The sequence below is a fragment of the Triturus cristatus genome, chromosome 9 (genome assembly GCF_964204655.1).
Source record: "Triturus cristatus chromosome 9, aTriCri1.1, whole genome shotgun sequence".
Classification (NCBI taxonomy): domain Eukaryota; kingdom Metazoa; phylum Chordata; class Amphibia; order Caudata; family Salamandridae; genus Triturus; species Triturus cristatus.
The window spans coordinates 633,092,469-633,380,826 of NC_140592.1; the positions used below are offsets into that span (position 1 = coordinate 633,092,469).

Here is a 288,358-nt window from a genome sequence, read left to right on the forward strand (position 1 = left end):
CGCTCCGCCTAGTGCAGCAGAGTTTTGTCTTTCTCGCTCGCCAATGGTGAGTTGGCGAGCATAAGCTGCCGCTCGGGTATAATTTCTACTCGAGCGGCAGGAAGATCAGCGCAAATGGCAGTTCGCCCTGCACTCCGCCACTAGCGGAACTCCGCTGAATTTTTTGTCACTCCGGGACCTCCACCCAGGTGAAAAATAGCTTTTGGGGGCTAGTTAATGTACTGACATGTTAACAATACATTTCTACATACTACTTTTAAATGCCTTGTTTGCTAGAAGGCTTACATGGGGGTGACTTATAATTTTAAAAGGAGGTTTTTACCTGTCAAAAAGGTTTCTTTTGCCAGGATGAATTGCAGTTTTACACTACTGCAGTCTGGCTACAATGGTTGGCCTGAAGCCCTATTTTCACTGCCACTATAGTGGGTGGCACAATAGCTGCTGCAGTTCACTTGTGGCATTTAAGTTCCAGGACCTGGGTAATTTTGTAGCATACACTAGGGACCTATAGGTAAGTTATATGTACCACTTAGCAGTATGTCAATTCAACCATGTTTAAAGAGGGAGTGCATGCACTTGAGTGTCCAGTGTTCTAAAGATAGCAAAAATATAGGGTCCAGTAAAGGGTGGAAAAAACAGGGTGATCATGCAGAAAAGGCAAAATTCTTACATACATCAATTAGTCAGGAAATATAAAAAACAAAAAGCCTCTGTGGTATGGAAAAGCTTATTTTTGGGTGGATCTCACAGGGAAAGATACATTTTTAGGTCTCGCCTGAGACAGCGCTTTAGCGCTGCTCTGGCGAGACTTATAGTAAGCGAGTTTTGGAAGTGCAAACAGTGGCTTTTCAGGCCTCCAAATACAGTGCATGTGCCCCGGGCGCGCGCACCATTTGGCAGCCTGAAAAGCACTGCCTGATCACTTGCTTTGATGTCCTCAGTGAGCCGCGCGGCCACTGAGGACATCAAAGTGCACACCATTTGCCACCCCCTTGTTTTTTCCTTTGATCCCTATCTTTCCCTTCCTCAATCTCACCCTCTCCCTGCCTTTTACAACTGCGGCCCGCACCACTGCGCCCGCCCCCACTCCCCCCTCCCACTCCCTCCTCGTCAGCTTCAGTGTGCTCTTGTTTCACTGTGCATCTGACACCTGCCCGTGGGTGATGGAGCTGATAACAAACAGCAGATTTGAGGCGCTGTGAGCTGATTGGGTGCTTCAACAGCAGTCCTTAAACAGGAAACTCCCCAGTCCCAATCGGGACCTGTAGCACCGCCATCATAACTCAGAGTTTAGGTTGGAAAATGTGTGCGGATCTTTTCTCTAGAGATATAACTTTTGCTAAGTTTTAAGTTCCATGGCGTTTCAGCAGGAAGGGATGTTTCACTGTTTTCAGCAAAGTATACGTTCTAGAGAACCATATGTTTTAAAAACAAACAATGAAATATGCTTCATAAATTTCATGTCATGATTTTTTATTTCGATGTCTCGAAGTGAAAAAAACTCATACCGCAGAAATTTTTCTCTAGATCGACGTAGAAAGATTACAGAAAAGTGTCTTTTGCCCAATGGACTAAATCGTGTGTACGGCTATTTTTCAGTCAAAAGCGGAAGATCTTTGAAAAAGCGCAACAGCCTATATTAGGACCTATATAATGCGGGTGAACGTTTGCAGACCCTCTCTCCTCATAAACCTTAACCAAGCTTCGCCGGTACATGCTATATTTATTGCGTACATTGAGGCAAGGCGCGGGTCACTGCCGCATGCTGAGGAGATGAGGCGAGGGGACTGCTGGTCCGCAGGGAGTCTGAGCAGACGCCTCACTGCTTGCCCTCACCGTCATGAATGCATGTATGCGCGCGTGGAGCAGCAACGGAATCCGTTGGGACCAGACGCGCCATTGAAGTTCACAGTACACGCCTCGTAATCCCTGCGTTTCGAGTGCGCAGTGTTAATCACAAGGCCCAAGGTTTGTTTTCGCGACAGACCCGAGCGAGGCTGAGCGTGGCGACCATTCCTGACGAACATATTTCATTCATTTGCTGCACTGCCCCTGGTTTGCAGGGGGAGGAGGGACTGAGCTCTGGCACTGTGCACGGGCGGTGGTGCCCCGGCCTGAGAGTATCTGACTGGGTCCAGAGCGTGGAGCCCCCCTCAATGTACTTTGTGGGAGCCCCATCACGCTTCACTACGCCACCGCGATCCTGTACTGGCGACTGCGCAGCAATGAAACGCAGAGTGATATTTTGAAACCACAGGTCTGCCTTTCAATGTAAAGGGACCAACCTGCTTTTGAGAACGGGATGCGATCTCCCCATAGGACTGCATAGTGTATGACTCCACCCACTCGTGGGGGATACCTAGGTGATCCCAGCACCTTCATTGCCACCCTTTGGGGCCCCACAGAGGGGGTGTACTGACTGCATCTCCACATATGTGGTGCATAATGCACCTTCTGACTAGTAGCGGCTGGCACTGATTGGGCGAGTTAGTGACGAGCTAACATTTAAAAAGCTTTTGGCAGGCGTCTGTGAAGGCCATGACCCCACCCCCTCTAGGGATTGTAAACACAGGCTTGCTGTCCGCGAGGCGCTCTCTGCCACCTCCCCCTGCTGTGTGCTCTCACTACCCCCTCCCTCCTCGTCAGTCACCGGGCTACAGCTTGTTCCTGTTTGTATCCGTCATAAGATATTTTCCGTACCAATATTGTTCAGGTCCTTAAAGTGATGCATGGCAGGATGGGTGGTGCGCATGCAACTATACATATTGACTTCATTCAGAGAAATGCATTCCAATTCCCCACATGAATGCCTGACACAAACATTCAGGAGTTATATATAGGGCAAGATTGAACGAGGTCCAACAAATGTATCCAAGATAGATGTACCTAGGGAACGTCGGAACTTACACTCAAAATGTTTCATGTCCAATAAAAACCAGCATTTGCAATGCAAGAATAGGTCTCGCATTTACGAGAGTTTAAGCTATTGGCATTGTAAATGACAATGCGTTGTATTTATGTTTCAAAAAACAAAACATAAATAAAAGGCATTGTGATTTACTATGCCAATAGCTCCAACTCCAGTAAATGCGAGACCTGTTGCATTGCAAATGCTTGTTTAACAATCTAAACTTTGCTAGCCTAAGCAGTTGTATAGTCTATCTTGAGAAAAGAAGCAAGGGGTAGACAGACATACGTTTATGTTGTTCTGACTGGGAAATGACATGTCATGAACATTAAAGGAGCATGGTCTTAGATAGAGAAATAAGAATAGATCGGAAGATTATGTTGAGCAAGACTGAAAAGAGTAAGTCAAATACTGCGTGAATATATGCTTTATTTGGGACATTAAATTAATTTCTCACTAGTAACTAGAACTGATAAATTAAGGGTTTCATCTTTATTAACCAAATAAATATTTTTTTACAATTTAAAAAAAGTTTTCAGTGCTCGGCCACTGATAAACAGAAAAAAATGAGCAAGTGCCCAAGTTTGAAAGCAAAAACAGTGGGAGTAGATGAGAGAAGAATTGTGTTGACCCACAAGCAAAAACCTTCCAATTGTTCAGTATGCCCCCCATTACTTTGTAAAAACCAAGGAGTGAATACACTGTGAAGCCACAAATACCTGCTTCTTAGTCATATCTCATACATCCAGCTCAAGCACTTCCCAATTCTTTAGCTGTGCATTATCCTGTCTACCAATCCTTGTAGGACAGACTTCAATAAACAGTTTCTGATTCTCCAAGTAACAATTCACATCCCACCAACCACTATCAACTCTATGCTCAGGCACATATTTTGACCTCTTGCAGGATCCAAGGTTAAAAAGCACAAAAATAGACTAGGGAGTTGATCCTTCTATGAGCAGGGAACCCAGCGTTGGAACACTCTGAAACTGCAGATTAATTCAGCCACACGCAAACTTCCTTACCCGATTACTTGTACAGACCAACCCTTTTCCTGAGTAATGTGCACTACTACCAACTTTATCCTTCCACCTAAAACCCAAACTCATGATAGGCTAAAGTATTTATAAAGGTCACAGTCTGTAAAGTGCTTCAAGCTTGTTGGAGAGAGCATGCACGTGGTTAGCTCGGATTGATGAATGAATTTACCAAAGCTGAACTTTTTGACATTGACACAGTCATTTATCAGCTTATTTTTTTATATTTATGTTTTTTTAGAGTTTTATATAGAGCGAACTAGACCCGAGACATCGGGTATCAGAGCGCTTTACATGAGCACCGGTTTCGCTACAGAAGGACACATTCATTTTTGTTAGGCACGGGGAGATTAAGTGCTTTGCCCAGAATCACAGGATATTGAGCGTCGTTGCCAAGATTCGAACCCGGTTGTCCAGCTTCAAGGTCGACCGCTCTAGCCCTAAGGCTACATCCTCTCCCCGTTACTTTGTCTATCCATTCATGGATTCATCCATCCAATCAGTTGCTCAACAAGTCCATCTTCAATGCTTCTCCCATTTTCTTTGTCATCATTATGCATCCATTGTCTCTGTTTCATGCCTCTTTGAAGACGCTCATCCTTTATTTCCAGTCATTCATTCATTCGTCCACTGAATTTCTTTATCCATCTATTCGTTGTCACTCTTTTACTCGTTCATACACTCATTCACCATTGCCATTTTTTAAACATTCATTGACTTCCAGTCCTTTATCCATCCACCTACAGTCACTTAGTCAAGCAGCTATCCATTTTGATTCCTTCATCTTGTATTCAATAATTTAGCATTTGTTTACGCGCCCATTCATTTAACTATCTACTGCTAGTTGCTCATCCATCCATAGTCATTCATTCATCTGTTCATTCATCAGTGTGGCCAGGGCTTTAGGTGGAATGACAAAAAAAGTATAGGTCTCTAAAAGTAGGGTGGCATAAAAATTGTAATTAGGAATTATTTCCGGGATAATTAAGAGCCTGGTTTAAAGCATGTAAACTAAAATCCTGCGCTTTTCGTATCTTATACCTCAAAAAATATTCTGATGCCTCTCCTGGAGCTTTTTAGGTCTCGCCTGACCCAGCGCATGCGCTGGTCTGGCGAGACTTATTGAGAGGGCTCCAAAAAGTGCTACCAGGCCAGCCTAGAGCTACAGTGCATGTGCGCGGGCGCGCGCGACAGTTTTACCGCGATGACTTTCACTTTAGCGACCGCACGGCCGCTTTGATGGATCACTTTCACTTTTGCGTTTGATCGCGATTACTTTCACTTTTGCGGCCGCACGGCCGCTTGGCATAGCCAATAGGTCTCGCTTTTGGGACCTTATAAGTGTTTAGTTATGCAACTGTTGCATGGCTAAACACTTATAAGGTCCCAAAGGCGAGACCTATTGGCTATGCCAATGCTTGTTATTATTGCATCCATGCATATCACACAGTAGCAGCTGTACACCTAAAACAAGCCAAGCCTGTTCTCTTTGCCAGTGCATGTTAGCAATATCGGACAAATGAGTAACAACAATTATTTTGTTATTAATAATTAGAATTGAAAAAGTTCGAGACTGTGAATTTAACACGAAAAGGGCTGTTGAAGGGTTAGTGGTCCTCGGAGCGCCTCAGTCACCCACGTTCTTCTCTTCACACCAATTTCCTCTTCAGTCTCTCTGTTAGACATATATGCTCTTTTTCTCACCACATCTTTCTGAAATCTTCAATTCGCATGCCTCACACCCCCTTCCCTGTTTCAGCTTCAAGTGTGTAGTAAAACCACCCACTATACCAGCTTAAGTGGGAGTGATAGAGTAGCAGATTAAATTGTTTTATGGCCCTTCTAATATCTCGGGCTCCCAGGTCATAACAAGTTAGGAGAAACTAATAAATTCCACAAGAATAAACTACAATAGCACAGCTGCTGGGTGGGGACCAAAAGAAAACCTAAACATGGCCTAAAATGGTGACAGAGAGAAAGAAACCTTATTAAAATGATACAGAAAAATTGAGTTAGAGACAAATCGAGTGAGACAGCATAAAGGAGAGAAATTTAACTACAAATAACAAAGGAAGGAAAATGAACCATAAAGGAAAGAGGGCACAAAAAACACAGGAAATAAGGAAAAAGATGTAAAAGAAGAAAAAGGAAGGAAAAGAAAGAAAAGAAAGAAGGATGGAAAAAAGAAAAGGCAGGGACAACAAAATAAATACGAAAAAATGAAGGAGAGGAAGAAGGAATGCAGAAAAATGTATTGAAATAAAGAAGAAATGTAAGATGACAGAATGGGCGACTGAAGGAAAGAAAAGAAAAAAGAAATAACGAATGGAAGGAATAAAATATAAAAAAAGATGCGAAGGAACGACAGAAGCATGATAAGAATAAACGGATATGAAGTAGGATAGAAAGCTGGGAAAAGGTCAAATGGAATGAGAGAAGAGTAGATAGATGGAGAGACAATGAAATATTCATTAAAAAAGCGAAGGAAATGGAAAGCAAGGAAGGGAAGAAGCATGAAAGGAAAGCAAACAGATGGAAAGGATGAATGAGAGAAATAAGCCAGTATTGGTAAATGTGCAGTTTTTTCCCATATTCCTTTCAAATCTTTCTATAGTATTTATACTTTTGCACCATTTCCCCATGGTACTTCACAATAAGGGGAGCGAGGGATTATTCACTTTGCTCGTATCTTCATTATGGGGGGCATTTTATTTTTCTGGCTAGACCCCTGACCCTCTTTACACTCCTGCATGTACTCATTTGCGTCCCCTTCACTTCACAACCGCTCACCTGAAAGTACTGCACTTCCGTTCGCTTTCGCTCTATCAGTATTTCACCCGCTGTGCAGCTCCAGCGCTCTCGTTTGCCCAGGATCACAATTGGCGTATCTCGATCTGGCCATTAGTCAGGGCCCTCTGCTGAGCAGACAAGGATTGCACGAGTAACTATTCTGAACCCCTTTATATCACCCACCGACGACAGGCACTGTGAGACACTCGAACTGTCTTTGTCCAGAACTCCAGCGCTCTCATCCGTGCTAGAAATGGAAAAATAGAAGTGCGGGTACCCTCTACCAGAGCACCTGCTTGTTTCTGAGAAGTGCCGTTACTCTCCAATTAAAAGTATCATGTCACTCTTGAGAAGTGCCGCTACTCTCCAATTAAAAGTATCATGTCACTCTTGAGAAGTGCCGCTACTCTCCAATTAAAAGTATCATGTCACTCTTGAGAAGTGCCGTTACTCTCCAATTAAAAGTATCATGTCACTCTTGAGAAGTGCCGCTACTCTCCAATTAAAAGTATCATGTCACTCTTGAGAAGTGCCGTTACTCTCCAATTAAAAGTATCATGTCACTCTTGAGAAGTGCCGCTACACTCCAATTAAAAGTATCATGTCACTCTTGAGAAGTGCAGGTACTCTCCAATTAAAAGTATCATGTCACTCTTGAGAAGTGTCGTTACTATCCAATTAAAAGTATCATGCCACTCTTGAGAAGTGCCGTTACTCTCCAATTAAAAGTATCATGTCACTCTTGAGAAGTGCAGGTACTCGCCCTCTCAAAATAAAAAAAATGCAGGTATTCAGTACTGGGTAGTACCGGCCCAATTAAAGGGCTGCTCTCAGTCGTGGCTCTTACAGTCAACTCGGTGCGCACTATACAACAGCACACGCTGCTCGTAAAACAAACTACAGATAATTATCAACCTTGGGGAAAAAAACAGTTTGGGGGAAATGCACGATTAAGTAAACGTGAAATGTAAGGAAGAACTACTGCGCTAACGTGGTCCATCGCTTGTAATTCGTTTTTACATGAAGCCGGGAAATCTTTGCTGCGTTTCTTCGCGCATCCAGGCATTAACCAATTGCTGTTCATTCATTCATGTACCCATTCATGAATAGCCACTCGCTCAAGCACCCATCGCCATTGACATGTGTTCGTCCATTCGCCAGTTCAATCATTCATCCATATAGCAGTTAGTGCGTTCGTATATCCATCCATGCATCCATCGATGCAACCGGTCCGGGTTTTTAATAAAATGATAACCCTCTTCCGGATCTCCGGGCGCTGCTGTTCTCCAGCCTCAGTGTCTAATGGGATGAGGAAGTGCGCAGAGGGAGGGAATGAGATCCCCTCCGAATTATAGTGACGAGCTAGGGTCATTCCCTGTCGTTCCCTTCTGGGACGGATCTCTGCTCTCCCCAACCGCTTCTGGTGTATGCATGAATGCGCGTGCACACCATCAGACACACGCGAGATCTCCCACCCAGCACCCGGTCGTTATTGGAGGGGTGCTGGACGGGTGGTGAGAGAGCGGAGTTAGGGGCATACGCTCGGGTGAAGCTCGCAAGGGCTGTCCCTGCCTGCAGTGCCTGCCCCTCCTTCACCACTCCCTCTACGCGCCCCACCCTGCACTCAGCAAAACTTCTTCCACGCATCTGACAGCTCACTGCGAGTAGAACAGCTCTGCTGCCACAGAGCACAGTGCGAGCAGGAGAGGGCAGCGGGGAGCCGGAGACCCCCGGGACAAGCTGAGGAAGAGCGCCTGGAGAGAGTGAGGCTCCCGGGCAGCAGGGGGCGGTGTGCACATACACGCGGAGATAAGACGGACGGGATTTAACAGAAAGCCCTACGTTTGGCAAGGATGTCTGACTAGACGACAGACAACAGGGTCAGGGGAGCGGATCCAATGCTTTAGTCTAAGAGTACCTGCTGTCCGGTCTCCGAGGAATCTAACTAACCTGAGGAGCGAGCCTGTCCTGATCAGCACTGCTGTCCAATCAAGTCTGAGGATCCATGCTGCCCTCTTCGGGTTTCAGATCCCAGCGTGTCCGTTCTCCCTCTGGGGAGAGCTTCTGTCCACATGTGGGAGTCCATCCGCGAAGTCCTGTCCCGACTCCCGAGGAGCCTCGCTGTTCGGTCTCCATCTGATGACCTCTGTTGTCCTGTCACACTCTGAGGAGCCCGCTGTCCCGTCTCCGGTAGATGTCACTGCTCTTCTGTCCCAGCCAAAAGAGTTCATTCTCATGTGCAGAGCGCTGTAGTCCATTCTCCATCCAAGGAGTCCTTTACCCATCTGAGGAGCCATATTGTCCAGTCTCGCTCTAAAGAGCACAGTATTCCATTCTCCGCATGAGTAGAGCTCTTGTCCAGGCCCCATCTAAGGATCCCTGCGCACCAGTCTCCTCCTGAGGCCATTGCCGCCTGTCCCGGGTGAGGAGCCCTGCAGGCCATTCTTCACCAAGTAGAGCTATCGTCTGCTGCCCATCTAAGGAGCCCATTGATCCTCTCCCTGGATCTGATGCCGCTGTCCCACCTGAAGAGTTGTGCTTCTGAGTCTCCATTTGTGGATCCCTCCTGCTCCGTGCCCGCTGCAGAAGAATCCTCCTGTCCCATTCCTACCTGAAGAGCTCTGCAGACTAGACTTTCCCCAGCAGATGAGCCCTGCTGTCCATCCTCCATCTGAGGAACCCAAGTGTTCAACCGCCATTATTCATCGAGGCAACCATTGGCTACACTCTCCATCTGAGGACCATGGAGACCGCAAAACAGTGGTAAAGCTCCAACGCGCTGTTGCCACATGTCGAGTGAGTCGATGCTTCAGCAAGGCTCGCGTGAGGTGCCTCCTTAACCCCCTGCTTCTGGAGACTGAGATGCATTCCTCCTGCGAGAACACCACACTGATCAACGAAGACAGCACCCCAGTGGCAAGCACAATGATGTTCTCCATGGGTGTGGTGGGCAATGTGATGGCGCTGGCTATCCTCGGCTTTCACCGCAAGGAGCAACGAACCAAGGCATCTGCCTTCTGTGTGTTGGTCACAGGGCTGGCCATGACTGACCTGCTGGGCACCTGTTTTGTCAGCCCCATCGTCTTTGTCGCCTATGCACGCAAAGCCTCAGTCCTTGGCCTGGTGGGCAATGCTCACCTCTGTAACTTCTTTGCCTTCTCTATGGCCTTCTTTGGCCTGGCCTCCATGCTCATCCTCTTTGCCATGGCAGTGGAACGGTGTATGGCTATTAGTCACCCCTACTTCTACTCCCAACACAACACCCGTGGAGTTGCCAAGCGCTCCCTACCTGCTATCTACGTCTCCTGCCTCCTGTTCTGCTCCCTGCCCTTCCTGGGGTTTGGAGAGCACAAGCAGTACTGCCCCGGCACCTGGTGCTTCATCCGCATGAAGTCTCCACATCCGGGTACCACCGCATTTTCACTCATATATGCAACCCTCATGGCCTTCCTCATCCTGGCCATTTTCCTCTGCAATGGCTCAGTCATTGTCAGTCTTTGTCAGATGTACCAGAGCCAGAAGATTCGGCGTGGATCTGTCAACTCGGCAAACCGCAGGCGTAAGAGCTGGTTCGACAAGGGCGAGGACGAGGTGGAGCACCTCATTCTGCTGGCCTTGATGACCACCATCTTCGTCATCTGCTCCTTGCCTCTCACGGTAGGTACAGCCGCCACTAAAGCAATTGAGATTATAGTGGCGTGGTGTTGGGTTGTGCTTGGTGGTGCCACCATGTCTTTGACTTTTGAAGTTCCTGCAGCCACCGTCAGGACTTCAAGTCGCTGTGTTTAACAGCTGCGCTCAGGTTGCCCGTGCATCCTGCACTTCTGAACTATTCTGGGTGTTGGTGAGGGGCTGAACCCAACCTCGAGGGGGCTCTTGTGTAGCTACAACCATGATACCATTATGGCAAATCGTTAGGAGGGAGCACACAGGCACGTTTTATTGAGCCTTTTTGCTCATGGTATGTCAAACTGTACCATCTATCAGTAGAAATTAGCTCAGAGGTCAATATCACGTGGCATCCATGTGTACTGAGACCACTTTTATACTTTTTGTGTAATTAATGCATTTATACATTTTTATAAACTAGGGATTTGGCGGTATCATTGAAGAGCTGGGTGGGACAGAAGTAAATGGTGGGAGAGAACTTTCCGTTCAGCAGGGATGTGATGTGTCTTATTGCTATAAGGTAGCTATATAGTTGGTCACCTTAAGGGTGGCAGGTGAACGGACGCCATCTTGGATTCAGAGTTTGAATTCAAACAAAGCGCTAGGAACGTCTTTGTTAAGGGCTTAGAACATTACCCATTCCTTGTTTACAACGTGGTTGTATCAACATTTAGGGACTCCAGTACTAAAGCTTGGCAAGAAAAGTAGAAACGACCCCCCAGACGGACATGACTTAGGATGTCTGGCTGATTGCACATTATGACCCTCCAGCCATGGCAGTTGGCTCTTGTTAAGGAGAAACACCACGCCAGTTCTGTTATTTTTTTCTAAATCACATTTAGATTGTAAAAAATGATAGTATATGAACCTGACTGGAAAAAAAATACTGCACGAAGTACTCAGGCTTGATACGAGAAAACTTGACAATTATATTTGTCAAAAGTAAAGTCAATGAGGTAACCCTTTAAAATTAATTTAATTCATGAAATAACAACTTAGGTGAGAATGTAAAATCTCGTCTGATTCAGGTGCACATCCATAGTAAGAAGCAGTAAAAGAGGAATATGCAGAATGTGTGTGAACACTGTTCATTGATTTAGAACTTTTAACACCCATATGTTTCTATACCTACTGACAAGATAAAACAAAATAACACTTCGTTTTTCCAACTCTTTTTTATCCCTGGCCGCTTTTCCCGTAACATACCATACCTATGAGACACAAACAATATTCCGTTAGGCAGGAAGAGACCAATAAAGTTGGAGAGATGAAAGAAAATCACTAGGGAAATTAGAGTTTAACTTTCTTCTGTTTGTCGGAACTGCGACAAATCCCCCGTGGTGATCCTAATGGAAGTGGAAAAACCCAAACACGAGTTAGAACTTTAGCCAGTCTTGTTCCAAAGAAGGACACCAACAATGTCCAAGAATCAAACTCTGCCCGATCCTCGCCCTGACCCTTTCTGACATTTCCGAGCAAAGCCTAGTAAAATGCCAATATGCTGCTTTTCTAAGAACTCACCCAAAGCGTCTCTGAGAAAAGTTTATGTGACTGCCCGAGCGCCTACTAGAGTGGCCTACTCTATGACGGAATTGTTCACTCTTTAAAACAAGCATTGGCAAAGACAGTAGGTCAGGCCTTGGCAGTGGCGTAAAAAAACTTGAGGCCCCATCATCCCCCTGAAAAGTACATGCAGGGTGCCCCCCACGCTGTGGGTCCAGTCCAAAGCTCCCAGGCCAGGGGCCTGCCAGTGCTGGAGGGGGTCCCAGGAGGGCTTCTATGGGAATTCTCAAGGGAATATTATCAAGCCCATTATCGCCGCTTTAGCGGCAGTTTCCTGCAGCTAAAGCGCGGCGTTGAAATTATCGCCGCTTTAGCGGCAGAAAAGTGCCGCTAAAGCGGCGATAATGGGCTTGATAATATGCCGCCGAGAATTCCAGTAGAAGCCCATGTTGACACCAGAACATGGGCTTCTATGGGAATTCTAAAGGGTATATTATCAAGGCCATTATCGCCTCTTTAGCTGCAGTTTTCTGACGCTAAAGCGGTGATAATTCTAACGCCGTTTCTTGATAATATGCCCCCAAGTTCACCACACTGGATGCTGTAATGGGCGAAAGAAAAATTCGCATGACCATTAGACAAACGAAAGAACCCTACTGGCCAAAAGCACCTGCATTTTTATATGATGTATAATTTTATTTTGAAAAAAAATCAATAGCCTGGTTAGACCGTTAAAACTGTCTCACAAGCCAGATTTAAAAATAACCTTTTCTGATTGAGGTCCCAAACTCCCTCCAGCCTCAGTGGGTGGCCAAGATGTGACATTGTTTCCCAACCAAAGTGTCCACTCCAGATCATAGGAGACCCCACTGCCTGCTTCCCAAATGCCCGTATGTTGTTATTTTCAGCAAATGAATTTGACCTCACCGGTGACGTTTTGTCAGAACTGAAAATGTTGGTGTACATTAGGAAATGTATGAACCTTAGTACAATGAAGCCAAATGTATAAGCATTACCATTAAAAATCCTTTCCAGCTTGTAAACACGTTCTTTGGAATGTATGAAAGTGTGAGGTAATACGAACAGTTATCAATCGGCCTGCTTCACGTGCAGGTACGCCTGGTCTGCAAACATTACAGAGTGGTTCTATTGAAAGTTTGACAATGTGCTTGTCCAGCCCTACAGCGGTTGGATAATATCAGCCAATGTTCATAATTATATGTACACGAGAATGTGACTTAAGAGCAGTAGTGTTCCCCTCCCCCGCCCCGCCTCACCGCCCCACGGAACTCCCTCCACGGACCGCTACTGCTTAAGAGACACACAGGCACCTTACAGTAAAATGTAGCACCTCTGCATATCCTTCGGGCTTTGCAGCTCTATAAAGAATATTTCCGCTCAATGGTACTCGTTAGGTCTCGCCTGACCCAGCGCATAACTGGACACAAGATGAGAATTCATTGTGCCCCATGGGACAAAGACAAACATCATGCTTAAAAAAGTTCTGTGTTTTTAGTGAAAGAAAACAGAGTGGCAGTGAGTCAAACATAACAACATTATCTAACAGGCAATTACTATTGTCTTTTAAACTTATGTTCTGGCTGGAAGTTTGCGTGTAAATTGGGGGGGGGGGTGAGGACTCCAAATAACCCTCAAGTCCCTTCCCATTTCTGATACAGGGTCACACTTTTAGTGGCTCCAGTCCCCACGTTTCAAGATGCAAACATACACAACATTGGAATTCTTCGGGAAATAAACACATGTGCATGTCGGTCTTTAGTGAATAACTAGACTAGCTTCTAAGGGAAAAAAACGACGCCTGGAGGCCACTGTGTGCTCAGCCCATCCAACTTCAAAAGCAACTTTGAAGTAGCAGCAGAGTTTTCTGACAGACACATGTATATTTTACTTTTTCAAAGAAATAATGTCCCATGGTTCCACTGCTGATCCTGACGCTTTGTGATAGTTCACTTCTGCCCTAAATTGTATGGGTTTTACCCACTACATTTAGATGGTATTTCCGTAAAAGTATTTTTTGCTCCTTCTATTGCGATACCAAAGGGGATGATGGACGGAGCGTTTGAACAAATCTTTTGTCTTTTGCTTTCTCGCCCTAAGTGCGCCAGGTATGCTCATACGTGAGTCCTGGGCTCACTGTGCCACTGGAATCAAGCTATCCTGGCTGAAGAGGGTTGAAACCCCGAAACCGGTCCTAGGATGCTTGTTTCCGGTCCAGGGAGGACCTGGCTTGGCAGCTCGGGCTGGACTGTTCCCATGAGGCACAGGGTCAAGACTGATTTGCATATAGCCAGGTCTAAACTGGGGTGGCATGCTGAGCAAAAGAATGATGGATTTAACCCAGATCTCTTGACTGGGGGTGAATGTTTTGATTTGTTCTGCATTCCGTCCATCAATTGTGTGTCTTTACCTTTTATTGCAGCACAATATTTAGTAGTAGTATTGTGCTGCAGATGTCAGTGGTTCTACTTTCTCCAAACATTAGTTTTAGCACAAAGCTAAGCATTCGGTATCATCCTTTGGTAGGCATAAGATTTGTACTCGGGATACACTCTCAACAACAGCCATTCATGGGTCAGCTCAGGGCCGCCATCGGGGACCAAGAGCAGCCCTTACAAAAAATGCCCAAACCAGCCCTGCTCCCTTCGTCTCCTCATGCAATGTCTGTCTTTCTATCTATCCATTCTCTTTCTCTCCCCTTTCCTCTATCTGGACCCAGTCCTCCATTCCAGGACCTCTGGGTGTTGTAGTAGTAGTAATATAAGTTGATTGTATTAATCTAAAGATTACAATAAAAAGGTTAAAAACACCACGATCCATACAAGTATCAGGAGACCGGTCTGAGATTCTAAGATAATAACATTGTAAAATCAAGGGCATAACAAACAATTTACTTGCATATGAACTCATATGGATGTAAAGTTGAGTATAGACAACATATTATAATCACAGAGTTGATGGTTTATATGCCTGATCTATACATTTCACTGGCAGAATATTGCAGTATTGTCCTTGAGACATCACAGTTTCAAGCGTATTAAATGGTAGATGTTGTCTTGCCCTCTCGACAGTCCCTGGCAGAATACCAATTCTCAAATACAAGTTTTTTTTCTGGGGGGGGGGAATGCACAGATATTCAGTGACATATGATTTGCAATCAGTATATAGGAACAGTTTGCATAAATCTTGTTACAAGTATAACCAAGCAAAGTATGGATATTTTACATGTTACGAAGAAGATGCTTTACAAATCTCGTTCGATAACATCACTGGCCTTATTTTTGCACTATTGCCCCGGACACTTTCACAGTCTCAAACAGCTTCTTCAGTCGGTCTTATTTGAATGGCTAACAAGCATTGGCATAGCCAATAAGTCTCGCCTTTGAGACCTTATAAGTGTTTAGCCATGCAACAGTTGCATAACTAAATACTTATAAGGTCCCAAAAGCGAGACCTATTAGCTACGCCATCGCGATCAAACATCAAAGCGGCCGTGCGGCCGCGAAAGTGAAAGTAATCACGGTAAAGCGCGGTGCGCGCGCCCGCACACATGCACTGTAGCTCTATGCTGGCCTGGTAGCACTTTTTGGAGCCCTCTCAATAAGTCTCGCCAGACCAGCACATGTGCTGGGTCAGGCGAGACCTAAACATCTATGGGAGCTGTTTTTCCTTGAACATGCAGATGTGGTGCAAAGGCGAAAAGTCTGCAAAAAGCATGTAATGTAAGGTAAATTATATAAAAACTACTTGCTAAAATCCAGATACAAAAGAGACACATCACGGGTATATAAATAAGTGGTAAAATCATGCAGACAGGGCTTTGCCGGATTGAAAAATGTTGTCAGCATTATTACTGAACTGTCTTCCCTAACACTAAAACAGTACCTGACAGCCTCCACAGTTGATCTTAGTTTTGCCTTGTTGAACATAGGTTGCAAATGCTTTTTTCTGAAATGCAAATACATAAAACATGCATAAGGGATTTATTCCACGCTCACAAAGTCAACAAGTGGTTTTATCTTTAAAAACTGGGTTCCATTTCCCCCTCAAATTCATAAATCAGGATATAAAACAATCTAACCTTAAAAATCTCATTTTAACATACCCAGACAAATTTGACCATAGATGTTCTTGACTCTGCAAGGAATAGATATCAAACACTAAGTCCATACAGTTGTATTGTTTGGCCTGTTCCAGGTCAGTTTCCCTCTGTTTCAGAGTAAAAGTTCCATGGAGTAGGTTTTTCTGGGCCGGCCGATTCATCTGCCCAAGTGTCTGTAGGTCAGGTAGATTGTAAGTTTCTAAGTGTGTGGGTAAAATATGCAACTCTGAGTCTGTATATGTAGTTTTGCTTACTTCCTGATAAATTAAGTATTTTAGGGATGTTTTGCACAGTCACAGAAGTAATTCACAGAATTTCTGTAGTGAAGTGAAATTAGAGATTTTAGACTTCATTCTAGCCTTATGACACAGTAGGAGGTATCGGTACAGAGATGAAGCAGTTTGCATACACGTTGCACGCCATTTTTGTTTATCAAGGCTTGATATAGTCTTGTGGTTGGGTCTTTTAGGCTTTGATTGACTTCCATTGAACTAATTAGACTAACACAGCTGACATCAATGATTTGGAGGTGAAGAGTTCAAGACTCATGACAGATTCCATAAAGCACTGGAGTGAGGTGGTCCCCCTACAGGTGGGAGAAACTGTACATCTTTCATGGTGACATTTTGTTTGCAGATCCTGTTGATCGTGCACTGTGGGAACCGCCTGCAGGGGTACATGGGCTGACCCTTGGGAAGCGCTCCTTATTGTAATTTAATATTATAATCTTGGCAACTCTATACGTAGCACTGACATCCCTTTTTTGGAAATGCTTTTTAAGACGCGTAAGGCTGTCCAGTTGGGACTCAGTTCTGTAAGGAAGACATAAAGAAGCCTTCTCACAAAGGTCCAGCAGGAGTGAGCTTCGGAGTAGACCTTGGACGGTGTTGCGTTTTGCCACGTTACGCTGTTTCTCCATAGTCATTGAATTTCTATAGCACTTTGCAGCTTTTACTAAAGTGACACTGAAGCACTTTACGTCACCTCCTGGAAGCATGCAGGGTGTGCGATTGGTTCTGTAGATCGGGCATATCTTCAGTTGGGGAGCACGGAGTGGAACAACCCCCAACAATTATTGTCAGTGGGGGAACATGTCCCAGGTGGCTAACAGGTCGGGTGACTCATTGGGCATGAAGTACAGAGTGTGCTGGGTGACTCTTTACATGGCTGCAGAGTTCGACTTTGTAATATGGCCGAGGGCAGGACACACGTGTGCTCTGCAATTAGTGCAGCACGCTGGTGGTTTCTTTTCACAGTGACCCTACGTAATGCGTCTCACAGAGCAATGGTCGCAGTCTCACTCAAGACTACGGTTCGTGACCAGGTTCTCCTCACCCTAATAGTTTTTGTCCGTCTGCGGTTTGGGAGATGGGAGTTAGACAGCTAGACTCTGGTAGAGTCGCATCTAAGGAACCGGTGACCTCGGTGTCTTGCTCCGTACTTCCTGTCGATAATTGGAGTGGCGACCAGTGACATTTGAAAGTGGTGAGGCGTAATAGCTGGGTACAACTTCCATGTAGCGAGCAAAGCAAGCAAACTTAAAGGACAAATGTGGGGTCTGTGGGATTCTCCTCCCAAGAAAACATTGAAAGAAGATTGGCAAATGGTGCATTTGAAAGCAAATGAATTTACTGAGAAAGAAAGGTTTATAAAGCAGTGGGACCGTAAGGTCTTGAAATATTAAACACATTAAAAACTCCCCAATGTCTTACTGCATTAATATGTACAACAGTTTATTTAATGTGCAAGTTGTACAATGTGACATCTCGAGGGCCTTTAAAGTGGGTGCTTGCCCAGTGTCTTGCACTGCATGCTGCATCCACTTTGGAAAAAAATGGTCTAACTAGGCTTCAGGAAGCACCCACAGCTACTGACTGCTATCAGTCAGACAGAAATATGTGCAGGCAGGTCTTTAAGTAGGCTGAATTAACTAGGGGCTCTCTAAAAGGGAACATGTGAAATACATTTCTGTGATTCCCATAATTTTCCACATGACCGAAATTTCGGTTTCTCTCTAAGAGGTTAATGCGTCCAGATGTATAACACAATACCTGACATACACCTAAAACCTGCAATTACTATTGGTTTTGTCAATGGTTGTTCACTGTTTAAAATAAATAAGTAAAAAGGCAGATTTGCTATAAATAATCAACATTTCAATCCTAAAATTGTGAGACTGTGAATTAAATGTCATCGAGTCCTGCGGAAGGAATAGATGCAACAGTGTTTTAGACTGATGTTTTGTATTTTATTGCCAGTGTGCATTTTAAGAAGTCGATACATATTTTAATAGTGATTGATTTCTACAATGTAATTTGACAAACTCAACAGTCCCACTGCTTTAAACACCTTTCTACCACACAAATTAATTTGCAAATCTTTTTTCAGTTTTTTTCAGCAGTAGAATCCCACAGACCCCACATTTGTCCTTAAAGCATGCTTGCTTTGCTTGCTACATACAATTCGTATCCAACTTTTACGCGCCACTATTTTCAAATGTCACCAGCCGCCACTGGCGCACAAGGGTGCATAAGGGCCCAGTCCTGCTTCATGAGAATACCATGTCAGTTGCACTGTAATCTTGTTGTGTTACCTTCAAATTATTGGGATCAAACCCAGTAGATCTCCTATTTTCCAAGGGCTAACCTTTTGGTGAAAAGGAGAAGTGTCAGGTTCCCCCCACCCCCTCCTACTAAATTAAGCTCTGGTAGACAGCCATATAAGGAGTCCAACAAATGTGGTAGTGTATCTGTCATCTGCAGGTGTTATATATAGAATGTCACCACGTTCCCCACAATCAGTACTCCCACACAATAATTGCTATTTCAATCAATCAATCAATCATAGCATTTGTTAAGCACACTACATACCCGTGAGGGTCTCAAGGCGCTAGGGGGGATGCTGCTACTGTTCGAAGAGCGAGGTCTTGATGAGTCTCCTGAAGGATAGAAGGTCTTCGGTCTGCCGTAGGCGGATGGGGAGGGTGTTCCACGTCTTGGCGGCGAGATGGGAGAATGATCTGCCGCCGGCGGTCACTCTTCGGATGCAGGGGATTATTTACTGTACAACATTCGTCTAGAAGGCAGGTGTCTTACAATTACCGAAAGTACTATAGATAGCTCAGTAATAGTTATGCAAAGTAGGTCAAACGGCAAATAAGCTCTAGTCATATTACATCACACATCAATATCCCATAGGTTTAGAGTACCAAAGTGATGGCAGCTTTTGACAGCGTGACTAACTTCTAAGTGATATGCCGAGTCATGTAAAGCCTCCCTGCATACCTTACTGTGCCTTCTGACCTGAAGCCTAAAACCTGTACATCTCCTTCAGCAATCGGTGCAAGTGTCTAACCCCGCCCCTGCACAGGTACCCTATGGACCTTTCTTAAACATGGAATTCCACAGCACCCCAATCAATGCATAAGATATTCAAACAAAGCTTCTTGTTCAAAATGCAGGTGAACGTTCACTGCTACTTTCTCTCATTCCTGCAGGACCTGAACAACCCCCATATTTTTTTCTTTTTTTGTTGCATATGTATATAGTGCGAACTCGACCCGAAGGTATTGGAGCGCTTTACACGAGCACCTATTTACATTACACATTCGGGCACGGGGAGATTAAGTGATTTGCCCAAAATCACAGGCTGTGGACGCGACCCCGAGGCTCGAACCCTGGTTTCCAGCACCAAAGTCGGCAGCGCAGCACCCACACCCCCTCCCCCTTTTCCCTGATATCTATCAACTCACGCTTTTACAAAGGGTGCATGCCGCAGAGAAGGGACATTTTCCGTCTCAGTCCCATTAGCGTTATTCAAGAAAAAACATGGCAACTCTCACACACGTTCATTAGCTGCACAAACAGCAGGTTGGGTTGATTTCTAGGCACTACACCTGCTCCTCACACACACGGTGTTTTGAAGCCACTGAAGAGTGGGATTGTAACATACAATCCGGCCAGTCTTGTAGGTAACATCAAAAAGATGTACAGAAGCTGAGCTACACAAGCATATCCATTTCACGTATGCATGCATTATGTAGGATTGGTATAGCACAAAGCATGACAAAAATGACAACACTGTAAAACGGTAAAGACAAAACTAGTCCATGATTACTTGAAGGGAAAGCTGGGTTATGAGTTTGGAGGTGGACTGGTATTTCACCGTGAATTAGTGTTTTTAAAAGATGTGTGTCTTCAGCTGTTTCCTAAATTGGTGGAGGGTTAGGGCGGTGTTGATGGGTTTAGGAATGTCTTTCCTGATCATCAGTTCATGGACAGAGAGGGCCTGTTTTCTTATTTTTTTTCTTTTCTCATCTTCCTCACCTCTTCTGATGGTATCCTGTGGCTGCAGGTGTGCTGAGAGCCACCAGAGGGAGTGAGCTTGCATGCAACACAGGGAAGATTAGGGCATCAGAGCTAAGGTCCAATTTGTGCTTGTTGGCTTTCTTTAAGGTTGCCCAAGTGCACATCTGGATCAAATACATAGCACGTACAGCTGTTTGGCCTGTGAACGAGCAGTGGACATTTTTAAAAAACAGAACCGTGATTTAAGGAACCCAAGTTAAAAAGAAAAAAATCATAGAGCCAAGTACACAACATTGTACCAAAGTGACACAATGCCATATCTTATGTGTAAACATAACAGTGGATGCCATGTCAAAGTGGCTTTGCATTGTGCTACGTTGTATATGTTGCAATGTGTCATGCGATTAGCTTATAGCTTTTTCGAGCTCTTTTTATTTATCTGGTCTTTAGAGCATGTTTTTGGTTCAGAGTTTGAAAAATGTGTTTGCTGGGTTGTGGTTCTCTGTATGTATTAATGTCACCAAAAAGGTCCCTAACCTTTCCAAACTCAAAACGTATTCCCCAAACTCTGCCAACTCAGAAGCCAGTCAAGCCCATGTCCCCTTTTTAGGTCTCGCCTGACCCAGCGCATGCGCTGGTCTGGCGAAATTTATTGAGAGGGCTCCAAAAAGTGCTACCAGGCCAGCGTAGAGCTACAGTGTATGTGCGCGGGCGCCGCGCTTGACCGCAATTACTTTCACTTTCGCGGCCGCACGGCCGCTTTGATGTTTGATCGCGATCACGATCACTTTCGGGGCCGCAGGGCCGCTTGGCATAGCCAATAGGTCTCGCTTTTGGGACCTTATAAGTATTTAGTTATGCAACTGTTGCATGGCTAAACACTAATGTCCCAAAGGCGAGACCTATTGGCTATGCCAATGCTTATTAATCATGCACATTGTATTGCTTGGTTGAAAACCTCAAACTCACCCCCCCCCTAATATTATTGACTAAGCTATGTCAATGTTTGTAGGGACGTTGGTTGCAGGTGTCATCAACAAGCAGGAGAATTAACCATTGGAGCTAGCTATGTATGCAATATTTGTTGCGTAGCCTTCTGTCTGTCCATTGTTGGGCCACTCTGGCAGTTTGGGAGATGTGGATTGTCAGTGGACAATGTTCTGAAAGGGGGTGTGTCCTGTTCCATGCCATCGACATATGTGGTTTCTTTGTTAGCGCGTGGTTTGTGTATGCCCCAGCATTTAATACTGTCCTTATAGCTGCAAGTAGGTGTGTTGAAGGTAGGTTTATGAGTAATCCGCCTAACCTTTGTCTCATAATGTTGTGCAAGTTTGGGGAAATTTTGCAACATTATATAAAATTATGCGAGGTGCCTACATTTTTGTCATGATATCCGACGTGACATTTCTGAATGTGGACTTACCTTGCATAGAAAAGTTACTCAAGGTACCGCAGGAGACTGGTTTGGGCAGAAAACCTTTATCAGCAAAAAGCAAGTCGATTTTCACATTATGTGAAATGCTGTAAATTTCAAATACTTTTCATAATGCGAAATTAAAAAAATGCATGGGATTATGCCCACATATCAGAAATAAGACAGCTGTAAGTCTTACACTTATATGTATTTGAAGGATTTACTGGCAGGGAGCGTTACCTTGATTTGATGAAGCTATGCTATAAAACTCCTAGAAACACATGCAGTAGAAAGCAGTGACTACAGTCAGAGATACAGCTCTAGAAACGCATTGTAGGTTCTTTTGATCCTTGCCCTATCACCATCATCAAGTTTATTTCAGATTTTCAAAATCCTTAAAACTGCATACAGTACAGTTTCATTATTCATTAAAGCACTTTTTTTTTTTAAACGCATCACGATAAAAAGCAGAAACTAATAGCAAATGCAAAGCCTTTGCGAATGATACAGGCAAAAAAAAATTTTGTTAGATAGACACTAGTCTTAAAAAATTGTGTGAAAAGTTCAAGACACTTAGCAGCTATATGTATGATAAAGTGCAAGTAAAAACTCTATAAGTGTATAGTCCTTGGGATACACCAACATTTTAGAGTAAGATAGATCATAACATAACATAATAACATGAGAAAAGTGCATGTTCACCTAACAGGGTATCTTGGCACTGAATAATAGATGTTTATTGTTACCCACCTCAATTTTATCGATCTCAGAAGAATGAAAGGATGAGTGGATCCACCAGGCTTTGATCCTCGACTGGTCAAGTGTCCATGGATGTGCAAAAGCAGAATTCAAGAATACATAAAACAGCGTATTAACCCCTTCGCCGCGGCAGGAATTCCGCCGCGGCGCTGGGGGGGGTTTGGGGGCAGCGCGGTGGCGCGGTGCTCGTGACGGAACCACTCCGTCACGAGCCACGGTTGAGCTGTGCTCATGACGGAGTGGTTCCGTCACGACTCCGCCCACTGCGCTAATCGCCCGCACAGGCGGGGAATTAGCGCCGCGTGGGCGGAGCGGCCGCCAACGGCCGTAGCATGACGGAACCACTCCGTCATGAGCACAGCGCAACCGTGGCTCATGACGGAGTGGTTCCGTCATGAGCGGGGAAGGGGTTAAAGTCAAGTGCAAGGGGCTAACTCGAGCATGAAATCCTCCCCCGCAGAAAAGGATATTATAATGACCCCTGCCTAAAGTCAGACGCATAAGGAGCACTACAAAAGCTGTCTCAGCGTAGCCTTTTTGCGAATCAGCCATGCGGATGGCAAATATTTGGAGACACTGATATAGGTCTTCTTATCGGTGTCTGACCTCATTATCCTGAAGGCATGTTCGATTTTCTGAACACCCAGCAAGAGGAACATTGGTCTTATCCATTTCTTGCTGGCCGAGTCCAGGGCCGGACTGGCCGTAGCAGGCATTCGGCGTTTCCCCAGTGGGTTGGAAGTGTGCGGGCCGGTTTTGGAGCGGTGAGGGCTAGAGACAGGTTTTGCAGTAGTGCTGCAATATTGCCCCCCTGTAACAAAATCAGCAGTGCTGGGTACCAGTTTAGTTAAGCAGCAGTTCTTCACACTAGCACCCTCACCCATCCCCTGAACCCCCCCTACTCTCCCCCTCCCAGCGGGGGTGGTCCGATAGAATTGCTAGGGTTGTTTTGTGTTCTCAGTCCAGACCTGGCCAAAACATAAGCTTGGCAGAAAAAAAAGAAAGGGGGTAGGGATTCTTCTTCGCATTTACATGACGAGCATAAAGTGCTCGTGCAATACTTCCTTTTGTCACCCTTTCCTATCTTTGTCTTCTCCCTACTTTCTCCCTCTATGTCCTTACTCTTCTGTCAAAGTCTGATGTTGAAAATGTATATCCTGATCACAAAAAATGATCGTCGGTACCCACCGCCGCGGCACTGGCACAATTTAAGCGTTTTACTCAGGGGACTACCTTTAAACCACAGTAATGGTGGCCGGTGCCTGGCAGTTTCACGAAACACACACGCAATCTTGAAAGTCTCCCTTTAACTTTTCATCTAGTCTCCAGACAGAGGCCCTTCTCTTAAAATCTAGATACTTGTTAAAAACGTTCACTTCACATCAATGTTTGCCTGAAATGGTTACTGCAATTTGTTTCATCCAGTGCATAGTTTGTCGAGTCTACATTGTACCTGTTTTGAAATTGATCAACCGTTGTTTGGCATGTCATAATTGTATGTGCAGTTTTTCATTTACTTTCCCCCCAGTGCTTTTCTACTAATTTCATTTTAGGTTGTCGCAGAAGCACAATTTACTACAAATTTGTAGTCGAGCATTCTCTGGCCCGCTGTGCTACGAGTGTGGTTTATCGGTGGATTATAAATATATAAATACAAACGTTTCTATATTAATTGCTCGTTCATAAAGCTGCCATGATACTAATTCTTAGTCACACTCATTGTTTCAAACTCCGGTGGATGAAAGGCTAAGACAGTCCGGCCTCAATTCTAATCTATGACCTTTACTAAGGGTTAATGGAATTATGTGCTTTTATAGCATCAGCGGCTTCCACATAATTATCAATTTCCCGCATTTGCCACATAATCCATCATCTGCTGCATAATCCGCAGATTTTGTTTGCAGCTCAAATGGATCAAATAGTGTTATAAAAGGGGTGACACCTGTTGTCGAATAGTGGAAGACCCTTCACAAAGGTTTACTGGTCACCTTTATGTTGCTTATTGTTGTAAAACCTTTGCCCAGATAATGTTAATGTGTGATAAGGTAATGCTATAATTAAATGTGCCACATTTTGTGGCATAATTTGCCCCTTCTTGCTGCATAATTTAGTCAACCCTGCCACATAATTTGATCCTCCCCTGCTACATAATTCCAGTGGCTCGTGTTACATGTAACATATAGTTAGTGCTTAATTTGTGCTATGGTTAAGGCTTGTGGGCACTGCCACTGATCATGCATTGAACTGGAGCTAGGGAGCAAAAAGGAAAGAGGAAGCAAAAAGTTGGAAAACAGTTACAAGAGGAGAAATAGTGATAAAAAAGAACCTTGAAGTGTGAATTAAAGAGACATCAAGGGTAGGGTGATGGCAGAAAGAGGCATGGGATGGGATCAAGGCTAGAAATCACCATATTTGGCAACCTGCCATTTGAAAGCTTTTTCATTTGGCACCACCAGTGCCCGGCTCCTAAAAAAACTTTTAGCCCTGTCTTGTCCAACAGCACTAGCATTGCTTGCAGGATGCTCCTGTCTGTGGACACGTGTGGCAGCTTGAAATGGAAAGATGGACGTGAAAGTACCCATTGTCTTGGAGTATATGCACCAGGTACACACACTCGTTTATTTGAATGTCCAGTACTTCAACCTTGGGCAATAGAATGACCTCGACATGATCCTTGTCATCAAGACCTGAGAAAATGGCCATAGTCAAACTAACGGTCAGTTTCAATAATGGCCTGTCGAAAGGATGACATTCCTTTGCCGTGAGCCTCTATATCACATGGCATTAATACTGTACATAGTAGTGAATGACCTGCCGCTACATTGTAGAGTAAATATACAATTAATATTCCTAATTTCCTTGCACGCACTTTCCAAGTTAAGTATGGTTGGAGCTAAGATTAGTGAATATATACTCTCTTTGTAGGTTGTAGTAGTGAACCGTATATTGTTTGTAGGGCCAAAAGTGTTAGATTGCTAAATATATACTATCTTTGTAGGTTGTAGTAGTGAATCTTATATTGTTTGTAGGGCCAAAAGTGTTAGATTGCTAAATATATACTATCTTTGTAGGTTGTAGTAGTGAATCTTATATTGTTTGTAGGGCCAAAAGTGTTAGATTGCTAAATATATACTATCTTTGTGGGTTGTAGTAGTGAATCTTATATTGTTTGTAGGGCCAAAAGTGTTAGATTGCTAAATATATACTCTCTTTGTAGGTTGTAGTAGTGAACCTTATATTGTTTGTAGGGCCAAAAGTGTTAGATTGCTAAATATATACTCTCTTTGTTGGTTGTAGTTGTGAATCTTATATTGTTTGTAGGGCCTCTTTTTTCTGCCTTCCATTATTCTCCTCTGGGCAATGTCTGATGACGAAAAAAGAAGTCCTAGTCCCCAAACTCATTTATAAATGGTAAAAGAGGTGCTGTCCCCTAAAATATATGTCACATTTAGACACATAGACCTCCATGGGTGGGAGCAGTTGTAGAACAGAGGAGTCAGCAGACACAAGGCCTCACAGGATCCCAGCACCCCTCCCTGGGTGGACACGGTGTTTTTCTACACAAATAGCCTCCCTTAACAAACAGCTTCCCATCATTGCCAAAAGCCCTCCTTGATTTCAAAAGGCCTACCTCAAAAGAAACCGCCTTATCGCAAAGTCAAGAGCCATATCTCATGGCTATAAACATTGCCTGTACAATAAGACGTCTACACACACTCTGGTCTTTTAAAGCCAGCTGTGTATTCTATACACCAACAAGGCTACACTGAGACCAACAACCCTACTTTCACATCTGTAACTATCCCTCCATGCCAACAGCCATTCCTCTTTGAGAAAATGTGTCTTTCATGCCAAAAGCCTTCCAGGGCCGGATAGGCATTCTATTCTGCCAGCCATTTCCCTGGTGGGCTGGGGCCCTCGGAGGCAGCTTTTGAAAGGTCACCGGGGCCACTCCTGTCACTTTCCCAGCTCCTAGAAGTTAACTGCAGCACGCACTGGGAGGCTTCCGGAGAGAAAGAGAGGAAGGAAGGAAAAAGGGAGAGAGAAAACGGAGAGAGAGAGAGAGAGAGAAAGAGAGAGAGAGAGAGAGAGATGTTTGGAAAGAGAGAGATTGCAGCAGCAGGCAAAGAGACCGGGGCTTGTTTGAGCATGTTTGCCAGGCCTGCTCTTGTCTTCCCTCTACATGAACAGCTCTGTCTCTTTGCCAAGAGCCCTTGCTCAAGAGCCACAGTGAATTTTCCACGCAATTTTTCAGCTTTTTCCTGTTAGTGTGTTTTAAAGGAGCTGGGTTTGGGTCTGGCCTTCTTCCCACATTGCTGCATCAGCCTTCACATTCCTTCTCTGTGTCAGTGACTGGGCGGCCACTAGAGGAGGCGAAGATAAGTTTAATCTTGAGAATAGACAGCCAGGGGAGTGTCAGGCACGAATAAATATTTATCGGCTTGTCACCCGCAAGCAGGAAAAGGCTTACATTTGATATTGTTTTTGTGTGAGAATTTAGCAAAAGCGTCTGGCCTCTTGGAAACAGGGTGACAAGCGACAGGCCCTGCCCAACACTACTGGATTTTTGGAGATGCCCATCAGAATGATCCTGATTTTCCAGAAGTGTAAGGGTTGTATCACATAACTAGATCTGTGCCCAGGGAGTTTGAATTCGCTGTTATGACATAAACGGATTTGTCTCAGTGGTAATTGAATCTGTTAGTGGTAAAAGTTGATGGCAGATATGTAACTTATTGTGCAATATATTCTCTATTGAAGTCCATGATGAGAGACATGCAGCAATACATACAATTAATAAATAAATAATTTCACTAGAAATTGCGCAATATTGTTTTAGTCTCAAGCACACACGAACACGTCTTTTTCCACCCACATACTGGAGCACAGCCAACACAAGTCTGTTTTGGTAATATGATGCTGTAGCAATAGTGGTGGCAGTAGGAGCCACAAGTGAGGTTTCTAATGTTGGGTTTGCTCATGTATGCATTGAAGACATGTATGTATATGTGCATCAATTGTCCACTGGATAGCTGAATAAGAGTAGCAGAAACTGCCATTGCCTTTGGCCCTCACTACAAACCACACTGTTTTGCCAGAATAGATGGGGATAGGATAGTTAGCTATTCCTATTACAGACCCCTAGCTCTTTAATTTAGTTAACTCTTCCTTCAAAACAGAGGTGGTTCTTAGTTAATGGAAAAGCCATTGTTAATCTATAATTAGATTTCTAAACCTATAGGGCCCGATTTAGTGTTTGGCGAATGGGCACCTTTCCGTCTTATTGCAAGTGCCATAGGCCTTAATTCACTTGTAATTAGGCGGACAGGTTATCTGTCACATCTGTGGTGTGTATCCGGTCTGCCAAACTTTATATTAGTCCATCAGTAATTATAAGCCCATCTCACTACTTCCATTCAATGCCAAGACACCCGAGAGATAGGTTAGGATACTTTCCTCTTTCTTTTCAGAAAATTACCTTTCAATTCTACTTAAGCTGGCTTTCAACCTCTCCGTGTAACAGAAGGACGGAAGGTTTATCAATCAGGGTTTGTATAGCGCAACTACTCACCCATGAGGGTCTCAAGGCAGTGGGAGGGCTTTTGAGTGCTGGGGTCATCCGAAGAACCAGGTCATTCCTGAACTGGGGCAGTGTGGGGGCTTGCCGTAGGTGGAGGGGAGGTTGTTCCAGGCCTTGTTTATGATGAACTTGGTATAATCCAGGATCAGGATGATACTACGGGCCTTTTTTTTTTAATATGCTACTGCCTTCCAGATCATGGGTCAGCTGGCTTGAAAGTGTGCATGAACAAGAATAGGAGGTAGAGCACTAGAGTTGATCTTTTTTTCTTAAAGAACCATGACCAACCAGTTTTTATGCCACCTTATTCTTCCGTTCCTAAGCGGTTAGCATGCAGAGTTCCACAAGAAACCATTTTGCCTACTCTTGCTGATTCTTGATGTATTCCCTCTGGATCGACTTCTTAGATCATTTACTTGACTTGGATGTGTTATGCGGAGCTCAGATCTGCCTCAAACAAATATTTGAAGCTGCCTCACAGCAATTCCACACTGGCGGATGTTTAAATAGTTCAAATTAAATTTGTAACAAAATTGTTGTAGTGGTGCTTTGAGGCACCCCCTCCATTTGGTCATGTTTCTAATAGCCTGATGTGTTAGGTCTCCAAAGAAAACCACAAAAAACCTGTGTCTACTTTGATGAGGAATTGTCCATAAAAATCCAGGTCTCCAAGGTCTCATCATCTTGTTTTTCATATTTAAAAATTTGGAAAAAGATTATCTCTTTTCAAAGAGAGCTACTTCTTTTAAAGTCTCACAAGCCATTGTTAGTTTCCGTCTGGAATATACAGTGCCATACCCTTTGAGCTCCCCCTTGATACAATACAGCATCCTCCACTGGTACAAAATACAACTACGTGGGCCGTAGGAAATCTCAGTAAAAGACTTGGGGCCATATTATCAAGAACAGCGATAACATTATCGCCGCTTCAGCGGCAGGAAACTGCCGCTAAAGCGGCGATAAGGGGCTTGATAATATGCCCTAGAGAATTCCAATAGCCAATAGAAGCCCAGGTTTGTGGTCCTTCACACCAGAACCTGGGCTTCTATTGGATTTCTCTAGGGCATATTATCAAGCCCCTTATCGCCGCTTTAGCGGCAGTTTCCTGCTACTAAAGTGGCGATAATGTTATCACCGTCTTGATAATATGGCCCCAAGTCTTTTACTAAGATTTCCTACGAGATCACCTATCTCCAGACAATTGAGAAAGCTGCTCTAGTTGCCTATTAGCAAACAAGCAATCTTTAAGAACTTATATCTTTGCTTTAAAGCTTTGCATAATTATGACCTTTCCTACAAATTCCAGCTTTTTACGTGGTACACCCCAATCGATTTTTTCGCTTATCCACTCACACCAACCTGTGTTTCTGAGGATTAAAGGGAAGCAGCAGGACAATGAAACCTTTTGGTATCAAGTGGCCAACATTTGGATTTCTCTCCCAGCTGACCTCAGTGCATTAAAGGTTTCCATGATTTTTTGGGAAAAAAGTAAGACTTAGTTATTTACAATTTTAATTTGAGGTGAGGCAGAGATATCTTGATTTTAAGGGGCATAGCCCTAGGCCTCTCCCATCAGCAATCACACACTTTACAAATATTATAACTAAAACAATAAGTATATCTGAAGAGCTCATAGGTTCTTTGGCCTCTTAGCCGCGACTCCCAATTAGTGATTAAGTGATATGGTGTTTTTTGTGCATAGGGTGTGCAATGTTTACAGTCAGATGCAGCTCTGCTATGTGGATCTGTCAACCTAGAGCCAAGTGAAACAAAACATAAGAAACACCCTTGGAGCACTAGGATCATGTCCATGGAATGACGAGATGCAAGATCTCAGAGCTCTGTCAAAACTCTGCATTTTCAAGAGGACGTATAAAAAAGGTCACGGTTCAAAGAAGCCTTCGCAACATCTGTGGAGCTCCATGAAACCACCTCTCACTCCTTGGGAGAGGGACTGGGTCCTGTATGCTGTATACCTAACAGATCTAATATGCGATCCTGCACTTTTGCAAGATCCCATCTCACTCAAAAACATGTTTTAAGATCCACTGAATCTCCAAATAAATAATTGTTTTAAATAGTTCACATAGAACTGGGAGGAGACCAATCAATCAGTTTTTATTAAGCGCTGCAGTGTCACCCCCAGGGTATCTGGGCCCTGAGGATGCCAGAGCTCAGTCGAAAAGCCAGTTATTGAGTCTCTTCCTCAAGACTTTCATGGTGAGTGCTTTCCGGAGGTGGAGGGACAGGCCATTTTAAGTCTTGGCGGCGATGTGGGAGAATGAGCGCCCCCTGCTACGGCTGCAGCAGATGCGAGGTGTGTGTGCGAGGGCGAGTGAAGTGGAGCAAAGGCGTCTTGTGGGCTGATGGAAGTTCAGTCGATAGTTGGTGTAGGATGGTCCCTGATTGTGTTGGGCTTTGCAGGCGTGCTCCTACCATGCTCATTTCCCCTAGACCACCAACAAACTTCACCCCTTCAGTGCCACACCCTTTCCCCCTCCTGTGCCGGGCGTTACATTAGCGGGCGGGGTCCATGACGAGATAGTCTCGTCATGGGCACAGCGCAACCGTGCTCCATGATGAGACTATCTCGTCATGGGCATAGAAGAGGTTAAAGACAGTTCATACTTCTGTGACAACCAGCCTATGCAAGGTTCCATCTCTTAATTTCAGAGGCACGCATAATACCAGGCCAAACCTGCTGGTCCACGCGGTGCCACACAAAGCACACTGAATTTGAAAGTAGGATAGCTCAATGGGATAATGAACTTGTTCCAGAGATAAAAGAGCAATTTGCAAGGTATGTGTTCAGATCTTGGCAACTAAACCTTTCATCCTCTGAAGTCAATAAAACAACAACTCTTTCAAGGAGCAGACGTTTTTCAACAAAATGTGTAAAGCACGTACACAATCAGCAAAGGCTTGTTTTATTCAATATAAGTAAAGCTTTTTTATTGTCCAGTATCTCCAGTGATATAGCTGTCATATGATTTCACAACTACTTCCGGGTTCATACTATAGGAAACCTGGGACCATACAAGCAGTTGTGGAGGAAGGTTTTGACTAGCAGTGGCCTGAGTTTAGTGGATGATTCCATCGCAAAAGTGTTTGCCTTATTACGAATGTGATATGCAGCACTGCTCAGCAGCCCGGCCAGTGCTATTAGAGGTCACCTCGCTGATTATGCTGATTATCAAGGCTGCGTAGTCTTCAATTCTCCTCAGGCCTCTTTCATCCACTGCCAGACACTGCTGCCCCTCTGTCTCACGCTTTCTGCTCCCTCCCTTCTCCCATGGTAATGGTTTTTCCATCTTATTCCTCCTCCGTCTTTCACGTTTGTGTGTTTTTTCCTCCTTGGAAATATCTGATGAGGGAAAATCATTGCAGACCCCAAAAATGATTGCCGATGGCTCCCACCGGCAACTACCGGCTCAAATTAAGCACTGGCAATAATGATATAATGTATTTGGGATGAAGCAGGTGGGATTTACGCCAGGTTTGTGATGGAGCGCCCATCCTCCAAACCCCAAATTAGGCCCTAGGTTACTAATTCAAGACTATAGAGACTGTGCATTATCACTTTATACCACGGAATCACTGAAAGACTGCCACAGCATTTTACCCGAAAACAAACAAAAAAAACTTTCAGTCTGTGTTTCATAGAACATATTTGAAGTCTTCATTAGCAACAGAAAAACGTACATGTGTAGCAAAGACCATTTCAAAAGGTCGGGTTCTTCGGAAATGAAAGAGTACATTTTTTTCACATTAAAACAAAAAGTGTCATATCTTTTAATTTAGCTTTCAGTCCTCTCCGAAAAACTGTAATTGAAATCTGCCTCTTTTGAGTATATCCCAATGTTCACTCATAGTGTGCAAAGATGTAGTGCTTGTCCTCTGAAAACTTTGTGAAGTTTTCTACAAGCCTTTCACATATTGCAAAAGATATGAGGGTTTTGTACTTGAAATTATTAGGAAACAATTGGCAAAAGTAGGATTTGTGGTAAAATATCTCAGCAAACCTGCATTTTGTTTCTGTGATGTGCAGTGTCTTCAGATGTACCTTCTGGCCTCCCTGGTGCAGATGCTCCAGTTTCTTCCCTCCAACCTCCAGCAGACCAAACCACAAGATACAGAGGAGAGAGGCATAGCCGGCATCTGAGTGTCCAGCCTTGGCCACGACTATGGTCATGACTTTGGCACTGTTCATTGTTCAGATTTTTCTTTAGTCACTGCACTGTGAGGCTGACCCTACATCCTTCCATACTAGATGCAATCAGAGGTGACACCAGCCTAGAGGTACCACAATTGTGGGTATAAAAGCATTCTCATGTGCTCCCTGGTAACAATATAGTACAAGTCTTTACCACAGAGACCGAGTCAATAGTCTCCACCCTGCTTTGCAGTTAAAAAGGTGTGTATCTCACTCCTGTAATCTGCTGCCACTAACCAATAGTAGTGTCGTTGTCTGATCCAGCGGCGGCTCTTCCGTTTTGGCGGAGGAGCGTCGGCCCACCTGCTGTGAGTGCAGCAGGCCCACACATTCATAAAATAGTAATAAATACCATTTTATTATAATGTGTCCCAGGCTCGCGCTGTTACAGCGTGAAGACAGGGGGTGAGGCTGATTAGTGCAATTGCAGTATTACTTCAGCCCCTGCAAGTGCGCATGTCAGTTTGGCCGGCTGTCTAGAGCCGGCCAAGCTGACATGCACACTTCAGAGCTAGTAATCCAAGGGCTGAGAAACAGCTGAGGGATTGCAGCCGCAGGCCCCAAGCCTCAAAATGAGTGCTGGGTTAGCCTGCTCCAATCAATCAGGATTGGTTGGTTTAGCTTTGTACAAGGGGGAAGTCCTTCCCTTTCCACCCGAGTCAGCACCGAGGAGAGCTGCAGGATGAAGGTGACGGCATCCAGAGCTTGTGTGGTAGCAAGCCAGCAAGTCCAACATATATGGTGAATGTTGTGTGCATCGCACCCCCCATATTGTAATGTTGCTGGCCACTGTTTGTCTGATCACTGGGCGATAGCAACCCATGTTAAAAACACTGCAACTGGAGGAGGAGCCTAGCGCGCACCCAAGATGGCCGCGTAGGTGCGAGGCTCCCGAGGACCTCCGCGACCTCCTGCATAAATCCTGACCGAATCCTGTCCTAAATGAGGGGACTGTGTTTGTGAACCCGAACTGAGGTGACGCCCGTTTTCCGTTTTCAATTCGGACTTTGGACACCGGCGGGAGCACCGATTAAGGTTTGCGGCCTTCTCCACACCGGCCCCCCGTACTGGAGTTGTGAGGCGATCCGGCGACAAAGTGAATAACAGCGGCGGGCAAGGCCGGGCGACTCGCACACCCCGCACTTTCACTTTCGCTTTTGCGCCCTCCCTGCTGCCAGGCGAGGTGGGGTCGCGAAGCGGTGTGCGGCGGTGTGGCCTCGTTGGGGTGCCCTGCCGGCCCGCCGGCTGCGGTCCATCCTGCGGAGCGGTGGTCGCCCCCCCCCGGAGCCCTTGAACGGGATTGTCTACCCCCTTTTTGAGGAGATTGGCTCTATTTGGGGACCGCGACCATGGCCACAAAACAAGATGGCGACCGGGCTAAAGTGAAGTCTACCCGTCGTGGCGCGGCCCATCAATCCAACAACATGGATCGCTACACCCTCCAGAAGGGGTCTCCAGAGGCGCTGCGTAGGTCCCCTACGGGCCCGACTGATGCTCCTGCTCTGCTCACGGACCTGACCCTCCGAGACGTCATGGGCGCCATCGCCGAGATGAAGGCCTCGGTGGACCAGCGCTTCGACACTCTGGCGCAGAAGATCGACTCGGTCCTCGTGGACGTGGGCCTCGTGAGAGCCGATCTGTCAAAAACAAATGACCGGGTCGATTCTTTGGCCCACTCTACCTCGGGCCTCACATCTGACGTGGCGGCCCTCCAACAGGAGGTGCGCAGGCTTGGCCAGGCGAGCGCCCTGATGCATCGTCGACTGGAGGATTCCGAGGGTCGGGCCCGGAGAAACAACGTCCGCATTATCGGGGTGCCGGAAGGACGCGAGGCAGAGGCAGCGGATCTGTTTGTGGAGGACTTGGTCCTCACCCATCTCCAGCCTCGGGGGCTGAGTAAATTCTTTGCAGTGGAACGTGCCCACAGGGTTCCCGGGGGTAGGCCTAAGGCCGGAGTCCCTCCGAGGCCTCTCATCGCCCGGATTTTCAATTTTCGGGACAGGGACGCTATCCTGCAGACTTCCAGGCTACAAGGGCCGGTCAGATTTGATAATATGGATATAAATTTCTATCCTGACTTTACTCCGGCGGTCCAAAAGCAGAGACTGAGCTTTCTCGGTGTCAAACGTCGCCTACGGGACCTGAATCTTAAATATGCGATGCTTTTTCCGGCTAAGCTGAGGGTGGAGGTGGATGGCCGCACGCACTTTTTTGATCGTCCCGAAGCGGCCGGGGACTGGCTGGACACTTTGCCCGGAGATCGGGGCCGGGGGGGGTGGGGGGGGAGCGGTTGGTGGGGAGGGCCCGCAGGATCAGGAATGAGGGACTACTGGTAGGCCTTGCTCGGGACTGTGTTATTGTCACCATTGACTGTTAGGGTAAGTTCCCCTCCTGTGGAGGTCGTGTGGGGTCTCTTGGGGGATCTCCCTCCTCCTCTGGGGGACTAGTTAGTTTTCTTTCTATGGGGCGACAGGCACACTGCACTTTGGGGGGGCTGTTTGGGCTCATGCAGGGGTGCAGGGTGGGGGGAGTTCTGTTGGGATGGGTGGGTTGGGGTGGGGTGTGGTTTGTTTCTACCGCAAGGCAAACCCTTCATTGTATTGATGTTTTTGAGATGCTCTCCGGGGGACAAATGATGGCTTCTGTATGTGATGGGGGGTAGGGACCTGACTTTGTTGTCCTGGAACGTTAACGGACTGGGTGATAGGATTAAGCGGGGTGTGGTCCTGCAATATCTGAAACGGATTTCGCCTGATGTGGTCTTTTTGCAGGAGACGCACCTCATTGGTAACACCTTTTGTGCCATGAATCGGCGTGGCTATCGTTTGGTGGCCCACTCGGGCTTCACATCTGGCTCACGAGGGGTGGGCATTATGGTCAAGACCTCGCTCCCGCTAGAAATAGACGAGGTGCGCCATGATGAGAGGGGACGATACACTGTCTTGGTGGGGAGAATGGAGGGCAAAGTAGTCGTCCTTGTCTCAGTGTACGTCCCACCGGGGTTACAGTCCACCACCTTTGCGGACCTGGGACGCCTCCTGCTTGACCTTCCGGGGGGGCTTCTGGTGGTTGGGGGGGACTTCAATGCGGTGGCCTCTGGGACTATGGATCGTTATCCCCCTAGGGACCTCCCCCGGGCACAAGCGTGGCTGTCTGGCCTTTTGGACACACTGGGATTGGTGGACTGTTGGCGTCTAAAGCATCCCACTCAGCTGCAATACACCTTCCATTCGGGGGCCCATGGTAGCCTTTCGCGGCTTGATCATGTCCTTGTCCCTGCGGCCTATGCCGGGAGAGTGGGGGAGGTGCGCCATTTGGCGCGGGGTATTTCAGATCATTCCCCACTCCTGTTGCACTTTGATGTCTTCCCGAGGGGGGAGGGCAGGGTAGCTCCAATCAATGCCTGGTACCTGCGCAACCCCACTATTCGTGCGGACTTGATTAAATCCTTGCAACGGTATTTTGAGGAGAATGTGGGGTCTGTCTCGTCGGCCATCTCCCTGTGGGAGGCTTTCAAGACAGTGCTTAGAGGGGAGGCCCTCTCCTTTATTTCTCATGCCCGGAGGCGCGCACAGGAGGAGGTGACCCGGGTGGAGGTTGAAATTACTGAACTGGAGGGTGATCTGGGGAGTGGGGTGACTGACGCTGCGCTGCACGTTCTACACCTGAAGCAGGCGGCATATAGGTCCCTCGTCACGGAGGCGGCCAGGGGCCTCAGCAGAGAGCAACAGGGGAGATTGTATGATGTGGGTGATAAGGCTGGCAAGTTGATTGCGTGGTTGGATAAGAAGGAGAGAGCTAGTCGTGTGGTCCCGCTGATTGAGAGAATAGATGGTGTACGTGTTACTGAGCCGGAAGGCATTGTCTCTTGCTTCGCAGATTATTTCCGAGAGGTATATTCCCCGGTTTCTCCCTGCCCGGAGGAGGATTCCCATGCCCTGCTGCGTGACATCGCGCTGCCCTCCCTCTCAATGGAAGACAGGGAGTTGATGGATGCCGCCCCCACCTCGGACGAAATTGCCCTCGCCATCCGCTCGGTCGCTTCTGGCAAGGCCATGGGCCCGAACGGTATTCCTATCGAGTTGTACAAACTGCGACCGGATGTACTTGCACCCCATCTCCGCGCAATGTTCCTGGCGGCCCACTCGCGGGGCTCCCTCCCGCCGGACCAGCGTCTGGCTACCATCGTGGTTATCCACAAGGAGGGGAGACCGCGAGACCGGGTCACATCCTACCGGCCTATCTCGCTCTTGAACGCGGAGCCTAAAATCCTCGCCAAGGTGCTCGCCAACCGGCTGGTCGGCGTGGTGGGCGATTTGGTCCACCAGGACCAGTCCGGCTTTATTCCCCATCGCAACACGGCCCTTAATCTGCGGCGCTTGCACGGGGTGCTCGCGCGTGTTCCGTTCGTGCGGGAGCCGGCCATCTTGGCGTCCTTAGACGCCACCATGGCGTTCGACACGCTCGAATGGCCCTACATCTGGGCGATGCTGGCAAAATTTGGATTCGGCCCGGGATTCATCAGTTGGGTCAAATTGTTGTACTCGGACCCATTGGCACAGGTGGTGGTGAATGGTCGAGTCTCGGCCCCATTCGGGCTGGGACGGGGCACGCGACAGGGTTGTCCCCTGTCGCCGCTCCTTTTTGCACTAGCCTTGGAACCCCTGGCGGAGTGGCTGCGGTGGCACCCTTCTATCCGTGGTCTCCGTTGGACCCCCGAGTATGAGGACCGCGTGTCCCTCTACGCTGACGATATCCTTCTGTACTTAGCCTCCCCGCGCAAGTCACTGATTGTCCTGGTCGATGTTTTGCGCTCCTTCGGCCGTAATTCAGGCCTTGTCATCAACTGGGCTAAATCCTGTGTCTATGTGCTCTCCGGGGAGGCTCCTGTCCTCCCTCGGGGTTGTCCGATCCAGATTGCCTCGCAGGGATTTCGATACCTGGGGGTCTATATTACGCTGGACCCAGTGGCCCGCTACAAGCGAAATTTGCTTCCCCCCCTCCAGCGCTTGAAGGAGGACGTCGCGCGCTGGCGGCGCTTGCCGCTCTCGCCGCTCGGCCGGGCGGCATTGTTCAAGATGATGTCATTGCCGCGCTTTCTGTACGCTCTCCAGAACACTATGGACTTGGTCCCGGCGCGCTACTTCCGTGAGGTGGAAAGCTTGCAGCGCCGTCTGTTTTGGGACGGGAGGCCGCGTATAGCTCTGGCAAAATTGACGCTCCCGTGGTACGACGGAGGGATTGCCCTCCCGGATATTAAGCGGTATTACTGGGCCTCCCAGTTAGCTGCAATTAATCACGGTTTCTATGGGCCCGCCCTAAACCCGGCATTTGAAATGGACAAAATGCTCCTGCCCGGTGGCGACTACAATCGAGCGCTCTATACTAGCGTGCCCGATTCCCGCTTGACGGGGCCCACGCGTGTCATGGTGCGAGTATGGCACGCGGCTAATGCAGCTATGGGATGGAAGGACCGTTTGACCCGAGCGTCACCATTGTATGTGTCGGAGAGGCTGGGCTCTTTGTGGACCTCGAAGGGCTTCGAGAGGTGGGACATGATAGGCATCAGTACAGTGGGAGATCTCTGGACGAGGGGAGGATTCAAAACATTCGAGACGCTGCAGGCGGAGTTTCAGCTGCAGGGCAGTGAATACTTTCGCTACCTGCAGGTCCGTCACGCACTGGGTTCCGTCTTCCCAGACGTGGCCTCCATCCCGGAGTCCTCCCCCCTGGAGGATAGAGTGCTAGATGGCCACGTTCCGGACAGTACGATCTCCCTCATTTACAAGAAATTGATAAATGACCGCTCGGGCTTACTGACTGGCCTCCGCGAGGCTTGGGTTGCCGATGGGCTGGAGTTGGACGACGAGGACTGGATTTCCGCGGTGGCCTCTCCGAAGGAGGTGGCCATCCCGGCTCGCCTTCACTTCGTCCAGCTTAAGATACTCCACCGGGTGTATATGACGGGGCCAAGGCTTCTGCGTATGGGCTATGCCGAAGATGGATTGTGTAAGCGTGGGTGTGGTGCTTTGGCGACTTTTTTGCACATTCTGTGGGAATGTCCGAGGGTGGAGCGATTCTGGCGTGGTGTGCATGAGGTCCTGCGAGCGGTTATGCATGTCGTGCTGTTGCCTGAAGCGAGGAGATGCTTGCTGAATGTGTGGGAACCGACCGATTACTCGGTTCCGCAGACGCGATGGGTGACTCTGGGATACATGATAGCTAAACGTGACATTGCTCAACTGTGGGGATCCCAGAGGCCCCCGGCGGTGTCAGCCTGGAAAGAACACATGGATTGGTGCATGTTCCGAGAAAAGGTGGTGTATGTGGCGCGGGGTAAGCCTGGGGCATGGGTGAAGATATGGGGCCCCTGGAACGCCTACCGCGGGGGTATTTGCGAGCCGCCGTCGTTGCCTCCCACTTCACCGGCTCCATCCCCCTAGTTGACCCCTTCCCTTAGCCCCGGGCACATTGTTCTCCCAGTCCCAGATCTGTTTCCCTTCCCCTCTCCGGATTTCTTTGGATGGTTGGGGTCCCCCACTGGAGGAGCGCGTGTCGTCATTTTCGATCGCGGGTTGCCTTGCGGGTGTGGTTTTATGTTGTTGTGTTGTATAAAACGAAACCGTATTGTGGGCTCAGAGTCATGTGGCCTACGTTGTTGATACCTCCTCTTTATCGTCTCTGCAAAGTCAGGTGCCTTATTGTATGTATGTCATTTGCTTCTGTCACTTTAGCGGCCGGCCGGAAGGTTGTAGGCCCATACTTGTATATACTTGAGATTGCAATAAACGGTTTCAACAAAAAAAATAAAATAAAAAAAATAAAAAAAAATCTGAGATTGTGTAACAAAAAAAAAAAAAAAAAAACACTGCAACTTTGGGTCTTTCTATTTCAGACAAAATAATCTAGCACTAACGAAATCATTGTACAGCACTTGTCAGGAAACCTATAACAGTTATCCCCTGTATGTGACAAAATAGCACTTCTGCCAGAATGATAAAATGAGGAGCAGGTTGTCCTATGACACGGCTATTGCTTTCGACCCTCCGCTATGTGGTAGAGAAGTAGCTTGTCAGGAGACATGAAACAATAGGCTTCAGTACAAGAAAGCATAGAGCCTTTATAAGGATTGTGATATGAGTAGCAGCTAGTCACAGGGCTATCCACCCTCCACTCTGTAACAGAAAAGAAGTGCAGATGAGGTGGAGCTGATGTTTTTTGGCACCAAGGCACATAGCCGCAAGATGCTCAGGGAAATAGCGGTCATTGGTGCAACAGGTGAAGGGGCATAGAGATGAAGAGGTCTTTGGGATAAAACTCAGTTTTATCAGGCTTTAAGTACCCAATAAGGGACGGAGGTGCCACTGGTCTTACTTGTGTACTGTTAGAGTGGCCACCTGGCATGGAGGCAAATTCCGTACACTGGGTGCAAATATTCAAGACAAAGGCTCAAAATTCAGGACAAAAATTCAGGACCAAAGGTCAAAATTCAGGACAACAATTTGGGATAAAAGGTCAATTTTACCAACAAAGCTGAGGAGGTCATGAAATAAGTAAGTAAAAAGACATTCAAAACACGTACAAATCAAAATAGAATGCTGCTCTTTAATCTGTACAATACATTACAGTATTGGTCATGCATGTATATGTAGCCGGGCTTATTTAAAGATTATTAACTAGCAAACACATACACTAAACACATTTTTAAGCCCAATATAAGGGACAGTTGTCACGGGTTTCTGCCCCCTTAACATGAAAGTTATTATCGGAAGCAAAACTCTGGATACCCAGGCAGTAGCGCTAATAGTTTTAGTGTTTGATTTTGAAAGTGTACTTTTTATCAGAACCCACACTTCTGAGGGCTGTTTTCCCATGAGAAAGCAAATAGAAATCTGCACATGAATGTTTCATATTAATCTGGAGAGGGAGGAAAGACCGTGGAAAAGTTTGAACTTTGTTATGTTTACTAATTTGTTTGCTTATTAACTACCATAATCGCAATGTTATTTATTTCATCTCTGCAACACCTTTTTTTAATATTCTAGTAAGTTATATGCTTTGCTCTTCATACAGAGTACAGTGCTGTGACAGAGGCCGGGACAGGCTGTACTGGGCACCGGGTGTTTTCCTGGGGGGCTGGCAGGGTGGGGCTGTCTTTTCTGGTAATGAGTGACAGGTTTTGATGCTGGGGGCCAGGCCGGATGTTTTCGGGCCTGCAGCACTTCAGCTCTTTACAGAGCAATCTAAAACAAATGGTTTAAAGCGTGCTGGTCAGACCCGCTAGCTTAAAAAACATTTATTTTTGCACTTGTTTGGTTCTGGTCTTCTGCAGGCTCAGCCAGAGCAGCGGTGACATTCAGGGATTCAGGGGAAAGGAAGATGGGGTTCTGCTTTTGCTTGGCTCCGATAGTCCAGTACATATAGGATTAAGATATTTAAAATTTTAAAACAGTGTATTTTTTAACAACGTGGACATGGCAACTCATTTCAGTTTAGTATGTTAAATCATACTAATGCATTGAGTGACAATTGATAGAAGTGATTCTAATCATGAGCTTAGAAACAGTATTGTCCTCCGCCACTGCCCTGACAGTGATGCTATTAGTCAACCAAGAGGGGAGTCAGTTCAGTTGTGTAACGCAAAATGATGGGCCCACCTACAGAATGTGAACTAGTGATAAACTTTGCACTAAACAAGTGAAGTTGCACATAACTAATGAAATTATCATTGATACTGACTATATTAAGTTTGCCTATATGCCTTTTAAAAATGACGGACTGAAATAATGTTTATAACTTATTTTATGTTACTGTTTAAGAAAATTGCCCGAACAAGAATATTAGGAATTTTAGACTTATTTGCTAGGTTTTAAATGGTGTGTATTAAATATTGTTCTAATTGTAAGATTTTTATTAATCATACAATAAAATTGTACTTACATACAGAATGTGAAGAGGGGTCCAGAGTCTCCTGTATCTCACAGATAGTAGTTGGCATTGTGCTGAATGGGGCCCCCTGAAGAGTTGGGGGCCACTAAAGGCTTAGAGGTGCCCTTGTGTCTTAGGGTGTTACTCCAGATGGACTAACAGTACAGCCTTTTGTTTTAGTGCAGAACACACCCTAAACTGATTTATTTAAAGGAGCTGTCATGTGATGATAAAGTAAAAAGAGACACTGTGAAAAAAACATAATTGCCTAGGGTCGGACAACGTGGTCAAGTGGAAGCCGGGACTGATGGTTTCCTGGTTTCACATGCTGCAATTCGGCCACAACATGGTTATCTTTCTCTCTCCCATTTGCGTTTAATTTGTTGATGCACTCAAATCAGCGCACCGCATAATATACATCTAGGCTACGTATGTTTCATAAGGACTGGTGGAAACAGTGTTCGGGGAAAGTGATGTTTCTATGCAGACGCTAAAATGAAAATCAGAGCACCCACCCTTGGTCAATGCATTGGGAAGATATGCTCCACGTGGCTAACAGTATGTGTACATTCTCATCCATTCTTGAATTAATGAATCCACCTTACTATTCATTCAGTCATTCATTCATTGAGCCAATCAGCCATGTCTCTTATCTCCATGCAGCCATTCAATGATTGGATAAGGTTCTACAATGAAGAATGTGTTGCAAAACGCATACTATTTACTTTCTTTCCCCAAAACTTCTCAAACCCCCTTGCAGTGGTATTGCTCACTCACTGCGCTCACTCTCTATGTATGAGGGCTGGTCTGACAACATTTGCCAATGCTGCTTTTGGTTCCTAGTCCTACCCTGCTCTGACGTCAAAGTTCCAAGGGTGTGCTAAACGAAGCTGAGAAATGATTTCTGTGAGTGTAAACCTGTGTTTAAGCACATACCCTTCCACGAGGCCCACCCAAGCCCTAACTCCTCAAATTGAACATGTATTATCCAGCACAGCATTGAATATTTATATGATTTTGTCTATATATTGATTATTGTGGCTTTTGGGTCTCTCAGACCTTTTTGTTTGTAGATGTGTGACGTATGTATTTATGGTGTGGTATGAAACCGGTTTGAGTCTGTGAGCCTGTATGTGTTTGGAAATGTCTGGGGCCTTCTATGTATATATATTGTTACTTGATGTCTGTTTTACAAATCAGAAATAAGCCTATGCATTAAATTTATTTTTCTGAAATTGTTTAAAGTAAAAAATAAAACATTAATGAATCTTTTTTTGGCTACGCATTGAATGTTTTTTGATTGATTTTTTTTGCTTGATGGGTCAGTTCAAGTGTCGATATACTAATAAGATGATACATTGTACATTTTGAAAAATATAGGTAGAGAAACTTATTTTCTTGTCAATTAAGCACATACCCTTGCCTCCCCTTAACCTCTCCCCATTTCAGAATCTCCCCATGACAGCCCTCTCTTTGTGTGCATGAAAGGGTTTGAACCCACAGTAATGATTGTGGTCAGTCCCCCTCTGTCTAAACAACATTTCATGCTAAGAGCAGGCAAGAAAGCTTAAGGAAAGCACACAGGGCACTTGGCATAGGTGCCCCCTGATATGCCTTTGGTTGGTTTTGCCCATTTGTTAATGGGTGCTAACCAAAGGACCATCACTGTCCAAGGAGGTAAATTCAACATTTTCCAGCGTTCATCAAACTTGGGAGATCTCAGAGAGAGAGGGAGAGAGAGATGCACAAGAGACACGCACAATACAGAGAAAGAGATTCACAATAAGAGGGAAAGACTCAAAAAGATAAGAGACACAAGAGAGAGAGAGAGAGACAAGTAAATTAAGAAGCGAGACACAAAGCAGAGGGAAAAACAAATATTCCTGGGACTACCAACATACCCTACCTGCAACGTTCTTTCCTTCCTCCAATACCATGTCTTTGTGAGCTCTAAGTTGGCTGTTTTTACGGTTTAGACCCCACTGAATGCCAAAGGTCCAAGTGTACGATAGACTCTAAGTATGACACAATTTATTTGCATGGAAATCTGCTTTAAGCACATACCCTTCCACCCCTCATCCATCTTTTAACTTTTTTCGCACCACAGAATCTCCCAATAACTCTCCGTTCTTTTAGTGCACTAATTTGATGCACTAATTTGATGGGTAATAGCAATAAGGAATGGTGCAGGAGCCAGAGGGCTGACTCCGGAGCATGGCGTTCACTGTTCGATCTCCGGCGCCGGAGGCAACTCAGCTCAGCACCATGTGACTCTGGGAAATAGCTCGCTTAATCTCCCTGATGGCCCCCAGCGCCTTGAAAACGTAAGGAGTGAGATGTATGCGCTTTAAAAAAAATATATATGGATGTATAATAATAATGGCCATTCGCCTACTGACTAAACATTTTTCAGCTTGGCTGCTGCTAAGAAATTCAGCAGAGGCCCATTGCTTCCTTAATATGTATTTTGTCTTATCTGCATATTTGTTAATCCGTGTGTGTCTTATTATAGACCCGTCAAATTCCGGGAATCAGTTCAACATTTTCCAACCCTAATGAAAAAACGTGAAAGATCTTACAGTGAGAGGCACAATACAGAGAGCAATGCACACAATAAGAAGAGAGACTGAGACGCACAACACACAGAGAGAAAAAACAATAAGGCGAGAGAAAGGCTCAATAAACAGAAAAAAACGAAATAAAGCAAGAGAAAGGCAAATTAAAGAGAGACACTCTAAACCGAACTTGAGGGAAAGTATATCATGGTGAAATAGAGGAACTTCAGTTCGTAATCATAGAACTAGAAATGTGGAAAAACCTTTTACGGGTGACATCAGCCAATCAAGCCTCAGGGACTTAAAACTTTCTTTTCTGGCAACAATGTTGTTTGTGGAGGACGGGGCAAAGAGAGGTCACATAACCAGACACTTGTTGAGTAATTGACTTACTGTTCCTATGCGCATGCAGAACAGGTGCCGGTCGCGTCAGGTCCATCCTGTGAGTCCAGAATTACCCTAATATGTAGGATTAGGGCAGAGAAAGCAGGGTTGTACAAAAAGAAATGCACCCAAGAAGGAAGAAAAAGATCGAAGGGGAGCTCGAGATACACTAAAGTAACCCCTAAGGCAAAAACAACAGGACCAGTCAGCACGATGCGCAGTGTGTTGAGCGCTAGGATTGGCTGGTCGACATTCAAGCCAATCCTAGGTCAGTTTATGCGCAGTGACCATGGTCCAAGGCAATCCTAGGATGATGAATGCGGTCACATGATCGGCTCCCATGTTGGTACCTTTCAAATTACGGACAAATACTGTCTGTGAGAAGATTTATTACAGACAACGGACATTGGGCGTACATTATGGACTATCCTTGTAAATGACGGATGGGTGGTTACTCTAATCAGGGCTCTTGGCCCCCTTGCTATGCCATGGATACACCTGAAGGTTAAAACATCCTTGGAGCCAAGGAGGGGACAAGCTCCCGAGGCAGAGACTGTGTCACAGGAAGTGTAGGCCTGGATCTCATAGGGATCAGGATCTTGGAGTTCAGCCATACTGAGAGGAGTGGGGGAGAAGGGATTGACAGACTCAAATGTTTTCAACTTAAGGAAGTCTTCTTAATTGACCTGCTATCTCAGTGACAAACATCCTAAAAAGCTGACATTTGGGTTCTCAAATCAGAGTGCTTTGGAAGTTCCATCATGAGGATTTCGTAATCCTACTCTGATGCGCATTGGAAGTGTTGACACGTGCCGGGAAGAAAGTGGAGAAAATAAGAAACATATAATTTTGAAAGAAAATAGTAAAAGCGTTCAGGAAAATATTAACTATAGACTGTATTCCATACAAATAACAGCACTTTTTAGTTAGCTGGTTTCCTCTACCACTGAATAGTTTGCTCTGCACAGTTAAATATCAGGTGTTATCTTCAAACAAACTCTATCATGCGCATTTTATCCTTGTTGGATAAATAAAAGGCTGAGTCACTTCCACTGGGATTTGAACCTGCAGTTACTCAGTCCACTAAACTGTCCCAAATATTAAGGAAATACATGGCATAGCTCTGAATGTTCCTTCAATGGCTATCATTGACTGGAATTACACAAAAAGCAAATTCGAATATATAACCACTCCCAAGGAAGTGTTAGAACATGGGTACTCGCAAAAATTTGACCAAGGGGCCACAAAATATGGTCTGTGGTGTGACAGAGGGCCGCACTGATGCCAGCAGGGTGGCGGTAGGGAGTCTGGGTGGATGGAGCCCTAAAAAATGTTAAACGGGCAAACATTTATTTGCAGGTAAACTAAAGTTAAGTGGTGCAGGACACCATCGTAGTTTCTTCATAACTTAATTTAACTTGCAAATAAATGCTTGCCCTTTTATTAAAACATTTTTCTGACTATTATTGCCCAGCAAGTAAATGGCAGCTGGTGCTGCTGTTCATCAGGGAGGGCCACATGTAAAGGTCAAGAGAGCCGCAAGCTGCCCCAGGGCCTACTTTGAGTATCACTGTATTGGAAGATGAGCATATGAATCGCGTCAGAGTGACTCTATTTACAAATTAAACTGAGTTTTATGTGTTGGAACAGTTTAACAGGAATACACAATAACTAAACGTTCGTTTGGAGTCAAAATATGCATCATCTTTTTGTGAGGGTAGGTAGAGAGTCTGGGCTTTGGAACATTGATGTTAAACTGGGATTGACTTTCATTGTCAGGGAAAATGGGGCACAGTGAACTGTACTGCAACACCATGGCTTGCATGGTGCATTAATAGCTTGGTCCGGATTTACTAACCTTTCACACAACTCAACGCAGCTTGCTGTGCTGCGTTCCTTGAAAGGGAGAGAGCAGGAATGCGCCATATCCACTAAGATATAGCACCCTTCTGCTCTCTCACTGCGATGGTGCAAGTCAGGCAGCCTAGTGCTAACAGAAGCACCCATGAGCCCTGATGCAAGTGTGCCTGGTTAAGGGTAGGATTGTTTTTATACAGAAAGGAGTACCTTCTTGCACGAAAACAATCCTCAGAGGCATATTCCCTTTTCTATATGTGCTGCAAAATAGAAAGAAGGAAGTAACAAGGAGAAATGAGGATATTTCACCTTGTTATGTCTCTCTCAGTTAGGCCAGGGGCGTAACATAGGCTCCCGCAGCCCCCCGAGCTGCAGGGGGCCCCCTCAGCACAGTACTGAGGCCTGAGAGCTCCGGATTAAATCTGGAGTGGGGGCCCCTTCGTATACATTGCAGGGGGGGCCCCTCAACTTTCGTTATGCCACTGAGTTAGGCACGCCATTTTGGTGCATCCCAAGTTTTCTGCCTTTAGTAATTCTGGGTTTGTGCCAACGCAGAAGCAGTGTAACGCAATGCAGGTCAAGGTGCTGCATTGTGTTACTTTTTATTTTACAAAGCCATGCAAGGCGACGCAAATCGGGCCTTGCATGGCTTTGTAAATCTCGACTAGCATTGTGTGACGTGACTGCTCCAAAAAAGTGGCACAACCACGATGTAAAATGTTAATAAGTCTGGGCCAGCTTATAGATTATCTGCAAATGTGCTTTAGCTCTGGGTGCAACCTTCTGTTAAAGCAAGCTGGTCACATACAATTAAATTTAGTCAAATAAAAAAAAAAGTGAGGGACTCAATCCTTTTCTTAGGAGTCCGTGGCTGGCACTATTGAATGTCAGGATTGCTGAATACAAGGGCAGGCTAGCTTTGAGTATACCTCTTTCTTCCACCACCCTTCACGGTCAGTCTTTTTTTTCAGTCTTGCAAGCTCTTTTCCACCCACTCTTTTTCCCTCACTTTCTCACTGTTTTCCTATCTTACTCTTCACTCTTCTCCCCTTCCTGCCCTTCTATCTCTTGTTGTGGGTTTGATGATAAAAAAAACTCCAGGTCCCCAAAAATGTGTGATTGTGCCCACCACAAATATCTTGTTCAGTCTTATCCATTACTGTATTTCCAATCACATCTGACAGCGGTGCTTATTTGTAGAATAATGAGTACCAGTGCCCAAAGCGCAGAGTAGAAACCCGCAGCCGGCACCATTAAATGCCAGTGTGCCGAATACAAAGGTCGCTGAGTGCAGAAACCACCCCATGCCTCTTAAATCTACTGACAGACTTCTCTTGCTTTTGGGAAATGTCTGAAGAGGAAAAATAAGTGCCGGTCCCCAAATATGAGTGCCGGTGGCCCCCCACCGGCAACCACCGGCTCAAATTAAGCACTGTCTGACAGCCTTCTGAAAGTGCTTTAGGTAAATTGGGAATAATTCTGTTACCTCACTGCTGCTTAACTCATGGAATCGTAGCAGTTCATTTAAAATACTCTTTACCTCAGTATTTAGCTCTCATTAAGAGCACAGTTGTTGAGCAAGGGAGGCTGGTTCACTTAAACACATCTGAAGTTTCAGGGATCCTGGTCCTCACTCAGGATTTGCCGGAAATAGGGGGTCGCTCTTAAATAATACTTTACCAAAATAAATTACCAAAGGAGCTAGCAGAGCAATGTCCCCTGTCAGACCCCCCCCACATGCATGAAACTGCAGCTCCTGGTCTCTGTCCATTCTCTACATCACTTCTGACTTCTAGCTCTTCAGCCTTCAGCCCCCAACTACCTCATTCTTTTCACTTCAGCAACAACATTATACTGAAGATGATTCCTCCCTCGCAGGTGATGGAACATTCTTCACAACAGCACTAATGTAAACTGACATAAACATCTGTCACACAGACCAAGAAATCCGAAAACAAATCATACCAAAACATAGCGGTGGAGTGGACTGAAGGTGCAGGGTGTGGTGACGTACACGTGAGTGAAGGAGGAGCAAGGCGTCTGTGGAGCGGCCAAGGAGCCGCCAGCAGCATTGGGCCTGCTGTACCATGGAACATTGCTGCAGAAGAATTGCCTCTGCCGTGTCTGTTATGGTGACTGGGGAGTGGCTGGGAGCGAGGGCAGCACGCCCCAGGTCTCAGTAGGTACTCCACACACTGCATATCGCTGAGCCGTGGAGCATTGCTTCATAGGTATTGCCACCACTGTGTCTGTCTCAGTGCATGGGGGTTTGCCACAAACGTACCCGTCAGGAAGAGAGAAATGGAAACGCCGGCCCATAGACGGAAGGCAAGATGTAAATGACACACACTACCTAATACTGGAACTTAGCATACACCCAATAGGTGGGGATTTTAACCACTGGGAAGAGAGAAGACTGCCCAAAACAGCCTTGAGGAAGTCGTAGGGTGACTTACTCACAGACGTTACACATGTTGGTTGGCGGAAGAATTGTTATCCGATTAAAGCAAAGACTTGAAGAGCATGAGGACAACTGGATGATTTTTGCTGCTATGTGATTGTGTGTGCTCAGAGATTTGTTTTCATTGATCCACATTATAATTTGGGATACAGGGTTGATATACCTCCTCTATAGAGCACCGCACTGATATTACAAAATCATATTAGTTGTACACTGTAAACTGTGCACCTAATTCCCTTATTCTCCCACCTAATTGTAATTCATTTACAAAGCACTTGGTCTCTAGTTCGAAACAAATAATACACTAGTCATTAAGTTACCACCAATGGAACCCAGGTCCATCCTGGACTATTTCAGTCGTAGGCATTTATTTAACAACCTGATGCATTCTGCACTCAGTAGTTTAAAGTCACTTCAGTTTGATTAAAATACCAACTCCCTGGTTTGTGAATGAAAGGCCAAGACCCCTCCTTGCCTATGGTCAATGTGTTGAGTGCTATGGGATCAGCTGACAACTCTAACCAAACTAAGACACCAAATCAAAAAGAACATTATAAAAGAATATCATTGTGATATTGCAGTGTAGCTCCTTACTCATATTGTAGCAGTAAACATTTCAACTTACCTGCTTTGCTCAGTTGTGCTATTAGTGGCTTCTCTTGAGGTGCCAGATACGGCCTGTTACCCAGCCCATTTGTTCTTGACACTCCTTGTGCCCACAAAAACAAAGCTGGTGTCACAGAATCAACAAGCACCTTCAATGCAATAGGTTTCGAATTTACGCGAGTTTAAGCTATTGTCATTGTAAATGACAATGCCTTTTATTTATGTTTTAAAAACAAAAACAAAAATTGCATTGCAAATGTTTGTTTAGGTAAAAGTGCCTTCCTTTCACCACAACAGAACCAAGCCTCGCGTGACGTGTCTGGCTCTAGCCCAGACTGTGCCCCTCATGTAGAAGAAAACAGCAAATTAATTAAATAACCAAGTGGGCCACTAAAGTGAGCGGCCTGCGTTGCAAATTAATTAAATAAACAAGCGCGGCCGCTAAAGTGAAAGCGGACCGAGCTGCTAATAAAACTAAATAAACAAAATAGTGCTCTTAGCCATGATAAAGCAGACCGTGTAGCATGAGCAGTAAAAGGTCCAGTCCTTATGGCGGTACCAAGGAGGAAATAAAAAGCATATTTACCAATCAGAAGCCAGCATTTAAGAAGGACAATGACACAAAGCCAATGACAAATATGGGCGGAGAGTGGATGAGGCTTCCACAGTATACCTTTCTACAGCATGCCTCGCAGAGCGAGCAGCGCATGCGCGCAGCCGTTAGGCTCGACCTAAAAGCGGAAACTGCACTTTGTAACCCACATTGTTACACCCACCTCCCTTTCACTGCAAAGAAGTGATTGTAGGAATAGGAGCCTACACATAAAAAGTCATACGGCAACATTTTATCTAAACATTACTTAAAATGTCATGATATGACTTTTTATGTGTGTGTATATATCTAAAAGAGTGAAATTATTATGCATGGTTAATAAAAACAGTTGCATTTACATGGTATACACATTTTTAAACATAAATTAGGCGAGGTGTATAAAAATAAATGAAAACAAAAATGAGTTAAGAGCTACTGAAGTTACAATTTTGAATTATAAAATGCATACGAACTATGAAAAAGGAGTTGCAAAACAGATTCACATAAAAAGTCATATTGCATTTTTTTTGTTTGTAACGGTTCAACCGAGAATTAGGCCAACAAAGTGATCAGTGCTCAAGTTCATCAATGTTTAGCAAAGTGCCAAGTAAAGTGCTTTGTGCCATGCTTCACATAAAATTTAGAATTCTTGGGCAGTATGAAGACGAAGTCGTACTTATCGCTATTCAGAACAGACCATTGTGTTAGTGTCTTTAGTCAATATATATCTATACATACATAGATATATACATAGATATATTGATCCCTATTTAAACATAGTAAGCAAACCTGTGTGTGTGTGTGTTTGTAAATTTAACTTTGGCGCTTTGGAGTCATTCCTTGTGTCATAAACATGTAAAACAATAAGATAGTAGAGGCCAGTGCATGGGTGCCCTTACCCTCAGGGACTGATGGGGGGCAAAAATAGAAAATGTTATTGGGCATCCCTCATGATTCAATGAGACTCCTGTGGGACCCAGTGCAGCTCCCCCGTGTGATCCTGTGGAACACCTATAGGAGCCCCATGTGCTGGACCAAAAAAAAAACCTCAAAATAATTAGTGGTGGGGATCAGTGGCCGGATAGCCACTTGCGGGGGTGTGAACTGGCTGTGTGGGTGGGGTTGGGCATTGGCCTGGTTTACTAGTTAAGCCCTGCGGCAGACACTTGCTGTGCACTTCTGAAGGTCGTACGTGGCAAGGTTTGATTCACACATGGACAACTGGGCACCTTCGGCCTTGGAACTGAACCCCCCCCCCCCACCCTGCTGCACACGGCTGATGGCTTAGGAGCCAGTCCTGGGCCCAGGCCAGGCGCTGCAACCAATCCCCTGCATAGAAATTGCTCCAATGTGATGCACTGCATGGAGCCTCGCATATCACATCACTGACGACATCTGAAATGTATGGCAATGCAAATTATACTCATGTATAACTGGCGGATTTCAGCTGTTTTTTTTAATGTTTAGATGGCAGTGCTTTTCCTGTGAATTTCTAAGGTTTTCTTATTGCAAGTTAAAATCTTACTACCTTCCTCACGTATAACTCCACTTTAACCTTTGTTTTTATCCAATAAATTCTATTTTTAACTTAAGTTGAAAACTTACTACCTTCCTCACCTCACCGTCCTTTGTTTTTTGTGTGAAATATATATATTTGCGCACACACACACATGCATACATTCTTCACAATTACCTTCTGCAGCTAGCCCCGCATGTTTGTCCTGTGGCCCATTGTGTGCCCCTCCCTTCAAAAACACTTCTACAGACGCCACTGGTGCCACGTACATTCTACCAGTGTTGTGTTTTCGCCAACAACTGCTTATGTTGCAGCAAGAGGAAACAGCACCCTTTCCCGGTCCAGTTCTGATGGCACACATTGTGATTACACCATATCTATGCTTTGACATAATCATTGCTGGTCGGTTTGTGTGTGCTACTGAATCTTCTGCTCATGATGAACCAATCCGATTTTGTATTTGTACTAAGGGGCAATGCGTTGTGTTGGGGAAGACAGCTTGGTTAGTCAAGAGCAGACCAGTCCACAGAGGTTATGGTTTCATCTGTGCATTGAGTGCAAGAGAGCTGAATCCATGTCAACCGGTACCCCTTCATCTCCGACTCAGCTTCCCTAGCTGCAGTCCTCTTTGTCTCAAGGTAGATCTTTCGAGCTGGGCACCCCTTCAACTACACAGAGGACTCCATAAGTGAGCTTTCCTTTTTTTTAGACTAGACATCTCTAGCTAGGTTCCACATGATCATACCTTGCTAGAGGCAGTCCTCTTTGTCTCAAGGTAGATCTTTCGAGCTGGGCACCCGAGGACTCCATAAGTGAGCTTTCCTTTTTTTTAGACTAGACATCTCTAGCTAGGTTCCACATGATCATACCTTGCTAGAGGCAGTCCTCTTTGTCTCAAGGTAGATCTTTCGAGCTGGGCACCCTTCAACTACACAGAGGACTCCATAAGTGAGCTTTCCTTTTTTTTAGACTAGACATCTCTAGCTAGGTTCCACATGATCATACCTTGCTAGAGGCAGTCCTCTTTGCCTCAAGGTAGATCTTTCGAGCTGGGCACCCTTCAACTACATAGAGGACTCCATAAGTGAGCTTGCCTTTTTTTAGACTAGACATCTCTAGCTAGGTTCCACATGATCATACCTTGCTAGAGGCAGTCCTCTTTGTCTCAAGGTAGATCTTTCGAGCTGGGCACCCTTCAACTACATAGAGGACTCCATAAGTGAGCTTGCCTTTTTTTTAGACTAGACATCTCTAGCTAGGTTCCACATGATCATACCTTGCTAGAGGCAGTCCTCTTTGCCTCAAGGTAGATCTTTCGAGCTGGGCACCCTTCAACTACATAGAGGACTCCATAAGTGAGCTTTCCTTTTTTTTAGACTAGACATCTCTAGCTAGGTTCCACATGATCATACCTTGCTAGAGGCAGTCCTCTTTGTCTCAAGGTAGATCTTTCGAGCTGGGCACCCTTCAACTACACAGAGGACTCCATAAGTGAGCTTGCCTTTTTTTTAGACTAGACATCTCTAGCTAGGTTCCACATGATCATACCTTGCTAGAGGCAGTCCTCTTTGTCTCAAGGTAGATCTTTCGAGCTGGGCACCCTTCAACTACATAGAGGACTCCATAAGTGAGCTTTCCTTTTTTTTAGACTAGACATCTCTAGCTAGGTTCCACATGATCATACCTTGCTAGAGGCAGTCCTCTTTGTCTCAAGGTAGATCTTTCGAGCTGGGCACCCTTCAACTACATAGAGGACTCCATAAGTGAGCTTTCCTTTTTTTTAGACTAGACATCTCTAGCTAGGTTCCACATGATCATACCTTGCTAGAGGCAGTCCTCTTTGTCTCAAGGTAGATCTTTCGAGCTGGGCATCCTTCAACTACATAGAGGACTCCATAAGTGAGCTTTCCTTTTTTTTAGACTAGACATCTCTAGCTAGGTTCCACATGATCATACCGTGCTAGAAATTCTAGTTGGGTCCCAATCTGCCTCTGGTTAAATCTCTGTAACTTGACCATTGTCTTTTTGTTACATTGTGCTGTGCAGTATAATTGGCGTTCTGTCACTTCTTGAACAGAAGACTCCCAGTAGCGGCTCGCACAGGTGAGAGCGGTGGGGCGGGGCAGGGTGGGTGGGTGGTGGAAGTCGACAGACGACGGCATAAGTAATATTCAATGAATAAATAAAATCACTTACTTTGTGCTTGAGGCGAGCGCAAAGTAAGTGGTTTTATTTATTTATTATTACTTATCCTGTCGTCTGTCGACTTCCACCACCCCGTCCCCCTACTCTTACCTGTGTGATCCGCTACTAAAGACTCCTACTAGGTAACTTACAAGAATTAAGTAGGCACAGACAAAATTTCCATTATGCTAGTGTAATCATGCATATTTTGGAAATTTTATTTTAAGCTTGAAATGACTGAAATTATGCTAATATACCACTCACGTAATTACGCTCTGTTTGCTTCAAATATTTTAGCACAAGTACACGGGAACAAGATGAACAATTAAAATGCTTGTGCTTCTTTGCGCTATTTTTTGGTATCAAAGGCATCCACATATCCAATATGGACATTGGGACACATTTAATGCTAAAATATAGCACCAAATGCATTTTGTGCTTTACATAATTTTGTATAATTTTCTGAAGTTTTCCAAAATGATGCTTAATCACGCAAAAGTAAATTATGCAGATTTCACACACCTCTAGTATTAAGGTTTGCCGGCTTAAAAAATACCTATTTAACATGTATTGTATTCTAATATATCACATGTTTGAGTGCTTTTATTGTGCAAAATGCAGTAGTATAAAACCCATATTTCACTGAGAACCATTAAATATTAGAAATATTTCATAATTCTTTGTGAAATACAGGTTTCATCATCATGATCACAATCCCCAAAGCATTTTCCAGAGGAGCACTAGGATTGTGTAGTAAACTTAGCTAAATTATATGGTATGGTTTGGTAAACTATACTGCAAAAAAGGAAAATTACGCCGCACATTCCTGGCAGTAATTATTTATCCATTTTAGCTAGAAACAAACTTTTTTGTTAAATGTGAAAAATAGGTGGAAAATGTTGTAAACCCATAATTAGATGAGAAAGGCTGCAGCCAAAGAATTGCATAAAACCACCGATCCTCACCCTTGTCCATTGTTTTTTATCAACAGTTACATTTGTACATTATTTGTGAGGATCAACCTCTTTGATCACAATAAAAGAAAATCTCTTCTCGAAGAAATGAAATGTTTTCCTTGTTCATAAGTAATGTGGAGCAATCAATTATTCTTAATGAATGTCACCCCTTCCATTCTAAAGTCGGAGATACTTATTCCTAACAATGTTTCCATAAGCACAACGAGTATTGCCAACGCCAATAGATCGCACCTTTAAATGGTGAGTCCTGACCTATTGTCTTTGCCAAAGCTTGTTTATTTTTACTTTATTTTTCTGAAATGGTCATCAGGCATGTTTGAACAGTAAAGTACAACAGGCAAAATGGCTGCTGCTTCATGACAGTGCATGTGTGCTCATGCAGCACAGGAGGCGGTCATCTTTGAGTGGTGCTTAACTATTCCAAGATGGCCATCGTGTGTAGGCCTGGACGGTGAACTTCGCTCCATTCGCGGAGTTTGCGGAGTTTTCTGCACTTCGCACTCCGCGGAGTTTGCGGAGGTCAGAAAACTCCGCTTCGCGATGTGCAGTGAAGTTTTTCCCCTCTCGCGATTGTGAACGGTAAGTTTGTGATTGCGAACGGTAAGTTTTCGAGCGCGAGCTGCTGCTCGGGTAGAATTTCTACCCGAGCGGCAGGAATACCAGCACAAACTACAGTTCGCACTGCACTCTGCCACTCGTGGAACTCCGCAGAGTTTTTTGTAACTTCGCAGAGTTTTGCGTAGCAAAACTCCGCAAGCTACGCCCAGAACTATTCATGTGCACTCATTCTTTGCAAGATGATGCACCCTTGACCATTTTGTATGTTTTAAGTTACTGTTCCAACATAGTTGATGCTATTTTAGAATGGTGAAGTAGAGAGTAAAAAAATAAAGAGTGAGGAAACACAAAAAGGGAAGCAAATGGCCATGTAGCACTCTGCAGCTTCTGGGCCCCCCAAAAATACAATTTAAAGAAACAATTGTGGAGCAGGAGGGGGATGGGCAGGCAAGCAATGTAAAGCAACAGATGAGGCATGTGTGGTGTTGAGCAAACACACATAGCTTTCAGTGGCCCTTAGGTTAATATAAAAACATTAAAGGGTTTGATTCTATGGTGGCCACAGTCATGATATGCTCTGTCATAGCTAATGCTAAAGCCAGCTAAACTGCAGAGCAAATGACTAAAATGGCTGCCCAGAAGCCTTTCTGTCTGGTAGGTGTTGTTTGGTGACAATAGTTCTATCTAGACAGAGAAAGCTGGCCTTAGGCAAAACCAAAAACCAACCCGAGGATGCACGTTGAAGATATGTACACCACAGTAGATTTTTTCCAAGGCTTCCAACCTCTAGTCATGCACCTCCTACATATGTAGGAGGTGCATCACTAGGTGTCCTCTCTTTGACAAGCTATGCCTGACATGCAGAAATGGGTGGGAATATATATCCCTCCCACACCCTGCAGGCGTTCCCGCAAGACCACCTGAACATTTCTCCACGTGGGCAGGCACTCCTATGAGAACAGAAGTAGTGCTTTAACCTTCCCTCTTTTCTGCAAGGTGATATTTTCACACTATCTCACAGAACACTAAACAAGTGATTTCCACCTTGTAGCTTAAATTGAGAAATTAAAATGCAGTGGAGCAAAGCAAAAGAGATATATGGGATTAGGTACCCCCTTCCGTATAGTGCAAGGATATTGCAAACCAACGGGGATTTCTGTGAGCAAATATGAACAACAAGGCTGAATGCAGAGTTCCTTTATAAGGTCATGAAACTCCAAGGCGAGTTGCAGTATCCTTAGAATGTATGGAAGAGGGTATTTTATTCTTATGATACATCCTCACAGCATCAGCCTTCCCACAAACCAGAATAACAAGCATTGGCATAGCCAATAGGTCTCGCCTTTCGGACCTTATAAGTGTTTAGCCATGCAACAGTTGCGTAACTAAAAACTTATAAGGTCCCAAAAGCGAGACCTATTGGCTATGCAAAGCTGCCGTGCGGCCGAAAGTGAAAGTGTCGAGGTAAAACGCGGCGCGCGCGCCCGCGCACATGCACTGTAGCTCTAGGCTGGCCTGGTAGCACTTTTTGGAGCCCTCTCAATAAGTCTCGCCAGACCAGCGCATGCGCTGGGTCAGGCGAGACCTAAAAAGGGCCTCTATTGTGATATTTAACGCATCTAAAAACAGTTAGAAAGAAAGTTTTTAGAATCAGTTTATCCTAAATCAGATTAAAAAGTGCTGAATCAGTTTATTGTAAATCAGATAAAAAAAATAAAACAGTTCAGGAGAGAGAAAAGTTAATGTTCGTTTCATTCTGTTGTTTCAACTGCAATAAGTTGTTACAGTTGAGCAGCTACATTAAATCATTCCAAAGTACATCCGAGCCCTCAACAAGACTAGGTAATAAAAATGGGGACTCTCATATCAAGATCTGTCAGTGTGCCTCCACCAGGGGAACCCCATATTGCAGGGATGCCAAAGATGGCAGAATCTATTGAAATTTTTAATTTTCTCCACCTTTACCTACAATTATTCTAAATGGGAATAATTTACATAGTTTGCAGTTCTCCTGAAAATGTGGCATGGTTGCTGCTCTCATTGACTATGTTGAACACCCTTGGTAAAAAAGCTACTGACTGATCATGGGAATTCTTTAGAGTAGTGCATGTCTGATGGCATTGGTGACCTATTCATTTGCACCTCCAGGTATTTGAGTGGTTGTTGTTGGCAGGGAGTGACATAATACGCGCGTGCACACACACACACACACATACACGCATTATCTGAAGCCTTTTTTAATTACTGACATGACATGAAGTTTACTAATCATGATTAAGTTAATTAAAACCATTACATGATGTAAAACACAATATTAATTGATAGAAAAAGCTTAATTTCGATCTCTAGGATCATAAAAGGAACATATAATTTACAGTATATACAATATTAGCCAGTACACAATCGGTTAAAAGAATAAACACCTGCTAAAACTAAGGTCACTACTGCGGTCACTAAATGCTACCTAAAAAGCTAATGCACAGCTGATTAAGCGGAAGAAAAGGTGCTTCTTACCAGAATAAGGTCACTTCAGTAGATGTCCTGAGTAATTCAAGCATACACAAGGTAAAGTGCTAGTGCGTGCGCTGTTCGATAATTCACCTTAATGCTACCTAAAAAAAGCTAATGCACAGCAAGTAAAACTGAAGAAAGGCTCGCATTTTACCATAACAGAGTGAATTAAAAGGACAATTTGCATGCTAATCACTAAAGGACTCTTCATTAAGTCTCCTTAGTTGAGACACACAAACACACAGTTAAGTGCCAGTGCATGGAAAGTGCAGATGGAAAGGAGAGAGCCTTTAGGACATAGTTACTCCATTTGATTGTGCGACCACTCTAAATTGTTGTTCCGCTGAGGTAAGAAATTTTACCAAGCATGCTATTTCTTGGAGACTCCAACCTTACAAGCAGAACAGCAAGGCTTGGCAGCAAGTTCTTATTTCATTAGCATGAAAGAGATTGCGTAAAAGCTTTCTGCGTGGTGGTAGCAAAATGGGGATAAGCATTGTATGTGCAAGAAATATTTGCCCGGCCCCTGACACCTCTGACACAGCCTGCATGACAGTAAAGTCAGTTTTGGGGCCCATGATGGCATGGCTTCCTTTGATGGTAACAAGCCAAGTCTTAACGCTAAAAATCTAGATTAATAAAAGTCTTTGATGGTTTTGATGAGATAGCTCTGCGGCGTTGGCGATCTGTAGGCATTGATGCATAGGACAAAGGTGGTGAGATGCACTCCCGTGTAATCCAATTTTATTTTTAATAAATCGTGGCGTGTGGAACATCCGATGATCCTGTGTATTTTGTAAAAAATCCTGAATGGTGAAGAAAATTAGTAAAATGGATTGAATAAATTAAGGGTGAAAAAGAAGAATAAAAAGGAAGTGAAAAATGAATTAACTAAGGAGTGAAATATACATTTGATTCATTGGATTCGTTAGGCAGTGCAGCTTGGAAGGGAACCATGTGGCTCCTTCATGTTCGGCATTGATGCATAGCCATGAGTGTCTGCGTTTGTGGTGGTGCTCCCTGTCTGGCACCCAGGATAATAGCCTCACTTGTTTGTTCACCACTGCGAGTTTGAAGTTGTGATGTGGTAAGTGTGCTTCCCATAGGTGCTGCCAGGCCAGTGCTTCTAAAGCCTCACTTCTCTCCTTAGCCCATCGATTTGTTTGACTGTTATCCTGAATCTCCTTCCAGTTTACTGCTTTTAGAATAATCTGAGGGCCCATTCTTATGGAAGACAAGTACTTGAGAAGGGTGTTTTTCTGTGCTAGTTCTTGCTCCTGGAGCCCAAATTCCAACCAGATTTGTGCAGGTGACATATATTATGGGAGATAGAATAACAGGCAGCAGACTTTACTCTTGGCGTTGTTAAAAAATAGACTTTGTTTTCCCAGTAAGGCCACTAATCCATATGACAGCATTGGTATCAGTTTTGCTGTCAGCGTTGGTTTCCAAATTGGCATAGGGAATTTGCAATGTAATTTTTGAAAGGCGGCAATCAGTGAGGCAAGGCAAGGTTTTAGAGAGTTTAGATTGAGCCTGGGCGAGTGGCGCTCTTGTAGCCAGACTCCAAGGTGTTTGCAAAATAAGTGGGAAGCTTTGAAAAATGTTTTGCTTTTTTCGCTAAAATATAAGTGAAAAAGATTGTTACATCACTGACTTTGTCTCTCATAAAACCTGTGTCTATTTCCCCCTCATTTAAAGAAAACTGAATTTGTGATGCGTGCAAAAGTGAACGCCTGCAACCTCTCATAGCCTTAGGTAAAATACCTATAATTAACATTTCTCGAAAGTCAACTACCAAGAGGCTAAACAAAAACACTTAGGGCCTTATTATGACTTTAGCAGTCCTCCAGCGGCGGCGCCATTGTGCCGTCCGCTGGAGGACCACCAAACCTGTGGTGCATCCACCCACCGGATTACGAGTGTAATCCTGGTTGGGCAGGCAGTGCTGAAGTGGTCTCACGGCGGTGGTCTGTTAAGCTCATTGGAGAGCCTAACATGCAAACATCTGCCATGAGAGCATTGGCAGCACTTTCCTGCTCATTGTGGCACAGCATTCCACACTGTGCAGGAACCGGGGGTGCAATTCCAGCGGGGCACAGCATGTACCCTGTGCATGCACCCTCAGGCCCAGGAGAGGCAGGGCCCTGTTAGGGCCTTCCTTAGTTGCCTCTCTGACACCCTTTTCATGGCTGGCTCTCCACCATGAAAAGGGCGGTGGACAGGGAACTCAGAATATGCTTGCCGATGTCGCAGCCGCACTGCTAGCATATTACTGCTCCTGACCGATGTGTGACTGCCGCGGGATCCTGGATACCCGACGGATGCAGCGGTCCTGTAGCAGTCTGACTGCAACACTCTGAATACTGTGGGCAGGCCCGCAGTGTGGCGGAGGTCGGATCGCCACCATAAGTATGGCAGTCCTACGTACTCGTTATAAGACCTTTAGTAGATATACTCAACACTCAAAGCCACACCACACCTAAAAAATAACTAAAAGGGGAAGTTAAAACCTCCAATCTTCCAATTAACCATATGATAGACAAACCTCAAGCTTCCTTATCACATTTCCTGCACTCTAACAAGTAAACTATAATAAGCATGACATTTGTCCATATGCAAGCTGTTATCTGCAAAACCAATAGATTTTATTCAATGTGCGAATACATGAAAACACAGCATAAATGTCCACAGACTATCTGTGTCTTGTCTCTGTGCATATTGCCTCTTTTAGTACCTCTTATGTCTATGCCTATTTTTTTATTCCCATTGTTTGTGGTATTTCCTAGCACCAGTGATGGAATAAGAATGAAATACAGCAGTTTTTTAAATAGATTAGAAAAAAGCTGGAATGAGTTGGGTTTGGTGGATTATTTGGAAGAAGCGATAGCGTCTAAAATTGTTTCATCTTTCTTCAAAAAGCTTTCTCACTCAGTTTTTTCCAGGTCTCCCTAACAAACAACATTTAAATGTCTGTTGTAGAAGACCTATTGTGGGCAAGCAAACCCAATACTGAAAGTGGCTTTTGGTCATCCCACTACATGTCCTTGATATGCTTTATTGTCAGTCTTGCTTGCTTCATATTTAATGGCTCTTCTTCTGTTTGTTCGTCCCCTGGAGCATAGCTTCTTTACCATCCTTTCAAATTGTTGACTTGTATTACATTCTTGGAACTCATTTTTCTTTTGGGTGTAGCTTTCCAGGGGAGTACATTTGTTTTTTTGCTCACTCTACCCCTCTCACCTCTGGGCTGCTTCCCCATTCACCCCTTCCTCCAAGCACTCACTGTGTTGCTGTCCCACAACATCTCATCTGTTGCATCTCCCCAACCCGCCGTCCCACTCTGATTTTTATTTATAACCTCCTGTATTATTTCCTAGTCACTACCTCTCGTGCTATGCTTTTTATTTAATATTTGCTGCTCCCAAGCTCTGTTGTGCCCCCTTTCCAATGTCTTCGCTCCCTCCCCCGCCTACTCTCTCCAGCTCCATGCTAGCCCCTTCAATTGGCTTTGATAATGCTGACTGCAAAGCCAGTACCAGTGACTGGCCATACTAAACGCATAGAAAACGTTTTTCTAAACGTTCAAGATGGCTGCCATTTTTTGTGACGCTACATGACTATACAATGACTCGGACAACTTGAGGTTCTAGAAAATATTATTTTCTATATTTTCTACACTCCCAAGATAGCTGCCATTCTGCGACCATTTTGAAATTATAGGAAGAAAACAATTCTGTCATTGGTTACCAGTTATCCCCATTACTCCAATTGCTAGTCTTCCTCATCATGGTCCCTCCGTCATGAGCTTTGGCTCCAAATACTTCCAGAATTCACCTACCTCATCTTTTCATTTTCAGTTAAAATACTTTTACCATTAAAGGAGGCACCCTAGACAACTACTTGACAAAAGGACCCCTTGTAACTACTCTCATTCTTGATGACATAAAGGAGGGTTCCAGCATCACCACTTCCTTAATACTAAATTGTATGATGATAGGGGAAAAAAAATACCACTAAAATCCCTAACCATGTGAGAAGGGAGGGAAGTCAGGAGTGTGACGAGGAAGAATAGGGCTGGGAGTAGTGAAGCTTACTTGCGCGCAATCCGAGCACTACCGCCTCTTCTGTCTTCCTTGTCCCAGGCCTTATGTCACGAGGACGCATCCAAGCTAAAGAAAGAACATTTTTACCACTTCAAAGAAACTGCATAAAAAGAGAAAATAGACACAGAATTGCAACCAGTGATTTATTTATTGCAAACAAAAAGCTCCTGAGGAATGGTTTGCCAATGCTAGTTACATTTTGGAATAGTGCGACCGAAAACAATTATTGATGAGTCTCCTTCAAGCTATGACCTTTCGACACAAAGTAACTGACCATGCTGTACCTTTGTTGTCTGCTAGGGATTGTTGATCAAACATTTTCACTAGACATAAGCCAAACTGAGCGATTTTGTCAAAACGTATTAATGTATCGATTTCTTTTAGGCTGGGCTTCCGTTTGGTGTTTGTAAAAGATTAACATATCTTTTTCTCTCCTTCTCCCAACATGTGATTTCTATTTTCTGCTCAAATCTCCTACCTCAGTTGCATGCTTCTCCATTTTCTGTTTCCTCATTTCTTCTCTCCCTTGGTTTATCTTCAGTGCTTGAAATGAAAATATAAAAGTGTAGGTACTCAGTGTCCCAGAGTACCTACTTGCCACTGAGAGGTGCAGGTACCCACCTATCAAAGGTATTCCACTTCTGCAAAGAAGTGCAGGTACTTCTCTCTCTCGTTCAGTTTAAATAAGTGCAGGGACTGAGTACCTGTGAGCAGGGCTTTAAGTAGGCCGGGTCTCACCAGGTCTGAGCACCAGCAGTTTTTAAAGGGGGCCTCGAAACGAGTCTCTATCTGGCTCTGTTGTGTGCCCTGGCACAGGCGGTCCGTTGTTTTCCGGAATGCAGTGACAGCAGGCACATAATGTGCGCGCGCTCACACTGCCCACTTCTCACTAGTGGAGAAGTTACAGCATGATGTCATGCCAAGTGAGCGTTGTAGGAGAAGGTAAATTCTTGCTTCTTACATCTCCCATGTGTCTGCTTTTTAAAACACAACACTCAGAGCGCTGTTGCGAGTGAGGGGGCCCTATTGAATAGCGCTCACTGCAAATTGCCACTTCTCTTTTTGAAACTCAGGAGCGTCAACATTGTCTGGTGCAGGCGGGCAACTAGAGCCAAATTTCGGGGAGGGTCTGAAAAAGATTTCGGGGGGGGGGCTATATCTTCCAGCCATAGGCAGAGTGGCTGTAAGAAGGGGTGAAAATACAACAAAAGCCTCATTAACGAGTAAACGGTCTTTTAAAGACCTGTGAAGTACTCGGGTCCGGCTGCAATTAGACGGACGCCAGCCCGCGAGGCTGTATCAGCCGGGCTGACACACATGACGGGGGGGCTGAAGCCCGGTGAGCCCAATGGGTGTTGCGTGCCTGGTCTGGTGTCACCAGGGCTGTAAGTGGAAGCTTTTTCAATATTATATACAATCCATAGTTGCTGCGTATTTATCTTATGGAACTAACAACCATTGACAAAGCCAATAGTCCTGACTTGCTGTAGGTATGATGTTACTTGTTGTATCATATATCTGGATGCAATGACAGAAACAGCAAAATACAAGTCAGGCGGCACACTATGCTAAGCACAGATTTTTAGCTTATGTGTTTTTAAGCCACACCCTTAATTACATTGGCCACGCCCCTTTGAGAGACCCCCAGTTTTTTCATCCCACTTAAAGCCCTGCTTGTGAGTACCTGCCCATTTAAAGCACTGTTATCTTCTACTGATTTTCTCAGCTTCTCTTTCTTATCATCTCAGAAAGACATAAGTCTCAGTTCTCTCCTGTGTGCACTTCGTACCACACACTTTGGGTTTCTTCTCATACTCATTCTCTCTGTTCTGCTTCCTCTTCCTGACTCCCCCCTTTCATCTTTCCCACTTTTACCCTTCTTTCTCTCCTCTGTCTTCTATCTCCCTTATTTCTTCCCCGTACAGGAATGCCCAGGTAAGCCCTGGCATTATTTGCCTAGGCTGGTCAGAGCCTCGTGCTCTGCCACCGTTTCACCTTTATAACTCTTTATGGTGTCTGTAATCAGATAGGGTCGGTGTGTCAATATTATCCGCTTCCCGCCCAGTAACGCACTTCCATCACCTGGTAAGCGTTTGCCGTGCACGCGCCTGCCCCCCCCCCCCCCCCCAGGAACGCATGCGTGTTGTCCTCCTCGAGGCCTGTGCGCGTGGTTTCACAGCCCTAGACGAGAAACTGGACGCGGGCCAGCAGCGGTGAGGAAGTCGTGAAAATCCCATGTGATGTCATTACTGGGAACGCGATTTAGAGTGTAGGTGGTAAGCGCAAGTAGGGCACGGAAAGGAAGTGGAAGCATACAATTAAGGTTTGAGAGGAAATGGAAAAATAATAAACGTACCCGAGCTCTCAGGTTTAAGGTTCCATGCATCAGTAGCTCATCCAGTCCAGGTTTTTCTTTCCATTCCATTCTGGAATTCGTAGCACAGTTGTGCGGTTGCTTCCATAAAAACATTATGAGGACAAATTCTAGAAAACAAATTTAAAAGTTCACGAGTGGCGCTATTAAAACCTGAGAACTCTGATGAAGAGGGAATATGAAAAGTAAGCAGCAAGGCTTAGTTAGTTAGTGTGACTGCATTAGGAGCGGCTGAATTAAACTTCCACCCTTGCGAAGTTTAAAACATAAGGGCCATGCAATGGATCAGAGCAAAAGCTGCTATCCACAGCTTTGCAAAGAAAAGCCTTATAACTGTCATAGCAAGTGCCATACAATGAAGGTATTATTGTTTAATTAGCTGAGAAAAAAAGGGAAAATGGGGCACTGCAGCTACTGAAACAAGCACTACACATGCAATACTTTTGGCCTTGTCTGCGCCTCTCTCAAAAACCTAAGGATAAGAAATGGCATTCCCATCCCGGGTTTAGGAGAAGGTTGGCTAAGCATATGTATATTAGCTCGCTTGTACTAGTCTCTCTTCTCTGAGCCTGGGAGGATTCCTCTTAGATGGCCTTGAAGGAGAGAGAGGCCAGTGAACACTTGGTATGTGGATGACTGTGTGCATGTTTCCTCACATTCACACGGAAACGTGCGAAGCATGGTTTCAGTAAGAGGATCTTATTAGCATGCACACTTCCATATGTAATATTCACCCATGACATGCAGCAAGTCTCGCATTGTGTACATCATTCGCTTAGCATCTCTCTGGATCTTGTCATCTCTGCCAGGCTCAGCCACCTGATATCTCTACAAAACTTACCCCAGCAGGCACCTCTGAATTAGGTATGCTCCTGGTAGCAGGCCTCATCTATGGGCACCACCTTCCAGGGCCTTCGGACCCTGAGAATTGGTTGATATCAGTTCCTCTCCGTCCTGCACAGCTGTGCTTTCTTTTCTAGATAGTGTCCCACTATAGGGCTCACTTCCACCACCCTTTCCACAGGAAATGTAGCCTCTTCTCTCATTCCTGATGAACCTCCACCAGCCAAGTCGATTGTAGAACTTCTTAGTCACCAGGAAGTTTGGCTGTTGGTGACTCCACAAGACAGATATCTTCTCTGGGGGTGCAGTCAGGAAATTCCCTTGCTCCAGCAGGCATTTTCTCTCTCTGTGCTATCTACAGTACTCCTCCAGGGGTCTTGCCAACATTGTCCCCTCGGGTAATCAAGTCAGCATCAGAGATACTGGGTCAGGCCCTCAAGTAATTCCTTCCCATTCTTCTAAGTGGGAGCTGTCGCTGTCCATGAGAATACTTCACAATGACCTGGGTGTCTACTCAGAATTTATCCTGGTATTGCAGACAACAATGTGGATTCTGGCGACCCCTCTTGCGCGCTGAGTTCAGGCAGTTCCAGTTATTTATTTATGAGTCCCAGACTGGTCAGGTTGAAGTCTTTCTCACTCAAAGTTAAGCAGGGCAAGGGATGAAGCTGGGAGTTCACTGTAGGAGAAATACAAAACAAAGGTACAAATACCCACTCAACTACCACACATCACTGTAGCGACGCATATGGGGCAGGAAGGGAGCATGAACTACGGACTTAAGAGACTTGTGCCTTGCTACTTTCTTTCAAAATAGCCTGGTCCATATCAAATGACCTAAGGAATGTTCCCACAGTTTAGATCCCCGCCTGGCTGTCTTTCTCTGTTCTACATCTTATGAACCACTCTGACACAGGTGATCCAAAATGGAGTCCTGTCCCCATACAGTTAAACACAACAGACACGCTCCATTCTTATCCCAATCGATAAACACAACATGCACAACGCACACAGGACGTCTACATGGGTCCCTGCAACCAATCCAGAGCCTTCCACCGTAGCTGTCCAGAGGCAGCCGGCATAATATTTAAAGGTCACGAATACAAGTAGCAGCTCATAAACCAGAGCTTACATTGTGTGAGATTTCATTAGGACGTGCCACCACACAGCAGAGGTCCAAATAACTAAGGACACTTTTCCTTATATTGTGTTTGTGTTCATGTGTGAATCCCAGGTTTGAAAGTAGCCAATCAGCTCTTTTTGTTAACTCTGTGTAGTCTCTGAATTGGTCTAAAATTCGAGGCACTGTTTTTAGTCTGATTTTGATGCACATGAAAAAATGAGGTGCCTGAGACTGGAAGAACCCTCAGATAATGAAGCTCCAAGAAAGCAGAATCTCATATTAGATGAGAGTTTGTGAAGGTGGGAAATTCGGTCCATATGTAATACACTCATTTCTAATAGGAGTTATGAATAATATGCAAACTTCCCTGAGCAGTTGCATGTGTGAAAATTGTTTGCGAGGTCTTCCCTTGCATACAAACGTCATGAAAGAAACCAGCTCAATGCATTTTGTATACAATTTCTAAAGTCATGGAGTGAACACTGCTAATAAAGTGTATGCGGTTGAATCACAAAACCGCTTCCAGTTCCTAAAAAAACATTTTCTACTCCAACCATGTCTGCCATGAGCTATAATTACATGAACAGCAAAAGCATGAGGAGATGAGAAATAATGTGAAATAGCAAACCCCAGTAATCGGGATTTCTGCTAGATAATACTTGTGTACTAAACATTTGACTTCATACAGCCTAAACATTTAGACAGTAGCTGGTTTTCAGTTAGTTGTGTCCAGTGTCTTTCCATATATCACTGCACGGCTCACACTTTCCTCTCTATGCACAGGCTATTGTAGCTAACATTGTTGCATGTTTGGTTTGGATCAACAAACTCTTCAATTGCACAGGGAGAGCATTTACACCAGTAGCTTGAGTAACTTCAATCAAGCCTACCCAAAGTATAGACAGGAAGTGGCCAAGGCCATGAACTTCTGCCCACACTGGCATCAATTGGGAGTACCACCTGCCCTTCCTTGGGCTCTGTGTTCCGAAGCAGGAGAATTGAACCCTTAGACACAGCTTCTTTTGGCTGACGACTGTTTGGCTTGATTATACATCCAATCTGATCGCTGCGGGGTACTGGCCATCACCATGGACTCTGATATAGAGTAAGCTTTGCGAGTTCTTGGTTGCCTCGAGACAGAACTATACAACAGGAACAGTGCTCTTGAATCTGATTGGTTCCCTGTACATTTTCAAGTGCAGGTTGTCACCTCACCAACTGCCACTACTCTAGGTATAAGCAGGTGCCCTTCGTCAGAATATGGATTCAACAATTTTCTTCTATGATCTCTGTGCACAAATACGGCACAACCAAGGAAAGGCATGTAGCTGCCCTCTATTAACAGTACAAACAGGATTAAGGAAGAAATTCTCGGCGTGAAGAGACAGAGGCAGACTCCCTTTTGTTAATGTGCCTTAACTCATCTTAAAGAACTGCGACGACTCACGTATTGTGAGCACTGTTGCCAAGGGAAAGATCAGTGTGCCACTGTTTTCACCCAGTCTGGCACGAGGCAAACGCATTGAGAGTAAGATCATTCTCTCGCTCAAAATTTCCCTGTTGAGACACCATCTGAGCTGCCTTAACCCTTTAATGTGAACGAAAGGAGCCAAAGAACCTGTGGTGAAGCACAGATCTTGACGGGATGCTAGTGACACACTTCCTCCCAATGACCTATTTCTCTGTGTCTCTGTGACCACGATGCCCACAAGCCTACCCATGAATTTATTTAGTTATTTATTTGACCACGTGGTATCGTGGGCGAATCATTCCCTATGGGGCATCTCGGTGCTGCGCTGCAGGACAGAAGAAGGAAAACATCTAAAATAGCTAAGTCTTAAGCACCTTCTTAAAGGAAGTGAAATCAGGGCAAGTGTGAAGGCCAAAAAGAAGTTTGTTCCAATGGTAGAGGGCAGTGTAAGAGAACGATCTGTCCCCGTGTCTTGAGGTGCAGATGCGAGGAATCACACAAAACGCCTTGTCTGACGATCTCAGACATCTAGAAGGAAGATAAAGATTTAACAGGGACGACAGATAAGCTAGCCTGACTTTAAGAGGGCTTTGTGTGTCAAACAGCAAAGTTTGCAGATGACACGCTTCCTGATAGGCAACCAATGAAGCTTTCTAAGGATCAGAGAAGAAGGCGAGAGCGAAGGAAGGTTGCAGATTAGTTGCACTGCGGTATTTGCTGCATCCATCCTCATCAGCTGTTCTAACCTCAAAGGTCACAATTGAAAACTTTAGCGCTGATTGTAAGGCTTTAAGCCCCTTGTGTTGCAGTTTCAATAGCTATGCTCTGCCACCGCTGTGAGAGGAAATTCCAGTAAGCCTCACCTGTGACCTCCAAGCATCTAATTTCCTGTACTATCACCATCGAGTTGGCTGAAACACCAGAACACTAAGGCTAAGGGTCTGATTTAGAGTTTAGTAAATGGGCCACACAGCCACAGACATGAACAATATTCTATTCGCCTTATTACAAGGGCAATTATATCTGTGTCAGTTGTAATATGCAAGACGGGATATCTGTCATATTTGTGACTTAGTGGCTGTGCACCAAATTCTAAAACAGGCCCTAAGTCAATATGCATTCAGAACAATCTAAATTTAACAAGTCTAGGTCTTGCACTCTCCCCTATTCCCATAGCTGATCAAGAGTTCCAAGGGTTGAGACACAGGGTACGTCTCAAACAAAGGGAACTAAGAGGCTTGGAGGAAACCGCAGCTCGTCAACACTCAACGGTCCCACAGAGGCCCCTATCCGATCTTGTAGATAAGGCCAACAAGCTCATTGCGTGACTGGAGAGCAGAGATACAGATCGGAACTGGGTTGCAGAGATCCGAGTGTCTGATGGATCTCCATGTAGGTCAGGGATAGATATTGCCCAGGTTTTCGCATCCTATTACAAAACAGTATGCCAATCGATCGCCACTAAAAAGGGAGAAGAGAGTGCTGAACTGCTCAAAGACATCTCTCTGCCGGCACTTTCAGCAGAGGACAGGGAAGCCATTAACCGAGACCTGATGAAGGAAGAAATGGAGGGGGCCATCCGGGTCCTGCAATCCGGAAAGCCGGCAGGCCCGGACAGACTCCCTGAGGAACTTTTTTAATGTGTGGCAACAGGGATAGCACAACCGATGTTAAACATTTTCGACACTGCGCTGAAGGATGAGCATCAGCCAGAAGACCTAAGACTGGCTACAATTGGCAGATAAACCTCCGGAGCAATGCAGCTCCTACAGGCCCATCTCCTTACTCAATTTTGAAGCCAAGGTCTTGGCAAAGGTACTGGTCAATCGACTTGGCCTGGTCATCTCCACAATAATCCACCCTGATCAGTCAGATTCATACCACAGAGGAGCACCAGGCTGAATCTCAGATGTCTGTTTGGTGTAATGCATGTCACAGTGACTCAACCAACTTAGCCTGCTGCTGTGCTGTTGTTAGATGCTTGTATGGCATTCGATAGTATTAAATGGCCGTACCTGTTCTCAGTCCTGTCCAGATTGGGTTTTGGACCGAAGTTTTATGCCTGTGTCTGTCTCTTATAGCGTGACCCACTGGCCCCAGTTTGAGTGAATGGGACGGTCTCCAGGTCGTTTGCACTACATAGGAGCACGCAACAGGGGTGTCCGCTTTCCCCTTTAATCTTCGTAATGGCACTTGAACCACTCATGGCATGGGTCCGGGGGGACCCTCTTGTCCAAGGCATTGATGTGGAGGGTGGCTAGGAAGAGCGTATCTCCTTGTATGCTGACGATGTATTGCTTTATGCATATAAAACCTGACGGACGTTTCACAGACTCATCGATACACTCCAACTCTTCAGCAACTATTTGGCTTACCAGATAAACTGGGATAAATCCTTGATCTTCCACTTGGCTGGGTAACTCCTGCTGCTCAGGTCTGCCTGCACTGTCCTGATACAGCGTGACAAGTTAAGATACCTAGGTATCTGGATCATAATGTCGGAGGAGGGCTTTCTCTCCCAAAATATCCACACCCAATTGGCGAGTTTGAGTGGGGACGTGGCTCACTGGTGGTGGCTACCGATCTCCCTCATGGGTAGAGCGGTCTTGTTTAAACTGATGGCCCTCCCCTGTCTGCTATATACTCTCCAGAACACCCCTTATCAGATCCCAGATGCCTTTTTCCGGGCAATTAAAGGAGAGCAGTGTAACTTACTGTGGTAGGGCAGTAAACCACGTATTGCGTTGCGTAAACCACCGCGAGGTGTCTGCCAGGGAGGACTGTCAGTCCCTGACATTAGGAGCTACTACTTGGCAGCCCAGCTTATTAATATAAATGGCTGGGTCTTCGCATCCTACTCCGAGCCAGCATATCGGGTAGACTGCCATGCAATGGGAAATGGAGCATATCCAGCAGCGCTGTACCACAAAAGCAGAGAAAAACTTCTCCCTGTACATATGGGGGCAGTGGTATGAGCATGGAATAAAGCTACAAAGTCACTGGGTTGGGAGTCTAAACTGACACAACAAACCCCACTTTGGGGAAGTGATGGGCTGGACGAAGCGGGCGCCTGCAGGGCTTTAACAGATGGAGCCTCATTGGAATAGACCACCTCGGGGATGTCTGGCAAAGTGGGACCATGGCCACTTTCAAAGAGTTGCAGGTAGAATATCAAATGGCTGACGGGGAGGGGTTTCGCTACCTACAATTGAGACATGCCCTGCGTCGTCATGTACCAGAGGGTGAGTCGCTGCCCGACTACTCCCCACTAGAAGACCGGGTACTACTCGACCGTATAAACAATAAGGCTGTTTCCCTCACATACTGAAAACGAATGAACAGTCTTCCGGACCTCTTGGGCCCGCTGAGGGAAGCATGAGAGACAGATTTGGGGTTACTTGAAGATGTTGACTGGTCGGAAGCCACACAGAGCCCCAGGGACATCGCCATATCAGTGCGTTTCACACTGATCCAACTCCGGGTCCTAAATGGGTCATATGCCCCTAGGACGCTCCAACATAGACTGGGTAGATGTGACTCGGACCAATGTGTCAGGAGGTGTGGGCAGGTGGGCACCTTCTTTCATATCATCTCAGCATGTCCTAAAATCCAGCGTTACTGGACTGGAGTGGCTAGGGTTATGTCTGTGGTGGCGCGTCTTCCGGTACAGGTGGACGCATGTTGGCACTTGTTGGGAATAACAGGGGAAGACAAGTGGCCCACACATACCAAAATCTTGCTTATGCTAGCTTCGGGGGTGGCGAAAGGAAACATCGCGAGGGCATGGGGGCGGCAGACCCATCAAGAATTGAAAACTGGAAACAAGATCTAGATTGGTGACAACAGGTGGAAACAGTCGTCTATAAAAGAAGAGGATGCCCCCAAAAATGGGAAAAGGTCTGAAACTCATGGGAAAAGTACAGAAAATAGCTATGCAGGGTCAGGGGAGTGGGGGATCTAAATGGGAATTAAGACCCAGTTCCATCAGGTTCTGCAACTGTGAACCCTTTTGTGTACAAACTATACAGTTCATCCTATCTAATGCTGCCTGATTATTCCTAATCTCTTCTTTGGTTGTAATGGTGGATTGAACAACTTTTCAATAAAAAGAACTTTAAAAAAAAGAGTTACAGAGGTTGAGTACTACCCTACCATTCAGTTACAGTATTTGTATGGAGCCAACACTCTCACACCTGGTATACTTCTTTAATAGTGGCTAATCGTGGCTACTGTATGGCCAAGATATTATGAATGTGGTCAGTTCACCGAATCCGAATACAGACAACTGAATACCAAATACATGCCAAGGACTCGCTGGCTTGAATTTACAAACAGACACAAATCCAAGTAAATGCAAACACAAAGAAGTCAGACTTCTATCAGTGTCATAAGCAAACGTATTGAGTTAAAGTAAAGGTTTTGTGTATAGTCTTTAAGACCACACAGGGTATAGGACCAGGTTTTTCAAAACAGAACTTGATACCCTACATCCCAGCACGCAATCTTCGTTCCTCCTCTGCACATGATCTTATTGTTCCCTGATTGAAACATTTTTCCTGGGGGGGGGGAGAAGCTTTGTGTTAGGCGCAAATAAATTGTGGAATTCTCTTCCTATAAAATGGAAACAGGAGACACATCTGTTAGCCTTCAGAAAAGCATTAAAGACTTAGGGGCATATGTATCAAAACTCGAATTTGCAAATCTCAAATAGCGATTTTTTGAGTATCGCTATTTGAGAATCGCAAAATGGGATGTATTTAAAATATCGCTAATATTTAGCGATGTCTTAAAATTCCTTAATTGCGATTAGCAAATTGCGAAATCGCAATTAAGGAATACCTGCCCATTCATTTCTATGGGCCAGGAGACCCATAGGAATGAATGGGAAGTAATTCTCAAATTGCGATTCGCAATTTGCTAATCGCAATTTGAGAATAATTTCAAAGGTGCAAGGGTGTCAAGATGACACCCTGATGCACCCCTGAAACCAGCATGTGTGGACATATGGCGCACATACATGCCCTAAGGGCATGTATGTGCGCCACGTGGCACTTATTAAAATTTAAAAAAGTGCATTTTTAAAAGAATTCGCAAATTACCACCAACTAGAAGTTGATGGTAATTTGCGATTTCTTACGGATTTTTCGCAAAACTTTGTTGCCTGTTACATTTCATTTAAGAAATCGCAATTTGCGATTTCTTAAATGCTTGCGAAAAGTTAGGAAATCGCAAAATTAGCAATTCCTTAAATTTGCGCTGAAAAATGGCTCATACATACCGTTTAGCGATTTTTTATTCGCAAACGCTGTTTTTTGCGATTCGCAGCGTTTGCGAGTAAAAAATCGCTTGATACATATGCCCCCTGGTTTTTTATCCATTAAAGCGCCTGTGCACTCTTCAGTCAAATTTGGTTTCAATGAGTAAGCACCTTGACACCCTGGAGTGATTGTTTCACGCTCTATAAATCGCCATTTAATTTCACATAATTATGCTTCCCTGCAATATCATGGCTTACTTCTCTTCATTAAATTAGCATTCTGGAAATATACCTTGTCTTAAATATTCCATCAGCAGCCTTTCCAATACAAGCAAACCACAACACACTCGTTCACAGAAAGTGTCAGACAGTCTAGGTTTTAATGTTTCTATAAACTGCAGCAATTGCTTTAATGCTACTTTCCATACCCAATGCTATAAAAACATTAATTTTCTTAGAGAATTGGGTTATTATTGACAAACTTGTAAATCACTTGGAAGAACAGGCTTTAGGATAAAAATCACTTCCTTCGCAAACATTTGTTATCCTGTATTTCCTGTGAGCAGAGAATGAGCTAGTGGTACCCGAGTTCTTATAATTAGGCCAGGTCGAAAATTCTATTACATGGGTGTAATCTCACATAATTTCAGTAATTTAGCATTATGCTTGTGTATGCAAAATCCCACCAAATTATGTTATAACACCACGTCACCTCATTATGCACCATTCGAGGCAAAAATGTAGTGCAAGTGCATGGGAACGATACGATCAGCACAAGCACCTGCTGTTTACACTAATTGGTTTTTTTCTGCTATTTTTTTAGTGCAAAATAAATCCTGGCGTCCAAAATGGATGTGAATGTGCATTTTCTGCAAAATGCAGCTCCAAATGCCGAATTTGCATTCTGCGTAATTGCATGTAAAATTGCGTACTTTTTCTGAATGTTTCCATATTTACTAAAAACAAATTCAATTAATTTCTTACGGACATGATTCTAACCATCAAATAGATGGAAACAGCTTGAATAGTGGTGGGAATGTGGTGAATATGAATTGGTTGGGTAAGTCTTGTACTGTATTACCCAATGGCTCCAAGTGGCGGAATGAGTTTGATTTGAACTAATCTACTGAATGTTTAAGAGCGTGTGCTTCCTTATTAAATCAGATTCTCACGGCCTATACCCTGGTTCCTACTCTGCGGATCCAGGATCTTACCTTACTTTTAACTCCTGGGTGAAGCTAAAGTCCAAGGGTGGCAGGGCTTATTGTGGCTGGTGCATGTATGAGGTACTCAATTCATTATCCATTACATAATGACCCATGTTTGAAAACTTTAGAGCAGCTTGGCAAACGCACCTTTTTTTAATAAGGCCACGTATGACTGTAGCCAAGGTGGTTTGCACCTAACAAATATCACAATTCATTAATTCATTCATTTAATCAATTCATTCACTCATTCATTCAGGACGCTAGTTATTCATAGGCTTTGGGGCCACACCAGTGACATTAGCCCAGGGATCCTAACTGCTGTACTTGTCAGGAATGCTTGGGAAACCTGTCATGTATTATTAGGAGAAGTCTGGTCAGGTACTCTGTGGCTGTGAAGGACTCGGTTATATATTGTGTACTTATCTATGCATCTTCCCTGTTACTTTGGCCCTTGCTGCTCAGCCAGTGGGAACGTGCTGTGTGTAATGTTGGAGTAGTGGTGATGCAATGGAATTTTTTGGTGCCTGTGAGGTGAGGAGTGTCAGTTGGAGTATGGGCCAAGCAGCAGGGTGGCTGCTCCTGGTGGGGCTGTTCTAGGGGCTACCCTCTTGGCTATTCTCAGGACCTAGCTATGGATGTATTTATCTTCAACTTAGAATGAATAAGTCATCTACAATATATTACTCCTTTGCTTCCAGACTTTCATTACAACATTTTGGAGACCGAGCCATGGGTGTTAACTGGTGTGCCACTGAAGATCTAAAGGAAACTGAAGTCTCAACCACTGATGAACCTAAGAGCGATAAGAAATACAATTTCAGACAGTCACAGAACGCCCTGCAGCCCCACCAGTGTCCTCTGCTTTGGACAGCCCCAGCCAGGGCATACTTCTGTTATTTACATGGTTTGGAGATAACCTCCAGTGCGCTGTGCATGACCAGCTACGTTGTGTTTTTAAGGATCGGTCAGCACTTGTGTGAATGTAACCGGCATCATTTTATTTAAAGAACCTGGCAAGGCTGTCAAGAAAAAGTATCTTTGCAGCGAGCTATGTCGGCACATCATACATAGTCTGGAAATTATTCTAATCATCTGGCAGAGTAACTGGATGCACGTTGGATTAAGGAGTAGACACCGTTTGTTTAAGGGATCTGGCAGCGTCAAGGATTTTGTTGCCAAATAACTGGCAGCGTCCTTGGTAGGATTTTTGGTTTTGTTTAAGGGGACTGTCGGGTGCATGGACTGTGTGCTTTTCAACTGGATTATCTCTTCGGGAAACCAGCAGCGATATAATCTTTCAGGGTTGAACTTTGAGAACTGGCTGCAAGACCACTGACATTCATGTGATCTACCTCGGCAGAAATATTAACCTCTTCAATGCCCGTGACGAGCTGGTCTCGTCATGGGCCGCGGTTGCGCTGTGCCCATGACGGGACCAGCTCATCACAAACCCCGCCCGCTAATGCAACGGCCGGCACAGGGCGGGGAAAGGGGCGGGCACTGAAGGGGTTAAGGTAAGCTGGTGAGCTACAATTTGGGAGTGTCTAGCCCAAACTGTGCTGAGGAGTTTGCGTATCTCAGTGCAGTTACGATTATGTGCTGTGCTTTAAATGGGAAAAAATTGTGTAGGTACTCATTTAAATGTGGCGAGTGGGCGGGGCTAGGGGCGGGACTTAATGCCAGACATGCAAAGTTTATCGGCTTATATACTAGTTGCAATACACACGAGAAATGTCTTTTTATAAACAAATCAGGTTAATTCCTTATACAAAATGAAAGTCAAACAGTGATATTTTAACCTTTCCTCATTTTGTAACATTTCTCACAAAAACACACACACACACAAGCAGGCAAACAGACCCACATAAGCAGACACTCACACAAAAGAATCAGGTGGGACTAAAGCCCTTTTAACCTCCCATGGCTTTTCTCTTTGTGCTGTCACTGGACTGCCTCGATTCCTTGCAACACATCATGACAGCAAACACTGGGATATCATGCAAATGAGCTCACGCTGAATACTTCAGCGGGGGCTTAGGGCTTTAAAAGTGATTTGGCTGAACAAAGAGACAGGCTACCAACACTAGAGGCCAATGCACCTACCCTCCAAGAGTACCGGTACTCTCCACAGCCGTAGAGAAGTGCCGGTACTCAGGGTGATAAAAATAAGAAGTGCTGGTACTCAGTACCTGTGAGTACCGGCCCATTTAAAGCACTGGTTGTGTGCCATTTGAATGGGCCGGGAGGTTGCCATCTGGGGTGGAGCGTGTGTTCCTCATGCCATTGCATTTGTGAGGCATTTGTATGGGCTGCGAGGCAGCCATGATAGACGGCGCGTGTGTGTCCACTTACTGTACTATGATGTGACTTCAGGAATTTCCTGCGTGGACTGCTGCATGCACCTCTGGCATGTGTGAGTAGCAGCAAGGCAGCAGTATTCATTGCAGCCACACAGCATTTGGAGCATAGTCATCGGGATCGTATCTTGTAACTGGAGCATGCGCTTGTGGAACGCTGCTCTCTTGTGATTGGCTGTCTTTGTCAAGTCATCACCCAGGCGTGGTCCTTGCAGGTAAGTGCAATGAGGCGGGAGTGAGGGGCATTTAGGAGACATACAACAGTTTAGTAAACATCAAATAAATAAACAAATAAAACCACTCCCATTGTGCTCACCGCATTGCTGAGTCAGCGATGTGGCGAGTGCAAGGTAAGTGGTTTTATTTATTTAATGTTTACTATCCCATCGTATGTCACCTTCCACACACCCCAAACCTGCCCCACCCCCACCCCACCGCGCTTACCTGCATGGACTGCGCCTGTCATTGCCAAAAACTGGAATACGTGCTTGATCTAATTGGTGGACACACTGTAGGCATTCCGGCAACATTGTTGAAACACTCACGCTTCTTTGTTTGTAACCTGGATGTGATGGGGTGAATGACCTCTTCAATCCTAGCGTTCTGCTGGATACATGGTACCACTAGAATTACTTTCTACCTGTGGATGCTGGTAAGACCGCACTTATTACCAGATTTCAACCTGGCGAGTTCGGCAGATTTCCGAACTAGTGATGCCAATTTGTGTGAGATATCGCTCACAGGAGACGTTTAGTGTCATAATTGGACACAGTCCTGTTTCTTCAAGTCATGGTTGCTGCTTTAGTGTTTTTTTTAACCTTTGGTCATGATCCATTTACTGCCCAATGATATGCTGTTGTATGCCATAGTTTCAGGTTTTACTCTCATATTATTGTTTTCTCAATATTTTGTTTACTGTGCCATGTACTCTTGAGGGCTGAGTTACTGTCTGTGTATGATTTCCTACAAGTGCGTTGTCTGAGAGCGTGCGAGGTGTATGGCTTGAAAGCTATCTTTTCTACACTTTTCTAAAATTTCCAGCAAGTGAGAATGTTGTAGTTTAAAGATGCTCGGTTATACTTATAGGTAGAGTTTTCTTGTGCGTAGGTATCTTTACTACGGTTCTGCTGTGATAGTTTATTTATAGTGTGTGTGTGTGTGTCATTTCCTTCTGTGCGCAAGTTTTCTTTGCGTTGATGTCGCTACTTAGGTGCTGTGGTGACATTCATTTCCAGTGTGTGTTGAACTCCTTCTGGTGTGCAAGTTTTCTTTTACATGGGAGTCGCCACTTAGTTTACTGTCATGTTGTATTGCTACATTTCTACATTTTACACTAGTAGGCCTTACTTGAGGGATGACTGTATGGGTGGAAGTCACCCATTACTACTTTTTACTCTAAATCCCCTTACATGAGCGATGACTCTATGTGGTGGAAATCACCCATTTCTACTTTTTACACTAGATGCTCTGACATGAGGGATGACTGTGTGGGGTGGTAGTCACTCATTTCTACATTTTACAGTTGATGCCCTTTCCTGTGTTTGTGTGGGGTGAAACTCACCCATTACTTCTGTGTGAGGAAGTGTGTGCTTTGATTGAGTATTTGACTAGTAGAGGTTTTCTTTTGATTGTGTGGTTGTTTGCTGCTGTTGGTTGGTGTGCCATGCTGTGTTATGCCACCTGTCATGCTTATCTGGCCAGCTGGTGTGGTTGGTGGTGGTAATAGGAGCAGCAGTAGTGTTTTTATATGTTGTATAGTTATGTAGGACAGATAGGATTCTTCCTCAGTTTTTTTGTTCAGTATCTTGTGATTTTAAAGTAAATGCTTTGTGACCAGCTTGCTTCTGCTATGTGTTCATGTGTTCTATAATGGGGGAAGGTGTGTTACATTGGCTGTATTTTCACTATGCATGTTCCCTCATGTAAATGTGTTATTCCTTCTTGCAATTATATATTTGTATGTGTTCTATAGAGGAGGAAGGTGTGTTGCATTCGGTGTAATTTCACTATGCGTGTTCCCTCATACAAATGCTTTATCCCGTCTTGCATTTGTATATTTTTATGTGTTTTATAAAGGGGGAGGATGTGTTATATCTTGTGTACTTATCTCTGCATCTTCACTGGTACTTTGGCCCTTGCTGTTCAGCCAATGTAAATGTGCTGTGTGGAATGTTGGAGTGGTGGTGATGCAAACCAATGTTTGGGTGCCTGTGAGATGGGAGTGTCAGACGGAGTATAGGCTGAGCAGCAGGGAGGCAGCTCTTGGTGGGGCTGTTATAGGGGCTATCCTCATGGCTATATGGATTTACTTATCTGCAACTAAGACTAAATAAATCATCTTACACCTCGGCTACCAGACTTTCATTACAACAGACGCATCTTCAGCATTCAGCGGTAAGAGTGCTGCTAGCTGCGCTGCTCGCACCTTTGAAGAAAATTGCACTTTGCACATGCATTTTAATTTCGTAATTTTGCACTGAATATTGTGGCAATATTGTGGAGGGTGGTGGGGAAACAAACAGACTCACCTGTGGTGTTCTAACGCTGCCCTGCACCCTTGTCCGTCGTGGCAAGTGCCGATCGAACGGAGGGTGGACCTTGGGCAATTACTCCTCCCCCCCTCACTTCCGGTTCACCGGGGTTAAAGATTCATGCCAGTACGAGCGCGCAGCGGACGCGGTAAGAGCACTGCTAGCTGCGCTGCTCGCACCTTTGAAGAAAATTGTACTTTGCACATGCATTTTAATTTTGTGTTTTAACTTGCACTGAATATTGTGGCAATATTTTGGAGGGTGGTGGGGAAACAAACAGACTCACCTGTGGTGTTCTAACGCTGCCCTGCACCCTGGCCCGTCGCGGCAAGTGCCGATCGAACGGAGGGTGGACCTTGGGCAATTACTCCTCCCCCCTCTCCCCCTCACTTCCGGTTCACCGGGGTTAAAGATTCATGCCAGTACGAGCGCGCAGTGGACGCGGTAAGAGCGCTGCTAGCTGTGCTGCTCGCACCTTTGAAGAAAATTGTACTTTGCACATGCATTTTAATTTCGTGTTTTAACTTGCACTGAATATTGTGGCAATATTGTGGAGGGTGGTGGGGAAACAAACAGACTCACCTGTGGTGTTCTAACGCTGCCCTGCACCCTGGTCCGTCGCGGCAAGTGCCGATCGAACGGAGGGTGGACCTTGGGCGATTACTCCTCTCCCCACTCCCCCACACTTCCAGTTCACCGGGGTTAAAGATTCATGCCAGTACGAGCGCGAAGGGGTGCGCCGGCGGCGTGCCAAAGGCAAGCCCGTCTGCGCCCGTCCGCGCTAAGGACGTGCCTAAGCAGGAAACTCTGCCCAAACAGTAACTATTCTAAAATACAGCTCCGAGGCCTTAAGGTCTCTCAACGATAAGAGTGAATGCAACCATCAAGTTGCCCCAGATAAACTATGGGGTGCTTATACATGTTACAAGTGTAGACAGGCGTTTCTTGATAGCCCCACCACAGTGATCAATAAGACGAGCCCTCCCATTTTAACTCGCAAATTCAAGTTGCAAGGAGGACTAATCAATGCGAGATCACTCAGTAAACACTGTCAAGAAATCAGGGACTTAATACTGGACATGCAGCTCGATTTCTTGTTCATTACGGAATCTTGGCTGAAAGAATGGTCCAACCTGGACATAGCCATCGCACTTCATCCTAACTACAATATTTATAGGAAGGACAGGACAGAGGGCAGAGGAGGTGGACTGGCCATCATCAATTTCGTGACTCTCTCTCCTGCTCCACTCTAGACCTAGTCTCCTTCAAAGGCGCAGAAAGCCTAGGTTTCGGTATTTCTCTGGATGCCTCACTGTCATTTTCAGGGGTCCTTATCTACTGTCCGCCTGGACAAAGTGCCACCTTCATAGACTCGCTAAGAGACGCCTTAAGCCAGCCACTTCTCAAATACGCTAATTTTACAATGCTAGGGGATTTCAATCTCCATTTGGAATCCAAAGGTTCTCCTGGTATGGACAATTTCCTTCAAATAATTGAACTCCTCACTCTAAAACAACTGGTTGAGCACCCCACCCACCAGGCTGGCCACATCCTAGATGGGATCTGTTCCAACTTCACTGCACTTACGGTGAATCCCCCCATCCCATTAATTTGGACAGACCATCACATGATCCCACTCACCTTAGTGTACTCAACAACAGGAAGCCCTGACCACAGTTCTTTCAACTCTAAACCCTGTCGTCAATGGTCCAAACTCATGAATAACCCTAAGCTTTTGCCCCTTGCCCAGGCACACAGACCAATTCTCACAGGCAACCCGAACCAAGACTCATGCCACTTCCATACTTGGCTCTCCACCATATGCAATGATTTAGCGCCCCTAGAGTTTCACGATAGGAAAGGAAAGAGGAAACCTAAAACTCAGAGACCACCCTGGTTTACTCCTGAGCTAGCTAAAGAACAATATCATTGCAAGCAACAAGAACGTAAATGGAGAAAGTCCTACATTGCTGATGAAAGGCTAGCCTACAAAGCATGTAGAAGACTTTACCATCTCCATATTAAAACTACCAAAAAAGTATACTATTCAAAAGTTATACTGGAGTCTAAACTCGATCAAAAATCAATTTTTAAAATTATCAACTCCTTCATGAATCCTAAAGGACTACAGAAAGACCTACCCCCCTCACAAACTCTGTGCAACAATATCTCTAGTTATTTCGAAGACAAGATTTCCAAAATACAAAAAAACTTCCCCCTCACCCCTTCTAACATAGAGACTGAAGCCCCCAATCCGGGTTCGGCTACCTTGGGTTTTTCAACTTTTAAACCGGTTTCACTGGAATCTACCCTCAAGGCTATAATGACCTGCAAATCAGGATCCCCACTGGATGCCTGTCCCCCCATGATCCTACACCAACCTATTGACGTAATCAACCCGGTCATAAATCAAATGGTTAATTCCTCATTAAATACAGGTATTGTCCCAGACGACTGGAAACTTGCCCTGGTCAAACCTCTCAAAAAGAAACAAAATGTGGATGCATCAGTCCTCTCTAACTTACGGCCCATCTCGCTGCTCCCGGCGCTGGGCAAAATTACGGAGAGGTTCGTGCTCAAAGAACTCTCAAACTTCATTGAAACTAACAACATTCTTCACCCTTAACAGTCTGGCTTCCGTCCTAGACACTCAACGGAGTCTGCCCTCCTAGAGATCACAGAGGTGCTAAAAACCCTTGCAGACTCGGGTAAGAAAGCCGTCCTGATCCTCCTGGATCTTTCCGCCGCGTTCGATACTATCTCCCATGACACGGCGGCATCACGGGTACTGCCCTGGCATGGATCAGATAAGTTCTTACCAACCGTAGACAAACTGTTTCGCTAGGCCCCTTTCTCTCTACGGAGAAGACCATAACTACAGGGGTCCCCCAGGGCTCCTCCTTGAGCCCACTTTTATTTAACATTTATATGGCCCCCCTTATCTTCCTTATAAAATCCTTTGGAATCGAAGTCACCTCATATGCTGACGACACTCAAATGATCGTCTCTCTGGACAAAAATAATACCGATGCCGAAACTAATTGTAAAATGTTTCTTTCTCAAGTCATACAATGGATGAAGAACAACCATCTACAATGTAACACCGACAAAACTGAAATCTTACCCATTGGCAATAATGTTACCTTCATCCCTGATGGTTGGTGGCCGGAAGGCACCTCCCCTCCACCAGAGATGGTTAAAGTAGCCAGAAACTTAGGGGTCAAGTTTGACTCCGCCCTATCTTTTCTCCCCCATGCTCTAACCACGGCAGGTACCTGCTTCAGCTTAATGAGGTCTCTGAAGAAATTCTTTGATCTCATTCCACTGGCAGCCAAGAAATCAGTCACAGTTGCTCTAGTCCTCTCGCGCTTGGACTACTGCAACAGCCTGCTAGCGGGTACTAACAAATCCACAATAAAAAGATTGCAAGTGGCTCAGAACGCTGCAGCCTGTCTGGTTTTAAGGCTCCCACGCAGATCCTCGGCATCCTCGGCGCTCAAAACCCTGCATTTGCTTCCCATCCATAAAAGAATCCTCTTTAAGATTCTCTTGATCACCTATAAAGCCACCTGCAGGTCAGGGCCCAGGTACCTTTCAGCACGTTTCTCCCCCCACACCACCACCAGGACTCTTAGATCTTCCTCAACTAATCTCCTAAAACCACCCCATTTTAAACTCATTACTAAAGGAGGCAAAACGGTCGCCTACCTTGCTTTCCAAAGCGTGGAATGCACTCCCTATTAGCCTACGATTTCAGGAATCTGAATCCCTCTTTAGGAAGGCATTAAAAACTTGGATATACAATATCCCAGATGACCACTGCTTCCCGCTAATCTAAATTTTCTTCCATCTTGAACTTCCTTCCCAGCTTCCCTTACCTCATTTCCTCAGCGCCAGGAGGTTCCTTGCGGAGTGACAGTTTGCGCTTTATAAATGCATACTTACATTACTTACATTACATTACATTACATTACATTAGCACAGACATTCTGACTGCCTGTGTGTCCATCTCAGTGATCCATTGCTCAGGCCTAATGCAACTGGAAGAGCTTGTGAACTGCATTGTGGGGATCTGTGCTGGTGGTTAGACTCTTTGACAGTGTGGGCTCAGCCTGACTAAGACAACAGCATCTTCTGTGGTGTACCAGAGTTTTCAAGACTCTACCTGCCTTGCAAGCACAACACTTTCTGAGCCTGCTCTCCTCCCTCCCTTAAGCTACTCCTGAGATCTACTGCTCTCTACATGTGAACTGAACCAAACCTCAGGTCCTTTTTAGGCTCTCTCTACCCATGGAGTTCTTTCCTCTTATTTCAATTCCACCATCTTCTTGGGATAGTTCACCATTTTGGCTTATCCCGTCCTAACTCTTATGATGTTTATTTGTCAGTTATTTAACAGTATCTCCTATGAAAGCTGTATTTATGTTAATGTTTGTCTTCCTCCAGAACAACAAACTACATTATTCTTTGCATCAGTCTGAATGAGTGCCTGTTCTCTTTCCACTATTTTGACTTTGGTGTTCCTTGCTTGATCACATCAGAATAATGCATTCTTTAGCCAAAGCCAATAATATGTTTTGCATATTTCCACCATTTGCTTTTACCAGGCGTTGAGGTTTGAGGTGAAACCCTGAAACCGGTCCTAGGAAGCTTGTTTCCAGTCCAGGGAGGACCTGGCCTGGCAGTTTTGGGCTGGACTGTTCCCATTGGGGGCAGGGTCAAGACTGATTTGCATATGGCTGGGTTCAAACTGGAATGGCATGGGGTGCAGAAAAATGATGGATTTAAGCACAGATCTCTATACTGGGGTGAATGTATGACATTGTTCTGCATTCTGTACATCAATTGTTCTTTTTGCATTGGAAACAAAATAGTGGCAAGCGATAGACTACGTGGTTAGAGGCATTTGAAGATTTCATTGATGCAATCGAAGTCAGTGATGACAAAAAGATTTTTAAATACCTCAAAAATGTGTTTGGTAATGGTGTAAAAGACATCATGAAGAAAATACCAAGGGTTGATGAGATTACATACGATCAAATAAAACCAGCCTAAATTTCAAAAGTAATCCAATGCCGAATGTAGACTATGAAAGATATGTGTTTAGTCAGGAATGACAGAAAGTGGGTGACACCGTTGATGAATTTGTGGAGCGACTGAATAAGCTCATCAAACACCGTAAATTCAATTTGTTTAATCATGAGGAAGCTATACATCTCAGAGTCATTGATGGATTTCTGTCAGATTCATTTTGGAGACGAATGCTAAAAGAGACCCTTAGGTTGGAGAGAGTCCTTGCGGCTACTAGAGCTGAGAAGAGAGCTGATCGACAAGCTGTCGACATTGAAGCCGGAGTTGTCCAGAGTGAATCCGTCCTGAACATGAAAAGTAAAAACCAAAGCAGATGGCTGAGAGACACTGAGCAGTATCTCCCAAGAAAAAGAATTTGTGCTTCAGTTGTGGACAGACATTTCTCATAAAGGGAGGTGTCCTGCTATCGGGCAGATTTGCAATGGATGTGGCAAACAAACCATTTTGTGATGGTGTGCAAGTCTAATGGAAAAGCAAGTGTGCCACTACCACTCAGTAGTGCAATGCTCAGATTTACATCTGTGGCTCCTGATTATGGCAAGGCATTTTCTAGCTCCCGTAACCATCTACCTCGGACAATTGCTACCACCTGTGTGTAACTTTTCATTTGTTAATTGTGATGCAACCCCTTCCCGAAGGACTGCAATGTTCACTTCCTGCACCCTGCGTTGTTCCTTCCAAGACCCTAAGCTGTTAACTCTTGCACACAGCACTGCTCCCCACTTGCACCCTATGCTGCTTTCACCTTGTACTCAGCCCTGGCCTCCTACGGCCTGCACTACTTCCCCCTCACAGCCTAGGTGGATCTGCCTGTGTTGCTCCCCGTACACCTTGAGTGCTATTACCTTTGCTGTAACAGTCCTGTGTGATGGAACCATGTGCTGATGCCTACACTGTACCATTCCTGGGTGTGTGTTATGAGGGACTCTTGACATCATACCTGTTCTGTACATGTATGTGTATGCTGGGGAAAGCATGTAATGCTGCTGCATGTGAAAGATTCTGCTCTGTGTGTGAAAGGAAAGCCTATGCCCTGCACTGCTTCCCTCTTGCATTTGGTGCCACCTTGCACAGTGTGCTGCTCCCCACTTTATACCTTCTATTTCTTCCCCCACACCTTTGTGCTGCTTCATTTTTGCATCATGTGCTGTCTCCCTGTGCACTGTTTGTGACTGTCTTTGTTGCAATGTTTATATGTGAGAGCAGCTAGTACTGCTGCCGGCACAATATCTGCTATGTACATGTGAAGCAAAACTTGCAGTGCTGTGCCCAGGTGGTATCTATTGTACCGCTTTTGTGTTGGCAAAGGAATCTTAGTGTAGTGATAGCCAAGTGGTATGGGGTCTGTCTGTGTTGTGGAAACAGACACTGCTGCAGCCTGTGCTACGCCTGATCCATACTTTTAAGGGATGCTTGCATCCTCAGGGCAGACGGCACGACTCTTGGGTGGGGGACAGTTGTGGGGGGCAGCAGCTCAAGGCTGTTTTTAATTTTTTTTTTATAACACTATAAAACTTACCTTGCTGCCGCCGGGTCCCGTGTCTTCTCTCCTGCTCGCCTGTGAGGCAAAGCTGTATATGCGCGTGAATACTGCCACCAAAGATCCTGTAGTAGATACAGAGATCGGTAATCTAGATGTGCCTCATACCATGTGTAACAACACTGCTTCCTGTATCGACTTCAACATCTGGGGAAAAACAAGTTGTGTGATGATGTGACTCTTCGAGAGAGAAACTTGTGGAAATATCCACCGGGAGTGCAAGACTCACAGCGACCGACTCCAGGTCGGAACAGGAAGCAGGCAGCCAGCCTCCCACCCCTAAGCCAATCACAATGATCCAATGGAGCGTTGTGATTGGTCTGAGCGCAGTAACACAGTGCTCAGCCAGGGGCTGGAGGGGTGGGCACATTCTCCATGCACGCTGTAAATCGCCCTGCATGGAGACCAGGGGAGTTCGCATGACTATTGTACCACTCCTCCCCTACAGCTCCGCCTTGCCCCTTCACACACTGCCACAGCAGGAAGAAAAAATAAAATGATCATAACATTCCATTATTATCATTTTAGTTTTTTCCTTTCTTTGCTGCTCCTGGCAGTGGAGCGACGCTCCTCCGCCTTAGCCTCTGTGCATGCTGTGCTTCCCTCCCTTACTCTTAATTTTGTTTCTTCCCTGCATCCTATATTCTCTCCTGCACTATGTACTACACCCCCCTGCATATGTCTCCCTCATCACACCTTTTGATACTGCTAACCATTTTGGCTTTGGAATTGCTAGCATATAATCATCAAGCTTCACTGATGTACCAAGCAGCTACAGCATGGGCAGCAGCAGTGCAAGCTTCTCAAACCCAAGGAACTATTGCTGGAGAAATAGAGGCAATAGCCTCTTCAGACAAACTTATAGGGGCACAGAAGGGCTACAACATACACACCAGCGGCGCCCAATTTCAACCACTGTTGTCATATCTTCTCCTGAGGAGGGGTTTGGAGGATACACAAAACATGTAGAGATACTATTCATGTTGATAAACACAATATTGGTTTATATAAAATAGAGTGGATCGGCACTCAGATGGGCACAGGAAGCCTGTGCATGTTCATCACCAGGCTGTGTAATGCAGCCTGCTGGGGAACATGCAAAGTGTGCTGGACGGTTTGGCTGGACCAAGAGAGACGGCTAAAGCATTATGCTCACTTAACTGCCCACCATTCCTCCCCTTGCTGGCTGTGACGGCAGCCAAGCCCCGCCCGTAAAGCTGCATGACAAAGGGAAACGTAGTGTTATTATCATTTTATTTTTCCTTTTTCCACTGCAAAAAATGCAGTAAGCTGCGCTTCCCCACCTTAGCGAGGAGCTGCCACTGCAAAAGAAAACAGTATCAAAGGAAGAAAGCAGGGATTAAAAACAGCATGTAATAGTGAGATAAAGAGACCGGATGTGTAGAGTTGTGGACGAAAGAGTAATATGCAGTTACACCTCTTACGATATGGAGAGGAGAGGCATTCCCTCCAGTTTTTTGTATTCTGAATAAAGAATTAAAGAAGGTTTTATGAATGGCTCGCCACACTGTCCTTGGCGGCTGGCCCCTAGCTCCTGGACTCCCTGTCAAAGGTACTACTAGTGCTACGCCGTTCTGAAGTTGCCAATATGAATATAGTCTTGGCTTTCAGTAAGGAACTCGCTCTTCACTCTGGACAGTGCTTGTCATCAGAAACTCAGATTATATCAGCATTGTGTTTAGCTCTGAATCCCAAGACATCTGAGACACATCAACGCCTGGCTCTATGAACACGAAGGAGAGCCTGTTATTCGTGGCTGTGCTGCTCTTAATCAAAGCATTTTCGGACAATGGTAAAAATATGTAAGTCTTTCAGAAGGAAGACGCTGTGATAAATGTCGGATGCAATTCTTAGGCTCCGATTACAAATGGGCTGGATGACTTAGAGGTACGTATTGAATCTGGTAAATACCAATTTCAAGGATTTCTCATGAAAACGAGGTATTACTTGCCAAGTTTGTTGCTTTCTGCTCTATGATCAGGGCCACTGGCAGTGGCGGTGCGTCCATTGGGGGCGTTCGGGCGTTGCCCCACCAATGCCACAGGCCCACGGCCCCATTTAAAATCCTTCTACTTCTGATGCTAATTCCAGCACTCAGGACTCCTGATTGGAATGGAATTAGCGTCAGAAGTAGAACGAGGGACACTGAAGTGGGTGGGGCTGCAGCAGCACTCAGGGCGAGTGACAGCGCAATAATGCGCATGTTCATTTTTGGGCTGGTCATTTTTAAGACCAGCCCGAACATGCGCACTAAACCTTCCCCTTAGGAGAGCGAGGGTTGCTTCATTCGCAGCCCCCAGTCTCCTAATGGGCAAGGAGTGACCCTGCTCCAGGCCAATCCTGGTGCTGCTGGACTCTGGAGCAGTGTCTGGATTGGCTGAGAGCCTGAGAGGGCTTGCCAGCTACACACTCATGCAGAAGACGATGGTGAAGGCGCCAAACGCGGACCCCGGCCCAGAATCAGACAGCAGAGGCGGTGGACCCGGTCAGGTACGTTTAAGCTTCTTCTTTCTTTGTACTTTATTTTTTTCAACCCCCCACGGCCCCCAACCCCTGCGCGAGACCCCCCCCTCCCGCATTGCGAGCCGCGACTCTAGGCTGCAGGGATCTGACATGTACCTACTTTTTGCAGGGAAACTCCTTATTTCGGGTTTACCATATGATATTGTATCACTTCTGACAGCATGTTCATTTAACAGCACAAAGAATATCGCTTTGAGTTGTTTCACCAATTGGGGTGAGCAGTGGTGCCAGGGATGGTCTGACTGGCTTTTCCAGATATCCACATGGGAACATTTACATACAATGCATTCAAATGAGTCATCTACACACCTGATGATATATTGAAAATGTTGCATGGATCAGGCCTTTCGGACTTTTGTAGAACAGTACTGGAAAAAATTAAAGTGGCTTGTAAATAGGAAAGCCTACGTTGAGTAATGCACTGTTAAACTATCTGGGACAAACACATGCTTTCTAAGTAAATACCTTCTTATGAGAGAAAAAGGCCTACAGAGCACACAGCTGAGTCTTGTGGGAAAAGATCTGTTGTGCAGAAAACAAACACTTGTTATTTGAGGGCCACTTAATTTTGAGGGACATCATCTATTTCTGATAGCCATTTTCAGAGGTTTTAATTTCACTGTCTAGGGTAAACAAAAACAGCGTGTGTCCTTTACTGCATGCAGTGATGCAGTTTGGAGGATTTTAGTGATGTTCTTTATTATGTGTAGTAATGCAGTGAGATATAAGGAAAGAAATGTCTGTGGATGCTCTCTGTTCTGTGTAGTGGTGCAGTCAGTTAGATGGATTTAAAAGCGTGAAGATGTTTTACAGACTGGTCAGTTATGGAGAGAGATAGGGTTGGGAAGCCTGCATTGTTGTTTTTTTTATTCCATGCATTAGTGCAGTAAGCTAGTAGCAAATAATTATCTGGTACGTTCTTATGCCATGCAGGGGTGCAGTGAGATTGCAGGAGAGATACCCGGGTATGTTATATATTCTGTGTAGATGTAGAGCATCAGTCAGAAAGTAATACATGTCTATTGGTGTTCTTAGCTCTGTGCAGTGGTGAGATGGTGTACAAGGACCGACATGTCTGAAAGGTCTTTACTCTGTGCATTGATGCTTCGGCTGAAACCTAAATGTATGGAAGCGTTCTATAAAATCTGCAGTGATGCGGTGAACTCGAACAATGGAAATACGGGGAGATGTTCCACGGTCTATGAAATAGTGCAGCAAGAAAAAATGATTGTAGTACTTAAAACTGTCTTTATGCCTTGGGGTTTTAAAGAGATGCAGAAGGACTGAAATGCTGGGATGCATTGTTTTGGCTATGAAGTGATGTGGGGACTCATTTAGCTAGTAATTCTTGGTTACTTTCTTTATTGTATGCAGTGATGCAGTGAGATAGGACAGACAGATCTGGAGTTTTCTCCAATCCGTGCAGTGATGCAGTGAGATAGTACAGACAGATATGGGGATTTCTTCACTCCGTGCAGTGATGCAGTGCGATTGGATAGACATAAGCTGCTGATATCCATTTTACACTTCCCAGTCTACATCTAGATCGACCCTTCCTGTCTCCCTCTGTGAACCGTGTCTTCCTGTCCATTCCTTTTGTCCAGTGCATGTTTCCTCTGTCCTGGTTGGATAGAACTCATACTTCCTTCATGTTACATGTGGAAGGAGTTTTGTCTAGTAGAACTGTTGACTCATGGAAAGGTAGCACAGAAGGTTAATGTGCCTGCTGCAAGGAACAACAGGATCTCTCTGACAAAAGCAGTGACTCACTGATCTATTTAGATCATGTGCATTTTGTGATGATCATTAGGTACATGTTATTTGCAGCAGGCAGCAGGCACATTAACCTGTTTTGTTACTTGCAGTTTGTAAGTTAAAATCCTAACATACAACAGTGAGCTATTAACTGTCATCTAAGAACTGCATGCATGCAAACTGCATTAATGTAATAACTGTACTTTCACAATTGCTTTATTAACCTTCCTACTTTCTCAAATTTGGTTGAAAATCCACCATTTTTCCACTCTTTTTTCAATATTTTCTCGGGGGAGAATCCCCACCGAACCCCCTTAGGTTGTTCAGGCTCGCTCTATACACTCGCTCGCTGCGGTGCAGTTTGAACAGCATTTTACGCCTCACCACTTTCAAATGTCACCATCCGCCACTGGCCACTGGAATTATGTGATTGTGCGGCGAGGCGATTTTCGCATAATTGTAGATCTTCCACCAGTAGCAGATGCTCGTACTGTGAAGTGGTGGGACGGGTAACACAAAAAAGGACACTTAAAATAAATAAAATTGCTCTTACCTGCTCCGACGGCTGCCGCCTTCCTCCCAATCCTCACGTCCTTGTCTGGAACCTGGTGCACACTGCGCAGGTTCCCATCATCCAAGCCCAGCACTTCTCACATGCTGGGGATGCTATTCCTACCATGTCAGCAGTGATGGGATTGGTCCGAGCGCTTCGGTTCGGCGCTCAGACATAGACTGGGAGCCTGTGTTGGTTTCTCCACCCAGCTGTACAACACAGCTAAGTGGTGAAAGGCTGAGTGCACATGATGGTTAAGTGTGCATGATGGTTCGGCAGTGCTCACCACTCCCCCCTCCTCCCTGGTGCTGCAGTATCACTGTGGCTGTCCCCGTCCCGTCATTCTATTTATTTCCTTGCCTCTGCTGGCTTTGAGCAGGGGGGCAACGCTCCTCCACTATAACGGAGGAGCCGCTAATGTTTGCCGCATTTGCCACATAATCCATCATCTCCCACATAATATGCAGATTTTAACAACAACAAAATATTTGTTTTAAGCTCAAGCGGTTCAAAAGTTAGTAAAAACGCAGCAATACGTGTTGCCGCGCAGTTGAAGACCCTTTGCAAAGGTTAACTGGTCATCTTTCTGTAGCTTATTGCTATCTATATTTGGGTGTTAAACTGGTACTAATGAGATACAACTAATACCCATACAGTGTTAATAAGCTTAAAAAAGACAAAATAATGCAGTAATACTATCACAAACTGTCCCACGTAATGTCGCAAAATTTGCCTTTTCTCGCTACATAATTTCATCAATACTGCCACATTATTTGACCCTCCCCTACCGCATAATTTCAGTGACCCTGTCTATGACTGGCAGGTATTGAAATTTGCCACACATTTCCCACACTGGTAAATTTTGGCCGGTTTGCCCCTCCGAAATCCACAAAGGAAAAATTGCGTGGGGTGCAGTCATTAATGCGGAACTCATAATTCTCCCCACTGTGCAAATAGAGCTCTGTAGAGGGATTGACATATTTAGCCCTACTTGTAAGCGGTGCCTTGGGAGAAGCTAAACTAGGCTCATGACTCACCACTGTGCTACAGCCAGTGGAATAACAAACAAGCATTGTTTAAGTCCATAGATCTGGTCATGAAAACTCAATTGGTATCTACATTTAATTATTTTTAAAGTTTACAAAAGAAATTTAGTCGACAATGCATTACGTCAGATGGTGACGGCACCCGAGTAACTTTCAGATTGTTTTTATGATTATCTTTTATGGCTTTTTCTGCCTTCATGACTAACTTCCAGTGCAGGACAGTAACAAGACATACGAGCTCGACAATATTAATAACAGTGAAAGCGATCACTGGTTCCAAAGCAAGCAGCATTGTGCTAAAACGCTTGTTTTGTCATTCGCTGTTGCCGTTTAAGAAAACTAATTGTAGGCTTCGGCGGTGAACCGACTTTTTGAAAGCAAATGTGCAGTATTATTTTCTATATAGGTTTGCTAATTTTTATCTTTAATAAGTTATATATCTATGTACACTAGAATCATTGGGAACATTTAAGAGGGAGCACGAATATACCTTTATTTAATTAGTTTTCACACCACGTCTATGAGTATTTAAGTGTGCTTATTCCAGGAGTTTAAGGGATCCATGCAGGCACTAGACACCTGCACACACAAAATAAAATATTAGTTAAGGGGCTGCATGACAAGCAAAACTTTTACATATGAAATCTGAACACAGCACTTTTACTTACTGTTAGAAATGGGGGTCTCTAGTTGGCAGAGGTAGGTACCTTTGTCAAATAGGGGCACTTGCTTCTAGTCAGGGTAAGGGGGATACAATCCTAAAATAACCCCTGCTCACCCCCTTGGTAGCTTGGCGCGAGCAGACAGGCTTATCTCAGAGGCAGTGTGTACAGCATTTGTGAACACATACAGTAATACAGTGAAAACACTAAAAACACCAGTTTAGAAAAATAAGTAATCTATAGCTAGACTTAATACAAGACCAAACGACAAAAATCTACAATACAGCAATACAAATATGACTTCCAGATGGTAGAAATAGCTTAGTTCAATGTAGATGGCAAGTGCGAAACTTTACTCTCAAAGTACCTTGGATGCGTCACGCAAAACAAACAAAAGGGTCGCAGGGAAGGTAATGCGTCAGTTCCTTGCTTCGGAGGAGGTGATGCGTTGGTTCCTTACTGCAGCACAGGGGAGGTGATGGGTCAGTTCCTTACCGGAGAGGAGGTGATGCGTCGGTTTTGTACTGCGTTCTGGTTACGATGCGACAAGATGGCGCCTCGATGCGATGATCCGGTGCGATGGGACAAAAATGGCGTCTTTGATGTGATGTGACAACGTGGATGCGATGCATGCTCGCTCGACGGCCGTGCTAAGAAATCAATGGTTTCTTGACCCGCGACAGGCCCTGAGACACGCTTCTCTGGTGATGCGACGGCACCCTCTGCGGCAGTGACATACTTCTCCGGTGATGCGACACGCTTCTTCGGCGATGCGACGGCGAACAGCTGCGGTGGCGACACGCGTCCTCGGCGATGCGACAGCAATTGCTGCGGCGGAGACACGCTTCTTCCTCATTGCGTCGTGCTTCTGGCTCCCAGTGACACGCGGTCTCTAGAGGGCCCAAAACAACAGCAGGCACGTCTCTGCAGGTAGAATTCCCAGCAAGGAAATTCAGGCAGAGATGGTGGTGAAGTCTTTGTGTCCCTGAGACTTCAGAACAGGAGGCAAGCTCAGCTTCAAGCCCTTTGAGATCTTCCTCAAGATAGTTAAAGTACACACAAAGTTTCTTTTCTCCTTTCCTTGGCAATAAGTAACTACTGCAGGCCAACAACAAACCGCCCAGGGGCAGTCTCCTCCTTCAGCTTCCTTGGTTTCTCTCCTTGGCAAAGGTTTGTCTTGATTCCCAGAAGTGATCTAAAGTTCTGGGGTCTGGGCCCCAATATTTATACTACTAAATCCTTTGTTCTCTGAAAGCAGAGAGTGTCTGTGCCCAGCCAAAACCAGTTCTGTCCTCCCTGGTGCAGCTTCCTGGCAGGAGGTGGAGACAGCATTATTGAAAGCAGACCTGGCCCAGGTAGCTGAAATGAAATCTCCTTCCCCTACTCTCTATTCTATGAAGGCTTTGGCAAGTGAAAGGAAATCTCCTGCCCCTACTCTCTATTCAATGCAGGTCCTATTCAGCCTAGCCCTGACCCATCAGACTGCTGGAGCCAAGGCCCTCTCCAGCACCCTGTCACTCACAAACCAGACATGGAATACACAAACCTAGCAGAGGCATACTGGATGGTTAGGCGAGAAAATACCTACTTTCTAAAAAGTGGTATTTTCAAACACAGAATGTAAAAATCACCCACACTAAAAGATGTATTTTAACATTATGAGTTCAGGCATACTAAACTTGTTTTTCAACCTTGTTCCCTGGGTCAGTTAGGATTATAAGATGTTATAATCAAACTGCACATTCTGGCCTACGGGAACTGGTAGCCTTGCATTAGCGCAAAACAGAATTGGCTGTAATTCACTATCAGGACATGCCACACACATCAGGGCATGTCCTACCTTTCACATACAATGTACCCTGCCCACAGGAGTACCTTAGGCCTACCTTAGGGGTGACTAAGATGTAGAAAAGGGAAGGTTTAGGGACTGGCAAATGTGTGCACTTGCCAAGTCGACATGGCAGTCCACGACTGCACTCAGGCTCTGCAATGGCAGGCCTGAGCCACATTTTACAAGCTGCTTCTGTGGGTGACAACAAGTGCTGCAAGCCCACCAGTAGCATTTTATTTACAGGCCCTGGGCACACATGGTGCACTGTACTAGGGTCTGCCAGGTAAATCAAATAGCCAATCATGGAGTCACTAATGCATTACAACAATTTACAAAAGAGAGCATATGCACTTTAGCACTGATCAGCAGTGGTAAAGTGGCCAGAGTCATAAAGCCACCAACAGGTCAGAAAAAAAATACAGTAGGGAGGCAAAAAGTTCAGGGATGACCCTGCAAAAAGGGCCAAGTCCAACACTTATGCTGTATTATGTCCTAACAGATGCATGCAATATTAAGAGGATGTACGTACGTAAACATACCACAATAGCTCTTCACAACAGTGGCGGAATTACACAAAACAGAGCCACACATCTTTGTACTGTTTTCCCAAGAGTTCTAGCTTATAATGTGCACATGAGGATGGGGACAAAAAAAGTCCATCTGCTATTCATGTTTACATTCATTTAACAGGAATGTTTAAAATAAAAATACAAGTAAGCCATGTTAAAAAAAAAGTCCATCAAGAGTTGCACAGCCAAACCACCTCCAAAATCAAATACTATTAACTCAACACAAAATAACAATTAAAAAAAAGAAGTTCAGTTGCTACAGGCATGAACACATCAAATACCACTTTAAACCGCACAGGAAAAATGCTGACACTCTGCAAAACAGGCACTTAAACCACTTAATAAAGTCGTCATAAAAGAAACAGGTAAAACAAATGAAAGTCTATAGCTAGAAAAAAAGCAAATTCACTTCTACTCTAAATGTATAGTCTGTGTGGGCTGACCCTTCGTTTAATTGCCATTGAAGCTAACAATTGACACAGGTAGTTCAAAGTTCCTTTATCTATCTAAGTATATGTTTCTTTAAATTATAATATATTAATGTTATATATTTGCTCTGTAATGCATGCAAATTTGCCATTGCTGGAAAAGGGACCTCCACAAACGCGTTCCGAACTTTGAGATAGTGGATCCAGATCCGTGCTTAGTAAATGTGTACAAAAATTGAGGCTCAAACCACGTCATTTGTTTTATCTAAGTTTTTTATGACCAAGTAAGGGAGGGCTCCATATAGGACTCAAAGGACTTCTATGTGACCAGGGATACTGTCTGCCTGACAGCCAGTCTCCCAGAGTTGATGAGACATCTACTGAAGCCTGCTCTTTCAGCTGGAGTAGTTGAGGATCTATCTAGAAGCATGCATGCCTGCCTGCAGAGAGAGGGAAAGAGTGTTTCCAGGCCTGCAGGAGGAGGGACTGTCTAGGTGAAGAAGCATGACCTGAGAGGCACCCAGCAAAAGTGATTCCCTGAGAGGACGAAGGGAGCAGCAACCTATGCTGCAGAGGGTTTCCGAGTCCCTCCATGGTTCCCAGTGAGAACAGCAAAATACTATGGCTCTGCCTTGCCATGTGTATCAGCTCAGCTCAGGGATGCATCTTCCTTTTGATGTGTACTGGCCCTGGACCAGGCGGCATCTACTTTTCCATGTGTACCGGCCTAGGCTGGGCCGCAATTGCCTTACTGTTTGCATGCTATTGTGTCTTTTGGTTGACAGTTGAGTCTTGAGACCATGCCCCACAAGCTCTGAAAGGATTGTATTTGGCCAAGCTTGCAGAGTCATACTAGGACAGACGCCTGAATACCAGCCAACAACCTCAACCATCACGTTTGTGGCCAGTAGCCCCAGACTGCCATGGCCTGCGGACGGGGTCTGGCAGACAATACTTAAAGTAAACTAAGAAAAAAAGATGGAATCCACCTCATAGAATTCTCCACTAGGGTACATCTTACTGTATAATGAAACAAATTAAACCTAAAACCCAAGTCTAGAGAGCCCATCGTTCTCACCCGCAAGTAGGGTACATAAGTCATATGTGCAGGAGTATGTGAACATTCGTATCTAATAGTCACATTTAATATGAAGGTTGTCCTTGACCCCTCACAGCTCCCTTCATTCCAAACTCATGTGGGCATCAACCCTCACAGTAATGGTCAGAACCCATCTTTATGAAATAATCGTGGTGCTCTCATTCCTTGGGACACGTTATCTCCCCCCTGTTAACCTCCCATATATTGCAAGTCAGATGGGTAAAAAATATGACTTCTGTTCTTTTTGATATGTGCAGATATTGCCATCATCTTTCCCCTCCAAGTACCAAAGCTGCCAAGAAGATCTAGATACAAACCATACCCTTTTTTCCGCAACCCCACCAACATCTGTCTGCTGTCTACAGAAGCATTTTACGTGGTTTGTTCAACCCATTATGACTTGGAGGAAGGACTTCCTATGTCACATTCACAAACTCTTCATGTAAATAACTCCATAATATTACTACGGTGTTGGTGATAACATCCTTGGCGACTTTCGCCTCCACCTTCTAATATAATTTCACCCATTTTGTTTTACCAGTGTATTAACTTGTTGAACCCTTCATTTAAGTAACACGCCACCAATACTTTTTTCAAAAAGTGTCAGCTAGCTTGTCACAGATATTTTAATGTCTAATTGCAGGACTCAGTGGCGTATTTGTGGATACCAAAATCTTTCTGACATGCCTAGCCGTATGTTTGCATTGAATTCTCAAATGACCTAATCTTACCATTAACAAACATAATATGGGGGGTGCTAGAGGGTGCACGACAAAATGGCCGCAAGCTAGTGTAGCTCTGCCCGGCTGAGCTAATATCTGATTATTATCCGCCACGAAATCGCAGCATCCACAACGATACTACGCAGGAACTGAAGGGTAACACTCCCTGGCAGCACGTTTTGGCAATTTGGCGAGCCTAAAGTCACCTAAGCGTTGGGAATCCTGCTCGACACGTCCTGGGCGAGCGCACTCAAAATGGCACCTGTGGAGCGGCCCCGCGGCTGAGCTCTCCCGCTGCGGCCTAAGCTGAGGGAATAGTCCGGCACGACTGAGGATTGCTGGCGGATCTGGGAGGCGGAAGCCGGTACTTTGTGAGGGCTGCCGCACTGGGGGCGAAGGGCTACGGAGGTGGCCGCTGCTGAGACGTCGTGGATCTGCCTCGCGGTGCGGAGTTCCGGAGAGTGCGGACGAGGAGCGGCACCCTGAATAACACTACCTGATCCGGGCTGCATCTGAGGGTGCCCTCCGGCCGCTATGACCTCCCGGTGCCAACCGAGGTGAGTGGGGCGCGGCCTGACCAGGCCCGCAGCTGCGGATGTGGGTGCGGGCCCCGGAGGAGGGTTGCGCTCTGTGAATTGTGGGGAGCATCGGGGGAAAGAGTGGGGCGCGGACGCAGAGGCTGCAGCCAGCGTAGATAACTGCCTGCTGGAGTTTGCTTGCCAGAAATCTGGGTTGCAGCGGAGGACAGGCTGAGTTTATCCCCTTCTTGCAGCCTGCTGTCCTAGAGGGACGTCAATACTACCTCTGCGGCCTGATCCTACGATGCAGTTCTGAACTAATGCAAGCAGCGACTGCTGTGGGGAACATGCTGTTAGGCGCGGGGAGACTGTAAGACCGTGATAACCAAGCGCTGAGCTCCACAGTAAATAGCGCATTGTGGCTGCGGTGGCCCTGTGATTGCGATCCGGGCATCTGCTGATAGACGATGGAAGTGCCCTAGCTGTGTGGTTTTTGAGTACAAGACTTGCTGGAACCCTGTGGCCTTGCGCCGCTTACCTGTGGTCTGTGGAGTCTTCTGGTATTGAAGTGCTGGTTCCCCGCCAGCATTATCGAAATTGGTGGCCTGCCCCCTTGCCTGGAGAGGATTGCTGTTGAGGTCTCTCCCTGAGTTGATGTACGGTTGATGTGAGACTGAGGGGCCTGTGTTGAACGTCGTATTGTGGCCTATTTGACTGGCGTCTGCTGCTCTGCCCACGGGGTGGAGGGTCTGGAGTGGGGGGGACTGTGAGCTTGGGCATATCCTGACTGTAAGCCCCTTATATTGGGTATTCCCTGACATTGATGTGCGGGGCCGTCATCTGGGCCGAGTTCTTTAGGTTTGTGAACTAGGCGGCAGACCGCTCTGGGCCTGTCTAACACAGGGGATGGCAGCTGGACTTGCGGGGAGCTGATTCTCTTGGCCTAGAGGTCGGGGGAACCCGTTGCTTGGACCTTGTCTACATCACCCTCACGATTAAGTGCAGAACTGTAGGGGGCTTGATCGGTGCAAACTCCTTTCCATACGGCACTGCTCACATGGGTGGGCTATTTACCCTCTGTCTACATATCCCGCTCTTGGAGCTAGTCTGTGGAGTTTGTCAGTCCTTGGTACATATTGCGCTTCCTATCCAGGTAGCACATACCCTTGTGGTTGAAAATGGGGAGAACGGATAAATCGCAGCCGTGCCTCACGTTTGAGGCAAAAAAATCTACGAAAACGACACAAAAAGCGGCCTCGGTCTCAGAGGCGGATGCCCTTAGCACTGCCCCCCCTTTACTTTAGACCACGTTGCTGGTGATGCAGCGCAGCCTCCAGTCCATAGAAGGTACAATGGCGGCTGTGAACCACCATCTGGACCATATGTCCGCGCAGTTGGAGAAACAGAATACCTGCATGGGTGAGGTGGAACAAAGTGTATCTGCGACGGAAGATGGCCTCAGTGAGGTCGCGGTTAAGACACTAAATACGGAGAAGGTCTTGGTACTCATTCAGGCCAAGAATGCGGATTTGGAGGCGCGGTCCAGCCGCACCAATATTAGACTCATGGGGCTGCAGGAATCCACCAATGTGGGAAAAATGGAGACCTTCGTAGATAATCTCATCAAAGATATCTTCGGCACCAAACAGCTGTCCAATATGTTTATTGTGGAAGGAGCGCACCGCTCCCTTGAGGCGCAGCCAGTCCTGGGGGCCCCTCCCCGACCTATCATAGCTAGGGTGTTGAACTACAGGGATCGCGATGCCATTCTGCGGATGTCCAGAGCTAAGGGTGCTATTGTTCATCAAGGGAATGCTTTGGCCTTCTTCCTTGACTTTACAGTTGCTGTACAGGCCGCCCGCAGGGAATTTGGTACTGTGAAAAAAATTCCTGCAATCTGAAAGGGTCTCTTATGCGATGTTGTATCCTGCTAGATTGAGGTTCGACCCTGATGGGGACTCTAAAATCTTCACCAACCCTAAGGCGGCTCTCGAACATGTGAAGCAGCTGAAGCGGAATCGGAGGGTGTCCAGCGCGAGACGATGAGGAGCAGTACTGGTGGACTTGATTATTTCAGGAAATGTAACATTGTTCTCTACTGTGTAGTACAAAATGTGTCGAGAAAGCTGTTTATTTATATTAGTATGTGCCCACCTAGGCCGGTGGGCTAATAACATTTTACACTCTGGGGTGCTCTTGAATGGTTATTGTGGCACAATCAATAGACCTACTCAGCCACCTCCTGCTAGTTGGGAGGTTAGGAGTACTCCGACGCCCCCCCTGAATGGGTGTACCCCACAAACCAGTAATTCTTTATTGTTTTTGTTTGGGGCAGGTTGTATCACAAGGGGATGGCTTTGGTGAGTTGGGGAAGCTGATGTGGGTGGGGGGATTGTGGTTCAGGGAACAGTACTGGCATTGTCTTTACACCGGAAACAGGACTTTGAGTTGCATCACCTAACAGCAGTCACAAGGGCTGGGATATACTTTATTAATGATAGTGTGCCATGGTACGAGAGGTATGAGTGGTAGAGTAAAGTGCCTGACCTTGAACATGCGGGGCCTAAATACCCCCCCAAAAATCCGAGCAGTACTGGCATACTTGGACAGGATGGATGTACAAGTGGCGTTTCTCCAAGAGACGCATCTTACTAGGGCCTCGGAATGAAATGTGGGTGCTCGATGGGTGGGTGTGCGAATAGCATTCTCTTACTCCACCTATGCATGGGCGTGATGATCCTTTTTGAAAAGGGAGTCCCATTTACTGTCCTGAGTTCTGACACTGATGAGCAGGGTCATGTGGCGATGGTTCATGGTCAGTTGGGTGGTATGAATGTTCTACTGGTCAATATATATGGACTGAATACAGATGACCCTTCTTTTTTTACAGATGTATGGCGTCGTATCGCTGGGTTCCCATTGGCTGAGATTCTTGGGGGGGGGGGCAATTTTAACGTGAGCTTGGATGGAGCCCTTGACCGTGAATGCAGTGGTGCTGCCAGACTTAAGCAGGCATCAGGGACGTTGCTGGGGGTTATAGAGGCAGGAAACCTACATGATGTGTGGCGTATTCAACATCCTGGGGTAAAAGAAAGCACCTTTGTATCCTCTGTACATGGGTCGTGGTCCCGCATAGACTTTTAGCTTGTTACCGAAGCCGTTTGTACATGGGCAGTGAGGGTTAGTCACATGGCACGAACACTCTCTGATCACTCGCCGGTGATCCTGGAATTGCAGGTACCAACATGTGAGCAGCCACCTTTTATGTGGCGGCTGCAACCGTCTTCACTCACTGACCCTGTTTTCAGACAGACTATTGGGGAGGCGATTCGTAACTTTTTTAGGGACAATCATGGTTTAGTTGAAAGCACTGGAGTGCTGTGGGAAGCATTTAGGGTGACGATTAGGGGCACTTGCATAGGGGCACAGGCGGGAGTGTTGTGGAACATTAGACATATTCATCAGCTAGGGAGTATGATAAGTCCCTTTCTCCTGCCACGTTAGCTGAAAAACTGGATCTTGCTACGGAATATAATGATACGGTGGTTCAGGAGATGTTACACAGATCCAGGCGCACTATAGCTCGTTACTATGGAGATGGGGGTCGCCTGGACAGGTCCCTGTCCCAGAAACTGGCTGCACCACGCAGCCAGGCCTGTGTTACTGAGTTGTTGGATGAGGACAGAGTGGCTCATTACACAACTCCCGAGATTAGTGATATTATTATTAGTGATTACACTAAACTCTATGCGAAGGGGGTGACTGTGTCGACAACGGAAATACATTCCTATCTTGACGACGTCGCCCTGGGGTGGCTATCTCGGGAACACAGGGAATACATTACACAGCCTTTTGATATCAAAGACATTAAGCTAGCCATAATGTCCCTCCCCACCTGCAAAGCTGCAGAGCTGGACGGGCTCCCCAGTGAGTTCTATAAAGCTTATGTGGATGATTTGGCCCCTTGGCTGCTGGAGGTGTATGCGGAAGCATACGATAAGGGAATACTCCCACCCTCCCTCAAAGACGCGCTACTGGTGACACTCTTGAAGCCTGATAAGGTTTCCAATCGTTGTGACTCCTATAGGCTTCTTTCAATCATCAATATAGATGCCAAGATATTGGCAAAAATGATAGCCAACAGGTTTCAGCCACTTGTCCCCCTTCTGGTTTTGCCGGACCAATCGAGTTTCGTGACAGCTAGATCTACTGCGCATAACTTGCGCATGGTGTTCTCCACATTGAATTATTTTGACCATGATTTCCAGGCGGTCGCTGTGTTATTAGACGCAGCAAAGGCCTTTGATTTCCTTCAGTGGGATTATATGTTTACTGTCTTCACTAGAATGGGCCTTCCTCTGTTTTTTCTGCAGTGGATTAGAGTGCTGTATACGGAACCCCTGGCGAAAGTACGCATTAATGGTTGGGTGTCATCAGCGTTTCCCATTGAGTGAGGCACACATCAGAGTTGCCCCCTGTCGCCAATACTCTCCGCGCTCGCGTTAGAGCCGTTGGCCTGTGAACTTAGACAGCGGCATGCTGCGTCTTTGTTGTGCTTTCGTCAGTGGTCACTTGGGGTCTCACTCTACGCTGACCTTATGCTGCTGTATGTGAGGGAACCTGCCACCTTTCTACCCACACTTCTCCAGGAGTATGTAAAGTGTGAGAGGTATTCTGGCCTGGGGATTAACTGGTCGAAGTCAACTGTGTTTCCTCTCACGGCGGGAACACTGGAGATAGAGATGGACTTCCCACTGGCGTGGACTCAGGTCCCGGTGAAGTATCTGGGGATATGGTTGCACAGGGATCCAGATCGGGTGATCTCTGAGAACTATGGCCGAGCGCTCACACGGACCACTGAGCAGACAGAGTGGTGGACCCGCTTGCCTCTCTCGCTGGCAGATCGAATCGCTGTAATTAAATGACTATCTTGCCCAAACTACTTTATCTTTTTGTAAATATCCCGATTAGACTGAATATCGTGCTGTTCCGTGCCCTTCTGTCTGTATTGCTTACATTTATATGGGGTGGAAAGAAACGCAGATGCATTTGGGATGTCTTGGTTCAACCATTCGACCGTGGGGGGTTTGAGGCGCCTGATTTACAGCTATATTACCTCTGCGCTCAAGCGCAATTTGCACATTATTGCCATTTCCCGCAGCGATTTCAACCTCACACGGCGATAGAGTCGGATGCCATTCTTCCAATGCCACTGCAGGCGGCAACCCTATTGGGGGGCTCCAGGACCGAAATAAACCCTGCACTGTGCACCGCATGGGCATGGAGGGCCTTAGCTAAAAGGTCCCAGCTTACCTATCTGTATGCCCCTTCGCTGCCACTGGCTGCACACCCTGATATGTCGGCGGCTCGGGAGAAAACTGAATTGCAGGAGCTGTCGGAATCACTACACTGGGGGACTTGTATAAACAGGGTCAGTTTCGATGGCTTCAGGACGTATAAGGGGGTTGGAGTAGTAGATTTATGCTTAGGTTCATATATGTCCGGGTGCGGCAAGTTGTTAAGGATATCTATCCGGCTTTTCCAGCTGAGCCTAGAACATTGTGAGCAATGCAGGCGGTGCTGGCAGGAACGGAGAGAAAGGGCCTAATTACCAGGCTCTATAATGCCTCACAAAGTGAAAATGAGTCAGGAGAACACCCTTCCTATCTGAAATGGAGTGTGGCGCTGGGATCTATATTAACGCCTGAATAGTGGCAAACCTGCTGTGCACTAACCGGGCGCCTCACATCGAATTGCAATCCCTGCATGACCCACTTTTTAAGTTTTGCACCAATTATATTATACCCCACTGCAGCTTCGTAAGTTTGGGTTGCGGAAAAATGCTAATTGTATGCGGTGTGGACAGGCAGATGCCGATTTTCTGCAACTGGCATGGACGTGTGCGGGGGTTTTTGAGTTCTGGACTAGGGTCGTGAAGGTGTTAACTGATATTGTGCTGGAACCGGTGCGTGTGCCCCGGAAGTGAGCCTTCTAGGTAGCGTTCAGAGTCTCAAGCCCTGCAATCGGTATATTGTGGCAGTCTCGACCCTGATGGCCAAGAGGGTGGTGGCACAGAACTGGGGGGCGAAGTCTATTTCCACTGTTAAAAAATAGATTCATGATTTGCTTTACTGCAGGGATCAATTGGGGGCCTACGCTGAGGAAATACCTAAGGCTTCTCATCCTAAAGATTTTTGGGCCCCCGCTTACTGTATAATAGCTAAGCCACCCTGACTTGTGGTACTGTGATTGACTATATGCTGTTCGGTGCATAGATGGGAAACGCCTGATACCGAGACTCTCTCCATTACCATGGCTCATTATGTAATACACTAATGTGTTTGTGATGCTCAGATTCCTCTAATTGTATGATGTAATATCCTTCACGTGCTGAGGGGGGGTGGTGGGGGGGTTTGATTAAGTTGGGGATTGGTGCGCTGTTTAGTGCATCCCTTTGTACTATCACATGTTTCTCTTAAAAATATGATAAACAGATTTAAAAATATATATACATATTTGATACTGTTCAACAGTTTCCATCTCACCACATTTTGAAGGAGTTATCCTCACTTCTCAGGCAAATTCTAGATTCAAATACAACCACTGTTTATAAACAGTCCTAAACCTCCAGGTTTCAACCAAGATTGCATAAATCTGTGGCATCAGAGGGAATCACCAGGTGTGTGATTTCACTTCTGCGATCCCAGCGATTATGGTGAATTGACACCACTGGTAAAGTTTTGCCTGTGCACATGGAAAACTACATTCCAGAGAGGCAATAGTGGATAACAGAAATCATGGGCCAAAAGCTTCTTTCAAGCCCTTTTTCAGATCTTTATAATTCACATAAGGTCCATGCTACAGCAAAGGATTCCCCAAAGACTCAAAAATGAACTGTCATCAGCGGAGTTATGTGGTAAAAATGTCACTTTGGCTATGTGTGAGAAGGTGGCCTGATATATGCTGTCCACTAGTTCTAGTGGGCACCTTGTATCAGTCCAAACAGCCCCTTATGGTGATAGGTTAAAGACAACCTTTATTGAAAGCTATCCTAGTGGTAGCTATGGAGAGCAGCCTTCAGGCTAAGTCTTGAAGGAAAGTAAAGCAGCTTGTTTTACCAGTCTATAATCTCTTGAATGATCAAATGAAAGGACAACCACACCAGGTATATATTTAAAATATATGTATTTAGGTTAACACACAACCCGATAGTCTCTTTATGAGACTGGAGTTCGAAGTACTTAAGTTACAAGATAGCAATCATCAGTAATAGCACAAATACACGTTTGGGCCCTAGGGGCGTACCAAACCATATACCAAAAAAGTGGTATAAGAACCACGACTGGAACAGGCACTAGGCCTATTGCCTCTAGAATCGCTGGGACCCCAAGGAACCACCCAAGGTAGTGACACAGGGGACCCACGGGGACTGTATGCAGTTAGTAAACACAACCGCGGGTTCCTATTATCTTCTATGGGCAATGTCGCGGTTGGAAATTTAAAGATTACGGACACTTCTAACCGAGTCTGGACCAAACCCTTTTGGACTTAAGAAGTTCTAGGGCTAGCACCCACGTTAGCACCAGAGTACTCGAGTTACCTCACCCATGGAAGCCGGGTGCATAGGTGTCTTTTGGTGTTGGGTTGCGTCGTCGATTTCAATGGAAGCCTGCAAAGAACTGCTGTTGCCGTGAAGAGGTGAAGTGTCCAAAGAGATCCAAGCCTGGATCTAGGATGTAAGGAACCTGAAAGCAGAGGGGACAAAGTCTGGGTCACTAGCCAGTGACCGAGGGCAGGATGGACAAACGCCCACAGATGTCGGGTGCTTCAGGTGAGTTGATGGGTGTCTTGACTCTTCAGCCACGAGGTCCAGGAGGCGTCAACGAAGTCCACGAGCTGGATTCGAGCTGTCCCATGAAGTCTGTCGAGTGCATCTGTTTTTTATATTATACACCGTTTAGAATTTCTAATTGGTCTGTAAATCTTACATCAAGCTCTCGCTCCAAGTGCCCCAAATGTGATCTTGTTGCGGCTGACATCACTCATATATTTTTTTCTTGTCCAGTTTTGTCTGAGTTCTGGTCCGGATTTGAAAATATTTTATTGCAAAAACAAATTGTCCTTGGCCCTCTCTCGCCATTGTCTATACTACTAGATATACAATCTGAGAATTGTCCACAAAAAGATTTATTAACTGTACTAGTTTCCTGTGCTCGATTGACAATTGCTAGGCAATGGATATCTCAGAAACCCCCACATATCATGGAATGGTAGTTTTTAGTTAATGAAATTTATACTATGGAGCGGGCTATTGCCAAAACCAGGGGATTGAAATCTATGATAAAATTTGAAAAAATTTGGGGAACTTTTCTTTAATTTTACTTTTTGTCATTACGTCTCTAATGTGTATTTATTTGTATGGCCTATTGGATAGCAAATGTACATGTTATCAGCTAATCTTTGTCTTTTTTTTTTGTGTTGTCAATAAAAAACAATAAAAAAAAAAAAAAAAAAAAAAGAAGTCTGTCGAGTGCTGCAGTGTCCGCGACCAGAATGGACCCAACAAGCCTTGGCAACGGCAAGTCACTGGAATTCAGAGAAAGGACTGTGGTGCAGACCAGCAAGGTCTGAGGGACTCACCCAGCGAGGGTAAGTCGGGGCACATCTGGAGCAACCAGGTAAGCCCAACCAGAAAAGGAGTTGCCTTCGTGGGGACCTGCTAGCCAACGGGCTAGTGATCGCAAAGGAGCCTCAAGCGGTCACACTTGAAGCTGGCCCACGGGTCACTCGTGGAGTGGAGGCCAACAATCTTTGGTGCAGGAGGTGCTCAAGGCTGGGGCTACTAGGAGCCCAAAGCACAATTTCGAGGAGGACCAGGAAGATAGCGTTGCTGCAAAAGTTCACGGTGTCCAGGGGTCACGGTTCCACATCACCCACGATAGCCACGGGCCTCAGCTTTGCTGTGGACTCAGGGTAGTCTCGGGGAAGTCTGAAAATCCACCTCTGCAGACCGGTCAGTTGCTTCTTTGGTGCCTGCCAAGCAGGGGAGTCACTCCTTGACCCCAAGGGAGATTTCTTCAGTCTTCTAGGTACAGTAGAACATCGAAGGTCCAGGATATATGTTGCAGAGTTTCATCCAGTGTAATCTAAAGTCCTAGGGACTGGATTCCTATACTTATAGTAAGTTTAGGGGATGGACTAACTCTAAGGCCCCACCTATGGGTGGGCCAGGTAAGAGGGGTGGTTACACCCATTTCCTTTGTCCAGTTTCACGCCAGAGCAGGGGCAGGTAGCCCCTGCAACCGGTTTGAACTGGAGTATGCACAGGGACACCAAGTGTGCCCCCAGTGCAGGACTTCAAAGCACCAGAGAGTGCTCCCGCCCAGCCCCATGGCACATCAGCCTGTCTGGGGAGGTGGGGACACCTCCCCTTGACAGGAAACCTATTGTCCAGGCCTCCCCTGCCGGAGTTTCGGTCAGCAGCAGGAGGCTAGACCCGTGTCTGTGACAGAGGCATCCATTTTGTGATGCCAGGGCTCAGGAAAGTCCTACCGGGTTTAGCCAGTGTGTACATGTTTCTCCCTCTAGAAGGGTGGAATGCTACCCCCGCCGCCAGAATTGGCAGGGGGGGGGGTAGTATTCCAAAGCGTTTGACACCAAACACAACATGATTTGATGCAGCCATCCCAAAGTTAGCATTTACCGTGAGGTTATAAAGCACTTAAAAATATATGGTATGGCTGTAACACAAGTATTTCCGAAAGCTGCAGAGGGGCTCAGCTCATGCTTGGGCACCCTCTCACATAAAACCAAGCACTCTGCCATCAAGATTGTCAAGGCCTGCCATAGGAGTGGCTTATAGGTTTATATGTGTCTGTATAGGGTAGTGAAATAGGTAGCTATACCACAGTAAGTGGTGCAAGCACACCCTTACCCAGGCTGCAGTAGCAGACCTGTGGTGCTATTTTGGAGTGCTTCCCAGGGGTGGCATAATATATGCTGCAGCCCCTGGTAGGCCTCTGAGGTACCTATGCCCTAGGTACATAGTATACCATATACTAGGGGCTTATAAGGCACTCCAGAATCCAATTAGATACGTACCTAATGTACATGGAAACCATTTTAGAGAGGAAGCAGCTAGGCTGTGGTACTCATTAGCAGGGCCACAGCCAGACTAAGGTCGAAAAACAGTGAAACACCAGCAAAAAGTGGGGGTACCCATGTGAAGCAGCTCCTACTCCCCTACACTATGGGGTCAGAACATGTTTCAAATTGCTTCTGATTCAGCCAAAGTGATATTCTCAAAACCTTCAGAAAAGTCTTAAAAAAGGCCTTTAATTGTGTTAGTAAAGAATTACCCATTGGTGGAGCTGGCAGAGAGCCCTGCTACTTTCACCATAAGCTAATAGCAGCAAAAAGCTCTGACTGCTCAGATTTCCAAAATATCTAAATCTCTTTTCGCAGGATTAAAAAAGAAAGCTCCCTTGGGGCGTCGAAGTACATGTGGACGCCAGCCAAGAACAAAAGAGTCACTTTGGCTCGATTTCCTCTTTGAGGGTGATGTCTTTTTTCACTCTGCACGCTGGTTGACAAGCTCCTACAAGGGCGCTGGTCTGGGTCCAGGCCAGTTTTCTGCCGTGGGAGAAGAGGAGGATCCTAAAGATTCAGGGTACATTAGCTTAGAGATTTGTAAGAGCATGACCTTTGAATGGCCAAAAGGTTTGTGGATCAGTCAAGCCTTTTCGGAGGCTAAATTACTAAGATTATCTTTATTTTCTATTGGCTTGCTGCCTCAGGGAACCCTTAGAAATAAATAACTACCAGTCCAGTCTGCTGTTGACAACCATCAACAGCAGACTGGTCTACGGCAAGCAAGGCACTCTACGCCGGGATCAACAAGAACCTCACCTGCAAACTCCAGAACATCCAAAATGTCACCACCAGACTAGTCCTCAGCCTACTACACCACTGCCACATCACCCAACACCTGCAGACACTAAACTGACTCCCTGTTGAGAAGAGAATCACCTTCAAGCTCCTCACCCACGCCCACAAAACACTCCACAACACCGGACCTGCCTACATGAACCAGCGTCTCTAGTTTCACGCACCCCAAAGATCCCTCCGCTAAGCCCAGCTTTCCCTTGCGAAGGTGTCGCGCATCAAGAAGACCAGAACAGGAGGTCGTTCCTTCTCCTACCTCGCGGCCAAGGCATGGAACACCTTCCTTCTCCACCTCCGTCAGACACCTACTCTCTACAAGAGGTATTTAAACAAATAAAAGGAGACGTAGGTTTTTGGCTCATTTTCTTCTTCAAACAATTGTGCTGGGAAATTCGGTTTTATTTGCTGATAACGAAACTTTTATGGTTGTCTGAGTGCTTACTGTGCTGCAGGATGTCACTACAAAAAGCAGGACGTGTGTCCGCTTATAATCTCCTATTTTGAAATTGACGTATGTTTAGCTCCTTTACACGTGTTTAAGACACTTACAAACTACATACTGCCATATTTATTTTCAGATTACAGGTTTCACAATTATTTGACATACCTGAAACAGAAGGTGTCTTCGATTAGAAACCTCAAAGGACCACCGTGATTTAAAAAAAGAGGATTATGAGGGACGTGGTGGAGGTGTGACTTCCGCGTCACTCCTCCAGAGTCACGCAATATCCTTATAATATGTGATAGTGGTGTAACAGGTCTCAGAGGAATGGCCAACTATCAGGCTGTCCTTTAATTGAGCAGGTGCTTTCCACCACTCCTCCAATGTACACACAGGAAGAGAGAACGGGTCAAGGAGTGTAAGGGCCGGCTTTAGGGCGGTGAGACCGGCCCACCTCACTGGGCACTGACTTCGAGAGGCGCCTTTTTTCAAATATATATCAGGAGTTAAAAGCACCTGCTGCAACGTTTCTTGCCTCCAGCAATTTTTCGGCAACCATAAAAATTTCAAGATAACTCTGGTGATTAATGTTCTTGCTGGAAAGAGATTGGAATTTTGCCTAGTGGAAGTTTTGTCTCATCATAAAGTAGAGCAGAGGGTTAATATGCCTGCTGCAAAGAAAGTGTACCATGCAGATCACAGAAGTGCATATAAAGCAAATAGTTCAGTGGGTTACTGCTTTTGTCAGAGTAATGCTTATGTTACTTTCAATTTATAAGTACAAATCCTAATATTGAACAGTGAGTTATTACCTGTCATCAAAGAGCTGTATGCAAAGTGCACCGTAAAGCTTTGAGTGTTAAGATTTTTTTCCCGTCTTTCTTTATCCAAATGTTGCAAGACGGGTTCATTTGGCTAGAAATCAATCCCTATTAGTAAAGACAACCCCCAACCATGGTGTTACATTTTAAATTCTGAATTTTTGCTTTTTCAGACCACAGACCATGCACTCGAAAACTATACTACATATCGGGAAGGATGGCATGTGACTCCTACACCTTGTAGTCCTATGTCTCATGTAACATTTCCTATAGACTGATTTACAAACCAATGATTCATTGTCTCTGAATATTGTGTGTGTGAAGTAAAGGAATTTGAAACTCCACACTGGTATAAGTAGTGCTATAAAACAAAAGAAATGCATGTGAGAGAGAGCAGTTATGGAGGCTTGAGGTGCACCGTTAAAGGGTGGTAGTGAGGGAATCTGTGGAGAAGGACGTCATTGGGGGGCGCCAACAAACAATGTCACACTGGGCACCACCAGCACTAAAGCTGACCCTGAGGAGTGTTATGTGGCCTATTCATAGAAACCTCAGCCGGCCACGTACGCTTAGCGCTGACTTTTAACACCAGATAATAAACCAGGATTTAGGCGTGGAACTTGGCTGAAGATCACTGTAAACGAACAAGCCTCTTTTCGCTCAGGCTCCCAGGAAATTCTGGTTACGCCTTGGGAGCCCTCAATAAAAGATGGGCGCTGTTCCTGTTGTTGATAGAAGGTTTGATTCAAATGCATAACATGATAAGGAGCACCTATGTCCAGGTAAAGAGAGCCATGAAAAGGGATAGGTCTGACAGAATGCCAACTTACCTGAGGCAGCAAACATCTGTACAGGGCAACTGGAGAAAAATCACCTGGAAAGAGATAGCCATCGCCTTTCTACCTTCTATACCCATTCTCTGTTAATGCCACACTAAAGGGAATTCAATTTTAGCCACCTGAAAGGGGCGAGAGATGGAAGACACAAAGTGTAAGTGCACATTGGATAGCTCAAGGAAGCCTATTAAAATGGACATGCATTTGATATCGACCTGAGACATTTTCTAAAAATAACCGAAAAGAAAGAGAAAGTTAGCTTTAAAGGGGTTTTATGTATCAATGACATGGGTACGTGCAAGACTTAATCCTGTTCTAAAACTCAGATGGAATTAACCTGTTCTGTGCCCATGACGAGATAGTCTCGTCATGGAGCACGGTTGCGCTGTGCCCATGACGAGACTATCTCGTCATGAACCCCGCCCGCTAATGTAACGGCCGGCACAGGAGGGTGAAAGGGCAGGGCACTGAAGGGGTTAAGAATCGACATATAATAGCCTGCCCCCAGATTACTAATATGGCATTCATTGTTTTTATCTTGGGTGTTAATTCAGGTTTTGCAATGGTTGAACTGCAGAGAAAAATCACTTACACGTCAGCCTCCTGCATGTCGACGTTCCGTATAACGTCATCCGGTCACACTGCAGCCAATTAACAGATTTTATGAATCCTATTGCTGCTTTGTTTATAAGTTGGAAGGATCCATTTAAATGGTAGCTATATAACTGCCCCATAACTCGTGGGAGCCTACAATGATTGAATAAAATCCTAAACTTAATTTACTTATTAAAGTCCAGTAACGACGTCAGTAGTTTGGACTTTAATAAGCAAGTGACATGACTACAATCCTTTCTTAACGAATAACAGCTGTTGTGACATCACCATGTATCCTGTCGAACCAGCAGATGGGACAGCAGGATTAGCTTTTCAGAGCACTTTCATTCATGCAACATGCACAATCATTGGCTGAAATTTGTGGGGGTGCATTCAGTTGTTGCATTGAAGAAACTCAGTACAACTCACAGGTACTTATCAATACATTAATACACAATGTAGAATGCACAGTTGGCTTTAAAACTCCATTAAAACACGTGTGCAACAAAATATAAGCTGTTGGTGCGGTGTTTATTACCTCAGTACCAATTCCACATTTGCAACCAGATGGTCTTTTACAATGGAGTGAGCAAGTGATCAAGGCACTAGAGTTAGTGGAAATTATTGAAGTGAACATGAATGAAATACACCTAACAAATGTAAAACTAATATTGAAAGCCATCTTGGAGTTAGACACCCTTATGGAGAAAGCCGCCCGTTGCCTCATTCATTCATCAAACGTCTTGGTCACTTGCAATATTCATATTAGAGGTACTTTGTCCCATATATTATAACCCTGATAAGCCATTTAGGGATTTTGAATGCATGATAAACTCCTTAAGGCAAACCCATCTACTCAGAGTACTGTCCGGACTGGTACACCCTGACCAAAGCGGGTCTGTGCCAGGTCGGAACCTATTCTCCAGCATCAGGCATCTGTGCTTGAAGTAACACTGGCACCTTGTCCCTCTGTCTCACAGTCTACCATGAAAAACTTCAAAGAGCTAGATACCTTATTGCCAGCATTGATGTGGAATGGTTGCTCTACGCACAACAGGCTTCCCGCATCAGAGACAGGCAGGGGCTTCCCAATTATGAACTCTGTTATATATCAGTGCATTGCAGTGAGTGCCTAAATGGTTTGCAGAGTCGCCCAAAAATGAGTCCTGCTGTGTGAAGGCAGTGCTCTGGCTATAAGACGTCGTGGCATGGCTGGTAGCTTCTGAACACACGTAGGTGCTGATTACAATACGGCCCCAATAGGACAGCATCATAATGGGCCGGTCGGATTCCTTTATGATCGCCTCATTTTGATGGAGGGAGTCCGAAAGGAATCTGACCGGTCATTCCGGCTGGCTTCCGACGGGCTCAGAGAGCCTGTCTGCCAGTTGGAATGTGGCCTGTAATCCCAAGGATGACTCTTTCCACCCTTGAGATTACAATTCACGGTTTCCAACATGGTTTTCCCGCCGGTCTGTCTGACATGAACATGTTTTTAGGGGCCCCCAGCAGGGCCCCCTTTGTTGCACGCCCTCAGGTTGGAGGCTGAGGGGCCACCTCAGATGCCCGCCTGTTGATCCCTGCTACTTGTGGCAGGCACTTTAGGTGCCTCCCATGATGTGCAGGAATGAACTGCACCTCCCATTTCACTATGGGATCATTCATTATGGCCGGTTTACGGCCATAATGAATGCTCCCATAGTGAAACATAGGTCTCATCCTAATGGGGCGGTAGGGACCGAAGACCAGGTGTCGGTTGGTCCCATGACCGATTCGATGTTGGGCAGAAGTGATTCCGCCCAACATCGTAATGAGCCCTTAGTTGGGACTCCTGTGGTTAGTAACTATAGCCAAATACAGCTGGGAGAAATACATTTGCATGACGTGCAATAAAGTTGCATAAGCTTTTGGAGTGCCGGTCAGAGATCTGACTGCTGAGTGATTTGAGGGCTCACCCAGCTAGGAGGCGTGTGGTATCTGGATGATAGGAGACCTGTACTATTTGGTATCATTAAGATGTGTCCTGAATCAGTCATTGTGCCCTCTAACATGCTCTGGTGCGTGCGCACGCACAAGGCTTTCCTCCAGCGCGCACACACAATTGCAAAGTGCGCACAACACCAAGAGTCCATTCCTCAACCACAAACGTAAACATACATATGCAGATGAGCAGAGTTAGAACTGCCACTTTCTGTGCAGAATGCGAGGAGCAGTGGCGGCACTTTTGCATGGCCAGATGGAAGAGCAGCTTTTCTGCCACGGTCACTCTGGGTATGCTGCAGATTACAGAGCTCACAGTTTCTGCACTTGTTGCTTGCTCTGTTAATGTCAGGAGCCTGTTAAGAATTACAGATGCGGCGTAGTATAATGGCAGTGCTGCATACTTTGAAACGGAGGAGCCGAGATCGAAGCCAAGCAAGCAAAAAAAATAAAAATTGTTGGGTCCCTAGAAAAGCTTCTGAAATGGCATCATAATATACACTGACTAGCATCCAGCAAGCCTGTATTTACCCTATCAATCAATCAATCAATCAATCAATCAATCAATCAATCAATCAATCAATAATTTGTAAAGCGCACTACGTACCTGCAAAGGTTTCAAGGTGCTCTGAAGGAGGGGAGAGGGGGGGAGCTGATGCTACTGGTCGAACAGCCAGGTCTTGAGTTGCCTCCTGAAGGCTAGCAGGTCTTCGGTTTGTCGTAGGATGAGGGGGAGGGTGTTCCAGGTCTTGGCAGCGCGATGGGAGAATGATTTGCCTCCGGCTGTGGTTCTACGGATGTGTGGGACGGTGACCAGTGAGAGGTCTGCGGAGCGGAGTTTCCTGTTGGGCATGTAGAAGGAGAGGCGATTGTTGAGATAAGCTGGGCCGGTCTTGTGGAGTGCCTTGTGTGTGTGGATCAGGAGCTTGAAGGAGATTCTTTTGTCGACAGGGAGCCAGTGCAGGTTCCTCAGGTGGGAGGTTATGTGGTCGCGGCGCGGGACATCGAGGATCAGGCGTGCGGAGGCATTCTGGATTCTTTGCAGTGTGTTGATGAGCTTGGTCGGGGCTCCGGCGTAGAGGGCATTTCCATCGAGTCTGCTGCTGATTAGGGCCTGGGTGACTGCTTTCTTTGTGTTTGTCGGGATCCATCTGCAGATCTTGCGGAGCATACGGAGGTGTTGAAGTAGGTGGCGGAGACAGCGTTGGCTTGTTTGGTCATGGTGAGTTTTGAGTCGAGGATGACTCCCAGGTTGTGTGCGTGGTTGGTGGGTGTGGGGGGTGTCCCCAGCGACGCGGGCCACCAGGAGTCATCCCATGCTGAGGGGTTGGGCCTGAGGATGAGGATCTCTGTCTTGTCTGTGTTCAGCTTAAAGCAGCTATTCTCCATCCAGTCGGCGATGGCCTTCATTCCCTGGTGGAGGTTGGATTTGGCGGTGAGGGGGTCCTTGGTGAGGGAGAGGATCAGTTGCGTGTCATCGGCGTAGGAGATTATGTTGAGGTCGTGGTGCTGGGCGATGTGTGCGAGAGGCGCAATGTAGACGTTGAACCGCGTCGGACTAAGGGAGGATCCCTGCGGGACGCCGCAGATGATCTCGGAGGCTTCGGATCGAAACGGGGGGAGCCGGACTCTCGGGTTCTGCCAGAGAGGAAGGAGAAGGTCCAGTCCAGGGCCTTGTCTCGGATCCCTGCAGTGTGGAGTTGTGTGCGTAGTGTGCGGTGGTAGATGGTGTTGAAGGCGGCGGAGAGGTCCAGAAGGATGAGGGCTGCCATCTCGCCATTGTCCAGTAGGATCCTGATGTCGTCTGTGGCGGCGATGAGGGCGGTCTCGGTGCTGTGGTTGCTGCGGAATCCTGACTGGGAGGGGTCCAGGATGCTGTTGTCTTCGAGGTGGCGGGTGAGCTGGATGTTGACTATCTTCTCAATGACCTTAGCTGGGAACGGAAGCAGGGGGATGGGCCGGAAGTTTTTGAGTTCGCTTGGGTCCACCTTGGGTTTCTTCAGTAGGGCATTGATCTCAGCGTGTTTCCAGCTTTCAGGGAAGGTCGCGGTCTCGAAGGAGAGGTTGATGATGTTGTGCATGTGGGGTGCGATGGAGCTGCTGGCTTTGTTGAAGATGTGTTGTGGAAAAGGGTCAGACGGCGAGCCGGAGTGCATTGTGCCTATGGTCTTGATTGTGTCTTCGGTGCTCACGTTGACCCAGGTTGTCAGGTGTTCGGTGGGTGGTGGTGGTTCCGGCGCATTGGGGCTTATTAGGGTCGTCCAGGGGTTGAAGCTATTGTGGATGTCGGCGATCTTGCGGTGGAAGAAGGTGGCGAGGGAGTCGCATAGGGCTTGTGACGGCAGGATGTCGTTGGAGCTGGGGTTGGAGAGTTCCTTCACGATGTTGAAGAGCTCCTTGCTGTTGTGTGCGTTGTTCACGAGGCGGTCTTTGAGGAAGGTCCTCTTGGCGGTGGTTGCTGATGGCGTCTTTGTGGGCTGCACAGCTGCCCGGTGAATTCTCGCTGTGCCATATGTTCTCCAACTTCCGGCAGGTGCGCTTTGACGCTAGGAGTTCTGGGGTGAACCAGTTGGCTCTCTTGCTGGTGTCTTTGAGGGTTTGTTTTTTCAGCGGGGCTAAGGTGTTGGCACAGTCGTCCATCCATCGTCTGAGGGTGCGCGCACCATCGTCGGGGTTGGAGGGGTCGGTCGGTGGGTTGAGTGCGAGGTTTGTCTGTAGTTGTACTTCGGTGATCTTGCCCCAGCAGCGACGGGAGATCTGTAAGGTGTGGTGATGTGCGACGGGTTTCCGAAAGGTGAAGTGGATGCAGTGGTGGTCGGTCTAGGTGGGTTTGGAGATGTGGCTGAAGGAGACGTGGGGGCTTGAAAAGAAGATGGCGTCGAGCGTGGGTCGGTGTCGTGACGAGCTGTTCCAGTCTGAGGTTGGCGAGGTTGTCTATTAGGGTGGAGGTGTTGCTGTCGTTGTTGGTCTCCAGATGGAACTAATGCCTCTGGGTGGGAGGCTGCGTTCGCACTATAATTTGAGGGCATTGAGACAAGTAAACCCAGCGGAGATGAACCTATTGGAAGACTTATATGATAATATAGCTAACCCAGACTTATATTATAATATAGCTAACCCAAACTGCGCTCTGCATGCACAACTTTCCCTGCTTTCTCATTGAGACTGAGGGTAAAGAGAGATAGTGTTAACCCCCAAGGGAAAATGTTTCCAAGCTGTGCATTTTCAACATACTGTACCTCAGGGCAAATCACTTAATCTCCCCATATCTTAAAAATAAATCTTAATGACAGTGGCGGCTGGCATTTAATAGGGGGAGCAGGTCGTGGGGTGGGGGAAGAGGGGCAGGGGGATTGGAGAGAAAAAAAATAAACACTTACCTCTCTGCCACCTCTGCCGCCTACTCTCGGACTCACCTGTCTGTCGTTGCTGCCGCCTCCTCTCGTTCTTCTTCGCCTGCTTTCAGGGTAGGAAGCAGAAGCAGTAGGCACCCAGCTTCCATCCACCCTATAGCCAATCACAATGCTGCAATGCAGTGTTGGGATTGGTCTGAGCGCTGTGGTTCGACATTCAGCCAGAGAATGGGAGGCTGAGCATATTCTCCATGCAGGCTGTAATGCAGAACCCAAGAGTGAAGTGATGCATCACCCGTTTATGTAGAGAAAGTTGTTTTCAATAAGTATTATAGTCTTTGTAGAGTTGTCTTTAAACAGTCCTTTATTGCAAAAACCCGAATATAGGAAATTGTCAGCCAACGCGTTTCGTTCATAACAATGAACTTCTTCAGGGCATAAGAAGACGTGGCGTCTGAGTTGAAGTGAACATGTACAGAGCAGCTGCGAGGGCCTCCTTGATAAGGGCTAGTATGCGGCAGAATGTGTTTGAGCGCATAAAGAGCAGCCGTCAGCTCTGTCGGGTCAGACCTGGGCGCTTCAGTTTTTAGCCCTGAAATACCAAGGCTGAGTGTCCATCTGTAAAAACAACAGTTGATGGACAGAATGCAGAACAATGTCACACATTCACCCCAGTACAGAGATCTGGGCCTAAATCCATCGTTTTTTTGCTCACCATGCCATTCCAGTTTTAACCCAGCCATATGCAAATCAGTCTTGACCTTGTGCCTCATGGGAACAGTCCAGCCCGAACTGCCAAGCCAGGACCTCCCTGGACTGGAGCCAAGCATCCTAGGACCAGTTTCGGGGTTTCACCCCTCTTCAGCCAGGATAGCTTGAGTCCAGTGGCATGGAGAGCACGGGACTCACGTCTGAGCATTCCCGTCCCACTCGGGGTGACAAATGCAAAAACAACAGTTGATGGACAGAATGCAGTACAATGTCATACATTCACCCCAGTACAGAGATCTGGGCCTAAATCCATCGTTTTTTTGCTCACCATGCCATTCCAGTTTGAACCCAATCATATGCAAATCAGTCTTGACCCTGTGCCTCATGGGAACAGTCCAGCCCGAACTGCCATTGGTGAAACCCCGAAACCGGTCCTAGGATGCATGATTCCGGACCAGGGAAGACATGGCTTGGCAGTTCGGGCTGGACTGCTCCCATGAGGCACAGGGTCAAGACTGATTTGCATATGGCCATGTCTGAACTGGGGTGGCGTGGTGAGCAAAATAAAGATGGATTGAACCCAGATCTGTGACTGGGGGTGAATGTTTTGCCAATATGCAACATTCTGTCCATCAACTTGTGTGTTTTGCTGTTTGCCCCATGTGGGAAGGGTATGTCCAGACGTGGGTCCCGTGCTCACTACGCCACTGGAGTCAAGCTATCCTGGCTGAAGAGGGGTGAAACCCCGAAACCGGTCCTAGGATGCTTGATCCTGGTCCAGGGAAGACATGCCTTGGCAGTTTGGGCTGGACTGTTCCCATGAGGCACAGGGTCAAGACTGATTTGCATATGGCCATGTCTGAACTGGGGTGGCGTAGTGAGCAAAATAACGATGGGTTAAACCCAGATCTGTGACTGGGGGTGAAAGTTTTGCTAATGTGCAATATTCCGTCCATCATTATGTGTGCTGTGCTGTTCGCCCCATGTGGGAAGGGTATGCCCAGATGTGGGTCCCGTGCTCACTACGTCACTGGAGTCAAGCTTCTGGCTGAAGAGAGGTGTAAACCCAAAACCGGTCCTAGGATGCTTGTTTCCGGTCCAGGGAAGACATGGCTTGGCAGTTCGGGCTGGACTGTTCCCATGAGGCACAGGGTCAAGACTGATTTGTATATGGCCATATCTGAACTGGGATGGCGTGGTGAGCAAAATAACGATGGATTAAACCCAGATCTGTGACTGGGGGTGAATGTTTTGCCAATTTGCAACATTCCGTCCATCATCATGTGTGTTTTGCTGTTCGCCCCATGTGGGAAGGGTATGCCCAGACGTGGGTCTCGTGCTTACTACGCCACTGGAGTCAAGCTATCCTGGCTGAAGAGGGGTGAAACCCCGAAACCGGTCCTAGGATGCTTGATTCCGGTCCAGGGAAGACATGGCTTAGCAGTTCGGGCTGGACTGTTCCCATGAGGCACAGGGTCAAGACTGATTTGCATATGGCCATGTCTGAACTGGGGTGGCGTAGTGAGCAAAATAACGATGGGTTAAACCCAGATCTGTGACTGGGGGTGAATGTTTTGCTAATGTGCAACATTCCGTTCATCATCATGTGTGCTTTGCTGTACGCCCCATGTGGGAAGGGTATGCCCAGATGTGGGTCCCGTGCTCACTACGTCACTGGAGTCAAGCTATTCTGGATGAAGAGAGGTGTAACCCCAAAACCGGTCCTAGGATGCTTGTTTCCGGTCCAGGGAAGACATGGCTTGGCAGTTCGGGCTGGACTGTTCCCATGAGACACAGGGTCAAGACTGATTTGCATATGGCCATGTCTGAACTGGGGTGGCGTAGTGAGCAAAATAACGATGGGTTAAACCCAGATCTGTGACTGGGGGTAAATGTTTTGCCAATTTGCAACATTCCGTCCATCATCATGTGTGTTTTGCTGTTCGCCCCATGTGGGAAGGGTATGCCCAGACGTGGGTCTCGTGCTCACTACGCCACTGGAGTCAAGCTATCCTGGCTGAAGAGGGGTGAAACCCCGAAACCGGTCCTAGGATGCTTGATTCCGGTCCAGGGAAGACATGGCTTGGCAGTTCGGGCTGGACTGTTCCCATGAGACACAGGGTCAAGGCTGATTTGCATATGGCCATGTCTGAACTGGGGTGGCGTGGTGAGCAAAATAACGATGGATTAAACCCAGATCTGAGACTGGGGGTCAATGTTTTGCCAATGTGCAACATTCCATCCATCATCTTGTGTGTTTTGAGTGTCCATCTGTGACACTCGTCCCAGAATGGACTGATTATATCAAAGAAATAATTACTTATTCTGAAAGGTGAGAATTGATTTTCTCATTTTTTAAAAATATAGGAGCTATATTCAAGCTAATCACCACACTGGTGTTGGGGTTGAGATCAACTAACTTGTGTGTTTTCTTTTCTATCGGGCACATTTAATATTCAGATATTCTCACACAACATATTGGGGTGAATAGGTTTATACTAACAAGATCCTTGGAGGTTGTGATACTAGTCTTCATCACTCTTTTGGTGTCTTTGAGATAAAACCCTGAGGGGTTGATCCAAAATAAATGTATCTGGCTTGTATTTTTGGGTGGTGGTTCATTGCATGGATGTTTTTAGAGCTCTTGGAGAGTCAAAACATTTCTATGTTATATAGGTGATTTGATACAGATGAGAATTAAATGGTATAATATGATGTTTTTTATATGTGATTTCTGCAGCCTTGAGGAAGCCCTGCCAGTCAAAAAGCGCGTCCAGGTTTTTTATCACTTGAGTTTTTACGCCCATTTCTTAAAATTCTTCTGCCTGGAGCGACGACTTGCTGTGTATATATTTAAGACATTTTTTTTATTGCTAGAATCCTAATGAAGTGATTTTTACAAAGACAGATGTTTCACAAAAAAATGACTGATTATATCAAAGAAATAATAACTTATTCTGAAAGCCTTGAGGAAGCCCAGCCGGGCGAAACGCGCGTCGGCTGCTGTGTGCATTTGGAATAAAGATTGATTACTGAAATCGTGATCTGGATTTGGATCACTTTGTGGAGTTTTCTTTGTCACATAGCACACATTCTGAATGGACAGTACAACTATGAGCATGTTGCACTGATAATAATAAAACTGTTCGAGTAACTTCTACAGTGGCTTTACTCTGGTGTGCTACAGTGCTTATGAAAGTGGAATCAGATTTGGACTACTTTGTAAATCCAAAAGTGTAATACTCTAGGTGGATGAGTATTTGGCACCATTCTAGCACCCAATACTAAATGGTTGGATAGTAACACATTGCAATTCACACGATTTTTTTTACGTATGCTGATGTGCAGATCGAGATAGCATATCCACTCTTTCGCTTTTTGCAAACAGGTCAGTGAGACATGCTGACTCCTCTCCACTCTGGGACGAGTGTCACTGATGGACACTCAGCCTTGGTATTTCAGGGCTAAAAACTGAAGCGCCCAGGTCTCAGTCTACTATTGGTTGCCTCCGATGTCAATGTTTCCATGCTTCTTATTGGTCAAAACCTTCTCCTCCTGGGGTTTCAGGTCTGTGTTTCTGGCATGGAGCATTGACAAAGTATTGCTTCCTGTCTGCAGCCAGTGTCCTTCTACTGACTGCAGGCTCCTGTAGATGCTCTTTTTTACATTTTTCATATTCCATACTTCAGTCTTTGCAGTCCCTCTCATTCACCCCCACCCTTCTCCCGCTGTTGCTGCTCCCTCCCTTGCGTAACTTCCCCCTTGCCATCCTCCCGCTGTCTATTGCTTCTTTCCCACCCCCACCTTCTGTCCGTTGCTCCTTTGCTACCTTCCTCCCTGTCTGTACTTGCATTCCCACCGCTCCGCCTACCTCCTGCTGTCCGTGCTTGAATAATTCCACTGTCCATGTCTGCTTTTCCACTATCTGTCCTCCACTGCTTGTGCCTGATTTACCATCCCACGCCCTCCCTCCTCCCACTATCCATGCTTCATTTAAAACTGCCTGCCCTCCCTCTCTTCGTTGTCCGTGCTTGAAGCTCCCTCCTCCCTCGCACCTCCCTCTTGTTGCTTGCCCCCTCGCACTGTTTTTCCACATATTGCATAGCAGTGTGGCCTGCTATGCAACATGACTTGAAGAAAAAAAAGTACTATGACACGGTCAACACTGGCTGTATCATAGAACTATTTCTTTTTACATTCAACTACGTTGCACAGCAGCCCTCGCTGCTGTGCAACATGTCTAAAAAAACATTGAGAAAGCCAATACATGTCACACCGGAGAAATCTATTGGCTTTGCCAATGCTTTTTCCAATTTTGCATCTCCAACCTCTTCCTCTCCTTCTTTTCGTCCTTCATCCCATTCTTCACCTCTAGCTTTAGCCCACACTGCAGTTTGGTTCCACTTTTATTTCTCATCCCACTTCATCAGTAAACTGCGGTGTCTGATTTGGCAGCTCCATTCATATGCCTGCAAGGCCCCAAAAAACCTTTGCTACTTGTCACCTTTTTTGGGTAAAATAGCCTCGATGGCGATTTCAAACTGTTCATCAGCTATCAGCTCTTGCAAGTGGGTGATATCCTTTCATTGAAGGGAAGCTGTCTCTCTTACAGTCAGTAATGGGGGTAGCACACTCCTCCACTCTTCACAGTATGCAAGCTTTTATTTTAAATGCTGCCCATCTCTCTTTAGGGGGCAAGGGATGTATGGATACAACTTGTAACATGATTGAGCATGCTGGGTTCGTGATCTACTGTCCCTTGTAGGCAGCGCAGTAAGACTGGCCAATTGGCTGGAATCTGCTAATCCTAAATAAAGGTAATTTTAACATACATGCCTTGACTGCTTTTTTAAGCGACTTCATATATGTGGGACTAGTGGGTACTAGACTCACGCTTACAGGAGCAAACACCAAATTAATGCCTGCATGTTTACTTCAGAAAGCGGCAAGGCACGCACTTAGGAGAAAAGAGGACTGTATGAAGCAGAGCAAAGACGAGCCTATTGAGCGCTGACGTCGATTTTTCCAAACGTTTGTTCTTTTTTACACAAACCTCACAAATACACTGGAAATGAGCTCATTGTGTACATTCACTTGTGCTTCAGGGCTCAGAGCGGTCGGCTTGTTTACTTCGCGCGCGTGCTCGAATTCATTTTCGCACCCTGTCCAAGCGCCATGGCAGTCTCTTGCGCTCGTGCCCGCTCTCGAACAGAAACAAAGGATGATTAAATAATAAATGAAAATGGACTCTTCGGTAATGGATCTCATGTGAGTTCTAGCAGAGTGCTGCAGCTGACTTGTCTCTTCTTATTTATTTTTTCCAAATGTAAATTCTTGGAGAGCCCCATGCCCTCAAGAACTCAAAAACAATCAATCGGGGATTTGTAAAGCGCACTACTCACCCGTCAAGAAAAAACAAGCATTGGCATAGCCAATAGGTCTCGCCTTTGGGACCTTATAAGTGTTTAGCCATGCAACAGTTGCATAACTAAATACTTATAAGGTCCCAAAAGCGAGACCTATTGGCTATGTCAAGCGGCCGTGTGGCCGCAAAAGTGATCGCGATCAAACATCAAAGCGGCCGCGCACATGCACTGTAGCTCTAGGCCGGCAGCACTTTTTGGAGCCCTCTCAATAAGTCTCACCAGACCAGCGCATGCGCTGGGTCAGGAGAGACCTAAACAAACAGGCAGGGACTTAGATGAGTGTATGGGTGCAGCAGGCGCGCAACACCCATTGGACTCAAAGGGCTTCAGCCCCCCCCCCGTCGTGTGTGGCAGCCAGGATGAGACAGCTTCCAGGGCACACACACAGCCGCACCCGAGCACTTCACGGGTCTTTAACCCCTTCCATGCTGCGCAAATTCCGCCGCTGTGCTGACGGAATCTTGCGCGGGCGTGGTCATGACGGAACGGTTCCGTCATGAGCACAGCTCAACCGTGGCTCATGACGGAACCGTTCCGTCATGAGCACCGAAGGGGTTAAGAGACTATTTGCATGTTAATGAGGCCTCGCTGTTGTTTCACCCCTTCTAAGAGCCCCTGCAGCTCCACTCTGCCTATTGCTTAAAGATTCAGCCCCCCCCCCCCCCTGAAATGTTTTCTTGTACCTTTCCACTGCTTTCATTTAGGGAACTACTTTTTTGTAATTTACCACTCCATGAGAGTGCTTGTGATTTTAGTTCTCTCCCTCATGTGCTGTTTCCTCCTCAAATACTCCCCGCATGCTATATTGTTCCCCACCCCTCCCAGCTTGTCTGTGAAAAGCATAGCAACAGGGATATTTCTGCTGAGGTATGGATGAAGAGCAAACTTTAAGCATAGTTTTTGTTTAATCTCCTATATCCCCTTTATTGCATAAAAGCAAAAGCTTTGGTGCACAAATTCCTTTAATGTGGTGGGAGAAAGACCTTCTGCTGCACCCACTCAGCTGACACCTGTGGCGGAAGGTGTACATAAAATGACACTTCTCCGGTAGGCTCATAAATCTGCTCCCTGGGCTAGCACAGGGGAGTAGATGTCAAAATCCTGTGGAGAGTAAATTAGGCCCTGGCAACAATTTCCCTTTACTTTATGACATTTTATTTAATTCTGCACTGCGTTTCCTGAGTAAAAAGTATTTGAAAATAAAACATGCAAATTATAGAGATTGAAAACATTGACTTCAAAGGACAGTTTTGAGATTCCCATAGAAATTTGAATGTTTTTTCTCCAGTATTCTGAAATTCTTTACTTTTTTGAAACAATACTTTATAAACAAATATTGGCCAAGCCCACAGCTCGGCGCTGGCATGATAAAGACAACACCTATTCTCTTTGCCAATGCTTGTTTTTGTATAAACAAATCCTCTGCTTCTTGCACTCACCCCATTCTCCCAAGCCTTAAACGTGGCTGAGTTCTCTGCTCTGGTTACTTGATTCTATCACACTTGTTCTCCTCAGTCAGGCCTGCTATTCCTATTCTCCTAAATGTTGGTTAAAATATTGACGCAAAACATTGATTGAGCAGCAATACCATCATTGTAAAACTTCAAATACCACTACAACTCTTTTTAACATCAGAGAGCACATAATTGTGAGTTTTGTATTATAGTTAAACTTTTTAAAAAGTGTCTTAGGTGAAGTAAATGTTTCTCGCAAACAATCTTCCTCTCACCACCTCCAATCCTTACTTACTACCATCATTTCCTATCCTCTACACTTGCTCTCAGACGTCTACATCCAGTATCCGCTTAACCCCCAAACACTCTATCTCTTATTCCCTAGCAAATATCCCCCTAATACTAAATAGATTTACTGCATTTACAGAGGACAGTCCCCAACCCCTTAGAGTGCTATAGCCAAGACCACATCAAATCCCCCCTCACACCATTAGTAAACCTCTTACTTCCTTTCAAGAGCAAGCAACTTACATAATTGCCCAATACCTTGTATTTTAAGAAAGATTTATAATCCTTAGAGCTTTAGTTTACTCTTTTTAAAAATCATTCTATGTTTTTAATTCCATATAATGCGAAAACATTATTTGAAATTCAAAATGTTCACTCATTGTCAACCTCTCCTTTGTAGTATTCACCCTCCATCCGGCTTCAGCGCACTACAACCATTAGGAGGACACCAGAGTATGCTAATAGCTTTATTATCAAGACTGCTGTGTTATACACACCAAAGTTAGACATCTAATGTGGCACAATACACAATGCTTGTAAAGATGAAGTTGTCAAATAAACCAAAACTAGGTGAATATGAGGAAGGAGCAATGATATGTTAATTTATGGCTAACAAACCTAAAGCCTGTTATCTTGAAACCCCTAGGGCTAGTGGTTTCTTTTTTTTTTATATATATTTTTATTAGAAACCGTTAGCACACAATAAATGACAGGCAAGGGCCTACAACCACCAGGGCCGGCCGCTATAGAGCCCGAGGGCCCGCAGTGTAACGCCACACAGTCAAATGAACCAGAGGCAAAGCGCCCGGCAGTTCGTAAGCACATATAACAGGCCGTGGCCATAGGCCAGGAGCAATTGAAAACAACAGTTTCATTTTTTATTAAATATAAAACACACTCAAGGCAATGAGAGTTCGAAATAGCAGCGTGCTCTTCCCAGGACGGGGAATAACATACAGTGTCCAAAGCAGTGCTTGTCCGGAAGCGGAGAGGGGGGCAACGGGAAAACAAAGCATGGAACACAACTCACACCCTCCCGCAGAATGCGCGGCTAGGGGGTCAAAGCAATATCGACCTCTAATGGCAGAGGCGGGGTGCAGATACGTCCTCGATATAAATTCCATGGATCCCATACCCTAGTCCATTTCCCTGGCTTGCCTCTCGCCACATACACCGTCTTCTCCCTAAACATACACCAGTCCATATTCTCCTTCCATACCTCGACCGTGGGCGGCCTCGGGGAGCCCCATAACTGTGCAATGTTACGCTTAGCCACCATGTACCCAAAGGTCACCCACTGCGTCTGTGCCGCAGTGCAATCATTCGGTTCCCAAACATTCAACAAACACCTCCTAGCCTCCGGCAACAGGGCAACGCGCGTGACCTCCTCCATAACGGTGTGGACACCGTTCCAAAACCGCACAACCTCCGAACATTCCCACAGGATATGAAGAAAGGTGCCCGGTAGGCCACATCCACGCTTACACAGTCCATCCATCGAATAACCCATACGCAGCAAACCGGGCCCCGTGACATACACTCTATGGAGGATCTTCAGCTGTACAAACCGTAAGCGGGTCGGGATCGCCACCTCTTTCGGGGAGGCCACCGCCGATACCCAGTCCTCATCATCCAGTTCCAAGCCATCACCAGTCCATGCCTCCCTCAGACGGAGCAGCAAGTCCGCACGATCATTAATGAGTTTCTTATAAATCAGGGAAATAGTGCTGTCGGGCACGTAGCCATCCAACACTCTATCCTCCAGTGGGGAATACTCGGGGATAGCAGCAGCGTCCGGAAAAACCGAACACAGCGCATGGTAGACTTGAGCATACCGGAAGTACTCTCTATTGTTTAAGTTGTATTCAATCTTGAGCATTTCGAACGTTTTGAAAGATCCCTTCGCCCACAGATCACCCACCTTACATATACCAATCATATCCCATTTCTCAAAGCCTTTCGATCTCCACAAACAGCCCAACCGCCCAGAGGCATACAGCGGCGTCGCCCGAGTCAAGCGATCCCTCCACCCCATCGCAGCATTCGCCGCGTGCCACACACGTACCGCCACCCGCGTGGGTCCCGTCAACCGCGTGTCCGGGGTCACCGAGTACAGCGCCCTATTATAATCCCCACCCGGGAGCAGGAATTTATCCATCTCGAAGGCCGGGTTTAAGGCAGGACCATATATCCCGTGGTTCACCGCCGCCAACTGAGACGCCCAATAGTATCGTTTAATATCGGGGAGGGCGACCCCCCCATCGTACCAAGGGAGCGTCAACTTGGCGAGAGCAATCCGCGGCCGCCCGTCCCAGAACAGTTGGCGCTGAAGACCCTCCACCTCCCGGAAATAACGGGCCGGCACGACATCAAGAGTATTCTGCAAAGCGTACAAAAAGCGAGGCAGCGACATCATTTTAAACAATGCCGCCCGTCCGAGCGGCGAAAGCGGAAGTCGTCGCCATCTCGCGACGTTGGCCTTCAGTCGCTGGAGGGGAGGGAGAAGGTTTCGCTCATAGCGGACCGCGGGATCCAGTGAGATAAAGATTCCCAAATATTTGAACCCCAGGGTAGCAATCTGAACATGGCAATCTTGCGGCAGGAGGGGGGCGTCCCCCGAGAGGACGTAGACGCACGACTTGGCCCAGTTGATGACCAGGCCGGAGTTGCGGCCAAAGGAATTCAATACGTCCACCAATACCATTAGTGACTGTCGGGGAGAAGTGAGATACAGAAGGATGTCATCCGCGTAAAGGGAGACACGGTCTTCGAACTCCGGCGTCCATCTAATGCCTCGCAACGACGGCTCCCAACGCAACCAGGCGGCGAGAGGCTCCAAAGAAAGTGCAAAGAGGAGGGGTGATATCAGACATCCCTGCCATGTACCTCTCCCCAGTGCAAAGGGAGCCGACACCCTACCATTCACCACCACCTGAGCCAGTGGGTCAGCGTATAGTAATTTTACCCAACCAATAAACTCAGGGCCGAACCCAAATTTCGCCAAAACGGCCCAAATATATGGCCACTCCAAAGTATCGAACGCCATAGTAGCATCTAAAGATGCCAAGATGGCCGGCTCCCGTATAAATTCCGCTCTAGCAAGCACACCATGCAACCGCCTCAAATTTAGAGCGGTATTCCGATGGGGTATAAAACCGGACTGATCCTGATGAATCAAGTCGCCAACGACCCGAACCAATCGGTTAGCCAACACCTTAGCCAGAATTTTGGGTTCTGCGTTCAACAGCGAAATGGGCCTATAGGAGGCGCAGCGATCTCGCGGCTTCCCCTCTTTGTGTATCACAACTATGGTGGCGAGGCGTTGGTCAGGGGGGAGGAAGCCCGCCGCACGTGCCGCCAAAAACATGTCTCGAAGATACGGCGCTATCTTATCAGGACGCAACTTATATAGTTCAATGGGAAGACCATTAGGACCCACAGCCTTACCAGACGCGATCGAGCGAGTGGCCAAAGCGATCTCATCTGACGACAACTTCGCCTTCATCAATATTGCATCAGCCTCCGATAGGGTTGGCAGTGCAATGTCTCTAAGCAACAGATGAGAATCCTCCTCCGAACGCACAGAAACCGGAGAGTATACCCCGCAGAAATAATCCGCGAAGCAGTCAACAATCTCCACAGGGTCAGTCACACGCACTCCATCCATTCTCTCCACACCGGGCACCACCCTGCTCGCTCTCTCCTTCTTATCCAGCCAAGCAATCAACTTTCCGGCCTTATCCCCCACATCATACAGTCGCCCTTGCTGCTCTCTACACATCCCTTTAGCAGCTTCCGTGACTAGCGCTCTATAATCTAATTGTTTGAGGCTGAGAACATGCAATTTCTCATCAGTAACTCCACGCTCCAAGTCCTCCTCCATTTCAGCTATTTCAGCCTCCAGGCGAACCACCTCAGCTCTCTCGCACCTCTTAGTATGGGAGATAAGGGACAAGGCCTGCCCCCTGACCACCACTTTATAAGCCTCCCATAGGGAGACGGCCGACGACACCGACCCCACATTATCAGTGAAGTAGTGATCAGTGGACTTGACCAGCTCCGCGCGGATCTTAGGGTTACGAAGATACCAGGGGCTAATGGGTGCCACTCTTCCCTCTGCCCCAGGGACAACCCTCAGTTGCAACCATATAGGGGAATGGTCAGAAATACCTCGGGCAACATGACGCACCTCCCCAATCATCCCAGCTTGGGTCGCTGGCATAAGCATGTAATCAAGTCTCGAGAGACTCCCATGGGCCCCCGAGTGAAAGGTATATTGCGCCTGTCCCAGGTGCATCAATCTCCAGCAATCTACAAGACCCAAAGTGTCCACAAAACCCCCCAACCAGGCCTGAGCCCTAGGGAGATCCCTGGGGGGGTGACGGTCCTCCAATCCAGAGACAACGGCATTAAAGTCTCCACCCAACACCAGAACCCCCCCAGGGAGTCCCAGGACCAAACGCCCCAAATCAGCAAATGTAGCCGTCTGTAACCCCGGGGGCACATACACAGCCACAAGCGAAATGGTCCTGCCCTCCCATCTCCCCACCAGTGCCACATATCGCCCCCTATCATCGTGAAGCACCTCGTCCACTTCCAATGGCAGAGAGGCCCTAACCAGAATGCCCACTCCCCTAGAGCCAGAAGTGAAACCAGGGGCTAGTGGTTTCTATTCCCAGAGTCCATACCTTACCACTGGCCTGAGCACACTTTCTCACCTAGCAGTGGACTCCAAAGAGGCCGAGCCCAGTTCTGAGCGCAGTTACAACCACAGCATGAGCACAGTGGATTGTAGTATGGGAGGGCATTGGGCTGCTTGAGTCATGTCACTGAAGAGGTCAATGTTAGCGGGAAATTTGAAATCACCAGTGATGTAATTTATAGCATCGCGTGTAAGATGAAGACTTAGGGGAGTTATGTTTTTTTCACTCACGATAAATAGCGAATTTGAGTGGTTTGTAGGTTTTTAATTGTAAACCAAGCCCATTCACGTAAAAAAATCTTATAGGGACATTTCTATTGTTTTTAATTGAAAAAACATTATTTTTCTGCAAAGGTAAAGAACTCGAATTTCCTATTAACAATGTTTTCGCAGTGAATACACACATACAGGCACACAAGAACAAAACGTAATGTAGTGTTAAGGTTAGTCCTTGAAATTGCATACTTCTACAGTTGGCCTGCTATGGTCAGAATTTCCGTCCTAATGTACCTTAAAACGATGGTTATTCCCATCACAGTTTTGTTCCTAAGGGCATTATTGGTACAGTGGTTCCAATAACATAACATTTTTAGACCTAACAATAATATTGTTTAATGTAAGGTTTGTCCATAGATTTCTGGGGTTTTAGTATGAAGCAGAAATGCAAGCAAATCCTAGTTGTAAAATAGGGCTCCAATATAAACATGGAATATGAGGTCCTTGACCTGTATGAATCGAAACGCTTATACCTAACATGTAGCAAGGTGAACACAGCCTCTTACGACTGTCAACGTTTTGCCCTAATAACATGAAGAGACATGGGTCCTCAGCTTTTTTTTTTAATTGACTGATACCTTCCAACCGTTTCAATGAAGGAAGAAAGGTATGTCATCGAGTCGAACCCAGCACTGTCCGTGTCGATGACAGTTTATGCAAAAACCTATACAAAAATACCAAGCCTCTAAAAACAACCCTTTGTTGCTTAGGGTGGTATGACTAACCCTGGGCAGTGAACTCCGCTCATGGAGTTTGCAGAGCTTTCTGCACTCGCAGAGTTCCCATAAACTCCACTCTGTGGTTCGTGCTCATCACCGTCAAGTTGGTGAGTGCAGCGAGAAAAATACACCTCCTGGTGAGATTTTTCCTCGCTCGCGCTCGTCAATGTCTAGTTGGCGAGCGCGAACAAGGAAAATCAACCTCCCGGCGAGATTTCTCAACGCGGATGGTTGGATTTCTCAATGTGGGTGGTTGCGTATGCTCTGAACAGCTCGCGTTGAGAAACCTTCCTGTCCGTGTTTAGAAAGATGCCACTCAGGTAGAAATACTTCATAAGCAGCAGAAAGAAAGCAGCGCCTTCTTGCGCTGTGCATGGTGCCATATGCAATGATTTTCCAAAGCGTGACAAACACTCGGCCCTGAAAATCACTGCGAACAGCATGACCCTAACGCACTCCACCGCTTGCGGAACTCCGCATATCGCGGCAGAGTTTTATTGTCACTTCACGGAGATCCGCGAGATCTGCGCAGCGGAACACCACAAACTCTGCCCAGGCTTAGGCATGACCTGACCTAATGTTCACTATGCTGGCTCTATGCAAAAAGAACTATTGATGGACAGAATGCAGAACAATGTCATACATTCACCCCAGTACAGAGATCTGGGCCTAAATCCATCGTTTTTTGCTCACCCTGCCATATGCAAATCAGTCTTGACCTGTGCCCTATGGGAACAGTCCAGCCCGAACTGCCAGGCTTGGTCCTCCCTGGACTGGAAACAAGCATCCTAGGACCAGTTTCGGGGTTTCACCCCTATTCAGCCAGGATAGCTTGATTCCAGTGGCATGGAGAGCACGGGACTCACGTCTGAGCATACCCGTCCCACTTGGGGTGACAAATGCAAAAAGAACTATTAATGGACAGAATTTAGAACAATGTCATACATTCACCCCAGTACAGAAATCTGGGCCTAAATCCATCGTTTTTTTGCTCACCATGCCATTCCAGTTTGGACCCAGCCATATGCCAATCAGTCTTGACCCTGTGCCCTATGGGAACAGTCCAGCCCGAACTTTGCCACTGGATTCAAGATAGCCTGGCTGACGAGGGCTGTGAGCCCGAAACCGGTCCCAGGATGCTTGTTTCCGGTCCAGGGAAGACATGGCTTGGCAGTTTGGGCTGGACTGTTCCCATGAGGCACAGGGTCAGACAGATTTGCATATGGCCATGTCTGAACAGGGGTGGCGGAGTGAGCTAAAGAATGATGATGGATTAAACCCAGATCAGTTGACTGGGGGTGAGTGCTTGCATTGTTCAACACTCCGTCCATCATGCCCTTTTGTTTTTCCTATTCGCCCTAAGTTGGCAGGGTATGCCCAGATGTGGGTCCCTTGCTCACTTTGCCACTGGATTCAAAATAGCCTGGCTGAAGAGGGCTGTGAGCCCGAAACCCGTCCCACGATGCTTGTTTATGGTCCAGGGAAGACATGGCTTGGTAGTTTGGGCTGGACTGTTCCCATGAGGCACATGGTCAGACTGATTTGCATATGGCCATGTCTGAACTGGGGTGGCGGAGTGAGCTAAAGAATGATGATGGATTAAACCCAGATTAGTTGACTGGGTCTGAGTGCTTGCATTGTTCAACACTCCGTCCATCATCCCCTTTGGTTTTTCTTATTCGCCCTAAGTTGGCAGGGTATGCCCAGACGTGGGTCCCTTGCTCACTTTGCCACTGGATTCAAGATAGCCTGGCTGACAAGGGTCAACCGGTCCCAGGATGCTTGTTTCCGGTCCAGGGAAGACATGGCTTGGCAGTTTGGGCTGGACTGTTCCCATGAGGCACAGGGTCAGACAGATTTGCATATGGCCATGTCTGAACAGGGGTGGCGGAGTGAGCTAAAGAATGATGATGGATTAAACCCAGATCAGTTGACTGGGTCTGAGTGCTTGCATTGTTCAACACTCCGTCCATCATGCCCTTTTGTTTTTCTTATTCGCCCTAAGTTGGCAGGGTATGCCCAGACGTGGGTCCCTTGCTCACTTTGCCACTGGATTCAAGATAGCCTGGCTGACAAGGGCTGTGAGCCCGAAACCCGTCCCACGATGCTTGTTTATGGTCCAGGGAAGACATGGCTTGGCAGTTCAGGCTGGACTGATCCCATGAGGCACATGGTCAGACTGATTTGCATATGGCCATGTCTGTACTGGGGTGGTGGAGTGAGCTAAAGAATGATGATGGATTAAACCCAGATGAGTTGACTGGGTCTGAGTGCTTGCATTGTTCAACACTCCGTCCATCATCCCCTTTGGTTTCACTATGCTGGCTCTAACATTTAATAACTTTTTTGGAAACAGGTTGATGGGATCAAGTCTCTTGGTTATGCTTTTTTTAGCAAGTAGTGCCTTTATTCAGAATTCTGAATATCTAATTCACTGAATGACACCCCTACGGGGGTGCTTTGCTTCCATGTGCATCAGTTCTTAGTATTTCCAAGCCTCAGTTAGTAGGGTATTATTTGTCTCCAGGAAAGCATTTGCTATTTTCTATTAACCGTTGAGAATAGCATCTTAACTTGATTCAAATCCTCAGTGTACCATTTTTGGAAATGCTTATGTTTTCCATATTCTACATTTACAGGTGCCAAAATATATTACATTTAAACCAAGATCTTATGATATCTGTCTCTGACTGAATCCCACAGGGTTAACCAGCTGGCTGTATTGAGGTCATCTACAATTGGCTTGACACTAGTCACTTAACCTTATTGTGTCTGTGGCTCCGAGAACAATGTGAGTTTGTTTTGACTGCGTCCCTCTGACCCCGGGCTGACTTTCCAACCTGATATCAATGAAGATCAGTCAAAGAAAGAAACTTGGCAACCATGTTTGTAAGGGAGAGTCTACTTCAAGTCAAGATACATTCTAATACATGCCACTTCTCCTTCGTTAGCTCGTTTTTACATCATGTATTACATAGGGCGGACAAATTGCCTTATAATGCTAGAACCACAGGGTCTAGGCTGAAATTCCTCAAATATGGATGTGTAAACTAAAGAGTATTTGTGGCAAGTTAGGATATTTTCCATCCCACTGAACAGGCCATGCTTTCTTCTGTTAGTAATATAATTGGTATGTCCCAAAATGCGCTATGGTTGAGGCTTTTGCAACACTGAGTCTGCAGAATATTTATCTAATACTGCAATATTAAAACATGGTAGATTAAGGCTCTGTTCAGTTTTCAGCTGCAAGTCTGCACTCAGCATGCCAGGTCTGTATACAAAAACATTTAATATTTCACATCCAGGTACAAATAAATATACAATTTGCATTTTCAATATTACAACATAACTATCAAAGAAAATGCACACTGGCATTTTGTTCAATCATTCTAGAAATATCTACAAGTGAGCCCATATGGGGATTTTTATATATAAACAAACCTTTCATTTGGGAACGTTTTGATTGGCTCTTAAACCATTTGATTTGTGCAAAACCTTTAGGAATAGAACAAAAATGGATGACTTTTTTTCTGTAAAGTTTTGTGCAGCTACATGAACTAGTGCAAGCCAAAAACCTAAAAGCAAACCAGGTTTTGCCCACCAACAATGATGACAAATCTGGATTAGAGTCAGTTTCTGAGAGTGAAAGCTCAGGTAGCTTAGGCAGAAGGATGAGGATGTGCAAAGGGGGTGTATGAATTCCTTAGTTTTAAATCAATGGCATGTGCTGGAAAACTTCGGGCAATTTCGCCTGTTTCCAGTAGCTTTGCACCCGCCTTCCTGAATAAAAAATGGCGAAATGCAGCCAGAATGCCCCGCCCTCAGCACAAGAAAACCTCATTCTGCACAGTAAGGCATGGAAAAAGGAATTCTCGTGCCCTCTAGCACTGTCCAGGGTCAAACAATGCAATTATCTCTTAAAGGCAATTGAACTAGGTTAATTATATTTTCTGGCTACTGACTGCACATCAAAGAAAGTTACCCAACATGGGAGCCTGTGAGTGGGCCGCTTCCTAGTACTCCAGTGGTCCTTACAGGCAGGTCACGTGCAGCTATAATATAATATAATATAATATAATATAATATAATATAATATAATATAATATAATATAATATAATATAAAATAATATAAAATAATATAATATAATATGATATAATATAAGGTAAATTGCCCAGCACCTCCACAGTGCTCATAAAAGCAGCTGTGCTAGGCGTACTGTTGTTTCTGCCTGTGAGGCAGCACATCAACCCCGAACCCTGATTCAGCTCCACAGGTGAAAACCATACAGGTGAAGTTTGCATGTAATTCACCCTAGTAAGGCGCCGACCCCCAAGTTGTGCAGTTAAGGTTATGTATGCACAGGCTTGATAACTCCACATGTGGTTGTAAGGTCTCTGAAGTTAGCAAGGATATGAGAGGGAGAGAGAGGGAGAGGGAAAGGGAAAGGGAGTGGGAGAGGGAGAGAGAGGGAAAGGGGGAGGGAGAGGGAAAGGGAGAGGGAGAGGGGGAGAGAGGGAAAGGGAAAGGGAGAGAGAGAGAGAGAGAGAAACTCTATCTAAAATAAAATCTGAATAATAAATTCTAGACAGCTGTACCTTATCAGCTAATTTACAAAACGAAATAGTTTTTTGCATGGAAACATACTAGCAGGAGATCCATTTACACGTTTTGCGGCCATTTCTTATCACTCTAGGATTTGATAAGTTAAAACTTTCAGCTGAGGGTGTTGCATGACTGAAAGATCTCTGCACGAGTCTATTTAACACCTCCAGTCTTTTTTTTTTTAGAATATCGGCTTCTTAACCCTTTCACAGGAAACCCAGATCGGTCCAACCTTGGGTGTGCTTAAATAAACAAAGATCTTGAATTATTGTTGCAAGAACCAAAAGCAGAGAATACTCTGCTGTAATTATAAAGGCCTTCATTTGTTTAGAGCAAATGCAAGTTTACTTTTGTGTTATGAGAATGTATGTAATATATTTGAAGAGAGTGGCTAATGTTATTATACTTTGAATCAACCATTGTTTCCAATGTGTTCCATGTTTTGTACTTTCCCAATTCTTTGCTACTTCTTTATAGTGTTAGTTTTCATTTTATGTGCTTTTTTTGTGTGCGACACTACCAACAAATATCCCTACAAGTACAACATACTAAACCATGGGTACTCACAAACATTTTCCTGGGGGCCAAAAGGTGTGGTCGGCAAAGTGACCGAGGCCCGCATGGATGCCAGTGGGGTGCAGTTGGGATTTTGGGAGGGCATTGGCAGTGAGGTGGGTGTAGGGGAAGCAAAATATATACATCTAGTGGCTGAACTGAACAATGAAAAACCAGAAAAGATGGGATTAAGCCCGGCTTCCCCACTTTACAAAACTGTCTGATCCTAGGCAATAGTGTTGTTTCACTTTTTCTGTTTCATTATCACATATACAAGGACCTCAAAATACATGACTTCAGGATGCTCGTTGTACAAAACCTTCTGTGTTTGATTTAATAAACTGCAATGTTTTAATTGTATAATAGGAACCCAGGTCACCCAAAGAATGAGCATAACAACTAGCCTGCCTCTTTAGTTCACTGCTGGCATTGTTTTTAGGTTGGGGGAAGAATTATTCTTTCTAAATTCATGTTTGAAAACTATAAACTTTTAAAATAATACTGCTCAATGCACAATTATGTGCCGTACTAAAGTGCAAAGTTTATGCACGTTAATTAAATGCACTTTTGAATTTGAAGAGACTCATATTTTTGCATGTTGTCTGCAAGAAGGCTTTAAAAATGAAACTGCTCCTAAAGCTAAGTGGTGCAGGGCTCAATAGTTACTTCCTTTCTTTAACATCACTTAGCCATTTAATAAACACTTACCTGTTTATTTAACATCTTTTTTTATTGTTAGCACGCTCTAGTAAACAGCAGTTGAGTGCAACTGTGCACCGGGGGGGCACATGTAAAGGTCAGGACGGCCGCATGCGGCCCCCGGGCCGGACTTTGAGTATCAGTGAACTAAACCATAGAGCTGCAAAGTCCAGAGACTGATTTGGGCATGTTGTTGAGGTAAGTTCAGACATACATGCCAACCCTCCCGATTCATGCGGGAGACTACCGATTTCAAGGATAGTCTCCCGCCTCCCGATTCCTTCATAGAAAAACGGATTCCTTACAGCTGACAGGGAGTAGTCGTGTGTGACTCAGAATATTGCCAGTAACCTGCTCCAGCAGGCGAGTGCATATTTGTCACACTCTCTCTTCCTGCCATAGCACTTTCTCTGTGCTCCTTCATGACAGGTGAGGAAAAACTTATATTTGCATTTCTCATATTGGATCCTGCACCAGCACACTTGAAAGGCCCATACATGCCAATAGACCAGATTCAGCCCTCAATAGAAGTCAATGGGAGAAATACATTATCCCGATTATTATTTTTAAATCTCCCACTTTACTCTTCTAAAATGTTGGCATGAATGGTTAAGACGGTGGTTCCCAAACTGTGCGCCGCGACACCCCGGTGCGCCATTGGGACTAGTGAGGGGTGCCACACACGTCTTTGAAATGTAGGGAAAATATCTGGTGTTGTAATGTGAACAATTAAAAAATCATAAGTCTTTCTTCGCCCAGAGTATGTAATGTTTACAGGGGGAATTAAAAGCTCTACTGGTAGCGTCAGGCAGTTTGATTTGGCCCAGCCGCAGCGCATAAATACCGGTGACGTAAAAGTGGTACCTGTCAGGCGGCATCAGCAATCGTGGTTTGGCCCAGCTGCAGCGCAACATAAGGGGGAGTTGAAAGTGCGACCTGTAAAACCAGGAATCATGGTTTGGCCGAAAGTGTACAACCGCCATACGCACGTACGTGCTTCACGTAGTTTAGGCGGGCCAGGCATACGATGCACATTCAGAGATGCCAAGCATTATTGCTGCCTGGGTTCCTCCGCAACTCTAGAGACCCTCTTCTTTACATACAAATAGGTTCATTCATGCGCTTTGTCGGCGGTAGAAATGAAAAACATAATGATAAATAATGAATGACGTGTAAAATAAAATGCGGGCTGCAACACTTGACTTTCCTGGCTTTGGCACTTGCTGGCCTTGCTGCATAACCATGTTAGGGTGAGCAGCGGGCCAGGCCTGAGCAGCGAGACCTGCAAGGGCCACAGCCAGGAAAGTCAAGTGTTGCAGCCCGCATTTTAATTGACATGTCTTTGAGGAAGACTGCGGTAGGCAGTGGTTAGGGCAAGCTGCTTGGTTCTGACATACGACAGCTCTAAGAAGAGGGTTAGGCCCTAACCTCTTCTTAGAGCTGTCATCGGTCAGAGCCGAGCAGCCGGCCTTAATCACTGCCGCTTCCTCAATGACATGTAAATTAAAATGCAGGGTGCAGTACTTGGCTTGCCTTTCTTTGCCGCTTACTGGCATCGCTGCACAGGCCCGGCCCCGCTGCTCGCCCTCAGACTTTAAGAATTGTTTGCTGTTTGCGCTGGAAACTTCAGTTCTTGGCACTGGTCTAAAGTTAACACACCAACTTTTATAAAGAAACTGGTTACGTTACTTTATTTTGCTGGAACCAATGACGTCAATATAATAAATAAAATCGTTGTGCTAGTTTTGTAAAGATTTGTAGGCCCCCATGTCTAATTGAGGTAGTAAACCAACTTTTTTTTTTTAAAGGACAAACTATTAATTACAGGGGTTGGACAGATTTATGATAACATTGCATTCAGCAATACTGGAGAAAGTGATATTCAATATTAGCTTGTCTTCCAGTGGTAAATGTAAGCAGTCTCTGCCTTGCCCATGGCATGGAAAACAAGCATTTGCTATGCAATAGGTCTCGCATTTGTGTGAGTTTAAGCTATTGGCATTTCAAAACCAACACATAAATAAAACGCATTGTTATTTACAATGCCAAGAGCTCAAACTCTCGCAAATGCGAGACCTATTGCATTGCAAATGCTTGGTTACTGTGTCTTTTGGTTGTATAAGCAATATATAATATATAATAAATTGTGTTTTATAATATAATGTAATTTATGTTTTAGTTTGCTCAAAACGAAATAATAGAAATCCTGAAAATGTAATAAATGTTTAAAAAATAATGTTGGGTAAGTAACTATGTTTTTGACTAACTCGGAACTTGAAGTAATGCAGGTTGAGCGGGAATGTTACCCGGCCTTGGTTTGAAATGGAGGGGCAAGAGCAGTGACGTAGCTAAAAAATGATGACCAACCTCAGAACATGATGAGAGGCCCTGGAGGCTCCCATACCTCACAAATATATATTGGCCTTGAGCTGGACGGAAGTCCACTGAATAGCCAACCCCACCCCAATACTCCCACCCACCCCCATAGGGGCTGCAGGGGCCTGGATGACGCCACTGCTGAGAGGAGATGCCGTTACCTGCAGCCGAAATCCGTGGGGCAAATCCACCCTCCAAATGGTCACCAATAGGGGGGCGAGGCTCACACCCACAGTAGCATGCATGGTGGCAAGTTATGGATTACTGAAGTCTGACTCTGCACTTTTGAAGAGTGAGGGGTACAGATACCCACAAAATTGAACCATGGGGGTACTGACGGCTATACTGTATTCACCCATGAGCCGGTGCCAGCCCCCCCCCCAGTCTACACCTCTGGGAAAGGAGGGTACTGGTACTGACAAGCGTATTCACTCATGAGTACGTCGTTCTGTGCGAAAGGGCAGTGACATTTACAGTACTCGCCAGGCAGGGGAGGGCTGCGGGACTCCTGCTCGGTGCCCTGTTGCGTTATGTAAGCTCCCTTCCTCTTCCCCCCACCCCATTCCCTTGCAACCACTCACTGCAGGCTTCCAGTACCACTCCTGGCCCGTGCTGTTGCTGCTCCAGCCCCCCCCGGACTTCCTCCGCTCCTGCGGGCATGGCCCGACCACCTTCAGACTCTCGCCTGCACGAGCAGTGTTGCGCACTGCAACGCTAGGCGCGAGACCTAAAAAGGGGAAAGTTATCTTGACTTATGATGTCCATTTGACCCATCCAGTGACCCTCAGACTCTGTAAAATAATATGCCATGAACAGTGATGATGAGTCACTAATTTGCTTGGCACTGGCTCTCCTCTTTCAATGTGGGGCCCTTCAGTTTCTAAACTAAATCACAAAATTGCAGGGGTTCTGCCATATTAGTTCAAACTTTGAGACACTGAGGTTATGTCATCCCCAGAAGAGAATGTAAGAGAAATGACATCAAATGTTCATGCACACACACAAACACACACACAAATGCATATGTGTGCGCGCACACACATGCACACATACATACTCAACCAATTAAAGTTTTTTATTAAATGACTGTTATATTTTTATTTTGTTATGAATATGATTATAATACCTTCATCAGCTTCATCACAATTAATGTCAGGGAGAAAACTGGAAGTACTCCCAAGGTAGGGCTTATATCCCCGCACCTGTAAAAAAAAAAGTGATATGATGGGGAGCCGTGGCCAATGGGCAATTTTGGGAACCACTGGGATAAGATGCTGGAATAGTGGGTGAACAGCATATTGGGGGAGCATCGATGCATTTACAAGGAGGGTAAATGTTGAGGCAGAAAATGTCCCCTGCATAGCTCGTTGGAGGGTGCACCCCTGCCATACATTTTCCAAAGCGAGTGACTGATGGGTTTTTGGTTTTAGGTCTCAGCTCACACAGCAGTCATGTGTGTACGCTGTAGGACCCCTGTAGTACCCCTGAGTCATGGAATCCAACGCATTGCTGGCCTTTGTAGGTTGGCGGCGCACATCAGTGTCCTCTCTTGTTTTTGATCATGATTACCGTCAGTTCACTGGACGGCGGTGATAGGAACAGATGATAGTGTCAAGGCACACCTTTTTACCTGTGGCCTGACAGAAAGAGTTGCTTTCTGTGTTTTTAAATGTTCCTGTCATTATTATACAACAGGGTCCTCTGCTCAATCCACGTGGGGCATAGGTGATTCTTGTGTGCGTGACTTATGTATATGCAGTAGAATGTGGATAGAGTTTGTGTGCCAGATTGGCTGTAGCAACCAAGTTATCCAAATTAATTTCTTGCACTGGAGTGGTACATACAATGGAGGTTGGAGAGAACCCAAACAGCAATGTGTTGCAGGTCTCCTCCAAGGCCTTCGGGATGTCCATTGTAGTGGCCCTAACTCTAGGATGTGAATAATAAGAGGCAGGGGGTCCCTTTGAAGTGAATAGAAAATCAATCTCATCTCTGCTCATTGTTCCCTAGAAGTGTTACCCCCAATAAGTGTAGAGGAATTTAAGTGGAGAAGCTTCTCCCTATTATGTGCCCATTGATTTGGGTCTCCGGTGACAAGGTGCTCCCAACTCCAACTCCATTCTTCCGGCTGACACTGTGAGACAAAGTTAACATGGTACCAGTCTCCGCAGCATACCCATAAGGAAATTACTGCCTGAAACGTTATGGTACCAGCCAATTGTCACATAAATATCTGACAAAAATATTGTATCCTAAAATCATTTTCAGAAACATTCGCTCACTGGAGATAATAAAAGAAAATCTATGTGCATTCCCATTGGAGCAGGGTCAATACTGATTTGCATATGGCTAGGTTACAGCTGAGGTGGCACAGTGTGAAAATAACAATGGACTGGGATGCGGCCTGAGTAATTATCAGTGGCTTAGATTAATTGAAGCATCCATCTACTTGTATACTTTAGTGTGTCACTCTAAGTGGGACAGGTATGTCCAGATGTGGGTCCTGTGCACACTGAGTCACTTGAATCAATCTATGTATTTCTGATGAGCCCTGGCCCTGGGTTGCTGGTATTCCAGTTCAGGGAGGACCTGGCCTAGCAGTTTGGGATGGACTGTTCCCATTGGACCAGGGTCAAGACTGATTTGCATATGGCTAGGTCCAAACTGAGGTGGCTTGGAGTGCAAAATAACAAGGGAATGGGATGTGGCTGTGAGTAATTGCCAGTGGCTGAGATTAATTCAAGCATTCCACCCATCACTTTTTTGTATACTGTAGCTTGAAGAACATGGCAAGAACCATTTGGATGCCCAAGTGGACAATGATACGGTATGTGAGGGCAGTGAATTCCAGATATTGCAAAAAGGTTACATAGAGGTTGTGGGGTAATGGAGTTTCATTTTGATTAGTACCTTCTCATAGGGGATCAAAGTTTGTTTTTCACGTGATACAGAAAGTTACATGCGGTGTCGGAGATGATACCTTTAGATCTGGTTTGGCCATTGATTTTTTGTGCACTGGGGCTTAGAGGGTCAGGGTATCACTATTCTGCCCCCTTATGTTACTTATTGTTTTTTACTTCAGGACAAGGGGACTAAGTCCCTGAGTCCTATAAAGGCTTCCAATCAGAGCGCTCACTCCAACAGGAGGCTGATTTCACATGAAATCCAATTATTTTTTAACTCTCATTTTCTCAAAAACTACTGAAAGGATTTACACCAAATCACAAAAAGCACAATCTGCGGCCCAAGATATACGTACTTACTCATGCCTACTACCCCTCTTGGGGTATAGGCCATCAACCAGGAGTCTCCAGCCATCTCTGTCTTGTTCTTTTCTTTCAATCTGACTCCAGGTTTAATCCATCTCCTTGTGGTCAGCCTCAAAGCCTTGGCACCAGGTATTTCTTTTCCTTGTTCCTTGAGGATTCCAGGTCAGGGCTTGCTTGATGGTGTCAATATGGGCTTGCGGAGGGTGTGACCTATCCAGCACCAGTGTCTTTTCATGATTTCTTTATGAGCAGGGAGTTAAACAGTCTGCTGCCATAGGTCATTGTTGCTGATGGTGTTTGGCAAGCAGGTTTGGAGGATTTTCCTCAGACAGGTGTTGATTAAGGTCTGGTAGTCACTGCTGTCCTCCAAGTTCCTGCTCCATACAGAAGGACTTATGTTGGTGTTAAAAAGCAGGATCCTGGTTTGCAGCGTTCGGTCCTTCCTTGGAACTCCGGAACTTCTTTAGCTGCATGAAAGCAGCCCTTGCTTTGCCTATTCTTGTCTTGACTTTGGAGTTGTGCTGACATGGCTGCCCATTGTAGGTCTTCTTTTGCATTTGCAGATGGGTATGGGAGATGAGGACCAGTTCTTCTGCAAAGTCCAGGTCTTCGAGGTGATTCTTAGTTGTCCACTGGATCCTATTTCTTTTCCTTGCAGTGAATGTCTTCATGATCCTGTCTATGTTCAGCAGGAAGAGAAAAGGCAAAAGAAAACAACCCTGACAGACTCCGGTCCTCATTTGGAAAGCTTCCCTGAGTTTTCCTCCATGGAAAATCCTGCAGGTCATTTCCTCCTAAGATTTCCTAATGATTCTTACAAGTTTATCTGGCACACTGTAGTGGTGGAGGAGTTTCCAAAAAATCTTTCTGTCCACACTGCCCTTTGTTAAAGACAAAGCTGGGAATGCAATCATGTGTAATGAAGGCCAGCAACGAAGATGGGTGAAGCCCTTTTGAAACTGCTGAACCAGCCTTTGCCAGTCTCCACCAGACATACAGCCAACTGACAAGGACTTGTCAATTGACTGCAGGAGACCAACCAAGGAAGAAATACACAAGATATCAAACATTTGAGAACTGGGAAGGCAGCTTGACCTGACAACATTCCTGCAGAGGCACTGAGGCAGACACATCAGTAGACATGGTCTACCTCATGTTTGGAAGCATCTGAGAAGAGGAATAGGTGCCATCAGACTGGAAGGAGGGATATCTCATCAAGATCCCCAAGAAAGTTGACCTTAGTAACTGCGCAAACTACAGAGGGATAACTCTTCTATCGACCCCAGGAAAAGTGTTAAACAGAGTTAGACTGAACAGAATGAAGAAGCAAGTCGAAGTTCAGTTGTGAGACCAGCAGGCAGGCTTCTGCAAAGATAGCTCCTGCACAGTCCAGGTTGCAACACTGCACATCGTTACTGAGCAGTTGATGGAATGGAACTCCAACGTCATTGACTATAAATGCCAAGATCTAGCTTCCTGCCAAATTAGGTGCAATTCCGTTCATCAGTTTTTGCTGTAGCCTTTTCATAGAAGTCAATGAAAGATACACGGAGATTTATGGGCACTTGAATCATTAGAAATTGGGCTTGCAAAGGAGCAGATTAGCAGAATCTGCCCCTTTGCGACAGCAGTTTTTGCATTTGGGACGCATCATTCCAAATGCAAAAATCGCAATTTGCGATTGCATATAAGGAATCGCAAATTGCGATGCCTTAAATGCAATGCAAGATTGCATTTAAAATAGTGATTTCGCTATTATGATCCGCTAAATACCGATTATTTCAACCTGATGGTATTCAGCGAACACTTGAATTTTTCAAAGTTTTAGGTTACACACACACATGCCCTTGGGGCATATGTGTGCGCAACATGGGTGCACATCACAATTTCAGGGGTGTAACAGGGTGTCCTTTTGACACCCATGCACCCTTGAAATTGCATGCGCAATTTGCGAGTACCTATTGGTACCTGCAAATTGCGCATGCAATTTCCCATTCATTCCAATGGGCCTGTAGGCCCATAGGAATTAAGGGGAAGCCATTCCTTAATTGTGACTCGCAATTTGCGAGTCACAATTAAGGAATGTTTAGGAATCACTATTTTAATAGCGATTCCTACATGCATAGGCTTTTGCGAGTCTTTAATTGTGATTTCTTAATAATCGCAATTAAGGACTCGCAAAAGCCTACCTTGATGCATATGCCCCCTAGTGTTCTTGAACCTCCCTTTTTTCTCAGCCTCCGCTTGACAGAAAACCCTGAAACTACCCACGTACAAACTAGTCAAAAAGTAGCAACGTTTTGGAAAGTTAGGTGGAAATTAGTTTAATGGGGCCAAAGTTATTAGCAACACAAACACTTTTCATATGGAACAGTTGACCTAAATATACCTACCCTGCAGCGACGGTCACTGAGTTTTCTAGCCGTGTGTGTGTGTGTGTGTGTGTGTGTGTGTATATGTATGTATATATACACACATAGAGAGAGAGGGAGAGATGAAGAGAGAGAGAGAGATAAAGGGAGAGAGAGCGAGAGAGAGAGAGAGAGAGAGAGAGAGAGAGAGAGAGAGAGAGAGAGAGAGAGAGAGCATTTAGAACAATACATCTCTACCTAAATGTGATTACCATTTCTTGTAGTCAAAATTTTTGGCTGAAATATTTTTGTAACACAATATTTCAATCCCTTGAGGTTCATCAAAGAAATGTATGGAATGCCAAATGACACAGAACTTCCGTACTCTTGGAGGAGGTAGCGATCATGTTGAGGACTGTACTCTGAGGAGAAGCAAGAGATATTAGGACCAAGGGGGTACCTGCTGGACACCGTCACCACTTCTGGTAAAATTACAAGAAAGGACTGGTGGAAAAGGATAATTCTGCAGTAGGATAGCACAGTGTTTGCTTGGATTAAAACATGCTCCCTCAAAAGTAGAAGAACCAGTGTGTCTGAGAGGGCTTCATAATAATGAAATAGTAGTTCGGACATTACTTCTGATTTGTGCTTTTTTTGTCCTGCACGGCAGACACGGGAGGGGCGATATTTAATTATCTTTATTCTCTTTCGACAAGGATGACGTCTTTTACACACACAAGACAGAATTGCTCGCCTCACGCCATTTCACTGTGCAGAAAAGGGCTTTGCATAACCGATTCCTTCAATCTGACTATTGGAGAGCCTCAATAACCCCTTTCATTCTTGCTTTCAATATGGCTGCTTTTTCTGTCTTTCTCTTATGGGTAAACATTTCTCATGCACTTTTTCTGTTAAACATTCATTTTTTGCACCCTTCCTCCCTCACTTTCTTTCTTTTATCTTTCTTTGTCTTAATCTCTCTCTTGTGTTCTATCTCTCCTTAGTACCTTCTTACTTTCTTCTTCACCCACATTTAAATGTCATTTTTTTATACTCTCCCTCTCCGCCTCTCGCTCTAGATTCCTCCCTCCCTTTGTGTCTGTAATCATGTACCGTCTTGTCGGCCAGTGTGTCTGAAGCATGGACGTGAACAAACAAGCATGAATTACTTGCTGACTCAGGCGAAACGCCCCCGCTTCTTCATTCTAGCCTTTCTCCAAGTCATGCCCATGTGTCTTTCAGAGATTGGCATGAAAGTAAACTTGTCATAAATGCCTGCCTCATATCCTGCCCGTACTCTCTCTAGAGATATGGGGTTATCAAGGGAAGCAGGTTCCCAGGGCCTGTACCACAGTGGCTCTTAATCCGGAGTCTCCAGTCTACACAGAGCCGCACAAAAGGCACGGGCAAAGTGCCCGGGGCTCCCTAATAAAATGATCAGGAATTTCAGAATACTCTCACTCTCTCTCTCTCTCTCTCTCTCTCTCTCTCTCTCTCTCTCTCTCTCTCTCTCTCTCTCCTCAGTCTCTTTCTTTATCTCAACCTTTCTCATACTCTCTTCCTACCCCTACCTCTGATTCTGTCTTTCTGTACCATTCTCTATCTTTCTATTGTTCTGTCTTTCTCTACCCTCCTACCTGTTGCTCCTCATCACTCTCTCCGTCTTGCTCATTTCTTTGCACCCCTCTCTCTCTCTCTCTCTCTCTCTCTACCTCAGTCTACCTCCTTCTAATTTACCTTTACCTCTCTCTTTATACACTGCTTGACTCTCTACCTTTCCGCACTCTTTCTAGCTCAACTTTCTCTTCATTGTCTCTCTCCCTCTTTCTCTCCATTGCTATTATGATTAACCTAATCGTTCCCTCTAGCTGACCAGTCACTAAATCCGTCATTCCCTCTACCTCACTCCTCTATGTTCCAACCCTCTCTCACCGTTTTCCCCTCCCTCTGCGCAGCACCACCACTCTTCTTCACATCTGTACTTTGTGCACCGCGTCTCCGTCTTGATCTTCCTGTCTGCCTCACTACTCTCTTTACATGGCCTGCCTTTCAATACCTCACTTCCTTTGTTGCCTCCTTGTGCTACCTCACCAGTCTCTACCTTGCGTCTCTATACTGCTCTCACTATCTCATCTATCTACCTCTACCTCTCTATGCTGCTACCTTTCACCAGCTAAGCTCCATTCCAATCTTAACTCTTTCTATACGCACTACTATCTCTACATTTCCTTCACCCTGTCTCTACCTCAAGGCAACTCATACCCTCCCCCTAAAAATGTACATATTGCTACCTATCTTTCTCTACTAGCATCTTCCTCAATCTGCCTCCCTCTATAGTTCTCTCTGGGAGCCTCACCTTACTCTCTTTACTGTACATCGCTGCCTACCACATCTATCTCTCTAAATCATCTCTGTTCGTACTTCAGTGCTTAGTTTGTAAAAAAAAAAAAAAAGTTCCAGGATCCTTGTTAGGACGCCATTGCAGCTTCCACTACCCACTGCCCATGATATATCCACCTGCGGCAGTACCAACACAACTACTAACCATCGTCCTTCTACAACTGTGACGATTTAGACTATTCCATGCCTCAAATCCTCAGTAATAGCTTTGACGCAGGTATTAGTCATTTTAAATGTATATTATATTTATAAACAAACTATTGGTGTGCTCATATGTAAATAAGACAAACAGCACCACCATGTGACACACTGTCAAAAGTCTCAGTGTTGACAGTTAAGTGCTGGTGCTGAGCACCAGGTACCACAGGCTCAAATTAAGCACTGTTATTACCTCTCTGTCCTTCTCCTGTCTTGTGCCGGCTACCATTCTCTTATTTCACAGAGTCAAAGCCCCCTGCTTAGTTAGTGTATGTTAATTGTGAATGAGGATCTATTTATGATCATGATTATCTAGCAATTAAATCTACTTTTCCTAGCACTAACTTCATAGTACATGTTTTAATATTTTAAACTAGTTAACTAAACATTCATCAAGCCATCTTTACCATGGCTTTCCTGTAATGGTAGAAGCAGACTGACTCGATATTGAGTTCCATGTTAAATATTAGTACAAGACAAAACATTTTAGATCCAACTGCATAAAAGAAAGTGCTTTATCAATACTTTGTTTCTGGACTATGGGCTGGTGAACACCGGACAGTATGAGCTTCTGGTTGTTTTTTCAAAAAATGTAATGAATAATTCATTATTGTTTGCTATCCTGAGGTCTCGAATTAGCCACCAATGGGTACTAAAGATAAGGCTATTGTGAACAGAGTGTCCCAAAATAGGTCTTGCCCGGGCCCCAGAAATCCTTAAGATGGCATAGAGCCTTGACTGAGGGTATATGAACATAAGAGCAAAAGAAAAGGCAGTGAACCAAGATCAGAATAGAGCCCAGTGTCTAGCCTGGGGGCACAGTATAATATGAGAGCATCTCAAACACAGAATGAGAGAAAGCATAGGACATATAGGTATCACCAGAGAGAGTTTCATGGAAGGTGACATCTTGGACCCAGGCCATAAATGGCTGTTTTTTGTTCATGAATCATTGGTAAAAGTCTATGAGCATGAATGAATGAATGAATGAAAAAAATATTTAATAAAGCGCACTGCGGCCAAGCGGCTTCCTGGCGCTGAGGACCTGATCAGAACTCACAGAGAACACCCTGGGAGACTAGAAAGGAAAAGCCTGAGAGAAAAGAAAGGTTTTGAGAGCATGAAATTGTCTTTCTCCCAGATGGCCTGTCATATTTGGTTTTATCTGTATTCAGGTAGCGACTTCTTAACGAGGTTGTCCACATTGACAAATTCGCTTTTCACAGCCCTCCATCGAAACAATCACCAACAACAGGCATCCCCGAGTGGCCATTTGATGATGGCTGCTTGAAATTTGTGACATCATTCACCTGATGCCCCCTTTAACAGCCCTGCTTAAAACTATACTGCCCTCTGACAATGGTTGTTCTCAGTATAAAATGACGACTCCCTGATGGCGTGAGGGCCATTCCAATCAGCCTTTGTTGGCTGCTTCTTTTCTATAAATTTGCTCTTCACTTAGATCTTCAGTCAAATATGAATCCCCCTCTTCCCTTCTGTTCATGTTTATGGAGGTACTTCCTGGGCCCTACGCTGCAAGTGACTCAACTGGATGAGAAACCAATGGGTACCCAAGTCTTAAATGCGCCAAACCCAGATAACATGTACATTCCAGACCCCATCTGTAAGGTTCTAGCAAGCATTACATAATCTTCCATAATCTCCAGCATCAAGTATAGCGCTTTCTCAGACCATGGTAAAATACTCCGACTTCTGTCCCAGAGTCTTAATGGAACCTCATTAGAGAAGGGGGATGCAGAACCATATGCACCTGGTTTATTCAGGTGCCATATAGTAGACAGGCTGGTGTAGAAACATCAGACCATTTTATTGATATAGTGCGACTCGCGCCCCTAGTTTGCGTTAAATGCACTCCCACCCCCTTCGTGGACACCTGCACCATTATATTAAAGTGACACGGCCCCAGGATCAGTGGTGGTACAGAACTCAGCCAAAAGTTTGTCTCCAGCTGAAGCTTTAGAACTTGCAGCCATAGAATGCTCAGTGCATAACATGAACTGAACCTTCACTACATCACTTTACCCTGGTACAGATTCATCTACTGTATATAACTAGGGGTGTGCGAAATGTGTGTAATTTGCTTTTGCGTTATTAGAGTACATTTTAGAAAGATTACTCGGAATGACGTGTCATTATTTGAAATAAAAAAATGACACCTGGAGCTTTATCTTAGCATGAAATGCATCCTCGCATCCATATTTTACAAGGGTGTATTTTAGTGTCAAAAAAGTGAACAAAACAAGAGCATTACGAACAGACGCTTCTGTTCACGTCGTTCTTGTGCATTTGGGGTACATTTATAGGTCTTGACTGACCCAGCGCATGCGCCGGTCTGGCGAGACTTATTGAGAGTGCTCCAAAAAGTGCTACCAGGCCAGCCTGGAGCTACAGTGCATGTGCGCGGGCACGCGCGCCGCGCTTTACCGCGATTACTTTCACTTTCACGGCTCCACGGCCGCTTTGATGTTTGATCGTGATCGCAATCGCGATCACTTTCCCTTTCGCGGCCGCACGGCCGCTTTGCATAACCAATAGGTCTCGCTTTTGGGACCTTATAAGTATTTAGTTATGCAACTGTTGCATGGCTAAACACTTATAAGGTCCCAAAGGCGAGACCTACTGGCTATGCCAATGCTTGTTACCATTTATAGCATGTTCACAGCATAGCTCCTTGCAATCTAAAGCAGTATGCTTTTGTACTCAAAGTTGTACATCCCCTTTAACTGTACTGTCAGCTGTGTGTTTTCAAATTAAATATATTCTTCAGTTGAATGTTGCTCCTTTGTGGAGTCACTTAATAGTGAAACAGGAAGTACTTGGAGGAACCGGTTTCTGCAGAAAGCGGCTGGTCATATGAAACACAGGAAAACGATTAGCAGGTTGAAATTCAGGGGCTTTTTTTTTAGAGGTATGAGTGAGCGATCATCAGCTATCCAGCTTGGCAAACAGCCCTCAGGGCACATGCTCAATTGTTTTGTTGTCATCTATATAACTCGCCTTCCCAAAGCCTCCTGGAGACAGTCAAGCCGGCTCCCTACTCGCATGGACTAATTTGAGGCTAGTCAGGGGTCGCAGCTGTGACCTCTAGCTTGCGCCCTGCTACTCCTTGCCCTTTTTTTGAGACCCCTGGCATCAGAGGAGGCAAAGGCTTTGCCCCCTCTGTGGCCAGGGGTCGCAAAGGAAGTGACAGGAGTAACAGGGAGCAAGCTAAAGGTCACAGCTGCGACCCCTGACTATCTCCAAATGACACCCATGCCTACTCGGTACAATGTGACTGATAGAGGTGCATTTTCCAGGGCTGTTTTTAGCTCCCATTCCGCTACTGAGAATCTGGAGCAGGCATAGTCACGGAAAGTACGGGAAGGCACCACCCTTTGATTGTGGAGATACTCTAGCGTGTCAGTGACCACTGTTGGAGTGGAAGGATTCCAGCCGCCAGGCAGCTCTTTCACAAAGACACACAATATCATAGACGCCCATCTAATCTCAGTCCCTGGTTCTGGACTGAATCTCCCTTCAGATGCAATGCCATGGAGGTATCTACAAACGGTGCTCCCATCCCAAGTCATTAGAACCACAGTTGAGTATTCATACTTCTATATTGCACAAATCAACATTATAATTAATCTAAGCATTCTGCTAACACAAGGGATCTTCAGGATGATGATCCTTCTTTGCAACTTTGTATCTCATCCTGTTTTTATACACATAGACAATTATTGAGTTAAGACTAGTGGCTTTTCCAGTTTGGGGGTTAGATTCTTTTCATGTAATTAATTTTGGGTATATGTCAAATATAAATCTGGCCCCAGTGGCAAGAAATAAGAAGCCTCAAGTAATACAAGGTTTCACCATATACATTTTAATTTATTATCTATGTTACACCACAAATCTTACACAAAATAGACCCTAACAAGTCAACGAAGTGCCTAAGAATGTTTCTTCCGAGGCTGCACATTTTTCATTGGGGAGGGATCAGAGTCATCAGATCAAAGTACCCTTACACACCCCATAGGGTGTCATGGTTCATTATAGGGTGCTCATCATGGGGCCGGCGCTGCAATGCCCGACAGGCCCCTTAATGGGGGCTCTTTGGCAGAGATTTTTTGATCTTTAAGCCATATGATGTGTGCAAGTGAGGGGGTGTAAGTGGAGGTTGGTGCACAAGTGGTTAACAGAGTCTTAAGGGACCCCCAAAAGATTTAATGAAGTGGTGTTTCCCCTGACACAGTAAAAACAGGGGAGCTATCATAGGTAATAATGTGCTGTGATAGCTTCTGTGAGTGTTGAGTTAGGTCCACGTGTTTCATGCCTCGGTGTCTGGAGGATCAGTGGCATTTAATCAGGACAAGGTAAATACCTACCTAACTGAGGGATATTGTTAGCCAGCTGGAATATTTTTCTCTGGCAACTCTTTATGGCTGTCTCCCTCATTCGTTTTTTTACAGGTTGGATCCCACTTCCTGCAGGTACAGTATTAACGTAATTTGAGTGGAGGCCCTCCACTATTTACTGGGTCCCTGGATAGGCGTTGAAGTGTTTTACACCAGGCAGTACGCTGCTCCCTGTGCAGTATCCCCCAGATGAGCCAGTCTGTGTGATGGTGTGAAGTCATATTTGAGATACATAATGGGGCACAAGAGTCTAAAAGACAGGAGTGGAGCTACACATCCGGACAAGATGGCGGCTCTGTGAATGATCTCCTACCGGTAGGCAGTGAATGGGACCCCCCCCCTACTGCCATCCGGGGAGGCCATGCACAATAACAGGCGCCCTGCTTCCAGGTCCCCCCTCCACCTCCAGGGCCTGAGAAGCAACGACCACTGGGGCAATGACTCTGCCTCTCTGGGACTACTACAGACAAAGCCTGTAGCTGCTGAATCACTCGCGGGCCGGGTGGCCTTCCTTCCACTATGCCACCTTCCCTGGGGCAGCAATTGTAACTTTCCGGACACTGCGAGACTGATCAGAGACTGCACAAACCCAGGCACCCTTGTGCATCTTGCGCCTTTCAAGTGGCTGATGCCCGGGGTCTAAAGATTCCTGGGAGGAACTGGACTGCTTCCTCGGCCCAAATGACGTCAGGGGCCAGGGCGCCCGAGAACTCCGCCCGCAGCTAGCTGCCCCACTCGTATGGCCACAGGGGTGCTGCTGGGACTTTGACAGCCTACAAGCCCATTCCAAAAGGCAGAAGGAGACACATGTGGCTTGCACTTTCAGCATTAGTAGCCGTTTTTCTGTTGAAGGTGAGGGGGCACAGACTTTCTTTCGTGGGCCTGTGGGACATTCTCATTCCCCCCCCCTCCGCCACCATAGTTGGCTAACCAGGTCTTTCAGAGCAGCAGGGAACCTCCTCACTCCCCTCATGGGACTGTAGTGTGGTAGCTGTGAAGAGTTGTTATCTCTACTTGCAAAGGGGCTTAGTTGCCCTCCCCAAGACTTTGAGTGATCCCTGTAGCCCGAGACGCATCTGCAGAGCTTGTACATTGTGGGTCGTGAAGGCCCGTCTGCTCCATATCCAGAGGGGTGCAACACCACTGCGACTACTTGTGCGCCTGCACTCTTTTTGCTTTGTCTGACTACCGCACCGTGGTTCTCATTACCACTACATTGGCACTTCTCCCGGCCCTGGTTTTGATTGGCCCCTGGGCCATATCCGCCCCCATCACACCTCTGGTGAAGTGCTGCTTCCAAACTACTCCGGATCGCCCTCTCCACCCCTTCAATATGTCGAAGTCCACTAGACAGCTCCTCTTCATGGAGGCAATGACAGGGAAGCCTTCCAAATCTGAGAAAGATGTGAATCCGTCATCTGACTCCTCTCTGGATATCATCCTGAGGTAACTTGAAACACTTAAGACTACGCTCTCTGAGGTGGCTGAAAACACCTCCAAGACTTTGTTGGACACTCAGAGCATCCATCAGGACATCGCCTCTTTTAATGCCAGACTGTCTAGGGCTGAATCCCGCCTAGACGAGATCGATGAGAAGATCGTTGCCTCCATTGACTGGGAACAGGATCATTGGCACCTCCAGCAGAAAACTGTGGAGTAGGAGGACCGTTCCTTCAGGGACAATATCTGGAGCTCAGGGGTGCCGGAGAAACTAGAGGAAGATAACATCATGGGCTTCCTGGCATGCTTCCTGCCTGACTTAACCAGCCAGTCCTGCAGCTCTCCCCTGGAGTTACAGAGGGTCCACAGGTTCTGTTTATGTTATCCGCCGCCCAAAGAAGGCCTGAGGAAGATCACTGCCTGCTTCTTGTGTTACCAGCAGGCCCATCAAATGATCCAGGTGGCAAAAAAGCATGGCTCTTTTCTTCATGACAGGCATAAAATCTTCCTGTCCTAAGAATTTTACCTGGGAACTCAGGCCACTTGCAGATGTTTTCTTCAACTATGATCTCGCCACCGGCAGCTTGGCATTCTCTATGGCCTCCTAGATCCAGCAGTCATGTGGCTTACACATGCCAGCAACACGTTGAAATTCCTTGACCCAGGCCAGCTGGGGGTGTCTGGAGGCAGTCGTGCCAACTGACATAGACCAAGAGTCCTCTGCAAACTCCTCAGATACCCTGCCACCACTTCACCCCCTGGGCTCCTTGGGGTCCCCCTATGAAGAGCACCAGAACTTGGAGGAGGTAACCAGACAATGGTCGGAGGTTCAAAGCATGCATCCTCCTCATAAGGATTCTCATTCTGGGGACAGGTCCTGGTCCCCTCTGAAGGCCGTTGCCCCGATGATACCTCCTGCTTTTTTGTCCCTGCGGATTACTTCAGTTGACTGTACTGCACAACACATCACACCTGCTACCATGTACACCCTGCTGATCATGGGCCCCTGCGGTCACCTGCTGATTGACGTCGCTTACAGTCTTCTGCTTCTTTATGGACCCCTTTCTTCGGTTCTCTCACATGGCAGCTCCCCCCCATCCTTCGCTCCCACCAAACGCTCACTATTTGGAGTTGATTCACCATTTGCCTTTTGTCAAGCTCCGGGGTTGGATGGTTACCCGTCTGCATACTATAAGGCCAAAAAGGACGTGCTGGCTCTCTTGTTAGGCAGGGTGTTCTCGGAGGCATCTTCCCCACACCCCGTCGCCTCAGAAGCCAACATGGCATCTATCACTCTTATCCCTAAACTTGGCAACATCCATTGAGGTGTTCCAGTTACCACCCGATTTCTCTGTTAAATGTTGACACATACGGGTATGCCAAGGTGCTTGCCAATAAACATAAACAGGTGATTCCCTCCTTGGTACATAGGGACAAAGTTGGGTTTGTCCCCCACAGCACTTCGCGTCCCATCTGCGTTTGCTATCATATATCCTCTGGAGGGTCTGGAGAAGGCTCTTGACAGGGTCAAGTGGGACTACCTTTTCTGAGCGTTGCAACATTGAAGGCTGGGCCCAGTGTGTCTAGCTTGTGTCTGGCGGCTGTATTACCACCCTGAGGCAATAGTCACTTCAAACAACAATGACTCTACCCATTTGATGTCCATTGGGGCACCCGTCAGGGCTGTCCTCTGTCCCACTCTTCGTTTCATCCTTGCCCTGGAACCCCTGGCTATTGCAATATGCGACTCCCCTGATATATATGGAATTCCCCTTCCTAGCAGGGACCACAAGCTGAATATCTATGAAGATGATATTCTGGTTTCACTTTCTCTCACAGCTGCTTCCCTGTGGGCCCTCATCTCTATGATCTCTCACGTTTCATATGTCTCAGGGTACAAGATAAACTGGAGTAAGAGTTAGGTCCTCCTCCTGAAGCTTCCACGCTCCTAACCGTCTTTGCCGGCCACCCTTTGCAGTGGTCCCCTATCTCCATTCGATACCTTGGCATAGAGGTCATGCCTGGTCTCCGCCTTATGGTGAAACGCAACCTGGACCCCCTCCACTCGAGCATTCATACCAATATGGCATGCCGGTCACAGCTGGGTTTCTCTCTTTGACCACACAGGTTTTGAAAATGAACGTGATGCACTGCTTGAACTGTGATTCACATGCTTCCTTTGCGTATCCCGGTCCGCCTGATGGCTGCCTTAGAGAAAACATTAAAAACCTTTCTGTAGGGTGGCCGGAGAAATGGCTTAAACTGGACAAACTCTATGTGGCCACTGAACAGAGGGGCTTTCTTCTAGCGAACATTCAATGCTACTGGATGGCGTGTCAGTTGGCGCCCCTTCAAAACATTATTCATGCCACCTTAGTCATGCCCAGCTAGGTGCCACTGGAAAACTTTGACTTTGTCCGCCTCCGGCTAGGGGTCATCCTCAAGCTGTTAACCTCACACTCCGTTCTCACAAACACACTCCAGGCATGGCACAACTGTTGGGGGTCTACTCCTCCATCTATGCACAGGCCCCTCTGTGGTGTAACACCTCTTTATTAATCAGAGGTTCGTAGCCTCACTGGCCAGAGTTTGCATCTAGGGGGATACTTTGCCTCTCTAATCTAGTTCAGGATGGGGACTACATGTCATTTGCGAAGGCCAGGAAACATTATGGACTGCTTGTGAGACATTTTTGGGACTAGCAATGTCTGTAATGCTGCCTCCCCCCGGCCTTGGGTTTTCCATCACTGGAACTGCCCTCCTCCCCACTGCTAGTCTACTTACAGAAATGGGTACCTACAAGGAGACGGTTTCCCGCTTATATCGGATTTTGGTGGAGCACCCCTCCACTCCTCCTGCCCACTCACTCCGGGAATGGTGGATGAACCTTTTGCAACTTCAGTACTCAGAGGCAGATTGGGGTGACTTGCTTGTGGGTCATAATCACTGCCTTGAGGAGGCCCACCTCAAATTCAGTTAATTTAAAGTGGTACACCATTGGCATTGGTCACCACTCCGACTACTCAGACCTTCTCTTCTTCTGTCTGTCACGTGTTGGAAGTGTGGCTGCCTGGACAGTGATATTGTCCGCCTCCTCTGGGACTGACCGGTTGAGAAGGCCTATTGGTCCTCTATTACTGTCACCATCAGAGAAACGGTGCCTCTCACCAGGGCTCTGACAGCCCAGACTGCTCTCTTCCATGATTTTACCCAATGTCCAGCCATCACGCATCAACAGTCCAGGTGGCTGGCTTCGTCTCTGGCTACCACCAAGATCTGCATCCTGAGGCTTTGGAGGACTCACTCTTGTCTGATCTAGGAAGGGCTGGCTGCGTGAGTTGTTTCTATTGGCCTCTTATGAGTGGATAATTGCCAGGCTCACTGACCATTAGGCTAGATTCCTGGACAGATGCTCCAGGGGCCCACATAGATGACTGACCGTTGAGAAATCCGACCGCCCACCTTGAGAAATCTTGCTGGGAAGTAGACTTGATGTTGGCAAGCGCAAGCGAGGAAAAATCTCACCTGGAGGTGGATTTTCCTCGCTCGCACTCTCCAACTTGACGTTGGCAAGTGTGAGTGAGGAAAAAAACTCTGTGCTCCGTGGACGACAACACACAAGAGCAGATCACGCCAGCAGTCAACGAAGACAAAGGAGGATCAGTGCAAAATTCAATGTTAAATCTAGAGATATCAGCGTCTCCATCAGCTTCAATGTTGGACATAATGCTGATCCTACAAAACTGAAGAGAATTAGCAACATTGAGAGTGAAGGTTCAAGTGTTGGAATAACAGGAAAGAGGCTTGTGGAAGACTCCCAGTGCTCCAAAACCATAGGTTTTGCAAAACCAAAGTGAGAAGCATCAGATTGCCATGTTTAGAGTCCTCTTGCTTGAACAGCTACGGCTCACAAGAGGAATAGATTGTGTTGATAGAGTAGGGTAAAACAATCCTTTGTGTTACAGAAAATATACAGTCCCACATAATTAAATATTGTGAGAGTGAAGTTGACAGGATTGTTGAGGATAGTTTAGCAATAACAATGCATAATACATGCCAGGTGCAGGGGCTGAGATCCACAAAAACAGTTCTTGTGGCCCTTATTTACACACTTGCACAGTAAACAAGCATGGGCAAAGCCAATAGTTCTTGAATTATTAACATATTCGCTTTGTCATTGTTTTTTGCTGATGCTGTGGCACATCACCAAAAAGCACAATGCTTTTTGTCAATGCCTTGGAACACCGGCAAAGAAAAAGCAAGTTGATGCAGTCATTCTCAGTTGCGCTCGTGTTTAGCTATGCATGTGTGTGCCTACTCAACAAAGTAGTTGTTGCTTTGTTTCTTTTTTTTAAATTTTCGTATCCAAGAAGGTGGATTCCACTTGGACCTGTAAGTACAAAAATACATGTTTTCAATTTCACCCAAGCAATTTCACCAAAGAGCATTAATTAAAACAGTGTGGTATGGCAGCTAACAGGAGCTGTTATGTGCTGGGAAAAAAGTGATGAAAAACGATTTAAAAAATTTCAGGGGTGGGAGAGCAAAGTAAGAAGCAGGTGGGTGGGGAGTGGCAGCAATGGGTAGTGGACAGGGAGGTGGGAAACACTGCAAAAGAGGCAGAAAGCAACTGAGTGGTCGAGAGAAAAGCACAAGACAGAGAGAATCAAGTTCAAGAAAGCTTTATTCGACTGTTATGAATTTGCAATCATAAAAGCACAGGTGAAAAAATATAAATCGCTTTACAATCAAAAGAGAATTAAAACAAACGCATACATAAATAAAACACATGAAGAAAGGGTTTTAAAAACGATTAAAAAGCAATTAAGATTCATCTGTAATAGTTAGACTTTTCCTTAAACAGAGTACACTCTTTAAAAACATAGCAAGCCTCCATACTACATGTTCATTATCCATCAGCTGAAGTTTTAAAAAAGCAGAGCGACATTGCCTTAACCCCTGGTTTTTTAAGAGTGGGATTAGCCACACTTTCCTTGACTCATTATAAAATTTGCAGAAAAGGACAGAATGAATGATAGACTGACATGATTGGTTGTCACATGGACACAAAGGAAGCTGCCTCGACCAATCATTCATTTTAGGCCAAGTCACCAGTCTATGAAACATATTAAGCCTAAATCTGGCCAATAGCATTCTATCAAAAGGTAAAGGGACAAATGACAAGTATGGCTCTATGCCGAATGTTGTTAATATAGATTGGTGTTGGTTAACAGTGGGCTTCAAGAGTTCACAAGACAGTCTGACCTCTTCCAACATATGAAGCCCCTCCTTTTTTAATGCTTCCCTTGAAATCATCTGTAAGGAGTTCGGGTTGGTAAAATATTCTGGATGCCCCGTTCATAAAATCACAAACACATCTAATCCATGGTATCTTTAAGACTCCCTCTAATTTAAGACAGTCCTCTAAAATATCCCTGTTTAACTGTGTCTGTTCCTTAGAGCAGATACTGTTCCACAACAGTATCGGTTCTATTTTAATTAAATCAGAAATAAAAGAGAGACCCAATTCTTCATGGCAAACAAAAGAGGAAGTACTAGGAGGGACAGATAAGATAAATCATAAAAAAGAATTCTCAACTTGTTGCAGCTGCGTGGTATTTGCTAGGCCCCACACCCCGGCTCCGTACATTGCTGATGTAATGCACTTTGCTTTGTAAATTTGTAGCAACACCCCACGGGGTTTCCGACCCAATTTCTTAGAAAAGGTTACCAGGGCATTAGATGACCGGATAAACATCAATTTATTTTTGCAGCGAGAATCAAAAAGTGCAAGGGATGGTGGTAGAAGCACACAAGAGAGGGGGTGGGCAGCACACAAGGGAACAACACAGAGAATGGGCATTTGGTGGGGAAAGACACACATCTGGGAGGGAGATGGAAAACACATGCACTCTCATGGAGTGCTTAGCCAGAAATTAAAAGTAGTTCCCTTTACCTGAGCTATGGTAGGCCATTGAAAAAGATGGTTAGATTATGCTTGAGGGGAGGGACCAAAACAAGAAGAAGAAAGCAAGCCATTGAATAAGAAGAAAATGAGAGTGACAATGAAGCCAACTAAAGGTAAGCAACGAGCAGGTTGTAAACCCACTGTAAATTTTTGGTAAGTCTAGAAAAGGTATTTTGCAACCTGACAGCTTATGCTGTTGTGTAGGTGAGACCTAAAAAAGTAAAATGTCAGAAAATAATAATTTTCAACGAAAATGTAAGTTTTGGCCACTTCGTAAAAATGTCTAGATATGATTGTAACATATAAGTATGAGAATATCACACATAGGTATGTTTGTTGTGTGCCATTGTTTGTTATTAATATTCCTGGAGAATCTTCTCTCATAAATATTAGTCTTAAATTCATGATAACATTCTCAATTGTGATGTTCCTCAAAAATTCTACTATTACCCACCTTGAATAGACATCCTCCAAAACCAAACATTTTAGTCTCACTTAACCCCTTCAGTGCCGATGACGAGCTGGACTCGTCATGGGCTGCGGTGGCGCTGTGCCCATGACGAGTCCAGCTCGTCATGAACTCCGCCCGCTAATGGAAGGCGCGGCACTGGGTGGGGAAAGGGGCGGGCATGCAAGGGGTTAAGTAGTCCGCGGGACCTATAAAATCCAAACATACTTTTTCCTATGCACTAAAACTGTCACTTCTATTCAGTGAACCCATGCTTTGTGGTCTGAACTTCAATCTTTTTTCACTCTCGCTATCCAACAAACACTTCTCCACCCAATCTTATAGATCTCCATCCATTCCAGGCCGCCAACACATGTCCTTAAGACCTTTCTTAGTAAGAGTTTGTCCTAAGTGGCCCTCATGCGCCAAACAATAAATTCTCTCCTTATTCCTTCCTCAGGCACATATCTCTCACCCCTCAAGACTAAACTATCTGTTGCTCTTATGCTGAGTTCCTTTTCTAATTTAACATAACTCCTTAAAGCAGGCCTTATATCTCCTTGCTTCCTCCAACCCTCTCAAATTCTGTGTACTACGTCTTTAAAACCATCATCCTCACCGGCTGCACCTTGCCATTCCGCTTTGGTAACTGAAGTAAATTCTTTTTCCAACGCATCCTCTACACTCGCCTTCCAAATCTACATTTCCTACATCAAGCTGTAGTCTGGATAAGCAGTCGGCTTGCTCATTCCTCCACCCTCAAACAAATTCAATTTTATACTCATAATATTGCAATCTTGAAGCGAACTTCACCAAGCGAGAAGAACCTTTGTCTGCCCATCCAGGTTTAAGAAATAGTTTATGATCGATTGTTTATTATAATTGTGCTCCCCACAAGTATGTGCGGAAATACTGAACTTCCCAAGCAGCAGCCAAGGCTTCCCGTTCAATAACAGCATAGATCCGTTCAGCCCTATTAAGTGTCTGTGAAGCAAACGCCACTAGTAGTTCCTCCCCACCTTTCACCTTAAAAAGAACCGCTCCAACACCATGAGCACTAAGATCAGCCATGAGAATGGTCTTACTTCCTTGCTCAAATGGGGTTAGTATTCCTGAGTTTACTATCTCATCCTTACTCCTTTTAAATGATTTGTCTTGCTTCTCTCCCCATTCAAATTGCCTACCCTTCCTTAGTATCTCTCTCAGAGGTTCAGTTTTGTCAGGAAAATCATTAACAAACTTGGCCTAATACTCTACTAAACCTCGAACTGAGCATAACTGATCCTTTCCAGTGGATGTGGCAGCTAATATTATTGAGTTCAGCAAATCTTCTTTCAGTTTAACTCCATGTTCTGAGATGGTGTAACCCAGGTAATCAATTTCTTTCAATAAAAACGTGCACTTTTCTTTTCTAAGGGTTAATCCTGCTTCACTTAACACTTTAAGTACCCTTCCTAATGTATTGTTATGATCAACTTCTGTCACCCCTGTAATAAAAATGACATCCTGGAAGAAAGGAACGTTTTCAATCTCACTGAACAGGCTTTGCATCATACATTTAAATACATTATCAGCAGATGCCAGTCTCAAAGGAAGGCTTTTAAACTAGAACACCCATTCCATTGTAACAAAAGCAGTAGATTTTTTTGATTTGGAATGCAAGCCTATTTGATGGTATTCTGACCTAAAATCCAGATTAGTGAAAAATGTAGCCTTATTCATTAATAAATTAATAACACCATTTCCGAAATTTTGGGCAACGGAAAACTGTCCACCACTATCCATTGATTTAAAGATCTATCCATTGATTTAAAGATCTAAGGTCCACACAGAGCATTAATTTGCCTTTTTTAATTTTTTTAGTGAGCACATCCGGAGAGAGCCACTCTGACACCTCTACTAGCTAAATAACACCTTCTCTTTGCATGTCCTTCATCATCTCTTTCACCTCTTTACGAATGGCAATGCACATTTTTATTACCCCATGCCTGATGGGTTCAGCATCTTCCTTTACTTTTATTTCATGTGCATAACTTCTAGTTTACCTAACTTGTTACTAAATACATTTTCATATTAATATGATATCTTTTCTATACTTTTGCACCACTAACACTTGTTCTGTTGATCTAGGGTCAAGAACAATATGCAAATAATTTTGTTCAACCCAACACCAAGTAGCTGGGCCTCCTGTGATACATACATCTTTCCCACCGCTCTTCTCCCTTTGAATTCAAAATTCGTCTCCACAAATCCCTCTATGTAAATGGTTTCACCACTATACCACTTAGGTAAAACGTCACTGTCATGTAATTTAGTATTTGGACACTTTTGTTCAAATACATTTTTGGTAATAAAAGTGTTCATGGAGCCCTGATCAACCATTAGCTCCAGTAGCACCCTGTTTAATTTAAAAAAAGCTCTTGGTCTTTGTATCTTTACATTTTCCTTTTCTTCAACACACAATACTATATTTGATGTGGTACTTTCTTCATCTACACATGCAACCCTGTTTATATATTATTCTTTGCATACCTTTGCCCAGTGTCCTCTTTTCCCACATTTTATACAATCTTTATCACTAGTAAAACACCCCCGGAAGACTGCAGCATGTCCCATGCTCCATCTGTAACATCCGTTGGATTATTTTTACTCTCACTTTTGGATCTTATTCTTCTTATTTCTATCTGTTGTTTAACAATCAATTATTGTTTACCCTTATTGTCAACACCAGTAGAATCTTTTTTCTTATTCACTACATTTACCCCTTTCTCTTTGTCTTCTTCTAATTTTTGCATTTCTTTCATACACAAATCGGACTCCTCAACTATTTTCGCTCTAGCTATTGCTTCTTGTAACGTTGGATTTCTAGCTGCCCATAACCTCTCTTGCATTCGTTTATTTTTACATTGAACTATTAATTGGTCACAAATCATCTGATCAGTCATAGCTCCAACGTCACATTTCACTGCTAATTCCCTCAATCTTGTTACCATTTTATCAATCGTTTCATTCTCTTTTTGTGTACAGAATAGAATGTATGTCTTTGCAGTACTATGTTGACTTGTTTGCCATAGTACTTTTCCAATCTTTTTTTAGCTTCCAGATACGGATTCTCTATAGGTTGACCTTCAACTCCCAATAACTCTGGTAAGAATTTAAAAACAAGCTGTCCTTCCTTTCTTAGTGAATTAAGTTATAACGCCTTCTTCCTAGAAGGTGAGGAAAGTGTAACCACTTGATTACTTGCCATGCTGAAAATAAATGCAAATGAACCGTATTACACTAGAGAAATAGTCCTATTTCTATTTTTTTGTGACTTGATGGTAGACTGTAGGCTCATTTCTATATCAGTCAAAGCTCCTCCTGCAGGGTGGATAGTTTAATTTGTTTCACAGTGTTTCAATAGTTTCAGAGTGAATCAGAGTAAACGAAATGCAGACACACTTTAGACTCTACAAGTCGAACTGTACCTGTCAGCGCTCATTCAGTAAATGTAACCAGGACACAGTGTTATGTTGCTTTCACACCATCTGCGCACAACGACAAGGCTGTGCCAATAAGTGATCACACCGATGCGGTGGATGTATCCGGCACACAGAGTTGACGGTTAAACTGCTTACACACTGCTGATCCAAAGCTTTATTCGTCTTCCATCACAAGAGTGAGGCTCCCTCACCTGCTCAGATCTCCAACTGCCCAGAATCAACTGTCGCCTGGCTCTCAGCGAGCATACAACCTGCACGTTCCATTAGTGTCGAGCAATATTGAGGGCATGAGCTCAAAACTGAACAAAGCATGATATATATAACAACAAGGCTAACTTAGGATGCGGGGTAGTGCCCGGTACTATTCAATTCAACTACAAAATAGAACTACGCTGTAAAGATTCAGTGTGGGATATGCTAGCCTTGCTTCTGACTGTGCTGGGCTTATGCTGTGTGCACATCAGAAGCTTCTGCTTGCTGCTTGGGATATACTTACCCTCTGAGTGTGAGGGGAGTTTGCACCACAATTTTATATCCTGTACTTGTCGCACTCACGTGTGAGAGATGTGCACAACTGCTCAGAGGTGGGTGATCCAACAAGGATCACTGACACAATATCGACAGCAAAAATATCGAGCTACAAAAATATCGGGACAAAAATATTGTTGTCCAAAATATCGAAGTCCTATCTTCATAATAGTAAGTACAAAAATATTGATAAAAAATATCGTTGTTAAAAATATTGTTGTTTAAAATATCATTTTTTTAAATGTTTAAAAAATAGTGTTAAATAATGCAAGTAATACATATATTAAATCAACAATAGTTAGAATTATTAGAAAATGTTTAAAATGATAAGTAATAAATATAATGTAAAAATGAATTAAACCTACATATATAAAATATAATATATATATTAAACCAATATAACAAATAAATAATGATTTAAAAAAAATATTAAAAACATATTAAAAATTATAACTACATATATATACACACACAGGTAAAATTAAAATATATATATAATAATTTAAAATATATATATATTTTTTTACAATTTCATTTGACATTACCTGCAACAGTAGTGAAAATGTTGGATAGCAGAGGGGATAAAATTATTATTCCCACTCCAGGAAGTGCAACAGTAAGGAAAGTGTTGGATAGCGTAGGGGTAAAATTTACTATTCCCACTTCAGAGAGTGCAACAATAGGGAAAGTGTTGGATAGCGGAGGGGTATAATTTACTATTCCCACTCCAGGGAGTGCAACAGTAAGGAAAGTGTTGGATAGTGTAGGGGTAAACATTACTACTCCCACTCCAGGGAGGGCAAAAGTAGGGAAAGTGTTTGATAGCGGAGGGGAATAATTTACTATTACCACTCCGGTGAGTGCAACAGTAGGGAAAGTGTTGGATAGCAGAGGGGTAACAATTACGATTCCCACTTCAGCAAGTGCAACAGTAGGGAAGGTTTTGGATAGTGGAGGGTATAAAATTAATATTCCCACTCCAGCGACTTCAACATTAGGGAAAGTGTTGGATAGCGGAGGGGATAAAATTACTATTCCCACTCCAGTGAGTGCAACAGTAGGGAAAGTGTTGGATAGCGTAGGGGTGACATTTACTATTCCCACTCCAACAAGTGCAACAGTAGGGAAGTGTTGGATAGCGGAGGGGAATACTTTACTATTCCCACTCCAGCAAGTAAAACAGTAGGGAAAGTGTTGGATAGCGGAGAGGAATTTTTTACTATTCCCACTCCAGGGATTGCAACAGTAGGGAAAGTGTTGGATATCGAAAGGGTTACAATTACTATTCACACACCAGAAAGGGCAGCCGTAGGAAAAGTGTTGGATAGTGGTGGGGAAAAAATTACTATTCCCAGACCAACAAGTACAACAGTAGAAAAAGTGTTGGATAGCGTAGGGGTAAACTTTACTAATCCCACTCCACCAAGTGCAGCAGTAGGGTAAGTGTTGGATTGCTGAGGGGTATAATTTACTATTGCCACTCCCGCAAGTAAAACAGTAGGGAAAGTGTTGGATAGCGAAGGGGAATCATTTATTATTTCCACTCCAGGGATTGCAACAGTAGGGAAAATGTTGGATAGCGGAGGGGTTACAATTACTATTCCCACTCCAGAGAGTGCAACAGTAAGGAATGTGTTGGCTAGTGGTGGGGATAAAATTACTATTCCCACTCCAACAAGTACAACAGTAGGGAAAGTGTTGGATAGCGTAGGGGTAACATTTACTATTTCCACTCCAGAGAGTGCAACAGTAGGGAAAGTGTTGGATAGCAGAGGGGGAAATTTTACTATTTCCACTCCAGCAAAAGAATTGACATTAGTAACACACAATTAAATAATTCTAAATAATTTACCTGCCACCATATTCCCCTATAAATAATACCACCAATGCTGTAAAACATAACACAATTAACATAATTAATTAACAATTAATGACTTAATTGATAATAATGAACAAACAATTTAAAAACAATCAATAAATTAATTCACACAAATAACACAAAAAAACAGAAAATACATTTTATAAAATAAATGTTAAAAAATATATTAAAATTAAATTAGTTCCCTGCCTACTCCCCTATCAACCCACAACCCACTCTTAAAAAAGAACACAAATAAGATAATTCATAATGAATTATTATTCACTAATAACCAATTAATAAATATTAAATATGTAAATATTAAATAAGAACAAATATTAATTATTAAATTATTATTACAATACTCCCTTATAAACCAACAACCCGCTCCTAAAAAAATGACACAATTAACATATATACCAATGAATTATTAATAATTTACAACCAATTAATAACTAAATAATAACAACCTAATTACCTCAATTAACAATATAAAATCTCAAATACTTAATTATTAACTAACCCAAAAATATAAATTCATTAATTATGATGAAATTACTTTCCACCCTATTCCCCTATAAACCCACAACCCGCTCCTAAAAAAAGAACATGATTAAGATATTTACCAAATATTTATTATTAATTAACAACCAATTAATACATTTAATGAATTAATTATTACAATTAATAATATAAAATATTAAATATCTAAATCGTACATATTAAAAATTAGGAATCAATTAATTATATTTAAATTACTTCCCACCCTATTCCCCTATAAACCCACAACCCGCTACAGAAAAAAACCACAAAATTGAATTAAAAAAAATACCTTCTAAAAATTATTATTACATTTATTATAATTAAATTACTTCCCACCCTATTCCCTTATAAACCCACAGCAAGCTACAGAACTAAAATGCTAAATTTACTTTAAAAAAATATAAAAAAATTGTAACTTCTAAAAATGTAACACATATATTCAAAAACAAATGCAACACTGCCACAAAAAAAGAACACATACATTAAAAATACACACTAAAATACATAACACTAAATAAAAGAACAATATTTTTAACAACGATATTTTTGCAAACGATATTAATTACTTCGATATTTTGGAAAACTATATTATTTACCTTCAACTCGATTTCTTGACAACGATATGCAGACTGTAGATATTTTTGTATGTCGATATATTAGTGTTAGTCGATATTTGCAACTTGATATTATGTCTGTTTACCAGCCAATAAATTAACAGGGAGAGCCAAGTCATAACAGGCTTGGATCTCAAAACCCATGCATAAGCCGAGCCCGGAAAATTTGTGTTATGTAAATCATACAACAAACCACGTAAAATATGAAAACATCTCTTCAAAGTCCCAAAAAGTATATTTTGTTAACACGTGAAAGCTTTGACATTAATAGGGCACTTTGTAGCACCGCACTGAGAAGTATTTATAAAAAGTGATAGTTTTGTACAAATGTCATTCTGAACTCTCAGATTCAAAAGTGCTTTCATACATGATAATCAAGAAAAAAAGAGCTTCAGTGAAATTAAATATTAGCCTAAGATCATACAATTTTGCAGGGAAGCCATGATTTATCCAGGTGGTCTGTTTTCACTATGTACAAATTACCCAGTAAATATGTATCTACATGTCTTCCTTATATTACAGCTTTGCTCTTACCTCTTAGTGCATTCTTCTGCAGTTTTAAAATATAGCGTGAACTCCACCCAAAGGTAAATGGAGTGCTTTAAAAGGATCCCAAGTTACACTACACAATGTCGCATGCATTGTTTATAGGGATGGGGAGATTAAGTGAATTTACCAGAACCACCTCTTGTTGAACTGACTCTGACCCTCGAACCTGGTTTCCATGTTCCATAGTCCACAGCTCTGGCTGCAACACCACAGAAGACACATGAATACTCAGGTCCGTATGGGCTCGAAGACCCAACAAGACCTGGAGCAAAGCCAGAGCCACTGAGGTGAAATCAAGAGTACCTAGACTTGATGTTCAGTCTTTCTAATATTCAGTAGCGCCAGCTTCAGGCTTCGAGCATCCGCACTTATTCTTTTAGAAATCAAGCACTGGACCTGAGGCTGCGATTCGAAGCTCCCCAAGGTAGAATCATCTGGAATCAAGACGAGGTAGCCTTGGTATTTGACAACCCTGTAAATGAAGGGCTCCTGCACGTATTTTTAGGTCTCACCTAGCGAACACAGCGCTTGTGCGCTGATTTGCCTTGGCGAGGCTATTGTTGTCGGTTTGGTGCGCGAAGGGAGACAAACCATGTGCACGCACGGACAGGCGATGTGAACGCGGATGGCGCCTCCTCTCTAGGGACGCTAATTTCACATGCTCCCACCGCGCGCTTCATTTAGCTTCTTTGTTGTGCCAATAACACAGACTCATTTCACTTTGTCCTCGGATTTCCTGTCTACACGAAGCCATGCAGTTCTCTCAGATTAGTGAACAAATAGATATTAGTGTATTACATCTGTTGTTAATCCGCGTCGTGGTGCAAGAGAGGTGAAAACACATCATTTATTAGGCACGTAAAACATATAATATTCTGGTTTTGTTATTTTTGTCTCTCATTTTAGAATATAATAGCTTCTAGGATGTCTTTTCCTTTTGCTATATGCTACTTTTCTTCACTGTATAATGGAGGGCGGGTGGTAATGCATGCCGGTTCACAATCAACATGTTCACAATTATAAAGCTGCTGTACGTGGAGGAACGTTCCCATCTCCCCGGGTGTCACATCCCCCTCAGTCCTTCCCCTGGTGATCTGGCTGGCAGGGAATCTCAGTAACATCACTATTGCTTTAATTTTAACTTCTATCATTTTCAAAAATGGAGAAAACACGAGAAAGGGTTTAAAATATGTAAAAACACATAATCACATGGAGGAGTTACTGTTGCACCACACCCACACCTCACCAGCAAGGGTTGCATCCATCCGCACCTCCCTCCAGTGTGCATGAGTTTCTACCCTTACCTTCACACAAGCTCTACAGCCTTTTAGTTGCTTGCAATGGACTAAGGGAGGAGTAAAGGCTGGGAGCTACAGGAAGTAATCATTACTCCTGCATCCCTTTTTAGGCCTGCCAGGCGGCACAGCAGTCTGGTTTGCTGAAGACATCTTGGGGGCATACAGAAAGCTTCCCTGGGAATGCATTCCACCTATTATTACCATTGGCTTTGTGGTTTGTAAGTCACATTTGGGTGCTTTCTATTTACTGCCTTCATTTGTTTTAGGCTGTCCAGCATTTCTTTGTTAATCCCGTGGAGCATCACCTTTTTACCTTTGGTCTTTGTTAGTGCAGCTTCAAGGCAGAGTCTGCTTGCTGCATTTACTGGTTGAGGTTGGAACAAATACAATGATAGAATATTTACTGAATAACTTCCTGTTAATATATGATCTCACAATGTTATGACACTATGCATAGGATCATTCTGTGGTCATCAGGACATGTTGATAAATGCATGCAGACTGTGCGGGATGCTGAGGCTAATTCAGAGGGCCAGTGTAGAACCATACCACTGCCATAAAAATATTTACAAACGTTATAGTATTTCCACAGTGCGCTGTTTTACTGCTGTCAAGTATTTATAGGGCACCAGCAGAGGTGCATGCATGGCATGGTGGAACAAGGCGTACATTGCTTTTGGACGTCCTTGTCATGAGGTCTTTAGCATCTAAAGCAGAGGGAGCTCTGCTTGAGAAAGATGGTGAGGCAGTGCTGGGTTGGTAAACAGAGGGGATGTTTCAACGTGTAGGGAAAGAAGGTTTAAAAAGGAATAGGAGCAGGTTATCGATGTCTTTGGAGATGAGGATGAGGAGTTTGTAGAGAGTTCAATTGTGGACAAAGACGAGGGGCTATGAATGCCATTTGATTATTCGGCACATGATTTCATAGTTCATGCCAGATGAAGGGGCCATCTAGTGTAGAGAAAACGCGTTCTCTTTCATCAGCCTTGGTAAACTTTTGCTTTGTTGAAGGCAGTCTATGTTTTATAGAGTGTCCGATGTTGCTTTACAAAACATACGTTCTATTTGAGAAGACATTCCTCTGAGGACTGCCCGCTCCCCCCTGAGGCTGCTCAAATCAATTCCCAAAGGGGAAGCTTCCCAAAGTGACAGCTTCCCCTTTACACATCTGTTGCCATCACCTTTGAGGATTTATTAACATTTCAGTGTTTGATGACGTCATGTGCTCTTACAAACCATTGATACATCTTATTATGAATCACAGATAGGAGGGCACACCCCTTTTACACCCTCTCCTACTTGCAAATCATAGTGAGTGATTCAACCCATTGTGTAAGCCAGAAAGTCTTTATCCAATCGAAAGATATATGATCGTAAAATTGTTTTAATACATGGCAAAACCCTGTGATTTGGGGAATCAGATAGTGTGCGAACACAAACTGGGTTTGTATATCTAACCCAGACTGTCATGGCAAAATTGAGAACCTTATGGGGTCAAAAGTGAGGTAGACTGCTGAGGCCACCGTTGTAATAGTCAAGCTGGCTCAAGATCAGAAATGAGCAACTGGACTCATTATACTGTCAGCATCTTCCAGCTGTGTCCTGATGCCCAGAGCAGGAGTTTTGGCTGCAAGGAAACAACTCCCTCATTTACTCACCCCAGCATTCTTATAGTTTAGGAAACATGAGGATTTGCTTCTCTTTGGCTTTCTGCTTGTCTGTCAGAGAAATGTGTGCGAGCTTTTTATATACTTCGATTGAAAACACCTACCGACAACGTCACTCACACTTCAGACCACTGCGCTTGACAATGTTTCCCATTAGAGAAGCATTCCAATGTAGAGGAAAAAATCTATTTACCCAGAGATCATTAATAATCAGTCCCTATAGTTATTCGCGATTTCTACTTGAGTTTTGAGGCCTATTGTGACAGCATTCACCGGATAACCCCTTTCACTCCGCCTCCCCGCACCGACCCCCTCACCCCCCCCTGTGTTCTGATTTTGGCCCTTTAGCAAACATGTGCATATTCATATGAATTCCATTTAAATGTGGTTCTGTGTGTCTTTGCAAACATACTGTCACATACGAAGGTGCAGGAGGTAACCATATAGATCCGTATTCGTTAAGTCTGCTGATAAACATGGTCTCCCTTCTATCGAGTCAAATGAGATATTTAACAATCTATAAACTTAAATTTAAAAAAACACACACATATGTTAGCAAAGTGAATATTTCCCTTATGAAGAGTTTGTAAGGGCGTTTAGGCTTTCAGTGGGTATCAATATGCTTTCAGGATCAGTTGAAAATGAGCAGATCTTCTATAATCAGACGAGCGAGTTAAAAGATTAACAGGCACATGCATCAAAGGAAAAACCGGTCGCAAACGGGCAGATTCTCAGAATCTGCCCGTTTGCGACTGGTATTTTTGCATTTGGGATGCATCATCCCAAATGCAAAAATCACAATTTAAGGAATCTCTAAATTGCGATTACTTAAATTGCGATTGCATTTAAGGAATCCCAAATTGAGATTCCATAAATGCATTAAAGTATGAAAATTAGCGATTTCGCTATTAGGGGGAGCAAATTACCATGAAGTTGAACTTCATGGTAATTTGCAAAACTTTGAAAAATGCACTTTTGTGCTTTTTTTAAAGTTTCATGTTGCGCACACACACATGCCCTTAGAGCATGTGTGTGTGCAACATATGTGCACAGATCAATTTCAGGGGTGCAATAGGGTGTCATTTTGACACCCTTGCACCCTTGAAATTGCATGAGCAATTTGCGAGTACCTACTGGTAATCGCAAATTGCTCATGCAATCTCCAATTCATTCCTATGGGCCTGGAGGCCCATAGGAATGAATGGGACGGCATTCCTTAATTGCGACTCGCAATTTGCGAGTCGCAATTAAGGAATGTGTAGGAATCACCATTTTTATAGCGATTCCTACATGCATAGGCTTTTGCAATTCCTTAATTGCGATTCCTTAATAATCGCAATTAAGGAATCGCAAAAGCCTACGTTGATGCATGTGCCTGTATACTCTTAACACCCGTCTCAAAATCACAATTGCTCTCCCCTGGAGAGGACAGGATCCCCACAAGAGGAAATCCTGGAGAGCAGCAGGTGCAAGGCAGGTAAGATGCCATGCTGCCCCTACAGTGAGGACCTGAGCCCGTGGCCTACTCTGCCCTCCCTGCCTTCCAGGCAAGGATGAAGGGATGTAAAATAAAGCAGATTGAGGAAAAGGATTTCTGTTGCAGAACAAAATACAATAAATAAAAATAAAGACACACATTATTACACGCTGGCATTTCTCAGAAGCATTTTTTTATTTAAAGACTGTGCTTAAAGTAGTCGCTTAAAAGGAACAAACTTTGGCAATGAGAATTAATAGTGACGATGAAAGTACAGAGGCCCCTCTGCAGCATATACTCGTGCTATGGCATGAAAGGAACAAGCATTTGTAAGGCAATAGTTCTAGCATTTTCGAAACTTTGACCTATTGGTATTGTAAATGACAATAGCTCAAAATCTCGCAATTGCGAGACCTATTGCATTGTAAAGGCTTGTTTGTTGTTGGACAGATTAAAAGAGCCGCTCCTCCAGTAGCCGGAGGAGTCTCTTGAGCTAGGCCTGTCTGTTATCACCAGTGTCCTGCAGACTCTCTCGGTGCCTCAGAAAGCTGGACCCGTCTTGCTGACTCCTTGCAGCCTGATAGAGATCTTAGAGATTTAATGGCCCTTAAATTGGCCTTATTACAAACAGCCACTTGTCTGCTGCCTGTGATCTTCCTGCGGCCCTCAGGGGGTCATAACTGAAGAAAAGAGCTGAGGGAGGAGTAGAAGACAAGGAGGAAAGACAAAAATACCTTGCTAAGCATCCACAAATGGGAAGCTTCCATATAAAACACTTAACATTAGATCACATTACAGTATTCCTTAAACTGTTTAAATCTTTCTATAAATGACTTCCCAGAAAAAAAGATTTTTATATCTTCTCTGTTTTAAACTTTCAGAGCACTACATGGATAATGAGGCACTCAGCCAGGGAGAGTTAGCCAGATTTGTAAAGTAAAACACAGCAATCTGATTAGCCTCTTGCCACTTTTAGAAATATGGCATTTTACAAGCAAACATACGCACAGATAGATACGTTACTTAGGCAACGTTTAGTTTAGGACCTTAAGTCCACAGGTAAAGCAAAGAAAAAAACTAACCATGTCTAGTGTAATTTGGTGCTCATGTAAAGCACTCTCATGATCAAGTTCGCACTATATAAAACTGAAAAAAAAAAAAATGTTATTCTGTTTTTTGACAGGTCTGCAGGAAATAAGGTATTCAATTAGCCACAGGTGCAGCCCTTAACATTTTCTGTAAAAAAGGTTGTGGTGCAAAATGTATAAGTGCACTTTCAAGTTTTAGTAGTGTATTCAAATTCTCTGAGCCAATTGTTCCTTTACAACATGTGCCAATCAACCCGATTCAGGCAAGAAACCATTGATTTATGCATCCAAAAAGGCTTTATTTTAGCTTTCTCCCGTCTACAATTGCCTATGCTTCAATATTTGTCAATGGGAAAAATACATTCTCCCCAAATTCTCCCACTCTCACATTTTAAAACGTTGCCATGTATGCTTTAGTTTACACTATAGCAAAGCTGCTGGACAGATTTATAGCATTCCTGACATGAGCCTAGAGCTTGGATCATAATAGGAGTCAAAAGATGGATGTAGAAGTCACACCTTCTTCTCTCGTCATATTTGCCAGATGTAAGGATGAGCTATCCTGTAGACAGTGCTGCTTTACAGCAAGAATTGCCATGCCATGAGGAAAAAGTAACAGCCTCCATGAAGGGTCACAGATTGGAGTAAAAAAGACGAAATTACATAAACACTGCTTCAGTTGAACATGCATGCAGCTGGTGATCTGAAGCAGTACATGGGCAACTCTGTGGCAGCTAGGTACTAAATCAACTTGAGTATAGAGTACCAGGTTCAAGGACAGCAGTCAAATATTTCATGATTACAAGAATAGGAATTTACTGTGTGCAAAAATATAGCGACATCATCAGAAGCTTCAGGGCTGAGGAACAAGGTAACAAAAAGTTACTGGAGTGTTTTCGACGCATAGTACTGCAGACAACAGTTCCTTATAGAGGGGGTAAGGGGAAACATTTGGTAGGAGGAAGCAGGAAGTGACAAATAGAAACCATAGTGGCCATGATGGATTGGGAGAGTTGTGTTACTGGTGGATGCGGTTGAACCCATTTGGATTGGGTAGAAAAAAGCTATTCACTTCTTGTCGCTTGGTAGTGAGTGCATGGAGAGGTGTCATATTAGATGCAAAAATGAAAAGAAAGTCCTGAAAAGGGACGCCCTAAAAGATGTCACAAAGTGAATTGTAGGCAAGGGAACATGAAGTAGAGTTGAGAACACAGCATTGTTTGATTTCCTCTAAGTTAGAGGTGAAGGATCTTGCTCTGTACTACCCATGCAGCATCCAAGTGGGGCACAATCTGAATGGGGCTTCTGGCATTCTAAATGCCAAGTTCAGAAGCTGTCACCCTACTCACTTTTGCCATATTGGCACAAACAGCAGAATCCATCCCCCACATGTTACTGGAGAGTAAGAAGAGCAAACTGACTCATATGCTTATTCCTAAGAACATTTTAGCACCAGGCTGTGCAAAGCTGTAGTGAAGCTCTACACAAAAAAGAGAAGGTAAGATTGTTTATTGCAAATTGGCAGGGTACAGCACCTTCTCCTCCCACGACTGCCAATCTGACCATTACATTCCATCCCCCATTTACATATCATTCTATGACATATTCACATTCTAAGACAAAGCTCCAACTGTCTAAAAACGCTTAACATCTTCCTCTTTGCGCATAAAAAAAGACTAACCCATCAAACTAAAAAACTAAATCTATTTGCACTACATTACTAATCAGGGCCGGACTGGCTGTACCCGGGCATCGGGCGTTTCCCCAGGAGGCTGTAAGGGTTGAGGGCTTTTTTGCAGCAGTGGAGGTTGTTTTTGATACTGAGGGGCGGTTTTGCAGCGGTGCTGTATCATCGGCCCCCAGTAACAAAAGCAGCAGTGCTTCACACTTGTACCCCTGGGGGCTGGTCTGTCAAACTTGCCAAGGCTGTTTTGAGTTCCCAGTCCGGCCCTGTTACTAATTGCTGTTACTAATTGGAGACATAACACCAGAGAAAATAATGGGTGCATCGTAATGCTACAAAACGCATTAAAAACAATCTAAACACATTGGTTCTCATCCTATGCATTAGGCTATTGATGATTCTTCTTAGTCTTACAACAGAATCCTTATTTAGAACAATTTCACACATTAAATTCACTCAATCCTGATCACATTTGTCATCACCCAAAGCTTTAGGACATTTGATGATTCTTCTTGGTCTTACAACTGGATCCTTAACCACATCACTTACACAGGGCACACTAGGTAATGTTACACCTTGTGCAGTCTTCCCTTACCACACCGTCCCTTGACTCAGTTTGTTGTATACAATTTTCTTGTTCCAGATCATTATCCACAACACACCGTTTGACCCTCTTATTATCCACTTCAGCAGACATATGTGGAACCACAGAAGAACTAAAAGACACTCTTTTTAAATGTCAACACTTCCTGTCACCCATCCGTTCAGAATTCTTCCACACTTGACCCATGCATAGTTGTCAAAAAATGCACTAACCCCGTTTGGGACCGTCCCTGGTTTCTAAATTCTCACCCATTGTCCGACTTTAACATTAGCAGATTTGGCTCCATTTCTTTAAACATAAAACATTTCCTTTCTGACAGCTCATTCCTCCGATTTCCCTGAGACCGCAGAGACTCATCTATTTCATCCGCAGGAAGACCTTGTTATTTACTGAAAACCGCCTTGAAAAAGCCCAAGGCCAATGGGCCACTAGGGCGAAACACGTGTCGGCTTGTTGCTTTTCCTCTCACAATTTATACCTGTTTTGTCTGCCAGAAATAAAAACAACACAAGTAATTTCATTCTGAGCAATGTTCTTGATGTTGATTATCCACTGACATGGACAATTAAGAAGGCACCACCCTCCACCGTTTCCTAACCTTACCTTTTCACTGGCTCTTGGGTGTAGCCATTTACGAGGATTGTGCCACATATAAAATTGGGCCCTAACAACTGTAGCGCCGTAAGTCCAGAACTTTCCACCCATACAGCTTCTCATAAAACATTTTATGTTTATCAGGTTTCTGCATCAGAATTTTTTTCCCCCATCCTTGACGACTTCACACTCCCAGAATTCCACTTTGACTTCAGTATCCTTCCCTTATAAGTTACAAAGAAGGTTTTGTAGCATCTACCTCAGTAACTGTATGACCACAACATTTGAAATATTTGTAGCTCCCATCGAAAATTATTCCTACATGCTAGCTGTATAGTTACCTTAAGATTCCAATTAAAATGTTCTACCATTCCATTCTCACTGGGATTGTACAACAAAGTTGTCTTGTGCAAAATTCCACAAACATCAAAGTATTTCTTTGCTTTGTCTACTGTAAACTATACCCCATTATCACAAATATTAATGCCAGGAGTTCCTACATTAAGGAGCACCTCGTCAAAATATGTAAGAACCGTGTCAGTGTCCAATTGTTTACTAATTTTAACATGTGTCCACTTAGACAATACCTCCATCAAAGTTGTGATGTATTTCCCTGAAGTTCCCACAGAATCAATAATGTTAGCAGCCACACACTCCCCTGGTGACTCCATACAATTATAATCATCATCATCATCATTTAATCTTTATTTCGACTACAAAGAGTCATAAAAGAACACAAAGAAAAACAAGCATACAATTAAAATTTGACAAAATATGTAAAAAATACATTGTGGTAAGACAATTGCACTAGAATTAAGTAGTAATTAATTGTAAAAGATCACAAGTATAATACCTTGGAAATAATTTCCCCCATTCAGAAGAAAAGAAGACATATTTAACATGATAGACTCATTGTTCCAAGAATCTTCTTCTAATTTTCCATAGTGCATCTAGGTATTTGCTAACAGCAAAAACGGTCATAAATGACAGATCTGTTTTTAATAATCGATACGCCTCCAAATGTTTCCTGAAGCCCCATTTATTACATAGTGGAACAATCCACTTTTTCCAAGAAGCTTTATACAAAAGACAGAAAAACATTATATGGAGGTCATTTTCCGGGTATTCAGTGCAGAGAGGACAATTTTCAATGGATGGGGGGTGCCATCTGCGCGTAAGAGCTCGTATAGGAAGCGAGTTATATCTCCATTGAAAAAATAATTTGCGGAGACTAGCGGGGAAGATGTCATTCATCACAGTCTCAAACTTGTAATAATCTTTAGTTAAAAGAAATGAGCAGGTCAAAGAACTCAGTTTATCAGAGGCTAACCAAACAGACTGGTTACTTTCATAATACAATCCCACCAGATCACTCATGGAAGGTCTAAACATTTTGAGAGTTTTGTCAACTGACAAACACCCTTCACTCTCTCTTACTTCTCATTTAACCTCCACATCAATACCAGGCCACTAATGAACTTCGTTAGCTGTGGCTTTTATTTTTACAATTCCCAGCTGTGCCTTGTGACACATACAATTTTGTTTTCCCTCCTTAATGAACTGAGAGGAACCAATCCTTCTCCTCTCATCAGACATAATTCATTACCAATTAGCTCATTCCTAACTTCCCAAAATAATCTCAATTCTCCCAACTAACTTTTCAAAGGCTGTCCATTCTTAACCAACTCTAACACTTTTTAAATACCTATATCCTTTTCACATTCTTGCTCCCACTCTTCCTTCTTGAAGGTTTGCACACCATTGTCCCATACAAGTGCAACTTTGATATTGTTCAACAAATCATCCAGATTTTCTGGCGTTGGCACTGGCATTCTAGACAAAATATCAGACTCTGCATTATTTTCCCTAGGATATATCAGGTTTTGTAAATTAAATCAACTAGTCTCATAGAACTGTGGGCAAGGCTCAATGATACAGTTACAGTTAAACTTTATTCGGTTTCATAAAATAAAACCATAAAAGTTGCATAAAAACCATCATACAATAAAACATAATTTCATTAATTAACACACTTTTTAAAAATATGAGGTGAACCTATTCCACAGTCTCCCATTTTAATCAATGACAATAAAGTGGATAGTACCTTAAAAAACATCTCCCATGGGTTAATAATACCCTTCAAGGATGAGCTGGTCCTCCTTAACCTCTAGGTCCTTAATAAATGGATTTTAAGTAGCCAACAATTAAAAATATACAATCCTCCTTCAACAATTGAAGATTCATGAGGGCAGGACGAACCTGGGTAAAATTGATCCTCTTTAAAATAGGGACTAGATTTTAGTGAAGATATCAAAAAATGAATAATAAAAATTACCAAAGTTGGCTGATACTTGGCTCATCCATCCCCACGTCTTCATTCCAATTTGCTGCAAATTTTTTAAAGAGGTGAAAAGTTATTGGACGAGTAATTTTGGAATCGTGCATATGAAAACCCCATGTTGGTTTTTGCTCTCCAGTATGGCAAAAACACTACTGGGCAGATTTATGTTGAACTAGCATGAAGATTAAAAGCGATTTTTCTCTCTGTCTGAGATTATGCAGTTCACGAACAGGAACCCATTGTTCATACATGATGCACTATAAAACGTTTATAATACCCTATGTAAGGACAAGCTATTCACATACTATGGCCCCAGGGTTATGGGCAGGCACCAGATGGGTGGAGAATGCCCTCACAATCCTCCCATAAATTAAAAAATGGCGCAAGATTAATGAACCTGGGTCAGTGGCAAAATGCAACATATATATATATGTCATGCAGAGACAGTCCCAACTATGTAGTTATGACTCTGCTGGGTTTTCATTAAAAAGGCATTTTTAGGTCGAGCCTGTGACAGCGCTTGCACTACTTGCGCATGCGCTCTCGTTCGCAAGACTATTGTGTATAACAAGGGGCTTGCAGTCCACCCATTTCTTACCACTCGTTTGCTTCTTCATCATTCTTCTTTGGTGCCCCCAAATTGGCCAGCACAGGGCTAAGCATCACTTCCTTTCATTTCTAAGGCACGCGCACCAAGAGCAGAATGATTCCAGTTAATTAGTGCCTGTCCGCAGCTCGCACGGTGAATGAGGTACTATTTTTTGTTCCCCCTCCCAACCCGACTTGTTTTCCCACCCCTCAGTTGCATTATTTTGTTTCCCCACGTGTGCGCCTCTGAGCCATATATTGACATATATCATATTTCCCACTCCAGAAATATCCTCGGGTGGGACACATCAGTTAACTTAGACAATGCCTTGTCACGCTTCTCAAAGAGGGAAGCCGTGCTCAGTGGAAATTACAGTTGAATGGAACTTCGGAGTGGTCATGTGCAAACCTTGGCAAAGGTGCATTTTATCTCTCTCACACAGGCTTTGTCAGGTGCACTCAGGTGAATGTGTGCCCAATGTTTTGCATTGTTTACTACGCCATAAGCATAGGTTGAGGCATATACACTTATAGTCAGACATGTTTATCCTGATGAAGGCAGTTTGGGAAAATTATTTGACAGGCCGATCATGATATGAATCATGCTTAAACCACTCTCTTTGCGAGCTATTTTCAATAAACTCATTCAGAACAAACAGGCATGAATACATTACAAAATAATACAGTAATTTTCAGACTACAGTGTTCTCACCACCCTTCTCCATTTATTTATTACCAGTGATTTAATTGCTGAAGTGATTCAATGTGTCTGATATTCATAATAACTTGTTTTGTATAGTGCTACATACCAAGCACTGTAAATAGTACATGTTACAATTGTCCAGTTTATGGTGGCAAATTTACTGCATAAATACTTTATTTGGTTAAAAACATAACCATAATAGTACACAAATCAAAAATTTAAATGTATAGGTATTTATATAGCGCCGATCACCACTATGGGTATCTCAGTGCTGTACTCATACCGCTGAAGGAACCCTTCCTGGCTTTCCGTGTGAGGTGTCCACTCCTGGGCACCCCCATGGTGAGGCCAGGCATCCCAGCGCTGTTAGGGCCGTTGTGGAGATTAAGCAAGCTATTGCCCAGAGTTGCAGCGTGGGACCCAAGATTCGAATAGGCACTGAGGCGAGAATTTCCGGTCCGCGGAATTTATAGCCCGAGACCCTGCCGCGACGGGAATCGAACCCTGGTCCCGGACCAGTGCTCTGCATCGAGGTCTGCCGCTCTAACCATTGAGCCACACTTCTCCACAAAAACATATGCATATCAGAAATGTGGGCCGTCCCATCAGATAAATAGCAACATTAGTCATTCTTCACATGCTACAGGCACTAAAGATATAATATACATATTACAGTAAATAAATTATCAGTCAAGTAAAACCCCAGAAGACAAGTCTACAAGAAATAGTTAAAAATATGTTCAACAATCAAGAACAGCTTAATTAATCAATCCTAGTGTACCTCTTAAAAATAACATTCTCAATTGAAATAATATTCTCATCGGATAAAGGCTGCAAAAAATAAGGGCAGGTCGAAATGCGTGAAGTTCAAAGAGTATTCTGTGGATACACATTGTGGCAGCCACATGGATTTAGGAAACCGGGCACACACCATCCACTAGGCGAGGACAATAAATGATGCAACATATTGAATCTGAATCTAGTCAATAAAAATCTATCCCTATTGCTTTTTACAATTAGTAAATAATGTTCCATAGACTGGTTTTGATTTTAGCAGCATGGGACCCTGAACAGAAGCTTTCAACATTTCTGTCGGCTCTCCAAGTAGAATCTTCCATGTCAGAAAATGTTCCCTCACCCATTTCGCCTCTGATGTAATCATGGATTGGGAGCTTAGAAATAGTTCCTCCCTCCCCAGGCTTTTAAAAGACTACTTAATATAAGCAAGCCAAGGAATCTTTGTACCGTGGTCCAGAGATAAACAATCCTTGAGCATCAATCTGTCTAGGTGGGATTCAGGGTTTGTCCAGACCATGATCCAACAGAGCAAAGGTCTCACGGCAATCAAATCACCAATATACTTTTCATCTAGTTCTTCATGTACATAAACTGATGGGGTACTTTGAGGTACACTCGGTATGCACCTTCAAAACATGTTTTCAACAGTCTGTAGGTATTCTGCCCGTGTATACCCCCAAATCGCAGTACTATAAATTACCCTAGACATACACTTTGCAGGATAAATGTTTACAAAGACTTGTGGCGGCCTACTCCCCAGTCTTTGGGCAAAACTAGTTACTGCTGAATTCTCTTTGATAAACACATCTTTACTTATTGGTGACCAAAGGCTTCCAATTCATACTTCAGTCAAATAAGACTCCAAGGTAAGAACAAGCATTAGGAATGCAATAGGTCTCGCATTATTTTTATTTTTATTTAGAGCTATTGGCATAGCTCAACAGCTACTGGACAGAAATTGCCACTTTGCAGGTGCCGAACAGAGCACTGCTTCGTGAAAACAGCCTGAAAGCCGATGTGGATTGCCCACAAAATAAAAAGGCAGATCAGGGTGACCAGGAGGAACTGCGGGATGTATTGGGATGGCCAATGCAAGCAAACATTGAGTGAAATCGCCTGGGTGTGACCCAAGCACGCAAAGGCGGGAGAATCAGACCCAATGCACCAATAAAAACCCTGTATTTTTAAATGGCACAACAACGAACAAATGGCAATTCATGGGCATGCCAAAAGCAGATAGAGGAGATAACAATAGGTTTTGCAGACAGCGCATGTGCGCTGCCTAGGCTCAACCTAAAAGCCGGAACTGCACACACGGTGGGATTACATTTCCCTAGATGTTTTTGTTCTAGTTGAATGGTGCTCACCACCATAACAAAAGACTTACTAAAATTAACAAAGAGATCCATGCTATGTATAAAAGCAACACATTTTTCCAATAACAACTGTTAGCCAACTACAGTCCTGGCCATCAGGACCTCGTCGTCCGCATATTGAAGCACCCGGAGCGAGCATGTCCCTATCTTAGGACAGTCAACCTCAGCGGTAAGAAGTGCTGTTCTAACCCATTTATATATAGAGCAAACAAGAAGGGGGCAATAATCAACCCTTGTCGGACTGCCTTACTAGTTCTAAAACAATGGGTATAAGCTGAGTTATGGGTGTAGCATACCGATGCTGTGGTGACTGCATGTAAATCTCTTAAAAAGGAGACAATATCACAGTTCACCACTATAGAAAACAGCATACTCAACAGTTTAACACAATTGACCCTATCAAAAACGTATGTGAGATCCATATAAACCAGGTTGACCAACTCCATCCGGGTTACCATGTACTTATTTTATAATCTTATGTAAGTTCAAACTCTGGTCGATTGTTGATCTGCCTGAAGCCATATTGCAAAATGGAGATTGTATTATTCTCCTTCATCCACAACATTAACCTGTCCAGTATCACTCTTCCTAGGACCTTCACCACAGAGACAATCAAAGATATCAGGCTATAACATTGGGGATTATCTTTATCATCCTTACTATATACAGAGTCAATGACTGAGCTCATCCACGAGGTGGGGGGGACCCTCCTTCACTACTGCATTTAAAACCAATGTCAACAGTGGGTCCAAGATCTCAATGTCACCCATAAACAAATCAAGGGGTATTATATCGAACCTAGACGCCTTATTTCTAGATAAAGCTAAAATGCTATGATTGACTTCCTCTAAAGTGAAAACGAGATTGGATCTTCTACAACAGGCAAGTCCAAGACACTACTTGCTGAAGAGGGTATGCAATTATAGAGCTCTTCAAAATATGCTACCCACTGATTAGCTGGGATATGATGGCGTAAAGTGAAACACTTATCATTCCCAAAGCAACGCTGATTGATTATGTGCCAAAACAAGGTACTATCTTTACTTATACTTGTTTGCACTAAATCATCCCAAAGTCATATCTCTTTCAAAAAAATTGCATTTTTTAATTTCCAATTCGTAAGACCTTCAGCAATCAGCAATGCAAATCTTTTCTCTAGGCTGCCGTTTTAACTCCCCCTTTAATCTTCATAGAGCTTTTGAACAATTATTGTCAGACCATTTATGAACGACTGAATCAGTGTTAACATTAAGTAATTAAAGTACGACTAACACCTTAAGGAAATAAGGGGATGTTCCCTGTTCAAGAATTTAGCCCACTTAAAGATAAAAGCAGTGGGTTATGATCACTAAATGAATGGGGTAATATGCTGAAATTAGAAATCATCTTAAAAAGAGAGACTGACACAAAAATGAAATCAATTATTGAGCACAACCCCTACCTGTAAATGTATGTTGTATACAAGGCTTAACCGAATTAATTAGTTTATCCAAGGTGAAAACAAGATTATAACTATTTAAAATGACATTTAATTCTGTGCCCTCCCTAGTGTGGTCCATATGTAACCCTTCTTCAGCCGTACAGTTAAACATGGCATTGGCTGGGCCAAGCCCCCAGCGGATCTCACATAAATGGATGTTAAAACCTCATGCCATAATTAGATTACCCGGCCCATGCCTTTTATCCATCACTGTGTCTATAGCAGAGAGTAAACGAAGTGGGATTAGATGACTCATTTTACCATGCATTTGTAGCATAAAAATTCAACAAGGCAACAGTAGGAGAGCCAGACAACGTTAGGTTCTAAGCTTGTACAGGATCCAATCCTAGACCAACGTCCTTTATCAAATGTACTCATCCCGGAAGGATACCTTCTCAAAACTACTTTTGTTAGCATCAAGCATCTACCACACTGGACCAATTCCTGATGAATAAGAAGAAAATTGGGTCCTCCCCAAAAACGTAGCAAGTGCTTTAATAATCAGATTTTGCCTTTTCTTGAGGTTAGTCTTACGAATTTAACGCAGTTTACTTCATACCAGTGCTTCATCTTTTTATGCAATAAAGTACTGACCTGGCACCTGTTGATGATGATGCAGCCATTTCACCATTCCATCCATGCTGCGCCATGCCAGTGAGAGTTAGCCGCCAAAGCATCCCCATTGTATGGCCTACACTGGGGTTTGCAAAATGGCACCGCCAGGGATAAATAAATAGTGCTTTCGTAGTGAAGACATATGGTGAAAGGAGAGTAGATTTTTCTTTGGTGAAGAATTGACTGTAAGAAGCATGCTCTTTTATCATAATATAATATATTTTTTAATTTCGACACTACGATTGTAACTACTTGTACCATATATATCCATTCCTCATGATGTTCTTACAACCTCGGAGCCCATTTGAATTGAAATTTTTCTTGTACCAAGAAAATGAGATCAGCTCTTTCTTAAATCACGTGATTTAGGGTCTCTCAACTTGTATAACTTTTTTAAATGCTTAGAAAGGTAATTATATTGAGAGAGCGCAGTGAAGGGTAAACCCAAGGAAAAACCCACTTCTTGCTTTTTTAGATGTCAGTAAGAAAAGAGGCCCTTCCGGAGATTATTTGATGGTTTCATATTCATAGTCCAGATCCAAGGCTGAGATCCCCTTTGCATTTCAAAATAGGTTTAGGTTGTATGCTTTTTATTTTATGTATTTGTGAGGAAAAACAATCGAACTGAGCCTCCTAACATTACTACCAGACTTAAAGGCAAATTGGGGTAATTTAAAGGACTCCAGTCCTAGGTCATTGGAAAGAAAATTTTTGATTTTAAGGCAGTTGTCATCACGGGAGTTCTTGGCCAGTGTCGATGGTTGCTTAATATTTAGAACCAAGAGAGCCATTTAAAATATTTTGCAGCATCTTTGTCTGCCCCCAAAATATCAGGTTCAAAATATAAGTAAACCACTGTAAAGTAATCCCCAAACTTCATTTTAGGAGTCTGTTAGGAACCTTTTATTCCTATAATATCACCTCTATTTCCATCTGTGTTCCATCTCTCAGGGAGGATGGATGATGGGAAGCTTAATTGATGGTGGTCGGTCATTAGACAGCTGTGTGATCTTTAGGTCCCATGTATTAGAGCTTAATGCCATTTAGAAAATCTCAGGAACTGTGCTATGGCCCACCTCTGATGTTCCTTCTTTATAAGGGGTACCTCTGAATTAACTCCCAACTCAACAATCCTGGGATCTCTCCCCCACTACTGTTTGGCCTCTCTATCCCTTTCCTCTTTATTTTTCTCATGCCAGAATTTTTCTCTGTTATCATGCTCTCTCTACCTCTCATGTCCCAGCTCCATTTCGGCCAGTCTCCTACCCATTCCCTCTTCTCACTTTGTCCCCAGCACTCCTTGCTCTCCTTCTGATACTCTCCACACCTCATCCAGGCTCTCTTTGTCCTTTACTCCCCTTGGAATCCAAGTATCTTTGTTGGTCCCACTTCTCCCCTCATCTTCTATTCTCACACTCCCCATCTCCCCTTTTATTTCTATCCATGCTCTCTTAGCTTCCTAGGCCCACCACCTCCTTTCCTTTTATTAATATATTTCTGTCTTCCACATTCTCAATGCCCTTGTGCATGTCCTTCTCCTGTTTTTCTTCTTTTTCTCTCTGTCTGTCTTCCTTCTCAATCATCTACTTTGCCTTGCCCTCTTTCTATAGCCTCACCTCTATCTCCATTTCATCTTCCTTCCCATTAGGCTCCCCCAGTCACTTCCATGCACCTTCATGATCTGCCCGCTGTCTCCTTTAAAGGTCCCTTGTCTCCCTCCCACTTCTGGGTTTTGATGGCAGCATATATGCTTTGCATGATGTTACTGTGTGATGACAGACAAGGGAATATGTGTTGCTGCATGTTTCTACTGTTCTTGTTGGTAGAGGCCTGGATAACTTGGGAGACTGGCCCTGCCTCTTAGGCATCAAACTCTAGTCATCCATGTCTGCCCCCAGCCTATGTGTTTCCAATGGCTTGTGGTTCTGCATCTTGTAGTGAGTTGAGGGGTGGGAACTGAACGGGCAGTAGTCATTCATAGCTGAGAGACGGGACCATGGATAAAATAATTCCAACTTGTGCTCTTCCTTGCGAACAGAAGACATGTGCCAACCCTACTTCAACAAAGAAGTATGTTAGGCTTTGTTTTAGAAGGTTTTTTTCAAACAGGTTCTTAAAATATAAGACTATTGCAGCACTCGCGTCCCTTACATGACTCTCGCCAGTGTAGCATATTATTTCCATGTCCACATCTACAGAAATATGTAATGTATGCAACTTAGTCCCCCAGTGCTTACCTGCAAAATCCTTCAAAGAGCCGTGAAAATTAAAGGCTTTAATGAGCTAAGTTGTAATTCCTAGCATCATAAATTATGTTTTGATTAAAGAACTGTTGCGCCATAGTGCTTATTTAAAATACCTTTCAGACATGTTTACAACAGCTGCAGTACAACATGGCTGAAAGTTTAAAAAAAGCTCTATGACGTGGCCAACATTGGCTTCATCATAGGTCTTTATTTTCTTTACTATCAGTCATGATGAACAGCGGCTTCGCTTCTCTACAACATGGCTAAGGACATTGGCAAAGACAATAGCTCTCACATAGGCGAGACTTTTAGCTTAGTCAATGCTTGTTTGATTAGCCCACAACTTTTCGCCACCCCATAGACAGATCAGTTGTCAGCTAACGTCTGGGATAGCAAATTTTGTTCAGTTCTCTACAGAGGGAAAAAAGTTGATAGGAGGTAAAAAAAAAAGTTATTTGCCTATTTTAGCTCCTATAGGAAATTTTGTTTGCACCTACAGCCAAACTTGGATTTGGCTTGCCCCTGAACTTGGACTGAAATTACAAATTTACTCAGGAAGAATGCTTTAGTTGGGTTTGTCTAAATCAGATCACAGTGTTTTAAAAAGGTGCTGTAGGGCTTTAATGGGTTAACACTTTCGTGTTTCTTGGCTGTTTAATCTGTAGACTGCCCATGGACAAGTCCAGACACTGTTCATGGAGTAAAATTAGAAATAAATGGGCCTCCCACACACCAAATACAGGACCTCACCCTTAATGAAGAAGAAGTAATTACAAATGTTGTAAATCATCTTAAAGATGAAATTACTTATCTCATTACGCTTACCACTTTGTTTTGATTAATTGGCTTAATTATATTTTATTGTTGAATTACATTTCACATGTAGTTGTCATCATTTATTGATAAAAATATTTGAGGTCTTGCATTTGGTGTGTATATGTATATATTTTAATATGTTTATAGGGAATGCGAGAGATGAAGGAGTGAGGTGAGAGAGTGGAAGGGTGAGAGAGAGGTTTATGTGTAGGGGTGGGCAATATATTCCGCAGCGTTGGTGGAATTGGCAGAATTTAGTCCACTTTGCGATATGCTTGTAACACGGAGTTCTGGCCAAATTCCGCCAACCGTTGCGTGCGTGGCAGAGTTTTTTCTCACATGTGTCTCAAAAACGGGAAGTTGGCGAGCACAAGCGAGATTTGGCATTCCCTAGTGCGATTTTTGGTCGCTAGGAGGGCATCCGGCGAGATTTCTCCAATGTGGGCTGTCGCTGGTGCCATCAGAAAGCTGTTGTTCTAGTAGAAAATCGATTTGACCGGCAACAAATTGAACTCGAACCTCTCTGGTGCGTCGCGTCATGCCGTTCACGCTGAATTTTCAGCGTGGAATGAGCTCCCAACGCTAAATCACAGCGTGAGCAGCCCGACGTGCCTATTCTAGGCCTGGGCGAAAATTTCGTTCCGTTCGCGGAAATTGCGATAATTTGACATTTTCGCGTTCCGCGGAGAGCGCGAAAATGTCAAAAATTCCGGTTTCCGCAGCTTGGCGATAATTTGTTTCTTGCTTGCGCTGTAAAATAATACATTCTCGCGCGCGATTGCCTTACCTGAATCCCTGCGTTCGCCGACAAGTTTTCTTGATCCGGTCGCATTCTCCATGAGATGTTGTATTGTTTTTAGCCATTTGCGCTGTCTCGCGACAGTTCGCGCCCGCAGTGACATCATGCGTCGCGCGATCACGTCTTTCTTCTTGCGATCATGCACCGCGAGACAACTCAAAACAAGATGGCCGCGCCCGCAAGCAACCACATGGGTAAGTTGGCGACCCGCAACCATGCAGAAAATCTCGCGAACATGCCGGAAAAAAACTTCCGCATCTTCGCGATATTTCCGCTTGTTTGCGATAATTTTAAACATTTTCGCGATAATTTGCGAAAGTTAATTTCGAAAATTCCGCCCACCCCTAGCCTATTCCTGCCCGTTAGCGGAATTCTGCGGAAACGCCCTGAGTTTTTTTGCGGAGTGAAACTCTTTGACTTCAACCCAGGCCTAGTTGTTTGCAAAGAGAGAAAGACAGAGAGATTCACAAAGGTATGTATGCTCTGCTGTCTTGGAGGAAATAGTGCCCTTTGTTGTGCACTGAGATGGCGAATGGCTGTGAGATTTGTTTTGTATTTGGTATTATTTTGCCAGGTTGTATTTCAAAAAACAAATGCTCTTGTCTCTAACTTTCATAACAAGGAAAGAAAGTACCAGGAAGAGTGTAATTTGATCTCTTTACAGCATTAGCCGCTTCTGAGTGGTAGACAGCTATATCACGAGGTACCCTGTCGGCCAATAACATCACAAGTTGTTACGAGAATATTAAAACTATATAGGTCACAACTGGCGTCAGTAAGGTTGCCTCTCGTTCTTGTTTTTTACTGGTCTGGCGGGGACTTTTCAGGTCTAGGCCACAAACGTATCGGGAAAAGCACTGAAAATCAGTATTTTTCCCTTCTGAAAAATAAACCTAAAAACGCAAACACAAGACAATTAATTTCAGAAATGTTTGAGGAACGTGTACATTGTTTCAAAACGATTAGTCGAGCAAACAGAGAAATAACTGCGATGTTCAAAATAATTCTGCCAATTTTACTTAATTTTTTTCACCTAGCAACTCATCTGTTCCTTAACAGAAAAACGTAAACAAATGGCTGGGACTTATTTTCTAAGAAAAGTGACTACCCCGCACGAGACAACATCAAATCTGTGAGGGATGCCGTGCAACCAACCAAACTCCCGCTGCCCTGGAGGTTTGACTTCCGGTACAGTGGAACTGGTTGGATTCTGGTGAATTCTGCTCTTGCAGCCCTGTGTGGGCGGAAGGTCAGCAGACGAAAACCAAGCCAAATAAATCAAAGAGAATTTGGACTGAAAAAATGACGGCTTCTGCTGTGATGAGCGAAGGGCTGTCTTGCGAGGGCGGGACTTGGGACATGTCCATGCAGCTGTTATGCTGTGGGAAAAGAGGTGACGCTCTCACAAACACGAGTTCTAGTTTAGATAACTATATTTAGAAATTCAAGGAAAACAAGGGTTTGCCCTGCACTGACATATTGTGATAATCAGAGACACTATCCTGTGCCAGGGCTACTGGAAAAATGTGTCGGGGGAGGACCAAATGTTGCAGCAGGATTGACTCCATTTTGTGGAAAGAAAGGCCAAATTATATTTGGGAAGAGGCATATTTTATGATAGTATTACTTCATTATTTGTTATTTTTACACGTTAAGGTTGTCTAGGAAAAGCTTTCACCTCATTAATGTCAGTGTAAAACCAATGGTACATCCAAATACAGCTATGTGCAACTGAAAGGTGACCAGTCAAACCTTTTATAAGGGGTTGTCACTGTCACTGCACAGCAATACGTGTCACTGCGTTTTTAGCAGGTGTGGTTCCTACTTGAGGGCAGAGGAGCTTCGCCCCGCCTGCTGCGAGTGCAGCAGCTAACGTAATAGAACGGTCAGCATGACATTATCATTTAATAATAAAGTGCCGCTGTTTCAGCTCAAGTGACTGAGGGCCACCCCTGCTGATAGACAGCTGGAATGATGACTTCATAAAGCTTAAGTGAGCATGTCGGATTGGCCGGCTATCTTCCGATAGCCAGACTGACATGCGCACTTCTGTCCGCACTAATTCGTGCTGTTGTAAACAGCTGGACAGATTGAAGCCACAGGCCTCCAATCCCGGCACTTCTCTCATGCTGAAAAGAGCATGAGAGCAGCTCCAGCATTGGCTAGGTTCATTGACAGGCTGTGCTGAAGGAAAGACCACCTTCCCTCCCTCTCAACTGGAACTGGATCAGGCTGATTTCAATCAGATCAGACACCCTCAAGACGCGATCACGATGAGACACCGGACAGCAGCCATTATCTGCGAATCTCAGCAGTGCATTTTCTTGTTTAAGCACTTTGGAAACCTAACTTTGTTGGTCTTTCATCATGTGGAAAGTATTATTAAAGGAAATTTGCTCTTCAAATGCAGGAAATCGGTATTGTTTTTTTACGAAGGACATTGCTGCACACTCACTTCTCTGTCTGCGCAACTCACTGAGACTACGGGATCTCCACCGCTATGGGTCTGACCATGTGCGCCCTACAATCCCGGGGCATTAACAGGCATACCTTGTTCTCTTCTGTAGCCTCTCCTATGAGTCTGACCATGTGAATCCTGCGATCCCAGGGTGTTACCAGACGCACCTTATGCTCTTCTGTAGTCTTCCTTATGGAGCTGACCATTGTTGCTGGTGCGTTTAACACCGTGGTGATCACTGAGGCATACAGCACCTTATTTGTCTGTGTTCTAATTTAGGAGATGTAAGACAAGTGTCTCTTCCATGATACTCACTGAGGCACACTGTGACTTCTCTCTGCGCTGCTAACAGAAGCACATAGCACCTCTTATGTCCGCACTCCTCACTGATGGACAACGGTGCCCATGTGTTATGCACCGAGGTGTGGACCGGTGGCTCATATGCATGTTAGACTCCGGAGGCAAACCCTCTTGATGATCCCTCCCAAACCCCTTTAGGAGTGCTGGAATTGCCCACCTAATGTAGTACCTGTCTGTTATTATTGCCCCACCATATTTAAATGCCACCAGCTGCTACTGGGGTTTGGTAACCTTTGATTCATTTGAGCTAAAAGCATTTGTTTTTTAATCTTCAACTTATGCAGCCAATTACGCATTATGTGGCAAATACTGCAAATCCAAAATTAAGCAGAAATCGCCACATACGCATGTTAGACTCCGGAGGCAAACCCTCTTGATGGTCCCTCACAAACCCCTTGAGGAGTGCTGGTATTGCCCACCTAATGTAGTACCTGTCTCTTATTATTGCCCCACCATATATAAATGCCACCAGCTGCTACCGGGGTTTGGTAACCTTTGATTCATTTGAGCTAAAAGCATTTGTTGTTTAATATTCAACTTATGCAGCCAGTGACGCATTATGTGGCAAATACTGCAAATCCAAAATTAAGTGGAAAACGCCACATATGCATAATTGCATAATTCAAATGAACATGTCCTATTTCGGGCTAGTCACCAAATGGATTCTTCCCTGGGGCTTCCATCATTTAATAGCTCAAATCAACAGTACTCCTTTTATTTTGTAAATGTAATGCACAGATCTCTGCTCTGCATTAAGCATTGAATCAAGGGATTAAATATTAATTTAAATCAATGCAGTGGCCCAAAGTTTTTCTGAGGAGCCCAGCGCCAATACTGCTAAATGGCAGGGTTGCTAACTTTTAAAGCATCAAAGACTTAATTGCACCTTATGCCCCTTTCTTTCACCACCCAAGACTTCCTGTCTCTTTATCTCAAGCTTGCAGGTTTTGTCTCATCCCTGCTTTTTAGATCTCGCCTGAGCCAGCGCTTTAGCGCTGCTCTGGCGAGAGCTATAGAAAGCGGGATTTGGAAGTGCAAATGAGTGCATTTCAGGCCGCCAACTACAGTGCATGTGCGCCGGGCGCGCGCACCATTTGGCAGCCTGCTGATCACTTTCGCGGCCGCTTTGATGTTCTCAGTGAGCCGCGCGGCCACTGAGAACATCAAAGCGGCCGCGAAAGTGAACACCATATGCCAGCCTTCCCTGTTTGCTCGATCCTTATTCAATTCATGGTTTCCTCCTTAGAATTCTTTCTTTCCTACCTCATCGTCGTCATCTCTCCCATTGCAGCCCCCCACCTCTTCTTACCTCAGCCTACCACGCCCATACGCACTTCTCTGCATTACCCCAATTATGTTTATTTTCTACTTCTATCTTCCCTCTGTCCTCTCTAAATTTCTTCCCTTCTCTTCTCCCATCTCTTCCTCCTTTTCTCGCTCCCTATCTCTTTCTTTCGCATCTTTTTATCACCCTCTTTTGCTCAACCCTCGCTCGTTGCCTCTATTTACCTGTCTCTCTGCATCTTCTTACATACATCCGTCTCCTTCTCTCCGTCTCTTTCGCTCTCTACCCTCTTCAAGTATTTACCTCTCTCAATTTCCTTTGCTTTCACCCCACCCTTGCTTAGTCACTTCGATATTTCTTTATGTCTCTGTCCTTCTCCAGACACCCCCCCCGCACACACACACTCCGAGCGCTCTCTCTTAACTCCCTATCGCTCGCCCTCCCCTTTCTCCCTCTCTGCCTCGCTTTTATGTCTCCGTCTCAGCACCCTCTCCCCGGGTAGTTTCCCTCTCGCTCTCTCTTACACTCTCTCTCTCTCTCGTTCGCCCTCCCCTTTCTCTCTCTTTTTGTCTCCCCCTTTCTCCACCGCCTCCCATTTCCCCTTCCCAGTATATGTTGCAGTGAGGGTGTGGTGGGATCTGATTGGCTTGTAGGGTGCCTTTGGGCAGCCCCACTTTTCTCCCCTGCTAGTTGTTCAGCTTCTGCCACTTGTTGTCGTACCTAAGTGTGATTGCGCAGCGGCCCTTTAGGTGTACCCGATACAAAGAGCCCCTGCACCCCAGGCACTCTCCGGCAACCCTCTCGCTGTACCCCAATACAAAGAGCCCCTGCACCCCAGGCACTCTCCGGCAACCCTCTCGCTGTACCCCGATACAAAGAGCCCCTGCCCCTGGCAACTCCTCTCTCTGTACCCCGGTACAAAGGGCCCCTCTACCCTAAGCGCTGTCCAGGGCAGCCGCCTGGCTGTACCCAGGTAACAAGCATTGGCATAGCCAATAGGTCTCGCTTTTGGGACCTTATAAGTATTTAGTTATGCAACTGTTGCATGACTAAACACTTATAAGGTCCTAAAAGCGAGACCTATTGGCTATGCCAATGCTTGTTTCAGTTTGTCGATATTTTCCCACCTTTCTCCCTTTCCTGTTTTTCTTTCTCTTACTCTGAGTCAATGTCTAGTAATTAAATAAATACCAGTTCACATTACTAAGTTGGGTGGCCACCACATGCAAAGTTTACATCTCAGTTGGATGTTCTCTCCTGAAATACATCAAATGAATTCAAAACATAAGAGCAACAAAACAGTGATGGTTACAAAACACAAGCGGCAGTAAAAAGGAATCAATGTCAACAAGACCGTAAACTAAATTAGGGATTGATACTAAACACCGAGAAAGAAAAAGGGTGATGGGCACAAAATTCCAGAGCAAAAAGGAGACACAAACATTTATAGAAGGAAAAAGAAGTTATGTCATGTTAGGAAAATTTGTAAAGAATGCAAATACTCTTGGGTGTTTTGGCACTGTCTGAAATTGAGCATGCTAATAGTAACGCTTTTAGTTTTAAATAGCCAAGTCTTAATCGCCTTCCTGAATGCCAACAAGAAGGGAATGGCTCTGATGTGTGCTGGAAGGCTATTCCAGAAGTGGCAACTCAGATCACTATTGGGCAAAACCATGCAATGAACGACAGACACGAGTTGCATGCTCACAATTTATGGTAACCCTGACTTTATCACCTCACAAAAGTCCCCACAACAGTACAATCATAGTTAACTTTAATTACTACCTAAGGGCCCATTAGTCGTTCGCTTCTGTCTCTAGCCTGCATGTCTGGTATCTCCTCCTAGCAACCCACTATTAACCCACCGTTTCATCTCGTGCTATCTCGTACCTACTGTTCATACTTCACTTCCTGGATCTACCATCTGACTTTGAGTCATCACTGGTAACCAGGCAATCTTTTCATCCTAAATCTACAGATCCTCAAATTTCTTTTTTGATCCAGAGACTACAAACTCATCTGCCTTTCTGCATCTATGCAGTCTTGTGCTATCCTAGAAGAAACTAGAAACATGCTCATTTCTAGCCAGCATCAATTTGAGATTACTGACTTACCTGTTACATCAGTTATACATTACGTAGAAAGATAGGTTCCTCTTTACTCAAACTTAGGCAGGCCATCATATACAAAAAGGCATCCATGGAAAATAAAAAAGGAAAAAAACCAAAAGGGAAAAATATAGAGGTGGGCAAAAGCTTTACTGAGGACTAAGAACGACACCGAGGGATCTGGGGATGTACTTAGTAGACAAAAGAAACTGGGAAAGGCAAAAAACACAAATGCACATATTAGAAACCAATCATGCTTTCAGAATGATTCAAAGATATGTTGTACTGCAACACACAGTCTGAGCTGTTTAATGAATTGTTACCCCCACAGAGTCGCCCTAAGAGTTTCTGGGGACTGTATAAACAACGCCTCACTGAAAAAGAAGAGGAGGTGCATTAAGTTTCTACACATACAGATGGCTGCTTGGGTCCCTGTTACCAAGAATAGGAGTTACGCTGAAGGAGGTAGATAGATATGCTCATGTGAATACAACTTTAGACAGTTTGGGGCATATTATCAAGACAGGAGATAAAATTATCGCCGCTTTAGCGGCAGAAAACTGCAGCTAAAACGGCGATAATGGGCTTGATAATATGCTCTATGGAATTCCCATTGAAGCTCAGGTTAGATGTCCTTCACATCTAACATGGGCTTCAATTGGAATTCCATAGAGCATCTTATCAAGCCCATTATCGCCGTTTTAGCAGCAGTTTTCTGCCGCTAAAGCGGCTATAATCTTATCGCCTGTCTTGATAATATGCCCCCAAGTGTCTTTTATCGTTTATGCTGCTATTCATTTAGCACCAACATTGTACCTTCCTACTATTCTAAGATGTATAATTCAGATGGTTTTTCTTTTTGTCTTTTGTACTGCATGTGGGCACTACTCTTGTAAAGGGTATTGCATTCTGAAAATATGTAATGTTTTACTGTGGAATGTTTAAATAAAATAATAAATTTTAAAAAAAGAAACCAATCAGGCCATGCTAGATGTGGTTACCACTCCAGAAACCATTCAGCGGCGGCCGCCATTAACGAAGGGTGGTTGGGCGGGTGGGGCAGCATGGGGTGGGGGAAATACAATATAAGAAAAATTAACTTACCTTTTGCAGCCGGTCGCCTCCAGCGTCGTGTCTCATCATGCCACCTCTCCTCTTCCTGGGTCCAAGCAGGCCCAGGGACAGACTCCCTGTCCAATCCCTGTGCTGCTATGCACGGGGATTGGTCTGAGCAGGCAGGAAAGACGTCCTGCTCAGACCAGGGAGTCTGTAGGGTTTCTCTGGCCCGGCTGCTCAATGAAGCTGGGCTGGAGAAAACCTAAGTGCGCACTTGTGTTTTGGTCGGCCTGAGATGGCTGGCCAAACACACATGAACACTTAAGGAGTGGAGTGCACTAACACTCCTCCTTCCCCCTCCCATCCTCAGCCCCACCCCTCCCACCAATGCTGGATAAGAACAATCCTTTTATTTTAAATTTGCAGCCTCTGAGCCATGCAGTGGGGCGACACTCCTTCGCCATTGCGGGGGAGCCACCACTAAAACCATGGGAAGTAAAGTAGCCTTATTGTAGAAATACCCTGGCACAGCATACAGCAGGAAAGCTTCATACACCAGCTACTCATTTCGCAAATAGATCCACCTGACATGCCCAACACTCAGCATTCCAAATTACACCACTGTGAGCAGAATAGTAATGATGTATGATGTTATTAGAAACTGGGTTACTGATTGACTAGGTTGTGAACCCTGGTCAAGCAGCAACGACAATCCTTGTCAGGCTAAGGCACAATCAGACACCAAATTAACCACTGCTCAACCCTCTAGTAGTTTGGCACAGAGCAGTGGCTTAACTTAAAGGCAATGTGTAAGGTATGTATGCAACACTACAAACATTAAAACAGTGAAAACACCACACAAAAGGTATCCCACATCAGGTTAGACAAATAAAGCTTAGCTTAATAAATAAAACAAGACCAAAAAGCCAATCAGAGATATGAATTTTTATAAAGAATAAACTGCAATATAGCGCCTAAAAGCACCAAAGGCCAACTGTGGCCAACTGGTCGTGCAGGATCAGGTCAAAGTCAAAAATTCAAGTTGACCCCAATAAAGCACGGGTCAGATACAGTCCCAGGTTAGTCCTGCTGAAAGTTTACCTTCTCAAGTTTCGTGCCAAGAGTCCTGTCCACGTTGGAGAGAGTCGCGAGGAGCAAGGAGAGCATCGCAGACGGCAGTCGGCATGGTGCAAAGAGCAGGCCTGGTGTCACAGACGGGCAGACTGGAGCTTTGCGTTGGTGGTCACCTGTGGGCCGTCGATGCTGCTGTACAAAAAGTGTCTTGCCCTGATTTTAAGTTCGAGCAGTGCAGTTCCAGTGCAAACTGGCCCATTCACAAAGAGCCCAAAAGCTTGAATTAAGAGTGCTTGCTGAGCCACACCCAGGGTCCAGGACCTGAGGGGCAACACTTGGGGGTCAGAAACCTGCTTAAGTCGAGTCCAGGAGCTGTTTGGAAGCCTTTTATGTCCCTGAGGCTCAGATCAGGAGGCCAGCAGACTAGCCCTTTGAGTCACTCCAGGATCCTGGGTTCAAGATGTGTTGCACGTTCAGTTCTTCTTCCCCAGGCAGGAGGTCAGCAGGCCAGCACAGCAGGGCAGCAGTTCTATCAGAGCAGCAGTCCAGCAGAGTCGAAGCACAGCAGTCCTTCTTCCTGCCATAACCACAGGGCCAGAAGTGTACTGAAGAGTTGGTGTCTGAGGTCCTTCTTTTATACACAGTTGTGCCTTTGAAGTGGGGAGAAGCTTCTAGAAGCATGCCTTTGAAGTGCACAGATGCCCTGCCTTACTGGCCCTTGGCTACAGACTCACTACAGGTGCTTATGCAGACCTTTATGTGGAGGCAGGGCACAGCCTATTCAGGTGTAAGTGAGGCTGGGCCCAGCTCCTCCCTCCCATCCTGCCAGAGAGGGCCCATCCAGTCACACCTAATGTTCCATTGTCTGTGGCTGTCTAGGAGGAATACACAAAGCCCAACTACCAACTATACCCAGTGATATGACCAGAGACAGGATGCAGGCACCAAAGGCTCAGGAAAGAAAATGCCACCTTTCTAAAAGTGCCATTTTTATGAATTGTAAGTTAAATTTCACCTTAACCATAAGTCAGGCTTTTAAATTGGATTCTGAGACACTAAACATGAACTGGCCATCTTCTCCAATTTGGAAACTACACTTATCAAATGTAATAAAGTAACTCCAATGTTATCTTATGGAAAAGATAGGCCTTGCAGTATGGACACTGATTCACCCTTCATTATAAATTGCTGTCCTGCATTAATGTGGTGTGGCAGCATAGCAGCCAATTCTTTGGCGAAGCAACTTCTGTCCCTGGTGTGAAGACAGGGCCAGGGACACCTGAGTCTGCACAACACTGGAATACTCACCTAACCACATCAAAAACTGTGACATGTATATAGTTAATGAAAAAGGTGAGGACGCTGAGACAGTACATCAAAAACTGGGACTGACCAAGCAAATCATGTGACACATGGTGGCACCGTGTGAGTTTGAAGGTCTGTACTTGGTTTAAGCTTGTGATGTCTTTGGGGGTAGGTCAATGGTGCATGATGTTACTTCTTCTACACCTTGAATTTTACTCAGACAGCATCCATGGTAGCAGGCTTGTTACAAGCTTTCATGGGGCCCAGGTTCCTAATTTTGCGTGCAACCTCTGCTGGGCTTCTTGCTGGTGCCCGAGGACCTGGTTCAAAAGGAAAACCATGCTCCTTGTACATGTTCGTGGCATTTGAGGCCTCTGGTCCCATCTAGTGGTGGCTGCCTTTAGCTGCCTCGTGAACTGCCTCATGATGAATGTATCAGGATTATTCGACATGTAAATAAGTTTAGCATTGGCAGCGTGGAGGCCTGCAAACAGCGGGCCCAGGGCAAACAGTCCCTGGTGCTGCGCCCTTGTGACAGCCCTGAATGTTGGCATATGTGCAGCAGTGAACCAATTAGCATAACAGTAAAGATAACTGAGCAGCTCAGAGCGCCCGGTCACACTGAGAATATTACATCACTCATGAAAACCAGCAGCGATGACAGCAACACTGTTGCACTGTAAGGGCACAACGGACACCCCCGCAGTCCCCCTAGTGTGGGGGAGCGAGTCCCCAGTCTTCAGTGCATGAATGGGGCCCCTTACCTTGGCTGTGCTGTAAACGTGTGTGTCCCTCTAAAGCACTGGTAGTGAGCAGCTTGCTCTGAGTTGACACCTGCAGATCCAACACAAAAAAGAAACAAAATAGATACTTTGAGCAGGGGCTCAAAGGAATGATCTTTCATTGAGCAGGGCTCATCTGAAGGCGGAAGAGGTAGCACCGGACTGACAAGGTAACGAAGGGCCCCGGCAGAAGGACCCCTGCAGAACCTGCGTCACATGGGTGGGGGGGGGGCAACCCTTCAAGCACACTCTTTTCCTTCAGGTGGACCCCATTCCACCCCAAGGCCTGTGTGAGAATAAATGTGAGAGTTACAGGCTCCGACCTCTTCACATTTTGCATGGGGGGTGGGGCATCATTTTACATGACGCCACTTCCTGTTCCTAGATTATGAAACGGAAAAATGAGCGCCAGAACACTCCAGGGTTACCGAAGGAGGCTTCAAAACAGACACGTTACAGTGCACATTTCACAGATTGGTGAGAGAAATAGCAAGACTGTGCCAGCCAGTGCAACAGACAGAAGAAGTTGGAATTTCCGATGGGAAAGACAAACTATATGAGAAAAAAACACATTTGTCATCTTGTGAAGTGAGGGGAGAGATGCTGACATGTAGTCACTGACTGTAATAAAATGCCTGTCCAGGTCACAAACAGTAGAAAAAAGGAAATGGAAGTGGAGCCGGCGTATATGAAAAACCTAATGAAAAATCAAAGGGAAGACACGAAAAAGAGAATGCAATGTTTGCAGGCTTAGGGTGGCATAGTAGAGTTCCTAGGAGTGAAGTTTAGACCTCGGAGAAATGTTAATTAGTCTGAAAAAATGTGTGCAATTTCGAAATTTCCCATTAAGCCAGATGTTTAAGTTGTAATGCACAGAAATTATCCCGCTGAGGCATTTGAACCAGTCTCCCGCCTGTAATTTGCAAAACCATTTTTGTATTCCTAAACTGTGCATTGGCATGAAAAAACTGCAATTGTGCTTCATTCAGGGTGACTTCAGACTATGACCTAATCAAAGCAGTGCACAGTGAAAAAACCTCACTATTGCGATGAAAAGCGTTACTTGATAAGCATCTGTGGCAATATCTCATGCGACTCCAACAAAAATGGCCCCTATATATAGGAATTGCACACTGAGCATTCTCAGCATGTAATGTTTATTCAGGTTTGTTCACATACTTACTTAACGTGAGTTCAAATGCGCTCCCACGGATCCGCAAGGCAAGAACGGGAGGAAAGTCCTTCTCCTACCTCGCAGCCAAAGCCTGAACAACCTCCCCCTCCACATCCGGCAATCTCCCACACTGCCCCAGTTCAGGAAGGACCTTAAGACCTGGCTTTTCAGACCATCCCAGCACTCACAGGAGCCACCCCCAAGCGCCTTGAGACTCTCACGGGTGAGTAGTTGTGCTTTACCAACCCCTGATTGTCTGATCTCACCATTGTTCCATCTTTCTAGAGAACCATCATCTCTTCAGTGTCATAGCTGCATTCGGTACACCTATCGTCAGATCCAGGGCCAAACTGAGAACGCAATCCAGCCCAGGCAATTGAGTTGGACCGACTGCGGTTTGGGTGGGGAGGGGGCTGGGGGTGCAGGGGGCTATGCGTGGAAAAAACACAGCTACTTTTGGTACAGTGGGCTGATATTGCAGCCCCCACCAGTTCAAACCCGCCCCCCACCGGTCCAAAAACAGACTCCACCCTTCCGGCCCACTGGGAAAATGCCCGGTCAGATCAGTGCATAAAGAGACAGGGAGGCTATGAATTGCCTAAGTAGAAAATGCAGTATGACTTGCTCTAAAGACTATAACCTTACCACAATATTACCAGGGCCACTGGAATTCTGCGATTGTGCGGCTGCGTAGTTTGTCGCATAATTATAGGTTTGCCACATTTGCCACATAATCCATCATCTCCTGCATAATCTGCAGATTTTAACAAAAAAAATTGTTTCTAGCTCAAACGGTTAAAAAGTTACTAAAAACAGAGTGACACATGATGCCGCGCGGTTGAAGGCCCTTTGCACAGGTTGACTGGTCACCTTACTGTTGCCTATTACTATATTTGAGTGTTAAACTGGTATTAATTGTGAAACCAATGCACAGATAGTTTTAACACGTTTAACAAGCATTTGCAATGCAAACGGTCTCGCCTTTGGGACCTTATATCTATTTAGCTATGCAGCACATTAGCCTGGGCGCTGAAGCATTTAACATGGAGGGAAAGTAAGCACCAAACTGCGTGACATGCCAGGTATGGGAACACATGGAGAGAAATATTGCCTTTCAGCAGGAAATGGAATAGTCCAAAGCTCTGTTTTAATATAAAATCAGGGCCTTCGGTGGTCATATCACTGAAAATACAAGATTTGAAAAGAATGTTGTCTATGGGTGCTCATAGAAGACCACTTCTATGGACTGGAATCTAGATAAGCTAAAGTGATTCTGGTATTTTACTGACTTCTGCTGGTTGTTTTCTATCAAGACAGTTAAATAGAGGCAGTTGAACAGAAAAATAAGTCCCTAAGCGGAAGCATACAAGTCCTAGGGCTGATCTCCAGAGCCCACAAAGTACATACACATATAAGTATATACTAAAGTATATACAAGAGGTCTCGAATGCTCGACCTAAAAATTACAAAATATTGAAGTAATACTATCACAAAATGTGTCACATTATTCCGCATAATTCTTGCTGCATAATTTACTCAACCCTGCTGCATAATTTTGCCCTGCCCTTTGACACAATCCCAGTGGCCTTGCATATTACATTTTGAAGAATAGACCATCAGACTGGGCACTGCCCATCCATTTCCCCAGTAAAAGATAAGGACACATTTTTAACCATACACCTACTAGCAGCTTTTACATTGATTTTAAATGCTCTCGATCTTGCAAAAAAGCAACTAGAGGGATATTTTCAAAAGTGATTTGAATTTGGACACAAGGGAAGACTGGGTTTAAAATCCATGTCATCATGTTCCACGGTTTACAAATAACTAATGAGACCACATCTGAGGTGGCAGGTCAAGACACCACCTTTTCCAGAGTGTTGTCACTATGTTGTGGACCACTGGGTGACCCTTCCCCAGACACAAAAGAGGAGGGCATACTGTAGATGGTGGAGGCCAGGACTTTACTTTGGGAAGTTCCTGTTGGGTCTCAAACCTGGCAGTAATTAGAAACTGGCTTTGAAATTGGCCCGTGCTTGGCCTTTTAATCATGTCCTTAACTTAACAGACAAAAAGCACTGATCAATTTGTGTACTATGACTGTAAAAGCCCTTAAGGTAATCCATGTCATCAATGCAGTCCCTGTTTTCGTTCACATATTACTTCACTTTGAAATCCCTAAGAGTACTAGATTTTGTGTTTTTTTTACCTGTTTAACATGTGACTCTTGTATACTTCATACTGTGAATTTAGTCGCCTCAAGATGTCAGGTGAGTTTAGGTTGTGGGTGATCATGGTGGTGTATGATGTAGAGATTTGGATTTGAGGCCAAATGCACGGGCAGGGTATGTTTCTCACTGTTCCTGCCATTGGATCTTAAAAGCGTTCAGACAGCATGCTCATTCGATCCTTGGCCTCTTTGCAGAGAGCAACAGTCACATATGTATCAAATGTAATTACTATTTAAAGTGAAAATGTGTGAAGGAGGCGCACAGCTGTCGAAATATTGACAGCACCAAAGAAAAAGAAAATGCCATGTTGGCAGGTGAAGACAGAGAGAGATATTGTGTGTGTGAGTATGGAAAGATTTACTAGTTACGCTTCTGTGACAGTCCCCCTTTTTTGAGACCCCCCACCTTGTGAAACCCAACAAGTGCATAGTGGTGCAGTGTCTGGCGCCCAGGCCTCCTCCAGGAGTCAGCAATGATTGCTCACTTGTGGCACTTTTGAGAGACAAGTTTACAAAATGAACACTTTGTTATCAATATGGTATGGAATAGCCTTAACCTCTTCTGTGCCCATGACGAGACTATCTCGTCATGAACCCCACCCACTAATGAAACGCCCGGCACAGGAGGGGGAAAGGGCGTGGCACAGAAGGGGTTAAGCCCTGAAAACCTCATAACAAATATCAGTATCCCCCCAGTTATTGCCCAGTAACTACCCACGGTCGCAGGACCCAATGAAAAGCTTTCACACTCTCTTCATGTCTTGGTCTTGCTGTCAGAGTCACTGCCACCTCAGTTGTGGTCTAGTGGACTAGTTGGAAAACCACGAGACATATATTTAAATCTTAGCCTCCCCAATTGGCGAAATTGTGTGCTCTTGAGAAACTACATTTAGAACTTATTCTTTTGCTCACTTTTTTGGCAAGGTCTGGAGTATTTAAAATCAATGTAAAAGCTTGTACGAAATATGTGTGTAAGAAAGAGGGCTGATGAGAAGCCAACATTAGGCAGGCTTGGTATTCTGCAACATCAGCATTTAGCAAAGCGGGGATGGGCTCCTAAGAAGACATTGGACGCTAGCAATTATTTTCATACATATTAAGCACTTCTTTTGATGCAACGCAAATGCAACAAGAACAATAGGAACTCATACAAACATATTACAGAGGAGTTCCACAGGAATATTCACACCTTGCAATATTACTTTGCAGACATGGTCATGATTTGAATGGTGCAGCAGGTGCAGTAACACTGAGCCCAAAAATAAATTAATGTGCTCATCTGTATAAAAACTGGTGCTCATGTACAGCGCTCTGATACCCGATATCTTCGGGTCAAGTTTGCGCTATATAAAACTCTTTAAAAAAAAAGTTGTCAGAACTCCTCAAAACACCAGCAACCGCATGCTCGGCAATAGTGGATTTTTAGCTGTCTACTTGAAGGCATTGCTGGCCCATCCTAACATCAGGCCCACCATCACTCCTAAAGCCATAACAGTCTTTCTGCTGCCCAGTGGCCTTAAGCATCCCATTCCAATGGCAAGCGAGAGGACATTTGATTCTTTTGGGTGTTTTTTTAGGTCTCGCCTGACCCAGCGCATGCGCTGGTCTAGCGAGACTTATTGAGAGGGCTCCAAAAAGTGCTACCAGGCCAGCCTAGAGCTACAGTTCATGGGCGCGCGCGCCGCGCTTTATCGCGATTACTTTCACTTTCGCTGCTGCACGGCCGCTTTGAAGTTTGATCGCGATCACTTTTACTTTCGCGGCCGCTTTGCATAGCCAATAGGTCTCGCTTTTGGAACCTTATAAGTATTTAGTTATGCAACTGTTGCATAGCTAAGCACTTTTAAGGTCCCAAAGGCGAGACCTATTGGCTATGCCAATGCTTGTTTTGCTTTTGTTTCTAGTAAAAACATTTTACCTCATTCTATCTGCTTTTCTTGATTAACACAATTGTGAAACACCAGAAGGATTCCCTCACGGCATGTGCTGAATAAAAACGTATTCACTCCTGGATTAATAAACGGTAGGCTTCATTAAAGTTTGGCTGGCCAAAATCCAAACTACTTGGGCAATGAAAGTGCAGCCGCCACACAATTTAGCCATTACCGCTAAGTGCACAGGGTTTATTTTCGCTGAACAGCATCCATGATGTGGACCACATCAGTGAAAAATAAATTGTAATGTAATCTGCTTCTCTTGTAAAACACTAATGCCCTTAGGCCAAGTTTGAGCTATATAAAGCCACAAAAAAAGTATTATTGCCAGTACACTTCAGCCATGGTGCTATTGACAGACCTGTTAGCATTCTATATTACCTGAAGAGAACCCACCATAAAGCGGGTTTATCTGTTCATTTGTCCTGCACGAAACGTCCAATAACTACCTTGTGAAACCAGGCATGAAAACACCCAGTGAGAATGTCACTGGAGGGTTTGAGCAAAAGAAGCCCCTTCCTCGACTGCCATTTCCAATAGTGTGAGCTCTTTGTAATGGTCAGCAGCAGCTATGCCGTCTGACAACCCTCCCAACCTCCCAGTCTTAACCCCTTTGATGCGCGTGACGGAGTGGTTCCGTCACGCGCGTCGGTCACGCTGTGCGGGTGACGGAACCACTCCGTCATGGCCCCGCCCTCGCAAGAACCGGGTTAAAGGGGCACAAGGTGGACAGATGCCATATTTTAACAGAAGTCCAATTACTTTAGACCTTAAAATGGTGCTCTACATGTTGCTCATTGTTTATTAATATCATTGGCAGCCCTGCCAAGTGCCACGCATCGGGCGTTAGACTAATGCATTTTAGTATGGTGGCCGCATCACTGCACTGGAATGGGAAGTCACGCATATAGCGCCTCCTCAGCTGAGACTGTCAAGCTGCCAGTGAGCACTGGCTCCTAACTATAATAACACACTTTTCATTTGCGGAGCTGAGTGTCAGCCAACACATAGCTGGCAGACTTGGGGGCCGGCTGAAGGCATCTAGCAGTTTGCTGCTATGTTGTTCAATCACTGCGCTGAAGCTTGGCAAACTGGTAAATACATTTACGGTCTGACGTCAAGGGCATGCATTACAATGAATTCACAGTGTAAATAAATCCTGTGACTAACACCAGAGCGGGGCCCACCACAGGCGCGACAGTTCAACACAGACTCAATGCGGCACCCGGAGCGGCCAGAGCCCTGGGACCCCTGACAGTGCAGGTAGCTCTGAGCCGTGCGAGCCTCATCATGCCCAGGGCCCGGCCACTAGGTGCAGAGAGGCGAGCCGGGCAGTGTTAATTGCAGCTGCCTACTCTCACTGCAAAAGTAAGTGTGCATAGTACCCTGGAATTAGGCATAAAATCACTCAGTTGCCGGCGGCTCGGGTTTAATGCTGGTTAAGTTCCAAGTGTGCTTGCACGCACACATTCGCCATGGCATCCCCTAACACTACCTCCGCTAACTCGCTAGACGTAAGTGCAGGCCTTTAAAAGCACTGGTAGCGTGGACTGCACGCTTCTCTGGTAGAGTGCACTTCAGCAATGCTTCACTCACGGTAGTGGGTAGCATGGGCCTGGTGACTCAACTGTGATGGCTATGTTCATAGCTCAGCAGCTGAGACTCGCTCAGCCAGGCCGGCCGCATCACGTGGCGTAGGGTCACTTAACAACAATTAACACAATGTTTTCATTTGACAAGAAGAAGTAATGAGACTGAAGTTAGCTTCTTTGGCCATGGGGGCAGTTATTTTTCTATTGCCTACCGTTGCCAGTGGCGTAACACAGGCCCCGCAGCCCCCGCTGTGTGGGGGCTTCCAAGCTCCAGGGGGCCCCCTCAGCACAATACTCTGGCCTGAGAGCTCCAGATTAAATCCGGAGTAGGGGCCCCTGCATGTACCTTGGAGGTGGGCCCCCTCATGTTTCGTTATGCATGTGACCCCTGCGTGTGCCGCCAGTTTGATGTGTGCTGTGCCTCATCATACACAATCATTAGGAGATCCAGGAGAACACACAGAGCCATGCTGCAGAGGCAGGGGAACATGTTTTCAAAACATGTGAGTGCCTAACTTACTATGCCATGCTGCAAAACTCGTCTGCCGCTCAGGTCTGTGGGATCACTGACATGTTGATAATTTATATCAAGAACAGTAGTAAAGATGTACTGAGCCTGCAAGTAATGATGCAGGAGATGAATAACCCAGATGAGGTTGTGGCCACTTAGGTGGCCAACACGTTTCAGAAAAGCCCCAATGTGGTATTAGGAATCTGGACTCTGAATCTGCAGTTTCATTTTCCATTTGAGATATTTATATGTTTCCCTAGTCTTCATTGCTTGAATTTTTGCTCGCAAGAAAGTGTCACTCATAGTCGTTGAATGTCACTCATAATTAGACTGAAATTTTGAAAATGTCACACCTAAGCAATCTGTAACTGTGGCAGCTATGCATTGGCCATGTATGCACTTCACAACAAAGTGCACTTCTCTCTTGGATCATTCAGTCTAAGATAGTTGGTTGAACCTCTTCAGATCTTTGTAATGTTAAGTTTAGTCATTCTTAACGTGGTAAACTGCTGTATTAAACTGAATCCATTACAAATGTCACAAAAATAATGAATTTTGAATTAAAAGGCGTTGTACCATCTGTTGGGTGACTCACAGGATGTGTTTTTCAGCGGCTCGATTGAGCTTTGGGTCCATGGGTCAAGCCAGGACACAGGCTCAGCTCTCCCTATGAATTTTGCGGCTTGCTCGCCTCTATATACTACCGGTTACTTAGCATCTTGTGTGGGTAAATTGTACTGGCAGATGGCAAAAATTGGAACTGCACTCAATATTCAGACAAAACTAAGATGGATTGCCCTTGGATCCCACATTTACTTGGCAGGTAGGTTTGTGAGAAAATTGAAAAATATGCAGAGGTTGCAAAGTTATTTGTAACTAATATTTCCTGTATAAATCTGAGCTTTTGCCATGCTTTCAATAATGCATACCCTACAGTGGCTGCTAATTTCGGTCGAGTGACCCATGAGGGAAAGCCTCACAAGGTATGCAGGTGCTTCCATATGCTTGTTTGGTAAATGGAAAATGAGAGAAACAGAATAGAAACAAAAGGTTTTTTTAAATATTTGGGACATGATTGTTTGCATGTATCAGCCCAATTGCAGGGGGAAAACTCTCGCTGGAAAAGGGAAAACCTGAAACTGCTACGTGAAGGGCAGTAATACGGAACTACGCTAACCTATGTTTTTGCAATGACAACTTTGTACACCCTTTATTCCCATACACATTTAATTTATAGCATTCGTTCTTCAGTATATTCCAGTATTGGTTCTACATGGCTGCATGATTGTCTTAATTTGGTCAAACACTTTGCAGATGTTCTATCCGAATAGACATTTTTTATTGGTTTTGTTTCAACAATGACCTATTCGTAGTGGTGACATCCAAAAATAAGTATTACATTTTTTTTTGTTGGGTTTGATACAATGTAAACAAACAAATATTCTCCTCCATTGCTCCCCTGAACCTCAACAATCCACTTCACAATGCTTCTTTTCGGAGGTCAGAGTGTAGAATAAAGTCATGAGACAATGATCACACTAGAACTGTTCCTAGGCAAGACCTTCTTCTGTGATTAGGAAGCATGCAGGAGTCACAGCTGATGCATGGCTTTAATTCTGCCAACATTGAGTTCATACAAGTTCAACCTGCAAGCATAATGTAGGCTGCACTTATTCTAGCTAATGCAATGTAAGCACAACAATACACAACAGTTGAACACATAGAAACACTGATATATTGCACAATGAGGCTTAGAGTGCCACATTAACTAAGGCCTAAACTCTAGGCTTTGCACACGTATACTCATAAATCAGGCAGCCGGTAATATCCAATGCGAAATTATTCTACATTAACAAGCACCAAGGCCAGTAACATGTCAACATTATCAAACATCTATAAAAATCTGCTGACATACAATATTAAAACTAGTTTGAGTATAAACGTGAAACAGGTCAACTGCATTTTCACCATAATTGTGACACGGTTTGAACAATACTCACAACGTTTCCAAGTACAGAGACTACTCTTTCCAGGGGTGTCCAGTGTTGTTGCACAAGAGCCAAAACATACAAGATGTTCAAGATAACCACAAACTATGTGAGCGATTTCCATTTAGATTCATTTTTTTAAACTCTATCTCATGCCATTCTTGGTCTGTTCCAAGTGCACTTCAACCACATCTCCCTACTTCTAATCTCTCTACAAAGGATTCCCATTGAAGCTAGATGTATTATTACTAACCTGAGGTGCCCATATCTCCTTTAATCTCCTTTGTTGGTGTCTTTTTTTTCCTCCCCACACTTTTCTATGAATTCCTTCCCATAACAACCCCCTTTACTTCATCCATAGGATTTTTGAGAATGAGATTCTTGTCACTATCTGCTTCCACATTATTCTGTATTTAGCTTTTTTGAATATACACGTTTAGCTGTTCCTATGGTGATTTCCTCGCTATCCAGTGATCTAATACCTTTCGCGGCCTGGTTTGCAAGGCGGTTGTTTGCCACTTTAAGGTGGTCGAAATATCAATCCTATGACCTTGACAACAAAGTAGTGGTCTATATTTCAGATAAAATATTTTCGACATTGATATTTTAACTGTAATATAGCAACACCCTCCTGTCCTAGACTTTCAAATGTAAATATGGGTATCCTGGAAATCTACATGGGTCCAGCTCACTTGCATCGAATTTAGACTCCCTTGAAATACAACAGGAAATAAATACCATCTGTAGAAAATAGCAAAGTGGCTTCCATGTTTTCAGAAAGTGCTAGAGTTTGATATAAAACAGTGACATTGTTTCATTTTTATGAGTATGCTTGATTTGTACTGAATTAACCTAGCCCCTTCTGGATCCTACTCCTGTTTTCCCTTTTCTTCTACCTCCCTCCTCTTTGAATGTCACCAAGATTTTTTGGCAATTGGTGTGAGCTCTGTGACTGAGGCGCCCACTTGCTGTGAATAAAGTACTTGATTTATTTGGGACTGTCGTGGACGTCTCTTAGTTATATCAGCTTGCACTTCATAAAATATTTCAAAAATATGTTGGGTCTGGCAGTGCTAACCACCCAGTTAAGCAGAACCGCATCCAACACTGTAATGAAATATTCATCACTTTGATAGCTCATACTAAAACACAAGCTAAACAAGCATTGGCAAAGGCAGTAGGTCTGGCGTTGGCTGCCAGCCTTCGTTTGTCTGGCATTAGTCAAGACCTTTGGATTTTACTAAAATTATATTTATATTTTACTTGCTTTTAGGGCTTTTCAGCAGCTATCTTTATCCATTTGCCTGCTCATGCATCATTCACATTTTTCTTCCTGTCACTACATACAGCAGGGTGACAAGCACACGGGCAAGAGAGAGCAACATGGAGCACAGCAGAGTGGACGGAGAGAAGTACACGAGGAAGGCATAGGGAAAATGTATGCATTCACATAAAGTTCCTAAAGAAAAGAAAAAGAGTATTCCCTGAAAAAGCAAGCAGTGGAAGGACATAGAAATTTGTCCATGCTCCAGGGACAGGACAAACACACGAAGAGAAAGGAAAGCTCACACAGCTAACCAATAGGAAGTAAGCAAATGAGAGTGACAATGAAGTCAGACAGCGGTAAGCAATGGGTGGGTTCTAAGCTCACTGTAAGAAAACAATATATCTCATGACAGGCAGCGAATGTACTTAGGAGAGACTCAAAAAGGATGGAAATGCAGTAAAAGCTACACAATATTTTACGAATAGAGGCTGTCGTTATTCATCCACAAGAAGAACAGCCTTAGAAAGTACAGGTCCCTGACTTGCCTTAAAACGTGGAGTCCGATTGGTGGTATACGCAATAGCAGCATTCAGTATTCTTGTGTTTGAATGTAGAATGCATTCTTCAACAGTCAAGCCACTTAAGAGGAGCACACAGCATGGCATTATGCTGATTCTAAAAGAGTCTTTTAGAGCCAGAATGCATTTTAGATGCTATATGTAACTCCATCACAAATATCTTTAGGCCCAGTCCAAGCGGGAAAAAAAGAAAATAAATCTATACCTGGAATACTTGGTTATGACAACCACAAAACCCTACATTAGGCTGGAAAGTAGAAGGGGCAGCAGATGCTGTTTATGATGAAGTAGGTTGAATAAGTCATCAGAATAGAAAAGATGCAAGTATGAAGTCCCATGTCGTGGCCTTCCTCAATTTTAACCTGCAACACTTTGTATTCTCACATTTGTAGTTCTTCTTTGCTGATTAAGCACTACAGTGCAAAATGACAGGACTAGTTTTGGGCTAAAAAAAAGATGCATTATGCCACTCGTTCGAAACTGCACAAATTCTCACAGTTTGACCATTGCAAAGTGCAGCCCCAGATTTCAGGGCTACCATTTACTGCTTCTCCTTTAGACTATCAAGAACAAGGGCACCCTACTCACTAGGAACCGGGGTAGGTCAATTGTAACAGAAACAGTGGTTCCAGTGGAAAATAAGACTCAACAATAATGATAGTAGTATGCACAATCGCAATCAAAAAATGGGTTATAGCGATGTCAGAGAGAAAGAAGCCCTTGCAGACTTTTGCTTGTATAGACATTAAGGGCCTCATGTAGGAAGCCAAATACCGGTCGGTAACGGCCGATTTTCGGTAATTATACCATTACCGACCGGTGTTTTGGCTTTTGAGATGTAGGGGAAGAATTTCATGATTCGGTATTTACCGAATCGGTAAAATGAGATGTAGGGGGAGTGTGTGGTGGGTGTGGGGATTCGTTATTTAAATGACGAATAGGTGAAAAAAAGCATTTTTGTGCACGTTTAAGTGTGCAATGTGGCAGACATACATGCCCTTAGGGCACACATGGCCGAATCAGGGGTGCAACAGGGTGTCAATGTGACACCCTGCCACCCTTGCATGTGCTCCCCCATGCCTCATTACCGAATCGGTAAATACCGATTCGGTAATTACCGAATTTTTCCGATTCGGTAATATTTACCGACTCATTACCTACATTGCATTTACCACTTCATAAATACCGAATCGGTATGATTCGGTATTTATGAAGTGGTAAATGCCAGCCCACCTACATAAGGCCCTAATTCTTTTATAGAAATTACGAGAATCAGATTTACATACACACAAAAAAGAAAACAATGATGTTTCTGTGTCCCCAAGTGAAATGGAACCATAAAACAAAATGTGAAACAAAACATGTGACGTGTACAATTTGGTTTCGACAATTTTAGAATTTTTTTTTGCAAGAGAATTCTGCTGCTTCAAGTCGGTCACAAAGATTACAACATTTAATAATACACAAGGCCAAGTTGCTGAGTGGAAACCTTTGCATCTCTGCACACCGTTAGTCGCATCGTAAAACATACATTCACAGAAGTCGCGCAACATCCTGCCTCATAAATTTTTATGAGGCAGTAAGATTTTTGTGACCCCCTGTTATGCCTGTGATTATGGAGTTGGAGGCAAACGAGGTACAACAAACATTTTTCCCTGCATATTAAATCCTTATATGTTAAAACAAAATTGTATAGCATCCTGTGTCCCTGGAACCGAGAGGATCTGTTTAAAGAAAAAAATCGTTGACTTGCAATGAATGATATAAGGGGAGCATGCAGAGGCCCATTGATACATAGCATTGTGACTCATAAATAGGAGACAAAATCCTCTTTTAGGCCCCTCTCTATTTTGTGATTTAGAATAGGTCACCAAAGCCTTTTTGCAAGTCAGAAAAGTCCTTTTGAGGCTCGCATTGGTACATTATAACCCACCCTTTATGGTCACAAAGCTGTGTGAGTTTTTTTTGTGTGTGTGTGTGAGTTTTATATAGCACAAACTCGACCTGAAGGTATCAGAGCGCTTTACATAAGCGCCAGTTGGGTTACAGAGGACACATTAATTTTGTTAGGCACGGGCGATTAAGTGATTTGCCCAGAATCACAGGATGTTGAGCGTCCCTGTGGAGACTCGATCCTGGTTCCGCACCTTCGAGGACGACTGCTCTAGCCTTAGGTGAAACAAACATTATCACCGACTATTGCCTTTCTGCTCAACAGTGTAATTTCCATCATTGCAACTAGACATTGTCTTTCTGTGTAATAGGACACATGGCCACTACTGCCTTTCAGCCCAACAGTATACCTTCCATCATTGCCACTGAATATTGTCTTTCAGTGTAACAGGATGCATGCACCTCTTTTCCACTCTATAGTGTCTTGAAGAGCGAAACTGTACTTAGCAAACATTCCCACCGACTATTGCCTTTCTGTTTAACAGTGTAATTTCCATCATTGCAACTAGACATTGTCTTACTGTGCAATAGGACACATTGCCACTACTGCCTTTCAGCCCAACAGTATACCTTCCATCATTGCCACTGAATATTGTCTTTCAGTGTAACAGGATGCATGCACCTCTTTTCCACTCTATAGTGACTTGAAGAGCTAAACTGTACTTAGCAAACATTCCCACCGACTATTGCCTTTCTGCTCAACAGTGTAATTTCCATCATTGTAACTAGACATTGTCTTACTGTGCAATAGGACACACGGCCACTACTGCCTTTCAGCCCAACAGTATACCTTCCATCATTGCCACTGAATATTGTCTTTCAGTGTAACAGGATTCATGCACCTCTTTTCCACTCTATAGTGACTTGAAGAGCGAAACTGTACTTAGCAAACATTCCCACCGACTATTACCTTTCTGTTTAACAGTATACCTACCATCTTGTATTTTGTCAATTTCAGGCTTTATGAGTTTTGGACATCAGGGTCTCAATTCTTTAATGGATGTGCTATTTAAAATTGAGAGAAAAGTATAGCATTCATATAGATTTGTCCATAATTTAAAGACCAAAGACCTTAGAAAGTATTCATTTTTTTAGTAACTTTTCTAAGAGTAGCAGTTTTGTGAGAAAGACTGCAGTGAATGGCATTCAACTAAGGAAAATGTATGCTAAATATCACATTTTTATTGTGTTTTTCATGGTGAAGCTAATGACTGTACAATATACTTCTCTGAAAGGTGTTATCACAAAGCACAGTTGCTGCCTAGCAGAACATTCATTGTGAGGCATTGCCATAACTCCAGTGGATTCAAATCATGAACCCATGGGATTGCAGCAATTATGACTAGGAGGCAAAGACAGTGTTTATTTAAAGTACAACAGAAATGGCCCCACCCAGAGTTCTCCTGTGCTGTTTGGAAGAAACGCCTTTATTCTTGGCTGTATGTCTACTCGCCTTGACAATATACCGAATGCTATATATTTGGAAGTGTATATTGTGACCTACAGACACCACTATTGCAACAGGAGGGGGATGTTGCTCTGTGCGATGCAGCATCATTCATGTAATTTTACCTTTTCAGTTAAACCTTCACGTTTTTGCGAGGAGTATTGTTTTTAAAGAATGAATCAAGTCAATTTGCAGAAGTAAGTGCCTGAATTACTATCCTTGCTGGCAAACCAGGGGCTCGCAAATTGCACACCGACCAGTAATTTGTGATGGGACCTATGTACTAATAGGTTGGATTGCAAACTCTTTATTCGCCAGAATAAATAATAGCTTGTGAAGCCTCTGTTTTCCCCACAATGAGTGGCACCAAATGTAGGGACAGCAGATCACCAACCGGCCCTTTGCTTTCTAGGAAACATGTTTTTAAAGCCACCCATATCCATTAAATAGAAGGGTGCAGCTTTAAAAAATATTTCCCATTTGGTAACACATGGATAGAGCATGCAAATCAGTTACCCAGCTTTAGATGAGGTAACCATTGAATGTCTTGCGACCCCCAGTAGAGCTCGCAAATTATTGATACATTCCTATGCAAGTCCTAAAGCAGGTTTTGTAAATTTTGAAAAGGTGTTTTGCGATCGTAATGCCACGTTCAAAGGTTTGCTAACTGCAAAACGTTTAGTACGTGAAATCGCAATGGCTTATAGACAAAACCCTATAACTGCCCTAAAAGCACTTTAAAGACTATACCATGTTTAATAGTTCTGTATTCCAGTAGCTATAGAAAGCAGTCTGCTCGAATGATTTTGTAATATAAATTTCAGTATTCACAAATACGGTGCGCTACAATTTGTGTCACTCTTCAAGCTGCCTTCAACGTTCTGATTTTATTTACGACTGTGTGTATTTTTTAAAGAATAATTCACTACAAAAATGCGTTTATCATTGTACGTAATACTGTGTATTCATTATAGCATTTTTGATGCAAGTTACATTACATTTTTAGATAGTCATATTGCATTGTAGTATTATATTTTCATTTTGGTTGTGCATTAAAATGAAAAAACATTGTTTAGTTTGTTACCGGATCGGGTAGTATTATATTAAAGCAATAGGCCACGGCTGGAGTGGCAAGTTTGCTGTTATAAGGATAAAGACTGAGACATGAACTAATTTAAATGAAATTCTGGTACCTGTCAATTTTAACCAGTGTTAGCATGGGTACTGATGAGTTAAGAAAGCAAATATGAATTACAACACCTTGCTACATGACCTTAAAATGCAGCATTTCTGTCATATAACTATGCACAAAATAAATATTATTACTATTTTTATTTAGGTTAAAAGTAGGCCTGGGTGGAGTTCGCTGAGTTCCCATATGTGGAACTCAGTGAAGTGACCAAAAAACTCCACCATGCTATGCGGAGTTCTGCAAGCGGCAGAGTGCGTTAGGGCACGCCGCTCACATGGATTTTTAGAGCTGGCTGTTTGTCCTGTGCTGGAAAATCAGCGCGAACGCCAACATGCGCAACGCAAGAGGGTGCTGCTTCTTTCTGCCACTCAAATAGATGTTCCACTCTCGTAGAACGCTGTGGTCGTAGAACGCTGTGGAGAAAATTGGCAGCTCTTGGTGTTCCAGCTTATCTATTGGAGCTTGTTCGGACTCTCCATACAGAGACTTGGTGTAGTGTCTTGCAAGGGGGCGAAAGGGGGCTCTCCCATCAAATTTCGTCCTTGAATGGCCTTAAACAAGGCTGTTTATTGGCTCCCCTTTTGTTCTCCTTATATACTGTAGACCTACCCGCCGCCTTGTCTGCCAGTGAGGGTATTGCTCCGGTGATGGGGGGGACCCCAATATCCTGCTTGATGTATGCCGATGACGTCCTTATTCTAGACTTGACTCCTAAAGGACTTACAAATCGGCTACATGCCCTTCATGTTTTTGCTGCTGCCCATTGCATGAAGATTAATATATCTAAAAGTAAAGTTATGTGCATAGCCGGTAAGAAGAAGTGCCGATCTGTAAATTTTGGATGGTATATCGGCGGCCAAAAACTGGAGGTTGTTAACTCCTATACCTTCCTGGGGAAAATTATCACGGCTAACTTGAGTGAGAGGCCCCATATTGAGCATAGTTCACGCAAAGCCCTCGCCCATGGCAAAGGTTTAAACTCCCTCTATCAGGCTACGGGGAAAAGGCACTTTTCGTGTTTACTGGAGGTGTACAGGTCTAAAATCCCCGCAACGATACTGTATGGTATAGAACTTATAGAGGTGAAATATTGGGACTTTTGCCATAAGATTGAGGGGAAACTCTTAAGATCCCTATCTTCTCTGAATACTGCGTGCTCTTTGGCCGCTTGTAGGCTCGATTTCGGTCTCAGGAGCAGTTGGGTACAGGGACTATGTGCCCTAGTAAAATGGGTGGCCTGCCTGGCTAGAGCTGAACTAGGGACGATGAGAGCTCTCCTCAGAAGTGAATTACTGGGTAATTTCAAAGAGTTTTCACAACTTGTAAGGAATTTTAGAAAAGCCGTAACCCTTCTAAAATTAGATGAAAACACCTTGTTTTTGTATTCTCCCTTACAGTTAAAACTCGTATTAAAACAGGCCTCGTGGGAACTATGTTTTCAGTCTGATAAGAAGTTAATCTGTGAAAAAAGGGATGTAGACCTTCTCCTTAATTCTTATGTGATGAAGTTGGCCCAACCCTATGTCACATGGAACTTGCCGCATGGTATTCGTAGATTCTGGTTTCTTTTACGTTACGACCTAGTACCTTTAAATCTACTTTTATCCAAATGGTACGGTTCTTCTCCTATGTGCAATTTATGTAAACTGAGTACCCAGGATTGTATGCATGTTTTATTGACCTGCCCTGCGCTCCGTATATTGCGTCTCAGATGGTTAAAACCTATTTGTATCCGTCTGGGCATTTCCACTTTGAACGGCTTTCTCCAAGCACTTTATTGGCCTCCTAATGAAATGTTCTGTTTCTATATTTTTAACTTTTTTAAAGGTTTTTTAGCTATTTATTAACATGCCTCTGGAGATGTTTGACATTGCTTCCTGCTGTAGATCTGTCATTGTATGTTATTTTTGTACTTAAATATGTTTCTCAAATGTCATAATCTTGATATGTACTTGTCTTCTGCTTTTATCATTGTAAACTTCTATGTGGCCCTCTTTTGAGAGCCAAAACATAATAAATAAATTGAATTGAATTGATAGATGTTCCACTCGAGTAACAGCTTCCTTGATGCGAACAGGTTTCTCAACGCGACCAGTAACTGCCATCCATGACTGCAAGTGTTGAAAAATCTCACTGGGAGGTAGTCTGGAGTAATATTTTCTTGCTCGTGCTTGCCAACTTAACGTTGGCGAGCATGAGCAAGGAAAAAACCCTGCTTTGCGGAGTGCAAAGAGGGAAAAACTCCACAAACTCTGCGAGCTAAGCAGAATTATACTCCCATGCCTAGTTAAAAGCGCACACCATAAACTAATACAAAGTAGCATACAGGCTATGTTTGCATGGTTAAAGGTAATCCATTAGAGACAAAATGGACCCTATTAATATTATTACCTTAGCTTAACCACTAATTGCTTAGGACAGGTATTATTCATGTGTAACCAGACACAATGTAATTTCTTTGCTTTGCCATTATTAGGGTAGTTTATTGATCTTAAAGAAGTATTGAATTAATTCAAGTATTCTCTTCCTACAGATCCGTGGCTTCATCAATGCCATTGATCCCGATAACAGTGAACATGGCGACCTGAGTGCTTTCCGCTTCAATGCTACGAACCCCATTGTTGACCCCTGGATCTTCATTATTTTCAGAAAGACTGTCTTCCGGCACATTCGGTCACTGCTATGCTGCCAGCTGTCCTGCAGACCAACGAGTAAAGCTCAAACACCCAAAGACCCTATCAAACAAGACAGCTGCAGAGTGCCCTTTCGGCCACCAGACTCCTCATGCTGACAACCAGGAAACCCATCAGCTGGAAGAGTGCCAAGAGGAAATGAGGGCCAATTGCATGGGAGCTGCTCTTGGTGACAGACTGAAATCGCCCTACAGGAACCTACAGTGCGACAGTCGTTCACCAAGATATTCCTTCGTAAAGTGAAAGGATAAGCTGGTCATAAATCATGTTATTAAAGATTCCTAAAGAGTTCAATGTTGTGAGAGTGTTGGCGAACAAGAACTTGTGACTGAAGTGAGACTCAATGGGAATGGAAAACAAGTGGTGTGAGAATAGCGGATATTCAATTGGTGTGTATGAGACACGCAAAATGATCACCCACTGATTTGAAATAATGCACCTGAATTCCTTTAGTTGAAACTTCTCTGATGTCAGTGGTCTCAGTATTGTGTATATGACTGAAATCTAATTTAAATATGTACAACTACCAAATAAAGAAAATGGAAAAATATTGAAAGCAGTGTGTGGCAGAAAGCCTAAGAGCCAATGAAATACTCTGTAGAAATACAGATAGCCTGTAGTGTAGGAAAGAATAAGGCATGCATTAGCCAACCAATGTGGGTATGTGTGTGGTGCCACCTAATTATCTGTCATTTATTAAAAATATATATGCATTGGTCTCTTAAAGAATAGAAGTTCAGCAAGGTTAAGATTAAATAGGCTCTGTTGACTTGGGTGAGGCCAGTTAAGATTGAATGAGAAAGGATCTTTAAATTAAATAGGCCAGTGACGCTGGCAAAAAGTGTTATCAGTGATGTGGTAATGAGTAAACTTGTTTGTTATTTTTACAAATAGGAGAAAGGCTTATGCCTGGAATGTCTTAGAGGAGGAGATGGTAGTATTAGTGTCGGTGTCTAGATGTTTGTGTCTGTTTTCTTTCACTGTTGAATACTGTTTTATGGACTTGCTGAATGTGGGGAAAAGTGTTCTTTGGAAATTGACTTTTGCCTGTTAAAAATCAAATACCTCTAGATAATCATCCCCTGTACAAAGGTAAAGCAACTGCTCAACTTCTGCGGCACAGACAAAGCTTGAAGAACACATGCTACTAGAAAGCCAACCAATGTAAATAACTTGTCCATCATACAGTTTCAAAGCTGTCCTCTCAACAATTCAAGACCTGCAACCTGAATGTCTTTGGTCGAAGTGAAGGCCTGTAAACCACTTGTACCCAGAACAATGTTAAATTGTTGGTTTGAAAGTGCTTTGTTACACGTATACATCACGGGCATAAAACCTGTGTTGGTGCATCAAAACAGTTTTTCGCAATACACCGTCAAGGCCTGCAAGCAATGTATCATATATTTATAGCCAAGTCTGAAAACCTCACCAACAGGACATAGCCAATACCTGGAGACAAATTGTACAACGCAAAAATTAAAAAAATCTGTATTCTGGGCAAAAACAAGCCCAGAAACTGCATGATACTTTGACAAAGCCATAACCTGAAAACAACTCATACGTGACTTGAAGAGTTGTCGGGAAAACAGTTTATATCTGGTACAAAAACAAGGACTGAACATGTCTCGTCCAATAAGCAAAGCCAAATATAGAAAATAAATATTTACTAGTTCAAATCCCACTTTTGAACAAATTCCATTCAGTTTTTCAAAGCTAATGCCTGAAAGCAACTTGTTTTCATTAAAAAGATAAGGGCTGAAAGGAATATATTTGGGGTACAGATCCTAGGCTTTAAAACAATGACATCAGATCAAGGCCAAGGCCTGTAAACACCTTGTCTGCCTTATACAAAATCATGTAAAAAAGAGAACCATCCACATCACACCAAGGCCTGGAAACAACAAATTCATGGTATAAAACCAAGACATGAAAACAAGTAACTGCCAGGATAAGGCTTACAACATCATGGGCCAGAGTCACAAACTGCACTTTGTAGCATGTTTTGTAGTGCTACAAAGCACAAAAGATAATAGAAAGTCTAAGTTTTGCCTAAACTCATATCTGCTGTGTTCTTCACCCGACTGTGGACTCTCTGCACATGTAAGAAGAGATTTTAAATTAAATGTGTGATGGGCACAGGCGATTGGCTAGAAAGAAGTGCTGACTTACATCTAAAGGGGTTTGAATTAGGAAGGAGTCAAAAGGAGTTTAGGGAGGGACAGGAAGGGATTTAGGGAGAGACATCACCCATCCATACAAGAGTAAGTCAATTGCATTACTCCCGGGGTGGAGACATGTAAATATACACTTTTGTAGAAAGTTTACCCTCTGAGTTTGTGAATACCAAAAGTAGTAAGCTTACAACAAAGTGTAAACTTACTCAAAAGTGTAAATTACCTTTGTGAATCAGGCCTTATTTTATTTCATCCGCCTTTGGCTCAGGGCAAGAGAGAAAGACAGAAAAGTTAAAAAGGAAAATAGTACAAAAGTGACAAAGGATGAAAACAAGAACAAAAATAACATGAGAAAGTGAGATAAAGAGACAGGAAGCACACAGTGTTGGAAGAAAGATGCATGAGGTAGAATCAAAACAAGACAGCCTTAGTATTTGGCAATGCCAACATTTCTCAGGAAAAAAGCACTTTTGTACCCCATAACTTATATTCACTTTACAAATTGAACACTAGGAACAACTCTTTCCTTTTGGTTATGACCACACACTGGATTGACAAACTAAAACACTTAGCAGCATTACAGTTCCTCTCATTGGTTACCTAGATGGGAGTTCTTGTGATATAAGAACTCATCCACATCATTGTGGATAACAAGCAATCTTGAAGGTTAGCCAATTTGATTTAGTATTACTCCAGGCAGAGATGGCTGAGAATTGTGAGGCAGTGAGTAGAATAAATATTGAGGTAAATGGATGCAAGGTGACACTCTAGCATGACAGGGCACCACAGTTCTATCGACAGACAGAAATGCTTTTACAGTGTGGGGAATTGAGGGAAACCTTTCATTGTACAACAGATATTTTCAGTGGGATGAAGCAACTTATGTTTACCATGAGACAGCAGGATGAAGCAATTTATGTTCAGCATAAGACATTGGGAAAGTTTAAATGGAATGAAATGGTGACAGCCACTTTATTCTGTATGGCAGAAGAAAGTCAGAGTTTGACAGGGATCAAGCTCCCTCGTTGTCAAAGTAGGACAAACCGAGGGGGTGCAGGCAATGGATTAAGATAGCCATATTTAAGTGAAGGCCAGTGGGGGTTCAGAAATCCCAAGGGATTAGGACAGATTTTTTTACTATAGGACAGAGGCAGCTGGGTACCTCAGCTGGTTTGAAATAACCTCTTCCCTGTGTGGTGTACAGAAACCTAAAAGGCAGCGTGGTATAGAGAAAACATTGTCCCATCATAATATATTTTACAGAATGCCAGGGAGGCAGCCTTTCACATTGCAGGATTAAGGGGGCTCAGATATAGGAAGCGAAGGAGGCAGTCAAAGTTTGTGTCAAGCAGTATGTGGATTATTTATGTAACAAAGGAAAATATCAAATTTGTGTTGTAATTGTGTTGTGACAAATAAAGCATCATTGATGTATCCTTATCTGTTATTTATTTTTTGCAACCACCTCCCAGATGAAGAAGAAGAGATGTTAAACTTGTTTGCCTGGACATTAAAGCTCAAGAGGGGTTGAAAGTAGAGGGCCAGAGAAATATCTGCTCTTTTTAATTGAACAGTTGGTCCACATCCTACAATAGTAAAGATATCAACAAGAAAACCACAAATCCTTTGAAAGGCACCAAAAACAAACCCCAGGAACAGAGCCTCGTTCTCTCTAGACTTCATCAGAATGACTTCATAGCATCGATATCTTAATTCGAGGACCTCAAAGCCTTCTTTTTGTTAAATGTAGCGTGCGCATCATAGAAGGAGATGAATAGGTAAGAAGCAAGTGCAGATCAAGAATCACTATGAGAAGAGAAGTGGGATGCTGGCAGACCATGACACCAATGGTAACAATGCTCGAAGAGGAAGAACCCATTTTTCTTCAAACTCAAAATTAACAAGAGGATCACACAAGCACTAAACGTAGCCAAGAGATTATTTCTTGGGATGGAAGAATTAAAATGTCTTATTTCCTTACACAGAATATCTACCTCTCAACCCCGCCCCCAAACCTTCCAGATTTTGCAGAACTTACTCAAAATAAAATGGGGCAGATCTATGTTGGAGTTGCGCCACTTTTACGCTGCCTTTGCGTCACTTTTGTGACGTAGCGGCGGCGTAAACCCTGCGCCACGTTGCGCTCTATTTACATTGTGACGCATCGATGGAGATGCGTCACGGTGTAAAGCCCTGTGCCACATGAAACCTGCGTCAGGTTTCATGTGGGGTTTCCACGCAGGGGGGGGCGTTCCGTCGCAGGAACGGCCCTGAAAAGCACCCGGAGCACCCACCAGGGCCGGACTGGCCATAGCGGGCACCGGGCATTTCCCCGGTGGGCCGCTAGGGTGGGGGCCGGTTTTGGGCCACTGGGGGGCCGTTTTTGTTACCGGGGGTTGACAATATCGGCCCCCTGTAACAAAATCGGCCCTCGCAAACTGCTCTGCTGCACCCCCCCTCACTCCAGGGGGGGCAGCCAAGCAGTTTGCCAGGGCAGGATTCTGTTCCCAGTCCGGCCCTGGCACCCACTCGCCAAAGATTCTCATGGGGTTCAAGATCAAACGCAGCCTTAGATCTGCGAAGGCTACATATATCTTTTGTTTCAGCAAGAGTGCACATTTTCATTTCAAATTATTTTATTAGGTATTTTCAAATAGAAGAACACAAAAGAACGGTATACGGTGTACAGTGGTATAAATTGATGTGATACATCAGTTGAGTAGAAACATAACTTCTGCAGAATGATGAACATTAGGTATATACACAAGCGATATACGAGAAGCGTGGATTACAGCGCACTGAATGATACAAGATACCGTACACTAATGAATAATCTACAAATAGTCTATGAAATACAGAGAAGAGAGAAATAAGAGAATAGAGATAAAGAAAAAATAATATTTATAAAAAAGGACCTGCCCCTGCTTATGTTTGGTATGGTGTCAAAGTTCGTGTCTTGGCAAAAGAGTCCAGTGGAGGTAAAGTTTTCTATGTTCAGTACGTCTGAGTTACCATAATGCTTTTTATCCATCCTTAACTATTGTTTGTGACTTGGAAAATATGTGGAAGGAAAATGTCCTATGAATAATATCTGTAAAATAATCACGGTGGCTTGTATGAAGTAAACATCTAGTCTGTTCCACATGTGTCAATAGAGCAGAGCAAGTCTAAAAACCTGGTTAGAGGTACGTGTCTTTGGCTTTGGGAGGAAACCAGCTTGAATTGGTGACAGAATGTGATCTGCTTGTACCCACTTTAGTAATTTTTCAAGCACTTGCCTTGCAAAGACTTTTTGGTCCATTATCTATAATGCTGGAAGTTAGACAGAATACAAGAATCACCCTTTTTAAAAACTGAGGAATTTCCCCATCAGCCGAAATAGCATTAGATAGCTAGCCCAGATTAAGGGTTCTGATTTGAAAAGGTCGCCAGGGATTATTTTCTGGCCCCGGGGCTTTTGCTGATTCTAGGAGTCAGATTGCATTAACAGTTTCCTGAAAACAAAAAAGTACTGTGTCTGCAATTCCAGGTTCTGTTAATGAAGTGTTCTTGTTAGGAACCATCAGCCCTGGGCTCTTAGGGATTTCAGCAGTGGTATCCTTGGCTTAAAGTATGATAAAATAGGTGCTCCACATTGCAGGCTGAATATGGGGACTATATGTGTTCCCACTACTGTTGCTTTCCTGTGAGGCTATGCATCAAAAGGATCTATTATCCTTTAGTTTAACAGCTTGGAGCAAGTCTTGCCTGATCTTATCATCCCAATTTTTCTTGGCCTTTGTGAGAGCAGTTTTATAGTTCAGCCTGGCCGCAATGATTTTGGCCTGTTCACAGCTTCTAAAAGCAGCTCTTATTGATTTCTTAGCTTGTTTAGAATCTGAGTCAAACCAGTTGACCGTTATCGTGTGGGGGGGGGGGGGGGATGACTGCTTATAAAAGATGTCTTGCAACTTTGTGAAAAAAAGATTGTGAATATCTAAGATGGGGAGACTGATAAAAAGGCAACAACTGGGCTACATACATCTGAGTGCAGGTTAGGGTTCGATATTACTTGCGCCCAGGAGACTCGTCTATGGTAGTGAGCTAATAAGGGTTCCAATACTACAGTGTGAGCCCTAGTTAGAGCCTCCCTGGACAGCAGTGTAACCAAAGAGTTGTGGTCACTATCTGTTTGGAATTCAACTCTCATATCCACAAATACAGGCCAAAGCCTAACATCTAAAAAGACAATCAATTAACCCCTTCAGCGCGGCGGGAATTCCCCCGCGGTGCTGAAGGGTTCGAGCGCGGGCGGGGCCATGACGGAACGGTTCCGTCATGAGCACAGCGCAACCGATGCTCATGACGGAACCGTTCCGTCATGGGCATGGAAGGGGTTAACACTCAAGACAGGGCCTCTATTAAAAGTGGGCCCCCTCAAGCGATCTGAGCGGTTACGATTGATGTAGCGCTTAAAAGTTTGAAAATTATAGGGGTGCGTTATATTCACTGTTAGTCGGCACCCGCATATAACCAAATGTGTACTCAGGTATTTTGTGTGCAATGTATTACGAATTGTATAACCTATATCGATTTTAAATAGAAGTGCTAGCTATGTACAAGCACATTGTAAACGTATTAGAGAAATGTATAGAGTTTAGCTTATGTGAAATGTAATGTGGTGTTAGAAATGTGTACCCTAGACTTCGTGTCTGTAGTTTGTTTAGTTTGACCACACATGAAAGAAAGACGTAAATGTCAATACTGTGATTTAAACATGCTTGTGTAACCAAAGTAGTGGCCAGAATTCGCATATATCGTTGAGGCGAAAGGCCTGGTATTTTCTTATGTTGGCCAAGGGCAATAGGCCAAAAGGGATTTATCTCAGTAGAGGTTTTCAGGCTGTAGTAAATTGCAACTTAAAAGATGTGAAGAATGTCTGCTTTGCATGATCTCACCCCAGGTGCAAGGACAGTTGCTCGTTAGTAGAGAAGCTCTTTGTTCGCAATTTGACTTATGTAGTAAAAGCCAGACATGGGAGTGTATTGGAATGTGCCAATCGTAACTCCTAGTGCGGATGGCGTCTGGGACTCAAGGCCAAGCGATGGACGATGGAACTGGACAGCGCTCTGTGGAAAAGTACTGAAAGTCGACCCCGGAGAAGAGGAGGCGCAAAGGGCGTGTTCTGAGACTTGGGGTTCTGTATTAGGGACAGCGCCCCGAGGGTGGAGGCAGAGCAGAGCTGAGCAGCCCAAGGCAGAGGACGGCTAGGCGAAGGGATAGAGGGGGCAACTTAGACCAAGCTCTCTAAGTGAAGACTTCTTAGGAAGTTTCACGCTGACACCTTTATCTGATGAGGGTCTCAAGGGATTGCTATGTAGGGATGTCACCTAGTGCAGAGTAGGGACAGAGATGGTATGGTTCAGTGTCCCTAGTATCGACATTTGCTTGGTAGTGTTCTACCTCATGCTTTTAGAGATTGTACTTTTAGTTATTTTTAGCCGTATGCGGATTCTTCGTAGAGTAGCATTTGTGTTAGTGCCTATGTACTTGTTGTGCCTCGTGTTGAGGACCTTGTATCTCCAAATCTTTATGTTGATAATAAAAACCCGAGAGCCAAGAGGTTAAGTCTCGAGTCCTTGATTATGGCCAATTGCGGACTGTAATTGTGATAATTGTGTTTTTCCCTCCACGCTATTGGGCAAGTAAAAAGTTCCATCTGACCAGAGTGGGTTCCAGTAGATAATTGCGAGATACTAAAATGGGCCGGAGCAGTTGGTAGCAAACGAGGATGGTTTCTTACTGATAGCGAGGGAAGATTAGATAAGGATAAGTGACCCTTGAGACCCAAGAGACGATAAGTGATGCTGAATCATCAGATGGCGAGCAGCAGACGGCAGCAGATGAGCATCGACGGCGAGTAGCAGCGCGGCAGAAAGCAGCAGTTCCAGGAGTGAGTATGAACATAATGAGATGTTGTAGATTGCGGTGTTGATTTGTTGTGTGATGTCTTGCGGAGTTGTTGTGTATGTCGTGTGATTGTGAGATCAGGCTGTGAGCGCGCACAGCCCGGGAATTGTGGTGTAGAAGACACCTGAGATAGATTTTGTTGACCACCCAAAGGAGATCGTGAGGTACCATCGATCACCTGGACCGAGATAGGGGGAGCGAATGCGTGTGTGTATGGCAACTTAACGCTGGTCGTGGGTTGTGGTGTGCGGATCGGAGTATTAGTAACCTATCAGAGGCGATTTGTCTGGCCGGACGGGGGCAGACGGGCGCCAATCGAGGTCAACAAGGTCGGGAGACTGTGGACGAACAGTCAGAGGCTGTGGACGGACAGCCAGAGAAATAACTTAATTGGTTATTTCAGTGTATGAGTGGGACGTGAGTAAGCGTGAAACGAGTTTGGAGAAGGGAACTGCTGCGAACGAAGGAAGGTGACGTCAGAGAGTGTCGCGCTGTGATAGGCCGGTTGGTGTGAGTCGCGCTGTTATTGGAGGATTAGAGAACAAGAAGTAAATAGAGCGCGAGATCAAATTTGCTCATCATGAAGTGTCTTAGGGCTTTGCGGGAGTTGTGTAGAGGTGATAGGCATGTGGTTGTCCGCGGGGGAGAAGAAGCCCCTCCCGAGGATACCCCGGCACATTACATGGCACAGAATGTGGGGTTACATACTATAGTTTGGATCGAGAATTGGCACAAGGTTACGCAAGGTGAAGGGGAATTAGCTTTCCCGAGGTACGGCTCATTTAGATTAGCGGTGCTGTACCAACTGAAGACGGTGATGGGGTCCTTAAAACCCTTGCCAAGACCAGCACAGTTTGAAGCATTACATGCGTGGATTAGAGCAGCGCATGATAAGGAAAAGGGAAGAAGTCAGGAGAGGATGAGGAAGTCGATTAGGGCGTTTCAGGATGCCAAGTGGGACGCAGCGGAGAAAAGATGGAGAGTGCAGACAATTGAGGAAGCGAAACTGTATCCCGCGATAATGGAGGAGACGGGGATAGGGCATGGGAAAGCACAGAAAGAGGATAGTGATTCTGATGATGATGTATTGCAAAGATTGCTAGACGAGAGACCACCCCCTTATAACCCGGATGAGGCAGATGATAGGTGGAGCGAGAGAGAGATAACTAGAAGGGTAACGATCCAGCCCGAGACCCGAGTGGAAGGGTTGGTCTCGTTTGAAACAGCGAGTTCACAGGGTCAGTCGGAGACCAGCCGAAGGATTGAAAGAGAGATGAGGTTACCGGATGCCTTGAGGGTACCGGTCACCATTGGACCGATTGTGTCTATATACAGTCCGGAATCAGAGGCGAGAGAGAGGTCTGAACGAGAGGCAGAGAGAACTAGGAGAGAAAGCAGGGAAAGTGAGTTGGAAGGGGCAACGGCCCGACCTCCAAGCCCTGTACAATGGAGTACACCATTAGCAGCGGTGTCAGACACATCTAGGGGCGAAGAGGACGAGAGACCGGTGAGGCCGAGGACTCTGATGGAGTCGAGACCAGATTTAGGGTCATGGGTACCGCCAAAGAAGCAAATGAGCTGGAATATGGGCCGAGCGGGGACAACCCCAGTTGCCTTTACGAGCCATTCTGCTCCCATAGAACCACCAGAAGAAAGGAGAGAGCAGGAACCGGAATGCGAGTATGATGAGGGACGTGGGGCAAGTTGTCAGGTGTTGAAAGGGGCCTTGAAGGCAGGAATGATAGATGTAGTAAGACTTAAAGCAGAGGCGGATGAAATAATATATGGGAATCTACCTCTTGAGAGAGTAGTGACATATACTCCAGATGAATTGCTTTTTGTGGCAAAGGATGTGACTCGTAAAGCACGAGTGGCACATGAGAAACTGGCGGGTTTGGCTAGAGAATATGGGGTGGATCTATCCAAGACCAGAGCATTACAAGGGAACCATAGGATGCATTGTACCGAGCGGGAATTGGAAGAGAAAAGGGTTGTTGGTCTAAGGTCACATACTAAGGAGCTGATTGTAGCTATGAGAATATGGCTGATACTTGATAAATGGCGAGAGAAATGGGCTAGGAAAAGGAATTCTAGAGGAGCAAAAGGAGGGAGCTCTGAAGGGGATTTGCAGGAGGTAAAGATTCTTCCCTTGAGAGAGGTGGCGAATGGAGGATACGTGCATGTACCATGGAGCAGGGGGGATTTGGCATCATTTACAAATGATTTTCCCAGGCTCAGGGAGAAGCCTGCAGAGTGGTACAAGCAAGTTGAGCGTTTCGTTAAGATTTCGAAGGTGTTGTGGATAGATCTGAACACCTTATTCGATATCGTGGTTCCGGGAGATCTGTGGAGCGCATGTAAAATTGCTGTTGATTGGCCGGACTATGAGCCTGATAGGAACATGGTTACGAATGGTCCGTCGCCAGCTGTGATGAGGCTGTACGATAAAGTCATTACCTGGTTGAAATCGAAGGTTTCACCCCAAGACATCGATTGGGTGAAGATAGACAGGACAGTGCAGGAGCCAAAGGAGACAGTACATGAATTCTATGAGAGACTTTTGAAGGCTTTTAAGCAGTACAGTGGGTTAGATGAGCTGGAAACAAAGGACATGGGACAGTTTGTGTCTAAGTTCGTGCTGGGTTTGAAGCCCGAGGTCAGTCTCATGATACAGCAGCATTTGATCTGTTGGCAGAATAAGCCCGTAGATGAGATCTTGCGGTACGCCAGGTACTGCACGGATGAGATTGAGTCAAAACACAAGAAGATGAAGGATAACTTATTGCTCATTCAGATGCAAGCGGCTCAGGGACCGCCGAATGGGGGTCCAGTGGTGCGGAGACAGGGAAATTATCAGACAGGGAATCAGAATGTGCAGGGTCAGGGAAGGCCGAGACCTGTTGACCCTAGGACAGGTATAGACGTAGCGATCTTGAAAAAGACGACTGCTTGTCACCAGTGTCACCAGGTGGGACACTGGAGGCGCGAGTGTCCCTTGAACCCCTATAATCAGTCGCAGATGGAGGGAGGAATGGGTCAGGTCCCTGGGGCGGAGCAGGTACAGACGGTGACTGTACCGAGAACGATGCAAGGGGGGACCGGCGTCTCGCAGGTGCAGGTTCCCCAGCCACCCAGGATGCAGAACATACAGCAGGGAGCTCGGACTTATTTGCAGATGCCCATGTTCGAAGTGGAAGAGGAGAGGGATGCAGATTTGCTGGCGCAGCTAAGTCTAGGCCAGGACGATGATTGCCTACTTAGGGCCATACTAGAGGTAGATCAGAGAGGACCCTTTGTGGAAGCAGAACTCGATGGACGCCCTACTACCTTTTTGGTAGATACGGGGGCTACCAGGTCAACCATAAGATCAGCAGTAGTTCCGGGGGTAGCCCTCTCTGGAGAAAGCATACAAGTGGTTGGAGTGGCGAATAAGAGACTAGTTAGCCCCTTGACAGAACCGATTCCAGTCAGGATAGGAAACTTTAGGGATCGACATCAGTTCGTGGTGTGCGATTCTAGTCCTGTTTGTTTGTTGGGAAGAGATTTATTGTGTAAGCTCAATTGTACAATTTACTGTACCCCGAGGGGAGTAGAGGTACAGACAAGAGATGACGACGCGACCTTTAAGGTTGCAAATCAGCAGGTGTGCGTGGAAGTGTATCCGGCTCTGACAGTGGAGGAGCTTCCACAGGACTTGAGGGAGTCAGTTGCGACCGATGTGTGGGATCTTAGCGGAGAGGAGATCGGCTTAGTCAGGGGAGTGGAACCAGTGAAGATACAGGTTAAGCCAAACGCGAAATTCCCGAGAACCCCTCAGTATAAACTGTCGCCTGAGACGATTGCTGGGATCAAACCTGTGATCGAGTCTATGATTAGGCAGGGAATATTGGTGGAGATCATGGGTAGTCCATGTAATTCACCCATTATGGGACTGCAGAAACCAAGTGGGAAGTTCAGGATAGTGCAAGACCTGCGGAAAATAAACGACATAGTTGTTCCATGTTGTCCAGTGGTACCGAATCCATCTGTGATACTGTTCCAGATCCCATGCGAAGCTGGATGGTTCACAGTGATTGACTTGTGTCAGGCATTCTTTTCGATTCCCCTACATGAAGAGAGTAGATTTCTTTTTGCATTTAGGCTAGAGAATCGTATATTAACGTGGTGTCGTATCCCACAGGGGTATACGGAGAGCCCATCGATTTTCAATCAGCTCTTAAAGAAGAATCTGGAAGGTCTTGTGTTGCCGAAACACTCTGTTTTGGTGCAATACATTGACGACCTGCTTGTCGCGTCAGAGACAGAAGACGCTTGCAGGATCGATACCATTGCGTTGTTGAATTTCCTGGGAGAGAACGGTCACAAGGTGTCTCCAAACAAGCTGCAATACTGTTTACCTGAGGTACAGTATTTGGGGCACAGAATTGAGAAGGGTAAAAGGAAGGTGTCTCCAGATCACATTGATGCGATTCTGAGAATGCCAGTTCCCTCGACGCAGAGGGAAGTTAGAATGTTTTTGGGAATGGTGGGCTATTGCCGCCAGTGGATCCCAAACTTTTCCTTTGAAGCGAAGCCTTTACAGCGGCTGACGCGAAAGGATGTAAATGATCCGGTACCATGGGATGACGACTGTTTGAAATCATTTCTGAGGCTGAGAGAAGCCTTATGTAGCGCTCCTGCGTTGGGAATGCCGGATTATAACAAGGCATTTGCATTGTTCTGCTGCGAAAGAGAAGGTTGCGCATTAGCAGTGTTAACCCAGAATCATGGAGGTGTCCGTAGACCAGTTGCTTATTTCTCAGCTACTTTAGATCCAGTAGCTTCTGCGTTGCCCGGATGTCTCAGATCCGTTGCGGCAACAGGTGTCAGCATCGAGAGATGTGAGAGCATTGTGATGGGTCATCCACTTACAGTACATGTGCCACATTCTGTTGAATTGTTGATGACTAGGACTAAAACACAACACCTCACGAATAATAGGCTGACTCGTTATGAGCAAGTTATCCTTGCAGCCGATAATGTGACATTGAAGAGGTGTGCTGTTTTAAATCCTGCTACATTGTTACCTGTTCCAAATATAGATGATAATGAAGATTGTGAGGACCATGATTGTCTCGATGTGACTGAACTATGCACCAAACCGAGACCCGACATTGTCGATGAACCGCTCCCAGTGTCAGATGAGATTTTCTTTGTGGACGGTTCATGTTTAAGAGACAGTGTCGGTCGATTGAGAGCAGCGTTTGCTGTATGCACCATCACGGGTGTGGTTGAAGCCGCTTGTTTAGAAGGAGTACACTCCGCGCAGGTGGCTGAGCTCATTGCCTTGACTCGTGCCTGTTTGGCAGCTGAGAAAATCCGTGTAACTATTTACACGGACAGCCAGTATGGGTTTGGTGTGGTTCATGATTTCGGACAGCTATGGTCCCAGAGAGGGTTTATGACGTCTTCAGGTTCTCCCATAAGAAATGGTGATCATGTGCGGAAACTGTTAAAAGCATTGCAAGGTCCTGATGAAATTGCTGTCGTTAAATGTGCAGCACACACGAAGGGAAGTGACTTTGTCTCGTTGGGAAATAATTATGCAGATGAAGTAGCTCGATTTTGTGCAGAACAGGGATGCAACTTCACTGAGACCCACATTGAGGAAACCGGGGAGGAGGTGGTGTACGGTCAGATGTTAGCAATGGCTGACTCATGGGAGGAACTGAAACAGCTTCAGGAAGGGGTCTCGGATCAGGAACGGGACAGCTGGATACGAGCAGGATGTGAGAAGGGAGATGTGGATATATGGGTTTCGAATGATGGACGAGCAGTGTTGCCGGAAAGTTTGTTGAATCCCATGGCGAGGTTGATACATGGTGCTGTACATCTGGGTAGGGATGCCATGATGAGAGTGTTTCGTCAGACCTGGTACAATCCGAAGTTTCGTGCAGTGGCTGAAACTGTGTGCCAGAGATGTGTCACTTGTCAACAGATGAATGTAGGGAAAAGAACTGCTGTGACATTGAGCCACATAGGGAGGTCAGGGGGACCTTTCAATAGGATGCAGTTGGATTTTGTCGAAATGCCGAAGTGTAATGGGTTGAGGTACATATTAGTGATAGTATGTGTCTTTTCCAGGTGGGTGGAGGCATATCCTACACGCAGATGCGACACACTCACAGTAGCGAAACTATTATTGAGAGAACTCATTCCTAGGTACGGGTTCCCGACGTCCTTTGAATCGGACAGAGGAACTCATTTCCACAGCGAAGTTATGAAATTGCTTTGCGCTGCTTTGAATATAGATCAGAAGTTACACTGTAGCTATAGACCAGAAGCTTCAGGGATAGTGGAGCAGGTGAATGGAACTCTAAAGGCTCGGATGGCGAAAGTGTGTTCGTCTACGTCTCTGAAGTGGCCTGACGCATTACCTTTGGTCCTTATGAGCCTTCGAAGTGTGCCTGATAGAAGAACTGGGTTGTCACCCCATGAAATCCTCATGGGAAGAGCGATGCGTTTGCCTGCAATACCTGCTACTGCTCTGATAAATATCACTGATGATATGATCCTGGACTATTGTAAAGGCCTTGCTGACGTGGTCCGTTCTGTGTCTCAGCAGGTGCAGACAGCAACGGTTCCAGCTGCGAGTGACAGGTGCCACGACTTGGACCCAGGCGATTGGGTCCTAGTCCGAAAGCACGTGAGGAAGAGTTGTTTGGATGCTAGGTGGCGTGGCCCTTTCCAAGTAATCCTTGTTACGAACACAGCTGTCAAGTGTGGAGGTTTACCGAACTGGGTGCATGCTTCTCATACCCGCAGAGTTCCAGCACCCTTGGAAGATACAGCCCCTCTCGAGAACCAAGATCCCAGTGAGCCGACAGAGCCTCCTGAGAGGGCCAGTCAAGCTGTAAGGGTTGCTGACGCAGCTGATGGTGCACTGAATCGAGTTGGGGGAGAACGTGAAAGAAGTACTGACCCAGAAACCGGCGAAGGAGCAAGAGGTGCAGTGGGTAGTACAGAATCAAGTTCTGCCGAAGAAGAGGAGGTCAGTGCACAGGGTATCGGAGAGAAGACCGGAGGTGCCACCGAAGCGGAAAGGGTTTGGCCCGCAAAGCAGAACCGGGTAAACCTGAGGTTGGCCCCAGACACAGACCTTGCACCAGTTTCGGAAGAACCCGAAGAAGAATCAGGGGACGAGGAGAATCCTCAAGGTGGTGTGAGAAGGTCCAAGAGAACTCGAGTGCCAAGTCGGAAGTACGCTTCACCAGAGTGGGCATACCAAGTGACTGATGCCAGGGTTACCGAGCACGGGAAGATTGAGGTCGATGACATTGGTCAACAGTGTCCCGCTCCAGAGGGTGGAAGTGTTGCTGAAAGTTCCGGGATTGGAGATCGAAGGAATTTTGACGATTCATATCCCCAGTCCGCCATTCCTGAGTGTCATTCGAGGTATGATCCTGGACAATTTAGAGTTCCCGACGTTCACAGCATTGCCAGATCCACAAGAACTGATTATCCTTAAGCTCGAAATATTGCAGGGAGTCCTGGAACTGTTGGGACCAGCACTTATGTTAGATTGATTTGAGAAGGTTGCAAGCAGAGAAGAAGATTACCTAGAGCCGAGCGGAAGAAGAACAAAATTAGGGATTTTTCCGTTGTAGAACGAAGAAAAGTTAGGGAGGTTTGCCTAAGTTCACGAAAAAGACATTAATGAGAAAGAGACTTATCCTTTCAGAGACTGCATTGGACATTGAGCATATTCCGAAGATGGCAGATCCTGTAAACCCACCTCGTAGGGCTAAACTGATAATAGGCACATTGATAGGAGTTGTAGTAGTCACCATATTTGCGGTAGTGATCAGTTCATACATGGTGGCTCACAGGCAAGAGGGGAAGGTTCAGGGAGCACCCACACCTATTACCCCAGGGCAGAGTGGTGTCAGTATTAGAGAACAGGAAATATCGAAGTTGAGGGATGATCGCAGACTCCACATGGATTTGTCGAAGGGTGATTTCAAGCTTAACGCGTATGCAAGGTTGCTGTATGAGTATGTTGATGCGATGGATGTGAAGGATTGCTATGTGTGTATGCAGTTGCCTGCTTCAGTGGATGAAGGTATCAAGTATCATCATCTCCCATTGACATATGGGATTTCTTGTAGTTTATTGCTCAGTTTATTTTATGACAGGAGACAGTTCGAGTATTTCTTCTCAAATTTTGACACGGTACTTCCCGAGGTGCCAGCAATCAAGCATTTGAATAGATATGATCTGGATAAGAAAGAGGACAGACTCCTGAAATATTTTAAACCGACTATGAAACTGGATACGGCGCATGCTCACAGGAATAACCTGACATGTGCGTTATCTGAGATAGAGAAGAAATTCATAGACCAAGTAGAGGACAGGTATAGAAAGTTGACCGAGACACGACACACCGGAGATAGCCCAGTAGATTGGACGGACGAAGAGAGAGCTCACAGATCCAAGGGAAGTTATGGACCAATAGCGTTGGATGAAGCACAGAGAGGGAATTTGTGTATTGCACGGCCTCAATCCAAGACGGAGAAGGTCGCAGTAGGACATAGCACTTGTTCTCAGACCTTTACAATGGAAGCTTATGCTAAGAATTTTATGCAAGGTCCAGTAGAGGTAATTCCGACAGTGTATTATGTATGTGGGACGAATGCTTATGTCAGGCTACCCGACAATTGGTATGGCGTATGCTATTTGGCTATCATATTCCCGAAGATTTATCACACAGAGGATTTGGAGTTGTTAGAGACGAAGCGACAGTCTAGGAAACGTAGGGCTACAAACGCCGGTGCAGTGATTGGGGACATATACGGAGCAATGATACCTAGTATGGGTGTGGTGTTGAATGACGTGAAGATCAGGAGGTTGGCGACTGTAGTTGATGAGTTGTCTATGAACACGGCGAGATCTTTGTTGTTGGTGGCTGGAGAGATGTTGTCGATCCGGAATATGGTTATGCAGAATCGCCTTGCTTTAGACGTATTATTAGCCAAAGAAGGCGGAGTCTGCAAATTATTGAAGGTTCAGGAATGCTGCACATATATTCCAGACAACTCGAAGGAGATAGGGAAGTACATAGACAACATCACGACTATTCACAAGGAGATTATGGATTTGACGGAGGTGAATGTGTGGGAGAAGATTGGATTAGGATTTGGAAGAGTGGGAACTTGGTTTGCGAATCTGGGAGGGGATTTCTGGGATCAGTATTGAAGCCAATCATCATTGCTGTGGTTTGCGTGATTTGTTTGTGGGGATGCGTGAAGGCATGGAAGTGGTATCAAGGAGGCAAGGTTGAAAGAGCTCTTAAGGCAAACGAGAAGAGGATGGCGAAGCTCCAGGAGCAGCAATATGAGAGTCTTAAGAAACTGGAGGGAGTCCGACATGGAAATGTTATGACTAGCGCGGTTTAAATCAGTCCTAAAGAAGGGAAATGTAATGGTGTGATGACGGATGTCATCAAAGGGGGGAACTGATGTAGCGCTTAAAAGTTTGAAAATTATAGGGGTGCGTTATATTCACTGTTAGTCGGCACCCGCATATAACCAAATGTGTACTCAGGTATTTTGTGTGCAATGTATTACGAATTGTATAACCTATATCGATTTTAAATAGAAGTGCTAGCTATGTACAAGCACATTGTAAACGTATTAGAGAAATGTATAGAGTTTAGCTTATGTGAAATGTAATGTGGTGTTAGAAATGTGTACCCTAGACTTCGTGTCTGGTGTTTGTTTAGTTTGACCACACATGAAAGAAAGACGTAAATGTCAATACTGTGATTTAAACATGCTTGTGTAACCGAAGTAGTGGCCAGAATTCGCATATATCGTTGAGGCGAAAGGCCTGGTATTTTCTTATGTTGGCCAAGGGCAATAGGCCAAAAGGGATTTATCTCAGTAGAGGTTTTCAGGCTGTAGTAAATTGCAACTTAAAAGATGTGAAGAATGTCTGCTTTGCATGATCTCACCCCAGGTGCAAGGACAGTTGCTCGTTAGTAGAGAAGCTCTTTGTTCGCAATTTGACTTATGTAGTAAAAGCCAGACATGGGAGTGTATTGGAATGTGCCAATCGTAACTCCTAGTGCGGATGGCGTCTGGGACTCAAGGCCAAGCGATGGACGATGGAACTGGACAGCGCTCTGTGGAAAAGTACTGAAAGTCGACCCCGGAGAAGAGGAGGCGCAAAGGGCGTGTTCTGAGACTTGGGGTTCTGTATTAGGGACAGCGCCCCGAGGGTGGAGGCAGAGCAGAGCTGAGCAGCCCAAGGCAGAGGACGGCTAGGCGAAGGGATAGAGGGGGCAACTTAGACCAAGCTCTCTAAGTGAAGACTTCTTAGGAAGTTTCACGCTGACACCTTTATCTGATGAGGGTCTCAAGGGATTGCTATGTAGGGATGTCACCTAGTGCAGAGTAGGGACAGAGATGGTATGGTTCAGTGTCCCTAGTATCGACATTTGCTTGGTAGTGTTCTACCTCATGCTTTTAGAGATTGTACTTTTAGTTATTTTTAGCCGTATGCGGATTCTTCGTAGAGTAGCATTTGTGTTAGTGCCTATGTACTTGTTGTGCCTCGTGTTGAGGACCTTGTATCTCCAAATCTTTATGTTGATAATAAAAACCCGAGAGCCAAGAGGTTAAGTCTCGAGTCCTTGATTATGGCCAATTGCGGACTGTAATTGTGATAATTGTGTTTTTCCCTCCACGCTATTGGGCAAGTAAAAAGTTCCATCTGACCAGAGTGGGTTCCAGTAGATAATTGCGAGATACTAAAATGGGCCGGAGCACGATCATTGCAAAAACCAAAGAAAATGATGGACGGAGTGTTGAACAATGCAAGCACTCACCCCCAGTCAACTGATCTGGGTTTAATCCATCACCGTTCTTTAGCCCACTCTGCCACCCCAGTTCAGACATGGCCATATGCAAATCAGTCTGACCCTGTGCCTCATGGGAACAGTCCAGCCCGAACTGCCAAGCCATGTCTTCCCTGGACCGGAAACAAGCTTCCTAGGACCGGTTTCTGGCATTTCAGCCGTTTTCTGCCAGGCTTGCTTGAATCCAGTGCCAAAGTGAGCAAGGGACTCACGTCTGAGCATACCCTGCCAACTTATGGCGAACAAAGCAAAAACCAAAGGAAATGATGGACGGAGTGTTGAACAATGCAAGCACTCACCCCCAGTCAACTGATCTGGGTTTAATCCATCACCGTTCTTTAGCCCACTCTGCCACCCCAGTTCAGACATGGCCATATGCAAATCAGTCTCACCCTGTGCCTAATGGGAACAGTCCAGCCCGAACTGCCAAGCCATGTCTTCCCTGGACCGGAAACAAGCTTCCTAGGACCGGTTTCTGGCATTTCAGCCGTCTTCAGCCAGGCTTGCTTGAATCCAGTGGCAAAGTGAGCAAGGGACTAATATTGCATTGCTCATCTTCTAATTCTGCTAACTCACTAGTAAAAGGCAAGGGCTCAAAATAGGTATTACAATCCCCTGCTACTATTTTCATCCTGTTGATACTTCTTGATTAACTTGTCTTGAAGACCTAAAGTAGGGAACTCGCCATTGGCAGGTACAGTCCTTACATAAATGTTTATTAACACCAGCTTCATACCCGAAGGGAGTTTGAGTATAATCCTTATAAAATCAGGGGAGTCCACCTTTAATGCAGCGTGCAAACATGAATTGTCATTTTTTACTAAAAGAAGTTACCCAATGGCTCTACCAAATTTCCCTGCTGGCTTAGCTTCCACACTATAAGTCAAGACACTGTTGATGCACACCCTATTCGTGGCCCATGTTTCCTGAAACATGCAGACATCATACTCTTCAATATAGGTCAACCATTCTTGGTCAATTCACTTAGATGTAATACCGGACAAATTCCCTAAAATCATGTTGATACTAGCTCTAGATTCTAGGGCACTTCTGGGACAAGCATCATTACATGTCTGGATATCTGCATCAAGACTGTGAACAAGAGAATCATAATTATTGTTACCCTCTATGTGTGGCCCAGAGTTGTCATGACCAGCTGTAAAAACTCCGCTAACAAAAGCCAGGGTCGGAATTTCAGTGACAGCTATGCTGGGCACAGGGACTGAGATATTGTGGACAGCTGTAGGTTGCTGTCAGTCCACACCACTCAGCGGCCGCTCCCTCTAAGTAGCACCCTCCCCCATTCAGAAATTGTCCTGTAATTCCTAAAAATACACAGGATCTGAGCGTTTAGGCAACATAAACTAAGGAGTTGGTGTCTAGACTGATTCTGGACACTCCCAAAGGATATGTTAGCCTTTAGACCAGCTGGCTCACAGTGCCACCATAAGCCCCCTAACCTTACCAAGGAACGAATAGTTTCTGGCAACTATCAAACATGACAACCCTTGATCCTTCAGGGATCATGGAAACAGTACAGTACTTTTCGCTCAGTCAATCGTGCTCACTTACTCTCAGAGAGATACACAGAATACATTATGGGGACGTTTAAATAAGCATTTATTGAACCAGCCTCATTCTAGTATAAAACATGTTTGCTGCGACAGTCATTAGACAGAAACAAATGTATAAGATGACAAGCACCAACAGAGTAAATAAAAGGTAGAATTCTATCATGGTGCTAAAACAGTGGATATATGCAAGCATAAATATACATGACAGTAATCAAGCGTACTCCTACGATGTTCAAAAATGTCCCTACTGTTGCTTTCATTGAATTGGGAATTGTAAATGGGACCCCTCCATAGTCCAACAGTTTCCCTTCTTTTTCCCAAGTTAGAGTGGAGATAGCAAATCTGACAGCACTGAAGTTCAACACATTACCTAAGGTTCCTCTGACTGGAGTAGGAATAGTAAATCTGACATCCTTCAAAGTAATTATGTTTTATTTCATATCTTTAAAATTGTTGTATTTTTTAACACGTATATTTTGTGATTTGATTTTAAAAGTTATTTTAGTTAAAATTTTATTTCTATTGTAGATTTTTAGTTTTTTTAAGTAATAGTATTTGTATTCAAAGATGGTTTTAATTTTAATTTTTGTATTGTACATGTTTATTTTTTATAACTTTGAATATAGACTGTTTTTAATTTGTTTTAATTATCATTAGTATTTTAGTGTATTATTCATGTTAATTTTTTCCATATTATTTTTCTTTTGTTTTATTTTTTCATTTAATTCAAAGTAAATGTTTTTATTTTATATTTTTAAGTTAAAAAATGTATTTATATTTTGTTATATTATATGTATATTATAGCTAGAACTGCTAGGGGACTCCAATCCCTGCTTGACACCTTTTTGAATTTCATGGGGGCACGAGACCTAGCAATAAATAATGCCAAATCATATATAATGCAGGTAGGGATACGGCCCAAGAAAACGTTTGTCTTCGCAGTAGGTCCTGAGAAGGTCCCTCTGATGCCTGTCTTCTCATATTTGGGAGTTTTAGTGGATAATCGCCTGAAGTGGGGGCCTCTCATTCAGAAGAAAAAGGGTGAGCTCACGAGGGTAAACGCTGCTATTTTCAACTTTGCCGCAAAGAGGGGTAAACGCCCAATTGCGGCCATGTTGAAATTTTATCAGGCCAAAAGTATAGCAACAGCGTGCTATGGCAGTGAAATTTGGGGGCATATTGGCACAGATGCATTATAGGTGGTTGAGAATATATTTTTAAAGCGTTTGCTGGGGGTGCCAAGTGGTGTATCGAACCTGGTGGCTCATGAGGAATTGGGGGTACCTTTTTTATGTGACACTTAGGCCTTGCGCCCCATAGTGTTCTGGCTCAAGTGTTGGCTGAATAAGGATTTAGTCCTCAGCCAGCAGATTATAACTGACTGTATGAGCCTTGATCACATATCCCGAATACGATGGCTGAAATATATTAGAGGTTGCCTTGAAGAGTTGGGGCGTCCTGAACTTTTCTTAAAGCTAGATCTGATTGTACAAAAGGATGAGGAGTTTGTTTAGAAAGCTTTTAGCAGTTTAAGGAATTTAGAAAGAGACGAGCTAGAAGTACGAAAACCTAGTGTTTGCAAATTCCTGATGCTAAAAACAAACCCATCAACAGAGCCTTACTCCTGGGGTCATTGTCCACCTATGAGCGGTTTTTACTGGTCAGGTTTCGTTTGGATGTGTTCCACTTGCTACTCGCTGTCCCAAAAGGGTGCAGTAGAGGTCAGGTGTTAGCACCCTGCGGCTGCGACGGTGAGTCTCCGCAGGACTTGCTACACTTTATGCTATTTTGCAAATTTTATGAGGTACCCCGGAGATATTTTTAATCCCACTTTTAAAGAAGCTGAATTTTAATCAGGCTCGCCCAGCTCTTTTGTATCTGCAACTGCTGAAGGCAGACTGTATCTTTTTCACCGTGGGTTATTTGAAATCTACTGTGAGAACGAGGGCATGACTGGAAACTTACATCCTCATCTGGCGGCAGACATCCCCAGTCTTTTATGTTATTATCTTTAGTATATGAAATTTACCCATGAGGTCATCTTTTACTTCTTTTACTGATATGAACTGCATGTAATTTTATTATATCATGTTTTTAAGGTGATCTGGATGCTGTGTAACTTTTATGGTTTTTATGAATGAAACCGAATAAAGTTGTTTTTGATTTGATTTGATATTGTATGTATTCTTTTTAAATACTATAGTTTTGGAAGTTAATATAATTTTAAATATGTTAAATTTGATGTACTTGCCCATTTGATTACTATATTTTGCAGTTCAGAGAGAAAATCTGTAAAGCTGATATCTGTGTCCTTGATTTTTGAAGATATTTAGTATCGATATTTTTTTGTTTGTGATAGTATATCATTCAATCAATCAATCAATCAATCAATCAATCAATCATAGGCATTTGTATAGCGCACTGCTCACCCGGAGGGTCCCAAGGCGCTGGGGGGGGGGGGGGGGAACGCTACTGCTCGAACAGCCAGGTCTTGAGATGCTTCCTGAACGCGAGATGGACTTGCTTTGTCCGGAGGTGGATGGGGAGGGAGTTCCATGTCTTGGCTGCCAGGTAGGAGAAGGATCTTCCTCCGGCGGTGGCTCTGCGGATGCGGGGGACGGTGACGAGAGCGAGGCTGGCGGAGCGGAGCTGCCGGGTGGGCTTGTGGAAGGTCAGGCGGCTGTTGAGGAACTTGGGGCCCAGGTCGTGGAGGGCCTTGTGTGCGTGGGTGAGGAGTCGGAACGTGATTCTTTTGTTGACGGGGAGCCAGTGCAGGTCTCTCAGGTGTCCGGAGATGTGGCTGTGTCGGGGGATGGCCAGGATGAGTCGTGCTGAGGCGTTCTGGATCCGTTGGAGTTTCTTCTGGAGTTTGGCGGCGGTGCCGGCGTGGAGGGCGTTCCCGTAGTCCAGCCGACTGGTGACGCGGGCCTGGGTGACCGTCTTCCTGGTCTCGGTGGGGATCCACCGGAAGATCTTTCGAAGCATGCGCAGGGTGTTGAAGCATGAAGACGAGACTGCGTTGACTTGTCTGGTCATCGAGAGGGAGGAGTCCAGGATGAAGCCTAGGTTGCGTGCGTGGTCCGTTGGCTTGGGGGTGGCTCCCAGGGCGGGGGGCCACCAGGAGTCATCCCAGGCGGAGGGTGATGATCCCAGGATGAGGATATCATAGAAACCACCAAACTGTGGGCCTGATTACGATGCCGGTTGGACTAGGACCACCCGACTAGAAGTTGCCGGAGCCGCTGCCGGCATTATGATGCAACCGCTTTCACAGCAGTCGCAATTTGTATATTTTGCCTTGCGCTGTGTGCTGTGGTCTGTAGCACACAGCGCAATACAAAATGTACACATATGAAACATCTCTGCACTATGTGGCAGGAAGGTTTAGGGGGGCTCCATAGGTGCCCCCCAGACCCGATAGCAGAGGGCCAGGGGGAAGGAGGCTCTGCTAGGGGCCCCCAAAGTCACTTTCCGTCTGCCTTTTTATGGCGGGTGAATCTCTTTGGTGGTGCATGAGCAGGCACCACCCTCTTTGCAGGGAATAGGAGTTTGACCGCCGTCCTGACAGGATCCTTGATCCTGTCGGATGCAATGGTCTTTCCACCCAACAGCCAAGCTCCGACCGCCTGCATCCTAATGCGGCGGTCGGACCAATGGGCTGGATGGCGGTGGCACCGTCACTGATGGCTTGATGGTGGCGGTCCCACCACCATCCTAATCAGCTCCTGTGTGCTGTGTAGTCATAGAAAACACCATGAAAGGCTTCTGACATTCTGTGAGTGTTCACATAGTGCCCACTGTTAAGTTAATGCTTGCTCTATATTGTTTTTGGCTGTTTACTTTTTTATGATTCACCAATTCATAACTTTGATTTAAAAAAAAAAAAACTTTTACAAGTCTTTCTTTGCCCCTTCAATTCTATCTACCTCAATTCACTCTTTCCACAAGCAATGGAGGGGGTTGATTTGAGGGATGGAGACTACGAGAATGTCTTATAGAGAGACACGTTCCCTGAAGGTCAGATCAAATTTATGGAATTCAAAAGGGCCTTTAGAGTCACTGAGCAAGACAGCCTCTAGTAATATGTTAAAATTAGACATTGGGTCATTCAACATCCCTATAGGGTGGTAGCCACACAACAACTTACCTAGTGAGAAAGCTACATGGAAGTTTACAAAATGATCAAAGGACTTATTCCTACTTTTTCCGGAGCTGCGCCCAAGTGCATGGCAGGTGGAATTACAAAGAGAATAAGAACTGGGCAGAGTGATGCCTGACACTAGCTTTCAACTCAGCTGTAGAAACATACCCAAATGTTTCACAATCGTGCAGCATAGGGGATGGGAACACAAACTTATGATTCATTGGTATCTTATCCCCAAAACAATCAAACAGATATACATAAATATGAAGGAGGTGTGAAGAGGAAGTGGGGTCAGTGATTCACATGTAGTGGGAATGTGATCTTATACAATGATATTGGGAAAACGTAGTTGCCCATATCAATAGGGTAACAAACTCATTGGTAGGTCGTGGCCCGCAGCTATTCTTCTGCACATAGTTGGTGAGAACTCCTCCAGTAGGATGAGGTTATAGATGACCCCACTATACCTCATGTATGAAACTGCCAAGAGGCTTATAGATACTCAGTGGAATAAGAAAGAAGCACCCACAAAACCCCAATGGACACATTCCCTTTGACAAACCTTGAAAAACTCATGCATGACATTCAACACTCAAGCAAAACTTTTGATGAGCTTCGAGCCTGCTGCTTCGATATTTAACTTTCTAGTCCATTTAAGAGATTTCCCACCAAAGCTGAGAGCATTGCAGCTCTTTACTAAGAGTGATACTTTTCCAAACACTCTTGACCTCCTGTTGAAATGCAACTGGTGGACTTTGAGTGACCTTACTTGCCTGTAGCCGTGGGTGGAGGGATTGGGAGAGCCAGGGAGATGATAGGGGTGGTGGGAAGTTTAAGAGTTTGAAGTATACATACCTAATTGAGCCTTTGGAGGCTCCCTTCTTCCTGATTTCTATTTATAACATGGAATTGTTCTCTTATCTTCTTGAGGTGTTGATCTATTATAAGATTCCACTTCATCAAATCAAATCAAAAGGTCCTTCATTCGGCAACTCAATGCCATAAAAGTGAACATGTTAAAAGGAAACATTTCACCAACAAACTTAAAAACCTTTAAAAGGATTAAAATAGGAACATTCTTGATATCAACAAAAGAGCAGAATTTGAGTTATGAAATGAGAATAAAAGCATCATATAAAGTGCACTTCATATATTTCCGCTAATTGCAAAATATCCATATATAGACTTTGTTTCTTTGCCCCAGGCATTTGTTTAAGCTCGTAGAAAATAGCTATAAGTTTCAATGTTTACCCCCCTTTCAGTTTGTCCCATTTACATGCTCATGAGGCGTCTTGCTTCTGATTTAAGTCAAAGAACTTCAAATCTATCCCCCTAGATTCTCTCAATGCACTGGGCCCTGACACTGTAACCTCCCCCACCACAGTACCGCTAGCAAATGTATAATCAGTTCTACAGAAAGTTTAATAGACATGAAAAGAATGAAAATGCAGCCCTCAGAGCAATCTAGTTACATGCCCTATAGTAAGTTATACTTAACATATTTATTATATGGTCCTTTCTTTCATACAAACCACTACTCTGATGGGTAGATTTACAAACATCTTGCGCTGGGTAAGCGTCACAAAAGTGAAGCTAACCACACATAATGTTTTTTTTCTAATATACTTTCCAGTGCAAAACTTGTTTTGTGCTGGAAAGTACCCTACAAGTAATGCAAAGCAGTGCGAAGCACTGCTTTGCATTACTTAGCGTCAAGGGAGCGTTACATGGGTGGTACATGGGCATTCCCATGCAACCACTCATACCTTTTGATGCAGAACCCCACCTACAAACAACAGAAGAAAGGGTTTAGCACCAAAAGTTAATGCCATTTCAAAGGAGGCATTAAAAGGAGATATGCTTTTATTTCTCCTTTCTTTTCGGACTTTGCATGCTTGCTGTATGCACACATACAAAGTTGTAAAAGTTTGAAATTAAGTCTAAGCATGGTATTTTGTCTTGGAAGGCTGCCCTTCCAGTACAAAACCTATGCTAGACTCAGGTACACACCATTTCACTAGGGTGCAAAGGTGTGTGTGTGGCGCTCGGCAGCTGAAATCGGAACCCGGTGGTAGGTAGAGGGGAGGAGAGAACCATATCTCTGTAGATAATGCACTCTCCTGCCCCCTTCCTGTCATGCAACGAGTTCAGCATTATTGGTTGCTGCTCTGCGTTCCGTGACTTCTTTGAAAATCTGGCCTTGTGAGTTTTGGATTTCATAGATACTTCGCATTGATTAGGGAATGCCTTATGTCTATTTCTGCTCTGGGCTTTGCTAAGGACGTTTGTTTCCTGTGAATGAAGTAAATCTGAATTCTTTCCACATAATAATCTCCATATGTTACCATAATTAGCTGTAGAGTCAGAACCCATGCTTTTCATTTTGCCACTTTATCTATGTTCTTGTAAGTTTATGGGAACTGCCCTGTGGCAGAATGTATGTTCATGAATTTGAAGCCATGGTGGCCATTTCCCTTTCTTTCCCCTTTATGACCCTCCTCCATCAACTAGCATAAAGCATAATAATCCCCAGGAAATTTGACCCAACAGTGTGCAAATCAATGCAGTCAATGAACTCCCTGCTCAATATTCTGAGTCTCAAATGTTGGATACAGCTCTCAAGACTTTAAAACCCCCAAATTAGACATAGTGGTACTCAAAAGTCTTAGGCTCAGATCCACAAAGAGCCTCTGCAGTTGTGGATGAGGCTCCGCAGTCGTGACGGAGTCTCCGCACTAGTGATGGAATCTCCGCACTGCAGTTTCTCAGTGCAAAGGCTCCACCGTAACTACAGAGACTCTTTGTGAATAGAGATCTGAAAGAGCAAAGGCTATCGGTTACAGGGATTGAGCACCGATTGTGATAAAATCCATCTACCCAGAAACCTCCCTGACTGAGGTATGAAAGGATAGACTCCTCATCAACTAACAAAATTAAGGAACATTTATGTCAGGTTACTCTCAGTTCCAAATTAACTCCTAACATGATGTGTGACTTATGTGCACCAGTTACTATCTATCTGATACTTTATTTTACCAACAGTGGGGGTCTAATGTTATCCTGAGCACACCAGCCATACATCCTAGAGCTTAAGGTGATCAGGATATTGATATGGTTGTGTTCTTCATAGACACTGTGTCTTGTCTTGATATGTGAGCTAAAATCTATGTTTCAGTCAAGGGTAGAAATATGGTTGGCTGGCAGTATCTTGCAAAACTTGGTCTTAATCCTGTACCTGGTGCTGTTCCACCAGTCAGGGTAGCAAATGTATCTGTACTTACTACTGATGATTTTAATCCCACCGAAGATGTTAAAAGATTTTGTGATTTTTATTCTGGTAAGATTGGGCTGATTCAGAAATATGTGCACACAATTAAGTGGAAGAGGCATACTAGACCTGTTACACACAAAGCCAGACCTGCCCCCTTAAGTGTTAGAGCTGCAGTGAAAAATCTATTAGAGAAGTTAGTTGGCGATGGCATTATCAAACCCACTTACTCCTCTGAATGGGTAAGTCTCATTGTAATTGTACGCAAAAAGTCTGATGAGATTCACTTGCGTGCTGATCTTCGCAGTCTCAACAGGAACATTGTGGTTGATTGCCTTTCTCTGACCAAGGTTCAAGAACTACTTGCCAGCATTGGAGACTCTAGATTTTTCACACTTTGGGATCTCAAATCAGCTCACTACCCACTCCCATTAGATGAAAGGTCCCAAGAGTTAGCCACCTTTGTAACTCCTTCTAGATCATTTATATTTTGCAGCCTCCTGATTAAATTGGCGTTAGCAGCTAGTGTTTTTCAGTGCCTCATGGATTACATATTGGAGGGTGTGAATGGGGTACAAGCGTTTCAAGATGATGTGAAGGTTTGGGCAAAATCACTACCTGAACATAATCACACTCTTGACAAGTTTTCACTAAATTTAAAGTGTTTGGTATCATTCTTCACACATATAAATGCAAATTTTAGCAGAAAACATTGCCTATTTAGGACACTCTATCACTCCCAATGATATTTCTCCAAAATTTTCATTGATTAAAGCTATTTAAAATGCACATCCCAAATGACAAAGATACACTTCGTTCTTTTCTCGGGCTAGAAGAATAATATTCAAGGTTTGTCCAGGGGTATGCTTGTGAAGACCTTGAGGAATTTGCTCAAGAGAGGAATGAAGTATATTTGGTCAGATGATGTGTAAGAAGCATTTCAGAAAGTTAGGAATCTCCTTATTCCAGCCCCAGTTTTAACTCCATTTGTTGCAGGCTGAAAGTGTATCATAACTGTTGATGCCAGTCAAGTTGGATTGGGGCTGTGTTTTCACAGTTATGTCAAAACAAAGACAACGCCATTACCTTTGCTTCTCGCTCTCTCAGTAGTATGAAAGCCAATTACAGCACCATTGAGCGAGAGGCTTTGGCGTGCTGTTGGGTGGTGAAAGGTACAAGACTTTTATTTGGGGTCCCAATTTGGCTCTATTCACAGACCACAAACCATTGCTCCGCTTGTTGAGTGGCACTGATTCATGGAAAGCATCTTCATAATTGGTCAGATTGTTATCAAAGCTGCAAGAATTATTTCTTAGAGTCGAAATACATACCTGGTGGGAAAAAACATAAGAGCAGACTGTCTCTATAGGTTACCAATCAGAGGTGAAGAATGCAACACACTTCAAGATAAAAAGGATGTGATTCAATCAATCAATCACGGGTTTATTAAGTGTGACTACTCACCCGTAAGGGTCTCAAAGCGCTGGGGGGGAGGGGAGGTATGGCTTCCAGTTCATTCGGGTCTGTCAAAGAGCCAGGTTTTGAGGTTTCTCATAAAGATGGGGAGTGATGTTGTCTGCCTGAGGTGGAGCGGTAGGGCGTTCCATGCTCTGGATGCGAGGAAGGAGAAGAAGCAGCCTCCTGATCTGGTCTTTCTGGCTCGGGGAACTGTGGCATAGGAGAGCTGGGCTGACTGTGGGGTTCTTTGGGGTGCGTGGAAGTTGATTCGGTTGTTGAGGTGTGCTGGTCCGGTGTTGTGGAGGGCTTTGTGTGCGTGGGTGAGGATCTTGATGGTGATTCTAGCTTCGATAGGGAGCCAGTGGAGTGTGCACAGGTGTTAAGAGATGTGGCAGTCTCATGGTAGGTTGGACCAGTCTTACGACGGCGTTCTGGATGTTTTGTAGCTTACGGGTGAGGTTTTTATTCCGGCATAGAGTGCGTTGCCGTGGTCGAGTCTGCTGGTGACGAGGGTGTGGGTGACCGTTTTTCTGTGCTCGAGGGGGATCCATTTGAAGGTTTTCCGTAGGAGACGGAGGATGTGGATGCAGGATGTGACGGAGTTGATCTGGTGGTCTATTTTGGTGGAGTCTAGGATGATTCCAAGGTTGCGTGTGTGTTCGGTGGGGGCGGGTAGGCTACTGAGGACGGGGGCGCCACCAGGTGTTGTTCCAGGCGTCGGGATGTGGGCCCATGATGAGTAATTCTGTTTTGCTGGTGTTGAGTTGTAGGCAGCTGCTGCTCATCCACTTGGCAACACAACTTGGAAGTTGTGTTTAGCTGCGTTGGCTTCGTTGGATAGGGAGAGGATGAGTTGGGTGTCGTCTGCGTAAGAAATTATGTTGAGTCCGTAAGTTCTGACGATGGGGGCGAGAGGAGCCATGTAGACGTTGAAGAGTGTTGGGCTGAGGGAGAACCCCTGTGGGACTCTGCAGGTGGTTGGTGCAGGGTCCGAGAGGAAAGGGGGGAGTCTGACTCGCTGTGTTCTGCCAGAGAGGAAAGAGTAGATCCAGTCGAGGGCCTTGCCCCAGATACCTGTGTTGTGAAGTCTGCGTATTAGAGTGTGGTGGGATACCGTATCAAAGGCCGCTGAGAGGTCGAGGAGGATGAGGGCTACTGTTTCTCCTTTGTCCAGTAGGGAGCAGATGTCATCTGTTGTGGCGAGGAGGGCGGTTTCTGTGCTGTGTTTTTTTCTGAATCCAGATTGTGATGGGTTGAGGATGTTGTGCTCTTCGATGAAGGTGGCGAGTTGGTTGTTGACAGCTTTCTCAATTACTTTCACTAGGAACGGGAGCAGGGTGATGGGTCTGGAGTTTTTCAGGTCAGTGGGGTCCGCTGATGGCTTCTTCAGGAGGGGTTTGATCTCGGCGTGTTTCCAGTCGTCGGGGAAGGAGGCGTTCGCCAGGGATTGGTTGATGGTGTGGAGAAGCATGGATGCGATGGTGTCGGCAGCTCTTTTGAAGATGTGGTGGGGGCAGGGGTCCGTGGGGGCCCAGGAGTGGATTAACTTAATCGTCTTCAGTGTGTCTTCGGTGGTGAGGGCTCTCAAGTTGTGAATCGTTGGTTTTGGGGTGTCGGGGTGGCTGGTGGGGATTCCATGTGTTGGGTGTCGTCATTGAAGTTGTGGTAGATGTTCTTGATTTTGTGGTGGAAGAAGGTGCTGAGTTTGTTGCAGAGGTCTTGTGAGGGGAAATGTCAGTCGACTCGCTGGTGGGTTGGGCGAACTCCTTGATGATGTTGCAGATTTCTTTGCTGTTGTGTGCGTGTGTGGAGATTCTGTCTTCAATTGAAGCTTTCCTTGTGTTTCTGATGAGCTGGTGGTGGGCGATGGTGGCGGTTTTGAAGTTGTGCAGGCTTCTGTGGATTTGGAGCTCCTCAATGTCTTCTCTAGGCGGCGACAGGTGCGTCTGACCTCTCGGAGTTCGGGGGTGAACCATCCGGCCTTCTTGGTGTGTGCGTTGTTCTTTTTGAAGGGGGCTATGGTGTTGACGCTGTCGGTGATCCATCTGTGTAGAGTTTGGGCAGCAGTGTTGGGAGCGTCTTCTTGTCTGATGGTGGGGGTGAAGTTGCTGAGTGAGGAGGTGAGCTGTTCGTCGGGATTTTAGTCCAGTTTCTTCATGGGAGTCGGTGTTGGTGTCTGTGGATGGTGGGTGTTCTGAAGGTCTGTCTACGAGAGTTCGGTGGTGTAGCTGAAAGTGATGGAGTTTCCTTTTGTGAAGAGAGGGTCGAGGGTGTGCCCCGCTGAGTGCGTGTGTACGGTCATGATCTGGCAAAGTCCAATTTTGTGGAGGTTGTCCAGGTGGGATGCGGTGTTGGTGTCTAGTTGGTTGTCGAGGTGGAAGTGAGGTCTCCCAGGAGGGTGGAGTTGGTGGATGTGATGGCATGCGGGGAGATGATGTCCGTGATGGAGTCAGCAAATGGTCCGCGGGGTCCAGGGGTCGATAGATGAGGGTTCCCCTGAGGGTGGTGGTGGGGGTGGTCAGTATCTTGAAGTGCAGGTGGAGAGTAGATTTGTGGATGATGGCTATTCCTCCTCCCGGGCGGGTGGGGCGGTCCTTTCGGGAAATCTTGTATCCTTTGGGACTGGCTATGGCGATATCCAGTCCTGAGGTGGCATTGGTTCAGGTTTCGGTGAAGAATGCTTTTGTCCGGGGTAGTGCTGTTGAGGAGGTCCCAGATTTCGGTGGCTTGTTTGTGGAGTGAACGGACGTTGAGGAAGATGCATTGCAGGGTCTTCGGCTCGGGTGTGTTCTTGTGTGCGGGTTGTGCTGAATCTGCATTCCTGGTGGTTCTGAAGGTGTGCCGGCAGCAGTGACAGCTGAAGGGTCCATGGGTGTCGGCTGGTGATGCTGACTTGCAGTTGTTGTTGCGGCCTGGGTCGAGTGTGTGGAGTGCCGCTGGGTCGTAGCGTTGGTGGTGCGGAGGTCCAGGGTTCCTGGCGCTGGTCGCGGTCGGGTCACGGACAGGTACAGACGGACTTGCCTTTGGCGCACCTTCGGCCTGCCAGCGGTGTGCCAGCTGCGCGCGGCCGCGAAGCGGCCAGCATCTTAAAGGGGAAGTGGGAGGGAGGTGCAGCTGGAGGTGGGAGCGAGAGCGGGAAATGGCAGAGGGGAGGGGCTGCGGGGGCAGCAGTGGCGGGTGGGGGAGCAGGAAACGGGCGGAAAGGCAAGGCAAAAAACAAACAAACAATGCAAGCCAGGCAAAGAATCAACAGTGAAGCAAAGCGCATCAAGGCAAGAAAACAAGCAAACAATGCAAGCAGGCAATCTGGGCTCGAACCCCTAGCAGCCTGGGCAGAGGCACAGCATGGCAGACTGGAGCTACATGGGGAGAGAGCAGGTCCCTGGCCGAGGTCAGAGGTCCTGATTGCTTTTGTGGAGGATATACTGCAGAACGAAGGGCTGATCACACATAAACAGTGGTTAGAAGCTTCCAAAGAGGATGCCACGCTACAGACTGTTTTTAAATTCATGAAAGAAAAGAAAAGTTGAGGCCTCTTTCAGACATTTTGTACAGATTTCAGAGGACCTATCAGTTGTTGAAGGGGTGCTAATATGTAATGATGTGTGTGTGTGCATGTGTGCCTCCTGTGACTATCAGAGATGATCTTATTAAGGAGGCACACAAGGGCCATTTAGGGGTCAGTAGCACATGCAAATATATAAAACAATTTTACTGGTGGCCTGAATTGGAGCCTTAAGCTTCTAAATTTATTGATAATTGCCCCACCTGCTTGGTATCTGATAGGCACTGGAAGACACATGAGTCACCTATTCATATAGTCCCTCTGCCGGAGGAAGCCTGATAAAAAGTGGCACTTGACTTTGTGCGTCCATTTGTGTTATTGCCTATTAACAAAAGATACATGATGGTTTTGAATATTTTTCAAAATGGACCTATAACTGAGTGCAATGGGTGCAGACCAGTTATTTTCTCCCTATTACATTTAATGTGATGGCCACAGGTCACTTGCAAACTCACACCTGACCTGGAAGTAGCTTTTAATGTAAGGCGGATCAGCTGTTTGAAGCTGCTGGTATGTCTTTAACTTTTTCAGGCGGCATCCTGGACCACATTTTAAAGGGGGCCAGGATTACACCTACAGGTGGGTTCTGTGAGTGACTGAACCGGACTGCATACAAATGCAACTTTCAAGAGGCACCTTAGGGGTGCATTGACTGAGTATCACCTCTTTGTGATGCACAGTCAGTTTGTCTCATGAAAGCTCCAGTGGCTCTGTACCTACATCTAAAATAATGAAAAACCACAATGGTTTCAGAAAAAACTCAACAAAAAATGTAAATCAAACAAAAAACAGAAACCGAAAAGACAGGTACCAACAGAATTTTGTTTTTCAAAGTAATAGAAATTATTATTTATTAATTATTTAATGGCCTCAGGTTCTGGATCACAAGGGCCACCCCTGTTGGGCATAACTGCATCCAAAATTAGGCACCGCGCATGCAAATGAAGAATGGCCCGATAGGATCATACCAGTACTAAACGTGCACTGGTGCAATCTCAATCTGTATTACAAAAGGGGCTGTACCCCAGAGACAAAGAAAGTGGGCTCACATGCCAGTACCCCTCTGGAACATTCCATGTGATAAAGGCTTTTGAAGGACTCAAAGAGTACCACAAAGACCCTTAATTAGCAATATTAATAGCCTTTGTCTATATCCTCCCATGTTTGCGACGGAGTATCCCATCTGCCGAAATATAACTCAGGCCCTAATTGTGTAATGAAATTGTGCACTTTTGGATTAAAAATTGTCCATCGAGCATTCCAATGTAAGCGGGAGAATACACTCAAACAGATTAATGATGTGATTGATAATGCCTCACACCAATGGTTGAAGGTTCCTCACAAAAGCATCTAATTGCTGAAGGAGGCTGAAACAAGGCTGCTTATTGTAAGTACAGAACACAATATGTTTGCCTAAAATATGAATGAGAGCGAGAAAAGTAGCACATACAACAATTTAAAAGATTTCACACATGCACTCCTTGATACACCACCATACCCTCTGCACAGTAGCAAATTACCCACTGTGTAGTGTACACTCATTAATGACAGAGGGCACAGCCACAAATAGCACAGCGCACTACCACTCACAGAACAGTGCACCACCTCTGGCAGAGCAGGGCACTAACACATGCGGCAAAGTGCAACATTACCCATCGTGTTGTGTACCCCCCCCAATGGCATAGAACCTAGACTGGTGGAGAAAGGAGAGATAACCGTATGGATCCTGTTAAATCATTCTGCTGCATTGGACACAGTAAACCTTATCCATCAGGCTTATGGGCTTGTGTATCTCATGTGAAGTACTTATATGGCTAATTTCAAGCATCCCTGACCCATAACTGGTAGTTATGCTTTTTCTTTCATTGAATCCCAGCACAATCAACTGTGGTGGTACTGCATGTTTCCATTCTCTCCTCCATTGCTATATGTAACTCTAGCCAATCATCCAAATCAAATGGAGATGAGATTCTACGTGCACTCAGATGACACCCACATGGTCTTTGGGCTTTCATAAACATAGTTGAACGACTCGGCTATAGCAGTAAGTCTTTCCTGGATACATTGTTTGATGTCTGAAACATTTATGAAGCCACACCCAACCAACATCTGAAAGCGCAAGTATGTCCAATGACCCGACTTGGATGGAAGTGATAGGCTTGTCCCCTAATTGGCTTTCTGCTCTATGAAATGCAGGTATTTTTCAGGACACAAAGCTGTATCTATAAGTACATATATACAAAGTGGCAATGCATGCTTTTATTGATTACACATCCTGTATCAAATGTAACCTTTTATCAATAGAAACCTCCATGTGTCTGTCATGGATGCCTTGGTCCATTTCAGGTTGACAGTGCAGTCTATTTAGCAGCCTTTATAAAAAAAAATCTGAACCTCATTCAATTATCCTAAGTACTGCATGTATGCTTGTATGTAATGTATCAAAATAACAACATTTCACCTGTGTTAGGAAACTTGCACTTCCTCGCTGCACGTAGCAGAATCCTCTTTAAATCTGAGGTTATAGTGCACAGGGACATCTACCAATATATTCCTGACCTCCTCTAAATTCAGGCTGCATAAACAGTCACATGATTTTGGTTCTGCTTCTCTTTTTTATTTTGCGTGTACCTAGATCCAAACCAGTAACTTGCGGAGATCCTTCTTTTTCTATTGCTGCAGCTAAAACAGCTGAAACATGGAACTTATTACCATTTCATCGTCATACAGAGTCATCACACCAGGGCCAGACTGGCCATACCAGGCATCGGGTGATTCCCCCGAGGGCTGGAAGGCAGGGGGCGGATTTACACTTGAGGGGGGTGATTGTCACATGTTGGGGCCGCTCTTACTACAATGAAAATATAAGCAGTTGAACGGAGCTGCCTGAGACTGACAATGCAGTGAGGGGGCTGGGCCGACAACATTTTCCAGGGCTGCTTTTGGCTCTCAGTCCTGTCCTGCCTCACACTCTCATATTAGGAAATTTCAGGAAACATATTTGTTCGATTAGGCGAGAGACAGAGGGCCTGATTCACAGAACTAACTTAAGACAAAATCCTAAACTCACTACCATTTTGGTATTCACAGAAGGCACTTACTCATTTTGGTATTCACAGAAGGCCCTTACTCATTTTGGTATTCACAGTAGGCACTTATTAATTTTGGTATTCGCAGAAGGCACTTACTCATCGATGAGTAAGTGCCTTCTGTGAATACCAAAATGGTAGTAAGTTTAGGATTTTGTTTTAAGTTAGTTCTGTGAATCGGGCCCAATGTTATGCTTTGCAGCTACCCTGACTGTTGACCGCCAATAAATTTCAGTACTGTACAAAACTATTATAATGTTATAGAACCCCACACAATGCACAGTGCCCCACCACCAGAGAAGAGTGGCTATTAAGCTGAATTCACAGATAGGGAGTGTAGTTAAAGGACAGATGGTCAACTTCCCTCAAGAAGACTTTAGAGACAGCTACACTTGCTGCCGGAATATAAGTCTAAGGTAGGAGGGAATATTTTTAGCACATTGCAATCTGTGGAAATCTTTAATTTCCTCTTTGCTAATTTGTCATTGGAATGCTTGACGGACAATTTTACACCTGAAAAGTACACAATTTCATTACACATTTAGGGTCTGATATATATTTCGGCAGATGGGATACTCCGTCACAAATGTGGGAGAATATAGACAAAGGTTATCAATATTGCTTCTGATCTTAAAATAATAAGAAGGTCTTAACTAACCTCTGCCTTCTTATCTGATGCAACTGAGAAGACTGCTAAGCCGGGTACAGGAGCACTTTACAGGGAAGGGAGGTGGCCTATACGGCTTGTGGGGAGCACTAGGCAAAGAACCCGTTACTGATGTGGCAGCAGTGTAGAATTACTCTGCCACTATGAGGCTTTAGGGCTTGTCGGATGCTCACTTGGATTGTCTAACGAGAAGCCTGGAGAACATTGGTGTATGTGTCTGAAGGTCTCTAAAGTTTTGAAACTGCCTTCAGTGTTTCACATGCCTTCCTGGAACCACTTGACCTCCAGCTAATACTGCAAGCTTCTGCTCATGGAACACCAAGGGGTCATCAGAGAGGTTAATGCAACATTGTTCTAAACAATGAGATTGTGCATCAAGAGTTTGTTTGTATTCATCCAAGCACCCATTAATGCATTCATCAATGCACCCACCAGGATTCATCCATCATCTTTTTGCCCATCCTTCCATCCATCTTTCCAACCAGGACAGCCATCGATTCCTCATTCCACCCATCAAAATCTACCTTCAAAAAACAATAATAATAGAGACAGTATAATTATTTAAGAACATGCTCAAGACAAGTGAAAACTTGCCCTGCAGTGGATAACAACAATATTTCCAAATTATTTGAGTGGAAAAAATTGTAAATAATTAAAATAAACCAGAAAAGTATTAAAATAAAATAAAGAATGAGGTAGAAAAGACAGGCTAGAGCTTTTCAAATGTTCCACAGTATTATTGTGTTGTTAAAAATATCCATCTGGTGCATTTAATTCACATTAACAGGAGGGGTTTAAATTATCACTGTGCCACAATGAACTGGGCACCTTCAGGTACCTTGGCCATTTTCTACAATGGCAAAGTTCTCGACGTCGACTCTCTATATGTGCTTAGTAGAAACATTGCCCAGACCGATGTCAAAGTGATGACATAAATATGTTAAAAGATGTAAATGTGATGGTGTATTTGTCAGAGGGTGAAAAGTGTTGTCAGAAGGTATTTATGTATGGAGGTACTGTGTAAACATGTTCATCAGTGTGTTTGTGGGTGTGTGTCTGTGTGTGTGTATGTGTGCCTGTGTTTACGTTCATGTGTGTGTGTGTGTGCTCACATGTAGGTGCGTATGCAAGCAGGTCTGTGTGCATGTGAACAATGGATTATTAACATATTACATTCATGGGAGTGTTAATATGATAGAGCAGGCTTGACAGAGTGTGGTTTACTTGTAGTTACAGGGGTTTAACTGGGCAGGTACTTTCCAGTACAGAGTACCTGCACTTCTTTCATTTGAAAGGGTGAGTACCAGCACTTCTCAGCAGAAGTGCAATACTTTTTATGGGAGAGTACTGGCAATTCTCAATAGCAAACTGATGTTCTGGGATAGTAGGTACCTGCACTTTCCATTTCAAACATTGATCCTAGTTCTGCCCATGGGCAGTTCTCTCCTAAAACCAATAGAAGTCCACAGAAGCTTTAACTACAGGATGGTCCTTGGCTAACATACAGAAGGGCTTGCAGCTGTTAGCATATACAGAGAGACTTCAGAATGTTTAGCGACATGGCATGACTCAGGCTGGCTCACTCTCAGAAGTAGAACAATTTCGTAATTACGGACACATGCTGCTATCCCTTGACAAATCAATTCCAGACTACGGACATTAAGCTGAATTTATGCACTATCTGTGTAATTTGCGACAGGTGGTCATCCTAGTAAGCCAAGAGCCCTCGTGACCCGTCCTGCCGCTGCACTCCTCAGACCACGCTCTACTTTGCATTGTGGAGAGTCTGTCACCTTGCCAGTACCATCTCCACAAAGGGCTACGGATCTGTAGAAGCAGCTGCCAGCACGTAGACCACAGCACTACAGCTCACACAGTACAAGTGACTGAGAGTTCAGGATTTATGCAGGATGCTGAAGAATCAGTGCAGCGGTCCAGCAAAACTCACTCAAGAGCCGCCATCTTGGCTCTTGGTACACACAGGGGCGCCATCGATGGAATGTCACTAATTTCAGATATGTTTTCAAACTAGGGACAGTGATGAATCCATGGAGCTGAACTCGTGTGGATGGCGCAACATCTTTTTTTATCGATGATCAGTGGCTCTAGACGTATTTTCACATCACTAAGTGTCCTGTCGTCCTCCGTTTCCACACTACTCCGATTAAAAATTATACTCCACGTGTTAATAGATATACTATACGGAGGAGGAAAGGATCAAACCTCTGGTCACTTCAAGTACATTTTACATAGAATGTCTCACAGAAGTTTGACATGCTAGACCATTTCCAGGCATCTTTTAAATCAAGAGGCCATTGAGAATGTAGGAAGATGTGAAATCTGCGAATAGAATTTTTTTTTTTATCCACAGTGCCCTTAAATCAAGAAATATTAGGCTTGATACCAGTGGCAAATGTCTTACCAGCTTGCATTTTCAGACCTCTCTCAATACAAACTGAATCCCATATGTGTGGCTTAGAATAATACATGCCAGAGAAACAGGCCAAAACAAGTGTCATGGAAAATCAGTGACCTGCAAAATGGACTTGACATGATTGTGATTTGGGCTATTGTCCTCTATCACAAGATGCCAAACCACCATGTGTGATAAATTGTTTTTATCAAGAGAATGGTGAAGGTATTTTGGATTCCCTAAGCGGTGACACACCCGATCTGATCCCCCATGGGAGCTTAAAGGCAGTGGCAGCTCCTCCGCAATGGCGGAGGAGCCTCGCCCCACTGCCTCGCTTCGAGCCAGCAAATGTAAAATAAAGCGATGTTCTTGCATCTTTTTATTTTGCATTTGCCAGCTCTTACTCAGCAGTGTTGGGCGGGGCGGGGCGGGGCTTAGGCATGGGAGGGGAGGAGGAGTGCTACATGCACTCCACTCCCTAGGTGCATATATATGTTTTTGGCTGGCTGTCTCAGGCCGAACAAAACACACATGCGCACTTAGGATTTCGCCAGCCCAGCTACATTGAGCAGCAGGGCAGGAGAAACCCCACAGACTCCCGGGTCTGAGCAGGGCGTCTTTCCTGCTGGCTCAGACCAATCCCCGCGCTGCTGTGCAGCACGGGCATTGGATGGGAGTCTGGGTCCCAGGGGCTGCTGGTACCCAGGCGGCGAATGCGATGCTGGAGGTATGTTTTTGTTTTTTTATTAATGTAATTCTAACACCCCCCCCCCCCCCCGGTGTGACCCCTCCTGTGCGACCCCACCCGCCCATCACCCTTTGTTTATGTCGGCCGTCGCTGCTTAAACAATGATTGTTTGGTAAACAGAAGAGAGTGGCATATGTTCTGACAGAAGGCCAACTCTCCTTTTTGTTTAATTTTGTTTAAATTAAGACATCTAAGGTTCCCCATGGAGAGCACATCAAGTTATTCCACCCCTATTCGGCTCCCTCGGTGGAGCTAAAATGCAGATGTTAGGTGGGGATCAGAAAGAGACACACCTTTTCCATGATGGCAGAGCTCACTTTATTTGCCATTTCTTCTATTTTTAAAACAAAATGACCCTTGGAGTGCAGCAGCGGTTTCAGATGTATTGTGGGCTAACCCCAATTGCCTACACTAGGAGGTATGAAGTGCTAATGGAGTTGTGTCAATCACAGTGAGACATTCTTGTCCTGAAGGCTGGGCTAAAAACTCAGGGGCATATTGTCAAGAACGGCATTAAAATGATCGCCGTTCTTGATAATATGCCCCAATGTTTCCAGTTTTAGATTTTTTGTTCATAAAAAATAATACTTTAAGTCAAAGGGCATTTCAAAGACTGATGGAAGACGATCAAGGGTTAATACTCTTGGGAGAAACCTTAAAGAATCCTCAAATGTGGATGGTGATTGGAAAGAGTGAGAGAGAGACATTGCTAGTAATAGGAGGCCCTTCTTCTTGCTCTGTTTAATGTTTTTAAATCTAGAAAAGTTATCTCTGGAGTCTTGGAAGAGAACTTCATTGAAGCTAATCAGTAGTAACTCTCCCAAAATACTCCCCTAAAGGGAGCTGAAACGAGGGCAGTAAATGGAGGTGAGCGGGAAATATGCCTTATGACAGGAGACGCATCTCAACTCACTATTGATTTCTTTATTACGTTCTCCGCTCACTACTGTTTTTTAAAATTAATTAAACAAATGTTGTTGCTGGAGTCAGGAGGGTATTCCAGATCCTGTGAGTGTGATGTGGGTTATATGGGAGGTATCCTCCCAAACACCCAACCCCCTCCAAAGTGAGCTAGTGAAAAGAAGTCCGAAACACATAAGTCGGGGGCACAAGCTTTACTCTACCGTCAGCCTTTCCACTTAGCAGCAATTGCCTTCTTTCGCACCCCAAACCCCATGTTCCACACAGGGAACCAATATCCCCAACATAACAACCCTACACCCCCCATTGTTGGCAAATTGAAAGAAATTACTTATGTTAATAAGTGGAAAACACAGAAAGATAATTAACATAACAGCCTATGTGATAAAACTTCAGCATGAAAAATAACATACAGAAAAACTTAACCCAAAACAAGTTGAACAAAGCAACAAACAACAAAAATCTAAGCAATCAATTAAATGCAAAATGCAGATACAAATATGTTAGAAATGGGAGCCTCAGGAGCGAAAGAGCACCAACCTGGAAAAAAATGCTGCATATTAACAATAAAACAACTTCACGTTTATTACATAACATAATCCTTAAATTTCACTGGACTGGTTTTTATTCTCTGAGAAAACATAGGGTGCCTTTTGACATTATCACACTTTTCTGTACCCCCTTTTTCTTACACACATACGTGGACATGGAGCTAGGCACCAAAAAAACAAAACTCTTGTTCCACACCTTCTCATATTTTAAGATCACCACATGTTCTTTCACATCCTTCACTTGAACTGGGGCAGAAACGCAGGAAAATTCCTTTTGAATATGACCAGGTTTTTTAATTCTCGTTCAGTCATCAACTCTAACAAGCAATGTGTTGCTATGTTTTCTAACAGTACTATATTTATTTTGTAGCTCATGTCTCACATCCACCACACTGCCAATCTGGGCAGCATCAACCCCCTTCCTGTCCATCCATTCTTTGTTCAACTTGGACCCAGCAACCCTCCCTCTTAACAAAGTAAAATATGGCATTCCTGTGCTGATATGAGGTGTCGTTCTCATGGCCTAAATCACAGCCCTCATTCCATTCCAGGCCATTCATCAATGCCAACTGCAGCTGCTCTTTGATGATGCAATTAATCCTTTCCACCAGATCATTGCTACGGGGATGAAACAGAGATATTCTGAAATATACGCTGCCAAAGCTGTAGGCTGTGCCCTTTACGGTGCAGAATTATGGGGTTTTGGCTGTGTAGATGCACTTATTACTGGAGAAAATAAGTTTTTTAGGGAGCTTGTATCGCTCCCAAAGGGCACTCCAACCAAGCCACCACTGAGTGACCTGGGCCGGCGATCTATCAAAGACCTAGTTACTCTGCGTCCTCTTTTATATTGGGAACGGCTATGGCGCACCCCTGAGCTCTCTAGATATGCTGATGGCCTAAGAGAGGTTATGAACCTTTATGGAGCCCATAAAATAGTTTGGCTTGTTAACATAAAGAAGCTTCTGGTGGCAATAGGCCTCACAACTGCTTGGTACTCCGGGGCACTGTTATCAAAGGAAGCAACTAAGAGAGCCTTTTGGACATGGGTCAATCTCCAGGAGCAGAGGGATCCAAACCCAGGCAGACTGACTGAGGAGTTTCGCTAACACAAGGCTATGCCCCGCCTGGAACCTTACCTAGATTTTATTACGAAGCCTAGGAATAGATCACTTTTTGTCAAGTTCAGGTTTGGGACACTCCCCCTTCGTGATCGTACTAGCAGGTGGAATCCCCAGCATCAAACTTCCGCCGACTGCCCAATCTGTCCAGGCGCAATTGAGAATATCTCCCATTTTTTCTTTATATGCCCAGCTTATCTAAAACCCAGACTGAAATGGCTTAAACCTGTGTGCCTGCAGCTGGGGACGAGGGACCACTCTGTAGCACTTAGAATTCTTAAGACTGATGCTAATACTACCATAGCATGCGGGGTGGCTAAATTCCTCGGCTGGGCATGGCTGATCAGGCAGAAGGCTATTTGATCAATTCAAATGTTTTATAACACTCACAAAGCTGCTTAAGTTTAATATATCTTTTAAATATTTATTGTATTTAAAAGCCTTTTTTACGACTTGTTCTTAAATGTATTTCACTGAATTGTGTTTTTATGTGTAAATGTGCTTTTATGATATTACATGTCGAAATAAAGCTTTGTTGATTGATTGATTGATTGATTGATATTCTGACATGGTTAATGTCAGCCAATTCTAAAAATTATCTTATTTCCCTCAACATCAACCAGGTACTATTATTGGTCACCAATTCGTCAGGATAACCTTCCCTCAAAAACAATTCTTTGAATAAATGATTGACCAGGCTAGAATTCACACTATCCACCAATTTGATCTCAGGTCATTTGGTTGAATAATCAATTAGCATATTTTGGCATACTGCCCAAAACACCGTAAGGTCCAGATGTGTGAAAAGCCAAGTTATGCCATGACTATGTAGGTAACAGGACGAGGAGAAGTACCCTGAGACTTGTCACTCATAACGCATGCACCACAATCATGAAAAAAGTGCTCAACAGCCAAATCAACCCCATGCCACCAAAAATCCTCGCATATTTTATGCTTCATGGCACACGCACCAATATGACCTTCGAGAACAAAAGTCAAAACCTTTTTATGCAATATCAATGGAACTACCAACAGTCCACACCTACGCAAAACGCCATTGACAACCGACATGTCATCAGAAAACCTTTAATGGGGAATTAGGTACCCACAAATGTCTCTGGCAGCAGGCCATTGACTGGTCACAAATTCCATGACACTTTGTAGCTCACTGTCACTTGCTAATGCTTCTATTCACTCCCCCTCATAGAGTCTACCTTCCATGATAATTTTGATAGAAATTACAAATGCACACTATGTCCAGATCATCACTCACTTCAGACTGGGATCCAGACTTGCACAATGGCAATCTTGACAAGCAATCTGCAATAACATTGTTAGCACCAGCCACATACTCTAGCTTGTACTGAAACTCTTGAAGTCCATATTGCCCTTTGGTGATATGTGGAGTAGCTCTTACACCCCATAGTCCATTCATAATATGAGCCCCCTGCCCCACACACAATTCTTGAGGTACTGCACACCCCACCACAAACCAAGGGCCTCCTTCTCTATAGTGGACTGAGTGGCTTCCAAACCTCTCAGAGGCCTCAAGGCAAACACACTTATTTCCTCACATCTAGTTCTCCACTTTTGCATGAGTACAGAGACAATGCCCAAATTATGAGCATCAGTAAAAAATTATGCAGATATCATTAGTGTCAAATGGTTTGAGGGGGTGAGCTACAATAATATCATGTTTAATTTATTCACAAACCTTGTCACACTCTTCATTCAAAACATACTTCAACATTTCTGAAGCAAATCCCTCAAACATGTTGTCTTACTTGCAACATTAGCCACACGTTTGGCATAATACTCTATTAAGCCCAAAAATGAATTTTGCCTTTAGGTTTTACCCCTTCTTGTGACACATGATCTCCTAAATAATTCACCTCATGTTGAGAAAATGTGCATTTTTGTTTAACATTAGCCGCTGGATCTCAATATATCAAGAGCACACCTTAACCTCTGGTCATGTTCATGTTTATTTTTCCCATATATCTTGAAAGTAAAGAACTCCAGATGTATCTTTGAACAAAGTAGTCATCGATCTCTGAAAAAATGATGATGCAGATGCAAACCCAAACAGCATCCGAACATAATGATATACACACTCTCAAGTGTTACAAAATATGGGAGATGTGTAGACCCTGAACATAATTTTATCTGGTGATTAGATGCTGACCTATCTAAAGATGTAAAAAACACTGCTCCCTTAAGGGTTGCCAACATCTCATAAATTTTGGGCAATGTATGATTATCAACCCAATTATTAGCATTCAGATCCCTCAAAACAACACATAATCTCAGGGACTTGTCTGATTTGTGTGCCATAACCACGGGAGCAAGCCATTCTGAATCTTCATTAGATTCAATAACACCCAGTTCATACAATTTCTCAAGTTCCAATTTCAGCTCATTTCGTAGAACCAAAGGTACCTTTTTAAAAAAAAAATTTATTCAGTTTCATGGTTCATTACAAAACTTCAATAAACAATTTAACACATCTAGTCAGTCATAACATTTTATTGGACGTCGCTCGTCCGGGTACAAATCCCAATTGTTTTTGCAGGACCAACACGTTCATGAGTAAGCTCAGCCAGTTCGCCATTACTTTTGCTAATATTTTCGCATTGCAATTTATCATCGAAAAGGGCCTATATGAATCGCAATTCTCTTCTGGTTTTCCGGGCTTTGGTATTGACCTTATAAGTGCTTCTCGCAGCGTTTCTGGAGAACTCCCAGCTAAAGGGCCTCCTCCTATAGGGTATTTAGTATTGGCGCTAAGCTTTTACTATATGTTTTGTAAAATTCTGTAGTGAGGCCATCAGCTTGGCCGGTGCGCAATTGCATAATTGCAACCCGGATCTCCTCTTCCTCTAAGTCGGCAGGGAGAAATTCCCTTTGACCATCCCCTAACCAAGCCAATGCTGTACCTTCGAAGTATGGCTCAAATGATATAGGGTTGGTCCTCTGCGTGGTGTACAAGGTGGTATAAAAGTTAGGGAACGATTCCAGAATATCTTTCATATCCTTACATGTTCTGCCTTCTGAGTTTATTATCTCTAATATTGTATTGGAGAATTTCGGTTTACGTTTTAACTCTGCAAGTGACTTCCCTGGCCTTTCCCCTTCCCTGTAATTTCGGGCCTGGTGGTCTTTCCCTCGGAAGAGGCATTCTCTCTCCGCTGTGTCCTGATATTCGGTCAACTTGTCCCTAATTTCCACCTGCAAGTGTCCCCCAGCAGTGCTTCCTAATTGGGTTTTGGCCTGTCTGATGTAATTTTCTAGTTTCTTGAGTGTGGTGCGAATATCCCTCAATATTCCCCCTCCCTTTGCAATGCACACCCTTCTTATAGTGACTTTAAAAGCTTCCCATACCGTGGCCAGCGTGGAGACCGTATCCATATTTCATTGAAAGAATTCCGTGATTTCTTGTTGCAGTTCTAACCTAATGGATCATCCAGGAGGGCGTGAAGTGGCAGTCGCCAGGACTGGTATGGCAGTGTCATGCATGGGGGGGTCAATTGCATTACCACGGGGGAGTGATCAGAGTATGTGCAGTCTAAATGGGTCACGCGCGGCAACCAATACCCCACCCCTCTAGAGATCAACCAGTAGTCTATTCTCGACCACGAGGAGTGTGCTGCGGAATAGCATGTGCCTTCTCTGGTATCGTGATGTAGGGTACGCCATGCATCTATTAGTGCATGTGCTTGGATTATATCTCCCATCTGGTGATGGGCGCTATTGGAGTGGTGGGTCTGTGGGTGCGATCTATTCATCCCAGGATTTAATGCTATGTTATGCTATGTTAAAGTCCCCCCCCCATATTATATGGGCAGATACTATTTTCCCTCATAGTATACTAAAGAATTCTGGATCATCACTATTAGGTCCATAGCCGCTCACCATGGTTATTGATTACGACGCCAGTCTACCCCACATAAGACAATATCCACCCTGCATGTTATGAATGGAACCCAAGGCCACATACAGAGCTAACCAAAGGTACCTTTTGTATGTACAACTGCATGGCAATTATCTTTCAAAATAATGTGGTGTTGGAACTATTTCAGTTTACCCAATTTGCTGTGAACACATCAGGATACTCCTTTACCAACTCACTTACAACAAGTTGACCAACATACACCTTATTATAATCATGCACCTTTGTCAATGAAATTATCATATCAGGAGGATTAGGGTCCAATACCATATCCAAATATCCTTGTTCAATCCCTCTTAGCAAGTTAGATACATCTGTTTCAAAATACAGTTGCCTCTTTGTGGAACTGTCCTCAAATTTCAGTGTCGCATCATGTTTACCCTCAACTACTACTTTGTTTCCGCATATGCAAATATTCTAGTGCGAGATGCTTGCAGTTGTATCCCATGAAACTCCTCTAATCCTTCACATTCATGAGTGTGAAAGGAGAACCAGAATCTTTCATGAATTTAGCAATCTCTCCATTGTCGGCAATTTTCACACTCAGAAGGTTTCCTTCTGAGAAACCCACACATAGTACATATCTCCACTATTTTACCATGCTCTGGTGAAGCTAACATTAATATACTATTGCCATCATCTTCATTATCTTTCAGTGACTTTACCATCACTGATCTGTGTTGTTTTCGCCCTCATGCTGATGCACACTCCTGTGCAGAATGTCCTTTCTAGCCACACTCAAAGAAAGTTTGATTGACAACACAGCAAAACTTAGCATTGCTCAAATGAGATGTTCTGCCACAATAGAAACACAACATTTAATTCGTTTCTGGGTAAGACTTGATACTAGGATTGAACATTTTCTGTGGAGTTTTTCTACCTTCTATTTTAAATGACTGTCAATCAGACTGTTTGGGAATGTGTTGAACCTCACAAAGTTTAGAGTTACTGTTCATTTCCTTCATGCATAGTTCAGAGTGTTCAACATTTCTAGCTACTGTCAATGGGTTTCCAAATTGGGATCCTCCATAGCTAGAAGACTTTCTTGAATCTTTCTATTAATGGTCAGTTTAATTAACTGGTCATGAATAATCTCATCCTCAAAATCACAATAATTACATGTGGATGCAGACTTCATCAAAGCAGCTCCAAATCATCAATCAATTATCCAGGAAGTTGAGAATGCTGTAAAAACTTGTGCTGCTCTAGAACAGTATTTTTCTTTGGATTACATCTCTTATCTATCTGGAATCTTAATGATAGATGCATACTCATGCGTTACATCAAGGGTGTTACCACCCTCACCAGTTTTTGTATTAAGATTGACTACTTTTAATGTTAGTATTTTTAAAACACTCCAGCCTTTAGGGCCCAAATTGTATATCAAGAATGCCTTTTTCTTTTTAGAAATGAACGTGTCACCATCGATTGCCTTCAAATATACTTTAAAGGCTACCCTCCACTATCGCCAGTTGAGTGGAGGAGTTCTCGGAACTGATAAAAATGGTGCAGGAGCTGGTATTTTTTCCATGAGTGTGGTCTAGTGTTGGTGAGCTGCTGCCAATAATTACACTCTAACTAGAAAATATGTTTATGAGGTTAAAGTAACCAACTGAACAGGGTGTGCCTGACACCATGAGATGCAGGCTAATGTCTGGTTACCAATATGTAATTCAAGGTCTTATGCCACTTTTAAATTGGCCTAAAAAATTAAGAAATTAGTTGACGAGGCAGTAGTGACCAAATTAACATAGTGTGCCTTTCACCGTAAATGCATATTTGGCACAAGCTTCCTCCCAACTGCATAAAATTGCCACCAAACGTGATGCTGATGAATGTTTCTTGCCTATACTACTTCACAGATTCCAATGAAAAGTAATGGGAATCTTCCCAACCAATCAAAACGTCCGCCAATGCAATACACACTGCACGTGTTTCTAAAGCCTGTGGGGCACATGCAAATTGAAACTTTCCCAACCAGTCAAATTGGACGACAATGTTCTATGATTAGTGGGCTATATACTCATCAGCTCAGGAAAGCCGATGTGAGAAAGTGTGGCACTCACCAGAATTTATGGTGTTACCCCTTCCGAATAGCTATCAAACTACTATTGCCGATGTGCCACCACCACTCACGATGTTCTTAGTCATCTTGGTACCACCGTCTCAGTGCGCACTTGGGCTCACTAAACAGGAGATTCTCCCTGCTCCAGGGAAATGCTACAACAACAGAAGAAGACTGGCGGAACTGACAGTAGCCAACTCACCGCCACTGAAAGCATGGGTGACCCGGATAAGTTGGGAGCACAAGCTTTACTCTACCGTTCCTAGTCATCAGCAACTGCCTTCTTTAAAACCCCATACCCAATGTTCCACATAAGGAACTAATATCCTAACATTCCATCCTAGGCAGTAGGCAGTGTGGAAGTATGGAGAATGCGTGTTCACTTCCTACCGCCTGATCTAATGTTCCTAGTGCCCAGTTGCATTACTTCTATCCAAAGATCATGATCAGGAATCTTTTGGAGAGAGGCAATGATGGACAGGAGATTCTCCCCACTCCAATGATGCCTCTGGTGTCCTCATATGTGCCCACAGAGTGACATAATTTGTTCTTCTTTTGTGCTACAAATATACCTCTAAATATCTAGTTGAAATGCTCTTTCCCACAAGAGGGAGCAGTGGTAACAAACTGATCATTCCTTTGGGCGATGGCACTGGCTGTTTGTGGATGGGCAATGAGGCTGACTGTGCTGAAAAGGGCATCTCCCCATTGAACATCCATGCTGCTTAGAGGGAAGGATTCCCTGTTCAGGAATCACAGTTCTGCTACAATGCCTGAACAAAATTTATTTTGGGAGGGCCACTATTGGCCCTTAAAATTACTAACTCCTTTGAGATTATGGTAAAACCCCATGGTCAATATTTATCTTTCAGTATCATGGTTTCTTTCTTCAGACTTTAATTCTCTATGAGAATGTGATGTCTGAAAAAAGTGCCTAATACCAAAGCAGATAGTCTTGATTCCACCTCATGCCTCTTTAGTCAACCACCAGATACTCTCTGCTCCCTCATCTTGCCCTTACCTGTTCTTTTTCGTTCCTGAATTCTCCCTTTGTCTCTGATTTTCCATTTTCTCTTTCTTTCCTCTTTGTATTTTTCCCTCTCTTTCTCTGGATCAGTCTGGTGATGAAAAAACATAAGTGTCAGTCCTTAATCTTGAGTGGCAGTGGACCCACCTACAACCACAAGCTCATATTAAGACCTTTCTTCATTTAATACTAGGATCAAACAGCTCATGAGGCGGTGCACGTAAAACCTACAACCGAAAAATACGTCATTTCCCCGGGTTGCACCTCCCTTAGGCCACCCCTGGGGTGGCGTCAGAATCTAAACACATTCCCAGGTTTACGATTCCTCGTAAATCTGGGAATGCTTCAAATTCTATGGGTATTGCATGGGAACACCCACAGCAACACCCATGGAATGACTCTTTCACGCAGTGCTTTGCGTGAAAGGGGCACATATTTAAGCCACACAAAGAGGCTTCACGTGGCCTTTGCGCCACTAGCGCATCAAAAAAGTGACGCTCCGGCAGTGCAAAAGTGCAGCTAAGGGCCTTGTAAATGAGGCCCATAGTCTGCAGTTTCCCCAGTTTCTTCTATATTCACTGCGGTTCATAGAGTCGTGCTCTCCCTCCTTTGCACCAGACTTTCATAAGCAGGTCAATTTCTCTTTTCCCTAGTTAGTTGGAAATCGTCATTAATGACAAGTAATGGGTACATTAGCAAAGCACTTTCGTTGCTTCATTAAATTCAATCAGTCTCAAACAAGAGTAATGTCTGCACATCTGCTTCAGAGGGGGCCATTGAGACGAGGATGTCATGGCGCCCTGTCACACAAAGGGATGAGAAACCAAGACTGCACATCCGCTCCATTCAGGCTGTTCAGACAATGCGGCAGACCCAGACACCATTAACAAAGGAAATATTAAAACAAAATGTCAAATCTGTGCAAAGCTGATTTGTTACATATAATTACCTTTCTTAGCGATCAGTGTTTGATTTACTTAAAATGTATCAACCTGCACCATGCACAGAAGTCACAAATAAGTAAGGGGACACAAAGTTGAATTCTGTGTCTTCTGGTTGTAGACTCTGTAGATTGCAAAACCCATCTGGTCTGAGGTATTTGTGATGAAGGGAAAGGCCCACTGGGGTGGTGATATATGGCAGCTTTCAGGGCTGAATGAGCTGCGAGATCCTCTGAGGTACCTTACATCCATTTCTTTTAGGCACATTCAAGGCGCCTTATAATGAGAGGCCCTTAAATTCTATTAGGGCCAGTAACTCTTACTACCGGCCCCACTGGAATTATGAGGCCAGCGGATTTACAGCAGAGCTGCAACTATTTTCGTGGAGATTTCACCGGTACCAAACAGGAAATAACTCCTTGAGAAAAACCTGAGGAAAGATTGGAATTACCAAGGCAACCAAATGCATAATTTCAGATTTTCATGGTAATTTCTCATTTCTTAGGGGACTTTGTAGATCCTACTCACAATGAGCTGGTAACTCAGCCCTATCCAGAGTTTTCGGGACCTCTGGTACCAGTAACTCCATAGGGTTGGAGTTACTGCCTAATTTTCCAAGACAATAGTAATCACAGAGTGTGGTGTTGCTGAGTCACTGCATCATATCCTGAAATCTTTGATAATTTCATGATTTTTTCTTCAGTAATTCCTATAACACCTATTGCTTTTAAACCAATATGTTTGCTCTACGAACAAACACTGGCAAAGGAAATAGGTCGCCGATGTGTGAAAGTTATTGCCTTCGCCAATGTCTTTTAGCTATGCTGAACAGCAGCGTGCCTGCAGTTCAGCATGGCTAAACGTTAGTGGTGTGGCATTTAGGAGAGTGGAGTACAGTGGCATAAAGTAGTGTGGCCTAGAGTGGCGTGAAGTGGAGCAGTGTAGAGGAGCATGGCTCTGAGTGGAGTGGAGTGGTGAAAAGTAGAGTGGAATGGTGTAGAGTGGCATGGCGTAGAGTGGCATAAAGCAAGTGACAAAGAGTAGAGTAGAGTTGCATAGAGTAGAGTGGAATAGTTTGGAGTGGTGTAAAGTAGAATGATGTAGAGTGGAGTGGCAAAGGTAGAGTGACAAAGAGCGGGGTGGAGTGGAGTAGAGTGGCATGGTGTGGAGAAGAGTTGTGTGGAGTAGATTGGTGTAGAGTGGCTTAGAGTGGAGTGAAGTGGCATGGCCTAGACTGGCGTAGAGCAGAGTGGCATAAAGTAGAGTGGCGTAGAGTGGCTTAGATTGCCATAGAGTGGCACTGTGTGAAGTGGAGTGGAGTAGCGTGGCATGGCGTTGCGTACATTAGAGTAGTGGAATGTAGCAGAGTGGAGTACTGTAGAGTGGTGTAGAGTGCAGTTGACTGGAATAGAATGGGGTGGAGTGGAGTAGAGTGGCATGGAGTAGAGTAGCAGAAGTAGAGTGGCAATGGCTAGCATAGATTGGAATAGAGTAGAGTGGCACAGAGTGGAGTGGCATAGAGTGAAGTAGAGTGTCATAGATTAGAGTGGCATTGTGTGGAGTGGAGTAGTGTAGATTAAAGTGGAGTGGTGGAGAGTAGAGTAGTGAAGAGTGGAGTTGAGTGGCATAGAGTGGAGTGGCGTGGAGTAGAGCGCAGTGGAGTGGCACAGAGAGGAGTGGCGTAGAGTTGAGGGGCATAAAGTGGAGTGGTGTAGAGTAGAGTGGCATAGATTGGAGTGGGGATGAGTGGAGTGGTGTAGAGTGTAGTGTCGCAGAATGGAGTAGCATAGAGACAAGTAGATAGGTGTAGAGTAGTACAGTTATAGGTGTAAGCAACTAAAGTGCCAATAGAGATGGCAGTGTGAAAGTAACATAAAGAAGAAGACATATGCATGTGTTAAAAGTAAGAAAGCACATTGAACGCCCAGACAAATACCAAAATGCTTGTAAAATAAATTTAGAAAATAGTGCATTGCAAAAAAAGATGAGGGAAAACAAAGTCAAGAAGGAACACATGCACTTGGTCCATATTCAAGAGAGGAGCTAACACAAGAAAGGAAGAGAAGCCTACAGGGGCTAATCAATCAAAAGATTTCAAATGAGAGGGGCAATGAAAACAACTAACTAGCGCCGGGACACTTCCGTTGGAAGTAGCTGTCGCGCTCTATAAATATATATAAATAAAAAATAAAATATGCTGCCGGTGGGGTTTCAAGCCCACTAAGTTGTAAAAAATATGCCTTGCATCCTAGTGAAAGTGCTGTGTAAGCTAGATCTAAATAATACATATTTTTCGAGAGAAACCCCTTCTTTTTTCATCCTGCTTCCAGGCAAACCCTCCTGGAGAATGTCAAACCCCATAATAAGGTGAATAATAGGGATAAAACTCCTTTCCACTGCTACTTTTAGCGGCACTTCTTGTTCAGCCCTGTCAACACGTAAGGCAAAGAACATAGTATAAGAGCCAATGTAGGAGAACTGAAAGCAGTCTCCAATGTGGTTAGTGCTGAATAGAAGTCTTCAAGCTAAGATTATCACACATGCCAACCTCCCTTCCATGTCCACCATTAACTCGCAACCATTCTAGAAAGAACCCATCATGAATATATTCCAGAGAGTTCATACGTTGCTGGACCACTTCCACACCTCTTTACAAGCAAACAGCCCTCAACATGCTCCCACTACTTATACACACACCCGCTCTATAAGATACAAAGCACAAGATACCAAAGAACCTCCCCAAAATAAAAGTTTATTTCACAATAAGGAGGAAAACATTAAACATAGCCTTGCAGATCTACAGAGAACAACACGCTTGCCCATATTAAGTGGGGGTACGTGTTTTTATGATTCCTGAATTGTGCGAAGTTCCAATATCTGACCTTAGTGAAACACCAACTTTTTTTCCATTATATCAAAAGAAATGATTTCCTGCATTATCTCTTTGGCAGGTTAAGGCACTTATTTAGTGATCTGAAAGTTGCTGGTCATCTACCAAAATGTGGCAATTGCTCAGCCGGCCAAATTTGTCATTAGCATCAGTGCATTCGTTATATGGTGGACAGGATATCCCCCACTTTTTTTATGGATGACCTACATCCGGCCAGCTCTAAATAAGAGGATGACTCTCCTGGTAATCAGACTTTGAGTCAAAATTTCATATGCAGAAAAAGTACCAGCTGCTGTGAACTTTTAATCTAACAAGTGGTTAATAAAAATGATCACAAAATGTATTTTGGTGGAGAATTAGATTTGCTTAAATCAATAGGTGTTAGTTCACTAGCACATGTTCAAGATGTAGGCATGAGTAAATGCATTCACAACGCACAATCTAGGCTTTATCATTGATGACCAGTTATCAATGAGGCAACAAGCCGTGAAGGTGGCCGCCACCTGTTTAACCATCTTGAAATGGCTTAAGAAAATCATCTGGATGTTGCCCTGTCCTATCCAGAGAACCGTAGTCCAGGCTCTTGTTACCTCTAGACTGGATTACGGCAACATTCTGTATCTGGGGGTTAATAAGGATGTGATACATAAACTACAGGTGGTGCAGAATGCTGCTGCCAGATTGCTCGGCCAGGTTCCCAGAGCTGCCTCTATCGCTGGCCCTCCGTGTGATCTCCATTGGCTCAGGGTAGAGAACGGGATTTTATTCAAAGCCTTGAGTTATATGTTTAAGATCAAATCTGGTTCGGCTACTCAGTACCTGCAAGCCTTTACTTGCCCTCACGCCCTCTTCTGTCGGCTACCCAGGCTACATTTTCGGTTCCCAGGATCAGACTGTCACGGATGGGTGGCCGTTCTTTTGCTTGTCTAGGTCCTTCTTTCTGGAATTCTCTTCCCATGCCAATTCGCAACACAACTATTTACGGGAACTTCCGCAAATGTTTGAAAACTTGGCTGTTCAATCAATAATTTTCTTTTTTTATTTTGCTCTTCTCCGGCTGGCACCGGGAAGCCCTGTTGGGTAGCTGTGGGCCTTACAAAATTAATTAACATAACATAACACAATAGTGTGAGCCACCTGGTGCTTCTCAATGGGCTTCTGATTGGCATTCTACTATTGTTAGTCCCCATTCCCTAAGTTTGTTTATTTTAGCTTGTTTGGTCAACTTTTACTTTAAATTGCTCTTTGATACTTTGTGCTGCTTCCTTAGTGATTTAATTCATGGGTCTCTTCTACTTGAGCCAAAGTCATCCAACACAATAGTGTAATTAGGGAGCTTTCCTGTCTCAAACGAACACGAGGGATAGCAAAAAGTGGGCACGGTATTTTCTTTACTGTTAAATAATGAGGGTATATGGGCAATAAAACACTCAGAAGCTTCAGAGCAGAGATGATACTGCATGTTCTCTGTAATGAGTAAGCACTCATGCTATGGTACTGCAATGGTTAGAGACCATGCATGGGCGTCCGCAGGGGGGGGCAAGGAGGGGCACTTGCCACCCCCTGGAGCGCCCCTTCTTGCCCGTAATTAGGGGCCCTGCAGGGAGCAGAGCTGTTCCCTGCCAGAGGCCTCAACTCCGTGATGGGGCGCCTCACACTCCTCCACGCAGCCCCTCCCGCCCATTGTCATTCTGTCTGTGGCTGATTATCACAAACAGAATGACAATGGCCAGTTTGAGCTGCGTGCCACAAGCACGAGTACACCAAGACCTCAGGGGCGTAACAAAGGCCCCCACAGGGGGGGGGGGGCAGCGCGCCTCTTGCTTTAATGTTCTCCATTGAGCACAGCCAAAGGACTGTCTCCTGCCACGTCTATAAATGCATTCATAGCACAAGACTAGAGCCAGTCCCTATCTGCAGAAAATGTGAAAATCTTTAGATGTAGTTTAAAAAAATGTCTACAAGAAATCTGCTGAAACAACGGTGAAAATGTTGAATAATGTTTCCTAGACAAAATCAAAATAGAAAAAGAAAAGCACATCGAGCTGCAGAAACTGCAATCATTTAAAGATACCTGGCAGTTTAGGAGGCAAGATAATGGAGGTGTGTTCGTGCTCTTTCTCTCCCTTATTCACAGATCTCTCTAGTGAGTCCTTATGCCACTGTCTCCATCTCGCACAAACCTCTCCATCCTTATCTCTCTCTCTGAAGCATTTATGGGTCTCGATGCCAGGGTGTCTCCCTCCTCACTCACCTTTCCTCAAGCCTCCCTTTGACGTCTATGCCCCTGTGAGTGCACTGGCACTTGCTGCATACGGTCGTAGGGAGGAGGAGAACGCCTTCAGTGGGTGACTTCATCGCCTTGTCTGGTGGCCCCCGTTCATAGGCTCACTCTGCAGGAGTCCACTGCCGAGACCAGCCTAAAGTTCTGCCTACCGGTTATTTCAGTCAATGAATATCACAGCCAGTATGCCAGCTTTGATTGTCGACTTTAATGCCCAGTATATGCGTAAATGTAAAAAATTTGTAAAACCTGTAAAAAAAAGCTTTGACATCTGTGGGAGACTGATAAATCAGTGATTTCCACAGAAAAATCTCAAATGCAAATTCGTACATTTGCTTCACAAGGCTACCTTCAGCTAGAATTATACTATGCTGTGAATAAATTATTCGTAATCAGTGCACCATGCGACCACTGAGTGAACGTTAGAATCGGTTACTAAGCTTGGAAACAAATCCCCATAAATGCGGTAAAGAAAATGTTCAAACACCCAAGAGATTTCCTAGTCGGTTTAGCACCTGTTCCTGTTACCTGCTTATCCGGGGTCATGAGCTCTGACCCCAGCTTCGTCAGTTCAGCCTTTCATCCTCTGAGACAAATGATGAAACACGGAGACATTATAGTGAAAAGTTCATAAAAATGTGCAACTGATTTCCAAACTGCTCCAATATCCATCTTAACACAGCTGCACTTCAATTATGAGTGACAAGGCTGAGTATGGGCGGGAGTACTGCACACATGTCCGGGGATCTTCATAAACCGAGGCACATCTGTACCACGGTGTGTGAATACAAAGCCGGGCAGAGTCTACGTTACTGTAGAAGACAGGGACATGGGAGAAGATGAACCCAGTGTGGGTCTCGTTTCTCGTGGTCTTCGTTCTTTAGCTTTAAAAAAGCTGACTTCCCTCAGTCCAAACAGGGAGAGCTCTTCTGATCCTCGCCAGCCCTGTCAGAATTAAATCAAACGATTCAGGGCCTAAAGTAGGAAGCAGATTTCATTCATCGGTGAAAACATATTTATTATTATTTATAAGAAACTTCGATGGTGCTGCCTTTCTCTCTTTGCTGCTTTGGATTAAAGTCTGATGTTAAAAAAAACTGGCTCCCAAAATAAGTGATGGTGCCACGCCTGTAACCGCCGGTACAAATTAAGGACCGGTTTTCAGGAAATGCACAATCTTTTTCCTACAAATCACTGGTGTGACGGACCGCCATTGTCATTGCCCCCACACCCAACACAACCCTTCAGGGGTCCTACACCATGGGAGCGTGCAAGCTGGATAACCTTGTAAAACACGTGTGGTGCGTGCTGAGTGAAACAATCCCAAGATAACGTGGTTACTGTGTACCGTTCGCACTGGGATTAAGAGTGCCGATAGAACGGTTAAAACATGAGCAGCGATGATTCGCGTCCAAATTAGCTGATGAGGATCCTGTATGTTCGTCATATAACCTGCATAGCCAGACACACGTAATCACTCATTATGATCATGTCTGCCGAGGATCGTGTAAACAAACCTCCGTGCACTTATTTTGACGTGCACTCACACAAAAGACACTCTTTGTGTTTAAGGAGCGAGATTTATTTTTATTGTTTTAACATCTCTGTTTGTAAGAGGCTGACATTTCACATGCCATGCACATTCCGTCGGGTGGGGGGCACAGCTCATTTGTACGGCCATAAAGACCCCGTAAAAAAGCCCTGCGCACCCTTCTCGTGGCCCTCCGTGACTCAGCTTTGGGACCTGCTGCATAACTAAATACTTATAAGGTCCCAAACGCGAGACCTATTGGCTCTGTCAATGCTTGTTTTTCTCAGCTTGGCCTGAGCATTACCCGATCCTGATTGTCTGCCATTTTAGCCCCGCCCCTATTGATCAACATTAGCCACGCCCCTTTATTTGCCAGGTTCGCCCCCCCCTGGAAAAATTTCTGCGGACGCCCATGAGACCATGTAATATCTTCTGTGACTCTCCTAAGTTGGTTGTGTTTCAGCACTCAAGGTCCTGCTCAAAGAAGGTGCTGTGAAGTCTGGTAATAGATGCACTATGACATAAATGTGAAACACCATATAATAAAATATGCCTTTTCAGTTAATTAAAACATATCTTCTTTTAAATTTCTGATAAATAGTACATCTCCAATCAAACAGTACCAAAGCAAAAGGATTTAGGCTCATCCTTTACAGACTTATGACCCTAACTTGCATTCATGCGAAAATGGAGGCTACCATTCCCATGGAAAATCATGGGCCTCGTAAACCAGTGGGGTATGTATGATCCCTAAAGTCTAGCATGTCCATGAAAAGGAACAGTCCATTATTATACTGCTGGACAATATCAGTCTATGGGCCTTCTGAGACATGTAGCTGTCCCTGGTGCTGAAGAGCTTAATACTAGGAGTCTAGAATGTACTGCAGGGATACCGAGGGACATGACTCACAAACTCCTGTCAGTATAACCACACCAAATTTCAAATATTCTGAGTTTTTTCTCAGAACTAGGAATACGGGGTCCTTTTATATGTGGTTTCCCCCTGATTCTATGGATAACGTTCCTGTCATTTTCTGCATGCTCCGAGCAGCAGACGTTTGCTCTCCTGTGTTGTGCTCTGTGCAGATGAGAAGGGGGTCACAAAGCTCTGGGCTCAGGAATTCAGGCATTGGCCTGGGAGGGGTGTATTCACCGGTCAGAGTGGGATGGCGGAGTGAAAGGGAGTTTGGGGAAGTCAGGTCGGGATCCTGATTGTTCAGATCCAGAGCTGGGGTGCTGAATGTGGTCAGATGTTTCCTTGACCCAACCTTGCTGTTTGGGTGAGGAGGGAGGTTGGAGGGCTGGTGGAGTAGCAAGCCTGAGTCAGACTGGACGCAACGTTGTATGCTCCTCTCCTGGTGCCGCTCGCCGGACTGTGCACCTACCCGTAGCACCTGCCATCTGTAGACGATTCAATAACTGGTGAAATTAGAGCGAAACTTGGGCTTGTGTCCCCAAGCCAGTATTACTGGCTCCAGGGATCGTGGACCTGGAATTACCAGGTCCTGTATTTGCAGACCCAGTGATTCTGGGACACCAGGTAAATCACTATAGTAAATGGCACAATTCCATCCACAGTTACCACTCCTGGTGGACTGCTGCCATTCGCAATGATGCCCACAGTGGAGGCCATGAAATTATGCCTCCTATGGAATTGTGAGGTCACAATTCTTGTGATCCTGTTCTTCATTTCCCCTACATCCTTTTAGTTTTTGCTACTTCAACCTCACAGTTGGAGAAATAAGGCAGGGGACTTTGAAATAAGCATTTACACACACCTTATCAGCAAGTGTTAAGTATTATTAGCTGTTAATACCCAATGCAGAAGGTGTTAAATGATATTAATTGGAAGAGGAGGAAATGAAGCTTCTTTGCTCATTAGTGCTGGATGGTGTGTCTGGCAAGCTCAGTCACCACCCGCACGGCTCGCTAGTAAGTGTTTATGTTTTTGGATGTTGAGTTGAATGACCTTCACCATTACTCAGATGGTAGCTTGGTAAGGGTGTCTCTTCTAAGTAGGAAACGGGTGGCCTGACCTCAAAACACTGAAAGACTCTGCTGCAAACAGACAATGATAATCCGGCCACAGACAGTTACCTTTCGCAGTGGGAAGCAACCTTTATGCTTAAGAACTGTTCGAACTCAACTATCAGTTTTGTGAACTTACACCTGTGCCTAATCTTTCCTATGACCTTCTCGTAGAAAAGTTCCATAGACATTGGGAAACAATGTAGAGTTGGGAGAAGGACACCATAAATGGTGCAGTGCTTAACTAATCTCCGATGGGTGAGATAATTAACCCTGCAGGTATATGCCCCATATAACTGGGTAGTAGTATTCCATTTTATTATGACATTAAAACATTTTCTTTTTCCTTACACATAATCACTGGGCTGGACAGTCGTGAATTGTGTTTGTTGATTGACTGTGTGAGTTCTGTGTCTTTGTCCTCCACATTGCTTCCCTGAGACGTCTTCTGATCTCTCCTGGGAATCAAGTGCAGAAAGCGACTACTGAGCTCAGTTGCAGGGCAATACTAGGATGGACCCCAGAACACTAGAGGCAAATAACCCTAACAACCACAATTGTAGCCTTGTAGCCCCTGTCTGTCCTCTGGCCCAATCTGGCTTCCTCGTTTTGTAGGATCTGCATTCTGTGTGCCAACTATTTTGAAATGGTCCTGAAATCAGATATTCTATTGCTGGTGCAGAGAGGAAAGGGAGAATTTCCTAAATGATGCTTAATAAATGGAAACACTTGGGGCCTCATTTGTCCGCCCGCCACCATAACGGTAAACAGGACTGACCGCCAGAGGTGTGGCGGTCCCGCTAGGCCCATTAGGATGTGACTGCCACCCCGGCAGTCGCTTCCCGCATATTTTACATTGCGGCGGGCGGTGCTGTAAGCAGAACCCGCCGCAATGCAAAAGTTGCATGTTATGCATTGGCATGCACAACGTGACAGGCACTGCGCGGTGCCTGCCACCTTGTGTATGCCAATGTAGGGGGTATCATAGGTACACCCCAAGTGCAGCCCCGCACCCTCCCAACCCCCGGGGGCCCGCAACGGGCCCCCAAAGTGTTCATAGCATGCCTTTCCATGGCGGAGTCTCCGCCATGGAATGGCATCCCACCGCAGGCATAGTAATATGGATGGTGGTGCCTGCTAGGCACCGCCACCATATTGTATGCCTTTTCCACCTGGCCGGCAATCCGACTGGCGGAAAAGCGGCGGGCGGTCTTACCGTCTCCCACAGTACTCCTCACCATACTAATATGGCGGGGGTTGCAACAGGGACATTTGGCGGGCGGTGGTGATCCGCCCGTTATCTTAATGGGCCCCTTGGAGTGTATATTTTTAACATGGTCCCCGAAGAACAAACCAGAATCCGATTGCAGTCCTAGGTTCGGGGCTTGATTCACAGGTGTGGATAACTCACCTAACTCTTACAGCCACCAGTCCTGAGGTCTTACTCTTTTTGCTCCAAATGGCACAATTACAGTCTTGCTGCCCTTGAGGAGCAGAAAATATGCAGGCACACGAGTAAGGGGTAGGTGCTGGAAGGCAGTGCTCCAGAAGGCAACCCCCATTACGGTGCGGGCAAACACGCGCTAGCCTATGGAGCGACTCATTACTTACTAATAGGTCGCAATAAAAGCAGTCACTAACTGAGCTGAAGCCACCTTGTAGTTTACCACAAGGGGGGACTGCCTTTACATTTTTTCTTTGGTAGGATTCCATACCCATTCACGGTTTCTTTTCACATTATTGGTCCTGAAGAAGCACCATTATGACCATTCTTTAGGGCGCGAAACATGTCGACCGAGAGTTACTGTGGCACATTTTAGCCTAATCAGTCACACACATCCTACAGGTTTTTTATTCTGTCAGTGGAACCCACACATTAAACCTATCTCTCTTTGCTATCCCTTAGCCAGTTTTATCATTCACTCACTCACCTTTCCTTATGAACCCTCAATTTCACACCCTCACTCATACAGCGTTACAAAAAGATCTCCGCTAAAGCGACCCTTCGGGGGACCCGTAGGGCATTGTAGCACCGGCCCGACGAGGCGCAACGCCTAATGATGAAGGATGACATCCCTCGGAATGCGTGAGGGCATCAAGAGACAAGATTTGCGCTTGCCTCTAGTCTGTGGGGTCTAGACCTAGGCTTCTCCCGTTCCCACTTCTACTACTTCTAGTCCCCCCTTCTTTTTTTATGAAACGCAGAGAATTAGTATTCATCAAATCTAGAGACACCGTGAAGGCAGCTTCTCAAATTTTATTAATTATGTGAGAAGAGTAATTCTGTATTTAGACCTATTTCTTAGTGCGAAAATTCTCCCTCACATCCTTTTTGGACACGAGGGGGCATTTTTGAGCTAAGAAATAGCGCTAAATATCACAGAACACAAATAGCGAGCGTCAACTGCTGCTTGGGCTCACTGAATATGCTCTTGGGGTAAGATTTTTCCCCAACTTACAGCATTTACCACTATTTTCATAGTGTAAAATTCAACCTTGTATCCAAAATAGGCACGGGAGTACATGGATGAACCAGGAAATAGCCCTAAATATAGCAGAACACAATTAGTGAGTAACCACTCATGCTCGCTAAGTGTGCTGTCACTGTAGGATTTCTTCCCCCAAATTACACAACGAGGAGGAATAATCACGTAATTATCCGTTATTCAGTGTTGAAGAATAATGAAGAATTACCCAAATTAATCAGATTACTCCAGTATAATTGAAATTCCAACCAAGCCTTGTTATTATCCAATCTGACAATGAGCTGTGTGCCATCAGAATATGTATAGAATGAGATTCCAAAGGACTCAATCAGGTGAGCAAAGACCTGAGAAGGGTAATGGGTGAATCTAGGTGCACTCTGGGAAGATACGGTATGTGGTGCATGTCACTCCTGCTCCAGAGTTAGAGGAGGATGAGGTACTTAAAGCAGATGTATTGGAGCTTCAGTTATTGTTAGCCTGTGGATCAACTGCACAGGATGAGTACTGCCTGGCACAAATTGAGTTCCCTAGACTTGCAGGACTTTGAAACGAAGCACAGGAACAGGTCATCAAGTGAGTGGTTAGGAGGCATTATGCCATTTGGGAGAATGGACTCCCAAATGGTCAGGACAACTCGACTTATGTGGCAGGGAGGATTAAATTATACAGCAGGGTTGACAAAATTGTGCTTAAAGAAAAGGCTAATTATGCAGCATAATGCAGGAAAGTATGTGATGGTATTCATTATTCTGTCGTTTTTACTCATGGTAACACTGTCTAGACAAAGATTTTACCTCATTAGTACCAGTTTAGCAACCAAATACAGCAATAAGCAACTGAAATATGAACAGGCATATTTTACAAAGTGTCTTTTACTGCATGGGAACTCACCACAACGTTTTGAGCAACTTTTAGTCAGTTTTAGATAGAAACATTTCTTTCGTTAACATCAGCAGATTATGCAGCAGATGATGGGGTTATGTGGCAAATGTGACAAATCCATAATTATGTGGAAAATGCCACTGCCATGCATATTATGAACTCGTGGTTTATACTCATGAAGCATGCAATGGGTAGGGCCTCTTGAGACTAGCAGGTAACCACTGCAAAGTAAAAACTGTCAACATTTAACAACTAACCCTTTGCTTGTGCAGCCGACAGACCACTGTATGTGTCCCCCAATTTTTCATTCACATTGAGGGAGCCACTATCCAATTCCTGCCTCAAAGGAAGAAGCTGTTTGAAGCTCAAAAGAAAATGTGCCAATTTGTGCATCTTTTATGCAGCCTCTTTTGTGCATCTGGTCCCGTGTGGTCTTTTCAATGGGATTTTACTAGTTTATATCCGTTTAAAAATAAAAACGAAACATCCTAATTCTGGGTCAAGTCCTATATTTTATTTGATGACAGCAAATATGTCAAGATAAAAACAAAATTTGAAGGGCTTTTTACTGCTCGCCTTCTGAACTCCAGTATCATCAAAGGCATGGGTGATTGATAAACTCATAGTGCCTGAGATAAGTAGCATCAGTTGGCAAACAGATAATTCTCCAAGAAAAAGGGAGCTGCTTGAACACAGCCTGAAGTGCCCTGCCATGAGCTGTGGGTTGAATATTAAATCATACTTGTCGCCAAAAGTGGAGCAAAGCACATAAAGAAATAGGAGACATACAGTACATTTAATATAACTCACTGATCTGCAACAGTTGCTCCGTGAGTAACCATAAATGAGAGACAGCTAAAAACACAAGCACTCCTAAGGAGTACCTCACAAAAAAGACAAGCATTTGCAATGCAATAGGTCTCGCATTACTTAAAGTTTGAGCTAATTACGTTGCATTAATTGGCCAATAGCTCAAACTTTTAGTAATGCGATACTTATTGCATTGCAAATGCTTGTCTTTTTTGTGAGGTACTCCTTAGGAGTGCTTGTTTATCTCTGCTGACCTGCCGAGGGTTGTTCCCTTATTTACAAATGTAATGTCCAATAAGGGCTGTGGCACACATTGAGGATATCAATTATGCATGAATTTGTGTCCTTGAGGTGTGTGCTGCTTGCCAATGTTACACGAAAATCAGACAAAAAATATAAATAACATGTAATACAGCCAAATAATTCCGATGTACACAATATTACTCTAGCTTAAAATGTCCCTGTGACATCACCTGCATTGTTTAGACAAGTGTCCAGGGGGGAGGCCCGAAGTAAGAGCTGTGAGTGAGAGACCAGGACATCCCCTTCCATAACAAGCACTAACAAAGCCAATAGTTTGGTCCTTGGTGGAGTGAAAAATGTGTTTTGTGTGACTCTGATGCAGAGCTCTCCCAGTGCCACTGTTACTGTACTGTGCATGGAAAACTATCAGTTTACAGAGGGGAATAACAATTTGCTTAAGACGTAATGAGTCTGCCATGCATGCACCAAAGTGCAGCATAATGGACTCTCTGAATGTGGCACAAAAATTTAAAAATACTATGTAAGTCTGCGCCATGCTCAATTTCTCTAATACCCATGCAAAACTTACCCCAGTGACATTAATGTCCGACTACGCCAACAATAAATATAACAAATCAGGCAGATGACTTTAGGAAAAGCACTTTCAGCTTGTCTATTATCGCAGTATTTAACTATTTTAGCAGCTGTACAAGGCGATTATGCATTTTTAATAGTATATATGGTAATTTGCATTTAGTTCACTGCTGCTAATAATTGCCCAGTGTGACCTGAGGTGACAACTGCTGCAGTTAAAACAGAATTAAGCGGATTATAATGAACATTTGTTTCCCGGTCCATTTCTTAATCCTTAGTTTGTTAGTACTGTGCAAAACAATTTCTCTGTGTGCTGCTCATGTTCGAGTAGAATATGGCGAAGCCTTCTTAGCGCCTTGCCAGAAATGTCTAAATATCCCTTGTACTCAGAGCTTGAACACAAATAAGCAGAGATTTTTAATGATAACCAAAAAAACGTATAAAAATGAGAACTACATACAGAGGCAAGAAATTCGAGCACTGTGCAGGGGGGCATGTGTGAGGGGGTGGGTCAGTGAAACACCAAGTAGCAAGGCGGCTCAACGAGTTAAATGCTCGCATCTGACACCTGCAGGTTGATAGTTCGAGTCCCAGTATGGCCAATTCAGACTATCAATAATTAAATGGCCGGTTAATTAAGTCCCATTACAATGGATAATAGTAACAAGTCTTACAGTGCTTAGAGGCAGCAAAAGTACTATTAAGTTTAAAATGCCAATCTGTACAAATTACAATCCTGACCTTATTAATACAGCTCCAGGCCAGAGGTAGGGCTAGGGTGAGGTAATAGCTAGGGTGAGGTAATATTAATTTCCTTGCAGACTTTGACTCGTTCTGTGAACAGTGTTTGCTCCTCCGGTTTAGGTTAAGATCAAAACCTTTGGTCACATTCCGTCCTGCACTTCAAACTGATTAATCTGAGTGTACCTTCCTAAGGTGCAGCTATAAAAGGCCCTTTTGTGTTACAAACAGATCGTACCGTACTCTGTGCCCAAGAATAGAGCGCCATCTCTGCTCGCCTCACAGATGTACTGAGCTCGAAAGTTCTGGGTGCTAAACTGAAGGGACCCGGCTGAGACCAATATCACATTACACCGTGTTTACACACCATGGCACTTGATTGGGCACCCTGGCCATGTGGCATTGATAACAATTATGCTCTGTTGCTCTTTCAATTATGTTCCCTTGTAATCAGGTTTTAAAACAAGAAACAAAAGCAGTCAGCCGCACCCAAAGTAAAAGCACACTATGAATAAAGAAATAAAAGCAGCCGGTCGGCAGCTATACTTAAGTGAAGGTGCGCCGTGCCACACATTAGTATTACAATAAAGAAACAAGTAGTCCCCAATTACCACATACGTTTTACACAGTGAAACAACAAACAGCACCGTGAGGGAGTCTCTGGTGGTTGTGCAGCCCGAACGGAGAGCATGTCAGTGCCGCAAAGGTAAGTTTGAAACCGAGACCATATGTCCTTGGGACGGGCTGAGGGAGGTGTCTTCTCTGCAAATTGGTCAGTCATATCCTGGCAATACGCTGCATTACGAAGTCAATATTTTGACAGTAGTATCCGCGTTAGCATCCATTGGATGATGCTGAGCCTCTAAGCCTGCACAAAATAATAGTTGCAAGCCGTCGACACCCAGTAAGTCTGTCACACTTTGGATGAATTCCTGCCAGTACAACGTATGCGCGGAAAGGCCCACACCACATGCAGGAAATCAGCCAACTGAGTTCCACACCTCACACATTTACTCCCCTCCCCGCACCGGATCTAGCTATACGCTCGAGGGTATACTAGTAGTATTTATGCAAGTATTTAAATTGTATTACCTTGTGTCTGTAGTATAAAGGAGTGCTCTTTACTTGAGCACAACAACATTCCCAGGTTTTATCCGTGAGCGTATGTCCCAGTGAGTCAGCCCATTTCCGTTTGGCCTCAGGGAGTGCATCCACCGTGCCGGCCCTGATATTTGCAAGTAACAAGGATAACAGCGAAGGCAAGCTGGGGCTGAGTTGCAGCCGACCTAAGATGGCAGCAGCAGCCAATCTGAGCCCGTCACCTACGTGCTGGCAGTTACCGAGCTGAGAATCAGCCGTGAGCTTCCCCACAATAGACTGACGGTTTTGGGGAAACTGATCAACTGCTGAGGCAATGCCGGTGACCGGGTCACCCACCTCTGATGGGTCCCGGGAGAAAAGTCCAGGGCGGCCTATGCAGGGCCTCGTGATGGATTCCGGTGGCTGGCAGAGCGAGCAGCGGTGGCCTAAGAAGGCACGGACAAAGTTGCAGAGTGGAGAGGGGCGCTACGATCAAGGCAAGTGAAAGTGAAGGAGTTCCTCCCCCCTTTGCAGCGTTGCCCACCATGCTGCTGAGTTATGGGGCCTGGAGGGGAGCTGATGTGGTCTCCGATTGACGACTAGAATGTCCCGGCCCACTCTGACCCATCGGACCCCAGACGGCTCGGAGTGCCTGCTGAACGGAGTCTGGTGGCGACGGAGAAGAGGCCATGGGCGGAGCAATGCATCCGCCTTTGGCCTATTGAGTGCCATCTTTGAGAAAAACACGCACTCAAAGGCCAATCGCAGATGCCAAAAGGAATAGCACACGCACGAGCGTGTGCGATTCCAGGCTCCGTTTCTAAACCCCCTACAAAAGGGTTCTCGCCTGCGCGAGCAGTGCTACGCACTGCAACGCAGGGCGTGAGCCCTAAAAAAGGAGCTCCAGAAAAGCAAACATTCATGGATAAATACAAGGAGCCAGTCAGAGAGGGGATAAAGAGGCCATGCTCCATGGGGGGGAGAAGGACAGCCTAAAAAAATAAAGCCAGTGAATACAACACAAGCAAATTTGAGTGACAAAACACAAAGCTATTGATAAGCATTGTAAGGAATTCGTTCCTAGGTACGCTTTCAACATAACCTCAATATGTCTTTGCACCCAGACATGTCTGGTAGTCTTCCATATAAAAAGACACCAATATCCATGCCGCATGTGCTGTGAAATTTGTGAAATTTGTTGATGCGGAAATGGAATTCCACCATGGCCTTTAAGGACTTTTCAGTTTTAATGTTTAAATGAAAGGTGTTACTTCCAGAGAGACTTTAACAATATAAGGATGTCTTAAATCTCTTTCTCCCAAGACTCAACACACTCCCATTACACCCCATGCTCTCATCACATCTATCTATTCTCTTTTATCACACCACAAGAACTTCTCACATCCCACAATCTCATCACACCCCAGACTCTTGAATCATACCTCACACACTTTAATCACATACCACACTCTCATAACACCCATGCTCTCTTATTACATACTTTTATCACTCCCAGAGTTATGTCATAATCAGCCACGGTCCGTGCAGGTAACAGTGGTGGGGCGGTGGGGCCAGGTAAGGTTTTTTTTTGAGGGACGATGCCGAGGAAAAATTAATTATTTATTTAATTTTCCCTCTACACCGTCCCTCGAAATCCCCCCTTACCTGGCCCCACCGCCCCACCACTGTTACCTGCACGGACCGCGGCTGGTCATAATATGCATGTCCTGTCATCTCATCACAGATTAAATCTTTCATCACACCCCATTCTTCTATCACACCCAAATCTCCCATCACACCCCATTTTCCCATCATATTCTAGACCCTCTATCACTCTTCACACCGTCCTTAAATGAGTTGCAGAGACTTATTTCTCCAGATGAAGTTAAGAAACATTCTAATTCAATTATCAAGAGGAGAGGGAGGATTAGAAAACTAGTCCTTATCCCCACATTATATATGTATCATCAAGAAGAACTAGTTTCAGTGTACGTGATAAAGAGGGGTTGTATGTTTAAGGTAAAAAGAAAAATATTTTTTTCTTTTTTAGGAAGCCCTCACCCACCAACCTAGTTGGTGGCATGCTTCATCATCGGGCCCACCTGGTGTGCTACAACACCTGTTTACAGCGGAGCGGGTATTTTACTGAGTGAGCAGTGAAGTGGTGTGAAAGTGACATTTAAAAACTGTACAGTGGTTCCATTACCCTCAGGGGTTTATTTTAATGTTTGGGCCACTGGCAGCAGTAAAAGCAAGGCGGTGGATGTGGGTGGAGGAAAGATTACGAACTCCTACATCCAACAGACACTCTACATGTTTCAGCCAGGCCTTTTGTATGTACCGGTTTTCCTCAGGACCTTAAAGTGAAAGTGTGGGATCTAAACTTAAGTGTAGTTAGACCAAGAAATGTGATGCACGCTCTAAGGTGCACTAAGTGTAAGAGGGGGATTCCCTCTCAGATCATTCCTGTAAGGCAAAGACATGGAAGCGAGAACAAACAAAAACATACAGACGAACATACAAATATTTGCGAAATTTAGCATTGTGCTGAAAATCACGTACATAGTGATACTGCTGCGGTGATTTGCAAGGATGCGGAAAAAACTACGGTATAATGCCAAGGTGAAGGCAATATGTGGCATTCACCAAGTTATGCGCTACTGTGTTAACGGTTGTGCGTCTCGGCAGGTAACTGTGCTATAATTCTTACATATGTGATTAGCAAGGAATGCCTCCTGAGATCCCGGCAGGGGTTTCAGGCTGTTGGTTAAATATGAAAAAAGAGAAGGAAAAAACAGGCGTCAAGGTGGCCGTTGTGAAGCGCTGGAAGAGAAGGGCTTACCAGGGTAGTAGCAGAAGAGCGATCTCGGTGGCCCCACTTACTACATGTCAGCTCTGCACCCATGTGAAAACCTAGTCGGCTGCTGCGGGTCTCCGTCGGTAGTACGGCCATGTCTGTTGCATCCTTAAATATGCCCCATGATTGACCGGTATGGCAGGTGTGCTCAATTCCCACTGAGTTCTGTGAACGAGAGGGGAGGGGGAGAAGGACATAGACAACAGACTATCAAGAGCCCTTGTGGTGAGTGCAGCCGTGTAAGATGACCTGGGGCGGATGCGCCCGGTCGTCATGGAAACGTAGTAAACTATTCTGAAGATGGGCGTAGCCATGTTTCAAGGCCGTTCGGCGTTTTTCGCCTGGTCAGAGCATTTGTGTGTAACGAAGCCCTATATGGAGGGAGTGACTGAGACCTTAATATAACAGCAGAGGATTATGTTCTGAAAACCACCACACACTACAAACCGACAGGCAGGAACTCCCTTCTCCGGTTCGATAGCTTTCACTCTCGAGCTCTCAGGGAGAACCTTGCCTTTGGCCAATTTTTTCGAATACGCAGAAATTGCTGCCAAATAACGGATTACCATAAACAATCAACGGCACTAGTCTCCAAACTATACGATAGAGGCTACCCATGCAAGATTGTGCAAAAATTGAAAAAAAGAGTCCACAACCAAAATCGAGAGGCCCTCTTAGAAGACACAACACGTGAAAAGCTCACCCAACCCATGACATGTGTCACTACCTACAATGAGGCCTCCAACAAAGTGACAAACATCATCTACAAGCACTGGCGGATCCTTAACTCAGGCAGCAGAAACTGGGAATCTCCACTCTTTGCCTACAAGCGTGCCAGCAACCTCAAGGATCGACTAGTATCCACACGGCCCAGACCAACTCGAAAATCAACCAAAAACACTGTACTGAACAGTTTGGGTTTGCGCAACGTCACAGGATTCTACCCATGCATCAATTACAGCGTGTGCCATCTCACACGACCATCCAAGACACTCGATCTGGAACCTGGAGCCACCTGGAAGCAGTTACGACACACCAACTGCAACTCTGCAAACGTGGTCTATCTGATTGAATGTCCATGCGACCTACGCTATGTGGGCATGACGACACACAAAATCAGGACTAGAATAGTAGAGCACCGCAGCACAATCCGGTGTACGAAAAACATCAGTCGCTTAACTGATCACTACTTACAACTGGGACACAGTACAAATGACTTGTCCTGGACAGTGAACGAACACTTTAACTATAACAACACTAACAATGAAAAGTTCCTACTCAACAAGGAACAATGGTGGATTTACCGCCTATCCACCCAGCTACATGGTTTAAACGACTCCATCCCTTGGCACAGCCTTAACTATTGACCAGTAACTACCTAAACAAGGGGTGGCGAGTCAGGATCATTAAAAGCACGGTAGATCCCCCACCTCTACTTGGCCCCCTATATACACTGGACACAGGGGCATCAAGACCCATTCCAGACTAAACGTATGATGCATTGATTCCTTAAGACACTGCACGCCCAGCATCGAACCTTGTTCCCCGTCCCAAGAGGGCATATCACTTTCCGAGTCCCAGTCACCATGACTGGACACAGGGGCACCAAGTTCCATTCCCCACTAAACGTATGATGCATTTACCCCTTCAGACACTGTGCGCCCAGCACCGCGTTCCCCAAGAAGGCATATAACACCCTTAGTCCCTGTCAACCTGACCGGATGATATGCATGATTGACACACACATAATGCCAAACACTCTGCCTCCAGAAATACTTCTCCCAATGGTTTTATTTCCCTATGCTTTTTTCTCAGTCACTCCCTCCATATAGGGCTTCGTTACACACAAATGCTCTGACCAGGCGAAAAATGCGCCGAATGGCCTTGAACATGGCTACGCCCATCTTCAGAATAGTTTACTACGTTTCCATGACGGCCGGGCGCATCCGCCCCTGGTCATCTTACACGGCCGCTCACGACGAGGGCTCCTGATAGACTGTCGTCAGATAATTGGAACCTCCTGAGGCACAGCCGGGAGTAGAATTCGCTTGCATTTCATTTTTTAACTTGTGTGAAAATCTGTTTTAAAAATCACTCACCGACCTACTTGGCACCCGATCTACTTGGTGCAGGCATCCCCGCACAGCGGAATCAGCGCGGACGCGGGAGAGTCTCTCTGTCTCTTTTGCCGCCACTCCCCACGCCTAGCCACAAGACACGCCCACTTGTGAGGCCACGCCCCCCGCGCCAACTATTTAAAGCGCGCTGAATACAAGCACCGCATTAGATAATTGGAACCTCCTGAGGCACAGCCGGGAGTAGAATTCGCTCGCATTTCATTTTTTAACTTGTGTGAAAATCTGTTTTAAAAATCACTCACCGACCTACTTGGCACCCGATCTACTTGGTGCAGGCATCCCCGCACAGCAGAATCAGCGCTGACGCGGGAGAGTCTCTCTGTCTCTTTTGCCGCCACTCCCCACGCCTAGCCACAAGACACGCCCACTTGTGAGGCCACGCCCCCCGCACCAACTATTTAAAGCGCGCTGAATACAAGCGCCGCATTAGATAATTGGAACCTCCTGAGGCACAGCCGGGAGTAGAATTCGTTCGCATTTCATATTTTTTTAACTTGTGTGAAAATCTGTTTTAAAAATCACTCACCGACCTACTTGGCACCCGATCTACTTGGTGCAGGCATCCCCGCACAGCGGAATCAGCGCTGACGCGGGAGAGTCTCTCTGTCTCTTTTGCCGCCACTCCCCACGCCTAGCCACAAGACACGCCCACTTGTGAGGCCACGCCCCCGCATCCTCTCACTGCCCTATAAACATGTGCATCTACCGGAGGCGCAGCGGACATTCCAAAAGACCAGGTATTACAGCGATGAAGTCAAGCTCGTCTGTGCTCGTCCGCGTCGAGTCCGGGCCTAGGGCCATACCCCCTACATCTCAGTCTCAAAAGACCAGGTATTACAGCGATGAAACCCTCCACAGTATTAGGCCCCCTGTTGTGGACTGCCCCCTGCATTTCTATCACGCAGAAGACATTCCACAAACCTGTCCAAAATGCAAATTAACCCTTAAACCTAAGCTGGCCCTAGACTTGACACACGAGTACTGTATGTTTATGTTAAACTGCAGATCCCTGCCTAAACACAGGTCGGAAATTGCCCTGTTGTTAGAAGAACGCATGCCAGACATAGTATTCCTGACGGAAACGTGGCTCGCCACAGACTCCAACCCTGCTCTAGTAACAGCCCTCCCTCCAGGCTTCCAAATTACTCGGCAGGACCGACCTGAGGGGAGAGGAGGAGGCCTAGCAATCATTTATAAAGAACAGTTTCACTGCCGAGCTACTCCGGAAACAATCCCTGACTGTGAGAGCTTAGCCTTCAGTCTCGAACTTTCTCCTAATAACTGCTTCTCAGGAACACTAATTTATCGCCCCCCAGGCCCCCCTAAGCAGTTCCACGATCATCTTTCTTCGATTGTGGCTGAACGCCTTAGTACTACATCTAACTTCACTCTGTTAGGTGATCTCAACCTTCATTTCGATTCTGCACTGGATCATATAGTCACTACGCTCGTAGATGACCTAGCTGCTTTGCAACTAATCCAACATGTCAGGACCCCAACTCACGTTAAGGGCCATCTGCTGGACCCCGTGTTCAGCAACTGTGTAGACCTTGTAGCCGGACTACCAATTCCCCTCCCGTGGACGGATCATTTACTGGTCCCCTTCACCTGGACCACATTTAAGCCTCCACCCACTAGACCCACGATAAGACTCGCCAGAGTCTGGTCACGCCTCCCACTCAACGAATGGACCATTAAGCTCGCCAGCAACCAACCCCTCTACAATGAGGATCCTTGTCTAGCCAATCAGGCTTATGAAGATTGGATTACACAAACCCTTGAAGACACCCTCCCTAAAAGTAAAATCACGCTGAAACGCTCCCATAAAACCGCCCCCTGGTACTCAGAGGCTCTCAGGGAAAAGAAACGCCAATGCAGAAAAACAGAAAGACAATGGCGTCTAGATTATTCTCCGGAGGAAAAAATTCGATACCGAGACTCAATCAATGACTACAAAGCAGAAGTCAAAGCCGCCCAAGCTGCATACTTCTCTAATAGAATTATTCTAGCCAAATCAAAACCCAAAGAAATTTTTCAAATAGTGAAAAAACTTACCAATCCTCCATCTAGCCTGCACGAGACAAAATCAACAGTCCATTGTAATGACGTAGCAGAGTTTTTCCACCAAAAAGTCAATAAAATCTACTCATCCTCCCCCCCCTAGCTACCACCCCTTTAGCTCGAGCCAATACAATTATGGCACATCCC

General features: G+C 44.7%; 1 protein-coding gene across 2 annotated transcripts; it reads left to right on the forward strand.

Moving 5' to 3' along the window:
* Positions 1 to 8,336: 8,336 nt before the first annotated feature.
* On the forward strand, positions 8,337 to 218,679 carry PTGIR (prostaglandin I2 receptor). Of its 2 annotated transcripts, none has more exons than XM_085625669.1 (2): positions 8,337 to 10,392; positions 74,511 to 75,478. In XM_085625669.1, the coding sequence occupies exons 1-2, from the start codon at positions 9,382 to 9,384 to the stop codon at positions 74,550 to 74,552; spliced, it is 1,053 nt and encodes a 350-aa protein (XP_085481795.1). In that variant the 5' UTR covers positions 8,337 to 9,381; the 3' UTR covers positions 74,553 to 75,478. The 2 variants fall into 2 exon arrangements, with proteins under 2 accessions (XP_085481795.1, XP_085481794.1); XM_085625668.1 differs by lacking the exon at positions 74,511 to 75,478 and adding an exon at positions 214,906 to 218,679 and having other exon boundaries at positions 8,344 to 10,392.
* Positions 218,680 to 288,358: the final 69,679 nt, after the last annotated feature.

Excerpts from the sequence above, each read along its gene's own strand:
- PTGIR (XM_085625668.1), top strand. The coding sequence starts at position 9,382 with ATGAGCCCTGCTGTCCATCCTCCATCTGAGGAACCCAAGTGTTCAACC. Across the intron at positions 10,393-214,905 it reads TCTGCTCCTTGCCTCTCACG|ATCCGTGGCTTCATCAATGC; the intron begins GTAGGTACAGCC and ends CTCTTCCTACAG.